A 218,230-nucleotide genomic window follows, 5' to 3' on the forward strand; every position below is an offset into this window, starting at 1 on the left:
TGTAGCTAGCCCCGATTGGCCTGAAATCAGTCTGTAGACCAGGCTGGGCTTGAACTCACGGAGATGTGCCCGTGTCTGGCTCTGTGGTGCTGAAATTAAATACAAGTGTCAGCCTGCTCAGAACTTAAGGTACCCTTCTTAAACCAGCAGATCCAGGCATGACAAATCATTGCCTCTAATGCCAGCTTTCAGGAGGCTAAGGCAGGAGGATGACACATTTGGGCCAGCTCTCTCACAAACAATAAACCTAAGAACCAGTTTATTAGAAATTATCAGAAAATAACCATACAGAGAGTGGGGGTGTCCAGTACCCCCAGCCTGTTCCCACCTGTGGGTATGTGAGGAAGGACAGGAAGTCTGCCTTAGAATGACAAACATCAAGCACGGAGTCTTCTCGAGGGCCACACGTCTGTCCACAGCATCCTTTGAGAGGCACACACCTCATGATTTCCCTACTTCTGTGGATGAGCGAATGGAGTGCAGACGCCACAGAACTACAGGATGTGGCAGAGCCAGGGTTACATGAGAAGAGACCCCAGAAGTGTTTGGAAACCTGCCAGGGGCCGTGTGCCAACAATGAGTCTGCAGCCTGTGAGGGCGTGATCTGGCAGGGCACAGCCAGACCTCTCTATCCCAGCGTCTCGGTCCTGACATCACAACACAAGCACTCAGAGGGGGCCGGGGTGTGTGTGTATGAGCCAGACTGTGGCAGGCAGATAGATCGTCATGGCCTTGCAGACTTTTCAATGCCAGGGCATTGGTGGGGGTCGCAGTGTTGGCTCTAGGGACAGGTAGCTGACTAGTGAAGGGAGGCGGCAAGCCCCCTTCAGAGGCGTAGATCAGACTCCTGAGCTTTCTTTCTCTGCCCCTCTCAGCACACATGTATACCTGCTTTGACTTTCCATACTGCAAGGACAGGCTGTCAGACCTAGCTGTGTAATCTTGGGCAAACCGCTTAACATCTCTGAATACCGGTCGGTGTCTTCCTGTGTGTAAGAGGGTCATAATTACATTAATTGTGTGGGATCACTGCCAGCGTGGACTCAGACAAGGCACACAGCATCCTTTGTGGAAGGCTGTCCCACCGCAAACAACGTGGGAGCAGAGCTGGTTATGTTTCCATCTCCAGAGGCGTGATTAATCCGGGCGACACAGATGAGGAAAGAGGGAGGAGGTAGCCCCAAGCCACATAGTGAGCTGGGGACTGGGGAAGCCCAGGGTTTGGCTCTTGGTACCCCACCGTCTTCCCTAGCACTGGATATTGATGACTGAGCTTCAAGGCCAAAGGAAAAAAAATCACTGGGGGTGGGGGGTGGGATGGAGGGCAGATAAAAGACCAAAGAGGAACCCGGGACTTAGCTCAGTGGGTAAATGCACTTGATGAACAAGCTGACGACATGAGTCCGGATCTAAAGGCCTTTGAAACTGTAAGATGTATGACCCGTACCTCTCCCAGCTGCCCATCCAAGGGTGGGATCTAGATATACTGCCCACTGCCTTTGGTTCCTGGTGGGAGGGACAAAGCACAACACAGAAGGGATTATGAAAAGGTGACATTTTCCCTCTCATTCGATCACTGAAAGGATAGTTACTGCATCATACCTGGGGCTTTTCCTATCCCATACAGACGCAGAGCCATGAAAAGTACTAGAAAGTCAGAAACAAAAAGCAAGACGCAGAGACTCTTGCCAGTCGGTAACTCCAGCACTGAAGTAAAGACGTAAGGATCCGGGATTCAAGGTCTTCTGTTCTGTTAGGTACCAAGTTCAAGACCAGTCTACGCTGAGACTGTCTCAAAAAAACTATGTATCTATCTGTGTATCTATGTATCTATGTATGTATCTATGTATGTATCTATGTATGTATCTATGTACCTATGTATCTGTCTATCTATCTATCTATCTATCTATCTATCTATCTATCTATCTATCTATCTATCTATCTATCTATCTCAGTTGGTGGAGTGCTGGGTTAGTATGTACAAGGCCTTGGGTTAAATTTCCCAGGTTAGGTGCCATATTCCTGTAATCTCAGAACTCTGGAGGCCAAGACAAGAGAATCAGGAGTTCAAGGTTATCTTTTGTTTTGAATTCCAAGCTAGCCTAGGATAGGAGATCCTGTCTCAAAAAAACAAAACAAAACAAAAAACCAACCAAACAAAAACTCCTGGTCTGTGGTTGAGTACTGTCAACACTCAGGAGGAAAAGAAGGCAGGTGGACCTCTGTGAGTTCAAGGCCAGCCTAGTCCACAGAGGAAGATCCAGAACAAGCAGGGCTACAGAGAAAAACCCTGCCTCAAAAACAAAACAAGTCAAAGCTATGAACAAAATAAATAATGCAACAGCGTCTCCCACTGCAGTAGCAATCGCGCCAAGCTCTGTGTCCTACTGTTGGCTCAGCTGTTCTCCATGACAACACAGTAATCTCCCATGAGGGGCGCTAACTAAGGCCCTCAACCAACGTCATAGGCTTTAGAGGTAGCAGAGGCCCGCTCATTGCACATACACAAGACTGGAAACAGACCTTTAATAAGGAGGAATCTTTATTAGGGGCCTGATTAAGAAGCTCCTATACGCTCACTCATTCACGTAACTGAGTACTACGCAGCTGGGACAATGATGGGTGTGTCTATGTACAATGGAAATCTCAGCCTTGGTCTTTCCATCCATCTGTCTGTCTGTCCATCTATCTGTCCATCTGTCTGTCTGTCTGTCTGTCTCCTTCCTTCCTCAGGGCTTCATACATGCTCCTTCACTGAGCTTCACCCTGCCCTGGGATATTTTCTTAAGTGAAAAAAAAGCAAAACTCAGAACAGTAGGTGTGATCTGCTGCCTTTCAGAAAGCAGAGAGAAATATCAAAATAAAACCAGAAAGCAGGCAGACTGGGCATGGACGTGTGTGTGTGTGTGTGTGTGTGTGTGTGTGTGTGTGTGTGTGTGCGCGCGCGCGCGCATGCGTGCACGTGCAATACCAGTCCTAGGGAGGAGGAAGGAGAGGAGGGGGAGTTCATGGTCACTCTCTGATATATAGCAAGTTTGAAGTCATTCTGAGCTACAGAAGCTACTGTCTTAAACAACAAAAGACAAACCCTCCAAACAACCCCAAAAGTAGAAAGGTAACCCAGAGTAGACAAAATGGTGAATATCTATACAAGAAAGGAGGGAGGGAGGGGAAAGGGACAGAAAAGGACTTTAAAAATATTGGGGCTGGGGATTTAGCTCAGTGGTAGAGCGCTTACCTAGGAAGCGCAAGGCCCTGGGTTCGGTCCCCAGCTCCGAAAAAAAGAACCAAAAAAAAAAAAAAATATTTTGCTGGGGTTGGGGATTTAGCTCAGTGGTAGAGCGCTTGCCTAGCAAGCGCAAGGCCCTGGGTTCGGCCCCCAGTTCCGAAAAAAAGAAAAAAAAAATATTTTGCTTTCGCCAGGTGGTGGTGGCACACACCTTTAGTCACGGCACTCTGGAGGCAGAGGCAGGTGGATCTCTGAGTTCAAGCCCAGCCTGGTCTACAGAGCCAGTTTCAGGACAGCCAGCGTTATATAGAGAGAAGCTTTGTCTCACCCCCAATTGCTTTCTAGGTCTGACTTTAATATAACTATAAAACAATTAATTTGAAGTTTTACAGAAGAGATGAGTAGAAATGTGTTTGAACCCAAGTGTGTCCAGCCTCAAACCATATTATACATTGTGTCTGAGAATGAGAGGTAGAATGCTTGAGAGATGCCCTAAGCCATGAGCTCTGTGCAGGGCACCGCCAATAAACAGACAAACAAGTAGGAGAGGGAAAAAGGTGAAAACAACATTGAAAGAATTCTCGCCAGGGCTTGCTGATGTGTACCTGAAATACAGTTCACGGAGGGAGAGACAGGAGCTGGAGAGAGCTCAGCTTCGGCTCTTCCAAAGGATATTACAAGCACCCAAGTCATGTGGCCTGCAACCATCTATAATTTCAATTACAGGGGATCCAACAATCACTCTCTTCTGGCCTCTTTACGTGTGTGTGTCTGCATAAAGAAAAAAATCTTTTATCAGCAATAAAGTGATCTGCTCAGGCTACCCACAGGCAGAGATCAGGCTAGACCTTGTGCTCTGGGTCCTAATGGTTCCTGGTGGTTTCTTGGCTGAGGCTTTAGGACCCACAGGAGTTTACAGTCAGCATGAAGACTTGTCTAACCTTCTCTGGTTGCAGCCCCTGACTGGCTTCGTTTCCCTGGTATATGGTTAGACAAGTACCCATAATAACTGCTTACTGGTCCAGACTCCCCTCTGCAGACACTTGCCAAGCATATACTGTGCAAACCAGTAATAATGTGCCTGCCTACCTGTGAGCCGGCGCTGCATGGCTGGCGAAGAGCGTCCTGCAGGTGACCTCAGTTCACCCTCACTGTCATTCTGGATTTAGGACTCACACACGCAGCCAGGAAGCCCAGGATCCATGAGATTGGCCCAATGGTGTCTTCTACGACTGGAGGGCAGGACTCTACAGGTTTCTCCTCCTCTTTCTGTTTTTTTTTCTTCCTTTCGTTTTATTTATTTATTTCTTTTGATCTATTTTTTTGAGACAGGGTCTTTCCTGGAATCCGATATGTAGACCTGGCTGGCCTTGAACTCACAGAGAACTGCTTGCCTAAACAGCTGGGTTTAAAGGCATACCTCATTACACCAGCTCCAAAGCTGTACCTTCTGAGGCAATGGAGCCAGCTGTGGGATCCTGGAGTGCCTGTGTGTGTGTGTGTGTGTGTGTGTGTGTGTGTGTGTGTGTGTGTGTGTACTTCACATATAGGCTCCTGTTTTATTTAGAGTTGGTGACAAAATTGAATGCCAGGAGTCCTACGCTCTACCAATCTACCTTTAAGTGAATTTGACATTTCCCTCCTCTGTGAAACAGAAACGACAAAAATACCTTCTGGAAGTGTTGCTGGAGACCATTTGCAGGTAAGAGCATGGAACAGAGGCTCCTATTGTTATCAAGTATTTCCCCAGAATTCAGTGATTTGGAAACTCTGTCCTCACCACACACTGCCTCACATCTCGAGTTCAAGTCTTCCTTGACCAACTGACAAAGCCCCTACTTATTCTCGGTCCCACAGGCAGGCCTGGCTTCCTCCCACTGTTTCCTGGTCCCTCCCAGACCCCACTCTGCCGGCCTCCTAATCCAGATCGATCGTTTGCACACTAGCAATCCCTTTGAAAAGTGCCACTGTGGCAGATGCTCTCCTCAGGCAGACCAGACACCAAGATTCCTGGCTCCCAAGACTTCCACATTGACCTTTGCAGCCAGTCAGGCTATGCTATGGGCAGAGTCTCAGCATGGGCAGGGTGCCCAGCTCTCCAGGCCACCCCACCCACCCCAGCCTTTTCCATCTACCTCTTTGTTTCTAAGGGACAGTGAGGAGGAGAGATAAGGGGTTTGGGATTCCACACAGGGAAGATCTTTGTTTCTGTCTTTAATAGAACTGAATACATTAAAATTTCCCTTTTGCACCAGTCTGTTGACACCAGCCAGTTCTGAGGTGAGACCTTGGTTTCATGTTCTGCAAATCTTAAAGATTTCTGAGAAACCTGCAGAGTCCTTTTTTTTTTTTTTTTTTTTTTTTAAAGTGGTGAGTTCCAGACTAACACTACTACTAAAATGGACACGGAAATTCACTCAATTCACCAGTAGAATATTTACTAAGTACCTACTATGTGCTTGACAGTGTGCCAGGGCTCAGAAGCCTTCTACTCCCAAGGGAAAATGCATGGACCATCTATTTACAAGGGTTGTATGCCAGACTCTGTGAAACATGTTAATTTTTTTAGCGACTGGATTGCACTGGCTACTCTTGCAGAGGACCTGGGTTTGATTCCCAGGGCCCACAAGGCTGCTGACAACCAACTGTAATTCCAGTTCCGGGAGATCTTATGCCTCCTTCTGGTCTCCTTGGGCACCTCTTGGTACACAAGCATGCAGGTAGGGAAATAAATACCCATGCACATAAAGTAATAAAATAATTTAATAAATATTTAATTTACATTTCATTTATTACTTTGTGTGCTCCTGTGTGTGTGTGTGCACATACACAGTCCACATCTGGAAATCAGAAAACAACTTGCAGGAGTTCAATCTCTCCTAGCATGTGGTTTCTGGGGATTGAACGCATTCATTAGGTTTTGGTGGCAAAAGCCTTTAGGGCCTTTGTCCCCTGAGCCATCTCTCTCCAGCCAAGGTCTCTTCGCTTGTTTGTTTGTTTGAGGCAGGATCTCCTGTCTCCCGGGCTGGCCTCAAATTCCCTATGTAGCTGAGGATGATCTAAATTTCTGGTCTTTCTGCTTCCACCTCGGGCGCACAAGCATGTGCCGTCCTGCCCAGTTTATGGAGCGCTGAAAATGGAGCCCAGGCTCTCAGGAATGCTAGGCAAGCACCCCACTGGCTGAGAGCTACCTCCCCAGTCCCCTGTGAGACACTTTGATTTCATCATGTGGCATAAATCTCCCGACTCTAGAGATGTGGGTATTGGATTTCACAGGAGAGGAAAGAGATCCGGAAAGTTTCATGATTTGCACACGGCACTCCTTGCCAAAGCAGAGCACAGTTCCAGCCCAGTCCTGCCGGCTTGGACTGTCGAGTTTGGTCCTTCCCACTGGGCTTGGGGGGTGGGTGGGGGTGGGGGTGCGTGCGTGTGTGTGTGTGTGTGTGTGTGTGTGTGTGAGAGAGAGAGAGAGAGAGAGAGAGAGAGAGAGAGAGAGAGAGAGAGAAAGACCGAGGAGTTCCTGAAGGCAGCAGCTTGACGGGGCAGGGACTGCCAGGAGGACTTCTTGACAGAGGCAGCCCTGACATTCAACGGACAGGGGTGAAGGAGGCTGGGCTAGGGGATGCAGGCCTTGGGTAGGAACGAATTCGAGTGAAGACAGCACACTCTTAGCTGTGTAGGTCCCAGGCTGAGGTGGGGAGCCTTCCCAGAACTTCCTAGAGCAGCTGAGGTGGCAATAGGAAGTCTCAAGAGTCAACAACAATGCTGGCAGTTGTAGTCGCAGTCAGAGGATGACATCTTTGGCTGGGAGGAATGCTGGGGGCGTGGTCTAGAGGTGGGGACGGGTCAGGAAACAAAGGAGAGGGAGGAGAGTTTCCATTACAGTTTGCTTTGACCCCTTCTCGGGTCGCAGCACCTCTCCTCACAGCTGTTGAAGGTCTTCCTGTAGCATACAGTCCAAATCCTCTGACCTGCCTGTGTCCGGGCACGTCAGTCTACCTCTATGGCCTTCTTTCCCAAACTCTCCTAAACGGTCCTCTCTCCTGACAGGCCATGCTCCGCCTAGCATGGAGGGCTGCCCGCCTTCCTCACCCTCTCCCCAAGCTAGCCCACCAGCACCCTGTCCTCTCCCAAACACACCCCTGACATTGCTGATGACTCGTCCAACATTGGCTGAATAACTCTTGTAGGGCAGTTGAGCTTTTTGTTGTGGGTATCTCCCTAATGAGGCCACCCTGCCCTCCAGGGCTGACCCTACGTTGTTTTACCTGAGAAGGCATTTCACTTTCCTCATCCGCAAACTGGAACCAATTAAGTCTCCAAAGGCGCAGTGCTTACTGAAGCTCACCGTGACTGCCAGCCCTGCCAGCCCTCTCCTCTAGAGCGGGGCAGTGTGAGTGTGTGTGTGTGTGTGTGTGTGTGTGTGTGTGTGTGTGTGTGTGTGTGTGTTTCCAGATTACAGTAGGCCTATAAGGAAAAGGGACAGACTCCAGAACCCTGTAGAGAACCCTTCTTTTGAATTTCCAAATTCCTAAAGGATACATAGTATCTCTCTATTGCGCCACAAGCCTATAAGCCACAAAAGGTTTCTACGGTAAATCAGGAATCCCTGGAGTCAGAAGTCTCTTTCTAAACCCCCAGACTGGAGCTGGAGAACAAGTACAGACACCCTAGGCTGTTTACCAAACTCATTGGGATGAGCTGTGTTCCTTGCTCTGCTCATCACCTCCACTCCGCAGAGGAGGTCACTGAGGTGCTTGGAGGAGACACCGCTTGGATAAAGTGAGCCGGTGCTGGAACTCCGAGGCCCACGGATCTGCAGTTCTAGGGGGTGGAAGGACAAGTCCTTAGGTTCGGAAACCGAGGCGCAGATCCCTAGGAGTTTTGGGGAGCTTCCAGGTGCAGCGCCCAGGGGCGCGCGCGAGGAGGAGGAGTGGATGCTCCGGGGAGGCTGCGGGCAGGGGGCGCGTCCTGCCGGTCCCTCCGGGCTGCTCCCGGGCCAACCCTCCCTGGCGCGTCCCCGCAGGCGCGCACCGAGGGCTCAGCCTGTGGGCTCGCGCACCCGTGGAGCGGGGAGCGTGCGCGCGCGCTCTCCCTCCCCGCCCCGCCCGCCGCCACCCCGCCCCCGGCCGGGTACCCTCGCCGGACCCGAGAGAGAGCGCCGCCGCCATCTTAGTCGCCGCCGCCGCCGCCTCCAGCGCAGCGCTGCCGACGAGGGGAGGGCGCGCGCGGCCCAGCAGCACGGCGGCTGCCGCTCACATCCCGGTGCTCGCCGCGCCGCCCAGCCGCTGGCCCCCGGCTGCCCGCACCCCTCTCGGCGTCCCGCGCGACTCCCTGCTGCTTCCGCGTCGGGCCGGCCGCGGCGCTCCGAGCCCGAGCGATGCTGCGCCGCCCTGCGCCCGCGCTGGCCCGGGCTGTCCGGCTGCTGCTGGCGGGGCTGCTGTACGGCGGCGGGGTCTGGGCCGCGCGAGGTAAGCGGCGGGGCTCGGTGAGCCGGGTGCGGGAACCATAACTGGGTGCAAGGTTGGGCCGAGTGCAGGAGTCATGCGGGGCCGCTGGGGTCGGGTCGGAGCCGGGTGCGGGAACCGTGCTCGGGCGCAAGGTGGGGGGCCGAGTGCGGGAGTCATGCGGGGCCGCGGGGTTATGGGCAAGGCGGGTATAGTGCTGCAGTCTTGCAGGGCCTTTGGGTTCTGGGCCGAGTGCGGGAATCGTGCCAGAGCCCAGGGTTCGGGCCCTAGTGCACGCATTGTATCAGGCAAGGTTCGGGTCCGAGTGTGGGGATCGTGCAGAGGCCCAGGGTTCGGATACGAGTGCGCGAATCATATTGGGCAAGGTTTGGATCGGAGTTCCGGAATAGTAACCGGGTGCAAGGAGGGGACAGAGTGCGGGAGTCGTGCAGGGCCGCAGGGTTTGGGTCCGAGTGTGGGAATTGTGCCAGGGCCCAGGGTTCAGGTCCGGGTGCGCGCCTCGTATTGGGCGAGGCTCGGATCCTAGTGCGCAAATCGTCTTCGGCAAGGTTCGGGGCCCAGATCGTATCAGGTGCACGGACGGGTGTAGGACCCAGTGCAGGAATAGTGTCAGAGCACAGGGATCGGTGCCTAGTGAGGTAGTGTTGCTGGGGCGCGGGGTTCCGACCCGACTGTGGGGCTGATTGCCCGGGCTCAGTGCGGAACATCGAGCCCGCTCACTACGTGAGGTTCAGGTTCAGGCGCTCAGAGAGAGCTCCGGAGAACCTAGTCGCGCGCTGCAGATGCCTGGGGAAGCCAATTTCGTTCCCGGGCGGGGCACCTGGGCCTTGACTGCCCTAGTTGTAGCCGCAGGGGTGGTTGAGGTGCTGATCTGGGGAGATCTGGGGACGCGCGGTGGGGGTCAGCTCACTTTCCAGTAGCGCACGCAGCCTGGGGGTGCGCCCTTGGGTGGGATGCAGTGTACGTTGTTGGATAATCAGCCTAGGGATGCATACACGGATTTTGGTGTGTGCTTACATAAGATTCCACTCCTCCGCATCACTCTCCCAAGATCCCGGTTCTCTACTGCGGCTAAGTGGACACCACGACTTCGCCCCCTTTCGCCTCCTCTCCGCCGCCTCTCCGCGTCCTTTAAACGTGTGGTTTCGGAAGTAGCAGGGGCGAAAACTCCGCTCCCTTCCCACCCTTTTGCCCAAAGACGAAATTGAGAAGGTGCTTGTGTTCGCTGTTCATCCACCAGTGGGAACGAAGTGTTCATCTCCTGTCGCTTTACTCAGAGTAATGTTACCTGACTCGTGTGACCACGACGGAGACCAGGCAGCCCCGCTGATTCCTTAGGAGTGTAGGAGGCAAATATTTCTTTGCTAACTGAGTGTTTTAAACCTTCATGCACTTCAACTAAACATTTTACCTGCCTTCTGATACTTGAGGTTGCCACCGAAAATGCTTACGCATTGCAGATGAAGGCTTCTGAATGGAACTTGAAACCGTAAACATTTCCCTGGTCTTAAAAAAGTCTAGGTATTATAGTCCGCAGAGTGCTCGAATCTATTTTCTTCGAGTGTATATTTTGGAAATCAAAAGAGCCTTGTGGGAGGAGGATTGATAGACGTCTGGGTGAGACGGTCACATAATAACTTGCAAGCTTTCAAAAGAGATTCTTTTTCTCCTTGGCCTGATGTAGGAAAGTTGTGTTCACAAAAAGGGCAGAAGAGGGCAAAGCATCCTTTGTTCCAACATGCCACACAGAGGGTGATAAACTGAAAACGTCTTTTATTTCATCTAGAACATTCTGTCCATTCTTGTCAAATTCAGCTCCTTGCCACTAAGTATCTAAGTACCGCGCATTTGATTATTTTTATTTTTTGAAAAGTTTCATCAAACCAACTATGAGATGAGGTTTGAAGCCTGATATATTCAAGAGGGAGAAAAGTCAGTGTCGCTTCTCTTGGGGAAAAAAAAAACCGTACATGAAAGCAGGAGAGGGCTGGATTGGGTGTTTTGGAAACAGTTCAAGTAATATTTGGTTGAGTTGGTAATACAATTCCTTGCTTGAATCTCAGCTTTTAAAGTGTGTTCCTAACACACCCTCTAATTACTCTGGTAAACTATGGTTCAGGCTCACCTGATTAGCCTCATTATGGCTGAGAGGAACATGAAATTTCCAACGTCTTCAAAGTAAAAATGTTTGAACATCAGTTTTTCTTTCCCATGTGTCGTTTTTTTTTTCCCCCCAGCCTGCATGGTCATGAATATTCCATGACATGCTAATAAAACAATTTCAGTTTGAAATGTTACAAATGAGTTTTATATGTAAATATGCAATTTCTGCAGGCACGTTCCCTGGCCTCATTATTTCAGTGAACATCTGAGTCCTCCCTGCAACGTTGGTGCTGGGGACGGAGCCCAGGGCTCGTAGGCTGGGCAGGTGCTCTGTTCCCAAGCCACACTGAGCCACACTGCCCCTTCAGTGTTCCCCATTTGTTTCTTGTTGCAATGGAATGGCATAAAGTGTTGTTCATCCTCCACACGCCTTGAATGGTTATTAATGAGATAAAGGTCACATGCAGACTTACAGTGAGAACGAGATAGTCTTACTCTGTGGCCCGACTTGCTGTGTAGACCAGGCTGGCCCTGAACTTGTGATTCTCTGGGCTCTTTTCCCTAGGTGCCGAGGTTACATATATGTACCTTCTGTATGGCTAATTTGGGTTTTTTGTTTGTTTTGTTTTTTTTTTAAGAGTACCATAGAATTTCACTTTAATTTAAAAAATCCAGTAAATCAAAACTAGACGTCTCCTCTGCATGTCCTGGATGGTCATGTCTGCAGGAGCTCATCTTCTAGCCAAGGAGATTGGGAGAAACCATCAGGGGACAGAAATCAAGTGCAGAAAACAGAAACCGACATGAACGGGGATGCGAGATGCACTGGGTTTGTTTTTGCTTTTGCTTTGTCTGTCTTTTCTTTCATTTCTTTCTTTCCGAGACAGGGTTTCTCAGTGTAGCAGCTCTGGCTGTCCTGGAACTCACTCTGTAGACCAGGCTGCCTCAAATTCAGAGATCCTTCTACTTACGCTTCCTGAGTGCTGTGATCAAAGGTGTGCATCACCACTGCCCGGCAAGATTTCCACACAGGCTTCTCACAGCCTCAGTCTGAAATACTAGGGTGTTGTTGTTGTTGTTGTTTGGTTGTGTCTTTGGTTTTGTCTTCAAAATCAGAATGCTAACGGTCGAGCATGAGATAGGAAGGAGCACCTAAGCTTCCCTCCTGTCCTGTTCCACAGCTAAAGCTTCTCTTGAGAGACAGGTGCCGATTTGAAGACTGAGCCCAGGGTCTTGCATGTGGCTAAAGAAATGTGCTGAACTGAATCTCCTGCCCCTCACCCCTCTATTTGAAATTGTCTGTCTGTCCGTCTCTCCCCGAACACCTGCTCTCCCTTTCTCTATTTCACTTGCTCATTTTGCATAGCGTTTACTTTTTTTATTATTATTATTATTTGGGGAGAGGGGAGCACACCTTCTAGGCATCTTGCTGGCCCCTGTTAAATGGGTTTTTAGAAATAACTTTGAGGTGGGGGATTATTTCAATACAGACTTTATTATTATCCTTAGTCGAATACTTTGTTTATTTGGACCCTTAAATGCAAAAGAAGTAATAAAATGTTACTAAACCTTAGTGTGTCATAGTTTAAGAATCCTTTTTTTTTTTTCTTTTTAAATAAACTGTGAGCTGACATGTGGGTGCTGGGAATTGAACTCAGGACCTCTGGAAGAGCAGCCAGTGTTCCTAACTGCTGAGCCATCTCTCCAGCCCATAATTTTTTTTAAGGGGGGGTGGGTGCTGGGCGGTTTGAGAAAGGGTTTCTCTGTGTCGCTCTGATTGTTCTGGAACTTGCTCAGACTCATAGAGACCCACCTACCTCTGCCTCCCAGGTGCTGGGATTAAAGGCGTGCACCACCACTGCCCGGCCTGTAATTTCATTTTTTTTTTAAAGATTTATTCATTTATTTTATATAACTACACTGTAGCTGTCTTCAGACACACCAGAAGAAGGCATCAGATCTCTTTACAGATGGTTGTGAGCCACCATGTGGTTGCTGGGAATTGAACTCAGGACCTCTGGAAGAGCAGTCGGGGCTCTTAACCTCTGAGCCATCTCTCCAGCCCCCTGTAATTTCATTTTTTTTTTTTTTTGGTTCTTTTTTTCGGAGCTGGGGACCGAACCCAGGGCCTTGCGCTTCCTAGGTAAGCGCTCTACCACTGAGCTAAATCCCCAGCCCCTGTAATTTCATTTTTAAGTCAACAAGAGCAACTCATTTATGTATGAGAATATAGCCTGAAATGACATGTTTTTGTGAAATATATCATTTTTATATTGAAATGAGAAAAAGGCTATAATTGTACCAAGCTTCAGTAGCTGAGTACGTTTCGAGTCAGAATGCCATGGCACATGAAAGATCCCCACCAAAATACATAAATATGATAAGGAAAAACACTTAAAAACAGAACCGAGGGCTGGAGAGATGGCGCAGTGGTTAAGTCTCACCGTTTCAGAGGACCTAGGTCTAGCTCCCGGTCCAGTGGATCTGGTGCCCTCTTCTGGTCTCCTAGGGTATTGCACACAGGTGGTGCACAGACACACCTGCAGGAGAAACATATACCTGTAATTATAGCCCTGAGGAGGGTGAAGCAGGAGGATTGCCACAAGTTTGAAGCCAGCTTTGGCCCTGCAGTGAGTTCCAGTCCAATGTCAGAAGCCCGCACCTCACATATTCGGGTCGAGACTGCAAACACGTTCTCGCTTGCTTTTCCTGAGGTCTTGATTTGCTGGGAGCAGAGTTTCTCAAAAGGAATCCGTCTTTGCACATGGAAGTCTAAGACGTCGATTCTCCTGTGAAACGCGGCTTACGCAGAACGTGGGGAATGTGTGCCGTAGACTGGAGATGCTCCTGTTCTCTTCGTTGTTTAGAAACCCAGACGCCGCCGCCGTGCCCTTTAGACGTAAGCGGAGGCTATGGAAAGGCCACAGGTGGGAGCCGCATGCTGCGACAGCCCCTCCCTGAGCACATTCTCTGTGGGAGCCACCGCACCGAGACATCTCACTTAGCTGCACAGAATTGTCCTGCCCTCTGTCTGCAGTGTTTTAGCGGTGATTTTGTTCATCTTATTATCTAGCTGTGGGATGTATTATTAGAGCAGACATTTTCACAGGCTCCCTTGCTGAGTGGCTTTTTTTTTTTTTAAAGGTTCTTGGCAAAGGTTCAGTTTCTTCAAAGTAACCGAATATAGATATATACTTAAAAACCTGTAACCGTGTCTGAAGGTCAGCTTCCTTCCACTCCGAACCCCAGCAGGAGGAGTGTGGTGGGCAACATACAAAAGAAGGTCTGTGCTTTCCTTTGTACCTTTCTCATCAGAGGAGGACATTGTCTCAGTCACCTGCTTCAGGTCAGCTCCCAAGAGCTCCTGTTGAGCCTCTTCCCAGCTTCTCTGTTGAACCCATTCTCCATCTCATGACCAGTCAGCCTCTGAACTCACTTTTTTTTTTTTTTTTTTTTTTTGGTTCTTTTTTTTGGAGCTGGGGACCGAACCCAGGGCCTTGTGCTTGCTAGGCAAGCGCTCTACCACTGAGCTAAATCCCCAACCCCAACTGAGTTCCATCCTGACACTCCCTTTGCAACGACACTGTGGAGGTAGATCTCAAACCATAAAATTTACATGCGTGTGTGTGCGTGTGCGTGTGTGTGTGTGCACGTGTGTCTGTGTCTGTGTCTGTATGTTGTCTGTCTGCGTGTGTGTGTCTGTGCGTGTGTCTGTGTATGTGTGTCTGTCTGCATGTGTTTGTCTGTGTGTGTGCCTGTCTGTGTCTGTTTGCATGTGTGTCTGTGTGTGTGTATCTGTCTGTGTATGTGTGTCTGTGTGTGTCTGTCTGTCTCTGTGTGTGTCTCCATGTCTGTGTCTGTGTGTGTGTCTGTGTGTCTGTCTCCATGTGTCTGTGTGTGTGTGTCTGTGTGTGTGTGTCTGTGTGGTTGACATCAGATGGCATGTTTTATGATCTAGGATTCACCATGGCTAGACTGCCTAGCCAGTGAACTCAAATCTCTCCATTTCTTGCCACCTCAGGAATAGGATGTTTGACTTTTGTCATCATGCCCTGTGTTTACATGGGTACTGATGATCTGAACTCAGGACCCTGTGCATCAGACAACACACACACACACACACACACACACACACACACACGCCTACCTTAGGAGACAGTCTCATATAGCTCTGGCCTCACCTTGCCATATAGCCAAGATTAACCTTACAAGTCTGATCCTCCTGTCTCCGCCCCCACCCCGTGCATGCTGGGATTATAGACATGTACTCCCCTGCAGTGCTGAGATGGAACCTGAAGTTAACCCTTTCGAGTGTACCATTTGGTGATGGCCCTGTGCACAGTGGCAGTCACATCCATGCCTTTGGCAAGCACTGGTTTTCTGTCTGGATGTCCTGGTTCTGGACAGGGCATATCAGTGTTCTCACAGTACTGCCCAGGCCTCTTCCTTATAGTGTATCCTCAGGATATGTCAGTGTTGCAGCGAGTGTCAGAACCTCATTAAAAATTTTTGGCCAAATGATGCTCCATTGTGCTACGTTTTATGCATTTATTCACTGGCTGGGAGGCGCTGGATTACGTCCACTTAGTGCCTTTTCTTTTTTAAAAAATTATTTATTTTATGCATATGAATACACTGTCGCCATCTTCAGACACCAGAAGAGGGCATCGGATCCCATTACAGATGGTTGTGAGTCACCATGTGGTTGTTGGGATTTGAACTCAGGACCTCTGGAAGAGCAGTCGGTGCTCAACCACTCCTTCTTCCTCTTCTTTCTCCTTCCTTCCTCCTTCCTCCTCCTTCTTTCCAATCTCTCATAGCTCGGCTGATCTGAACCCATCGAGTAGCTGGGGCTCTCACTGGTTCTCTCATCCTGCCGCCAAGAAGAGAGATCCCAGGCTACTTTTGGTTTAACCAGCCTCCTTACTCAGAGGCTCCGCCATCTGGCAACCTTCACAGTCGCCCAAGGGAGGATTTTTCTGTTCAAACACCATATCCGACGCTGTCTGTTCTTAGGTCACAGGTTGCTCATTTTTTCCTACTGGGGCAAAGAAGTGTTTCACCTAACGGGTTCCCTCCCTGTGTCATCCATGTCCCCCTTCCCCCACGGGGCTCTGGGTACAAAGCTGCCTTTTCTCTCTCTCCGGTTTCCTTTGCGCTGAATCCTATCTTCCTTTCCTATCTTGGCGTCATCACCGCCTTCGGCTCTTTGCCACCTTTCACTCTGAGAGGCCCACGACGCTCTGTGGCCCAGTATCTCCCAAGTCCTGATGCTCAGTGATCTGAGGTGGAGCCAGCTCATGTGAGGGACACATGCAGAGTGCGGGTCTAGACTCCTGAGCAGGGCTGAGTGTCACGAAGGGGCCGGAAATGACACTCGAAGTCCTAGGCTTCAGCCAGCGTAGAGGACGATGATTGTTCATTCATTATAGTTGTTAAGCTAATCAAAGACCGGGGTTTAAAAATTAAGTTATTTTGCCTGGTCTTTTGATTTTCTTTAATTAATGTTCCTTATTTACGTAGCCTTTAATCCTGGTACAAAACATTTGGAGATGACGTTTTTAGATTCAAGTACATTTTAAAACTCAGTAAAAAATAACTGTCATTTTAATACCTCCTTAAAAATCAAAAGAAACAAAGATACTTATTCTAAGTTCTACCGGTACTTAAAAAATCCTTAAAATTCCATATATTCTGTACAAAACTGAGAATGCCCTTCGAGGTTCTGATCCTTCTGTCTCCACCTCCATGGGCTGGGAGACTGGTGTGTGCTGTCATTCCCAGTTTGTGGGTTCAGGGCATCAGACACACACACTTATCACACATTCACACTCGAGTGTGGCTTTGTGAATTCTAGTGAGTACTGTAAGGCCAAGCCATACTCGAGTGTGTGTGTGCGTGCATTTTTTTTTTGACACAGGGTCTTACCCTGTGTCCCAGACCAGCTTAGAACTCACCATATCACCCTGGCCTGCCTTTAACTTTCCTCAGGCCTCCTCCTGCAGCCTTCTAGATGAAGCAGCCATGCATACCCACCCTCCCAGCTGATGCTTGCCTCCTGGGAGACTCCAGTCTTCTATTCTCTAACAGCCTCAGGATGGAGACCCCCCCTTCTTTGTGTGTACAACACCTTGCCAGAGACATGTCACTCTAAGTCCATCGGAGGCAGGAAGAGCAAGTGGGGTTTCTGCGTGATTGGGGGACTTAAAACCCCGTGTCGGACAGACTATGTTTACCTTTAGGAAATGTTGACTAATTCCTGCCAGTTTCGTGCTGCATACAGAATCAGCACCCAGGACTACAGTCATTAGGCGAATCCATCATCTCTTTTTCCTGCCTTGCATTTCAAACATTTGTCACGAGCGAGAACCATGTACACGGACGTTGACAATGAGATTTTTTTTTTCCTGGCCTCTTCTGGGTAAAGACTGTGGAAGAACAGTGGGGTGGGGGCGCTGGCAGGAGAGCCGAGGCCAGCTTTGTGCCTGAGCCCTGTTACGGGGCGCTGCATTAGTGGCTGAGCAGCTCGGAAATCCTCAGGGAAGGTTGTACACCGAGGTGGTGAGGGCTGGTCTTGCTTCTGAGCGTTCGTAAATGTCTTCGTACTCCCATGTGTGATTCCCCGGTAAAGGGTTTTGTTTTTTTAATTTATTTTCTTGGCAGAGGTTTAGAAAGGCCCTGCCCAGGTGTGGCTTGCTTAACCAGGGGCCGATTAGGGTGCATCATCTATACATCAAAGTCTCAAATGTAAAATAAACGTCCTATGGCTAGAGGGATGGCCCGGCAGTTAAGACATCTTGCCGCTCTTGCAGAGGACCAGTCGGTTTCTAGCATTCTTACCACGAAGCTCACCACCACCTGTAATTCTTGTTTTGGGGCATCTGATGCCCTACTCATGTAGCGCGCACATACACATGTAGACTTTATTTACATGTGGTTAGGGGTGTGGCTTTCCGCTAGAGCACATGCTCTCTCTGTGTGTTTGGCCTCCACCGTTGCAAAAGCAAAAGGCAACCCAGGAGCTGGGGAGGTGGCTCGGGCTGAGAGCACATGGTCAGGTCTGGTTCCCAGGACCCACGTGGCCTTCACCTCCATCCATAACTCTAGTTCCAAGGCATCCAGTGCCCTCAAACCTCTGCACGCAGTGCATGTGTGCAAAGCACTCATACACACAAAATGAAATACTATCAAAACAGAACACAGCGACAGAGCCCTTGACTGTTGGTAGGCAGGCATGGCTCAGCGGGTAAAGGCGCTTGCCACACAAGCCTGAATTCCCGGAGCGCATGATGGAAGGAGAGAACAGAGCGCTGAGGCTGTTCTCCAGCCTCCAACTGTGTGCTCCAATGCGTGAACTCATATTCCTATCCACCTACAGAAAATAAATATGAATGAAAACATAGGTGCTTTTTCTACATGAACTGGGTGTGTGTCATAGGCAAGCGTGCTGTCACTGAGCTATCCCCAGTCCTGGACAATGCCATGTTGCTCCAGTTCTGGGGACTTTAATAACCAGGGCTACAGTGTTAGTGTTTGTTTCAGTGAAATGTTTTAGAGGCCACTGGTGGCCAGGGATACATAGTTGCTTATCTAACTGGTTGAGTTTATTGACCCTTAAAAAAAAGCCATCCTGACTATTCTTTTTTTTTTTTTTTTGGTTCTTTTTTTTCCGGAGCTGGGGACCGAACCCAGGGCCTTGCGCTTCCTAGGTAAGCGCTCTACCACTGAGCTAAATCCCCAGCCCCCTGACTATTCTTTTAAAAGTACTAAACTATGGAGGAGTTAGAGAAAGGACTGAAGGAGCTGAAGGGGTTTGCAACCCCATAAGAAGAACAACAATATCAACCAACCAGACCCCCCCCCCCCCAGAGCTCCCAGGGACTAAATCACTATCCCAAGAGTACACAGGGATGGACCTATGGCTCTAGCCGCATATATAGCAGAGGATGGCCTCATCAGGTGTTAATGGGAGGAGAGGCCCTCGGTCCTGTCAAGGCTGGACCCCCCAGTGTAGGGGAATGTTAGGGTGGGAAGGTGGGAGGGAGTGGATGGGGGTGGGGGAAGCACCCTCATAGACACAGGGAGAGGGGGATGGGATAGCGGGGAAACTGGGAAAGGGGATAGCATTTGGAATGTAAATAAAAAAAATCCAATAAAAGAAAAAAAAAGTACTAAACTTTTTGCCACTTTTAAGAAAAAAAGTGAGGCTGGAGATATGGCTCGGTGGTTAAGAGTATTTGTTGCTCTTGTAGAGAACTCAGGTTCGATTCCCAACACCCACAGAGGCTCACAGCTATCTGTAACTCCAGGGTCTGATGTCCTCTTCTGTTCTTATCAGGGACCAAAGTTAGTCCAGGGATGTAAATGCACATAAAACACGCATACACAAAATAAAATAAAAAATGTACTGCCAATGGCCTGGGTGGCTAGTCTTTGGTGCCCTTCTCTAATTATAGGTGGTATCGCCGTGGCCTGAGATATAGGAGGTTTCCCTGTGTCTTTAGTTGACGCCAGGGCCTTAGTATCAGAGCGGTGACCAGAGACAGAGGGAAAGATGCAGGAAGTATGTGGAGTGAGCAGCCCAAGGGATGTCGTCAGCGCCCTGTTTTGGAGGGAGCAGTGAACCACTGAGAACAGGAAGGGCATGGCTGACCATTGCAGAACTGGCAGCAGCCAGACTGCAGAGGCGGCAGCGGCCGGTCCAGAGCTGGTTATGACGCTGGAAAATGCAGAACATGGGTGAGCTCAGTTCCTCTCTCTGACACTAGCTCACTGTGACCAGAGCTCTGGTGGTCCATGTCCCCTATGGCCATGGGTCTCATCCTGCACCTTCTCAAGGAGGAGACCAGGAAGCATTCAGAGAGAAAGTCACAGTATGGGATCCTAGGTCTGAGCCTGGCCTGGAGCAAAGGCAGAAGGACCCTGGGGACCCCCGTCCCTCAGCTTAAATGGGTGACTGCCTTCTGCTTGGGGGATCCTCAACCCTGGTGGATGGAACAGAGCCAGGGGGCAGCGTGACGGCAAGCGAGGCTCTCAGGCTGGGCGGGCGGGTTTGACAGGTGGCTCGGAGGGACAGTCTGAGTCTCTGTGAGTCAGTAGGGCAGCAGGGAAGGCCGTGGGGCAAAAGTCTTCACTTCTGAACAGTCCTGACTCTCTTGTTTTCGGAGACAGGGTTTCTCCGTGTAGCCTTGGCTGTCCTAGAACTCACCGAGAAATGCCTGTCTCTGACTCCAAAGTGCTGGGTTAAAGATGTACACACCATGCAGGCCCAAGAGTCCTGATTTTTAATTTTAAGGGGGAGTCTCCCTGTATTGTCTGAGTGAGGTTGGACTTCAACTTCAGGGCTCAAGCAATTCTCCTTCCTACAAGCTGATTGGATTTTCTTCTAGAAATTGAAAATATGCTGGTAAACTAAGGCAACTGGTGTAGAAGGTGATGTTGGCACCTTGGCCCAAGTAGCCGGATGTTGACAAAGTTAAGCCATGTCTAGTCTGGAGTCGATTGAAATCTCTCCTGGATGCCAGGAGTGTATTTAATCTCTCCTCGCTCAGATCCTGTTGTTGTAAACTGGCCCTCAGCATTCTCTGACCTCTGGTATCTTCTGGAGCTAAGAGCCAGCTTCATTCTGACAGTCTTTTCTGAGATCAAAGTCATGTGTGATGCCGGGATGATCCAGGGGTCACACCTCGGGTCACTTGTTAATCCGAGAGGACAGCAACTCGAAACTCAAATAATAGTTTCTGCTTGGGAACATTAGAAACCGTGGAAGTTTCCCAAGTGACCACGGGACGGGATATTTACTCAGCCTGTATTGAGATTGGGGTAGATCCATAGGGAAACAGTAGTCACATAGACGTCATGGCATGGGTAATCACGGCTGTAACTCCTGAGTCTCATGTACGATGAAGAGATGAGAAAGTGGAGAGAGAATTCCAGTGTCTTGAGTTCTGCACCAGGGTGGGTACGAAGGTGGACACAGCCCGTCCGTCATGGTCTGAAGGGGAAGAACGGAGGCCGGAGTGGAGGGAGTGGAAGAGCCTCCTGGTGCCTGTGGATCAGGTCAGGTGATGTGCTCACCACCGGGGACTGTCTGACCCCTTCTGAAACTTGGTCTCGCTGTCTCCAGCTCCCCGGTGCTGGGATCTTCGGCATGGGCCACTTCGCAGGCCTTTCAGGAAGTGTTTATTAGTGTGCATCACATAAAGCTGTGACTGATCAAATGTACCCAAGAGTTGGTATTAAAGAATTTAACTTAAGAATTGCTGTTTGGAACTGCCCCTTGGGCTTTCCAAATCGTTTAATCTATAAGAATCAGATTCGCTCTGTTGTAGGAGCACCGCACCAAAGTAAAGCTAAAGAGTGGGTTTCGGAGCCAGCCTGAGAGCTCAGTAGTCAAAGCATTCGGTGTGGGAGCCTGTTTTGACTGGAGTCTGATCCCTGGAGAGAACCGGCTTCCCAGGGTTCTACTCTGACCACACATGGGCTGTGGCACGTGCACGCCCTCTGTGACACACAAAACATCACGCATCATACACGCTCACCTGATGGTAAAAACGCAGAAGGGGGCTGGACAGGTGCCTTGATGGCCCAGAACACTGGCCGCCCTTGCTGAAGAATTGGGCTCAGTTCCCAGCACCCACGCTGCAGCTAAGAACTGTCTGTAACTCCAGTCTCAGGGGATCCAACACCCTCTGCAGGTAATGCCTACCTAAGGTACACAGGGATACACGTAGGCAAGGACATACACATAAAATAAAAACGAACACGTCCTCAAAGGAAAAATATTAAACTGCGGCCTGGAGGGATGGCTCGGGTTAGAGCATTGGCTGATCTTTCAGAGGATCCAGGTTCCGTCCCTCGTACCCGGGTGCAGCTCACAGCTCACGTCTGTAACTCCAGTTCCCGGGGATCTGACGCCCTCACACAGACATACATGTGGGTAAAAAACACCTACGCTCGGAAAATAAAAATACAAATTTAAAGTGTGTTTTACGTAATTTCCCCCTCCCCACCCCCCTTTCTTGAGACAGAGTCTGTGTCCCAGGCTTGGTCTTGGACTTAACTGTAGCTGAGAATAATCTTCCGCTTCCGATCTTCCTGCCTTTCCTTCCCTCAGGCTGGGATTACAGTGCCACCTTGAGGGGTTTATTCAGTGCTGGAGGTCTAACCTGGGGTATGCTAGGTAAGCCGTCTACCTGCTGAGCTGCTGCGTCTTCAATCCCTCCTCGTGGTTTCACTGTGCCTGCAGGTACCTGTAGTTCTTACAAGCCAGAGGACCATTGCAGTATGGGAGTTTTGAGACCAGACTGGGTAGACCTGGTACCAAACCAGACCAGACCACACTCTGGGGATGCAGCAGAGCCTAGGTACCCACACTTCAGGGTTTTAGAACTTGGCGTGACTGTTTATAGTTTTCATTTGTTTTGTTTGTTGAAGCAGAATTTTTCTGCGTAGCCCTGGCTGTCCTGGAACTCCCTTTGTAGACCAGGCTGGCTCAAACTCACAGAGATCCACCTGCTTCTGCCTCCCCAGTCCTGAGCCCCAGGGCGGGCATCACTACCACCCTGCCGCAGTTTGTGTTTTGAGACGGGTCTCCTGGGGCTCAGGTCTCCGGCACAGCCTACACTGGTCCTCCACCTCCCTAGTGCTGAGGTCACACCAGGCAGTCTCAGACTTGACCAAGGACTTAAGGAACTTGTGTTAGTGTAGTTTTGTTTCTGTGCAGGTTAGAAACCAAAAGCAAGACCCAAGTAAGCGAATTGATAATTAGTTACCGAGACAGTAATAATAACCCCCATCACATGACCATTTCACATATTAAATTTTTCTTCCTGAAACAGCTTAGAGAGCTGGGGATGTGACTCAGTTGTAGGAAAACAAATAAACCAAACCAAGGGGCTGGAGAGATGGCTCAGTGGTTAAGAGCACCGACTGCTCGTCCAGGGGTCCTGAGTTCAAATCCCAACAACCACATGGTGGCTCACAACCATCTGTAAAGAGATCCGATGCCCTCTTCTGGTGTGTCTGAAGACAGCGACAGTGTACTCATATATAATAAATAAATCTTTAAAACAAACAAACAAACCAAACCAAACCAAAACACTTGCCATTGTGTGGGAGGCCTTGGGTTCGATGCCCAGAACCCCCAAAACCAAAACAAGCAACAATTTAATCAGAAGACCAGCACTGATTTTTTCTAATCCCTATGTCTGATTATGAAGTGAGCTGAGTCCACTCCGTTTGAAATATAGGAGGAAGGTTCAGCCTTACACAGACGCATAGGTGCAGGCTTCTGAAAAGACACTGAGGCTACCTCCCCCTGCCCCCACACACACCCGTAGCAGGAATGGCTTTAATGCAGCACAGAGAGATCTACTTGCTTCCTCTTGCTGTGGACCTCATTAACCATGAGGGACTCCCTGGAGTGGAGTTCTGGCCCTCACGCCTGGCACTGCTTGTGGTACAATGCAAGCCACCATGGCCCAGCGAAGCACCTTCACAGATGGAAAGCTCCCTCTGCTTGGTGTTGGGATTTCTGTGTGCTTTCGAGCTACATTACTTTGCTTAGTTTGGTTTGGTTTGGTTGGGACTGGTGTGGGCTGTGTGTCTGCTTCACCACTGGGGTGCCCGAGTGCCTATGGCAAGCCGCTCAGGGGAGGCAGAACACAGTGTGTGTGATAGGGGTCCCAAGCGAGAAACAGCGGGGTCTGGGACAGATGCTGAGATCTGAGCCTCCTGTGAACCCAGATGCTGCTGGTTACCTCGGGGGTTGGGAGCGGGGTCTGTGGGTCCATACCTTCCCTGCACGTCAGGCAGGAAGGGGATGGCTGAGCCTGAGAAGGGATGGAATATGGTTTGGTGCCCAAAGTATGGAGGGTCTGGAAGAGAGAAAGCCTCCATGAGAATTAAGCATGGCCTCACCCAGCCATGGTCCTTGATAAAGGAGCCGGTTCTTGCTTGTTCAAACCGCTTTATTCGTGTTGGATGAGGATGCCTACGTCTGACTCATGGTGAACCAGGGATTAAATACCCTTTGCAGGAAGGAATGCCTAGGAAGGGAAGCTCGCTGGCCGTTAGCATGGAGAACTGCATGTTTTTATGCTACAGGACCGACGGTCTTCTCAGTGGGGCGTCTTGGTTACGTGTTCCGGAGCAGGTAGTTTGCCAGGGAGCTGGCCTCACGCCTACTGTCCTCAATTCTGAGATTTCCTGGGGTTTAGGCTTTGCTCAGCCTTACCAGTTCTTCTGTCTGGTGGCGCTGTCCACTTGCTCCACAGAGGATGACCTTGAACTCACGATCTTCCTACCTTCATCTCTCAAGTACTAGATTGCAGAAGTGTACTGCTTCTGCTTCCACATTTCTTGTCTTTTAAAGTTCTGCTAATTTTTTTTTCCTTTTCTTTTTTTCGGAGCTGGGGACCGAACCCAGGGCCTTGCGCTTGCTAGGCAAACACTCTACCACTGAGCTAAATCCCCAACCCCCTGTTAATTTTTATTTTCTACGTGTGGGTGTTTTCCGTGTGCATGTGTGCTCGTGTGCAGCAACACATGTAGTGCCCGTGGGGGCCCGAAGAGTGTTGGAGGCTCCTCTAGAACAGGTTGTCAGCACCCCGTGTGTCCTGGAAACCAAACCTGGTTCCCCGCACGAGCAACCAGTGCTCTTCTTCACGGAGCCACCTCTCCAGCGCACTTCTGGGTTCTCTCGGTGGGTGGTGGTTCTGGGGTCCGAACCTCAGAACCTCACTCATGCTCTGGAAACACTTCCATGTCTGGCCTCTGTTCTTGGACTTCAGTTGTTAGCAGTAGCAACAAATTATCACCTTCGTTTACCCTCCCAAGATGGCCCCTTGCAAGCCTGCAGGGCGCCTGCTTTTTCTAAAGCTGTGATGAATGGAGCCTGTGTTTGCTGCCTGCTTTATTTTCCTGAGGAATCTGTTGGGATTTCTCAGCATCAGGCTTTACTTGGGGGACAGTTCCACCCTCGGGACCTGCCCCGTGCCTGTGGGAAAGGCTGTGAACTGCTAACCCCAGGGCGTGGGTTTTGGTGTTACCCTTGATAAGACCAGTGACTTAAGCTTAGATAACATTCTATACGTCTGGGTCCCTGAGCGTACTCCGTCCCAGTCCTCTTTGTCCTCTGTGTGTGTGTGTGTGTGTGTGTGTGTGTGTGTGTGTGTGTGTGTGTGTGAGAGAGAGAGAGAGAGAGAGAGAGAGAGAGAGAGAGAGAGAAAGAGAGAGAGAGAGAGAGCGTTCCTTTACTTGTAAAGCTGCCAGCTTGCCTGCCCACTTAAACAGGCTCTGGAGTCTGGAATTGTATTGCATTAGGATGTTGGGCACTTAAAACCCTTAAGCTTTAAAAGGAAAAAAAAATCTACCAATTTGTCTTAAAAACAACAACAATTAAAAAACAAACAAACAAACAAAACCCTCAGCTACTGAATTGCGATGCTGGAATTCCAGAAGTAAAAGGAACTTCAGAAATCATGTTACTTACACATTTTACCAAAGTGGAAGTGACCACGGCTGATACCTCTGTCAGTGGTTTTTGTAGCTCAGGACTAGCAGATTAGGTTGAATAGTAGAAATGACTTAGAGGTTAAGAATACTGGGGTTAGGGATTTAGCTCAGTGGTAGAGCGCTTGCCTAGCAAGCACAAGGCCCTGGGTTCGGTCCCCAGCTCCGAAAAAAAGAAAAGAAAAGAAAAGAAAAAAAAAAAAAAGAATACTAACTGACCTTGCTCTAGACCTGGGTTCAGTTTCCAGCACCTACATGGTGTCTCACCTACATGGTGGCTGTAACTCCAGTGTCAGGATATCTGGTTCCCTATGGTCTCCACTGACTCCTGCATGCATGCATACGGTGCATGTAAATTCATGCATGCAAAATAAAATAAAATGTCCTTTAAAGTAAATCGATAGTTCCAGTGAAGTGTAGCTCATTGTTGGAGCGTGTGCCGTGCATATGTAAGGCCCCGGGTTTGATCCCCAGCACGACCCCCGAATATTTCGTATAATTGGTACATTGTATTTATTAACTTCTATGGCATTTACGTGTGTAAACATCTCAGAAACGTGTGCTCGCCCCGTTGGCAAGTGCTTAGGAAGGGTCTGCTGTGGCTTTACTAAGTACTGCTCTCTCTGTGGTGTCTTCAGTGTGAGCCCCAGCCCGCTCGCCCGTCTCCAGGGGAGCCCTCCTCATCAGGGAGCTAAGCTTTACCTTGGAGGGCATCTGGAAGGCTGGCTGCATTCTGCCTGAGCATCCCACGGGGTGAGTTTGGGTGTGGCCACTCCCCACTGGGAGCTCTGTGTGGGTTATTTAACTTCTCCGTGACCCAGATTTCTATCTCTGAAATGAGGATAGAGACAATACCCACCCGGGGTTGTGGGAGAGCGAGTGAACCTCTCGAAGTGTTGTGAATGGCAGTATAAGTATGTAAGCTGTTTTATTAAAGTCCGTGTAAATCCCCCACACCTCTTCTTAAAATTGAGACAAAATTCACATAATGTAACATGGACAGTTGAAAACCTGTTTTTAGCATTCGCTTACACATGTGTCTGCGCTCATGTGTTCCCCTGCTACAAATGCGGAGGCCAGAAGACAGCTTGAAGGGCTTGCTTTTCTCTTTCCATTCGGTGGGTCCCTAGGGATTGAACTCGGGTTTTCGGGTTTGGTGGCAAGTGTGTTTACCTGCCAGCCCTGGTGTTTATGTGGGCATACATTTTTAGTTTGCATGGGTAAGTACCAAGGACAGTGGATAAGGGTGTCTCTTGTCTGAAACTGCTGGTGTCTTTCAGGGTAACGTTTTGCCTCCACACCAGTAGTGATTGAGAGTCCCCATTCGTACCTTTCCCGGCATTTGACCGCTCTGTTACCTGGTCTGTTTAGTGGAGTCTCACTGTCGTTCAGGTCCACAGCGCGTGTGGGGAACATCTGTTCACACATTCACTCACCTTGCCGTCTGTGGAGGATTCTGTCTGTCTTTTGCCTGTGTTAAGATTGTTCATTTTGGGGGCTAGAGAGATGGCCCAGTGGTTAAGAGCACTGGCTGCTCTTCCAGAGAACCTGGGTTCAGTTCCCAGCAACCACATGGCAGCATAAAACTGTAACTCATACCCTCACACAGAAGAATGCATGCAAAACACGTAAATAAAAAATAATAATACAAATGAAGATGCCGTCATCTTCTTACTGAGTTGTCCTCTTGCCCTCAAGCTCCTGCCCTTGTCTCCTTTTGAGGTGAGGTGTTTATTTGGTGCCCAGACTGGTATCAAACATCTCATCTCAATCATCCTCTTACCTAGATCTCTTGAGGAGCTCTGGCTACAGGTGTGTCTGTCTATCTGTCTATCCATCCATCCATCCATCCATCTATCATCTGTCTATCATCTTTTCATCTTATCTATCTATCCATCCATCCATCATCTGTCTATCATCTTTTCATCTTATCTATCCATCCATCCATCCGTCTGTCCATCTATCATCTGTCTATCATCTATTCATCCATCCATCCTATCTATCTATCTATCTATCTATCTATCTATCTATCTATCTATCATCTGTTCATCTGTCCATCCATCATCCATCCATCTGTCGACGGGTTCTCACTATGTATCCCTGGCTGTCTTAGAACTTACCATGTAGACTAGGCTGGCCTCAAACTCACAGATACCCTCCTGCCTGTAAAAGGAACTTCAGAAATCATGTTACTTACACATTTTACCAAAGTGGAAGTGACCACGGCTGATACCTCTGTCAGTGGTTTTTGTAGCTCAGGACTAGCAGATTAGGTTGAATAGTAGAAATGACTTAGAGGTTAAGAATACTGGGGTTGGGGATTTAGCTCAGTGGTAGAGCGCTTGCCTAGCAAGCACAAGGCCCTGGGTTCAGTCCCCAGCTCCGAAAAAAAAGAAAAGAAAAAAATGTTTCTAGCTTTATTTTTATTATTTTATTTTTGTCTATATTTATTTTGTGTGTGTTTTGCCTGCATGTGTGCCTGCTTGTCACATGTGTGCAGTGCCCATGGAGGCCAGAAGAGGGCGCTGGATCTTCAGGAACTGGAATTACAGACAGATGTGAGCTGCTATGTGGGTGCTGGGAATTGAGCCTGGGGTCCTCTGGAAGAGCAGCCAGTGCCCTTAACTTCTGAGCCACCTCTCCAGTCCCACCTCTTTTATTTCCGCACCACTGGGAATCCTTTTCCTTAGCCTGTCTAGAAGTTTGTTTCTTTTTCTGTTTGTTGTATCTTTTTGGAGAACCAACTTCGATTTTGTTCGTTTTTTTCTATCGGTTTTGCTGATGTAGCTCTAATTTTTGCTTTGATTCACAAATAGCTTAACTTCTTTTATATCTTTGTTTTAGGGCAGTGGTTCTCGACCTTCCTAACCCAGCTACCCTTTGTTACAGGTCCCCATGGTGTGACTGCCAATGACAGAATTGTTTTGCTACCTCATAACTGTAATTTTGCTACTATTATAAATCATAATGTAAATACTTATATGCAGAATGTCTGAGCCTCCAGCCCATGGCTTCTGAGAGGCAGGAACTGTAGACTTGTGTTACTGGTTTTTGTTTTTGTTTTAAGATTTATTTTATTTATATGAGTACAGTATTGCTGTCTTCAAACACACCAGAAGGAGACATTGGGTCGTATTACTGATGGTTGTGAGCCACCAGGTGGTTGCTGGGACTTGAACTCAGGACCTCTGGGAGAGCCATCAGTGCTCTTAGCCGCTGTGTCATCTCTCCAGCCCCCTCAAGTGTTGTTTAGTGATGGGAGTTATGAGGAATGTGTGGCTAGCCAGTCTTATCGCTGTGTAAGCATAGCGTGTGTTTACACAGGCTTAGGTGGTGTAACCCGGAGCGCATACCTGTACACACCTGCCCTTGGTGTGTAGCCTGGTTTATGTTTTAAACTTTAATTAATCACTAGACTCTGAGATGCACATTAGCCTGTACCTCCATGGGGTTGAGATGGTCAGCATTTCTTTTCCGTCTCATGTCTCATTCCTTAGGTCTCTGGGGCAGTGGCAGGCTTCCGTCCATGTTACCTCATGATGATATAAAGGAGTACCTTCTAAGATAACAGCAAACAAACACCATGGCTTGTCCATTCATCTGTTGATGCTTCCTTCGGGTGGACCTCGGCTGCTCTGAGTACTCATATTTATGTGGCTGCCCCCCACACACCCCAGTTGTAAGGCACCAGGGATGGCATTGTGTTCGTTAGCTTGTTGAGAAAGTTCCAGCAGTGGCAGAAATATTTTTTGTTTGTTTTTAAAAGGTGTCCCCCCCCCCCACCATCCCACACTCCCAACCCCACCTGAGACAGGGTTTCTCTGTCCAAGGTTATTGGCTGCCCTGGAACTTCCTCTGTAGATGAAGCTGGACGGTTTATATTTAATCTTTATTGGTGTCTGCGTGTGCACGTGCGTGAATGTACCCCACGTGTTTGCGGGTGCTGAAGGCGACCAGAAGATAACATTGGATCCCACAGAGCTGGAGTTCCAGGCCGTTGTGAGGTGCCCAATGTGGGTGCTGGATACTGAACTCAGGTCCTCTGCAAAAGCAGCGTGTGCCTTGACCCTGAGCCATCTCCAGCCGGGCAGAAACATTTTCACACGTCAGCCAGCAAAGGAAACCCTTCCTTGTCCTTTGCCTTTGAGGGCAGGTGAGCTTTTCCCCATCTCCAGGCCAAGCAACCTCTCGATTCCTCAGCTGTCCTTCATGTGACTCTTTCTCAAGCTTCCGCCAGCCAGCCTGGTTTCTTTCTGGGCACCTCCAATGGTGTGGGTGTCGCCTGTCAGCTGAGGGTTTGATGGAGGTCCCTATTCCTGTCACTATCGGGGTGGCCAGCTACCCTTTTCTGTCAGCACGATGCCCTGTTCTGGTCCTCCCTCCCTTTCATCCATCTTGCTGCCTGTGATCCTCGCTCTAATTTACTGATTAATCACCACACATCCTATCTATTCAGTCGTGTCATCTCCAGTTTGACAACCAGATGGGTTGGAGGGAGCCCGGTGAGGACAGAGCCTTTGAAAGATGGCTGGAGGGTGGACTGGGTTCCTGATTCTCCTGAATCGGAGCCCTTTTGAGGAGGCTGCCAACATGTGGTTAGTCCTCCTGGCCTGCCTTTGGCGGGTCCCTGACTCCCATCCTGTTCTCAGTCCCTGCAAACCGGGAAGCCTCATCACGTGTTCACCGGAGACCTTGTCACGTGTTCACCGGAAGCCTCGTCACGTGTTCAGGATCTCAGCTGAGTGAGGCAGTGAGGCCCAGGCCCGTGCTTGGCACTGAGCGAGTTGTAGCTGAAGTTTTCCTCTCAGCCTTTGCCTGAAGCATCCAGAGATCTTGTCCATGTGAATCCGGATGCCAGCTCTCGCAGTTCCTCGGTCTCCTCTAAAGGCACAGGAACGAGCTGAGCATGTGTATCCTCCGCAGCCGCAAGCATCTTCATCTCCCGGCTTTGTGAGCACCATAGGCCCCTTAAAGAGCAGCTATGGTGGAGCTTAGTGTCCAAGGACTTAGAAGGCTCAGAATAGCTCAGGCAAAGTGAGTCCCTTTCTTCTTCTCGCTTGGAGTCTGGTTCACGATGACATTGATTCTGTTCTTTCCAGGAAAATAAACGCGCTTCTTGAGAGGCCCCGTGGCTGAATCTGATAGGGAAGGCTAATTTTCTGTTTATCCTAAGAGTGTTAACATTTGTTTTGCAAATAAAAAAAGGGCTTGTCAGAGCACCAGCTTTGCGGTGTTAGTCTGTAGGAACATAAATAACAAAGGGGAGAGGGGGAAGAAAAACAGGATCCTGATTTTCAGACTAGGCTTTCTGGCTTTATAGAAGCTTCACAGCCAGCCTTTGGTAGCACTGGGGGAAGCAGCTGGTAAGGGTTTTGCATCGATAATGAATGTCAGCAGGTCTCCAATACCTCGTGGCCTTTTTGGAACTGCGTGTGATAAAGTTTCCTATTGTGCGTGAAGGTCAGAGACCAAAAACAACACAGGACTTGGAAATGCCGCTGGACTATTAGTTACCGGTTCAAGACGGTGCCCTGCCCTATTTAAATTCAAGACAAATGTGGCAGTGATAAAGGGGGAGGGAAAGGTCAAATCCTGGCCTGTATTTTCTGATAGCACTAAAAGAGGAAATGAGGGGACTCATAGCTTGTGCTCTGCGGGATAACTGGGTTTGTAGTCAGCACTGTAAGCCCCGCCCACCCGCCCAAGCGTCACCGAGCTGTACCCACGTGCTTACCGTCAGGATCTGCCCCTTGCGTGTTACCATTTAATTCTATAGGAAACTGCATGGAGGTGCTATGGAGAGGACTCAGCAGTTAAGAGCACTGGCCGCTTTTGCAGGGGACCCTGGTTTCGTTTCTGGTACCGACACCGTGGCTCAGAGCCAATCTCTCTATAACTCCAATTCCAGGGGACTTGATGCCCCCTTCTGGTCTCTGAGGGGACCAGGCATGCACATGGCGCAGATGGGAAGCTGAGACAGATAAGTTGGTCTGAGGAAGCAATTGGGAGATTTGGAAACACTGGTTGCAGGGTTTATGTTGGAAACCCCGGCTTGCCCTAAAGCACGTAGGAGCAGTCTGCACAGAAAGAGACTGTTGGCAGCTCTGCATGGAGATTCTGGGCTACATCTCAGCAGTCATCCGAGAGAGAACGGTAAAGGGGCGAAAGCAAGAGCTGGTGGTCTCAGCTGCTGCAGGCGATGAGTGAGAGCCAGGGTTGGGTTCCTCTCAAGGTGGGAGTGTTCAGAGAGCACTTGGGAGAAAAACCCCACTCAACTCAGGCTGAGAAACCTTGCCACTTTCCCCAGCTGGCCTCTGCCCCCTGAGTGTCCAGTGACACCGTTGGGTCCTCTGTCGGGAAGTGTGACAGCTACCTAGAGAAGGCCACACCAGTGCTGCAGCCGGGTCAGTCCGACTGCCTCAGCCTCCAGTGTGAGGTCGGCTGCCCAGCGGAAGTGCACCAGGCAGTAGACTTCCTGCCCCCCTGAGGTGTTCAGAGCAAGGTGACTCTTTGTAAGGTTTGCTCTCCCCTGCCCTTATCCTCAGGAATGAGAGTCTTCCAGTTTCCCTCCTTCGTCCGCTTCAGGGACAGATACCTGAGAGAGATGCACTCTTGTCTCAACTCCAGTCTCCCTGACTCCTTTCCACACCTCACACCTTAGTTCCCAGGAAGCTGCTGCTTTGTGAAGAGTCAGCAGTCACTGCTTGAGGTGGGAGCTCAGAGGAAACTGGACCCCTCCCACCTGACTCTCCCTCAGCTGCCTGAGATGCGACCTGCAAACATCAGGCGCCCTCTGTCTTCTGCGTCCTCTCTGGGTGTTCTGAGAGCCTCTTTGATCTCAGGGATACTGCAGCTCAGGGTGTGACTCCATCTCTGCCCGAGGCTGTCCTGGGTCAAGACATAAGGACACCCAGAGGAATCCTGTGACCCCAGGGCCCCCTTGACTGGGCCCTTTCCAGCCTCCCACCAAATTCAGAGAGCGATTTCTGGTTTCCCAAGGCCTACCTCTCCCCGACTCCTCTTCCTTCACCTTTGGGAACATCCAGGAAGTGGTGCACGAACTTTGGTTTGCAGTACGTGGGGTCCAGTGTAGACCTGTGGTGCATGTCTTAACCTGCTGCAGCCGGTCTCCAGGCCTCCCGCCCGGTGCAGCACACTGATGAGACTGAAGAGCCCTCGGGACACTGCGAACTGTGTAGGAAGCTCAGGTGACAGTAAGGGTCACAGGCTATCGTGGAGTTTGTCATGGTTTCCGCTGGTGCCTGCCGGGCTTTGGTAGAACGGATCTAATGTTGAGAAAAACAGATTAGAGGAATGACATCTACAGTTAATGTGCGCTGGCTCTTGTGCTCCTGGAGAAGTGTGTGTGAGTGTGATCGGAGGGCACTTTTGGAAAATTAAAGATAACCTTTTATGAGGGTCTTCGTGACAAGAGAGCGGGGTTTGGGGAGCTTTTACTGCTGCTGCTGCTGCTGCTACTGTCGTCTGCTGTCACTGTTGCTTGGGATAGACCCAGCACCTTGTGCGTGTCAGACCCCTGCTTTGCCATATAGGACATGTTCTCACCGCAGTGTAAGTAATGATGCAAGCTTCGGTTCCGTTGTTTTCTGAGACAGCGTCTCCCTGTGTAGCCGTGGCTAGCCTGGAACTCACTCTGTAGACCAGGCTGACCTCGAACTCAGAGATCCACCTGCCTCTGCTCCTTACTGCTGGGATTAAAGGCGTGCACCGCCAACGCCTCGCTGTGACACAGTTTTTAAGCTCAGGATATGGGAGGTAGAAGCAGGCAGAACTCTGTGCTTGACTTCTAGGCCAGCCTCGTCTACATAGTCAACTCCAATCCGAATGCTTGTAAGGCCGTCTCCCCAGCCCCTCTTTTGTAGATTTCCCTCAGCCTCCTCTCCTGTCTTGTGCAGCAGCAGAAGCTTAGGAGCCACACCATAGCTCCATTCAGCGCCTTCTCGTCTTGCCGTGTGGCATCTGGACTCCTAGTCTCCTGCCCCAGTAGCCCTGGCTGGCTGCCTTCCCTCACCTTCAGGGCCAGGCCAGCATTTCCTGCTTCCTCCCTCACCGCCCTCCTTTGGAGCTCGGGTGGGAGAAGTCTCAGGGATTCTTCTCTCTCCAGCCACACTGGTAAATCTCCAGTGTCCCCTGCAGCTGTCCTTTCCTCACATGAAGGACTCGGTGCAGCTCTTCAGTCCCAGTGAGGCAGATTGCTGCAGAGTCAGCCCACGCCTGGTGACAGGTTTCAAGCCAAGAGCCTCTCTAGAGGGTTAGATCTGGCTCTGCCCTGGTTGAGCACATTATCACCTCGTAGGAAACTGGGCCTCTTATGACACAGTGTCACAGCCAGTGCTTCTCATAGTCGAAGTGAGTAGATGTAACCTCCATTCTCTCCCCTTAATTCTGTATAGCTGAAGGTGACCTTGAACTCCAGATCCTTTGGCCTCTAATTTTCATGTGAGAGAGAGAGAGAGAGAGACAGAGAGAGAGAGAGTGAGAGGGAGAGAGAGAGAGAGAGAGAGAGAGAGAGAGAGAGAGAGAGAGAGAGAGTGTGTTAGTTCACACCAGAGGTTGATGCCAAACATCTTCTTTAATTGCTTTTCTCTTTATATATTGAGGCACAGTGGGTCTCTCACTAAACCTGGAGGTCTCTGATTCAGTCAATCTGACTAATCTGCAGTCCCCAAAGAGGCTTTGTCTGCACCTGTTAGGGCTGGGATTATAGGTGGACCCTGTTGTACTTTTTTTAAAAATCTGGGTGCTGGGGATCTGAACTCCATTCCTCATGTCTATATGGCAAGTACTTTATCCACTGAGCCATCTCCCAGCACCTTCTCCATGATGTTTACTAAGAAAACCAAGGGCTTACTTTTATAATTTAATATTGTCTTATACATTGTATGTTTTTATGTGTACATATCACACTAAGTTGGGTGTTTTAAAAGCGTACAGCTGATTTTAATGTGCAAAGCGTTTTTTGAGACCGATTTCTCTGTGTAGCCCTGGTTGCCCTGGAACTTGCTCTGTAGACCAGGCTGGCCTCTAACTCAGAGATTAAAGGTGTTGAACAGTCGCTGCCTGGCTACATTGTTCTTAGCAAGGGGAGTCTAAGTTGCCTCTTAAGGAAGCAGGGCTAGAATTTGCCTTAGAGGATTTCTGACCACGGCTTGACTATAGCTGACTATGGCTTGACAGCTTGACTTAACCAGGGAAGATGCTAGGGCCGTCTAGTGTCTGGAGGTCTAACATTGGACGTTCAGTCCACTTGTTCCTTTTGAAAATTTGCTTATTTCCGTTTTATGAGTGTTTCGCCTGCACGTGTGTAAGTACACCAGGGGTGTGCTGTGTGTGCCCACAGAGGCCAAAAGCCTGTGCAGCACGGAGCCGCTGGCCCAGTCCTGGTTTTCAGTGGGGGAAATCACTCTGAACAATGTGAAAACACTTCACAACGAGGGAACAGGTGCGCTGACCAAGCCGGGGCTGGGGCTAAGCTGAGCAGCAAGGTACATGTTGCATTTTACTTCAGTTGATTTAGTCTCCCCATCGTTAAAGGTGCAGGTTCTGCCTTACCCTGGACATGGCCATCGCTGTATGGTCCCTCTCTTCCTTTGTTGAGGAAGAACAATAAATTCTCTAAAGGTTTGAGAGTGGGATTCTCTTTAACGTGAGTTGTATTAGTTGGATTTGAGGAATTGCTGACTGGGGGATAGGGTGGGGGTGGGGTGGGAGTTGTGGACTTGTGCCCTCCCATCCCAAGCCTGGGAGGTGGCCTAAGGGGTCTGGCCCTGCTGGCCTTCACAGCTACTCAGATAGTTAACTGTCTTGCTGCCAGCCCTCGGGTGTATGGTGGTTACCTAAGTAAGATAGTTCATCATCCACGCCCAGCACTGCCTAGCATGTTTGAGGCCCTGGGTACCAAACAACCTCTGCAAAAAGCAAGAGAAGGAAAAAAGGCGCACCCCTCCCTGGACCCCACCCCATGCATTTCCAGCAGGCAGAGCAGTGTGGCATCATCACCCCCTTCATTCCCACCCGAGGCCTCCTGCTGCTTCTGACCTCCCGCTCTTTCTAAAATTTTAGTGCTGGCATGGTGGTGTGTCCCTTTAATCCCAGCATTCACTGTGCCGTTCTGGCTGGCCTGGAGCTCACTATCAGATCAGGCACACACCCACAGCAAGCGCTTCTCTGGAGGGGGGGAGGATCTTGCTTTGCTCCCCTTGCCCTTGGCATTGGAGTGGGCATATTTGTGTTGGCAGCTGCCTGGGTATGTTGGTCCTCACTGTGAAGTTACCCTCACTGGGTGCCGGCTCATTACCGCGCTGCAGGGGCACTGTGAGCAGAGCTCGAGTGGTTTGGAGTGCAGATGCAGTTGACGTTGTGTTCTGCCAGGGTTGTCCTGAGAGCCCAGCACCGTGCCTTCCTCCTGCAGAGGATTGAAAGATTGCCTGTAGCACATAGCTGTGAGAAGTTAAGGACCTTTGACGCCCAGCTGGCTGGAAGGATCACAAGTGGTCTGAGCTGAACAAAATTTATACTTGAGGACAGTACTCAGTCTGAGAGTGTGTCTTTTTGATCTAAAAAATTTCTTTTAATTATTTTTTAAAAGAATTATTTACTTATTTTATGTATATGGGTACACTGTAGCTGTCTTCAGACACACCAGAAGAGGGCATCGGATCCCATTACAGATGGTTGTGACCTACCATGTGGTTGCTGGGATTTGAACTCATGACCTCTGGAAGAGTAGTCGGGTGCTCTTAACCACTGAGCCATCTCTCCAGCCCAGTATCTTTTTTATTTTTACATCTTATAATTAAGATTATTTTTATTATTGGTGTGCATGTGTGCAAGTGCGTGTGAGTACGCACCCCAGTATGCATGTGGAGGTCAGGGGGTAGCTTGCTGGAGTTGGTCCCCTCCGCCACTGCGTGTTCCTGGGCTGAAACTCAGGCTGTCGGGCTTGGCAGAAAGTGCTATCTTTTAAGTTATGATGGTGGCCTGAGAATGTCTCTTCTTTTTAAAGGTTTGTTTTTGCCATTTTAAATTATGTCTATGTGTGTATTTGTATGTGGGTATGTGCTGGTACAAAAGGTGCTTTGAACCAAACTCGGGTCTCCCGCAAGAGCAGTATCCGACCCTAGTGGCTGAGCTATCACCTTCCCTGAAAGAGCGCCTGCTGCATTTCCAGTTTGGATCTGTGTAGACGTCCTTCTGTCTGCTTTCTGTTGTGTTGCTGTAAACAGTGTGTGAGAAAATCACCCTAAATAGGGAAACGAGTGCTGGCTAATAGGTTCAGAGGTTGCTGTCCGTGGTTCCGTCCGTCGGCTCTTGTTTCCAGGTCTTGCTGAGTGTAACACTGCCTGGGGTGTGTACTGGAGGCCACTGACCTTCTGGGGCCGTGGTTTTCAACCTTCCTAATGCTGCCACCGTTTAATATAGTTCCTCGTGGTGTGGCGGTCCCCAGCCATAAGGTTTTTGTTGCTACCTCGTAACTGTAATTTGCTATTATGAATCATATTGTAAATATATCAGCAGGATATCTGACGTGACCCTCTCCCCCAACACAGGTTGGGAAGTGGAGAGGAAGTAGTGAGAGGGACAGAGAGGAAGTGGGCCACCATTCTACTCCAGGCCAAACCCCCAAAGGACCACCTGGTCCCACCTCCTATAGGTTCTGCCACCTCCCAAAGGTACCACAGTCTGGTGAGCAAGTTAGAGCATCCAGGCCTTCAGGGGGCACTCACTCTGTAACCTGTACCAGCCTGCTTTAGTGTTCTGCTTTGGTTCTAGATTTGTGTGTGTGTGTGTGTGTGTGTGTGTGTGTGTGTGTGTGTGTGTGTGTTGCCTGCATGCAATCTGCACACAACATGTGTGCCTGGTACCCACACAGAGGTCCGATCCCCTGGAACTGGACTTATAGATGTCTGTGAGCCACCATGTTGGCGCTGAGAACCAAGCCTAGGTCCTCTGCAGCTGCTCCTAACTGCCGAGCTGAGTCCAGCCCCTCCCCTGTCTCACAGTGTATTTGAGGAAAGAACGAGTCAGCTAGAGACTTTACGTGTACTCTCTCATTTTTTGACGGGTCTCACTCATAGACCTGGCTGCCCTGGAACTTGTGAACCCTTTGCCTCTGCCTCCTGAGCTTGCAGAAGATTGTGGGCATGTGAGGCTATGCCTAAGTAGGAATTTAGAACATAGTTGTTGGCACTCTTCCACCCCAAGCATCATGAGCATCATACGGGGGCTGCTGGTAACACCAGCTAGAGGTTATTTTTAATCAAAGCATCATTTCAAGCATGAACACCCGAGCACCTGCTGCCCCCTGGTGGCAGTGTCCTAGGATTGCAGGTCCAAGATTCACTCGTCTTGGATTTTTTTTTTTTATTTATTTATTTATTATATATGAGTACACTGTAGCTGTCTTCAGACACACCAGAAGAGGGCATTGGATCTCATTACAGATGGTTGTGAGCCACCATGTGGTTGCTGGGAATTGAACTCAGGACCTCTGGAAGAGCAGCCAGTGCTCTTAACCACTGAGCCATCTCTCCAGCCCTCGTCTTGGATTTTTACAGGTTCAATTATAGTCGAAATGCATTAAAGACAGTTGAAGCTTACAGCATGGCCAGCGTAGGTATTCTGCTATAGGAAGCACACATCAAATCCTTACTCTCGGCCAGTGGATTTCTACACGGAAAAGGTGTAAAACAAAAGAAGTCGTGTAGTGTGTGATTGGTATCAAGGGCTCTGTGGCACATTGTGGATCTGAAACCTGCCTGGCGGAATCTCTTGTTTGTGTGACTTGAGCAGGGGAGCAGCCTTCTTAGCCCACAGAATTGGGATGTGTTGGGATGAATCTTTCGTATTTGTGATTAACCCTGAGATTCACTGATTGGTTTTGTTTCTGGGTTTTTTTTTTTTTTTTTTTTGGACAGTTTTCTTGTGTAGCCCTGGTATTAAAACTTGCCCTGTAGCCCTGTAGGCCAGGCTGGCCTCGAACTCAGAAATCCACCTGTCTCCACCTCTTGATTATTGGGATTAAGGCACACGCCACTGCCGCCTGGCATTTGTAGATTCTAAAATCAAGTTTCTAATGATTAAGATCTATAGTCATCCCCAGCTCCGAAAAAAAGAAAAAAAAAAGATCTGTAGTCACAAAAATCATTTTTATCTGAAAGTAACCCCAGAAAACCTACACACTCACAGGTGTGATCTCTAGGTCTGCCATCAAGAATGTAGCCGGCTTCGATGCTCTGGAACGCAATGGAGTGAGGGTGTAGGGCTGTGCCAGGGCTGATGTGGTCCTCGACTTAACCGCCCATAATCTTCTGGTGGTTTGGAGAGTGGATGATTACAGAAACATCAGTCACTTGTTTCTATAAATGTTTCATAGCACAAATTGAATGTAATGAAATATTAAAAATATCATTCATTAATTATTGAAAAGTTCAGCCTTTGGAAATGGCCATATCTCTCATTATACTGCCAGCTTAAAGGAGCAATTGAGAGATTTCGAATTATAAAATTAGAACACTGGGATGGCGGTGAAATGAGTCGACACAAAGTTATTTTCCCCTCTGAAATTTGTTAACCATTTTCAGCCTGTAGCCTTTCTGCTAAGGCGAGCGGCCCATTCTGTGTTAGGACAGTGCAGGCTCACCTCACACTTCGCTTTGCTCGATACTTTTACATCCCTGTGGTGCTGGGAAAAACAAGGTGACGTCATTTAATCTAAGAGTTTTATGGACTCAAATGTTGGAGTGAAGTTCAGTTTGTTTTATTGTGCTTGTGATTTTGTTAGTAAAACAAAGCATCGATACAAATTTGTATCAAATGTTTCTGTTCATTACAAGCCAATGAATGGTTTGCCTTGTAAAGTGAAAGACTGGAGTGGGGTTCGGTGTGTGCAGCTGTAATCCCGCAGTTTGGGAGGCGGAAGCAGGAAGATTGAAGCTAGCCTGGGATATATAGATGAGAGAGAGAGAGAGAGAGAGAGAGAGAGAGAGAGAGAGAGAGAGAGAGACAGACAGAGAGAGAGAGAGACAGAGAGAGAGAGAGAGAGAGAGAGAGAGAGAGAGAGACAGAGAGAGAGAGAGACAGAGACAGAGACAGATGACAGACAGAGACAGACAGAACCATAAGACTAGAGGTTAGGGAGATGTGTCTGAGTCTTCAGACTTTGTGAGCAATTTGTAGCTCCATTTGCCTTCGGAGTTGTCCCAGCTTCCTTTCTAATGTGGTTCTTGTAAAAAGACACTGGGGTCTCACCAGTGGGTGAATCGCCCATCTCCTGTTGCCTAGCAGAGGTGCCCCCGTTGCATGAACCCTTTAACAGAAGGCCAGCCCGTGCTGCGTGTGAGACTCGATTCTGTTGATGCCAGTAGGCATCCCTGCTACTGTGCGATTCCATCCTGCCGCCGCCGTGGGGACGGGGACGGAGGGTGGGAATGCTGACCCTCCTGAGTCCCCTCTGTCAGAGCTCATGTCCCAGGAGTACTTTGTGGAGGGAAAGAGTCAATTTTTGTCTTCGTGATCTGGGTTAGATTTTACGTGGGGCACTCCTGCAATCAAATCATAGTTTACCCTTTTCAGACGATCTGTCTCTTTGCCCTCACATGCCTCTGGCTTCGCTTTCACGTGCGTGCACACGCACTCGTGCGGAAAGCCAGATGACACAGACTCGCCTTCAAAGGCGACAGCATCTCGGTCTGAATCTTACCCGTGTTTCCCGTTTTCTCCCAATGCAGTTAACAAGCACAAGCCATGGCTGGAGCCCACCTACCACGGGATCGTCACCGAGAACGATAACACGGTGCTGCTCGACCCCCCCCTCATCGCCCTGGACAAAGACTCACCGCTGCGCTTTGCAGGTACGGAGGCCAGCTGTTCACTGTCTGCAAGGCTGCCCTGGATAGGAAGCGACTTAGTGGCTGGATGACTGGACCTCTCGGGAAGTGTTCTGGTAGCTGAGAGCTGCTTGTGGCTCCAGGCACCCATGTTCTCCTTGTAATAGTCACAGGTAGCTGACACTGAGCTGTTCTGCTGGACGAAGGGGGAAGGAAATACTTAATTGCTCTGCCTTGTGCAGATAGGCAGATACTGTCTAGACACACTCAGTGCAGATGGAGCACGGACACTGCTTAGGACAGAGTTGATGTGGGACCTGCACTCTGCCTGTTCATTCATGTCCGGGTATTCAATTGTCAGTTTCCCTTCACTCCAAAAACTCTTACTCCCTTCCATTCACCCGCACAGACTTCAGAAACATTGAGCAGTCTTTGTTGAGGAACTTTCAGCCTAGATTTACTTTTTTTCCCCCCCAATCTTTAAATTTTATTTAACTAAATCTTTTTCTATAGTTTTATTTATGCATATGAATGTTTTGCCTGCACGTATGCATATGCATCGTGTGAATGTCTGGTGTCCACAGAGGTCAGAAGAGAGCATCGTATCCCTTGGAACTAGAGCTGCAGATACTGGGAGTCAAACCCAGGTCCTCTGGGAAGGCAGCAAGTGCTCTGTGGTTTAAAGTCACGTATGGGGCTGTGTTATTTAAGGCGTGCACACTGCATGCTGAGCACATTGTCAGTTTGTGTTTGTTAATTTTTTACGGGCATGTACCACTATGTCCAGTTTAATGAATTTACTTTTTCTTCCTTTTGTGTGTATGGGTGGTTTTTTTTTTTCTGCCTGCATGTGCCTGTGTACCATGTGCATGCAGTACCCAAGGAGGCCAGAAGAGGGCATCAGATTCCCTGGAACTGGAGTTAATGGTTGTGAGTGACCTTGTGGGTACTGGGAAGCAAACCCTGGTCCTCTGGGAGAGCAGCCAGTGCTCCTAACCACTGAGTCATTTGTTCAGCCCCTTGTTTGTTTATTGAGACAAAGTCTTTGCTCTGTTAGTGCTGGCTGGCATCCAACTTGTCATCCTCCTGCTGCAGCCTTCTGAGGGACAAGGTGACACACACGTATGCACCACAACACCTGCCTCAATAAAGTTATTAAATATTTGATACAAGTTATTTTTTTATAAGATTCTATCCTGTATCTTTGCAGAGAACAACCTGCAGGACAGTGTCATAGATTTCAGTCATGTGGTGATTTTCCTACATTGCCGACATTCAGTGGTGTTTGCCAGTCGGATCTGCCCTGGCTGCTGGATGGCTGTGTTTTTCAGTCCCAGCGTTACAGTAAATGCTGGGATCACACACGAATGTGTGTGGCTCTGTCCAGCTTTTAAGTTTTCCTTCCTTCCTTCCTTCCTTCCTTCCTTCCTTCCTTCCTTCCTTTCTCTTTCTTTCTTTTTTCTTTTTCTTTTAGTTTTTTGTTTTTTTTTTTTAAGTTTCTGAATATGGGTGTTTTGCCTGCCTGTGCGCAAATGTCTTAGGAGGTCAGAAGAGGGCACCGGAGCCACCGTTGTCCTGTGAGTGTCCACCCAGGTTCTCTGTGGGAGCTACCGGTGCTCTTAACCACTGAGCCATCTCTCCAGCCCACTCTGTTATTTTTCTTTTTAAGTAGTTATCATTTCTCCTTTTGTGTGTGTGTGACATTTAAAGATACATCACAGTTATAGCGGGGTTGCCTAGGATGTGTTGCTGGTGGATTTATATACATTCCTGCATTTTAAGAAGTGCTTTGGAGGCTTGGGGAGACAGCTCAGTGGTTAAGAACACCTGCTGCCCCTGTGGAGGACCAGGGTTCAACTCCCAGCACCCACGTGGCTCACAACTGTAATTCTAGCTCCAAGGGATACAGTGCCTTCTTCTGACCTCCGTGGGCACCAGGCGAGCATGGGGTGATGCATAGACAAACATGCAGGCAGAAACACTCTTATACATAAAAATAAAATGTTTAAAATAAATTAAGAATGAATGTTTTAAAAAGAGAGTAGTAACTCAGGCTAGGAAATGCACCCGCCTGGCAGCAAAAACCTCTGAGTTCAGAGCTCAGACCCATGTAGCATGTCGAGGTGCTACATGCTTTTAGTCCCCTCAGCCTCCGTGAGGTGGAAGCACAGGGATTAAACAGTCATCCTCCGAGGCACAGTCAGTTTGAGGAAGACCAGCCTGAGTTACACAGGATCCTCTCTCGAAAAACAAGGAGGCAAAGAAATGGCTGTGGTCCGGGATTCCGGGGTCACTGCCGCCGGCCTTGATCTACAAGGCTCCAGCTGCGTGCAGCCTGTGGCGCTCGGAAACCACCCCACAGCTAATAATGCATTTGCTCCTGAGCATCAAGAATAGATTCCAGGCCCTCTTCCAAGTGCTTTATTAATAAAAATTTATATTTAATTCTCCACCACTTGAAGTGAGGATGCTTTCTGCCAGACCCCCTTTTAACAAGAGGAACTAGGAGCTGCAGAGATGGCTTGGTGGTTAAGAGCTCTGGCTGCTCTTCAGAGGACCAAAGTCTGTCCTGAGCACCCACATGGTGGCTCATGACCTCCATCCACAACTGCAGTCCCTAGGGATCTGATGCCCTCCTTTTCAGCCTCTGTGGGTACCAGGCATACACGGCGCACAGCCATATAAGCAAAGAAACAGTCACAGATAGATAAAAATAAGGAAGTATTTTTGTTTTGTATTTTTTGAGACAGGGTTTTTCTCTGTGTAGCCCTGACTGACCTATAACTCGCTCTGTAGACCAGGCTGGCCTCGAACTCAGAGATCCACCTGCCACCTGAGCGTTGGAACTAAAGGCGTGTGTGCCACCACTGCCAGCCTTACCCCTCGGTTCCATCATCTGCAAACAGAAATTTTTTTTTTATTTTATTTTTTTTTTTGGTTCTTTTTTTCGGAGCTGGGGACCGAACCCAGGGCCTTGCGCTTCCTAGGTAAGCGCTCTACCACTGAGCTAAATCCCCAGCCCCTGCAAACAGAAATTTAACACCCTTCTTAGGGCTTGGGGAGTTCTGTGTGTCGGTATGAGTCAAAGAGCTTAAATTCACTCCTGAGGCCCAGGGACGTAGCTCAGTGGTAGAGCACTTACCTGCCGTGCCTAAGGCTGTGGGTTCAAGCTCCACCCCAAGTCCTACCCTTAGCAATAATAATAAAATTTATAAAAACAAAGTGAAACCCTCATCCAAAAGAGTAAATCAGTGCTTGGTTCAGAGGTTTGTATGGAATGTCTGCTGTGTCAGTCTGAACAACGGAATCACACGTAACATGTTTATAAATACGTTTTCACGGGCCAGCAAGATGGTTTGGTGGATAAGGCACCTACTACCAAGCCGGGTCCTTGATCCCTGGTGGAAGGGAAAGACGGCCTCCTGTAAGCTGCATCCCCTCTACCCCCAAATAGATTTTTTTTTTGAAAAAATTCAGTTTAGTTTTATTTGGTTTTGCTCTCGTTTTTTCAAGACAGAGTCTTACTACACAGCCCTGGCTGTCCTAGAACTCAGTCTGTAGACCAGGCTGGCCTCAGACTCACATCCACCTGCCTCTGTCTCCTGAGTGCGGGGATTAAAGACATGCGCCACTACACCCAGCAATAAACATAATTTTTAAAGATGTTAATGTATATCCTTAAATTTAATATTCTGTGGGAAATGTGTTTCTATGTTTTTACATAAGTCGTTATTTAACTCCCTCACACTTGGAAGTTATTTTCGTGTTGAGCAAGGCTTATTCTGCAGACTCGTTCTGAGATTGTTTTTGTGATGGTACCGAGTCCGCTGTGGTGACAAGATTGGAGAAGGCTTGTGCGGCGGCCGGCCGTGGGTCACTCTCCATGAACTGACAGTGTTCCCAGCTTGTCCTGGGGCTCTTTCTGGCCACCCACCCTCGGCTTCCAGAAGTCAAGTGCCGTCACCCTCACTGTACCATTTCCCCAGTGGGCAAACTGGTTCAGAGCGTGTGAGCTGCACGCCATCGTCGGGAATGGTGATCTCTCCCAGTTCTCTCCATAGTACCCTGGCTACTCAGTGCTTGGGACACACCAGGGCTCCAGACCTGCATGCGGAAGGACAGAGGAGTCCGTCTGAGGCCACACGCTCTGCTAAGCGTGTTGCCTTTGAGCCAGGCCCTCTGGCTGCAGCTCTCCAAGACGTGACATTTCAAAGTTGAGAACAGTCTGCTCTGTGTACCCAACCCCTCATGGGCTGTGTGTGTAGGAAAGCACTGAGCTCTCTTGACAGAGCTCGGAGGCAGACACGTTTGTGGTGTTGAACCTTTTGTCCCTGGTGCCCCTGGTGTGTGTTGTCAGACTCTTAGGGAACACACAGCCAAGTCTGCATTGTTGTCTTGGGGGGAACTGAGTTGGGGCGATGTAAGAAAATGCATCAGTTTGCTGAGGGTGTCTGCTGTAGGCGTCCACTTTCATAGATGAGCCTGACAGTGGTGACTCCCTCTCTCTGCCTTCACTCTTACATGTTTTTCAAGATTATTATTATTATTATCATCGTCATTATTGTGTTTCTGGCTGTCCTCAAGTCTCTTTCTCGGCCCTATGGTCAAGTGTGAGCATTTTTGCCTACCTGCATATATGTCTGGTGCCCTCAGAGGTTAGGAGAAGGCATCAGATCCCTGGAATTAAAGCTACAGATGCTTGGGAACCACCATATTGATACTTGGAACCGATTTTAAGTCTTCTGCAAGAGCAGGCCAGTGCTCTTAACTTCTGAGCCTTCTCCAGCCCCCGTTCTTCTGTTCGATTAAACATGGCATTCCTTCACAAGTAGCTTATGGTCAGATTTCACGAGTTCAGGAATCATGACTGGTGAGGCAGGAGAGGGGACACGGAAAGCCTTTCTTTTTTTTTTTTTTTTTTTTTTTTTTTTTTTTTTTTTTTTCTTTTTTTCGGAGCTGGGTACCGAACCCAGGGCCTTGCGTTTGCTAGGCAAGCACTCTACCACTGAGCTAAATCCCCAACCCCTACGGAAAGCCTTTCTTGGCGGAGCCTAACAGATCTGGGTGCTAGTGATTGAGCACAGACAGGAAGGCACGGTGTAGGAACAGCACAAGTGGACACGGGACAGCATGGGTCCCCATAGGTCACCATCGACTTCCTAAGATAGCCGTTGGGATGTAGCTTGGTGGTAAAGCACTTGCTTACTGAGTCTCAGGCCCTGGTTCAATCCCAAATATAAATGGGGGGGGTTTGTTTTGTTTTTAAATATATTTTTTTATTATATATGAGTACACTGTTGCTGTCTTCAGACACACCAGAAGAGGGCATCAGATCCCATTACAGTTGGTAGTGAGCCACCACGTGGTTGCTGGGAATTGAACTCAGGACTTCTGGAAGAACAGCCAGCTCTCTTAACTGCTGAGCCATCTCTCCAGCCCTTTAAAGATTTCTTTAGGGGGAAAAGTACCCTTGGCCATTTTAGATAGGAGAGGACGAGGTTGGCGGTCAGAAGTAACTTTGGGGGAGTGACAGGGCGGGAGAGTTCTGACCCTGTCCCTCGCTGGTATAGCTGGGAATCTGATTTTCATGGTATCGTAGGAGGTTCCCTGCCATGAAGCAGTTGTATGGAGTCCTCATGGGACAGGAAGGGCTGGGCAGGGAGAAAAAGGTATGTGAGGTGATTCCGAGAGGTTCTTCTCTGCAGTGTGGGACCCAGGGAACACGGCTGAAATCACAATAGTGGAGGGTAGAGATGCTAGTGTGGGGCCACACAATTCTAGTAAGCTCTGTAAATTGTGCGTGGACTGGGAAGGGAGGAGAAATCAATGTCGACTGGTAAAATAAATAAACAAGCCAGTTGATCTCATTCCGTGCAGCACATCGGATATCCTGAGTATCAGATATTTATATTAGGATTGAAAACAGAAGTAAGGTTACAATTCAGAAGGACCAGCAAAAATAGTTTTACAGTTGGGGGAGGTCACACGCCACGAGGAAATGTAGTAAAGGGTTGAAGCATAAAGAAGGCTGAGAGCCACTGAAGTAAATACGTATATATGCATATACATGTGTGCATGCATGTATCTATGTATTAGCTACTGGGAGAGTGGGGTATGAGGGACATAAATCTGTATTAGGGGAGGAAGATTCTAGAACATTATTGTCCATTGGGCTGTGGTGGATTATTGTGCTTGTTAAACAGAGATAGATGCTGAAGCGAATGGAACCACGGCATACCTGGGGTTTACTATGAAAGTCTCCACGCATGCCCAAAGATGGTAAGGGGCAGGGACACGCCCTAAACAGCATGCACACACACATACACACAGATACACACCGCATAGACACACATCCCCCCCACACATACATACACACAGGTTCACACCACTGGAGAAACATACAGATACCCCCCACACACACACACACAGATATACACCGCATAGACACACACCCCACCCCATACACAGACACATACATACACAGGTTCACACCACCAGAGAAACACACATAGACACACTCCCCCCCCACAGATACACACCCCGCACATAGAAACATACATGCAGACATATAGACACACACACACACACATACACACACACAGGTTTCACACTACATACACAGAGAGACACATAGAGGCGTAGTTTCTCACTTACACTTGGACCACATCTCCCTCGCCTTTAAAGTTCCTCCCAAGACTAGGACTGATCTCATCTAAAATAACCTCCTGAGGGACTGGAGAGATGGCTTAGGCTAAGAGCACCTGATGTTCTTGCAGAGGACCTGGGTTCAGTTCCCAGCACCGAGATGGCTTACAACCTGGTCTAACTCCAGTTCTGGGGGTCCAGCACTTTTCTGACCTCCACAGGCACTCTACACGAATGTCACATGAACTTGTCCAGGCAAATGCACATAGATGTAAATAAAATTCTAAAAGCAAAAGCGACCTCCTGGGTCTGGTCCCCAGGCTCTCGTGCTGGGGGCCAGATGACCATGTTTACCCAGACAGACTTGTTTAACAGAGCAAAGGTCCTTTAGGACCAAAGTCCCATTCATCTAACCATCTGCTGTCTCCTCTCTTGATGGAAATTCTTGCCTCAGCCTGAGAGGACGGCACAGTATGGCCACTGTGGAAGCTAAGGCAAGAGGACCACTAGAGGGTTCAAGAGCAGCTCAGTCCTCAGGCTGAAGCCCTGACTTGTCTCTCATTGCTTGGGATTGAGCATCTTCACCCTCCTGTTTGAATGTGTGGCATTAGTGGTAAGCGGTGCTCAAATTCTCATGACATGGTCCTGGCCTGTGCTCACCAGCAGGCCTGGTGGCCTTGCCAGGAACACACAGCTATTGTCGGGGGCACTGGCTCACTCGATACCGAGCTGCCTCTCTTGCCCTGTGCTCGGCAGAAGAATGAACCCTAGTCATGAACTGGGAAGTTTACAGTGAACTGAAGCCTGGTAACTAGGATTCAGTGTATTTTACAGTGCTAGAGAGATGGCTTATTGGTTAAGAGCGCACGCAGTTCTCAGAACCTATGCCGGGCAACCACAGCCACCTTAACTCCAGCTCCCATGGGGTCCGATGTCTCTGGCTTTCCCAGCATCGTTACTCTTACGTGTATACCCATACGCACAATTAAAAGTTATGAAAATAATACGGATAGAGTCTATTTATAACGCAGTTTGTTAGCATGTCCTGGGGTGCTATTTGGGACCACATACCGCCTGGCTCTTCTCTCTCAGGGCTCTATAGTAGGGATCAATAAACCTTTTCCCTTAAAGATCTGCACAGGGAATGCGATGGGTTCTACAGACCATTGGATGTCTTGCAATGGTACAAACTGACAGGGAATTTAGCCAGCATCGTTGGGAAATAGCTGGGGACTGACTCGGTAGACATGTTGGTGGTCCAGCCAAATGTCACTTCTGAAGACTGATGTTTGCATTTTAGTATCGTTCCCTCATGCTCTGAAAAACCATTTACAACAGTAACAGCCAGCCAGGTGTGGTGGGGTGCTCCTGTAATCCAAGCACCCAGGAATCTAAAGCAGGAGGATCGTGGGCTGGCTCGGGCTACAGAGTAAGTTCCAGGATAGCCCGGGGCTCATAGTGAGAGCCTATCTCACTTAGATGAAGTACTTTTTTTTTTAAAAGATTTATTTATTTATTTTGTATATGGGTACACTGTAGCTGTCTTCAGACATACCAGAAGAGGGCATCAGATCCCATTACAGATGGTTGTGAGCCACCATGTGGTTGCTGGGATTTGAACTCAGGACCTCTGGAAGTGCAGTCAGTGCTCTTAACCGCTGAGCCATATCTCCAGCCCTGATGAAGTACTTTTAAAACAGTAAAAACCATTCCATAGGACATGGGCCTTTGAAAAAGAGGGGGTGGCCTGATTCTGGCCTGCACTCCCTGACCTGCAGAGCCTAGCCCTACAGTAGCCGTGCAGGAGAACCTACTGAAGTGGTGTTCTGAGTTCTGCAGTCTCCGAGCGGTGTTGTGAGCCTTGAGTGGCTGTCACTCAGACTGTGGCCAGGGTGACTGAGAATCTAAAAGCTTAACGTTGCTTCATTTTAATGGGGATGTTAGTTTCTATTCAAGTACCCCTCTGTGGCCAGCATCTACCTTGCTGGGCAGCCCTGGTCCGTGGGAGTCTTTGTGCCGCAGGAACCATGGACAGAAATGCTTCCTGCCCATTGTTCACAGGCAGTCAAAGGCCCGAGACTGCACCGTACACAGAGTGGAAAGTGGTTTTAGTAACAGCGAATGTGGAGTGCTTGGTAGACAGTCAAGAAAATGAGTAAGCCACCGTCTTATACATCGGTGAGACAAGATCATGAGGTTGTGTGAAAGGCACAAACCCTGCGTTCCGTCTTAATACTGTGCTTAAAACCTTCAACGACAAGCAGAACGAAGCGGTATTTCTTCTTTAGGGAAATGTGTGGTGAAGCCACCGAAAAGGAGGGAATTTGCTACATCTTCTCTGTGTGGGCATGGGGTGAACGGCTGGGTTGGAGCTGACGAGGTGATATCTAGAAAACAGAGTGGTCAGCACAGATGGCTGTCTCGGGGTGGCTACTGTGGCCTGGCTTCTGTTTCTTTCAGAGGCATTTCTCTGATCGGGTACTTTAGACACGGTGCGAACAAAGACTTAAGTCTGTAGCTCCAGATTTTTGTTTCAGTAAATCTAATGATGAACTGAATGTTTCTAGAGTTGTATTTAGCTTAAAAGTAGGAACACTGTTCAGGCATGGTGGCCCAAATTTTTAATCCCTGTACTTGGAAGGCAGAGGCAAGGGGATTTCTGTGAGTGCCAGGCTAGCCTGGTCTATATATTGAGTTCCAGGCCATCCTGAGCTACGTAGTGAGAGACTCTGTGTCCAAAACAACCAAGTAGGAACACTTAGGTTTACTTAATCGTTACTGTGACAGGCCGGGGGTGTTGGGAAACTTGATTGGTCAGTGTCTCATCCCTGAGTTCATTGTAAAGTTACATAGTTTATGGTAAGTAGGATTCAAAGTAGCAATGGTGGGAGGATTCTCAGAGCAGTGCCAGCAGCCGCCTGGGAGCCGCGTGAGGTGACCTGCCCAGCTTTCTAAGTAATGTGTTGCAGCTTTGACTGTTTCCTTGTTACTCCCTCTTCGCTCTTTCCTGAATTACTGACATGGGTTTGTCTTTTTTCCCTTTAGAGAGTTTTGAGGTGACAGTCACCAAAGAAGGTGATGAAGGGTTCTTTGTCTCCCTTTTATGAATATTAACCCACTAACTTGTTTTATAAAATTGGGAATCAGCCTTAAACGGAAGCAACTGCCATGCCGTCCCCCTATTTATTCTCTTAGTTTGTTCTTTCTTTCTTTTTTTTTTAAGTGTATTTATGGAAATTGTATGTAACCAGACCCTTGGTTAGAAATATCTAGAACTCAGACATCCATTTGAACTCTGCGTTCAGGGCCACATGTTTTGTTAACTCGGGTTTGCTGGCAGAGCACTGTTTTCCTTCTATTCATTGGACTTGTGGGAGAGCACAGTCTTATTTGCATATGGAATAAATTTTGTAGCTTCACATGTACATCAAGACGTGAAACCTGTTCTCCCACGGGCAAGCGTATAAGCTCGGACCTTTCTAACTAGGACAGTTTCGCCGTAGTGCAGTTCTCAGGCTGGCGCCCCTCTTAGGTTTGGTAGGGTGAAGCCCAGAGCTAAGGAACCTAACGCCCCTCCCCGTAACAGACGATGCAGACAGCCGTTGAAATGGATGCCTGAAAACTTGGTATTTCTACTACTTTTATTTTAGCAGTTTGTTTTTGATTCCCTAATTTTAGCCAGACTCATTGCACAGGAAGACTTGATTCTCTCTTTTTTTTTTTCTTTCCTTGACAGAATGTCTGTAATTCTGATACCGATTCCACCCGTCTTCTCTCAGTGCTTAACTCTGTATTTTCATCCTTTCCCAAATCGCTGCCGAGCCAGCGAGCGCGGGCTCGGGTCGCCTGACAGCCTGATCTGGCTGTTGCTCTTGAGACTTAACCCTCCGGCCATCCTAAGTGCTCCTGTGGAATGCCTGTCTGTGTCCTCTCTCTTGTATCCCTGCATGAATGGATGCAAAGTAAACCAGTTGCTTGGAAAGCCAGAACCGCTTCTAATAAAGCCCCAGAACTCACCCGTGCTAAAGCACAGCGCCCCCCGCTTTGTCCACGGACCCCCTAAACTCCCTGGCTGCTAAGTTATTGTCGTCTATTTCCCTTGTGGGCGGAGGGCAATGAGCAGAAGGTTCGAGTGGCGGGCATACTAACCCATTCTGGTTTACTCCCCAGGTGAGATTTGTGGCTTTAAAATCCACGGGCAGAATGTCCCCTTTGATGCCGTGGTAGTGGATAAGTCCACGGGTGAGGGAATAATCCGATCAAAAGAGAAACTGGACTGTGAGTTGCAGAAAGACTACACATTCACCATCCAGGCCTACGACTGCGGGAAGGGACCCGATGGCACCGGTGTGAAAAAATCTCACAAGTAAGTGGGCTGGACAGAGCGCAGAAAGAGCCACCCAGGAGATGAGCGTGCGTGGGAGAGGGGCGGCCGGGAGCCAGCTCCCAGGTTCTCTGAGTTTTGAAAAAGAGCAGGAAGAGTTCTGCAGGGCGTCAAGCTGGCTGTAAAGGGTGGGCTCCAGCCTCCGTGTCCCCTTTTGTGTCTAACTTCTGACGGAAACAGGGTTTGAGAAGAGAATGAGTGGTTTTATCTCACGAAGTATTCTTGGTAAAGAAACTAAAGACCCACTGGGAACAGCGGCTCACGCCTGTTCTTGGAAAGCTGAGGTAGGAGAATCACAAAGTCAAGGGCAGCCTGGGTAATAGAGCAAGACCCTGTCTCTGGAGGAGGAGGGTGGAGGCAGGGGAGACGGATAGACGGACGGACAGGCAGACAGATGCACATGGCCCTACACACACACACACACACACACACACACACACACACACACGGCCCTATATTGAACTTTTTTCTGAAGGAAAATGGTTCTGTTGTTATTTCCTGTAAACTTTAAGCGCATAAGCTAGCTAACTTGTGGAGGAAGCAGACAGGCCTCCTCCATCCTGCGTCAAGTTCAAGTGCCTTCCTCCCTGCCATCAGAAGGCTTAACCCCAACAGAGGGCTCTAGAAGACACTGGTTTAATATTCTAGACTTTCCTCACCAGCCCTTCAACCGTGCAGATTTACTGTTGCTGAGTGCTGAGTTCCCTCAGCGTCTACACTGAGTGGGCCACACTCTGTCTGTCACAGGGCACGGTAAGAGCGCACCACATAGGTGAGCGTGGGTTGGTGAACAGCAAGGTGTGTTGCACCACCTCACCTTCTCACACAGTGACGTTTTATTCACTGAGAAGATTTTGAGTGTGTGCTTTTTGGGTAAAAGACAGGACAGGACCCCCCTAACAATAGCTTTCCCCCTTCTTGTCTAGAGCAACCGTGCACATCCAGGTGAACGACGTGAATGAGTACGCCCCCGTGTTCAAGGAGAAGTCGTACAAGGCGGCCGTGGTGGAGGGCAAGCAGCACGGCAGCATCCTCAGGGTGGAGGCCGTGGATGCAGACTGCTCACCCCAGTTCAGCCAGATCTGCAGCTATGAGATTCTCACCCCAGATGTGCCGTTCACTGTGGACAAAGACGGTAAGAACGGAGAAGCCTCCTGAGGCCTGGCCCTTCCAATGAGGTCAGCTGCTGACCCGGCTTCCCAGCACTGGCAGAGCATCGAGAGCTTGCAGGCTGTCCGGAGTCCAGCTAGTGCAGGTCACTCCTGTTTGGCTTAACTCCCTGATCTCAAGCCTCTCTGAAGCCCGGGCGCCTCTGGGCTCTCCTTCTCCAACCCAAGTCAAGTAGAGGCATCATTTAATGTGAATCTCCTCAGTTCTGGCCGCCTGCAGCTGGGTGTGTTGTCGTTTTGGTTACAGTGATAGTTTTCTCCATTCAATTAGAACCTTTTACACATACCCTACACATAGGCTTTTGGTGATACTAAGTATCCAGTCCAGGGCTTCCTGTATGCCAGGCAAATGTTTTCAGCTGGGCTACACTGTAGCTCCTTCTGCCTCATCCGAAAGGTGAGGGATCATTCATTCATTCCTTCTTTTAAAAATTATCATTATTTTATTTTACATAAAATAATATATTAAGTAGCATAAAATAATTATAAAATTATTTTAATATATGTATTATGTAAATAGATCTAGTTAGTTTGTTTTTTGAGACAGGGTTTCTTGGTGTATCCCTGGCTATCCTAAACTCACTCTGTAGACCAGGCTGGCCTCAGACTCACAGAGATCCACCCGCCTCTGCCTCTCAAGTGCTTGGACTAAAGGTGTGCACCACCACTGCCCAGCTAAAACAGTATTTTTAATCCCGCGTCTCTGTGTGGGTTTGCGCATGGGAGTGCAGTGCGTTCGGGTGCCCTGGAGCTGGAGTTAAAGGGCCCTGTGAGCCGCTTACTGTGGGTGCTGGGAATGGGTCCTCTGGAAGAACAGTATGCGCTCTGACCTGAGATAGCGTCTTCCTGTGTGGCCTAGGGTGGATTGTAGCCGAGACGGAGATTTCTAGCCTCTTACCTCTGCCAGAACCTTTGTTCTTGAGTAACTGACGGGAGAAACACACGGACTCGGCTCCTTCGTAACTCATGCAATAGCATCTTGATGGTAGCGCGGTGTGTCCGTCATAAAGTGGTTCACACCACAGCATCTGGTAGAACTGTGACTTTGTCAGCCCACTGGGGAGGATGGGTGTTCAGTTTTCAGCCCTCACAGCAGGCTGCTCATGGCCAGGAGAATCCCACTCCCCCTTCTGGCATCCAAAGGCACCAGACAGGCGTGTGGGATATACATGCATGCAGGCACTCACACATATATATAAAATAAAAACAACCGTTAAAAAAAAAAATAAAGACTTGCACTCATGTGTAAACCAAAGGCCCCGTCTGTCCTGGAACTCACTCTGCAGACCAAGCTGGCTTGGACCTCAAGATCCGCCTGTTCCTGCCCTCCCCACCCCTGATGCTGGGATTGATGGTGTGCACCACCACTGCCTGGCTTCTCCGTTGTTTTCTTGAGGGAAGGTAGTTCCATGCAGCCCGGGCTAGTATGATGTAGCTCAGTATGGCCTTGAATTTTTAATCCTCCTGCCTCTGCCTCTCAAGTGCTGGGATTCCGGCCAGCACTCTTGGTTTATGGAGTCCATGGGGGGTGGGGTGGGGTCCAAAGATACTAATTCCATCCTATGTCCCCAGCATTCGGCTTTTCCTTAACAAAATAAATCTTTAGAAGAAGTATTTAGGGTTGGGGATTTAGCTCAGTGGTAGAGTGCTTGCCTAGCAAGCGCAAGGCCCTGGGTTCGGTCCCCAGCTCCAAAAAAAAAAAAAAAAAAGAAAAGGGAAAAAAAAAAAAAAGAAGAAGAAGTATTTAATGAAGTTTGGCCCCGTTGTTAGTATTGGGATTTAAACTGTCTGCTGTTCTGTCTTTATTACATGCCAAGTATTAAATGTTGACACAAAATCCGGGCAGGCATGATGGCTCGAGTCAAAGTACTTAACACACAAGCCCAATGACCCGATGTCAATCCCCAAAACCACAGCGTGAGGAGAGAACTGACCCCTGAAAGTTGTCCTTTGACCTCCACACACGTGAGGAGGCGTGTGTACAACCACCCGTACACCAAACGAAAGTGGTTTTAAAAAGTTGGGTGGACGGTAACATGCCCTTAATCCCGTCACGTGGGAGGCCAAGGTCTAGCCTGGCCTACATAATATAACACGTTCCAGGACAGCCATAGCTACAGAGTGGGACCAGCGTAGAACGAATATAAGAGTACAAGAGTAAGCAGAGGACGAGCTGTGTGGATCCCAACGGTCCTTGAACACTCGAGCATGGATTTGGTGTGTTCTCCGGCTCCGGCAGGATGGGGGAGTGCTGTGATCTCGGGCTCTGTCTGTCCCTCCCGCACCCCACGAGTAAAGACAGATCTCACTGTTGCTTCCCTTCCTGCCAGGTTACATCAAAAACACAGAGAAGCTTAACTACGGCAAAGAGCATCAGTATAAGCTCACTGTCACCGCCTATGACTGTGGGAAGAAAAGAGCCACGGAGGACGTCCTGGTGAAGATCAGCGTTAAGCCCACCTGCAGCCCCGGGTGGCAAGGTGAGCTGCCCTCCCTCTAGCTCCCGTGTCCATTGTGCAATGAACGCACCGTAAAAAAAACGTGGTCGTGAGCTTTCTTCCTGTCTCTCACTCCCGTCCATGGCCCACGCAGGCTGGAGCAGCAGAATTGAATATGAGCCCGGCACAGGCGCTTTGGCCGTCTTCCCGAGCATCCACTTGGAGACCTGCGACGAGCCTGTCGCCTCTGTGCAGGCCACAGTGGAGCTGGAGACCAGCCACATAGGGAAAGGCTGCGACCGAGACACCTACTCCGAGAAGTCCCTCCACCGGCTCTGTGGTATGGAGGTCTGGTGTCTGGAGCCCTCCCTCTTCAGGGAGGCGGGTCCCTTAGAACCGCAGCCCCTGGGTCTTGGTCAGTAAAAGGATGGGTAGAACAGACGCAGTGTTCTGAAGTGGCTTTTGCTGCCCTGCTGCCTGGTTTTCGCTCAGGACGGGCACGGGGAGTACGCAGACCCTGCAGAATCAATTCAGAATTACGTATGTTGTCCGCATTGAAGAGCCCGAGATTCAAACAAAGTAAGACACACTGAGAGTCATTCAAATATGGGTGATGTAGCAACGAGAAGCCAGGCTTGGGAATGTGCTCTGTGATCCAGCTACTCTAACGGTTGAGGCAGGGGATCTTTTGAGCCATGAGGTCTGCTTTCGCCTAGGCCACATAGGGCACAGTGTGTGAAAGGCTTTTCCTAATGCGTGAAGCTCTGAGTTCCAATCCCAGCTTGAGAAGGGAAGACAAAATGTTTACCCTGACAGTATTTACTGAGGGTCGTAAATCTTCTTTCTACTCTTTTTTTAAATTATTTATTTATTTATTTATTTATTTATTTATTTATTTATTTAACGTGTGTGTGGTGCTTGTGTGCTGTGGTGTTCATGCGGAAGTCAGAGGACGCCTCGTAGTAGTGGGTTTTCTCCTTCCAACATAAGGCCGGTCCCCAGTTGTCAGGTTACATGTGTTGAGTCATCTCATTGCCTTCTCTCCCCTGTTCTTTGGTACAGTAGTTCCAGTTCTAGAAGTTTATGCTAAGGTCAGAATCATCAGACACATAGATGCTCATTCCCTGTCCCAGAGAGAGGACTAAGCGAGTTACATTGTATCTGTGCAGTGAAATGCTATGCAGACTCTTTACATAGAGGAAAAGGAGGAAAATGTATGTGTATATTGCAAATTGCAAATACAGCAGGATTCCAGTTTGATTCTGCTTGGAGAGGGGTCCTGAGGAAGGGGTGTATGGGAGCAGTGAAAGAAATAACTCGAAGTCAAATCGTGGGTTACAAGCTGACAGCCTATGTTCTGGTTGAGACAACTCTCTTTTAGAGACTGCTTTAAGCATTGCAAATGAATTCAGAAATCTGCCTACCACTGCAAGCACAGACAATAAACTAGCTAGATGGGATCTTGCTCTGAGATCACCATTCTTACCATGCCTGGGCCTAACCTCCCTCTTTCCCAGGCTGACCTTGAACTCACAAATATGCTTTCCTTTCTATCTTTCTGACAAGCTGGCTCATAGTGTGGCTGCCTCTGTTCTTTTAGGTCTGTTTGAAGCTCATTATACAATTCATATCGCATCCTTATATTTTGTATAGTTGAGAAATTTTATATAAATATTTTTTGAACTCATGTTTTCAGGGTTCTTCCCCACAGCCTCTTAAGGGCTGTCCATATGTGTGTATACCCATACACATGTGTGCCCACGTATATGCAAACATACACACACCTGCACACACCACTATTTTATATATTCATAAAAAGGGACTAGAAGTTTATATTTGGGTGGGAGCATCAAAAGTAATTTTGTTGTTGTTGTTGTTTGTCTGTTTTAAGACAGGGTCTCTCTGCATAGCTCTGGCTGGCCTGAACTTCACTCTGTAGACCAGGCAGTCTGAATGCACAGAGATATGTCTGCCTTTGTCTCTGCCTCCAAAGGCCTGTACACTATCCCTGGCTTTGTTTTCTCTTCATCATTCCTCTCCTTAAAACAAAAAATCCAGAGAGAGAGAGAGAGAGAGAGAGAGAGAGAGAGAGTGTGTGTGTGTGTGTGTGTGTGTGTGTGTGTTTGTGTTTGAGAGACAGACAGGCAGGCAGACAGACAGACAGACTGACTGACTGACTGACTTGTGGCCCAGACAGGCTTTGAACTTGGCAGTCCTGCCCTGCCTCTCGATGCTGAGATTACTGATCTGTGTGTGTACTGTTATATTTTCGTTAAGACAAGAAAAATCCCTTATTTTTCAGGAAAAGCAAAATTAAACCAGCAAACATTCTAACCCTGAGCTGAGAGCCACCCCTTAGTGAGGCCCTGAACCACTCCCCAGCTCCCCGTTCTCCGTGAACAGCCCTGTCCCTCTCTGACAGCCCTGTCCCTGTGCTTCCAGGGGCTGCTGCTGGTACCTCAGAGCTGCTCCCGTCGCCCAGTAGCTCCTTCAATTGGACCGTCGGCCTCCCCACTGACAACGGCCATGACAGTGACCAGGTCTTTGAGTTCAATGGCACACAGGCGGTGCGGATCCCAGACGGTGTTGTGACCCTTGACCCCAAAGAGCCTTTTACAATTTCCGTGTGGATGCGGCATGGGCCTTTTGGCCGGAAGAAGGAGACAATTCTCTGCAGTTCGGATAAAACAGGTTTGTTGTGTCCCTGGACTGGCTGGTGTTTCTTCAGAGTCCCCTCACGGGGACTGGGTCCTCCGGCTGCTCGCTGTTTTATGCTGGGAACACTTTGTCCTCAAGAGAGACAGAACTAGCCTGGGAGATTTATCAATTTTACTCAGTAGATTACTCAGTAAAGCTCCCATGTGTCTGTTTCTAATCCCTGTCTTGGCCCAACTTGAGGGTTCATTTGTACAGATCAAATCTCTAAACCCATTAAGGAAACAGTCCTCCCCGTGGGCCTGAAGTTGGCAATTTACCCACGGCTCTGTCTGTCTTCCCAGATATGAACCGACACCATTATTCGCTCTATGTCCACGGGTGCAGACTCATTTTCCTCCTCCGTCAGGACCCGTCTGAGGAGAAGAAGTACAGGCCTGCGGAGTTCCACTGGAAGCTGAACCAAGTGAGTAGTGGAACCAGGCCACGTCTCATCTCTCAGGATGTGACAGCCTGAGGGACATTATGATCCGTGCATCTGTGGGGCACAGGATAGCATGTCAGACTCCTTAAACGCCTTCCCACTGCTGACCTTTCCCCACGTGTGCATTTTGTACATAAAATACTAACATAAATATTATGTTCTTTTGGGGCGAGAGATGGCTCCCCAGATAAAGGCACCTGGCTCCAGGCCTGACGACCTGAGCTTGATCCCCAGGGCTCATGCCCGTGACGGAAGGAGAGTTAGCCCTCTGACGTGCAGACGTGTTGTGGCACTTTCAAAATTAAAAAAGAATGTGTGTTTTAAGTGAAAGTACAGTTATGGTTGACTAGAATAAAGGGCGCTGTCTCAAGCGATGGCATTAAAATCCTCCTGGTTACATTAGTTGTTGTTGTCTAAGGCTCCCGGATATACCAGGGAGTGCTAGACTGACTCAGCCATTCAGAGAGACCACGGATGCCTTAAATATCCAGGCAGCTGCCATCTTGGTGTCTTTTGGATGGCACAGAAACTGCTAGCTCGACGTAGCATATGTCTGGAGAGACTGCAGAGCAACCCCTCTTGGTGATGTTGGGGCTTTGGGGGGCTGATTTTCCTGCATCCTTGTGATAGGCGCTGGGGAGGAAGGCCATCAAAATATCTCCATTAAGGAAATGAAGTCAGCACATGCTGTACACTGAGACTCAAAGGAAGGAGGGAAGGAAGCTCTGGCTTAGCTGAGACTTACTTGGTGCATGGAGTTAGCAGGCAAAGGAACGCCGACAAACAGATATTTAAAATGTAACACTCCGTGTAACAGTTGCAAGATGCATAAAAGGCGGAGGTATCCATGAGAGGGGAAGGTAGCCTGTAATATGCCTGCCTTTCTGCTGTGGCTTTTATTTACATAAATAATTGTTTCTCAAAAGTTCTTACTGTATTTGTCCAAGAAGCTGAAGGAAAGTATGCTGTGGAAAAAAATCTGTGCAACAGAAGTGGATACTGCAGGCTGTGAGGTGTCTACTGAGGTGACTTGTGTAGGGTCCCCTGGTTACACATTTGTTAAAACTTCAGATACATAAGGAAGACGGGTGAGCATAGCACTCACTCCCGTGTGCCCTTACCCGGCCTCTGCGGCGAGCAGTCCTTGTCAGCTTTGCTTCATACGCCTATTCTCCGTTAATAATTTATATTACCCATCCCCAAATTATTCAGTAATTCCCAAGAAATTGAGTGCAGAGTGTTTTGTTTTGCATAGACGTTATGTCTTTAAGTTGTAACATAGCCACAGTACAGCCCTCACACCTCAGATTAAGGGGGCTGGGAGCATGGCTCCGCACACCTGAGACCCTGGCTCCAATAACTAGCACCCTCATTCCCACCCCACAGAAGAGAAACAGAAGGAAAAGATAACAGCAATTCTTAAGGTAATCAAATATCCAGTAAGCGTTCAAATTTCAAGCCGTCTTAAACGTGTTTTTTACTTGAGCCAGAGAGAATCCCGTAAGGAGTCAGACATTACATTAGGCTGATATAGACACAATGACTGCTCACCGCAGTAAAGGAATTCAGGTTGATTTGGCGTGCGGTCTGAATTGCATGTCCTTACTTGTTTGTTTGCTCTTTTTTTTTTTTTTTTTGAGGCAGGGTTCTCTGTAGCCCTGGTTATGCAGACCTGGCTGAACTTGCTGTGTAGACCAGGCTGGTCTTGAACTCACAAAGATGTTTCCCTTTGCTTCTTCCTTTCCCCTCCCCTCCTCTCTCCTCTCTTCCCCTCCCATCCCCTTTCTTCCTCCTCTCCTTCCCTCCCCCTCCCCTCCCCTTTCCCCATCCCCTCCTGTTCCCCTCTCCTCTCCTCTCCGACAGGGATTGATGTAGTTCAGGTTGGCCTCAAACTCACTATGAAGCCAAGGAGGCCTCTGCTTTCCACCTGATGAGAGGTTATAGGCAGGCACCACAGCGTGGTTATTTGTGGCTCTGGGAATCTGACCCCAGGGCCTTATGCGTGGGTACTGTACAGCTGGGCTCAGCCCGGATGCTCCTATTTGGACGAGCAGTCGTGACTGGAGACATTACTATCTCGGTCAGACGAGGTATGACTAGTATTTGAGAAGTAGAGGCGATGGAGCGCTGGCTCCCAGCCCAGTCCCAGGACAGTCAGGGCCACCTCAGTGTGTGTAGGAGGTAAATGTCTAACCTGCTGTTAGAGAAATTTGTGGAGAATCGCACAGCCCTGACTATTAGCCTCTGGCCTACGGTGGTGCTGCTGGCTTCCGAGAAATGAAGTCACCCTTCCTTCCACTGGGGTGTGTTTGTGAAATACTTTCTCGACAGATTTTTTGCTTTTTTTTTTTTTTTTTTTTTTTTGGTTCTTTTTTTCGGAGCTGGGGACCGAACCCAGGGCCTTGCGCTTCCTAGGCAAGCGCTCTACCACTGAACCAAATCCCCAACCCCTCAACAGATTTTTTAAATCCTTTTCTTTTTAGGAAGTCATTCCTAAGCGTGACTCATCTTCCGGGTCCTGTCCTGCTTCGGCCAGCCAGGGTTGTGTCTTTGGCTGAGCAGTTCTTTGACCATGTCACGTTTCTGTTGCCTTGGCTAGGTCTGTGATGAGGATTGGCACCACTTTGTCCTCAATGTGGAAGTCCCAAGTGTGACCCTCTATGTGGACGGCGTCTCTCATGAGCCCTTCTCCGTGACCGAGGACTACCCACTTCATCCAACCAAAATAGAAACTCAGCTTGTGGTCGGAGCTTGCTGGCAAGGTAACGGCCTGGGGAATTAAATAGCACTCCTTACTGTGTCGTTACTGTGTCTGAGCCTTAGCCTTAGCTCATCGTCTCTACCCACGCCTCCTTTATCTGTGCGTAGCCTTTTAGGGGACACTACTCATGTCATCAATGGTTGTTTACCAAAGGGGTGTGTGGACAACAGCCCCCTATCACCTTTCCTTAACCTGAGAACACTCGCACAGGGGAAGTATAGTTAGGAAGCCTGCATATAGGCCAACCTGTTTATTAATTGTTGGTGTCTGCAATAATTATTAACAGTCTGAACTGTAGGTACAGAACAGTAAAGGCTGTAGAAGTCTCTGGCCAGCAGGCCTCTCCTGTGGTATTTAGCCCTTTGGCAAGCTGTCAAAAACTTGCTAGGAACCTGCGAGGGAGGAGACATTTGGTCAGGGCTCTGGTAAGTTCTACTGGAGAGATGACCCCGAGGCTAAGAGCAAAACCCCCAGGTGGCAGGCTGTCAGCTGTCTCCTCAGACATGTTATCTCGGGTAAGCTTCATGTTCCTCTCGTGTAGCAGAAGGAACTGAGGCCCCTGGAAGGAGCAGGCCCAAGATTATCCAGGTGACTAGCACAGAGCTGGGGTTTGAACCTCAATGCTGTGACTGACCAGACCACAGGCCTTCCTGGTTTGGCGAAGCCTATGAACCCCTTAAACAACCCGTTGGTTATTCGTGGGATCTTCGGTTAGCCAGTGAAGTAGAAATGGTGACCAGCATTCAAAAGAATCGACTCTGAATTTGTGTAGTGATACCCGTGATGCCCCTTTAACAGGTGAGAAAACCAACCATGATTCTCCTGGTGACAGGGTCACCGAGACCACCCACTCTGCTGTTGTGGCTTATAGTCTGTATTTATAGCCAAAGGAAATAAGTTATTAGAACTTAATAAACACTAACTGTTCTTGTGCAAGTTCACAGAGCCACGTGTCGGCCTCGGAGGGTCACGTGCCCACTGTGACCCTTGCGCCCGACAACCTCCTACACGACTCCAGGCACCGTCTCCACGCGTGCTGGGCGAAGAGACTTTAGATACGATTTTTCTCCCCATAGGAAGACGGTGCCTTGCCTTTAGTTAGAAACGTATGAATGAATCCTTTTCCCAAGACAAATCTGTTTATTTTAGGAGAATTTGAATTTCACAGTTTTTCTTTAAATCCTTCTGGGTACGAAGGAGTAAGATAGCATACAGAGGTGAACCACCTGAGTGGGTCCCGGGGCTCGAGGTTGGGTCATACAACTCCCTGTGAGGAAATAAGGTGTGAGGCCTAAGACCGGGTGGCAGAGCAGGCGGGCAGCAGAGCAGGCGGGCGGCCAAAGCCCTGTCCTTTAGGTTTAAATTCAGATGTGCTGTAAGGAAAAACAAAACCACAGGCATAAGGCTGAAGGACTGACTCTGGCAGTTCTGTCATGTTGGTTAAATGGGCCACCCTGGGTTCTCCTGCCACCTTTGGCCACAGTGTCACTGCCGTCAAACACCAGGTGCTTGTCATCCTTCCTCTGTGACCTCAGCCGTATCAACCTCACTGATTTTCACACCAAGTCAACACAATTTTTTTTCTAATTTTTAAAACATCATGTGTTGCAATATTTTTGCCCGTATGTAATGTCCGTGCACCTTGCATATGCCCTGTGCCAGTAGAAGCCAGAAGAGAGGACATCAGATCCCCTGGAACCAGAGTTACAGACGGTTGTGAGCCACCATATGGGTGCCGGGAATTGAACCTGGATCCTCTGAAAGAATAGCCCGTGCTCTAACCACTGAGCCGTCTCTTTAGCCCTTATCAACACAGGCTGTTTAAAACTCAGTTCACACGGAGGAAGCTGCCCTTTGCCTTTCGGTGGATGTGGAACCCCTCTCCCCAGTAGTTCACAGTTGGGGTGGGGTGGGCCTTTGGCAGCCGCTCCACCTCTTAACTGTTAGAGAGATTATGGCGGGTGGGCATGGAGGTGTAACGGCTCCACAGGTCTGGCCTCATCTCATTTCCCCACTTGTTGCATGGAGACACTTGAGCATGGTGTAGTGGCCGGTGTTGCCGAGCAGTCGCAAGGGGAGCCATTTCCCCACAACACAGTGCAGAAGGTGTGGTTTCTGTGCTCAGCCATGGGGGTGTATAACCACCGGGGAGGCTTTGGAATCGGTACTCTGATCTACAGCTGTAAGATTATGGTCTGTGAGTGCCCAGGCCTGCCAGGCAGTCGGTATCCCTCTTGATGTCTTCTTTCCTCTGGTGTTTAAAATCCGGAAAGGACAGACTTGCGTGTTTCATGTGGACCTGATATGGACCCTCCCGTCTGTGCATTCTGCTTCCCTGTCTGGAGGGAGGAAGACGGTTGTCCTGGAGCTGAATGTTTATTTACATCTGCTCCAGCGCCACTCCCAGCCAGACCTCCCGGAACACGCTGTCCTGGTCGGCTAAACAGAGAACGAATTCCGTGTGCCTGCTTCCTAGTCTTACTTTAAGCTGATTTGTGTTTCCGAGAGGAGAAGAGGTGCCCGTATGAAAGAAAAACCCCAAATGAAGCATTGGGAGGTGGGGGGGTGGGGGTCACTTCTGGGAAAAGGTCACCAAATGCAAGCCTGTATCCAGGTGTCCCAGACATCAAGGGGGACTTTATTCTCTGGGGCCCATGTTTGGCTGCTCCAGCACATGACTTTTGAGGTCCCATGTGAAGGCCCTAACCTCTCGGTCCTTTCTGCCGCCTGTCTGTCTTGCCTTTCCAGAGTACTCAGGAGTCGAAAGTGGCAATGAGACTGAGCCTGTGACGATGGCCTCTGCAGGTTGCTGGATCACCCCACCCCCACCCGCACTCCCCCTTCACTATAGTGCTTCCTTTAAAGATGAGACATTGATCCATTCCACATGTCGCATGAGATGAGCAAATCGTATTTGATCCCAGACACCATTTCAGCTGCCTGTCTGCATCGAGCTTCCCCATTGCCTCCTGGGACCTCCCTCCCTGACCCCGTCAACCCTGGGGGGCAGAGGGAGGCAGATGACACCCCTGTATGCTGCATTTGTGGGGATTCGAGCGCCTCCAGTTCCCCAGGGCCCACTGCACGAGGCTTCTACTAAAAGTTCCCAGGCTGGGTTTGGGAGGCCCCTTCACGGTGCTCAACTGGCTGGGCCACGGGACAGAAGAGCAATTTCTACATTTTTCCGTCCTAATGGACAGAACTTCTAATCAGAAATACCAATTCCCTAGCGATGACTTGCCATGCCAGAGCCCTGCCCTTCGTTAACATAAAGGAGAGCCGTAGCTCTGTCAGGGTCTGTCCCCTGGGGCTTGGTCTTCCCTGCCTCAGGGAATAGAGGGAATAGAGTTTATCCTCACAGATAGAACTCAGCAGAGCTTCCGGGAAGCCAAGGTAACTTGGCGTCTGACATGCTCACTGTGCAAGCATGGAGCCTGGAGTTCACATCCCTACCACACACATGAACATCAAGTGAACCTGGTGGCCCACTTGTGATTCTAGTGATTGGAAGGCAGAGACAGGGAGTCCCTGAACTAGCTGGCTAGTTAGACCAGCTGTATGGGCAAGCTCTGGGTTCACCAAGAGGCCTACCTCAGTGAATAAGATTTCCAGGGTCAACCTCAGGTCTGTCCACATACATGCACGCACATATGTACCCAAACATGTATAGACAAACGTGTGAACGTGCATACACTCACGAGTACTGTACACATACTGCGCCCACAAACATCTGTAGAAGGCCTCAAAGGGTTTTAGGTGGGGACTCTGAGCATCCAGAGGTCCTGCTGTGTTATGATCTGGTCTTTCCCCGCCCCGCCAGCTCTGACATCCCCAGAGTCGGGATAAGCATCCCACAGTGTGCTTAGCCGATAGGTGGCAGTGGTTGAGCAGGCTGGTATGAAGGAGGGAGGCAGTGTCTCTGCACCTTGGTGATGGCACTGCATTGGCCACCATCACCAGGTGCATAAGGACCCTGGAGGGGCCTCTGAACATTCGGGGTGTGGGTGAGGGACCCCTCTTCCCCCTCTTCAGGCCATGTGCATGATCATAAACAGTTTAATTTTCCATCTCGCTTCCATGTAGATTGCAAGGCTAACAGGGTTTGTTCTGAACTAACCTGCATGTCCATCCATCAAGCTGCCACCGCTGGTAACACGGCCGTGAGACCACACCAGCATCCTGTGGGCCGCAAACCTAAGTTCTCACTTCCTCCCCTTTCTAAGGTGGTGACCTGCACATGACGCAGTTTTTCCGAGGTAACCTGGCTGGCCTCACAGTCCGTTCTGGGAAACTGGCAGATAAGAAGGTGATCGACTGTCTGTACACCTGCAAAGAGGGGCTGGACCTGCAGGTCCCTGAGGATGGCAACAGAGGGGTGCAGGTAAGAGCTCATCCGACCTTGCTCCTAGCCTAGCCCTCTGAGAGTAGAGCCAGCAGGGTAAGGCAGAGATGGGGTGCTAGACTTAACGCCATGTGAAGAGTCTTGTTCATGGGGACTGAACAGTTTCTCGGTGACTCAGCCCCTGCTGATAACTCCACCTTGTCCCCTCTCCTCTCTCTGGTGTGATGATTGCAGATCCAAGCAAGCTCCAGTCAGGCGGTATTGACCTTGGAGGGGGAGAATGTCGGAGAGTTGGATAAGGCCATGCAGCACATTTCTTACCTCAACTCAAGGCAGTTCCCCACACCAGGCATCCGCAGGCTGAAAATCACCAGCACCGTCAAGTACGTAGCAAAAGACCGTTTCCATTCACCAACCCTCAGGCAGAAAGTGTGTGCGTCTTTCGGTCTTTAAGCCCGTTTGCCTCTCCTGCTAAGGGAAGACAGGTCATGGCTTGATCTTGCTGAATGAGGAATGGGATGCTTACAGAGGGAAGAGTATCCCTGGGGTAGCCACCTGCTCTCCCACAAGCCTTTGATTGACGTCTGCCTCCTAGCTCCCAACTTTCCCTCCTCTTCCTGCTTCTCGGACAGGTGCTTTAATGAGGCGGCTTGCATCGAGGTGCCTCCAGTGGAGGGCTACGTGATGGTTTTACAGCCAGAAGAACCCAAGATCAGCCTGAGTGGGGTCCACCACTTTGCCCGCGCAGCTTCCGAGTTTGAGAGCCCGGAGGGTGTTTCCCTTTTCCCTGAGCTGAAAATCATAAGCACCATCACCAGAGAGGTGGAGCCCGAGGCGGACGGGGCTGAGGACCCCACAGGTAACAGCTGCTCCCCCGCCCCCCAGCTTGCCTCTTTTGTCTTGACTGGCAGCCTCCTCGTGGGTTCTTTTTCTGTCAGGTTTTGGAGATTTTAGTGTTTTTATACGTGAGCCTGTTCCTGGAACTTGGCTGTAGCTGGAGTCTTTACTCTTTTGGGTCAGGTGTTGGGTTTTAAGATTTAGCTTGGGAGCCGGCCCATAGGAAGACAGTGCCCCACCATTCTTACCGGGGACTCACCAAGTGCTATCTGTTGACTGAGCTGGGTCTGGGTCTGGGTCTGGGCCGGGCCTCCAATATGCTAATCATATATGCTCTACTGCTGACTACACTCTCAGCCCCCTAAGTCTTGAAGGTGGCTCTCCCATGATTGGTCCTTACTCTCTTAACTGTGAGCTTGAGATCTGGCCTGCCGGGGGTGCTGTGGGAGAGAGGGGGTTCAGGGGGTGGGGGGTTGTGTCGCCTGCAGCCTCTGCTATTCCTGGTCGACCTTGTTTGCAGTGCAAGAGTCCCTGGTGTCGGAGGAGATTGTGCACGACCTGGACACCTGTGAGGTCACGGTGGAAGGGGAGGAGCTGAACGCAGAGCAGGAGAGCCTAGAGGTGGATGTGGCCCGCCTCCAGCAGAAGGGCATCGAAGTGAACCACTCTGACCTGGGCGTGGTCTTCACAGGTGAGGGGCTGGGGCTGAGCAGAGGGTAAGGGGGGGCGGGGGCAGGGGCGGGGGCGGGGGCGGGGGCAGGCTCTCATCAGCCGCTGCCTGCAGATGTGAACTGGGGTGTTTGCCTCACACCGGCACCCTCCTTCTGCACACAGAGGGGCACGCAGCCAGTGCTTTATTCTGGGTGAGGCTGGGCGGTAACAGCACATGCCCCTGGGTGGAGAAATGGTCCTCCTTGCTCTGCCTCCATCCTTTGACTCTGAAAGCCACAGAGGTGAAGCCATTGGCCTGGCTGACCCAAGCGCCTGAAGTTAGATACCCAGGCCCAGCCTGGGCTCCAGACCTAAGCCGCTCACCTGCAACAACACCCTACAGGTGTGGAAACCATGGCAAGCTACGAGGAGGTTCTGCACCTCCTGCGCTATCGGAATTGGCACACCAGGTCCCTGCTGGACCGGAAGTTCAAGCTCATTTGCTCGGAACTAAATGGTCGTTACCTCAGCAACGAGTTCAAGGTGGAGGTGAGTCCAGGGTGCCCACCCCAGAGGGCCAATAGTATAAAAATAAATCAAATGTCCTGACTCGGTCCCGAGGTTTCAGATGTTCGCAGTGGCAACTGTTTGGGCTCAGACCAGGGGTGGCTCTGTCCACAGGGTAGACATCCTGCCTTGGAGCAGCTTGGCAACCTTGGAGAGCAGAGATGAAAATCGAGGGATAAAGAATGTCTATGGGAAGGGACAAGGGGGTTCCCCGGGCTCTGTGTGTGAAAGAGACCCCAAGAAACCAAAGGGTTTTGGCGGCTGTGTCAGATTACTGGCCCTTTTGAGGGGAACATTGGGGTCCCCGGCTGCCAAGTGCTAACACTGCCGTAGTCACCATGGCACCATAGGCAGCTAGAGGACAGTATACTCCACTCTTAAAGTGTCAGCAGCTGGCTCCATGGGCCAGCACCCCTGAGGTCTCAAGACATGAGTTCAGAGCTGTTCTGAGCAGCCTACCATCTCCACCACCATCCAAGTCGTGGGCAGAGGGCAAATGCACTCGGGCCTAAGGGTGGTGGGTTAGAAAAGCGAGGAGTGGGGTTGGGGATTTAGCTCAGTGGTAGAGCGCTTGCCTAGGAAGTGCAAGGCCCTGGGTTCGGTCTCCAGCTCCGAAAAAAAGAAAAAAGAAAAAAAAAAAAAAAAGGGAGGATTGGTGATCCGTGCTCTCTCCCCATGGCCAGGTTGGTCTCCTATTCTGATGCGAATGCATTCTTTCACTGGCTACGCCATCAGCGAACCATTAGACACACGCCGTTTCTATGATATGTATGTGACACTGTTGTGACACTTGGCAGAGTCTCACTAACAGTGCTTTTCTGGTCACTGGAGTAACCGTTTGCTCCCGGCCTGGAGCTGGGAGGCTGTGGAGACGCAGGTACCTGTCAGGTACGCTTAGGGTGCCAGCCATACTGACTCTCTCTCTTCCATAGGTGAATGTGATCCACACAGCCAACCCCGTGGAACACGCTAATCACATGGCCGCCCAGCCACAGTTTGTCCACCCTGAACACCGATCCTTCGTGGACCTGTCTGGTCACAACTTGGCCAGTCCTCACCCATTTGCAGGTAGGACTCGGTGGGGGGGAGCACATAGGTCACCATGCTGTGGCATGTAGGGTCCAGGTGGACCCCCGCATGCACGCATAAACATGGTAGTCAGCATAGCTCACAACCGTGGCCCGTCAGCTACCCCAATGCTGTCACCTACACAAGGATGCTCACCACAGCCACAGAGCAGCAGGCGAGCAAAGGCAGGCTTAATGCTTCCTCCTAGCGACTGGGGGTCAGGCAAAGCACTATGTGACCTAGAGTAGTCGAGGAGGCCGAGGGTGGGTTTGGCTCTCTGGGTAAGCATTGTCACAAAAGCTGTGTCTGGTCTTCAAATCCCGTGGCAGTTGTCCCCAGCACGGCGACTGTCGTGATTGTGGTATGTGTCAGCTTCCTGGTTTTCATGATCATCCTGGGGGTGTTTCGGATCCGAGCTGCACATCAGCGAACGATGCGGGACCAGGACACCGGGAAGGAGAACGAGATGGACTGGGATGACTCTGCCTTGACCATCACTGTCAACCCCATGGAGGTAAGTGCAGAGGGTCCCCAGACTGCCACGCGCCATGGAGACCCGGGTATGTGCTCTGTGAGATTAGGGAGGACAGGGGTTGGGGATTTGGCTCAGTGGTAGAGTGCTTGCCTAGCATGCGCAAGGCCCTGGGTTCGGTCCCCAGCTCCGAAAAAAAAAAAAAAAAAAAAAAAAAGAAAAAAAAGAAAAAAAAAAAAAGAGATTAGGGAGGACATCTTCAGATGAGGAAGACCAGGCTCAGACCTTGCTGAAGGTCTCGTGACCAGCATAGGTAGGCAACCGACGCTCTCAGTTTTACCCCAAGATGTTTCTGGCATGACAGGACTAAGCTCCATCCCTCTGCGGCGAGCACCCCATCCCAACATGGCCTCCATGTTGCTAGTGAGAGCGTCACCTGCCCGGTCACTTTTGACTGGTGACTCCCAGCACCGCTCTGGCCTTTTCTGTCACTGTGGGGTTGGTTGTGCTTTCCTTTGTGGCTTCAAGAAGGTGGACACTGGGTGTCGGGGCCACAAGCTAGACTTACACCATCGTGTCTGCCAGACGTACGAGGACCAGCACAGCAGTGAGGAGGAGGAAGAAGAGGAAGAGGAGGAGGAGAGTGAAGACGGGGAGGAGGAGGAGGACATCACCAGTGCCGAGTCAGAGAGCAGTGAGGAGGAGGAAGGCGGCCCCGGGGACGGCCAGAACGCCACCCGGCAGCAGCAGCTAGAATGGGACTACTCCACACTCAGCTACTAAACACGCGCTCGCCCAGCACCTGCTCTCCAGACTCTCCCAGCCATCTTCCAGCCCCACGGGTCCACGATGTACAAATCATTTTGACCAGCAGGTCTGCAGACCCCTCCCCCATTGCTGAAAGTCCTCCCGTGCTTGGTGTGTGGGACCACAGGCTCCGCCCTCCCTGCCCATCACGCTTGCAGTTTTGCTTAGGAGCTGGCCCTTCCTCCCAGTGCAGGGGCCCCACAGCACCTCAGACCCCAAGTGTGTCTGGAGTCCCCTGTCAGCCAGGGAGAGGACACCAGCACCTGGGACCTCCAGAGAAGCCGCAGTGAGCGGACTTGTCGACAGAGGGTAAAAAATTACTCCCACGCAGTCATCATTTTTCTTCATTTTTAAAAGTTTTTATTTTTATTTTCCAATATAGTGCATGTATAAAGTGGGAGAGCGGGGAGGGGGGGTTAATATGTAGATGACCAACTGACTTTTTAATATTTTGTAAATAAATTGGGATTCTTTGTGTCCTTTGTGCTAGTGTAGTCCAGGACAGGAATGTGAAGTCAGAACATGGGGCCAGGAAGAGCTCTTCCTCCCTTTTCCCTCCCAAGAAACCAGGTTGGAAAGGTCCAAGTCACAGTGGCCCATGCTGGGGTTTCTGTACAGCCACGTGGCCAGGGCCATAGGTTTTGAGTGCTGCCTCGGGGAGCCAGACCCACGCGCTCCCACCACATTAGAGGCTGGGAACAGCCAGGATGGTGCCAAAGCCCCTGGCCTTCCTTGTACACGCCTGTGACCAGCCTCGTGGCTTCTGCTAATTAGCGTGTCTCCCTGTTGGTGAAAACCTGTAGCTGGGAACTGATGGCAAAGATGGACAACAGTTCTGAGCAGTCTGCACTACAGCACCCAAGAGGAGAACCTGAGGCCCGAAAACAAACTGCTACAATGTTTCAAAACGAGCTGCGCTCTCCTCCCCAGAGACCCCACGGGATGCCCCCGGGATGCCCCCTTGCTGTCGGGTTTTGGCTAAGACCTAAGACCCAGCAGAGGAGAGCCAGCCGGCTTGGGGGGTGGGGGTGGGGGAGGAGACAGCAGCTAAAACCCACACAGCACGGCTTGTCATTCACAGTCACAGTTTAGACTCCTCCAGCTGGGGAATCCGGTCCTCGCTGCTAGTCCTAAGGATGTTGACGCTGTGCTGCCTGTGGCCACCCTCCCGTGTCCTGTTCCCTGTAGTCGCTTTATAGATGGAAACAGGCTATGAAGAGGGACACTGTCGTGTGTTGGTAGCCGCAGGCTCCCCTTAAGATGTGTATATTGACCCCAGGTCAGGAAGTGTATGCGTTATAATAAAGTTCTGGTTCTAACTCCAACCTGAGTGGGATCCATTCTTTCATGGTTTTGGGGGGGGGAGGCCTGAGGGATTTATTTTTGAGACAGGGTCTGCTACATAACTCTGATATGCTGGCTTGGAACTTCCTAGGTAGACAGAACAGGCTGGTTTCAAACTTAAAGCAATCCTCCTGCCTCTGCCTGCTCAGTGCTGGTTTTACAGATGTCCACCATGCCCGGGCTAGGATTTTTTTTTTTTTTCTTTTCTTTTTTCCGGAGCTGGGGACCAAACCCAGGGCCTTGCGCTTGCTAGGCACGCACTCTACCACTGAGCTAAATCCCCAACCCCGGATTTTTTTTTTAAATGGTCCTGAGGACTGTTCCCAGTGTTTTGCACCTTCCAGACAAGGACTTTACCAATGCACTGTATCCCCAAGCCCCCCCTTATTATTTGAGCCAAGAACGTAAGAACATAAAAAGATTTTTATTTCTTTTCACCTGTCTTTACCGGACGTGTCAGGGTTGCACAGACTGATCTCAGCCCACATCAGTGAGAGGAAATCTACCTTCCCCCCTACAGAAACGTAGAACAACTTTAAAAAAAAAAAAATAGAAAATACTTTTCCAGCCAGGTACACAGACCACATACCCAACCCAGAAAGGCTGAGCCTCTGCAGAATCTGCAGCCACACCAGGGAGCACCTAGACTCTTTTCAATAAATAACACGGCACACACGCACACACGCACGCACACGCACGCACACTTCCTATTTCAGAGTTGGGGCAGACTAAGGGTTCAGCAAGTGCCCTGGAGGCACCAACCACTGCTGGACCCTCAGTTCATCATCGTGAAAGAGCGGACACCTGGCTTCCTTGAGCAGCCATGTTCTGGGCTGCCAGCAAGACGGCGGTGATGGTTCTGCAAGTCTCAGGATGTTACCGGGAGAGCCAGGTCCTGAGGCGGCAGCTGATGCATCACGGTGGGCTCGGGATGGCACGTTTTATGCATGTGCACCACTGAGCTGGGCTCTCTAAAAAGCCAGGTGACTGGCTCTACAGCCCAAAGTAGGTTTGGATACCTGGGAGGGGGTGGAGACCCTGCATTTCTGGAGATGCTCCAGTTGCCCAGACTACTAAACTTGGTCCTCCTCCTCGCGCACACTTCAGAACCCGGGACCCCAGCTGCCTTCTGAGAATGGCAGCTCTGGGAGACATCAGTCCTGTCCTTCCAGAAAGCTGCCTTTGTGTGCGGTTCTCACACAAATTGCGAAGAGGACTCCGTTCAGGCTTGCCCTTTGTCTGGATTCACGACCACACCGCACTAAATCGGGCACCAATCTCTAGTGTTTTGAGGCCCAGAACACAGCTATCTGTAGTGGAAGCCAGGTCCTTTACCCCGGCTATTCTATACAGAGTTTACATAATCATGTTCTTACCCGCAAATAAAAGGTGAGGGTGTTTCCGTACCCAAGAGGTTGTCACTTCAGCAGTGCAGAGCAAGTGTGCCTGAGTCTAGAGGGAAGCTCCTGGCTTCCTCAGGAGCTGCCGGAGGCTTGGTAGATGGAGGTTGCCGAGGGTGGGCCACATGAAGGTGGCGGAGGTGAGCTGAGCTGAGGATTGAGGTGTCCTGTCTGCGTGGGAGGCACCAGGTGACTGCCAGGCTTGTTCTAGGCAGCCGGCTGGGAGCCTGGGAAGGTGGCCCCCAAAACTGCCTTTGGGGGGCCAAGACCCACAGGTTGGAAGACTAGGGGTACGATCCTCAAGGTGCTGTTTACAGTGCTGAGGGAGGGGGGGTCACGAGGACAGCACCCCTCCCCTGCACAAAAATGCACTTCCATTTATGGCTATTCTGTTCCTTAAACATTTCGAGTCATAAATAAATAACCAGTGTAAACAAGAAGCAGTTGTGTGGTTCTTCTCTGTGAGGGACAGTTCAGGTCTGGGGCCCCTTTGATGACCACTGAGCATGCCTGGTCTCCAGGACTGACAGTTTACCTCTATGGCTGAGAGCCCGGAGGGAACCAGGGAACTGCCATGTGACGCCCAGGGGAATGTGACGCCCAGGGGGGCGCCTCTTACTGCCTGTTATCCTTGGACACATTGTGTGCCAGCCAGTTGACTTTGGTTTTCCAGCTCTCCCGGAGAGCTTCATTGAACTTCACCCGGAAGTGCTTTAGTGCTTCTTCCTCCGTCTTCCCTAGTGCCAGAGAGTCCTGGACAAACACCACAGCAGGGTGACATTGAGGGGCCCTGCTCTCTCAGTTATGGGATCTATACTGAAGTCTAATGGGATCTTAACTTCCCTTTATTCAGACCCCAAACCCAGATGGTCCACCCCACTGACTCAAATGTCAGACACTTTGGAGTGTCGTGTGGCCCTCAGGAGATGCCCTGGCTAGGCCAGCTGCTGGTCACCACCTCCCTCTGGCTCCAGTTTTCACAGACCGAGGCCATGGGCAGAAAGTACTAATACAGTGTGCAAGGAACCTCAGCTCACACAGGCTGTGCAGGAGTGTGTGTTTGAGTGTGTCCACGCACACACGGGTGTGAGGACACCTATGAGGGACACGTGGATTGACTAAGAAAGGTTACCACGTATCTGCCACCCAGCATAAGTGGGTCCAGCAAACTGGACCCCTCCAGCCACTGCCCACTTCGAGGACAAGGATGGCATCAGTACCCCCTGTAAGTCTACCAAACAGGGCCCTCCTAGGGTCCAGACTGCCCAGGCAGGCCGTGGAAAGTATACAGCCGTGGTTGAAGGCCCTGACTCAACCCTGGCTTGACCTACTGTGTTGGTAGTTTTCTCCCAACTTGACACAAATCAGAGTCACCTGGGAAGGAGGAAGTCTCAACTGAGGAAACACCTCCATCACTGCCCATAGTTAAGCCCTTAGGCATTTTACTTTACTTTACTATTTTTTTTGGATCAATGACTGTTTTTTTTTTTTTTTTTTTTTTTTGGTTCTTTTTTTTCAGAGCTGGGGACCGAACCCAGGGCCTTGCGGATCAATGACTGTTAGAGGAGGGTCCAGCCCACTGTGGGTGGTGCCGTCCCCTAGGCAGGTAGTCCTGGATCATAAAAGAAGGCCCCCTGAGCAAACCCAATGCTTCCGCTTCAGTGCCTGCCCTTGCCTCCCCACTTCATGACCCGACTGCAAGCTGAAATGAACCCTTTTTTTCTGCCTACGTTGCTTTTGGTAGCTTTTATCATAGCAGAAGGGACCCCACAGGGGCACTTGCCTTGAGATACTGGATGTCTTTGGAGCAGCTAAGCTCAGGCAGACCTGCTGCGCGCATGAGGGCGAAGAGATGAAGGAAAAGCAGCCCGTGACGCCGCAGGATGGTGTAGGCTCGTTCACAGTAGCCTCGGAACCTGCAGGCGAGGGAGGCGGGGGCAGGTGAGGTCCTGGGTTCTCTTCTCCCCTCGGACCCAAAGGCCAGTGGGCCTGTGTGCACCTCCCCCCTGAGCCGTTGCTGAAGGTGGTCGTTGCAGGTTATCATCCGCCAGACGATAGTTCTTCAGGCTGACCTCCCCCTGCCTCCTACTGGAGTCACAAACCTCCTTTCCCAGGGAAAACAGGTTTGGAGGTCACTCATCCCAATCTACCAGCATCCAGGGAAGGGGCAGGAGGGGGACTGACAGCAGCCTCCAGCCTTGTTCCCACACTTGTTCCCACATCCGGGGGAGATAATCAAGGGCAGAGCGCTCACCTTTCAAATTTCTCACTGTTGTTAGTCTTCCCCTGCTGGATCACGTGGACAAAGTCGTAGGTGAGAATGAAGGGGACACGCTCCCGGTTGATCCCGAACTTGGTCTTGAAGTTCCCCAGAAAGTGGCCAAAGTCAATGTGGAAAAGCTGACGGGGAAGAAGTGGACCCTTAGCCTCGCATGAGCAGGGTTCAAACCCCAGGAGACCCAGGGAGGGAGAAAAAGAGCACAGAGAACCGGGAGCTTCATTTCTTGAGAGACCCAGGGAAAGAAGACACCAGCAGGGCTCACAGCACTCGTGGGACACCAAACACAGGGTGGAGGGGCCAGCAGGCCAGATGGGAGGGAAGCCACCCAGCCACGGCCCCCTACCTGCCCACTCTCTCTGATCATGATGTTATCGCTGTGCCGGTCACCGATGCCCAGCACATATGTGGCCACACAGTAGCCAGCACAGGAGAGGGTGAATTCCTCAATGGCCCGATCCAGAGCCTCCCTGAGTGGGGAAGATGGAAGGTCACAGCACGCCAGGCTATAGCACTTTACCAGAGGTGGCCCTGCTCCTCTGCCCCTTGGATCTAGCTTGCCGGCTTGCTTTACTCGACAGAATGTAGTGTCCCAGAGCTTAGGCCTAGGATACCTCTCTGACCTGCCCCCAACACATATGAGCACCAGGGGGCGAGGCTGAGGGCCAGTCCACACAAGCTGAGGCCAGGAGGAGAAATATAGCCAACAGGCAGAACCAAGACCCTAGGCATTGAGTGGACTCAAATCTTAGAACCCCCTCCCCCAGGTTTGGGAAAAGTTCCAGATAACTTGAGTTTTCCCAAGCAAGGGACATACATAATAGCCCAAGGTTCGAAGCAACTGATGTCTAAGGTCGTAAGCTTTGAGGGGGGTATCACAGTTGCCGTTGGCAACCAATACACCGAACAGCTTTGCTGACTCAGACTCAGGCTGGCCCCACAGCTGAGCCAACGAGTCAGAGAGGATCACAGCCCTTCCCTCTTGTCTCTGATAGGCCAACCCTTCCCAGACCACACCTCCCAGAAGGAGAAGGCTGGAAACCTACCCAGGGTTCTTAGACTTGAGCCAGTTGAGCAGAGCGTCCTTGTTGAACGCAGCCGTGGCTGCCATGTTGCTTTTATTCAGCTGGATGTTGGCGATGGTGTCCGAGTGGAGGACCACCTCAATGAGGCCTGTGCGATCTCCGGTGGGGAGGCAGCCATAGGGGGTCATCCTAGTGGGGAAGGAAAGGACGGCAGAATGTCACCATCAAAGGCTGTTCCTGGGGACGCCACACTCAAGCTGCTGAGGAGCGGAAGCGTGAAGGACTCGGAGGCACCAGCACTGGCACCCAAGATGAGGAGGGTTTGAGGAGGAAAAGAAGCTGCTGCTTCCTTGGGACGCAGGGGCAGGAAACACAGGAGGGAGTAAGACAAATGTTTGACTGCCCTCCCTGCCCCCTCCTCTCTCTCCTCTCCCTTTCCCAACCCACACAATAAGGACGGGTTTGACCCCCCTTTGAAAGCACAGCTCTAAGGGCTGGCCTAGAAGCACAGTGGTTACAGGATGGGCCCCAACCTCAGGTCCAGGCCCTCCTGCTTCCATAGGAAGTCCATGAGCTGGATCATCTGCAGAGTCAGCATGTCCTGGCGGAGGTCTGTAGCGTGGGAAGGAGACCACAGTGTCTGCTAGGTTCTCGTTTCCCCCTGTGTGTAGGCTCCCAGGACCACCCCCTCAGGATAGCACAGGGCTGGTTAGGCCTCAGTGGCTCTGTGGCCCGCCCGCTCACCATCCCCGTTCTTAAAGATGATGCCCACGCTGCCGGCACCGCCTGCCTTCTCGCTGCTGTACATGATCCACAATGGCTTCATTTTGGAGTCCATGAAGGTGCACTGCTCCACACTGCTGGCCAGAGAGTGGGGTCCACAGGTGCTCCTCCACAGGCCAGGAAGGGGGGAGGAGCCCTGGTAGGGCCAGGCATGGGGCTCACCAGACTTCCTCCAGCAGGGTGCTGGGGTCGAGGGGAGACTGCAGGTGGGACAGCGCCTCCATGTAAGTCTCCTGGCGCATACACATATGCATCATCTCCTTGGTCTGGGGCTTGGTGGTCTTCTGCGAGCTCGCCTTCACAAAGTCATTCAGGGCCTTAAGCTTGCTCAGTGCCTCCCCCTGGTGGTGGTAAAAGATAGGGGTGCAGGTGCCAGCCACAGAGGTGGGGAGGATGGTCCGGAACAGCATTCCAAAGCTTGTAAGCAGAACCTGATCAAGCCCTTTTTTTTTTTTTTTTTTTTTTTTTTTTTAATCTCTTTTTTCGGAGCTGGGGACCGGACCCAGGACCTTGCACTCGCTAGGCAAGCGCTCTACCACTGAGCTAAATCCCCAACCCCCCTGACCAAGCCTTACCTGCTTCATCAGCACCTTCATGTGGTGGGTGCTGCCTCTGCAGTAGGCTTCCATGATGAGGCCAAAACGCAGGGCCACGGACGGTACATGCATCTCAGAGCTGGGGGAAAAAAAATGGGACTGAGTCTTGCCAGTCAGGGCCTCACATCCCCTTCCCACCATAGACGGGACCGGGAGCATCAGAACATCTGAGCCTGCTGGAAACAGGAGTTCAGCAAGATCTCAGGAAGCCCGAGACCTCCCTTTCCCTGTGCCCCTCGTAGGATTTCCAAGGAATAGGCTGGGGTGCGCTCAGCTACCGGAGGTGCCAGAACAGGAAGTGCCCGATCTTGCGGTTAGCCAGGGCTCGGCCCAACAAGAATTTGGTCAACTCGCAGTCCAGGTAGGACTCATATTTGAGTACTTGTACCAGCTGCAGAAGGTACTGGAAAAGCTCGTCATCCCTGAAGAGAAGAAAAGCTGATGGTCTGTCATCCTACGGTAAGCAGAGCAGGAAGCAGAGGCCAGGGTCGTCCCAACCCAGCACCCACTTCCGGGCGCTTGGGGTAAAGCTGCGTTCCGGAAGAATAGGGAGTCCGTGGGCCCCAGGGGTAGCACGCGGCTGGGACTCACGTCAGCTTCCGTAGGGACTTGATGGCGAAGGAACCCACGTAGCAGTCAGGAAAACTAAAGTCCAGAAGCTCCAGGGCGCTCAGCACAGGAAGCTCGGGCCAGGAGCACAGCAAATAGAGCATCTGGGACAGCTTGGTGGTCAGGTGGGGGGGTGGGCGGTAACTGTCCGTCTGCCCCCGGGCGCTTTTCCCGAACTTCCCCCCCCCTACTCACCTGGGCCACATCCTCATGTTTATTCCACTTGGTGACCAGTAGCAGGCGGGCCAGCGCCTCTGGGAAATGCTCCTGGACTTCGTGACGCATCTTCCACACCAGGTCCTTCTCATGTTCGTACAGTTCCCCAGATCCCCGCCGCTCCAGGATCTCCCGCAGCTGCAGCTGCTGAGGGGCACAGGCAGGGTGGGGCCTCCAGCTCCGTGCCCGATTCCAGCTCCCCCATCCCAAGACCTGAGCTCACCTCCTCCTCTGTGATGCGCCCACGCTCCCCGTGACGCCCCAGCTCCAGGATCTGCAACGAGTGTCAGGCTCTCAGTGCAGGGCCCCAAACCAGGATTCTACACCTCAGACCTAACGTTTGTCATCGTCTTGTGCATTGCATAGTCTTTACCAGCATCCTAGTGTGCAGCTATAACATACCTGGAACATTCTTCCCATACCAATCATTACCAAATGGTTGCTCAAATGGCCTTTGAAAGGCCCTGAATTGGCATAATGGCATTACCCTAGCAACGGCGAATCCCAAGGTGGCCAGGGTCTAACTCTCTGCAAAACTAGACTAGGAAAAGTCTAGAACAATGGCTCTCAACTTATGGGTCAGGAGCCCTCTGGGGTAGTGGGGGAGGTGTCCAACACACCTTTCACGGGGGTCGCCTAAGACCATCTGAAAACAATTATTACCTGATGATGTGTAACAGTAGCAAAACAACAGTTATGAAGTAGCAATAAAAATAACTTTATGGGAGCTGGAGAGGTGGCTCAGTGGTTAGAGCACTGACTACTCTTCCAGAGGTCCTGAGTTCAAATCCCAGCAACCACATGGTGGCTCACAACCATCTGTAATGGGATCTGATGCCCTCTTCTGGTGCATCTGAAGACAGCTACAGTGTACTCATCAATAATAAATAAATCTTAAAAAAAATTATTAAAAATAACTTTATGGTTGGAGGCCACCATAACAGGAGGAAGTGTATCAAAGGGTGGCAGTGTTTGGACTGAGAGCCAGTGGGCTGGAAGGAAAGGATCTTCACTGACCTTCTCCAGAGCAGGGAAGTACACAGGGTGGGGAGCCACCTCAGGTAGGTAGATGACCAGGGCAGCGGCACTCTCTGTGTTGGGGTTACCACGTACTGTACCCGCAGGATTCATCAGTTCCCCTTTCTCATCTGAACACAGGGACAGATGCAGCTGTGTGTGTAGTCACTTGCTTTGGAACCTCTACCCCCCTCCCCCCACTCGCTGCTCCCCTGGGGCTGGGCCCACCTGGGACAGAGGGCCACATGTAGAGGCACCGTTCGCCCGTCTTGAGCTGATCTTTGTAGTCGAATAGCATGAGGTTGGCCCAAGCGATGGGACAGTCCTGGGGGAGGACACCAGTGGGTTAGGGCCAGGCACAAAAGCCCCATTTGTTGATCTCGGAGTGGGACAAACCCCAAAGGCCAAGTTGGGAGGGGATCTGGGCTTCAAGGGAGGACTCCCAGATAGACTCAAGGGAAGATCCTGCTTGAGAAGAGGGAGGACCAACTGCCTTGTTCTAAGTGAGAAAACCTGCGTCCTGGGTTCTGGCCTCCAGAAAACGGGAGCCAGTCCCCGTATCTGGCTCAGCACCCAGTGTGTGTGCATTGTCAGGGCAGGTGAGAGTCACTTTAAATACTAGAATTGGTGTCTAGGAGGGGCCCAGCCACTTAAGACAACAGCTGGCCCAGGTCCTTTAGTCCCTCTGGGGACACTTTCTACCCAGGGAGCTGCCTGTAAAGGCCCCTCTGAACTACAGGTCCCGAGCAGATATCCCCACACAGACTGTTCACAGGTCATCCCTAGAGTGGATAGGGATCTATGATGGTGGGGAGGCTTGGGGTTTAGGCCAGCCAGGATCCCTGTCCTCCACCTGCCTGCCTGTGGCTTATGGCACTGCAGGGAGGCCTAGGCTCCTTCCAGCCAGCCCTACCCACCGCCTTCTTGGACTTCTTCTTTGTGGAGCGCGCCTTCTTAGCCTTCTCCACGACAGCATAGAGTGCAAAGCAGAGCCGGGCCATTCGGGGGAGGTCACAGATGCTGATGTCGAATTCTAGTCGCTGCTTCCACACGGGCTCTGAGCACACATTCACCTCTGAGCTCGACACAGTCTTGCACAGCATCTCATTGCCGTGGAAGAGCCCGGCCTGCACAACCAGCTAGGAGGTAGGGTGGGGGGCCAGGCACAGATTAGGGGGAGCAGGAGACCCGTCCCCCCTCCTCACCAGGCTTCTCCCAACAATTTTCTCCTCAAATGTCCTCATTCATAAATGGGTCTCAATCTACTTCCTCATGGTGTGGGTGTGTGTGTGTGTGTGTGTGTGTGTGTGTGTGTGTGTGTGTGTGTGTGTGTGTGTGTTGGGGGTGGGGGCAGTTGTTTGTCAGAGGGAAAGCCAATGGCCAAGTAGGACAAGAAGTCATGGGGAAGAGGAGGCCACAGACTGTGCACTGATAGCCCAGGGCACGTCCCGTCCCATCTAGGCCTCAGTTTCTTCAAGAGGAGATGGTAAGACATCCTAAGGCTGCCTACCCTTTTTGAACCTTACGGGCTCCTATCCAGGAGCCACACCAGTTGATCACCCCACACCCAAGTATCCAGGCCTCCGGGTTTGTAAAATTATGGAGCTAGGAAGGAAAGCCAGACTGTGGGCCTCCCATTCCACAGATGAAACAAGACCATCTCCACCTGGAGGGCAGCTGTAAGAACGGAGGATTTGAGGCTGGCAGAAGTGTTTTAAATGGCGCCCCATGCCCCCACACTGTCTTCAGAACCCAGAGGGGAGCTCAGAGCCCAGGGGATGCCATCCAGACTGCAGGCCTACCCTGACCAACTATAGCTGGCTCCTCCTTGCGCCTCACACACCTCCCCACAGGCCTCTTTGATCTGCACAACCTCCACCAAAGTCAAAATACACAGAAATCCGCTCTGCCCGGTTTCCACGAATCCGTCTCGGGCTGGCTGGCCCGCCCCACTCCCCTCTTCCTGTTTTGAAGCGGCTTACAACCACTCCAGGCAGGGACGCCGGGTAATGTGGTCAGGTGGCTTTCGTGTGACATCTTCCCACTCTTCTTCCGCTGCTGCCACCCCTCCTGGCCACAACCACCTTGTTTGTATAGAAAGCGGTGACTCCCCCCCCCCCTCCTCACTGGCCCAGGAACCCTACCTTCATCCTTTCATCCGCATTCACCTTGCGGCCCTCAATCAGCTCAATGCAGAATGGCTGTTCCAGGGACCACAGGGACACAGAGGAGGGCTTGGGAAGTAGGGGGACAGGGTTAGTGGCAAAGAATAAGACACCTCTCCCCAACACTGACTTCTTTTTTTTTTTCCCCCCCGGAGCTGGGGACCGAACCCAGGGCCTTGCGCTTGCTAGGCAAGCGCTCTACCGCTGAGCTATATCCCCAACCCCAACACTGACTTCTTATCAGAAGGCCTGCTGTGCAAACGCACAAGGGTTCCCAATACCCTTAAGATCCACAAGAGGACGATGGAGGCTGCCCTGCGGTCCACACAGGACCCTGAGTTCAGAAGGAATGAACAGATGTGAGGAACAGGGACTACACCACCTCACCTTCTTGGCAGGGATCGGGGGAGGTTTGACTCGTGGCTTCTGCACCTGGGGGGCAGGGTTGCTCTGCTCATCCCTCATGGCGAGGATGGAGGAGGAGTGGACCATGGTCAGATGGGGAGTCAGTCCGCTGTGCAGGCAGCTACAGATGTACTGGAAGAGAGGTGTAGGGCGAGCTGCTGGTGGGGCGGGGAGAACCCACTCATTCCCTAAGTCCAGTTCCCGTATGTATGTCCCCGGCCACATGCGGGTGGCAGGGGGTGTAGCAGGCTTACCTGAAAGTGGCAGAGGGGGTAGCTGCCGTAGAGGTACTCGTGCCTCCCGTTCACCTGCAGGGCATACTCCTCAGGCCTCTCCACCAGAGGCTGCCGGAACACGGTGGCCTTTTTTCGGAGGGCACAGGCCATCAGTGCGAGGGGCATGTCCTTGGTGGATACCTGGAAGGTGAAGCTCTCCTGTAGGAAGAAGGATGTCAGCCTTCTGCTCCGCAGTTCCCGAGGCCTCTAGGGCACAGAGGGAAGGCTGCCTATGAGAGAGCCCATCTCCAAATCATGTCTAGGTGTTCACTAGTCAAAGCGCGCCACCAACACGCAGGAAACACCGGGAGAGAAGGAGGGAGGGAGGGAGGCACTCTGTATGGTCAAATCTGCCTGATGAGTGGCCGTTCTTATTAAGCGTGTGCTGCTCTTGCAGGGGACCTGGGTTTGGTTCCCAGCACCCACATGGGGACTCACAGCCATCTCTAACTCCAGTTCTATAGGATCTGACATCCTCTTCTTCTTCTGACTTCTGTAGACACTAGACATGCATGTGATACACTTTTTTTTTAAATTTATTTTATTATATATAAGTACCCTGTAGCTGTCTTCAGACACACCAGAAGAGGGCATCAGATCCCATTACAGATGGTTGTGAGCCACCATGTGGTTGCTGGGAATTGAACTCAGGTCCTCAGGAAGAGCAGTCAGTGCTCTTAACCGCTGAGCCATCTCTCCAGCTCCGTGGTACACTTATATACACACGGGCCAAACATTCATACACATAAAATAAAGTAAACGAAAATAAATCCAGATTTGCCTGATGGGACAACTAGGCACCCACAGGGAACTGGCGGGAGAAGGAACCTGGGGGTGGGTGGTGGGGTGGGGGTGGGGGTGGGTGGTGCGGTGCGGCTCACCTCACTGCCCTCGAACTTCACATTGACCAGCAGGGGTCGGTTGCTGACATGCAATAAGCCAGCCCGCCAACCTCTGGCTGAGGGCTCCAGCTGCAGGGGGAAGCTATACTGCAGCCATTCCACCCAGCCCAGCTGCTGGCGGTGAGCCGCGGCCTCTTCGCAAAACTGGCGCATCTTAGTGCGGAAGTCGTTTACTTCCGGGTCCCGCAGGGAATCAAACTCATGGAGACCTTTTTGGGAGTGAGAGGAAGAGATCAGGACAAGCGTCAAGACACGTGGGTCCAGGCGAGTCACCTCCTATCTCCCGAGAGTCTACCTTTGCCGATGAGGAGGCTGATCTGTGAGTTGATGAGCTTCTTCACGCGGTCCCCCTCTCGGGCCACCAGGCGCAGCACGGGCAGGAAGGGCTGGATGTCACACAGCCTCCGCTGCTCATCCTCCAACTCCTGCTGCTCCGCTGTCTGGTTCACACAGGTGAACACATAAGCCTCGGGGTCACTGAGCATGTGGAAGAACGGCTCATACTGTGCACGATGCCACAGCACCTGGGAGACGGGGTATCCATCAGTTCCTGCAGGACTCCCACAGGGGCAAAGGGAGACCCCAAGCAGACAAAAGCTCTCACACTGGAAGATGAGCCATAAACTGCCTGTTCATCGTGTCAGAGGTTTGCTGAGACTCGGTGCAGGGCAATGGGCCCCTATATCTCTTCTACGGGGTTCAGGGATGACCTCTGACTACTAAGGATGGCCATGCGTGACCCTTGAATCCTCCTACCCCCACAGATGATCACTGTGGGTAACCACTATCATTACTCACTTTGTAGACCAGGCTGGACCCATCTTTGTTCTGCCCCTGCTTCCTAAGTGTTGGGGCCACAGGCATGAACTGGAGTATATTTATATAAAGATTATGGCCGAGAGCAAGTGTTACATTGTTCATTCAGGAAAGAGAGAGATACTAAGGGGCCCGACGGATGGCTCTGAGATTAAGAGCACTTGCTGCTCTTGCAGGGGACCTGGCTTCAGTTCCTAGCACCCACGTGGCAGCTCACAATGCCCTGAAACTGGAGTTTCCTGGAAAATTCACACCCTCTCCTGGCCTCTGCAGGCACTAGCACACGCAGGTTACACATACGTATATGAAGGTAAAATGCTCATACACATTTTCAAAAAAAAATCTTATAAAAAAGAGATACAAAAGTTCATCATCAGATTTGTCCCGAGACTCAATGTGCAGGTATAAAATGATCTGGGAGCCCCAGCGAGATGGCCTAGCAGGTACAAACACTGACAATCTGAGCTTGATCCCTAGAACCTACATGCTAGAAGAAGATCCCCTGATCTCCAAACCATGCTACGGCATACAAATGACCACGCACATACATGCAAGAGACATACACAGGTAAATAAACAAATGTAAATTTTTTTTTGGTTCTTTTTTTTGGAGCTGGGGACCGAACCCAGGGCCTTGCGCTTCCTAGGCAAGCACTCTACCACTGAGCTAAATCCCCAGCCCCCAAATGTAAAATTTTTAATTAGAAGCAAAACCAGGAACTAGTGGAGCTGTTGACTGTATTGTCTCATCTGGCTACATCACAGATGGTTTTTCTTCTTTCTCTGTTTTTAAATATTTGTTTACTTATTGTGATGGACGGAGGACACATCTACTGGTACACGTGTGGAGCTCCGGGGACAACTGAGTTGCTTCTCTCCTTCCACCATGTCTGTTCTGAGGATCAAACTCAGGGTGTCAGGCTTGGAAGCACCCTTACCGGCTGAGGCATCTCACCAGCCTGCCTTCCTCTCCTTTAAGACAGGAGCCCAGGACATCCTTGAACTCACTGTGTGGCTGAAGAGGACCCAGAACTTCTGACCCTCCAGTCTCCCAGTGCCAGGATTACAGATGTGTACGGCCACACCCAGTGTATGATGTCTGGGAATTGAACCCAGGACAGCATGCGTTGTGGGCAAGCCCCCTACTAACTGAGCTATATTCCCAATGTCCTTTTCCTTATCTTCCTAAATTTTAATGTGTCTATGTTGTTTTTGTAGTGGAAAAAAAAATCAGTATTAAAGGAAATCTGGGGCAGGGAGCACGAAGATGACTCTTGCTTCTACAGTTGGTTTTTCTGTTTCCACTTATGGCTTTTAAAATTCTGCGGTAGGGGCTGGAGAGATGGCTCAGCGGTTAAGAGCACTGACTGCTCTTCCAGAGGTCCTGAGTTCAACTCCCAGCACCCACATGGTGGCTCACGACCATCTGTAACACAATCTGATTCCCTCTTCTGATGTGTCTGAAGAGAGTGACAGGGTACTCACTTATATAAAATAAATAAAATCTTTAAAATTCTGAGGTAAGGTCTCAGCCTTTGCCCACTTGAAACATACTCCAGCAGCTCCCACACTTGGTGGGTTGCACGAGCTCCGTCCAAGTCACAGACAGGAACTACCAAATGCCATTCAGTTACGTGCAATGCTTTGACTCGGTAAATCACCCTGAAAATGATTCAGTAAACTCAAACCTCTTTTTAACGATAGTGTCTACTGCCAGGGTGGCAGTTCTAAAGACAAGTTGGCTACAAGGCCCTTGCTCTGTGGATAGAGTGGTTCCGAAAATGATCTCACAGTCATGAGTGGGGACGAGAGCCCAGCCAGAGGCAGCCCTGAAACTCGCAATCTAGCAAATCTACTAAAGGGAAACGCATACTGGTAAAGGGGAAGCTTACTTTGGAATGATAAGCGGAGTCTAACCACAGGTTTTTAAACAATTCTTAGAGATTTTATCTAGTAAATGTCACATCTAAGGGCTGAGGGTAATAGTTCAGTAGGTACTTAAGGACCTGAGTCAGTTCCTCAGAATCCACAGTTAAAAGGCAGAGCGGGGACTGGAGAGGTGACGCGGCAGTTAAGAGCACTGGCCGAGCTTGGTTCGGTTCCCTGGCACCCACATGATGGCTCAAAACCATGTATAACTCCAGTTTCAGGGGATCCAAAGCTCTAATATGACCCCTGACGGGCACCAGACACGCACGCGGTGGATGACTATACACATAAAATAAAAATAAATAAATCATAAAATAAAACAAGCAGGTGTGACTGCACTCTTGGACTCCCAGTATGGAAGAAGTGGAGAAGGGTAGATGGATCCTTTTGACCTGCTGGCCAACTAGTCTAGCCCACTCCAATGAGACCCAGTATCAAAAGCAAATAAATAGAGGCTGGAGAGATAGCTCAATGGTTAAGAGCACTGACTGCTCTTCCAGAGGTTCTGAGTTCAAATCCCAGTAACCACAGGGTGGCTCACAACCATCTGTAATGAGATCTGATGCCCTCTTCTGGTGTGTCTGAAGACAGTGACAGTGTACTCATAATAAATAAATCTTTAAAAAAAATAAATAGAAAAATAGGGAGTACTGCTCCTGAGGAAATGGCAGCCAAGGCTGCCTCCAGCCAGCTCACACCGCTCACACCTAACTTACACCCTGGCATTCTGTGTCTCCCTGAGCATCAAGGTGTGAGAACCGGCCTTAAAGTGTTGGCTCTACCTGCTTGATGGTGCTGAGGTTGGCATTGCGGGACACAGGGAAGTTCAAGTAGACTCCTGTGGGCAGCAAGAAGTCAACGGCCACGCTCTGGCTCTCCTCTTTGGTCCAGAACTCCATGGGGCAGTCTACCCCAGGGGGCATCCTGCTGTGTTACTTCTCTGAGGCCCGTTCTCCTGTGGGAAAGGCAAAGACACAATGAACCAGGGCTTTGGAAAGTGGGATTGTCAGATCTGGGCCACAGGAGGACAGGGGAAGCCTGCCACCCGAGAGGCACCATCCTGCCGAGGTGGCTTGTGACTCCTGCCAACTTAAGCCACCCTGAGGTGCTTCTCATTACAGATGGGCACGCCACAGGCCGAAAGACCATGTGATGGCCAACCGAGGGCCCAGAGAGGGGAAACAAGAACGGGCAGATGCTTGAAAACCGAAGGCAAAACTCTACAAGTCTTAAAAAAAAGTTCTAGGCAGAAAACAATTAGCTTAAAAACAACTTTGAGTAGCCAGGCACACAGGCACCTGCTTCAATTCCAATACTTGGGAGGTGACAGGGGTGGGGGGCGGGGGCAGTGGTGGTGGTGAGGACACAGACCAGGAGGAAAGCAAAGCCAGCCTCAGCTATGTAAGTTCAATGCCAGCCTGGTGACCATGAGACATCTGTCTCTCAGTTTCTCTCTCTGTCTCTCTCTCTCTGTCTCTCTCTCTGTCTCTCTCTCTCTCTGTCTCTCTCTCTGTCTCTCTCTCACACACACACACACACACACACACACACATACACACACACACACACACACACACGCAGGCACAGAAAGAGAAAATACGGGACTTTATCTAAAGAGTTATATCTGTCATGCCAACCCTCAGCCATCCCTGCCCCCACCCCACAGTACCACAGCAATAACAAAACATTGCAGATAACAGGACACAGGGTGTGTTCACCACCCACACTCCAGAGCACCAAACCCCTCCCCCGCCACCACCAGCTTCCCCCTTCCAGGTCACCACAACCTAGAATCCAGCCACTTATCAATGGTATGCATGTTTTCATACTCTTGCTACTAGTGTGCATCCACGAGCAATTCCTAGTGTTTTCTGTGTGCTTTTTAAGACCTTCCTGCTTAGTGAAGTCTTGAGAGCCTTCAGGCCACCCAGCATGAGGGGACGCCCACAGACCCAGGCTTGTGCAGGTCTTTTGCAAGGAGCCTACTGCTGCTGTGAGTTCATGGATGCAACAGCCACGTCATATCAAGAGAACATCATTTGCTTGCAGCCCTCCCTCATCAGCCTTGGGCTTCCTCATTCTTTCTGCCCAACCCTCAGACTGGGGTGGGGGTGGGGGCGGCGGGATGCTACAGATTTCCAGTTTAGTGCTGAGCAGTAAATAGGTCTAATGTTCATATAATCAAATCTGTTCACTTGTGTTTTATTATTTTGATTATTTTGTTGGTTTGTTTTTGAAAGAGTCTCTACTATGTAGACCACGTTGGCCTCAAACTCATAAATGCTGGGATTAAAAGAGTGAGTGCACACTGTGCCTGGCCTATTTTTAGTCTTTAAAAAAGAAAAAAGATTCTAAGCTGAGGGTGTGTGGTTCGGTTGGTAGAGTACTTGCCTACCTCCCCTCCTCTGCTCCCCCAAAGATCTACATTCAATTGCCAACACCACATAAACAAACTGGGTATGGTGCTACACATCTGTAACCCCTGCTCACGGCAGGCAGAGACAGAAGGATCACACATTCAATGCCATCTTCTACATTGCAAGTTCAAGGTCAGCTTCAACTACATGAGACCCTATCAAAAAAAAAAAAAAAGGTCTTCTGAGTTGGGATTTGTAGCTCAGTGAACAGCTCGGCTTGAGGCTCTGAATCGGAGCCCGACACCAAAACATAACAAAACTTTCCCTACCTACCACAAGGTCACATTCTCCTGGTTTAAATGACATGTTTGGTTTATGAGAGATGTCCCAGTTGGTGGTGGTATCAAGTGGGCTGTGCCAGACTCACATGGCAGCATGCTAGCAGCTGCTCCAAACTCCCCCCCAGGACCACCCCTCCCCCGTTGGTGGTAGCTACTTCCTCTGAGTGTGAAACCACGTCCTACTTGGGGTTCCTCTTTCTGAGGCCAAAATTTTCCCTTTTTATTTAAACTTCAGGCAGGGTGGCAGTCAGGAATCTGGGAGATTACATCCACAATGGATTCTTTCTAAGTTTGAGAAGTCAGGGGTACCTTCAGTCACATGAACACAGGCTTGGGCTTTTGAGAACCCTACCCAAAGGTCTGGGTCTGAGGTAAGCAGATGTTTTGTTTTCTTGTCCCTCAGCCCTGTGGAAAGGAAGGTTTCAGATGCATCTATCCATCTGGCGGCAGAAAACTAAGTCTGTCAACAACTTCATTTAACCATGGGAAAGATCCCAGGGTGTGCCAAGACAAAGAGGAACCACTTCTCTCTTCTATGGAAGAAGTCTAGAACCTTCCATTTCCAGTAGGATGCAAAATAGAGAGAAAAGCAGGGACTCAGCGTTACCCCCAAATTGCACACTGATACAGCCATGGACGTAAACTGTTGGGCTGTAGGGACCAGGCCAATCATAGTCTTACCCAGGCACTCACCCAACAGACCTCGAGTACAGATACTGTGGAAGGCACAATCAGGAGAGTTTAAAGCGTTGTATAGTCACCCTCAGGGACATTCTAAGGTGGGAGCCAGCAGCAGGATGCAGGCTATCCTTCCCACTGACGCTTAGGTAGAAGCGAGGAGGAAGACTCTCCTCGCTGAGGAGAGATAGCTGAGGAAAACAATGAATCTCATGGACAGAAAGCTGAGCATCTGAAGCTGGGAATGAAAGCCAATTCACACAAGTTCAAGGCCAGCCCAGGACACAAGAAACATTGTCTCAAAAGAAAAGATACTCTCCTGACGTAGGCAGCTTGTCCTCCCATGGAGTTCCTGCCTCCTCTCCACTTCCTCAGACGTGCACCATCCTTCCTGCTTTCTATAGCGATGGGGAGGGCAGTGAGGGTCTCTCTCTGGTTTTGAGTGTTATTTTTAAAACATAGGTATGTTGAGCTGTGGTAGACAGGAACACATGGGGATCAATGCCCCTTGGAGGGCAGAGCCACCCGGTTCCGGAGAATTGGAGTTACAAGCAGTTGTGAACCATCCCGGGTGGAAACTGAATGTGGACCTCTCTAAGCGGTAATCACTCTTAACCGCTGGGTCAGCTCTCCACCTCTCCAGCACCAAGTCCCCAACCCCCAGGACACCTTTGATTCCCTGGATCCAGACACACCAGCAGCCAGATCTATTCCCGGCTTCCATGGGGATTTTCTTTTCATTTACAGCATTTGAATTAGGTTTAATGTTTAATTAGCTGGAAGGCAAAGGTAGGTGAATCCCTGAGCATTCAAGGTCAGTCTGCTTGACATAGTGAGTGCTAGGCCAGCCAGGTAGATACAAGGATATCCTGTCTTTAAAAAAAAAAAAAAAAAAAAAAAAAGGAACTGGAGAGATGGCTCAGTGGTTAAGAGTACTGCCTGCCCTTGCAGAGGACCCAGGTTCAATTCCAGGCAATCACATGACAGCTCACACCTATCTATAACTCCTGAAACTCCTCATACACGCAGACAAAACACCAATGAACATAATAGACAAAATAAATTATAAAAAAAAAGTTATGTTTACTTATCTGGTCTCGTTTCTGCCGCACACATACTCCATGCTAGCTGGCCAGCGAGCTCCTAGCCAAGTTGTTCCCCGTCCCCATCTTTCCACCTTCCACTGCACATAACTTTTTACGTGGGTTCCAGGGACCCAAACTCAAGATGCTGGCTTGCATGGCTCCCACTCTCGCCCACTAAACCATCCCGATAACTCATCGAGTTGGCTCTTCTGCCGTCTCCCAGATAGCATCCTTTCCCACATAAGAAGCAGTACCCTTCCAGACACTTCTTGTTTAGAAAGTTCTTTCCTTGGAGGTTGACTGCCTCTGACAGCCAATTTCTGCCCTCTGGGCTGCCATCAGTAATAAGCTAGGAGGGCAGCTCAAGGTCAGCAAGGGCCAGGGCGGTCCCAATACCTGTGAGTAATACCTGTATCTCAGGCATTCATCCCGGCTCTTCTGTCTGCACCTACATTATTCAGAAGGTGTCTGAGAAGACGTCACAGGACACAGCTCAGTCCCTTCAACTTGTACCTGCAAACTTGATCTGCAAAATCAGCTATTGGACAACATTGTGGTAGATTTATGAGTCTCCAATAAACCCTTTGACCAAATTCTGGATGTCCCCCACCAGTCTGCTTTAGCCTGAGATGGCTCAGTCAGTAAAGCCCTTGCTTTGCTGCCTGAGAACCTGAGGTATCCTCAGAACCCACATAAAAAGCTGGGTACAACAGCATAAGCTTGTAATACGAGAGCTGGCACCACGGGACAGGAGAAGGAGGAAACAGTGAAACCCAGAGCTCACACGTCGGCTAGAAAGGCTTAGCTGGTGGAGCTGCAGGCCAATGAAAGGCCCTGTCTCAAACAAGAGCGTGGAATCCTTCCCGGGGAACAAGACCCGCACGCATCTGTGTGCATATGTGTGGATACACGCGTAGATCCAGGAGAGAACTTCTCCAAAGACTAACAGACATACCGGGGCTACCACCAGCATCCAGGGAATGCCTCAGGGGCCCTAGGAGACTTGGGAGAGGCCTGCAAGCAAGCAAGGAGCCTGTGATGGTTTGTATATGGTCGGCTCAGGGAGAGACATTATTAGAAGGTGTGGCCTTGAAGTGGGTGTGGCCTTGCTGGAGTGGGTGTGTCACTGTGGGCATGGGCTTAAGACCCTCCTCCTAGCTGCCTAGAAGTCAGTCTTCCACTAGCAGCCTTCAGATGAAGATGTAGAACTCTCAGCTCCTCCTGCGCCATGCCTGCCTGGATGCTGCCATGTTCCCACCTTGATGATAATGGACTGCACCTCTGAACCTGTAAGCCAGCCCCAGTGAAATGTTGTCCTTGTAAGAGTTGCCTTGGTCATGGTGTCTGTTCACAGAGTAAAACCCTAAGACAGAGTCCCACTGGCTTGAGTCTTGCTCCAAACTGAGTTCCCAGAGAGTTCTTTGCCTTCTTGCTAAGCTCTCAGTGGCTACAATCTCCGGATTAATAAACTCCACCTCTTTCCAGGGTCCATGGCAAATATGGATAATTCTGACCGGGCAAGTTACCCGGCCTTTGTCAACATAAAGGTAACTTTTGGGGTCCTGCCGTCCTGAGTCCTGTGGAATGGCCTCGTATGGGAACACATGAGTCACTTTGGCTCGACACACTGGGGATAGGCAACAAGAACAAGAAGGGAAATTGTGTCCCCCTTCTCTGGATGATAACCATCTTCCTCCTGGAGACATGGAGCCCTGGGAAATCTACGTCATGCTCCCTCATGCTGCCCCAAAGGGGACCCAGAGTCACTCCAGAAGAGGAGTGTCAAGGTTCCCTGGGAGCCATCTCTACATGTCTGTGGAGAGTCAGAACATTCATACTGTATCCTGCTGAGAAGCCATCTGTCCAAAGCCTGGATTTCAGAGTCAAGATGACAATTTAATTAGTCCAAGAGAGTCTGATTCACAGAAACATCCAGAAAGTGACTATGCATAATCTAAGTATCCATACACTCAGGCTAGAAGATCTAAGACTGGAAGCCATCTCAATAGCAAATCGGGAGGGCACCATGCAAAAGCATTCGTGGAGCAGGTGAACAGTGACCGGCAGCAGACACTGAACCTAGTGCCACTTTCAAAGAGGGCTGTTTGCAGGAGCCCCTCAACCTCAGGAAGCCCTGCTAATCAAGGTGTTCATCTCTCAGCTGCAATTAATCTAGGAGGAAAACCACACAGATGTGTGCTTCAGGGTACACAGAGTCCGAAGGTGTTTTATCCAAAGGGTAGCCTCACAGCAAATGTCCAGGGATATTCCCCAAGAAAAGACATTAAGACAGTCATCCTGCGGGGTTGGGGATTTAGCTCAGTGGTAGAGCGCTTGCCTAGCAAGGCCCTGGATTCGGTCCTTAGCTCCGGAAAAAAAAAAAAATCCTGCTCTGGATGTCAAGGAAAGTCCAAAGCCCCCAAGACACCCCCTGGAGGACCCCTGAAGGGTGTCACGAAGAGCCACGCTCCTGGGCTTGCCTGCATTAACCACTTACTAATACGGTCAGCAGGAAGCCGACAGGCATCAATCACCCTTGCTCTTAGGGAATTTTCAAGTCTAATGAGAGGAGACAGGAAATCAAAAGGAAATAGAATGAACAAGATGATTTCATAGAGCCAAAGATCTGGACTGAAACAAAAAGGACAGCAGAGGGGTGTCCTGTGGATGAAAGGCCATGGGAGGGGCAGAGCAGGGAAGGAGCAGGGGGAAGGGGGATATGGTCCTTGGGTGGGAGAGGCCACACAGAAGCAAAGGCTCCACTGAGTGAAGGATCCAGCAAGGATGGGTCCCACAGAGACCAGGTGGTGACAACAAGGCAGGAACAAGTATAAAGACCCTGAAACAGGAAACCAGGTGACAAGCCCTAGATCCTCTGAGGGAAATGACCAGGAAAGGTGACCTCAGCCCCTGCTCACACTCAGGGCTCCAGTTTAGTGCTAGGCTTTCTCCCTTCTGGCTCTCACTCCTACCACAAAGCCATCTAAGGCAATAGGCTTGGAGGCTGAACCAACAACTGAGAGACAGGACCTTGGGCTTTGAGCCCCAATGACTAAGGACTGAATAAACACCTTTTCTTTGTAAGTAGCCTGCTACGATTTAGTTACGTAACTGAAAACAAAACTTAACATAGTGTTGTTTTCCAGTCATTCCCAAGCCTCAGAGAGCACTTGAAACATTGAAAGCCATTTGGCAGCCAAGGCAAATGAGAAACAGACACAGTTGTACATTGTATCCACTTTGGTTTCGGGTTTTCTTCTTGCTTTGTAGCTCAGGTTGACCTCTCGTCTCAGCCCGCTCAATATTGAGATACAGGAATGATACTTGGCTTACCATCTGTTTCCTACATTCCTGAAGACTTTCTCACCATTTCCTCAAAAAGACATAAAAGCTATGTGTCAAATTTTTTATATTTACATCTAAAAAATGCTTTAAATGAACCATGCACAATTTCACCTGCCTGTAACTCTAACACCAAAGAGGCAAAAACAGGAAGGTCGTAAGTTCAAGACCAGCCTGGGCTATATCATGAGACTTATGTATAGAAATGCATGGCTGTAATCCCAGCCCTAAGGAAACAGAGGTAGGAGGACTGTCCCAAGTTCAAGGCTAACTGATATAATAGGGACTCCTAGACCAGCCAGACCCTCTTTCAAAAAACCCAAAACAGAGGCTAGAGAGATAGCTCAATGGTTAAGATTACTTGCTGCTCTTGCAAAGGACCAGAGTTTGGCTTCCAGAAGCCTTATTTGGGTGGCTTGCAACTACCTTAACTCCAGCTCCATGAGATCTGAAACTTCTGATCTGGATCCAAGGACATTACACTCACATACACATAAACTCACATACACACAGACACACATATACACGAAGTCTAAAATTAATAACAAAGCCTTTAATTGTTACGTGCCTTTAATTCCCACACTTGGGAGGTGTGGATCTCTGCGAGTTTGAGGCCATCTTAGACTACACAGGATAGTTCCAGGACAACTAGAGCTGCTACACAGAGAGCCCCTATCTTTAAAATAAAAGTAATAATCTTTAAAAGAAAACCATTATTTCTGATGCCACAGGGGTTTGTTTGTTTGCGACAGAATCTCAAGGTAACCTTGAACTCATGTAGCGAAGAGTGACTTTGAACTTCTGATCCTCCTGCCTCCCAAGTACTGGGAGGCCCCAGCACACCTAACTTACGCAGTATTGGGGGCTGAACCAGGGCTCTGTGCAAGCCAACTGAGCTACAACTCAACCACTGTTAACTTAGTTTCAATGCCCAAGAGCATTTTGTCTCTCCTTTAAGAAGAAAATGTGGCAACTTCTGGTTTCCTTTGTCTGTCTGCCTGCCTGTCTGTCTGGGTCATTCTTGCTAAGACCTTAACTATGTAGGACCATCCAGGGCTGCCAGGTCAAAGGTAAGGGCACTGGGTCAGCTACTTTCACTTCCCTGTAACAAAATAACTCACAGGAACGACTTAGGAAGGAAAGACTTATTTTGGCTCACAGTTTCAGGGTCTCAGTCCATCACTGCCAGGCAGGCATGGTCATGATCAGCTAGTTCATGGCTTGCAGGTCTGTGGCAGATGCTGTTCACATCATGGTAGACCCAGAAGCAGACAGCACAGCAAAAACTAGGGATACCACCCTCACCCTCATACCTACCTTCTGCTTATCACGTCTTACTTTACCCAGGCTTCCAACAGCCTCCCAGGAGTGTACCACCACATGGGGACAAACATTTGAAACATGATACCGAGTGTGAAACTTCAGAGTCACACTGTCACAGCCACTAACCCCATTTGGACACTGGAAGGGTTCACTGTGTCAAGGGCTACGTGAGCCAGTGATCAATGTCGGGATTGATGGTGGCTGTTCTTGTGAGATCAGTTTCCTCAGAGAGAAGCTTTGCAAGGCCCTGCTTGGTGAATGGGTGGAAGCTGAGACCCCAAGCCTCCATCATTTTCTGCGTGAGCGTCTAGGTTCCTTCCTATCCATCTTTCAACTTTTTGAAATCTCCCTCCAACTTCTATCAACTTCCTTCCTCCCCACCAGCCCCTTTCCCCGATTCATGATTTGTTTTTCTGATCCATTTAATTTAACCAGGATCATACTATTCACTGGAGTCTGGTGGTCTCTCCCTAGATCTACCAAAGGGAGAGTCCAACCGTGAGAGGTAGAACCCCTGAGCCTCTCCCCTCCAGCCATGTTTAACAACAGACAGACTCATGCTTTGTGGGTATCCACAGCTGCTGTAAGCACACTTTGTAATGACTGCAGAGTTCCCAAGAGATGCACAACTCCAGTTTCAGGGAATCCAATGCCCTCTTCTGAGTTCCATGTGTACCACAAGCACATGGTGCACATACGTACAAGCAGGTAAACAGTCATACACATTAAATAAAAATGAATCTTTTAAAATTAAAACTCTTGGGGTTGGGGATTTAGCTCAGTGGTAGAGCACTTGCCTAGCAAGCACAAGGCCCTGGGTTCGGTCCCCAGCTCAAAAAAAAAAAATTAAATTAAAATTCTTTACGAATAAAGGCTAAAGTTATTATTAAGGGGGTATTTCCGGAGCCATGGAGATGAGTAAAGGTATTTTCTGTGCAAGGTTGGCGACCCGAGACCACTCCTCTCAACCCACATAAAGAGGAAATGGAAAACAACGCCACAGGATTGTCCTCATTGAAGCAAGGGGAGGAGGTATGGGAGAGGGGGATTCCGGAAGAGAAACCAGGAAAGGGAATACATTTGAAATGTAAATACATAAAGTACCCAATTTAAAAAAAAAAGAAGAGGGCTGGGGATTTAGCTCAGTGGTAGAGCGCTTACCTAGGAAGCGCAAGGCCCTGGGTTCGGTCCCCAGCTCAGAAAAAAAGAAAAAAAAATAAAATAAAATAAAAAAATAAAAAAAAATTAAAAAAAAAGAAAAGAAAAAGAGACCAAATAAATAAATAAAGAAAGAAAGAAAGAAAGAAAGAAAGAAAGAAAAAGAGACCTAAAATAAAAAAAGAAAAGAATTCAACTCCACAAAATTGTCCTCTGACCTCTGCACACACACCACCATGGCATAAGTGTGTCTGAACACACACTAATCATACATGTAAAAAATTTAAGGCATTTTGAAAACTAAGTTTCCATCATAAAAAAAAAAGTTCTGCCATTGTTAACATTTTGTTTAAAGCTGGGCAGTGACGGCACACACCTTTAATTTCAGCATGCAGGAGGCAGAGAAAGGTGGACCTCTGAGTTTGAGGCTAGTCTGGTCTACAAAGGGAGTTCCAGGACAGTCAGGGACTGTTTTGAAAAACTGAAGAAGAGGAGAAGGGGGGGGGGCCAGGAGGGGACGGTACAGGAAGAGGAAAAAGAGGAAGGGAAAGAAGAAAGAAAGAAAGTTGCATAATATTTTTATTTTGAAAGAGATCCACAACAGAGAGGTTTAGCAAGCACTAAGAAAGACCTAGAGACGATGAGAAAAAAGGCTGGGGAAACTTCACAGGTGACACTGACCCTGCCCTTTTCTTCCTGAAAAGGCAACGCTTCTCAGTGTTCTCCATGCCTACACGATAATCATACACCTGCAAGGGGACCCCAGACTGCAAGGGGACCCCCGACTTCTCCACCACACAGCTCAATGCCCACCCTGCTTACTGCCTGGATGGGAGGTGCCTTAGGTACTTTTCTATTGCTGTGGAAAGACACCATAACCGAGGCAAGTTATAGGAGAGTTTATTTGGGGCTCGTGATTTTAGGGGACTAGAATCCATGACCATGATGGTGGCGGACGTGGTGGCAGGCGGGCAAACATGGTGCTGGAGACGCTGAGGCCGTGCATCTTAAGATATAAACATGAAACAGTGGAAAGAGACACCAGAAATGGCCTGAGTCTTTTGGAACCTCAAGTCCCCCAGTGACACATTCCCCTGACAAGGCCACACCTCCTAACCCTTCCTGAACAGTTCCACCAACTGGAGACCTAGCATTCAGATGCACAACAGTGGCCCAGAAACTCAAGAGAGAAACCTACCTTGGCTTTGTGACTGCCCCGGTCTCTGTAGACACAAAAGCCCCTACTTAATGCCACCACCTGGCTATAATCCCAACCCCCGCTCTCTTCCTCTGAGAAGGCTCACCCTATGGACAAGTCCGAGAGGGTAGATTTTCTTGAAATCCCTATCTGTAATACAGTATCTCTTCCTCTCTTCCCCTAACCTACCTGTTTGGGATGGGCCGAGAAGGACCACCAGCCAAGGCCCCTGTGCCTGGGAGATTACAGGTGCTTTGCCATCAGGGAGCTTCATCCCACTTCTGCCTGGCTCTCAGCTCCTTATGTGTCTGAAAGGAAGAAAGGAGGAGAGAACACTTTGAACACAGACGTTCAGACCCATGCTGACCATGTAGCTCAGGGCAGTGTTTGCCTGCCCAACACGCAAAGAGACTCCCAGTACTGAAGGAAGCCCCATTTCATCTCAGATCCCCTTCTTGTAAGCCAAGCCCAATTTGCTGGGTCAACCTATCTAGCTACCTGTGTCAACCCCACCCCAGTCCACTTTGCCAGCACAGAAGTAAAGCACAGGGTCATTCCCAGACCTGAAGGTGGGATGCACACAGATGGCTCAGGTGGTCGTTTAGAGCTGCTGGTTGGTTTCGTAAAAGCAGAGTTAATTGATCTGAGCCCTGCATAAGTTCGAATCCCATTACGTGGCTTCAAGAAATAAAAGTTCATGCACTTTAGGTCTTCATTTCCCCATGTAGCTCTTTCCAGAGCCAAGGCTAAAGGGAGATTCACCCTTGTTGTGTTAGAGATGAGAAGCTCAGCTGGGAGCGGAGGGGTGTTTCTTCTCCACCTTGGGCACACCTAGAAATAACTTGCTCCCTATGGGAGAACTAATGGATACCCTGCTCCTGGGCACTTGGATGGTGGGGCAATGCGAGCCCCGGCTCCGTTAGACAGAGTGGGAAAGGCGGCTGAAGACACACAAGACACTCCACTAATTACTGCCTTCTCCGTAAGACAAAAGCAAAGCTCTTAGGAGCCCGCTGGAAATAGTGTATACTTATCGACACACATTTCCCAGGGTCTAAGCTGAAGTCCTCCGGCCAGACCAGACCCTGAAAGCTCGCTCAGCAACCCTGTAGCAAGAGCCTGGGCAGGTGGGTGTGGATAAACCCTTCGGTTTAGCAACCGGGAGGGCCACTAGGGCTTCCCAAGAAAACTATCTGAGATCCACCCGAGGATTGGGTCAAGGACTAAAAGAAGAAATAACTCACATGCTGACCAGTGAAAACAGTACGAAGAGAGCAAGAAAAACAGTTGTAGGACAGAGCCAGGGAAACAAGAAGTTAAGTGCAGAAAGAAAGCGCTTTGAAAACGGGAAAGACAAAGCAGAGAGCATGATGGAGCCTGAAGATTGCGTCCTCAGGAATCCAGGACCGGAGATAAGGAGCTAGGAAAAAATGCACCAGGGATTAGTCAGGAAGGACTAAGTCCCACAGCGGAAGACGGATCGGACTTCCAAGCCTGGGTATGTTTTCGGTTAGCCTCTCTTGGTTCAAGGGCAAAGCTAGGGATGGAGCGGGAGCGAGCCGACTGATGGGTAGGGAATCGGGGACAGGGGGAGGGGGTGGACCGGGGAGCGCGCACCGAACTGCTTCGGGTTCCAGTGAAGTAAACAGCTCGTCCTCCTAAGCAAAGCGCGTCCTCCTCGGGAGCCCACTGAGGGTCCGGCATCAAGGGCGGCAGGAGACACACCCAGGATTTCATCCTTAGAGACTCACAAAAAGATGAAACTCAGCACCACCACCCCCCATCACACTCAAACACACACACACATACACACACAGACCAGGGAATCCCAGGCAGGCTCGACCCTGTGTGAGACTCAGCCTCTCAGGCGGGGTGCTGGAAAGCATCCTCTGGATGCTCCTACCTCTCCTAAGCTCCGCCACCCTGGAACCCTGATGAACTCCCACCCTGCCCGCCCAAACCCAGGCGGACAAAGCCCGGTATTAGGCGGGGCAGAGCATCTGGCCAGTTAGGGAAGGCACAAGGACCCCAAAGACTCCCGCACAGGTGGGTTTCGTACCCGGTGTTGGTGGCAGGGGCGGGCTCCGTCTCCCTGGAGACAGTTACCCAGGGGACACGGCGGGAGGGTCCCGAAGTGACCGGAGGGCGCCAGCCTCCGGGCGGCGGAGTGCAGCCGGCAGGGCCTGAGGGCAGGCCCCGCCGCTCGAGGTGGCGGTGAGTGAGCGAGCGAGCATCCGCGGAGGGGCGCGGCTCGGGGCGGGGCTGAACAACGGGCATGAGAGGGCGGCCGGGTGGGGCGAGGCGGGCGCGGTCAGAGGCGGAGCATCCCAGGGATGGGGCGGGAACAGAGGCCGCCTCACCACTTCAGTCTACTAGTATTAATACCCCATCTAGCACAGCACTGCAGGAGGAATAGCCGCGGGGCGGGCACTAGGAGGTGGAGACACCTTAGCCAGGGGTTAAGGCCAGAGTCTTTAGAGTTTTCCCCATCTCCCCATCCTGGAGCCTTAGAGCAGCCGTGTGATTCAGGATGACAAACATAAGCTTCCCGTCCTAGATCTCTTAACGCCAGCGGATATTAGGCACTATTTATAAAGGGAGACCTAGTCGTCTACCCAGTCTCTTGTCTTAGCTTGCTTTGTATTGCTCTGATAAGACACCATGACAAAAAGCAATTTGAGCAGAAGAGGGTTTATTTGGCTTACATATGCCTGGTCACAGTCCATTAAGGGAAACCAAGGCAGAAACTCAAGACAGGAACCTAGAGGCAGGAACTGAAGCAGAAGCCACAGAAAAATGCTCTTACCAGCTTCCTCAGCCTGCTTTCTCAGGACTGCTTGGGACCACCTACCCAAGAGTGTCACCACCCCTACTGAGCTGGGTTCCATCAATCATTAATCTGGAAAGTACCCTCCCCCCCAGACTTGCCTACTGGCAACATGTGAGAAGTATTTTCTCAATTGGAGTTCTTCTTCCCAGATAACTATGAGTTTCATCAAGTTGAGGAGAAAACAACAACAAAAAACATGGATTCAGCCCTGTGGGTTTCCAGGACATCACCTGGAAGGGCAGAACATTCAGATCTGGGTCGGACTTGGAGCTGTTGTCCTCAAGTATCAGGCAGTCCCCAGTCTTGACTCTGGGCTCAGATCTGGCATGCTGGTTGTTCCTAGCAGGTGGTCTGCCCATGGGAGATCCCCACATGGAATTAGAAATAAGTGATTTACCCAGACTTTTACTCAACACATCTAAGTTCCTTACAAAAGCAACGCTGTACTAGGGCTGAGGTTCCACCCAGGAAGCCATACGGCAGGTACTGATTGTTCTCCCTGGAGCAGTGGATGAGGAAACCCAGGGCACCCTCCCATCTACATACGATCTGCACAGCCTTTCTGTTTCGCTTCGCTTTACTACTGGGCTTTTTGTGCCCAGCCTATTTAAAGATTTTTTTTTTAAATATATGTGAATACACTGTCACTCTCTTCAGACACACCAGAAGAGAGCAACAGATCTCATTACAGATGGTTATGAGCCACCGTGTGGTTGCTGGGATTTGAACTCAGGACCTTAGGAAGAGCAGTCAGTGCTCTAACCACTGAGCAATCTCTATAGCCCACCCCCAGCCTTTTTAAAATTATACACACACACACACATATATATTTGAAACAGGAGCTCCCTGTTTGCGATCCTGGCTGGCCTGGAACTCACTATGTTGACTAGGCTAGCCTCGAACTCACAGAAATCTGCTTGCTGCTACCTCCCGAGTTTTGAGATGGTCTCACTCAGGTCACCTAGACTGACCCTGAAATCCTCGCCTCCTCAAGAGCTGGGACTGCAAGCCCAGTTCACACGGCTTTTTGACAGCAGTGCTAGCATGGAACCGGTTTGACTTCGCACTGGCCCCATGAACCACTTCACTTGCTTTGTCTGGTCCTCTTACACTGTTCTTAGATTTAAGCCTTTGGGGAAAGTGGAGCTCAGAGGAGGGAGGGGCTCTAGGCCCACCACCGCCCCAGATGAGGCTAGTTCTCACTGGTTCTCATTGCTGAGAGTCTGAGGAACGTCCCAGAGTTAACAAAGAGGGAAGAAGACAAAAGCTGGCCAGAAGTTCCCAGGAATCGCTAAGCGCAGCATGGGAGGACTAGGCTGCTGAGATGGCCAGGATGTGGGAGGTCCCCAGCCAAGAGTCACAAAGCCCAGGCCAGGAGCTTCCCACGGCCCCCAGCAGCTCTGCCTGGAGCACCCTAGAAGGAGAATTAGGCGGGACAGGATGCAATTCATCTCCAGTACCATGTCTAGATGTCTTTAAAAAAAGATATCAATGGCTGAGCTTCATGGGGCCAACTTAATCCCAGCTCTCGAGCAGGGAGGCAGAGGCAGGTGGATCTCTGTGAGTTCAAGACCAGCCTGGCCTACACAGGGAATTCCAGGACAGTCAGGGCTATACAGTGAAACCTGGTTTCACAAGACAATTCCCCAGGCATATACATATATGTTTGTGTATTAACATGAACAGGGAAGGCACATATTGCCCTAAGGCCTCAAGCATCCAGCTGTGTAAGCCAACCTCTGGATCTTTGGAACCAGGACCACTGGGTGTGGCCAACCCGAAGCCCTAGGGTCCCTGACCCGGGGAGTCTCCCCCTTCCCTTAGAGTCTACAAGCAAATCTGGGAACAGAGCTACCTAAAATCTCCAAGGTATGAAGTCTGGTTCTCCTAGGCCACCCAGATTAAGAAAAGTCATTGCTCTATCTTGAACAAGTAGACAAGGAGGGAGGAAGCCCTCCACCCCCACAGGAGCCAAGTCCTTGCATAGTGTTACCCCTCCCCCCAATTCAGCTCCCCCTACCAAAGCATGGGTCTGAATGGACATCAAGCTCAAAGACAAGATGTTCTTTAACAATGGAAGCCCGTGACTGGTTTGGGGTGTAAACAGCGCACGCAGTCAGGTACTAATTTCTCTTTGAGTCCCAGAGGAAAATATAGGATTTCTTTGAAACGGCAAAACCCACAAAAAAGACGACCTATGTATATCACAGAAATGTGTTCAAACTATGCTGGCAAATACAGGAAAGATAGGAACCATTTTTAAAAAAATTTAAAAAGTCCAGAGAGAAGGCTCAGTGGGTAAAGGTAAAGGCTTGCCTTGCAAGCTGAACAACCTGTGTTTGTCCTGGGGCCCTTCTAATGGTGGAAGGAGAATGACAACTTCACGAAGTGGTCCTGTGACTTCCACACGTGCACAGTGGCACGTGCCCTACTCCCAATGACAATAATACAATAAAGTTAGAAGCCAAACAAAGTCTGGAGAGAAGCCAGGCTTGGAGGTGCATGCTTATAAAACTTAGGATGTAGAAGATATATCCATTGTTAACCTCTGACTCCCACACGTGCACACATACACACACACACACACTCATCTAGGAGTTTCATTACTGTCAAAACTCAAGTGTAAACAGAGAAAATTAGATTTCCTCCCCTCTGTTTGCTCCAAAAGGAGCCAATTCTCTGCAAATATCCTAGCCTAAGAACCGGAAACCAAATACTTCCACTCATGGGAGCCCTTGTTCCACTCAAGAAGTTTATCGGCTCCATCCATCACTCCTCCCCCTCTCGGTCCTGACACTTCCAGGTCACCAAAGTGTGACACAATCTTGCCTCTTGTAGCAGCCTGTCTGAATCCCCACTGCCTTCCCTGCAGGAGTCCTGCAGGCTTCTTCCTACTCAAAGTGGCATCTGCATTCCTAGGTGTGCTCAGATAAGACAAGAGAAGAGACTATTTATGCTTTTAAGCATTGACAACTTGACACTGTGTAGGGTCACCTGAGAAGGGGGAAGGGGTAGATGTGTGTGGTGGACACAGTGTAGGGTCACCTGAGAAGGGGGCAGGGGGTTGATGTGTGTGGTAGATTATCTAGACTGCCCAGCCCACTACGGGTGGCACCATTCCCTAGACAGGTGGTCCTTGAGCTATATTAGAAAACTAGCTAGGCATGAACCTGTGAGAAAGCAAACCAGAGATGGGGAAACAGCAAGTAGCATTTTCCCATGATTCTTACCTTACTTCCTGCTTTGACTTTCCTCAATGAGGAACTATGTGATGACTATTCTTGGTTGTCAACTTGAATACATCTGGAGCTAGAGACATACCTTTAATCTGGGGCACACCTTCTGCTGGAAACCTATATGAACATGGAAGAAGGAAGCTTCTTTGTCTGCTTGCTCTCCCCTTGCTAGACGGTCCATTCTTTCCCAGGTTTTAGATCGGCAGCTCTCTACCTTCCTGACACAGTTCCTTGTTATGCTGACCCCCAACCATAAAATTATTTTTGTCGCTACTTTGTAACTGAAACTTTGCTACTGTTATGAATAGTAATAATGTAAACACTTGTTTCCCAATGGTCTTAGGTGAGCTCTGTGAAAGGATCATTTGGGGGCTGGGGATTTAGCTCAGTGGTAGAGCACTTACCTAGGAAGCGCAAGGCCCCGGGTTCGGTCCCCAGCTCCGGAAAAAAAAGAACCAAAAAAAAAAGAAAGGATCATTTGGTCACACAAAGGGTTGCAACCTACAGGTTGAGATCCACTGAATTAGAGCCTACTTCTTTGGGATTCCAGCATATGCTGAAAACTAGTGAGACATCAGCCTTGTGGACTGAGCAACTACTGGATTGTTGGACTTTCTGTTCACAGCCAACCAACATTGAATTAGCTCGAGTACAGCTGGTAAGTCACTTTAATAAATCATATATCTATATCTATATATACATACATTTATGTGTATATACACACACATACATATATACACATATATACATAAACACATGTGTATATATGTATGTATATGTATGTATATGTATGTATATATACATATAGATGTATAAATAAATGTATTTGTGCATATATGTATATATACATAAATATATTTATATATACATATATATTCATTCTATAAATTCCGTTAATCTGAAGACTAATAGACAGACTAATAGACCTCCTAACGATGCCACTCCCCGGTAACCAAACATTAAAATATATGAGCCCATGGGGGCTATTCTGACTCAAACCACCACAGACTTTACCCTCTAAAATAAAATAAGCCCATTCTTTCCCTAAGTGGCTTTTGGTCATGGCGTCTGTCACAGCAAAGAATGAAAAGCACCACAAGGATAAAGTCGGGGAAGATCAGATGCAGCTACGGTAAAGTGTGTTAAATGTGTTTTAAATTCTAATCAGAGGGCTGGAGAGAGATGGCTAGGAGGTTAAGATGTAGTACCCATATGCATAAAATAAATAAATCTTTAAATTCTAATGGGAAAACAGGAGGGCAGTGAAGATTTATCCATCTTAGTCAGGGTTTTTCTCGCCGCAGCGGAACACCATGACCAGAAGCCAAGTCAGGGAGGAAAGGGCTTGCTCCGCTTACACGTGGAGTCCATCACTGAGGGAAGCCAGGACAGAAACTCAAATGGCACAGGAGCCCAGAAGCAGGAGGGGATGCAGAGGCCATGGAGGGGTGCTGCTTACTGGCTTGCTCCCCGAGACTTGCTCAATCTACTTTCTTTCTTTTCTTTTTTTTTTTTTTTAAGATTTATTAGTTTATTACACTGTACACCATAGCTGTCTTCAGACACACCAGATCCCATTACAGATGGTTGTGAGCCACCATGTGGTTGCTGGGAATTGAAGTCAGGACCTCTGGAGGAGCAGTCAGTGCTCTTAACCACTGAGCCATCTCTCCAGCCCTCAATCTACTTTCTTATAGAACCCAGGACCATCCACAATGGGGTCCCCCATTGATCACTAATTGAGAAAATGCCTTACAGCTGGGTCTCAGGGAGGCCTTTCCCCAGCCAGTACAACTGACCCCTTATCAACCTGACAGACACATCGATATTAAGCTACAACCCCTCCTTCCTTATTCCTCCCGAAGATCTCACATTAAAGACAGAAGTTTAAAGTCCCAGTTTTTTTTTTTTTTTTTACAAATTCAAACACACTAAAATTTCAGTCTCTTTAAAAATGCTCAATCTTGGGGTTGGGGATTTAGTTCAGTGGTAGAGCGCTTGCCTAGGAAGCGCAAGGCCCTGGGTTCGGTCCCCAGCTCCGAAAAAAAGAAAAAAAAATGCTCAATCTTTTAAAATCCAAAGATATATATTTTTAATTCAACCGTATTTCATTCTCTCGACTGTGGGCTCCAGTAAAATATCTTATTTCAAGATGGAAAAAAAAAAAATCAGGGGACAGTCACAATCAAACCAAAGCAAAACCAATCTCCAACCATCCAATGTCGGGGATCTAGTCGCTGTCTCCTGGGCTCGTCCAAAGGACTTGGGTCACTTCTCCAGCTCCCCGCTCTGCAGCACACACAGTTTGCTTTCTAGGTTCTCGGTGGTCATCCCACGGTACTGGCATCTCCTAAACTGCTGGGGTCCCTTGCTGCAACTGGGCTTCGGTTTTACCAACAGCATCTCATAGGGTCTCTTTCCGGGGCCAAGCCTCAATGTCTCTGTAGGACCCCTTCAATCCTTCACGTTCACCTCCCCTGGCCTCTCTCAGTGCCAAGCCTCAGCTGCTCTCCATGACCCCTTCAAGGCTTCAAAACAAGCACCACCTGGTGACTCTTACACTCCAAGCTCCGAGGCCAGCCTGAGGAACAGGCTGCCTCTGGAACAGAGCTTCTGTGTGTTAACTCTCAGGAAACACCTTCCAGAAGCTTTCACCTCACTGATGCTGGTTTCCTCTTAATCACTTAATTTCTCAGCTCCAACTGACCAGCACTGAGTCTCCCAGCAAAGCAAAGGTTTCCTTTACAAGTTCTGGTATCTGGTTAATCAGTGATTCTTCAGCCCCAGACACCCAGAATCACAAATTCTTCACACAAAAGCCTGGTAAGAGTCTTGGCTTCCCTCTGAAACATCACAAGGCAGGCCCCCATCGTCTTCACGGTGACTTTCCTAGCTCAAAATTCCAAAGTCCTCCCACAATCCTCTCCAAAACAACACAGTCAAGTCCGTCATAGCAATACCCCCTCCTGGTAATCTGCTTGTCTTAGGGTTTCTATTGCTGTAATAAAAACCATGACCAAATAAATAAATAAATAAATAAGGGAAGAAAGGGTTTATTCAGCTTACACTTCTACTTTGTAGTCCAGCACTGAAGGAAACCAGGACAGGAACTCACTTACGGCAGGAACTGGAAGCAGGAGCAGATACTGAGGAGTACTGCTGACTGACTTGCTCCCCCTGGCTTGCTCAGCCTGCTTTCTTATAGAACCCAGGACCACCCTGGGATGGACCCACCCACCATGGGCAGGGCCCTTCTCCCCTTGATCACTGACTAAGTAAACGCCCTACAGCTGGATCTCATGGAGGCATTTCCTCAACTGAGGTTGTTTCCTCTCTGATATCTTTAGCTTGTGTCAAGGTGATGCAAAACCAGCCAGTTCCCCCCCCCCAAAGAGACAAGATTTTTATATTTATTCACATGACCTCACTATACTGTTTTGTTTTGTTTAGAAACAGTGTCTTCACTTGTGTTTGCCCCCCAAGCTGTTTTCTTTCTTTTTTTTTTTTTTTGGTTCTCCCCCCCCCCCCCCCGGGGCCCAGGCCTTGCGCTTCCTAGGCAAGCGCTCTACCACTGAGCTAAATCCCCAACCCCCCCAAGCTGGTTTCTAATTTGAGTGTCAGCGAACCAGCTGCAGCAGCTCCCTGAGTAGCTGGGACCAGAGATGCATGCCTGTCCTGTGCTGCTCTGTTCTTGATACTTTTACCTAATTACAAGAGTCTTCTCTCTCCCTCCACTTCACACAGTTTCATTAAGCTTTGAAATCTCACCCTCCGGGTTAACTCAAAAAGTCACTCAACTGTAGTTAAAAAGCCAAGTTAATTAGGACCTGAAGCTTCCTTCTCCTCTGGGGTAAAGTCCCTAAGCTCTGACCACAGGTCTGTCTTAATTGAGGCTCCCAGAGTTTGTGACTCAGGGCACGGAAGTGGGTGGGCAGCCGAGGAAAATGAGGCTTGTGTAGGCGTTGTTCATTCTTTCAAGATTCTACCAAACAAAACAAACAAACAAACAAAAAAGAAACCACTAGTGTTTCCGGCTCTGGAATAGACTTGTCTTTGAAGACACCTGCTAAGCTCTCCTCTGCTCAGTGCTTGGCCCAGGACAGGAGCAGCAGCACACGGTGGGTGACCTTGGACTCGGGAACAGGGATCCATGGCGCACACAGGCAGCTTCTACAAGTATTCACAGGGGAGTCTCAGGTTCCCAGCCCAAGGAACCCTGGGAACCTGAGTTTTGTGTCATCCCTGAGTGGGAAAAAGTGCTCTGTTTGTGGAAAAGGCCGGCTGTGAATTCCTATGGAGGGGAAAGTTAGAGTAATGAGCTGAATGAACAATGTTTCCAGTTCCTTTCCAAAGGGCACCGGGGTTTGTTTCTGGACCTAATTTTCTAGAATCATTTTAGAGATGTGTTGTGGCAACTGCTGGGGTCTTTTTGTTTTGTTTTGTTTGTTTTTTAAATGAGCCTGGCAAAATTTAAGCTAAACTCTGTCACAGAGCTGTCCTTAGAGAGCAGGTGACCTGTGGGACGGCAGGAAGCACCACCCCGCTCACCACCCCCACGCCCTCCCACACACACCCAGCCCCATGTTAAATACCAGTTAGCAGGGAAGTACTGTCATGGATCAGGCCTGTGTTAAAAGCTTGATCCTAGCCTGGTCCACCTCTCCTTCCCCTCCCCCAGACACATGCTGGCTCACAACTGCCTGTTGTCTAGCATCAGGGGATCTAATGCCCTCTCCTGGGCGCCTCTGTGGACACCTCCTTCACACACATGGTGCACATATATACTCCCAAGCTTACATACATGCACATAAAATAAATAAATCTGAAAACTAATAAATAAATAACATAAAACTCAACCACCAAAGCTTCAGTAAGGTCAAGGTGCTGGAACAGTGGGGTGTGGAACCTCACACCCGAATGGGGGTGTCGCACCCCAGGACTGTCCATTCTCAGCCACCTAGAAGCAAACACTTGTGCTGAGCAGATGGACACATCACAATACACAGTGTATCTTCACGGTGCTGTCTCAAGAGCCTGTGGATTGGATAATAGGTATCAAAGACCTCCATTGTGCTGGTTCTGCTATGACAGCAGGCGAGCACAGCCTACGAGGCGGTGGTATCACATAGGCTGGCTCTGTAGTGTTGGGAATCCTGGATGAGATGTGTGGATCAATGTCTATATGCAGGTGAGCCGTCATGTGCTATTTCCTGTGTGAGAGAGCACAGTTTTATGTAGTCCCTACCTGGGGGGTCAGGCCGACACCTCTCTTTATTTTGTACTTTTTCTTCCTTATTTGTACGTTCCAAATTTTTATAAGTAACTTGAATTAAAAATATATACTATAGGGGTTGGGGATTTAGCTCAGTGGTAGAGCGCTTGCCTAGGAAGCGCAAGGCCCTGGGTTCGGTCCCCAGTTCCAAAAAAAAGAACCAAAAAAAAAAAAATATATATATATATATATACTATACATGTGCAATGTCACGGATGGCTCTATAAATATTACACATGTAATATAAATATAATAGTGTATTTATTATATAAAATGTAATAATATAATATTAAATAAAATTTAAATATATTTAATAGTAAATATGTTTATTATATATACTATGTGCACACACACACACACATATATATAAAATCTAATATGCACTACAGAACACATCAGTCCATAACTCTTAGAAGACGTGACCACCTCCATATCCTTGCAGTATTTAGTATCTTTTAAAACTTCTTTCTTTAAAAATAAGATTTATTTATTATATATAAGCACATTGTCGCTGTCTTCAGACACACCTGAAGAGGGCATCAGATCCCCATTACAGATGGTTGTGAGCCACCATGTGGTTGCTGGGAATTAAACTCAGGACCTCTGGAAGAGCAGTCAGTGCTCTTAACCGCTGAGCCATCTCTCCAGCCCCAAGAAATATTCTTTATAGTAAAATAAACATACAAGCATCGCGGAAGAGAATGTAAAATTAATGTCAGTTTTAAAATAGGGCCTGAAGCTTCAAAGCAAGGTCACGGTGGGGGCGGGTCGATGTCACGGACCCTGGTTATACAGAACATCTCCTCTGGCCAGAGGAGTGGCTGGGAAAGTTGGAGAAGATTGGTTCATCTGGGTCAAGGTTACTTCCAGCTGCTCAACCTTTTCCCAGCTCTTTCCCACAAGCCTCGTGCCCGGGGATCCCGCGCGCGCGGCCGCTTGTGAAGTAGTCCGCCCATGTGTTAGAGCTACAGACAGACATCGTCTGGGGCACACTATCGAGTTGCAAAAGGCTGACGCTCACACCACACCGTGCGAGCTTCAGCCATAACGTGTGGCACGCACGCCTGTTGTTCATGCACCATTCCTTGCCACAGCGTGGGCCCCTAAAGATTCAGACTTCAAGTGGCAGAAAATGTAGAGTTTTTCGTGGGGCCGTAAGCTGTGCGAGGTTCAATCATATCTGACCATCAGAACCAACCAGTGAAACTCCGTGAGGCCCAGTTTTTCAGACGAAACCTTGTCGGCTCACACACTCATGGAGTTCACATAACATGTTAAGTATCTAAGTTTGTGAACCACCTGCCTCTTGCTAGGTAACCTAGGTTAGCATCGAACTCCCGATCCTCTTGCCTCAGCCTCTTGAGTGCCAGGATTACAGGCGTAGGCCGCTATGCCCAGTCTACCTGTCTAACTCTTTTTTGGATTGCATTTACCTATGTATATGTTTGTGGGTACAGACATGAGAATGCCACCGACCGGGTGGGTGGAAGTCAGAGGACAACTTATGGGAAACCATCCTCTCTTCCCACCATGCATTGCTAGGGAACAAATCAGGCCATGAGACTCGGCAGCGAGCATCCCTACCCACTGAGCCATCTCACCAGCTCTCGTTCTTTCTCACACATTTTCGATGCTAAGGATCAACTCAAGCCCAGGACCTCAGGCACACTAGTCAATTGCCCTGTCCCACTGAGCTAAATTGCTAGCCTTCATCTGTTTAATTCCGAGGCCCTTGCTCTGAACACTACTATCAAGGAGCTGTTTCCATCTGCTGTCGCCGAGCACTGCCCACCAGACACCGAGCACTGCCCACCAGACACCGAGCACAGCCCACCAGACACCGGAAAACCTTGGGTGTCTCAGACAATGGCCACGCGTTAGATGTGCCTCACTTAGCTGAACAAAAACTTCAAACCACATTTGACTGGTTTCCAAATGACAGGTGAGTCACCTCATTCGAATACCTGTCCGGGCACACCACAGGGAGAAAAGTTCCCAAAGGATGATTCACCCCTGACGCGGGAGCCCCCAGAAGCAGAGGCACGCGCTATCCTTTTGTCGACTCGGAAAGTAAAGGATATTTACCTCTTTGGAATTGTTTTTAGATGGAGAAGTAGGTGGGGAAAGCAGGGGGTTTTGGTGGGATTCCCCTCAGAAGAAATTTTCCATGAAGCAGACTAGGTGAGAACAAGGTCCTAGTTATATATTCTTCCTTCATCAGCAGCTGCGGGTCAGTCTCAAAGAGGAACGCCTGCGCATGCGTTCCGCGCTACTCCCTGCCCACTTGAGGCTGCCTGGGACCCACTGGAGGTGAAATCAGGGGCCTCTTCATTCTAGAAGGCTTCAGTGGGCTGGAGAGACAGAGATGGCTCACGAGTACGTATTGCTTTTTTTTTTTTTTTTTCAGAGCTGGGGACCGAACCCAGGGCCTTGCGCTTCCTAGGCAAGCGCTCTACCACTGAGCTAAATCCCCAACCCCACATACTGCTTTTGTAGAGGAACCGAGTTCAGTTCCCGGGAACCGTGTCAGGCAGCTCACGGCTGTCTTGGAGCTCCACCTCTGATCTGATGCCTCTGGCCTTTGAGGGCACACACCCACTCATCCACCCACGCACACCCACTTCTAAAAGGAGCGAGCTTTTAAAAAGTAAAATACCGAGCTTTAGGAGAGCTAGGGGTGTAGTTCGGTAGTAGACAGCTTGCCTAGAATGTGCAAAGCCCTGAGGTCTGTCCCTAGCAATGAAAACAGAAACAAAACAACAACAACAACAACAAAAAAGTGTATATGGAGTGGAGCAGGTGTCCTTCAGGAACTGGCACCATGGGCAAAAGGCCGGGCTGGTGCCCAAGCCCTAGGTTCCGGTTTCTGAAGTCTCTGGGTCATTCCTAGGCCTACTTCAGTTTATCTGCTTTGAGACAGAGTTTCCTGTAACCTAAGTCAGCCTCAAACCGGCTATGTAGGCAAGGGTGACCTTGAAATTCTGATCCTCCTGTACCCATCCCCCGAGACCTGGCATTGTAGGAGTGCACCACTGGGACGGGCTTATGCGGTGGTGGGAACAAACAAACACAGGCACGAGAAGCAAACACTACCTCTTAACATCCCAGCCCTGACCTGGGCTTCTCAAACCGCACAATGGGGTGCATGCTCGCAAACAGTAGAACAGTTCCCAAGATGAATTCTGCTCCTGACAAGAACCATTCATAACCCTTATTTGTACTTTCCACACCACAGAGGCTGCAAGACCACAGGGGACCCAGGCTCAATCAGCCCAGGGTCCATCAAAACTATCTACTCTGGAAGGCACACATGGCCCTGCCGCAGGCTTGTTTAATGCCCCAGAACCACCACCACCCAAATCCAGCCAGAGAGCCAAGGATTAACCAAGAGGACAGTCCATTCGGACAGAAAGGCTTTGCTGGCCCGCCCTCTAAGATCACCGACCCCCCCACTTGGCAGCTGATGATGCCTCTGTGGAAGTCACTCTCCCTTTGGCTTAGGGGGTCTATCATTTCTCCTTGTTAGAGCGAGATGAATCTTGAGAGCAAAATGGCAACTTGGGACAAATGATAATTGGGAACAGCTGACACTGTGTCCCTGGCACTATTAACCTAATTTGTCTCACATAATCTGCCTTGGAACAGAGCCCATCAACTCTGTTTTACAGAGTTTAGAGAACGCCTGAGGAGTCAAGCAACCTATCAGAGGCCACTCAGCCAGGAAGCAGAGAGAAGAAGGTTGCAATGTGAACTCGGCCACTCCAGAAGGCAAGCTACTTAAACTCGCTAGCAAAGAACTTCATCGTAAATGATTACCCTTGAGAGGGTTAGCAAGACCTGTCTCTCGGTGATATTCAGTGATGGAGAGAGGGTCTTGGAGCTGTGGTATATCGGCCTCGCTTCTAGAGACAGACACATTGTCTCTGACATAGTCATTCCAGAGTATGAGGAAGGCCATGTGCCTGAAAACTTCAGTCACAGATTTAGGGATAGGGACTGTGACGTGGGCGGGCAGGTCTGGAAGCAACATAAGGGTCCCTCCCTGAAGGTTGCATCAGAGCCTATGGCACCCCGGCTTTAGAGATGTATGCTGCACCAAGGACCACTAGGGTAGGAAGTAACATGGAAAACTGTTAGGTTACAACTCGTAAAAAGTCAATTACAGGGGATTAGGAAGACAGCTCAGTGGGCACAAGTGCTCACTGTGCAAACACGAGCCCCTGAGTGTGAATTCCCAGCATCCATAGAAAAGCCGGCCATGGTCAAGACAGCCCATAAGTCTGATGTTGGTGGGGAGAGAGATAAATGGATCCCAGGAGCTCAATGGCCGGCAAGTCTAGAGAAAAGCCCAGGTTCATCTAGGGACCCTGTCCTTTTCCTTTCTTTTCTTTTCTTTTCTTTTCTTTTTTCTTTCTTTCTTTCTTTCTTTCTTCCTTCCTTCCTTTCTTTCTTTATTTTTTTTTTTTGAGACAGGGTTTCTATGTGCTGTCTTGGCACTCCCTCCGAAGACTAGGCTGGCCTCAAACTCACAGAGATCCTCCTGCCTCTGTCTCCCTAGTGCTGGGATTAAGGTCATGTGTCACCACTGCCTGGCTGAGACTCTGTTTTAAGGGAATAAGGGAGAAAGAATGGTAGACAGCCTGTCTTCTGGCCTCTACATGTGTGCACCTAAATACACACACACACACACACACACACACACACACACACACCCCACATGCCTCGCTGGGCATGGTGAGTGAAGCCTGTCATCAAGGAGATCAGGAGTTTAAGGCCATCCTCGGCTATGTAGTGAATTTGAAGCCAACCTTAGCTCCCTGAGACCCTGTCTAAAAGATGAGGCCATATTATTGTATATTACTGGATTACATGAGGTACCTAGAGTTGTCAAGGTCTTAAAGACAAGAGAGCAGTTATCAGGGGCTAAAGTGGGGAAGGGGGAGTCCATGCTTGGGGTAAAGGGGGCTCTCCTAGCTCCTTTTCAGATATCATCTGCCTTGCTGTGTCTGGCTCCTTTACCCAGTCATGAAATTCTAAAAACTGATATTGCTTCTGAGGCTCAGAAAGGTTAGGCAGTTAGCCCAAGGTCACTCAGCTTGGAAGAAAAAGGACTGGAAAGATGGCTCAGTGGTTAACAGCACATCCTGCTCTTGGAGGGAACCGGTTAGGTCTCAGCTTCTATGCAGGGCGGCTCACCCTACCTTAACTCTAGCTCTAAATGGGGTATGATGCCAGCACTGCCCACACATATACATACAAATAACTAAAAAGCAACAGGAAGAATTTTTTCGTCATTTTTGTTTTTTGACACAGACCCTGGCTGTCCTCAAAACCTCCTATGTAGCCTTAGGCTGGCTTTGAACTCGGAGACTCACCTGCCTCTGCCTCCTGCGTGCTAAAAGTAAGGTATGTGCCACCATGCCCAGCAAAATTATTGTTTAAGAGCAGCCGACGCTAAAACTCAGTCCTGGGCTGAGGACTGCTACTCAATGAGGGAGCTCGACTCCCAGGAAAAGCCTGGATTCCACACTCTGTGGAGCCACCCTGCCCTCCCCTGCGTGGTGACTGCTTCATCCTCTCCCCTATGCAGACACCGTCTCTTCCTCGTCTCAACAACAGGGAATGTTTTCCCTTCCCTGTTAAGAACACACTGCTCCAGCCTCCACAACAAGGAAAAACAATTTCCCATGTAGAGCCAAGGGAACAGAGTGGCCCGGCAGAGCCCCTGGAGACGCCCTCATCCATCACACTCCCTCTTGATTCTGCATTTTAGCTTCAGTAATGGGGGCTCCCCAAATCCCTTCAAACACCACAAGCCACATCTCATTGAATCTGCCAGGCAAATTACAGTTCCCAAGGAGGACATGGGGATTCAGCAGCAGAGAGGGGCGACGGTCACCACCTCTGGCCACAGAGAAGGCACCAACCTGAGACAGAGAGGGGTACAGGAAAGAGAGGGAGGGAAGTGTACACAAGGGCTCCCATCCCCTCCCTGGGAGTCTCACACATGCCTCTCAGAAGAACTGACTAGAAAGCTGATGCTAGTCACAAAGCCAAGGAAGAGGAAGCAGAAAGGATACTTGGGACAGCATCGATCACTGGGAACTGAAACACCAGTCTAGGGTCACCCTGCAGAAGAGGCAGGGCAGGGCATGAGTAAGAAGATAACACCAGCGTCTTCCTTGGAAAACGTATACAGATTCCTCCCTTTGCTCTGGTGAGCCGGCCAGTGGCTCTCAGGGGTGTCTCTGCCCTCGAATCTCGACATTGATTGAAAAAAAAGTTCGTGTTTATGTACATGTGTGCATGTGTGTACAGGCTGGACAAAGACCTCGGTACTGTCCCTCAGGAACACCGTCTGTTATTTATTTATTTTTGGTTTCAGGAGACAGGGTTTCTCTGTGTAGCCTTGGATGTCCTGGAACACACTTTATAGACCAGGCTGGGCTTGAATGCACAGAGATCCACCTGCCTCTGCCTCCAGGATACTGGGATTAAAAGTGTGCACCATGGGGTTGGGGATTTAGCTCAGTGGTAGAGCGCTTGCCTAGGAAGCGCAAGGCCCTGGGTTCGGTCCCCAGCTCCGAAAAAAAGAACCAAAAAAAAAAAAAAAGTGTGCACCACCACCGCCTGGTAAGACAGGGTATTATTACTTAATATTTTTAATATTTTTGCTGGGGGGAAATGGTGCACACCTTTCATCCCAGCACTTGGAAGGCAGAGGCTGGTGGACCTCAAAGTTGGAGGCCAGCCAGCCTGGTCTACAGGGCAAGTTCCAGGACAACCAGGGCTACACAGAGAAACCCTGTCTTAAAAAACAAGAAACAATACCTAGGAAGCGCAAGGCCCTGGGTTCGGTCCCCAGCTCCGGAAAAAAAGAACCAAAAAAAACGCAAAAAACAAGAAACAAACAACAACCAAAAAGAGAAAGAAAGAAAGAAAGAAAGAAAGAAAGAAAGGAAGGAAGGGAAAAAGAAAGAAAGAAAAAGAAATGAAAAACATGATTTTTTAAAAATTTACATGGATGTGTCTGAGTGTATATGCCTTGAGTACAGGAGCTGTGGAAGCCAGAAGGGGTGTTGGCTCCTCTGGAGGGGGAGTTACAGGCTGCTGTGAGCTGTCCCAGGTGGGTGCTGGAAACCAAACTGGCTCTCTAGAAGAGCAGAAAGTGCCGTGCTTCCCTGACTCAGCTTTCCAGCCCATCATCATCATCATCGTCACTGTCATCACCACCATCATCACCACCACCACCACCATCATCACCACCACCACCATCATCATCACCACCACCACCATCATCATCACCACCACCACCATCATCATCACCACCACCACCACCATCATCATCACCACCACCATCATCATCATCACCACCACCATCATCATCATCACCACCACCACCACCATCATCACCATCATCATCATCATCATCACCACCACCACCATCATCACCACCATCATCATCATCATCATCATCATCACCATCATCACCATCATCATCATCATCATCATCACCACCACCACCACCATCATCACCACCATCATCATCATCACCACCATCATCATCACCACCACCACCATCATCATCACCACCACCATCATCATCATCACCACCACCATCATCATCACCACCACCACCATCATCACCACCACCACCATCATCATCATCATCATCATCACCACCACCATCATCATCATCATCACCACCATCATCATCATCACCACCACCATCATCATCATCATCACCATCATCAGTGCACAGTGTGGGACATGCCACAGCACACACATGGAAGTCAGAATACAACTCTGTGGAGACAGTTTCCTCCTTCTACCTTTATCTGGGTTCTGGGTCATCATACTTGCATCTTTGGGCAGCAAGCACCTTCTCCTACCGAGCCATCTTGCCAGCCCAAGACGGGGTTTCTCTTCGGCCTAGAGCTCACCAATTAGGCTTGGCCTTGGCCTGCTGGTCAGTGAGTCCCTGCAATCTGCTTCCTGTCTTTGTATTCCCGCTGTTGGGACTGTTACCCAGCAAGCTTGGTTTTCATGGATGTTTCTAAACATGGGCTCTTTGGCTAGTACTCAGGTAAAGCATGTTTCACCAACCCGGCTCCCCAGCCCTTGAGAAAGTCATACATAAGTTAATGGATGACTTTATGACTAATGACTTTAATTAGTTAAATGGCTTTCACTAACGAAGTTCAAAATGACTCCCTCCCGCACCGGTTCCTCCAAGAGACACAGCAAGCCACACAGACAGGAGGAGATGACCATTATAAGGACAGAGGCATATGAGTAAGGAGGGCCTCTTGGAGCTACTGACAGCTAGGAGAGGCAAGGTTTACCCTAAGGTCCTGGAGGGGACATGGACCTGCTGAGGCTCTGACTTCAAACTTCTGGTTCCTGAATAGAAATCTGTTGTTTTAAGGCACAAAACTGATGCTCCTTTGTTACAGTGAGAACCAACCCAGCATCCCGATAGGACCTGAAACCCCAAGCAAAGGGCTCTCCTTTTGGGTCTCTCTCCCTCTGCTCTCTACTCTCCTCCAGTTCTCTACAAATGGAATTAATTTTCCCTCAGGAGAGGCGCTCCTGGTTGGAGCTGGCCGCATCCATCTGGCTGACCAGCAGCTCAGAGCCAACACACCCAGGACAGGAAACAGCATCCTTCCAAAGCACCCTTCTCCAGCAGCAGCCTGACCCTCACCCATCCTCAAAGCCTTGAGGCTTTGTGTGCATATTCAACCGGAAGGGGAGCTTTCTTAGCTCCCAGGGACGGCCCTGGCCCTGGGGGAGAGCAGAGCAAGCTGTATTTTGGTGCACCCCACAGAAAGTCACACACAGTGTTTGGGTGCCAAGAGAGATTGGGGAGGTTCCCGGTTGATGTTTTTTTTCCACCTTGAAACTGGCCGTGGTTCTGAGATGATGGCTGGGGAATTCCACCAGCCTCTTCAACGACCATTCATTCAGTTTGATCGTTGAACAGCAGGAGCAAGCAGAGACTTGCAACGTCCGCCGATTCCAGATAAGCTGGTGTTTTTCTCACTGCCCAAACAAGCCAGGCTCCTGCTGTCCTGCAGGCTGGCGGCTAGTCATTCATTACTTCGACACGTGCCCTATTCAGGGTTCTCCTTGCCCATCCTCCAGGGGCACTTGCCTTCCGGACCAGCCCTACTATCAGACCTCTTGGGAAGCACGGGTTCCCTGGGGACTCACTTTCTTAAGGTCCCGTCTTAATCAAACATTTGCTGGGGCGCTGGACCCACAGAGGCGAACTGGGGAACTGCTCCAAACAAAAAATAATTTTGAAAAGAGCGGTCAAAGGGGGAATTGCTTCATCCATTGTACATTCACTTCCCTCTCCTACCGTGCAGTTAAAGAAAAACACAGCGAAGCAGGAAGCCACCTCTCACCATCCGCGACCACTCTGGCTCCTCTATTTGTGGATCCCTGTCCCTCCCGTGCCCATCCCCGGAAGCCTGTGCTTTCCCTACCTGCCTTGTCCTTAGCATTGTCTCTAGTCCTGGTGGGACCTTAGTGAGCATCAGTTCAACCCAGCTGAGCCAGAGAAGGGATGGAGCCCACAGCAGATGTGTACGTACACCCGGCAAGTTTGTCCCTGTGGGAGAATTAAACAGCCAAGAACGAGCACGGTCGAACCTCTGGTGTCAGGGATGAGAACTGGGATTATGATTTTACTTCTTCCCACGTCCCTTTGGAGCAGATAGTGAACCACTCCTGACCAAGGAACACCTCTCTCTCTCTCTCTCTCTCTCTCTCTCTCTCTCTCTCTCTCCCTCTCTCCCTCTCTCCCTCTCTCCCTCTCTCCCTCTCTCCCTCTCTCCCTCTCTCCCTCCCTCCCTCATCCCACATATATTGAATACTGTGTCCCAAGTCTCAGAGTCTCAGAGGGCATTTGGGGGCGGGCTTCTTCAAGTCTGCTGCAGAAGCCCCACTGACTGGTGAGGCTGCAAGCTGACAGGACCCTGCTCCTGGCAGAGACAGCTCAGAAGACCCCAGATTCCATCCGCAAACTGAAAGGGGGGGTGTTAAGGGAACTAGACGAGGCCCCACCCAGTATGTGAGCACTTCACACCCTGACATCGCAAAGCCCATTCCCAGCCTCCACTCCAATTCCAGAGTACCCGTGTCCTCCTCTGCCATTAGTCCCGTCCTGGGTTCTGGAGCCATGAAAGTGAACGGCCACCTTAGTAATAACCCCATCCCGGGGCCCACAAAAGGTCATGCTGGTCTCTCTATCTCTTAAGGATGAGGTGCAGAGGAGGAAGTATAAATAAGAACAGGAAACTAAATTTTTTAAAAAAAGGGCCCCATTCAGGCTGATTTACCGGCAAGAGTATTTTTTAAAAGAAAGGTCCGGAAATGCAAAGCTGGAGGCGGTTTTGCCGCCGTAACCCCAGCTCAGCCGCAGATCTGTAGTGATCTAGCCCTCCCTCGCCTGGGTCCAAAACTCTGCGGCAAGCAGCACAGGCAGGGGGGGGGGGGGGAGGGCCCAGAAACGTCAGTGTCTGCCCCTAGCCAGTCCTGACCCTCCGTGAAGAGGCTAGGAGGACCGCAGGGCCAGGCAGGGTGCAGAGGATCTTGTCGCTCCCCTGTCCCAGCGCCTGGACTGGCAAACCCTGCTGGAGCTCAGCCTCACCGCACTGTCCAGATGCCTAGAACACAACACGGACCTCACTGCCCGGCGGGAGAGCCCCTGTCCGGAGATCAGGGCGCACAGAGACAGGTGTAGGGGAGATGCTGGTACAGGGGGATGCGGGCACAGAGGACGTGCAGAACCCCAAGGTAGCTCAGGCCCAGGTCCCCGCAGACTGGCTCCAGAGGGATCCACTGTCCACTTGCCAGACACCAGGAGGCCCCCAAATTCAAGGCGCACTGGCTGTGCGTGCTGGGAGCGAGTGGGAGAGCTGCCCCGCGCTCCCGGAACCCCCTTCCCACCTTCTAACTCAGTCTTCTTCCCACCTCTGCCATGAATGAATCCCATAGAGAGCACTTACCGGTCCAGCGGCTGCGCCCGCGGAGCTGGCAGCCCCGAGGCAAGGAGCGAGTGAGCTAGAGGCGGGGCGAGCAGTGGGACAGGGCCGCCTACTGACAGTCCGCACACTCCACTTCCCACTTTGTTTCCTTTCTACAGATAACAGGAAAAACAACTGGTCCCCTACGCCTCTCCAGCCCCGCCCCAAGCCCAGCGGGCCCTGCAAAGAGTAGCGCCGCAGGTGCCTCTTGAACCCCACAGAAGCTCGCACTGTTCAAAAACAAAGTCTTCTCTTGATGCAAAGCCCATGGCCAAATAAAGGTCCGGAGAGCCCTAGGCACCGCCACAGTCACTCAGAAAACAACAACAAAGCAAAAACAAAACCTAGACCGTCTGGGAGTACGACAGGAGGGGTGGCTGCAGTCCTGAGCGCTCTAGCAGCCAATTCAGAGGAGTGACAGAGGCAGTCCCCAAGTCTCAAAGGTCCTTTAAGAACATCAGCTAGGGGGTTGGGGATTTAGCTCAGTGGTAGAGCGCTTGCCTGGCAAGCGCAAGGCCCTGGGTTCGGTCCCCAGCTCCGGAAAAAAAAAAAAAAAAGAAAGAAAGAAAAAAGAAAAAAAGAACATCAGCTAGGCATGGTTGCCCTTGCTTTGAATCTCAGCACTTGGGCAGAGGCACATGGGTCTCTGTTTAAAGCCAACCTGGTGTAGCAGTGGAGTTCCAGGACAGCTAGGGCTAAAGAGACCCCATCTTGAAAATAAAAAACATCCAGTGTTTGGCTGGGTGTAGTGAAGCATATCTTTAATCCCAGCACTAGGGAGACAGAGAGCCAAGCAGAGTTCAGGGCATCCTGTTCTACACAGTGGTTTCCAGTCCAGCAGGTGAGCCTGACCCTGCCGCCTGTCTCCAATAAACAAACAAATCCCGTTGACAGTCAGGCTTCTCTGTAATTACCAGGGCTCCCTACTTTTAGGATCACCTGGGGAAGGCGAAGCTCGCTTAATGATCCTTTTCAACTCTGGCCGGGAACTAAAGCACCTTTAAAAACAAACAAACAAAAAAATTTTTAAAGATAAGGTCTTACTATGTATCCCTGCCAGACCTTGAGCTCACTACATAGACCAGGCTGGCCTCAAACTCAGAGATCCACCTGTGTCTAGCTTTCAAATGATGTGTTTAAAGGCCAGAGCCACCATGCCCACAGAAAACTCTTGCTATAATTACTTTGGTGGCCTTCAACATGCTTAAGAACAGCTCTACCAGGAAGCAAGTCCCACTCCCATGACATAGTTACTATTGTTCCTATGAACAAATAGGACTGACCTGAGTCCTACTTGGGAACAGGCTTTTTCTAGAGTCTTCTAGAAAGGTCCCACAGATACAGTGCGATATGGTTGGAGACTGGCAGGTCCTTGCTCCCAGCCTCTTTGAGACTGAAGGGTCAGGATCAGGATCATCAGAAATTACTCCATTTCTGTCTGGGAAGGAAAGAGGATTTGCTGCAAGTTACTGTATGGGCGGGGGATGTCTCAGAGGGAGGCTGCAGGCTCCAGGCATAACTGGAGACTCTGAGGGGTTGAGTGGAAAGGCAGGTACCATTCAGGCGACTGTTAGATCTATTCTGAGACGTCCTCCTCACTAGGACATCCAAGCTCACAGCCTGACTTCCACTCTATGGGATCTGATGATGGCAGAGGTTTCCACTCCAGCCAAGGAGAACCCCGGCAAAGCGAAGGGGAAAGAAAGTCGCAGGGAATGTGCTGGTTGAGACCACACACTGTGCCAACACCAGTCCTGAGGCTGCTTTTGGAGAGGCTGCGATTTAAACACTGCTCCTGATAGAGCTCTTCATGAGACAGTCAGATGAGGAATACATTTGCTACTTCCAAAATGCCTTCCTGGGAGCTGGGGATGTGGCTCCGTCGGTGGAGGGCTTGCCTAGCATGCACAAAGTCCTGGGTTCGATCCCAGCACCGTAAACTGAACACTGTGGCAGATGCCTGGCGTCCTAGCACTCAGGAAGTGGAGACAGGAGGATCGGAAGTACAAAGTCACCCCTCAGCTGTACAGCAAGCTCAAGGCCAGCGTGGGCTGCGTGACAACCCGTGTCTTAGGGTTACTACTGCTGTCATAAACCACCACGACCAAAGGGTTTTAATTCGGTTTACACTTCCACATCACTGTTCATCACCGTGGGAAGCCTAAACAGAAACTTAAAACAGGACAGGAATCCGGAGGCAGACAAGTGATGCCAAGGACTTGGAGAGGCGCTGCTTATTATCTTGCACAACCTCTTTGATCTCCCAGTCTTCAGTGGTCACTGAGGCTGCCCCTTCCACCAATGGCCTCTCTTGGCTTCCCACAGAGCTGAGCCTCAACTGCTCCCCACAATCCCTAGTAGCACCTGGGTGACTCTCACATGACCAAGTTTGACTGCCAGCACAAGGTATAACCATGGCTGCCTCTAAACCACAGCTTCTCTGTGCTCTCAGGAAACACTTCCCAGAAAATTCCATCTCCACAATGCTGGTCTCTTCTCAATCACGCTAATTTCCTGGTTTCAGCTGACCAGTAGCATTTGTCACAGTAGCACAAAGGTTTCACTTCAGCGGTGTCAGTTTCTTGTTAACCACAGCTAGCTCTTCGCCCCCAGTTACGCAGAAGGACGGAATCTTAGTTTAAAAAAAAAACAAGGGGTTGGGGATTTAGCTCAGTGGTAGAGCGCTTGCCTAGGAAGCGCAAGGCCCTGGGTTCGGTCCCCAGCTCCGAAAAAAAGAACCAAAAAAACAAAACAAAATAAAACAAAAAACCAAACAACCCCGATAGAGTCTTTAAACTTTCGTCTGAAATTCCACAAGCCAGGCCTCCCATCGATTGCACTGGCCCCAAAATTCTCACTCTCCAAGCTCCCACAGAGCTCTTAGTGGAAATTTTGTAGCCCAAAGTCCTTCCACAATCTTCCCCCAAACATGGTCAGGTCTGTCAACAGCACCACCCCACTATCCCGGTACCAACTAATCTTAGTCAGGGTCACTGTTGCTGTGATAAAACGTCCATCGTGACCAAAGCGACCCGAAGGGGAAAGGGTTAATTCGGCTTACACTTCCACATCACTGTGCATCATAGGAAGTCGGGGCAGAAACTCAAACAGGGCAGGTGCTGATGCAGAGACCCCAGAAGGATGTTGCTCATTGGTTTGCCCAGTCTGCTTTCTTAGAGAAGCCAGAACCACCAGCTCAAGATAGGCCACACCCACAGTGGGCTGGGCCCTCCCACATCGATCACTAATTAAGAAAGTGCTCCACAGGCTTGCCTAGAGTCAGCTCTTTTTTTTTTTTTTTTAAAGATTTATTTTATTTATATGAGTACACTGTAGCTGTCTTCAGACACACCAGAAGAGGGCATCGGATCCCATTACAGATGGTTGTGAGCCACCATGTGGTTGCTGGGAATTGAACTCAGGACCTCTGGAAGAGCAGTCAGTGCTCTTAACCACTGAGCCATCTCTCCAGCCCCATAGAGTCAGCTCTTATAAAGGCATTTTTCTCAACTGAGGCTCCCTCCTCTCTGGTGACACTAGCTTGTGTCGAGTTGACATAGTAAAACTAGCCCGGACACCTTGTCTCAAACAAACAAACAAAACCGACTGGGAAGTGGAGTGGATGAAATTATTTGTTACCAACCCTGAAGATCTGAGTTCAATCCCCCAAACTCTCATGGTGGAAAGAGAGAACTGACTCCTCAAAGCTGTTCTCTGAACTTCAAGTTTATATCATCATCATCATCACCACCACCACTACCACCACCATCACCATCACCACCACCACTACCATCACCATCATCACCATCATCATCACCACCACCATCTCTCTCACACATGTATAAACTCACACACATGTACAAACAAACACACTAGAACCTTTTAAAATGGGTACCAGTGAGTGACAATGATCTAAACTATGCCTTTACTACGCAAGATGCTGCCATGGGCCAGCCTGTGTGCTTTTTCGTGGTCCTCTTTGATGCCCGCAGAAGCCCAGGACAATTAACGTCAATCATTAAGTCTCATCCTTAATAAGGACACTCGGTCACTGGAGGAAGCCACCGTCAATAAGCAGCCAACTTTTCCCAGCTCCTCCACTCCCGCTTCCTTGCCTTCCTGTCCCCGTGAGTCTCTTTGCCTAAGAAAATCCCACCTTCTTTTTTTTTTTTTTTTTTTTTTTTTTGTTCTTTTTTTCGGAGCTGGGGACCGAACCCAGGGCCTTGTGCTTCCTAGGTAAGCGCTCTACCACTGAACTAAATCCCCAGCCCCAAAATCCCACCTTCTTAAAAACCCAAATACTCTCCTTTATTGAGAGCCTAACCACAGGAACTTAGGGTATCCCTTCTTTTCACTGGGGTCAGGGGTACCCGAAAATGCAAACTAAGTCTGGCATTCAAGTAGACTTGTTCTCTTTCCTCAAGTTCCCGATAGTGGCCTCAGCCTTCCCCTCTCTGGTTTCTGATCTCTCACTCTATTTTTAACTGTTGTCATGTGTGTGTTAGGGGAAGCTACCTCAGGTCCCCTTTGAACTGTAAATAAAATGAACTGCTTATGACACGTAATTTGAAGCAATCCAAAGAGAAACGCCAGCCCTTCTCTCTGGAGGTGGGCACTGCTGGAAGCGCTCTGGCCCCTTTGATGGGACAGAAAAGAAGTCCTAGCCTGGAAGGCTGGGCGCTGCTCTGTGGAGAGCCTGCTGGCAAAGACCTGCACCCTTGGTTCCCAAGACCTTTCTCCTGCAGAACTTCCCCTCTGCAGCCAGCCGACTTCCGCAGCAACTCTCGAATGTAACAAACAGCAAGTGTCTTTGTTCTGCTCAACCTCCAGTGGCTTCACCACGGACACCCACACATGCCCACAGGCAGGGTTACCTCGGGGCAGCTACTTTGAGCTGGGCACAGAGGTAGGGCAAGAATTAGTGGTCCTTCCATATCCCAGCCTGTCAGGATGCTCATCTTACGGTGGCAGATCCCGTCCTTCCAGACAGGGCAGAAACTACCCAGATCAGGGCCCCTACCCTTTGAACAGGAAAAGCATGGGAAGCTTAACTGGATTTTGGTGGAGAGCGAGAACCTCCTGTGGAGCAGACTGCAGCTGTGGCGCTGTGCAACTTCAGGCAAGCGACTTAACCTCCCTGAGCTTCCCTCTTCCTTTCTGTTATCTGGCAATGCTAACGATACAGTATTACATTTAGAATACTCCATAGGATTAAATTAATATGTATAGAATACTTCTACTGTAGGCTGGGGAGATGGCTCCGTGATAAACTGGTCGCTGTGCAAGCACGAGGGACTGAATTCAAACCCCCATAAAAGCCAGACAAAGGAGGGCCCATCCGTAATCTTCTGTGTTCACAAGACAAGATGGGAGAATTTGGGGTTGGGGATTTAGCTCAGTGGTAGAGCGCTTGCCTAGCAAGCGCAAGGCCCTGAGTTCAATCCCCAGCTCCAAAAAAAAGAAAAAAGAAAAAAAAAAAAAAAAGGATGGGAGAATTCCAGAAGCTCATAGGTCAGCTAGCCTGGTTGACACCGAAGTGAACAAGACACTGTCTCAAGACGAGATGAAAGATATTGACAGACATCTGAGGTTGTCCTCTGACCTCCACATGTGTGGAATGGCATGTGTGTGCCCCCCAACACACACAGATATTAATGAACACGCTTCTATCTGTGAAGCAGAATGAACGCTCCATAACGTGTTTTTGAGTGATTATCGTTACCTTAGTTGTTCTAGAACAGTCTTCGGCCATTGCCGGATTGGACAGTTCCACTCTATGATGGTTCTTTCCAACAGCAGCGACAGGAGATTCCTGACGCATCTGATCAGCAGGTTTTAAGCAAAATACTAAGGAAACCTGGTTGTATAGGCCTACCACAGTAGCTACTTAAGAGGCTGAGGCAGGAGAATTACAAGCTCAAGACCTGTTTGGGTTACAGAGAGAGCTCAAGGGCAGCTTGGGCAATTTAGGTAGAGTAACATTGTCTCAATATGAAATAAAAAAGGGTGGGGGTGGAGACAGAGTTTATGGTGGAGAGAGCCCTTGTCTAGCACACTCAGTTCAGCCCCCACCCCAGTCCTCATTATGGTAAAAATAAAACAAAATCTACACACACTATGATATCCCAGGCCACCAGGGAAATCCCAGCCACCATTTCCCATGGGGAAGTCCTTGAGCCTTAGTTTCCCCATCTATCTCAGGAGGACAGAGCTGTGGGCTAGCACTGGCTAGCTTCTGCCCTGCACTTGGGACTGAGACCAGGCATCAACAGTTAGTTTTAAAAAACCTTGTTACAGTTTCCTTAGTCCAGGAATTGGGGGACCTGTGGGGGGAGGATAAGAGGCTAATGCAGAGTTCTGGAATCAGGAGGGTCCCCCACACTCCCACTCCCCGCACACCCTAGGGCTGAGCCCTGATGTGTAACCCTGACCGCTTTGGGCACTCTGTGGCTGTGCTGGGATGCATGCTAAGAGAGAAAAAAGCCAGGAAGACTAAAAGATACAGTGTCTAGTCTTAAGCTAAGGAGCGCAGAAAGGCCCTCTGGGGTCAGGACTTTTAAAAAACAAAATAACAACAACATAACACCTTTTTTTCTTTCTTTTTTTTTTTTTTTTTTTGGTTCTTTTTTTCGGAGCTGGGGACTGAACCCAGGGCCTTGCGCTTCCTAGGTAAGCGCTCTACCACTGAGCTAAATCCCCAGCCCCCTTTTTTTCTTTTTAAAGTTCTCTTCTTGTAGCTCAGGCTGGGTTTGAGCTCACAGAGATTTGCCTGCATCTGCGCTACAAGACCTGAACTTAAAGACAGGTGCCTTTCTCTCTCTCTCTCTCTCTCTCTCTCTCTCTCTCTCTCTCTCTCTCTCTCTGTCTGTCTCTCTTTGTCTCTCTGTCTCTCTGTCTCTCTCTCTCTGTCTCTGTCTCTGTTTCTCTCTCTCTGTCTCTCTGTCTGTCTCTCTCTCTTTGTCTCTCTGTCTCTGTCTCTCTGTCTGTCTCTCTCTCTTTGTCTCTCTCTCTTTGTCTCTCTCTCTCTCTCTCTCTCTCTCTCTCTCTCTCTCTCTCTCTCTCTCTCTCTCTCTCTCCTGGAATCAACACGCCTCTTGGATATCCTTCTGTTGCCCAGAGTCATGGAGGTCCTGTTTTATGATTCCACAAGACTGGCCCCTTCACATAGATATTGGGGTGAACCAACTCAAAGTCCCAGATCTGGGCTTAGATGATAGCTGAGTTAGTCAGCCTGAACCCCCACTGGTCCCCCATGCCACCACCATGCAGCAGCCAGCAAGAGGCAGGACTGTCTCTCCTGAGCCCATGCCACAGCTGGCGGGCAAGCCTGGCACACAGTGCGCATGTGAAGGTCAGAGGACAACTTCACGAGGAGTCTCGCTCTCCCTCTGAGTGGGGCCCTAGGATCAAACTCCGGTCATCAAGCTCAGTGGGAGGGATCTTCACCTGCTGAACCGTCTTGCCAGCTCAGAGGTCAGAACCTTTGAGCAAAGCCATGGTCTCAATAAGATGAGGGTCATGTGGGTATTTAAATTTACAACATCCCAGGCTCTGAAAAGGCCTCCAGGACAGCAAGCTGGAGGAGCATGGAGGCAGAGAGACCGGGAGAGTAAGCTGGAAATAGCAAGTAGAGAGGACCTTCCAGTGGCCAAGGCTAGAACATGAGCTGCATGATAAATAAAGTGGCAGTGTTTATAAGTCATTAAAAGATCCAGGGCTGGGGTTGGGGATTTAGCTCAGTGGTAGAGCGCTTGCCTAGCAAGTGCAAGGCCCTGGGTTCGGTTCCCAGCTCCGGAAAAAAAAAAAAAGATACAGGGCTATGGCTATGGGCCAGGGATAAAACACTTGCCTCGGGCTGGAGAGATGGTCAGCAGTTAAGAGCACTGACTGCCCTTCCAGAGGTCCTGAGTTCAAATCCCAGCAACCACATGGTGGCTCACAACCATCTGTAATGGGATCTGATGTCTTCTTCTGGTGTGTGTGAAGACAGCTACAGTGTACTTATATATAATAAATAAATAAATCTTAAAAAAACCCACTTGCCTAGCCCCCACTAATCCCTGGGTTCTGTCTCTGGCACAGCATAAAGCAGCATGGTGGCACACCTCCATAATCCCAGTGCCAGGGAGGTGGAGGCAGAATCCACTGGCATCTACAGAGCACATTTGAGGCTAACCTGAGCAACATGAGACCTTGCCTTGAAAAAGAAATCCAGGGGTTGGGGATTTAGCTCAGTGGTAGAGCGCTTGCCTAGCAAGCACAAGGCTCTGGGTTTGGTCCCCAGCTCCAAGAAAAAAGAAAAGAAAAAAAAAAAGGAAAGAAAAAGAAATCCAGCTCTCTCTTCTTCCCTTTCCTCTTTTCTTTCTGTGTGAACACCTTTTCTCTCCTTCACCCTCCCCTGAGTCCTTTCCTCATAGTGACGTCCCTGATGTCTCTGTCTGTCTGTCTGTTGTTTCTGTCTCTCTCTCTCTCTCTCTCTCTCTCTCTCTCTCTCTCTCTCTCTCTCTCTGTGTGTGTGTGTGTGTGTGTGTGTGTGTGTGTGTGTGTGTGTGTGTGTGTGTGTTAGGCAGGTTCTCACCATGTAGCTCTGGCCGGACCTATGTAGACTATGTAGACCAGGTTGGCCTCAAATTTTTTTTTTCTTTTTCTCGGAGCTGGGGACCGAACTCAGGGCCTTGCACTTGCTAGGCAAGCGCTCTACCACTGAGCTAAATCCCCAACCCCTGCCTCTGTCTTCTTAGTGCTGCGATTAAAGGTGTGTGCCACCATGTCTGGCTAGAGAAATTTCTTATACAAAAGAAATCCAAGTAATTCACGTGTTGCATTGGCCTCAAAGAGCCTAACTCCACTTGTGTGTGCATGCCGGTGATAGGGGTTGGGGGGACCTACTGACTTCCTTACAGAAACTACAGTAGAGGCAAAATACAAAGGGCAGGCAAAAGAATAATAAAAATTAAAAAGAGAGAGAGAGAAAGAGAAAAGAAAAAACAGACAATAAGAAAGGAAGAAAAAAAATAAATGAAAGAAATCAGAAATGGAAACCTTGGCCAGGAGCGTTGATGCACACCTTTAATCCCAGCACTTGGAGGCAGAGGCGGGCAGATCTCCTGAGAGGCTAGCCTGGTCTCAGAATGGGTTCCAGGACAGCCAGGGCTACACAGAGAAATGCTGTCTTGAAAAACCATAAACAAACAAACAAAAGGAAAGAATGTTGTCCTTTATCAGAGCTGCCTTGGTCATGGTGTCTTTTCACAGCAACAAAACCTAAAGAAAGACAGAAGTTAGTACCAGGACTTGGGTATTTCTGTGATAGAGCTGACCATGCTTTTGTTTGAAGGAATGTGGGTTTTGAGCCTTTGGGTTAGGAAAGCAGTGGAATTTTTAAGGCTGGACTTAATGGGCCATCCTGGCAGGACCATGGGAGAAAGTGGTGCTGAGGGTGATTTGAACTGTGGGCCTGGCTCAAGAGGTTTCAGAGAAGAATGGTAGCATGTGGTCTACAGCTTTCGCCCTGAATTCTTTTTTTTTTTTTTTTGAAGATTTTATTTATTTTATGTGAGTACACTTTCTTCAGACACACCAGAAGAGGGTGTCAGAATTCATGACAGCTGGTTGGGAGCCACCATGTGGTTGCTGGGATTTGAACTCAGGACCTCTGGAAGAACAGTCAGTGCTCTTAACCACTGAGCCATCTCTCCAGCCCTCGCCCTGAATTCTTATGAAGAACACTGCCAGTCACCGTGCCTCATGCCTTTAATCTCAGCACTCAGGAGGCAGCGACAGGCATGTTTCTGTGAGTTCGAGTCTAGCCTGGTCTACAAAGCAAGCTCCAGATCAGCCAGGATTATTACACAGACAAACCCTGTCTCAGAAAGCAGAGAGTAGAGGGAAAGGAAGAAAAGGGTGATTCAAAGATGAAAATGGCACCAGGAAGTAGAGTAGGGCTAAATCCTTGGTTCAAGGAGATAAAAGGATTAAAGATATTAAACGGAATTAAGGAAGTGATGACCTCAGGGGAAGACCCCATCCAGCTAAGCTCCCATCTTGTGAAAAAGAATCAAAGAACAGGTTAGGACCAGGCATAGTGGCCTTTAGTCCTAGCACTCAGAAGGCAGAGGCAGGCAGATCTCTGAGTTCCAGGCCAGCCTGGTCTACAGAGGAAGTTCCAAAACAACCAAGCTTAGGCCGTGAAGGAAACCATCGAACACAGAAAGCTGGTGAAGATGTAATTGAACAAGGAGGCCATGTTCCAGCCCCAGCAAGCAGCAGAACTCGGAAGCTTCGGCCACGTGGTTCTGGCTTTAGAGTCAATGATAGAAAAAGAGAGGATGTGGACTCTCTCTCTGAGATTAAGGAGAGCTGCAGAGGTCAGCCTTCTGTGGCAGGGCTGTCCGTGCGTGGAGACCCTGAGAGGCCATTGATGAAGCTCTGAAGGGGAAGCCTGGATTGCCTTGGAGACCCCAAGAGGTTAGAGATGCCAGAGTTGTGGGGTACCTGTCAAGGAGCGCTGCTAACTGGGAGTGGAACCAGCCCAAGAGATAGAAGTATATCACAGTCAACAAAGCTGACCTCAGACATGGAAATGAAAAACCTGGAGTTTGCCCAGAAGGTTTCTGTCTTCTTTGTTATTTCCTCACTGTCCCCTTCCCTATGTTCTGGAATGGTAACGTATATCCCGTGCCATGATATTTTGGAAGCAGATGATCTGTCTTTTTATTTTGATTTTATAGGGGGTTATGGTTAAGAAGTTACTTGAATCTCAGAAGAGACTTTTAAACATGGCTGAAACTGTGATGGACCATGGGGACTTTGAAGTTGGACTAAATGCATTTTGTATGGCCACAAGCCTATGGGGGTCAGGGAATGGGGTGTGGTGGCTTAAAGAGGAATGGCCCCCATAGCCTCACGTGTCTGAATGCTTGTCCATAAGGAATGGCACTATTAGGAGGTATAGCTTTGTTGAAGGAAGTGTGTCTTTGTGGGGTCAGGCCTTGACTTCTATGCTGTAGCCACATCCAGACACAGTCTCCGTCTGCTGCCTGCAGGTCAAGATGCAGAACTCTCAGCTCCTTCTCCAGGTCAGCCTGCAGGCTATCGTGCTTCCTGCCATGTTGATAATGGACTGAACCTCTGAAACTGTGAGACAGCCCCAGATTACATGTTTCCCTTTATAAGAGTTGCTATGGTCATACTGTCTCTTCACAGCAATAAAACCCAAACTGAGACAGTAGTCCATCTGTAGTTTCCCTGGGAACGCTAATGGACCCAAGGGAGCAGAAGGAAGTTCTTCTGGAGTGTAGAGCTAAGGTACCACAGGGGTTTCATTCACCCAGGAAGGAAAGGGTTAAAGTAGTCAGAGCCACCGGTGCAAGACACTGGAAGAGCTAGTGGGCACACACACACTTGAAGGGGCAGGAAGACAGAACACTCCAAGCCAGTCTCAGCTCCAGCTCTCTGAACCTTGAGCCCCACTGCATTCTGATCCCTGTGTTCTACCAGTGTTTCCAAACCTGGTAGACTCCTTTGCTAATCCATCCATCCCAATCAGACTAGTCAGATTATCTACAAAGACCCTGTTTCCAGTTCTGAGGCTGTGAGAGAGTATTGCTTTAATTGAAGAAGAAGAAGAAGGAGGAGGAGGAGGAGGAGGAGGAGGAGGAAGAGGAGGAGGAGGAAGAGGAGGAGGAGGAGGAAGAAGAAGAGGAAGAGGAAGAGGAAGAGGAAGAGGAAGAAGAGGAAGAAGAGGAAGAAGAGGAAGAAGAGGAAGAAGAGGAGAAGGAGAAGGAGAAGGGGAAGGGGAGGAGCAAGGGGAAGGGGGAGGGGGAGAGGGAGAAGGAGAAGGAGTTCTTCATTGATTATCACTGTCTGGGATCAACAATCTCAATTGCTACAGATATTAGTGTCAGAAGTGGGGTGTCAGAAACAGTTTGTCAAAGAAAATAGGAAATTAACTGACTTGAGGCCAGGCAAGGGACAGTAGGGAATGCTCTGCCACCCATATTACATGGAAACAGACCAGCTCTGCTAGGATCATTGGTCTCCTGGAACTTCTAGGTTGGGACAACCATTAAGAAACTTAGTAACTGGCTGGAGAGATGGCTCAGCGGTTAAGACTGTTCTTCCAAAGGTCCTGAGTTCAATTCCAAGCAACCACATGGTGGCTCACAACCATCAGTAATGGGATCTGATGCCCTCTTCTGGTGTGTCTGAAGACAGCTACAGTGTACTCATATACAAAAATAAATAAATAAATAAATAAATAAATAAATAAATAAAAAAGAAACGTAGTAGCAAGATATGTAGGCTCAGAGGACATTTATCAGCTTCCCCAGGTGCTGTAAGACAGGGTTTAGTCATATTCTCTCTACTGGAGAAGGAAGAACTGGGGCTGTAGCTCTGGTACAGGGGCTTGCAGAGCAAGCCCAGGACCCTGGCTTCCACCTCTTGCACCACAGTGACTAAACAAACAAACAAATAAAGCCGGCTGAGAGTGGTGCCACACACCCCCCGTAACCCCAATATTTGGAATGGATGGGTTAGGGTTAGGGTTAGGATTAGGGTTAGGGCCAGTTAGATGGCTCAGTGGGCAAAGGTGTTTGCCACCAAGCCTGATGACTTGAGTTTGGTCCCGGGGACACATTATGGTAGACGGAGAGACCCATCCACCTGAAAGTTGTCCTCTGGGCTGTACACATGTATCGTAGCAAGCAGGTGCCCTCCCATACAAAATAAGGAAATAGCTATAATAAAAATCATTTGTAAAAGATTTGTTTATTTAATTTATGAGTGTTCTATCTGCATGTACACTGCATGCCCAGGGGGTGGGGGAAGATCCCATTACAGATGGTTGTGAGATACCGTGTGGAACTGAACTCAGGACCTCCGGAAGAGCAGCCAGTGCTCTTAACCAATGAGCCATCTCTTCAGCCCATAAAAATAATCTTTAAGGAACAATTTTAGGCTAACCTGGGCTATATCTCAAGTACCATATATTTTAACTTTTTGGGGTTTTGTTTTGTTTTGTTTTGAGACACGGTTGGTTTCACTTTGTAGCCCTGGTCGTCTTAGAACTCATTCTGCAGACCGGGCTGCCTCCCAACTCATAAAGATCCTCCTAGTGCTGGGATTAAAGGTGTGCGCCACCACAGCCCAGCTTATAGTTAACTCTGTAAAGGGATATTCTTTTTCCCCCCCTATAGTCAAAGCCTACTAAGGCTCAGATACCCTCATGTCTGCTGCATGACAGAAGCCACACCCCGTGTGGAACCCGAAGCTGGCACCCTGCACCCTGCAAGGGAACAGATTTATTTAAGAAGACCCATCGGGCTGAATGACTCACCACTGGTCCCCGTAAACCACCTCTTGTTAGACAGCAAGTCTGCTGCCTTCTGGAAGCAGCACTAAGGCAGGCAGGATGAGGAAGTCGTCTTCCAAGAAATGAAAGAGAAAGCCTTCTACTCCCCACGGTCTCCCCATCACACCCTTGAGCTGAGAGAGGCTTAACTCTTCCTCCCTGCTTGGAAGCTCACACCCTGGGGGCCTGGTCCACTTAAAGGCTTAAGGTTCAAGTGGACAGGTTTCCAAGGCATTGGCACAGACAAGAGGCATGACTCCAAATAGAAATTGCAGACTGCGGAGACGACTCTGACCTCAGGAGCCAGTTCTGTTTTTTTTTTGTTTTTGTTTTTTTTTTTTGGTTCTTTTTTTTCGGAGCTGGGGACCGAACCCAGGGCCTTGCGCTTCCTAGGTAAGCGCTCTACCACTGAGCTAAATCCCCAACCCCCAGTTCTGTTTTTGTAGAGGACTCAAGTTTGGTTTTCCCGTTGGGCAACCTCTTGTAACTTCAGCTCCAGGGGATCTGACACTCTCTTATGGCCTTTGCAGGAATCTCTATATAAACACACACATATATACACATAATTTTTAATTTTAGACATTTCATTTTCCGTGTATGAGTGTTTTGCCTGCTTGGACACACACACACACACACACACACACACACACACACACACACACACACACCTGTGCCTGATGAACATGGAGGTCAGAGAGAGCACCAGGTCTCCTGGAACTGAGAGTTACAGCAGCCAGTGCTCTTAGCCACTGAATTTCTCCAGCCCCTATACATATAATTTTATTTTACTGAAGTTCTTAAAGACAGGGTTTTTCTGTGTAGCTCTGGCTATCCTGGACCATGCTCTGTAGACCAGGCTGGGTCAAACTCAGAGATCCTCCTGCCTCTGCCTCCCGAGTTCTGGGAAATAAAAATGAGCGCCACCATGCTTGACTATAGCCCTATTCACTGAATGTAACGGAAGTGTAAATCTCAGGGAGTCCGCGAGGGCTTTAGGATGGATGAAGACCTGAGAGCCGATGTAGATTGTGGCATCCCATCCTTAGGGACACGGCTCTGTCAAGGTCCCAGCACCAGGCAGCAGATGGCTGTGGCAATTACAGCTCTACAAGAAAAAGCCTGGCTAGGAAACTCAGGCAGGGTTAGAGGGAGTCCCTCCATGGCTAACTTCCCTGTGGGCGGAGCCTGGGGCAGCCACGCTATCTGATTGGATAAGCCCAGGTCGCTAACATCCGAGCGCAGCTGTCCACAGCACTTCGGAGCCTGGCTCTACAGGCAAAGTTTGGTATGTCCTTAATTGATTGATCGTTCGTACGTTGAGGGGTTCTGGGGAACCTCCTAGAGGAAGGGCAGCAAAACAAGGGAGGTGAAGTATACCATCACTAGATAATGCTCCAATCACCTCGTGTTCGACAGGGGGAGACATGGGTAATTTTGTGACAGAGCACAATTAGGTGAAACAAGGGGCAACAGGAATGAGGGTGTCTTAAAAAAGGAAAGGAGGGGCTGGACAGCAGTTAAGAGAACTGGCTGCTCTTCCAGAGGATGTGGGTTCAATCCCCAGCACCCACATGGCAGCTCACAGCTGTAACTCCATGTCCAAGAGATCCAACATCATCTTCTGGCCTCCTCAAGCACCAGACACACACGTGGTGCTCAGACATACAGTCAAGATAAACACCCATAGGGGTTGGGGATTTAGCTCAGCGGTAGAGCACTTGCCTAGCAGGCGCAAGGCCCTGGGTTCGGTCCCCAGCTCCGAAAAAAAAAATAAAGAAAAACACCCATAAAAGAGTAATTAAAAAAAGAATACAAGGGCTGGAGAGGTGGCTCAGTGGTTAAGAGCACTGACTGCTCTTCCAGAGGTCCTGAGTTCAATTCCCAGCAACCACATGGTGGCTCACAACCATCTGTAATGAGATCGGACGCCCTCTTCTGGTGCATCTGAAGACAGTTACAGTGTACTCATATATAATAAATAAATAAATCTTTAAAAAAAAGAAAAGAATGACGTGTTGTGCTTTTTATATACACGTATACATGTGAATTTGTGTATGTCTCTTGGTAGATTGAGTGTGTATATGTCCCTGTGTGTTGTGTTTGTGTATATTGTATTTGTGTCTGTACTGCGTGTGATATGTGTACATGTCTGTTTGTATGTTATATATGTGTGTGTGTTGGGCAAGACCAGAACAGAATGAACTCACATGGATGGACACAGTAGGCTTCTAACCTGGTAGTCTGGCTGTTTTTTGGCAACTCCTCCCCATGTAGCCAAGAACGTAGGCATCCAGTAGACTAACTTGTCTCATGGCCATAACTTAATGGACCAGAATGAAGTCCTGGATTCTTCCAGGGAGACCAATCAAGTCCTTCCCAGAAAAGTGAACTTGGGACCTGTTGAGGAGACCCAGGGTAGGTCAGCTTGGCAGGTGTAGCAAGTGGGGACAGGTGAGCGACGCTGAGGGTGCCTTGGTTTCTGCCGTGACGTGCATATTTGACCTCTGTCCAGTCTCCTACAGTCAGCTCCTGACATCCTGGAAAATTCTGCAGCGTGGCTTTCTGTGGCCAGGGCTGACCAGGACTGAGGGTTGCTGGACTGTCTCGGGATGGGGATGTCTGCTAAGGGGAACTAGCTGTGTGGTGAGAGTGGGGACTTTCAGCCCTGCCCTTCCTCCAGCCTGCTGAGAGGGGAAGAGGGTCTAGATGTCACCAGCCATTCCCACATAAATACTCAAGAGAACAGGGGGATATTTGCTGAGGAAGGGTCTCATGTCACATAGGCTGGCCCCACTACAGAGCTGAGGAGGATCCTGAGTTTCTGATCCTCCTGTCTAGGCCTCTGACCTGCTAGGATTACAGGGACCTGTTTTTCTGGGGTACTAGGATTTCCCGTATGCTAGGCATCACTATACCACAAGAGGGCAGTGTTCTGAGCGCTTTCTGGTCACTGCAGCCAGGGTACCCCGTGCCCTCTCCCGACCTGGGCCATTCATCTCTCTGCTGTCTCTGTCTAGTCCTTTATTACAAGTCAGAAAGCGCCAGAGAACAGTTCCCAGAGTCCTCAGAGGGGCTCCAGCAAGTTAGCGGAGCCTGACGTGGGGTCATGGGAACTGGGCTTTATCAACAGTCCTCCAGAAAACAGGGAAAACAACTTTGGGGCCGAGGTTACCTACTACAAAGTCCCCTTTCCGGTTCCAGTGAACGGCTGGTTTCGGATCCTGGCCTGGGAAACCGACTGTGGACGGGGTGTCGAGTGAGGCCGCAGCTTGAGAATTAGGTAGAGATAAGGCAGGGTCACACAGCCAGCCTCCCGGGGTCCCTTCCACCCCGTCTGCCCTCACTGCGCCTGGTGCTGCCCCTACAGGGAACTTGCAGGTCCAGATCTTCCCAGGCTCGCTGTGTGGTCTGGAGTACCGGTCTCTGCATCTGACTACTCTGAATCTGACTACATCTGAATTAGGCCCCCAGCACAGATGTTACCCAGTTGGCCCCTTGCCCCAGAGGGATCCCACTTTGCCCCCAGTTGTACCCTTCCTTTGCAGCACTCCGTCTGCTCAGCTCAGCTGGGATTGTGTGTCGACTCAGCTGCTCTCTAGAAACACGGAACACGGGCTCTACACATATCAGGGCGGGCTCCTTAATCACTTGCTCTCTGCCTGCAGACAGCACTGGGAGTGAGTGTGTAGGAACGCCACGGAATGAATGGATGAATGAATGAATGAATGAATGAATGATGTGATTTTAAATGGGCTGGTCGGTGGCAGTAACCGGTGACTATGAGAGTAGAGGACAAGGCCACCTCTAGCCTTTGCAGGGATAATTCTGCCCTTCAAGATGGACTTTACACTCGGACTACGAGGCTTAATAGCCCAGAGAGCAAAGAGGCTGGGTTTGCCTCTGTGTGTGGAGTGTGTGTGTGTTTTGTGTACACGTGTACATGTGTGTGTGCATACAGAGATGTCAATGTTAGACTTCGTCTTCATCGCTACTCGGCCTTTTGGCTAAGATCAAGTGTAGACTTCGTCTTCTCTCTCTTCTTACCTTAGCTTCACCTCGGGGAGAGACGAGAACTCTCCCTGAACATGGAATTCTCCAATTCAGCCAAGCGCACTGGCCAACCATCGAGCCGCAAGGATCTGTCTGTCTGTGTGTCTCTACCTCCCCGGTACTGGAACGACTGATGCATTTTACGTGGGTTTGGAACTCAGATACTCACGCTTCTCAGAAGGCACTTCACCAACCCCAACCAAGCCATCTCCTCCGGCCTTGTCTATTTATTTTATATACGTGAGTGCATCAGATCTCATTACAGATGGTTGCGTGCCACCATGTGGTTGCTGGGAATTGAACCCAGGTCCTCTGGAAGAGCAGTCTTAACCACTGAGCCAACTTTCTACCTTCCTCTCCCCCCCCCCCCCCTTAGCTCAGTTCTTAAATCAAGGAGACTTACTATCTTGGAGAGAGGCCCTGGAGGGAAGCCCTGTAGCCTCGTATAGCCTCTCTCTCCAGTCTTGTGATAGCCCAGGCTCCTCTGACTCCTTGGCTTCCTCCCCAGCGGCCTTCACTTTCACTCCCCCACCCCGGTCCCATGATAAAAGAACTGGGGGCAAAATTCTTTGGGGGCGGGGGTTGGGGATTTAGCTCAGTGGTAGAGCGCTTGCCTAGCAAGCGCAAGGCCCTGGGTTCGGTCCCCAGCTCCGAAAAAAAGAAAAAAAAATTCTTTGGGAGTGGAGGGAGAAAAACAGGAAGTGGAAGCCAGAGCAGGGGTGCAGAAGTTCCCGGGTGACTGTGTTTCCACCTCCCTTACCACAGCCCCATAGGAAGGGGAACTGGGGGGCATCCCTTGTCTGACTGTGGGTATGCAGTGGGCTTAGGCAAAACCCTGTGGTGGGGGCCTTTATTTGAAGACCACATATCACAAATTCGACTCAGTCTTATTCCATCTGATCTCAGCTACAGGCGTCTCTGTCCAGTGTGCAGAACAGACCAGAGACACTCATGACGGACCAGGGGGTCACTCAGCTTTTCCCACAGCAGGGTCAGGGTTCCTTTCCCTTTTCTCAGACTCTGGTGTCTGTTTGTGGCATGTTTCTGTTCTAGGACTGTGTGTAGGATGGGTGGGGTGGGGGCAGGGCAGGGCAGGGGGCTCTTTCCGGATCTATATCAGCAGGCAGCCTGAGGGCCTGAGCCGGAGCCTCTGGTTCCTGAGCTCGTCTACCATGAGGTCCATGGGCCTAGTTAAGCTTAGCTACAGATGCTGTCAGCAGGCTGAGAGACCAAAGAGCTGGGAACGTCCCTGACTTCAGGACTCTCCCCTTCCTGCACCCTGAGCTCAGGCAGCCAGCCCACCACAGTGTGCTTGGATGGGGTGTGTATAATCTGGCTGAGACCTCCAGGGGGGAAAAGGGACTCTGATGGCTGACTTGGATGCCGAGGGTACAGCCCCCTCCTCTGGCCTCTAGGTATCTGGACATCTCAGCATTTTAGAGAACCTTTGAGCCAAGCACTCCTTAGATGTCAGCTCCTTGGGCCCTGATGTCCTGGCCACTTTCACTGTTTCCTCCTCCCAGGAGGCCTTGCTGCCCAGGCAATCCCCAAGGTGGAGAGCCTGGTGTCACTCTGACTCTTGATCACCCCCACGGGTCACCAGCGCTTCGTCCCTTCATGGTGAGACACCTCTTACAAAGTTTCTGTTCAGTTGGAAGGCACAAAGCGCGTGCGCTAAGTAGGTAGCCATGTATTCCTTTCCTGGCTTCTGCTTCCTCTCAAGATGGCCTGCTTGGAAATGGAACCACTCGGGACTGGCCATCAGCCTCAGATGTGGCCCCTCTTCTCTGCCTTCTTTGGAAGAAGGCTACCTCAGAAGGCCATGTGCAGCATTCGGAACCAGTAGGGAAGGTGAACGCTGTAGACCCATCCTTTTCTTTTGGGAGGAGGCTTGGCCAGGAGTATAGAATGGAATTATAAGGAATTAGTACATACAAATTTCCACCATACTTTCTTTCCTTTTTAAAATATTTATTATGTATACATCATACAGCTTTCTCCCTGCATGTATGCCTGCAGACCAGAAGAGGGCACCAGATCTCATTACAGATGGGTGTGAGCCACCATGTAGTTGCTGGGAATTGAACTCAGGACCTCTGGAAGAGCAATCAGTGCTCTTAACCACTGAGCCATCTCTCCAGCCTGCATCCATCCATCAATCTTTTTTTCTCCCCCCCCCCTCTCTCTCTCTCTCTCTGTCTCTCTCTCTCTGTCTGTCTGTCTGTCTCTCTCTCTCTCCCTCCTTCCTTCCTTTCTTTTTTCTTGAGATAGTGTTTCATGTAGCCCAGGCTGGCCTCAAACTCTGTCGCCAAGCATCAAGCATGACCTTGAACTTCTTTCTGATCCTCCTGCCTCTGCTTTTCCAAGTGCTGGGGTCACAGATATGAACCACGCTATGCCTGGCTCACCATTGTCTTCTCTCTCTCTCTCTCTCTCTCTCTCTCTCTCTCTCTCTCTCTCTCTCTCTCTCTCTCTCTCCCCCTGTGTGTGTGTGTGTTTTTCTGTGTAGCCCTGGCTGTCCTAGAACTCACCCTGTAGATCAGGCTGTCCTCCAACTCGGAGATCCGTCCAGTGTGCTGGGATTAAGGTGTGCACCTCCACCTCATAATTCCTAAGCCAGTCTTTTTGAGATATCACGCCCGTTTGCAGGCGAGGCGGTGAAGTGGAGACTCTAAGTTGCATGCCTGAGGCAGCAAAGCACTAAGTGGTTCAGAGCATTGGAACCTAAACCTGTTGGAGGCTTGTGCTTATGCAGGTCTGTCTCAGGTTTCCCATCAGCTTTGTGTGTCCACAAACTGCCTATCGTATTCGAAAGTCCTTGGGTTGAGGATTTAGCTCAGTGGTAGAGCGCTTGCCTAGGAAGCGCAAGGCCCTGGGTTCGGTCCCCAGCTCCGAGAAGAAAAAAAAAAAAAAAAAAAAAGAAAGTCCTTGAAGCGCCAACCTCCGAAGAACCGGTTGAGGCTGGAGGTTGCCCCTGAAACGGAGACTGAGGTGGGTTCTCCCGTGTGCGAGCGCCTGCCTCTGCTCGGCTCCGTCCTTTTCTTTTGGAGTCTGCAGCCTCCCCTGGGGGACTGGAGTTCGGGTTCCAGAGAAACCTCAAGCTCCACCTAGTGGCGATACACAGAACTGCAGGTGGTACAGCTCAAAGCTCAGTAGACCTAAGGTGTGGTAGGTGCTTTCTGATGGAAAGCCTTTCTCCCCGGAGGGCAGCGGCTGGGGTGGGGCACACCGTAGACTCACATTGCGAACTGTTGCAGGTGCCTGGCTCCACGGTTTGCTTTTCTGAAACCGTTTCTTTCCTCCCCAAACTTCCTATTTCTTACTTCCCACACACTATCCAGAGCTGTGTCCCCTTGAGGGTGCTAGGCAAAATGGCTGATACACACTTTTCCCTTCCTTCCTCGTCACCTCCGGAGTCTGTGCCCACTCCTGCCCTTCCAGCTGATGCCTAGCCACTCTCAGGGGAGTTCACTGAGCTGCCCCTGGGCAATGCAGTCCTCCCCACACAGTACTGGTCCCGTTCTCCCTCGTCATCTTGCCTGACTACCCTCCTACAGTTCTGGCTTCAGTTTCCCCGAGTCACCCCCTGCATGGGCACAGAAGCCATGGTATGTGAAACCATCAAAGACCGTGGGCTACAGGTGTGTTCCTGTGTCCAGCATGTTACTAAATGAACACATCAGACACTTCACCTCTGATATGTGAATGACACCCTCTATTTGGAGGATACAGCTGAGACCAGTGTCTCTACCCTTGAATTAGAATTACGGCCAGTCAGGAGCTGCCGAGTGGGTCCTGGGAATGAGAGCCCCCTGTGACCTTAACCTCTGATTCATCCTTTGGTTCCTAGACAGGGTCAATCAGTAGCCCACGCTACATTGTGCCTCAGTCTTCCGGGCTCTGAGCCACTATACCCAACCCCAGTGCCTTTTTGAATGAACTGTAGAGAAGGGAGTGACCTGGGGGGCGGGGGGAACAGAGAACTTCTCGACTTTATTTAGAGATGTTTTGTCCTCGGGCTGACCCTCAACTCTTGGTTCGTTTTTTTTTTTTTTTTTTTTTTTTGTTTTTTGTTTTTTGTTTGTTTTTTTTTTTTTTTTTTTTTTGGAGCTGGGGATCAAACCCAGGGCCTTGCGCTTCCTAGGTAAGCGCTCTACCACTGAGCTAAATCCCCAGCCCCAACCCTCAACTCTTGATTCTCTGGCCTTTGTCTCTCAAGTGCAAGGGTTATGGGATCTGCCACCATAGACTTCAACCTGGATCTTAAATTCAAAAGTTTTCTGTTTGTGTGTGCTGGAGCACACTCACGGGTGGAGGTTAACTTCCAGCCAGTCAGTCCCCAGTGTCCACCATGTGAGTTTCAGGGGTCAAATTCAGGCTGCCGTGTGTTTGGTGACAAACATCTTCACTGAGCCACGTCGCTGCCCCTCCCCCCTTTAATACTTACTTATTCCATGTCTGAGTATTACTGGGCCAACGCACAGGTGTAGAGGTCAGGGGACAACTTGTGGGAGTCACCCCTCATTCCCCTAGGTGGAGTCCAGAAACTGAACAGAAGAGAGGGTTGTCTTAGCTAGGGCTTTACTGCTGTGAACAGATACCATGGCCAAGGTAACTCTTATAAGGACAACATTTAATTGGGGCTGGCTTACAGGTTCAGAGGTTCAGTCCATATCATCAAGACGGGAACATGGCAGCATCCAGGCAGGCATGTTGCAGGAGGAGCTGAGAGTTCTACATCTGAAGGCTGCTAGTGGAAGACTGGCTTCCAGGCAGCTAGGATGAGGGTCTTAAAGCCCACGCCCACAGGCTATCCCACCATGGCAGGGTTGTAAAACGACCTCAGTCCCAGGGTAGAAATAATCATCAAATGGTGACGGACAAGCAAATCTTTGACCTCACAGGTGGCTGTGAAACAGGCCTGGTGGCAGAGACAGGGAAGAGCATGGGATATTTTTGTTTTTTAAGATTTATTTTATGGAGATTCCAGGGACTAAGCCACTACCCAAAGACTATATATGGACTGACCCTGGGCTCCAAATTCATAGGTAGCAATGAATAGCCTAGTAGGGGCACCAGTCCAGCCAAGGCTGGACCCCCAGCGAATGGGATTGTTTGGGGGAGGGCGGTAATGGGGGGAGGATGGGGAGGGGAACACCCTCATAGAAGGGGAGGGGGAGGGGCTAGGGAATGTTGGCTTGGAAACCAGGAAAGGGAATAACATTTGAAATGTAAATAATACCCGATTTAATAAAGATGAAAAAATAAAGGTTTATTTTATGTTAGTACAGTCATGGTCTTCAGACACACCAGAAGAGGGCATCAGATCCCATTATAGATGGTTGTGAGCCACCATGTGGTTGCTGGGAATTGAACTCAGGACCTCTGGAAGAATAGTCAATGCTCTTAACCAATGAGCCATCTCTTCAGCTCCAGGTTTTGTTTTGAAACAGGATTTCTATGTAACATCCCTGGACTCACTCTGTAGACCGGGCTGGCCTCAAACTCAGAGATCCTCCTGCCTCTGCTTCCCTCACCAGTGCTGGGATTAGAGCCATGTGCCACCACGCCCAGCAGGCATGGGCTTTTCAAGGTCAGAGCAGACAGTGGGCATTATGGTGGCCCTCCCACCTATTTAGGCAGCTGTGGTCTGTGCCTTCGGGTTCTGATCTTAGTGGCCAGGAGATCTACAGGGCTGTTGAGAGGCCTTGAGAACCAAGCGTTTGTCTCTTGCTGGCCTCTGGTCCTGGTTAGCTGTCAACTTGATATAACCTAGAATTAATCTGGAAAAACAATTTCAACTGAGGAAATGCCTAGATCAAGTTGACCTGTGGGAATGTCTGGATTGTCTTGTTAACTTATGGCCCCAAGGGCCCAGCCCACTGTGGGCAGCACCATTCCCTAGGGTGGGGTTTCCTGAACTGCTTAAAGCTGAGCATGAGCCCTGTCAGTCAGCGAGCACCATTCTCATACTTCCTTGGTCAGCGGTACCGGCTACGTGGGCTAGCACACAGTTCTGTCTTCAAGCTCTGGTCTTGATGCTCCTCGATGATAGACTGTGACCTGAAACTGTACACGAAATAAATAAACCCTTTCCTGCCCTCTGCTGTTTCCCATCAGAGTGCTTTATCACAGCAACAGAAAGGACACTAGACCATCCCTCCAGCCTGTGGCAGGGGAGGCTGGGGTGACAACATGCTAAGTTGGCCCAGGCTATCAGTTTCCTGCTAGCCATCGGCCCCCCAGAGCCTGGAGCAGGACAACACACCCATCGGCTGACCCCTTCAAGAGTCAGGCCCCACAGGTTCTCATGACCTCCTCACACAGCACTCCAGCCCCTGGAATGTGTGTTATTCCCCCTCCCCAGACGGCTAACCCAGCAAACAGAGCACAGCCTGATAGAAGCCAAAGGTTGGTACAGTTTTTATTTCTTCACTTTTGTAAAGAAAAATAACATCGTGTTTATGTATGAATCAGACATAAGTAAAAGCCCCTCCTGGGTGCTTGGGGACCAGGCTGGCCTGCTGGGAGGGGCCACAGCTTCTCCCTAGCTGTTTCCTCAGGGCTGGAGATGAGGATGCTGAGGGAACAATTTGGTTTTATTAGGCAGGAGACAAAATTTAAAAACTTGACGCATCTGCTGTACAAATGCAGAGTGAAGAGGTGTCACCTTTCAGCTGCAACCTTTGTGGCAGCTGTGCGCAGTGGAGTCCTGACCCCTGATTGGTGTGAGATGACCCAGGATAGTGTCAAGAGCTCCCAGGACAGGAGTGTAGAGGTAAGGTCAGGGCTTCTTCCCCATAGTTAAAAGAAAAGTACTAAAAGCACCCAAAGCTTAGGAGGCCACTTCCCTGCAGGGAGGGCTGGAGGCATCGGCTTCAAAGCACATGCCTCACCTGGCAAAAGATGTGTAGAAAAATAAAGTTAAGTTTTATCCCTGAATGACAGTGAAGACCCTTCCCTTCCCTTCCCCATGCCCCTCCCACACAATGAATCCCAAGGGGTTTAACATACGCACACGCATACCCACTCACACGCGCACACACATAGACACCCACACAAGCACACAGGCCAAGGCCTGGCCCCTACAGGCACATGTGGCCTCATACTATTGAAAGGGCCAGTTTCAGGCCAAAGTTCCTCCTTTCTCCTCATGGGACAGGATGTGCTCCAGGAAGCCTGCAGTGTCTCCGCAGGGCAGTGGTTGGGCATGAAGGCACCAACACAGGTGGCCTGGAGCCACAGGTCGAGGGGGACAGAGATGGGGACAGGATGGAGGAGAGGATAGTAGGGCCTCAGGAGTAAGGGACTTGGTTGAGAGAAGTGTCCAGTCTCATCTGACACTCATGGGCCAGGCAAGGACTCTGGATGAGAGAGGCCTGGACAAGTGGACGAGGGAGCTCTGGTGTTCTCAGAAAGTCACCAACAGGAGTTTGAGGCAGGGGTTGGGGAGACAGAGAACAGGTGCTTAGTGTCGAGTCCCAGGGTCCCCATGTGCCCAGCCCTGCCTGAAGCCCTGCCTGAAGGGGCGAGATGGGCGGTGGGCGGCTGCCTTCTCCGGGGACACTTGCTCTCCAGGGAGTCTTGCTCTCTGGAGTGGGCAGGTGTGAGATGATGTGACCCAGGCTCCACATGCGTCTCTCAGGGGCTTTCTTCACCTTGGTTCCCAGTGCGGCTCTGCAGCAGACCTCTGGAGTTTCAGAGGCTGCAGTCAGGCACAGGCGGCCTGGTGGCCCCTGCCACAGCTACAGTAGCACCAGCATCCCTGGGGCTTGGCAAGCCCATCAAAGATCCCTGGCTTTGGGGTCAGAGTGTCAGCACCAAACAGTTGATGTCTGCAGTCTGTTGGGTGGACAGCAGGTATCCTGAGGTCAGGGACTCAACCCAGGAGGTCAAGGCGGAGACAGAGCCCCTCAGGTAGGGATCTGTGTGCCAGTGGTGGAAGCAGCATGCGCCTGGGCACTGCCCTCGGGAAGGGCACTCGGTGGTCAGCGCAGGTTCTGGTACAGGTAGGCCGAGGTGAAGAGCGCATTGACAGCCAAACTCACAGCCAGGAGGCCCCGGACCAGGGAGGGGCTGACACGAGCTGTAAGCAGAACACATCAGAAGCAGTGTGGCTGGCACCCTAGTCCTCAGGCAGCACCTACCCCAGGGCAAACCTTCTACCCCAGTGGGCTAGGCTATATCCAGTCTTCCCTCCAGCAAAGTTCTCCCCGCACAGAGGATCTGGGGCCCTTCCCAAAGTGCTTGGAGGCCTGCTACCCCGAAGGCCTAGCTTTTCTGAACCTCTGTGACCACGTGGACCCTAGCCAGGCTGCCTGTGTCTGCACCCAGTAACAACAGGGTGACCACGATATCAGTGCCACCAAGGAAGAAACAGGAGCTTGCGGGAGGCCGCCCTGCTCCAGTCACAGAGATGAAACAGTACACTAGGAAGCCAGGATGATGGTGGACACCTTTAATCCCAGCACTCGGGAGGCTGAGGCAGGACATGAGGTCAAAGGCATTCTCAGTTGTGAGTTTGAGGCCAGCCTGGGCTGAGACCTTGCTTAAAAACAAGATAAGCAAAGGCAGAATGAGGCTCCCAGCTCTTTTCATCAAAGTCACGAGACATAGTCCAGACCGGACTCAGGGGCAGCACTGAGACCCCCAGTTAGGAAGCCTTACTGGGCTGACCTGTCCCTTCCACCCAGTGTCCTGCCTTCCTTCCCACCCAGGGGATGTCATTGGGATTAATCACTGATGGTCTCACACGCTGCCTGTCAGTAATCCAGCAAGAAAGGAGCCAGGGCCAACCCAGAGGGCTAGTAGCACTCTGGCCCAACCATGAAGTATTTGAGGACCCAGGCCCATACTGCAGCAGGCTGTCCTGAGTGGGGCCATCTTAGATGTCCTCAGTGTCTGCTCTAAGGACAGGCGCTCTGAACATTCTGGCTACTGAACGTCTGACATGGGGCTGGGCAGCTGAGATGAACCAGAACTATCACAGGTATGAATATCGTCCCCTGAGGGGGGCTGGGGGAGCTCTCCCACTCCGAGTCACAGACCTTTCCAGGGAGTGGTCTCCTCTGAGCACCCTTTGGTGGTGGTATCTACGATGCAGGTGGAGGACTGAGACGACTCGTCCTCTTTCTTGATGGAGTGGCCACTGTGGGCGCTGTCTCTGGCCAGCATCGACCTCGTATCTGCGGACAGAAGAGTGAACAACCCCTGTGCTAAACCCGAGGATGCCCTGGCAGCTCTGCTCCTCCCTGGACACGTCCTCGAAAGTCTCAGGCTGCTGCACTCCTCTGAGCGGCAGAGTTGGGCAGTAAGAGGACAGTGAGGGGTACCAGCGAGTCCCTGGGACATCAAGCTTGGGGCTCCAGGGATGGACCTCCTGCTTGTCCTTCCTCCTAGCACACGTGGTCAAGTTTATCCACAGTTACAGACCCAGAGAGCCACACAATCCACGTCAAAGTCTGAGTTTTAACAAAGTCCGATTAACTTTTAAAAATGCTTGTCAGAGGGGGTTGGGGATTTAGCTCAGTGGTAGAGCGCTTGCCTAGGAAGCGCAAGGCCCTGGGTTCGGTCCCCAGCTCCGAAAAAAAGAACCAAAAAAAAAAAAAAAAAAAAAAAATGCTTGTCAGTGTACAAGGGTGTGGGCAAAACGAGAGCATCTGCGCCGGGCACAGGCTGACAATGCACCACCTTTCCAAGCCCTGAGAGTCAACTACAAGGGAAGGACACAGCTATACACCAGAGCCACACGGGGCAGTCAGGGCTCAGTGCGCTCCTACCACAGGACCAGATGACCTCCAGAAGCCGAGCGCTCCCCTGGCAGTGCCTACGGCACACACAGGCCCACACGTACCCACAGTGTGCTTTGTGTCCCGAGTGCGATTCCTCTGCAGGAGCTGGGGAGGATCAATGAAGAGGCTGCCGTTGGGGGGTGAGTGCTCCTCTGAGCTGCTGGGGGTATTTGGCGCTTCCCCGGGCGGTGAGAAGAGCAGCAGTTTCTGTCCTTTCAGGTTGAGCCGGGCAGGGCTGATGAGGGGCCTGCGGTGACGCAAGGAGCCCGAGCTGGAGGCCACAGAGCTGGCCACGGAAGGTGCCGGGGAAGGGAGCGGAGAGGAGGGGAAGCTGCTGGACAGCAGAGAAAAGTAATCTGCAGAGAGAGAGAGAGAGGACAAGACAGTGACCACAGCAGCAGGCACCAGCACTGGCACTGACACTGGGACCTGGTGCTTTCCCTCAACTCGTACAGGAAGGTAAGGCATAGGCTGGGGAGAGTGGGAAGCCATGCAGGAACCTGAGGGAGGAAGGGCCGGGCCCCACCGGGAACTGAGCAGGGGTGAGGGTGGGCACATTTCCCTTAGCCCTCCCTGGGCTGAGAGATGGCTCTGGCAGGAGCAGGCTCAGATCTGCTCTGAGGTGGGCTAGCCTGATGTGCTAGGGCTGAAGCCCATGCCTAGCTCTATCTGGGGACACAGTGTGATCCTGTACGACCTCCAAAGTCATCTGCCTCACATCAGAGAAGCCTAGACACTTCTAGACAAAGTGGTCTCTTGCCCTGGGCTGGGGTTTGCACACAGGTCCACTGCCTTAACCTGAACTCACGGCTAACCTCACACAGATGCCTCTGGCTTCGGGGTTGCCTGGAAGGAGTTTTCCAGTCCCCTCTGCCAGCTCTGTCTCCTTACCTGAAAGAGAAACCTCCCCGGCTGGAGACACCCGAGAAGGTGGGCGGCTCCCGCTGAACAGGTATCCTGAGTCTGTGCAGAAAGACAAATGCGACATAGGCAGAGCTAAGAGTGATGAGCCAGCCCTGTCCCCATATCCCTGCCACAGCTAACTTCAATGCTCTCACGAAAACAGGTATTGCCATCCAGGACATGCGGGACACTCCCACTTTGCCTCCAGTAGGTCATAGGAAGTCAGCAGTGTCCCGGTCTCTGCCTCAAGGTTTGCCTTCCTTCCACACAATGTGCCATTTTAACTTTAGGAGTGTGTTTAGCCTGCGTGCAGGTGTGCATGTGCACCACGTGAGTGCAGTACCCTCAGAGGCCAGAAGAGGGCACCAGACCGCCTGGAACGGGAGTTACAGGTGGTTATGAATGGAACCTACAGAACTCAGCTGCTACCTCATGCCTCAGCGGAGAGAGCTGCTGTCCCTAACTGTCACTGGGACTGCTATCTTCCTCTCCTAAGGGACTTGAGACAGAATCTGTCAACCCCGCTGCTCCCAGTCAATATGTCCTAGGGCCTGCAGAGGAGTCAGCTGCTGGCCGGGGCTGCAGAGGGCTGTCCCTAACCAAGACAAGCAGACACTTCCGCCGAGGGGTCCACTGTAAATGCTCAGCCAACCAGTCCTATGTGTTCTCAGCACAGTCCCAGACACAAACGCGTGACTCTGTTGCTAGTGTCCTGTCAGGTGCTGAGGAGAACCCAGGCAAGTGCTCTACCATTGAGCTTACACCCAGGCTGAACCCAAATTCTCTATCCGCACCCTGGTGAGATAAGGTGCGTGTTAGCAGCAACCAGTTGACTTAAAGGCTGATTCTTAACTTCCTGCATAGAGTAAATCCTCACAACCCCAGCACAGACAGGGAAAGGAACACCACGGAACAGAGCTCATCAGTCACAGTTGGCGAGAGTGCCACCATTTTATATCCTAAAAGGCACAGGGGGAGAAGAACACTGGCTCCTGGCTGAGTGATAGGCAGAGCGTGGAGCTAGGGGACCAGGAACTGCTTCCTGCACAGGGCAAGTGCCGCCTTTCACCCTGGTGATGGATATCTTAAAGCTGGAGTAGCAGGAGGTGATAAAATGCAGATCATAGGAGCAGGAACAGAACCAGGGTCCTCTGAGCACAATATGTGCTCTTAACCGCTGAGCCACTGCTCTGCTAATCCTTTCTGTTATCAACTACCTACCTATCTATTGTGTCTGTGCATGTATGTATGTATGTATGTATGTATGTATGTATGTATGTATATGTATGTACTGTGTCTGTCTGTCTGTCCACCCACCTATCTACAACTCTGCTATGTAGCCAAGACTGGTCTTGAACTCTGGGGTCTACTAGGAAGGTGAGGGGCAAGACAGAGTCCCCCAGAAAGGGCCGGGCCTTGGTCTCTTCAGGCTCTACAAGGAACAAGCAACCAACAAATTCAACTGACCCCCAAAAATCTTTGTTTTTCAGGCACACATTTTCCAGTAAGAAAAATAGGAAGTGAGAGGCAGGTGGATCTCTTCAGTTTGAGGCCAGCCTGGGTCTACAGAGTAAGTTCCAGAACAGCCAGGGCTACACAGAGAAACCCTGTCTGGAGGGTGGGGTGCCTCCCCAACAAACAAACAAACAAACAAGCAAACAAACAAACAAACCAACCCCACCAAGCTCCCGCGGCTGTAATGAGCAAGGCAAGGTAGCTACTTTGGCAGTGAGACCAATGTCTGCAGATGCACAGGTGAGAAAGAGGGACAGGGAAGGTGTCTGGGACAACCCAATACCACTACCCCACCCCCACCCCCGGCCAAACGAACAAGTCTGAACAGGAAGCCATGAGGCCATGAGGACCCTGAAGTGTGGCACCCCATAGCTGATGGCTTCTGGCGGGTGTGTGGAGGGAAGGACTGAGCTCACGTCAGGGCGGCAGGCCAGTGGTCTGACCATGCTCCAGCAAGTATACAGAAAACTAGATTTGTTTGTTCTTCTATTTTTCAAATATAAATTTCTTAATTAAAAAAAATGTTTTGAGGGAGGTGACAAGAGTTGGGGGCAGGACTGGGTAGTGGACATGATGGGGTACATGATGTGAAATCCCCAAAGAATCAGTACAAATGTGTTGGGAGAAAAAAAGCAAAGAAAGAAAGGCAGGTAGGTAAAATGGTAAACCTCACAGAGCATTCATTTACTGAGACCCAAAAGACACTGTACTCTTCAGGGGTGGGAGTGGTGCCGCATGGCCCAAGCTGCCATCAAACTGGCTATATAGCTGAAGAGGACCTTGAACTTCTGCTCTCCTATCTCACTGCCTTCAGGGTGCTGGACTTATAGGTGCGTACCAGCATGCCTCATTTATGTCGTACTGGGGATCGAACCCAGGACCTCATGGATGCCAGGCAAGTACTCTACCAACTGAGCTACATCTCTATCCTCTTCTGAGCAGGCCTCAGCTTGGTTCTGTGAGCAATGCTTCCAGGTCTTACCCGTGCGCGTCAGAGAAGGAATGGTTCCTAGTGAGAGGGCCCGACTGAGGCGGCCTGGCAGTGAGGAGGGCGAGACCCGACGCGGTGATCGGAACAGCTGTTGCTTGCTGAGAGGCAGGAAGCCAGGCGGGGTGGGGATGAACAGGGATGCTGGAGAGGCTGTGACGCTTGGGTAGGGCACAGCCAGGCTGGGGCTGGAAAGGAAAAGGCTGGCAGAGTCTCCTGAGAAGTACCTGCAAGGGCCCACGGGACACAAAGAAGAGGAGCGTGAGTCAGGAAGGTTCTGGAGAGGATAGCCTCTGCACAACGGGGCCCAGCCACTCCCGGGGCATGAGGTGGGCCTGAGTCAGGGTCCCAGAGGAGACGTGCGTTAGTTGAAGCAAAGGAGCAATTGTCCACTTATTAGGAGCGGGTGGCTGGGAGATGCCAGCATGACTCACCCCACCCTGCATGCCCCCTCCAACCCCTCAGGCTCACTGCAATCTACCTCTACCGCGAGTCTCGGCATTAAAGTGACACTGTTACCCCGGCCAGCTTCATGCCAATCTACCCTTGGCCCTGAAGCAGACATTCCTATCCCAGACCAGGCACTCAGCTGGGCTCGGCGGACCTGAGCTTCTTCTGAACACCTCCCATTCTTGGCCTAGAAGCTCCCAATGGAGCAGCTGGGCTCAGGGACACTCTGGATGACCCCCAACGGGACTGGAACTTTAGAAGATGCTGTCACATCTCCATGGGGCTGTGCCTCATGGGCCTGCCTCCTGCAGGGCAGGGAGAGGCAGCCAGGCCTTGGATCCCCAGAAAAAGCTCTTACACTGTACTTGCCAAACCCAGACTTAGGGAAGACCCAAAACAACCACCAAGCTGCCCGAAAGACAAAAGGTGACAGTGTCTCTTTAACCTGAGAACAGTCCAAATCACACAACAGGACCTAATGGCCACAGGCCAGAGTGTCAACCATGCTTCCGATTACAGCACCCAATTACAGAGGGGAGAGGGACAGAGGCAGTTAATACATTAGTCTGCCATCTGGAAGGAGCTTCCGGTACCCAGCCTTACCTCAGTCCCAAGGGACAAATGAGCCCAGCAGACAATGTGCCGACCGACGAGCGGGCTGGCAGGGCCGAGCCCACGGTGAGCAGGGGCTAAGGTACTCATGCTATCGTGGTCGAGGGCTTGGGGGCTGGCCAAGCCCCGCACCACCGCTTTCCCCATTTCTCAAGTTTATAAGAGGTGTATGTAGCCAGATGGTGAGTGTCCAGAGACCCAGATGACCTTCCCAGTCTCTTGCAAAGGACCGTGAAGCCACCAGAACTTCCAGCTCAGTGTCTGGGGGACATAGGAAATCAGGGCACAGCGAAACTGCAGATGGGCATTCTTGGATGCACCCTAACTTTGCTTCCAGAGCTGCCTTTGGGGGAGGTTAGAAGCCCCACACCTTGATCCAAGACTGAGGAGGAATGCCCTGGCTTAAGCAAAGAAGTTGATTTTTTTGTGGAAGGAGGTTTATCTCAGTGGGGAGTGGGGTATGTGTGTGTGTGCGTGTGCGTGTGTGTGTGTGTGTCGGGAGTCGGGAGTGTCTGGGTTTGATTTCTAGCACCCCTCCCAAAAAAGGGGGGAGGGTATTTTTTCACTTCAGGATTACAACCTAGTCTGGCTGGATCTCAGTGAATGTTCCTGGAGGGACAGGTTCAGGGCCTTTGGGGCCAGCAGGGAAGGGTGAGGCTGGAACCTGGGTCCCACATGTGTGGCTGTGTTTGAGCCTTTGTGGGAAGACACTGAGTGCTGCAGAGAATTTAGAGGTTGCAGCGATGTCAGTTGGCATCCGAGTAGGTGCAAAGGCAGGGCCAAGCCCTTGCGGCAGGTGGCAGCAGGATGCTACACTAGGCCACCTGTGTCCATTCCTGTCACACCCAGGACCCTGGTGACCCTGGAATAGGCAGCCCCAAGTACCAGCAAGCAATGGGGATGCAGTGCACAGAGGTCCTAGCAGGTGGGGATTCCGTTCTCTTGGCCCCTTAGAGTCAGCACCTAAAGCGGAGCTGGCTTTGCAAGTCCCATTCTCTCCAGTTCTGCTCATCCTTGGGACCACGGCCACGGCTAGGCTGGGAGTCCTAGCCACTAAGCACAGGAACAGTGACCAGCTGGGTTTGAGCCTCTCATGCCACACTGAGAAAGGACTCTGGAGGTCTGTCTCCCTCTTGCTGTGATACAAAGCAGCATCAGCAGAGGAGCAAATTCCAAAGGTGGGAAGCTTGGCGGAGGTCAGCCCTGCTCTGCCCTGGGGTTCCCGAGGCAGCCTCTTCTGTACACTGTTCAATGCTTCTTTCGTGAGTGGTCGGTCCCTAATATCTGCATGCTGGAACCCACCTCTGAGAGTCTCCTGAGCCCTGGGAGCACTGAATGCGAAGAGGGCCAGCAGGCCGAAGCGCACTAATCCAACCCCGAGGGGAGCCTCAAAACTCCGTCCTCACAGTGCCATCCAGAGTGGAGCTGCTCAAGCACCAGCTTATCCACATGGCAAACACTGGGCAGCAAGACAAAGGAGCAGCAGCGCCCTTACACACTCCTCGTCACCACCGCTCTCCAACCTGCTCCCAATCCCAAAGGCAGTACCCCCAAACCAACCCACCTCCCACCTGGGCACGGAGGCCTTCTGAAGAACATGAAAGAAAAAAAGACGCGGTACCTGGTGCCAACTGGAATGAGCAGGACCCAGGAGGCATTTATTGAAAACACAGCATTCAAAACATGGCATCTATGGCCAATGGTGGTTACAGTGGTTAGGGTCGCTGGACAATTAATCACAATTCACTATGACAACAGGCTTGCACTGGGAGCAGACAGAGGACACAGCAGCGTGGACGGGCTAGCCTGGGGATGGAGGAGGGTCCTGCTCCAGAGCAAGTGTTACTGGAGAGTCTGCTAGGCCCAGCGTGGGAACCCAGACCCAGAGGTGAGCTCAGTGTCCCTCCTTCATTCTTCAGGGATACCACCTATATGTACCTGGGATGAACTCACTCTGACCAGGGACAGCCTGGTGGTTGTCCCCAGTCAACAACAAGCTACAACCCAAAGGTGCCTGCATTTTCTGCCACCCTCAGTTTCTGCCAGCGACACCAGAACATGCTTTCCCCAACTAACAAAACTTTAAAGGACTATTAATATTAAGAAGTAACATGAAAGCTTTAAAAAGCCAGGAAGCCCGTTTCACACTGCTCTCTACTCCCACCAGTAGGCAGGCAACATACTTAGCCGAGATTCTGGCTGGTCAGAGCTGGCTCTGTGTTTCATAAATAATTTAAATACACACACACATATACACACACATGCACGCACGCACACATACACCCTGCTTCTATCTAATGCCCAGAATGCAGAAATTAACACCATATTGTCAGCTTTTGAGATCCACAATACATGTGAGGGGACGCGCAGACAAGAGCCCCACCCCCCGTTACAGTTTTCCCTGTAGGCCAGTTCTGTGGGAGAGAGACAGGCGGGTTCTCTGTCCTCTCAGCTGCGCCCCACAAGGTCAGCAGCACCTGGCGCACACCAACCTGGCGCACAGCCTCGCCTACGCCTCATCAGAGGGGGCCTTCCACACCCTTACCCAGAGCAGGCTGAGCCCTGCAATGCCAGAGGCAACCCCTGGTCTTCTGACACTTCCAGGTCAGCACACATGGAAGCTGAGTGAGAGGTGGGTTGCTGTCTGATAATGGAGGGTCTGAGGACAGAGGCTTCTAAGGACCCTCAAACAGTGGGGCCTGGTTGCCTCTCAAGCTCCCTATGGGGTTCCAAGAGGACAGACCAGCCAACTCACAAAGACACAGCAGCTGATGGCCATGTCCCATGTGACAGTCATTTATGTGTAATTTGCTTTTGCCCTCCCTGGGCTCCGTTGCGGAGGCTCAAAGAGCCCGCACTTAGTGGGATTTAAGTTAACGGACAAGTGGCAGGAACCACGGAATGAGTGTAAGTCAATCAGGAGCCACCAGAGGCCAGCATGCCAGGTGGATGGAGCATTGGCCTATGGTCCAGATAGAGCCTTAGACAATGACTTCTTCCCACTGCCAGTGTCACGGAATGAGTGTAAGTCAATCAGGAGCCACCAGAGGCCAGCATGCCAGGTGGATGGAGCATTGGCCTATGGTCCAGATAGAGCCTTAGACAATGACTTCTTCCCACTGCCAGTGTCACCATGTGTCACTTCATGTGGTCCTCAAATCCACTGACACTAGTACCCCAGGGCCCTAGAGAAGGACCCACCTCTCACTCCAGATGGTTAACTAAAGCTGAAACCAACAGGGGTTTGTCCAAAACCCATCAGCTAGCAGGGGCCTGGACTTTTGGAGTAGCATCCCGGGAAGGTGTGCTTGGGAGGAGGGAGAGGCTGAGACCACATGGGCCTACAGTTGCCCCCAGAGAAACTGAGGGCAGAAGCCTTGGCACCCTTCACAAATTCCAAGGAAGCCACCAACACTAGAGAGGTACAAGGGTCAATGACCTGGTGTCACCAACACCAGGCCCATCTGGGCAGAGCAGCTACTGATCTAGGCTGATCATCCTTCCACCTAGCAGACTCGGAACCTGCTGACCATAAGGAACCGCAGGGCTTTCTACTGTCCATCTGAGAGGGGCTGCCTCACAAACACAGCCAATGACAGGCTGGACCCAAGAACTGTCCTTGCTACTCCAGGGACGGACCCTGAGGGTCCAGGAGGTTGGGGGATGAGCAGGAAGCTCCGCTCTAGTCTTAGGTCACCATGCTGAGAGGCCATGGCTTGTCAACTGGCCAGCGTCAAGCAAATGACAAGGGTAAAGCAGTAGCCTACACCCTCAAGCGATGACAAGACTGGGGTGCCTGGAGCTAACAGGAAGCCATGGGTCACACACAGGTCGTGGAGCTGGCCATGTCTGGTCACTGGGGCTAGGACAGGGTCTCAGGCCAGAGAGGCGGTGGCAGTGGTGAGCAAGTACAGGGCACCCGAGAGTCCGAGACTGGGGGAGCTGGTAAATCAAAGGGGCAGCGGATGGGGTGAGCATGAACGCAAGGCTCTGCTAAGGGTGTGGGAGTGGCTAAGACAAGATAGAGCTTCAGGGGGTGGGCTCGAGCGTGGGCCCATCCGTCACCTGTCCTCCCCCCGCAGTCACTGCTGTTTCTCTGACCTTCGGGGCCGGAACCTCCTTGGGCCTGTCGCTTTCCTTGTGGCCACAGCTGCGGTGAAGCCCACCAGGCAGCACAGGGACGTGGTACTGAACTTGAGTGTGTCTAGCCAGCCGGGTGAGGCAGCCTGTAGATAATGCTCAGCCAGGTGCAGCCCCAGCAGCAGGGCCCAAAGACAGGTGGAGAAGGCATCGATCCGTCGGAGCCTGCCGGAGAGAGCAAGGTGAGTGTGTGCCCACACAGTACAGAGCCTCCCTGTCATTTCCTGTGCCACACCCTGTCTACATCAGGTCCAGTTCAGAGAGGAGGCCAGTGAGGCTGGTGGAGGGTCTGAGGACATCCTACGACTCACAGGCTGTCCAGCACTAAGCAGGTCAGTGCTCCTATGCCCATCGCTTAGCCTGGGAACCAAGGTAGGACACTGCCCCCACTTGAGCTTCCACAGCTTCTGCTACTGACTTTAGAGATGTGTGAGGTGACTGGGCCCAGCCGCAGAGGCCAACGGCAATGGGCTCAGTGCCACCACCATCTGCACTTCTGCATTGTCCTCCTGGCCCCTGGAGAACTTGTCTAGAGTTCAGTCCAGAGTAGGGGACCACCAAGGAGGCAGCGATGTCTTGTGCAGATCTGTGCCCACCCAGTCTCAAGGCCCCGCAACACACCTGATACGGCCAGCCAGTAGCATGGCCAGGAGGCAGGTGAGCAGGCCCACTGCCACAATGCCGGTCTGGTGGCTCTGCCCAAAGGCCCAGGCCTCATGTAGCTTCTCTGTGGCATGCTCAGGCAACAGGCCCAGCAGCTGCTGCCAGCCCTCCGCCTGAGAAGTGGCGTTGTCTGAGGCAGCAGAACTGTTGCCTCCAGGAGGTAGGGCCGGGGGCAGGGCAGCCCCTGGGGTGAAGGGTTCGCCGGGCCCATACAATGCAGTGGACAACAAGAAGGCACAGGCCAGGAAGGCCAGGGCACGGAGCAGGATGACCTGGAATGGGGCCTTCATTGCCGAGGAACTGAAACTCTGAGGGAGGGAGAGATGGGTCAGTGAGAAGCCAGAAAGCCTCCAACAGCCACCCTATGCCCACCACGTGGGTGCTGGCCAGCCCCATTCCTATGCCCTTGCTCTGATGCTCAGAGACCACTGCCTCATCCAGGTCACTGCCTCACGAGGACAGGGCTCTGTGAGAGGGACTCTGCTGCCTCCTTTAGAGGCCATTTCTACACAATAGGACTTCATGCTTCTAGACCTTTTAATCACTTTGTCAAGTTTTTACCAAAAACTCCTATTACACTTGACTAGAATGCCAGTAAAATGAAGAGACAACTCTGAAAAAAGTTCAAATAATTTTTTTCTGTTAATAAGTTATTCAGAATAGAATAAGAATCAAAGGTCTGAGGTTTGAGGACAGGGGCCGTCTGTTCTTTTGAGCAGACATAGGAGAGTAAGGACAGAGGTAGTATATCCTAATGGTCAGTAGCCAGTTACTGAATGGAAATGACAGAGCGGGCAAATGCAGGCCACATCTGACACGGGGTGAAGAAGGAACTTCCTACTAGGGGAGTCTCTCTCTCAGTGCACTTGCTATTCTGACTTATCTTTTGCATGCAGACAAGCCTCCTACTGCTAGGCTATTGCCCTCTTTACTGGGTTATTACTGTTTAAAAACCGAGACGATTTGCTTACACACTATAACAAAACTACAGTTAATTTCAGAAACATGTTCTTGGGCCTGAGCCCTGGCACTGTTGTGGATCAAGTGTGTAGCCCCTTGCAAGCATCTTAGCCCCACTCTTGGCTCCCACAGCCGTGACCAGGAGCCACAGTGCTCAGACTACCGTACATGAGGTGCCATGAGTAACAAACACAAAGGTGTCTGGAAAGTGGAAGGGTCAGCAAGGCACCCTCAGACCAGGCAAGGTCCCTGACAGCCGCATCATGATCCTAGACACCCTAGAGCAGGGGCCACCAGGAGCTGATCCCAGAAGAGGAGTCTTGGTGTGCTGTATTCTGCTCCAGTCACTAGGGCCCAGCTCCCAGACCATCTCCCCCCAACACCCAAATGTCCCATGGCCTCAGACCTGCCCATGGGCCTGGTCAACCTCCCGACGCCGGAACTGGTGGCTGAGAAGCAGGGCACGCAGCTGGCGGTTCTGGTGTTTGATGTAGTAGTCAACAGCTGCCTGGCATGGGCGGCACAGCTTGTACATCTGCTCCAAATGGTGGCGGTACACCTCAATCTCTTCATCATAGCGGCACTGTATGGGGGACAGAGGGCCTGCATTACAGCTAGAACTGGGCAGACTCTGGTCTGGCTCTGCCCGTGCAAATGGTGATGCGAGCTCCCAGGAGCAAGGGCTAGGAGGAGAGGAGGCCATGACACAGGATATTAATGATACTCTGTAGCTCACGGCAGGACAACCAAGGCTCAGGGTCTTCCCTTCTCCTTGATTCTGAAGGTCTAACACACACTAGAGAAGTAGCTACTGGTTGAGCCTCGGTTAGCAAGAGCCAACTGATTCTTCGGTTTCACAGTAGCCCAGGAGAGAAGCCCCATCCCTTGCTTTCTTAGAGGTGCAGCAAGGCACACGGCGGCCAGCGCGCTGGTTGGAATAGCCAGTGTGATCTCTTGTTGGGGTAACAGGAAGGCACCTGGCATCAATCTTCTCCCTCATGGCTTCTTGTAAAAACCCTTTATTTTTTATTTTTCTCTTTTTCTTTTTTATTGGAGCTGGGGACCGAACCCAGGGCCTTGTGCTTGCTAGGCAAGCGCTCTACCACTGAGCTAAATCCCCAACCCCGTAAAAAACCCTTTAAAAACTACATTTATATCCTCATCCTAGCTGCCTGGAAGCCAGTATATTCTTGGCTGCCTTTGGATGAAAATATAGAACTCTCAGCCCCTCCTGGACCATGCCTGGACTCTGCCATGTTCCTGCCTTGATGATACTGGACTAAACTTCTGACCCTGTAAGCCAGCTCCAATTAAATGTTGTCCTTGGGCTGGAGAGATGGTGCAGTGGTTAGGAGCACTGACTGCTCTTCCAGAGGTTCCAAGTTCAAATCCCAGCAACCACATGGTGGCTCACAACCATCTGTAATGGGATCTGATGCCCCCTTCTGGTGTCTGAAGACAGAAACAGTGTATTTATACATAATCAATCAATCTATCTTTAAAAAAAAAAAAGTTGTCCTTATAAGAGTTGCCGTGGCTATGGTGTCTCTTCATAGCAGTAAAGCCCTAACTAAGACAGGGATAATTTGGGTGAATTTGTCCTCTCGTGCACCCCAGGAACTGAACTCAGACAGTCAAGGTTGATGGTGTCTTTGCTCACTGAACCATCTTATCTTGGTGGCTCTTCCTCTTATCCCAGCTCATTCCTGGTCCCTATCTTTCCTAGGCACCTTTGGGTGGCTCTGTCTCTCTTCCTCCCAGGATTGACTAATGAATGAGACCAGGAGGTTGCCCCCCAAGGCTGCAGTTGGAGCCCAAGGCCTCTAACTCCCTCTTCTCAAAGACAAAGCCCTCTGGTCTGGCAGGCTCTGGTTTCCATGATGTTCTCCCAGAGGTCACAAGATCAGTGATAGCAAGTTCAGCTCCAACTACGAAGGAAGCCACACACCCCGGGATGTGGGGTGGCAGGAGGTGAACAGCCAGCCAACAGTTTGGCTCTACCCAGCCATGCGTGCTCACCTCCTCACGTGGTGTGAAAGCAGCCAGCTGCTTGATCTTGGTGGTCTGGTGGTGGCTGCACTTTCGGCATAGCAGGACCTGGCTGCTCACCCACTGCTGTGGTTGTGCAGGGTCACGGGGACTGGGTACACTGCTCACCACATGGTTCAGGTGCTCCATGTACTGTGCTGGGATCGGCTTGTTGTAGTCTCCATTCTGGGGAGGCAGAGGCCCTGGTCAGTGTGGGTTCGCTCAGGGATGCTCCAGATTCAGATTCTGGTTTTCGTTATACAAAAGAGCAGTAATATTCCTTCTGATGCTGCCTAACATGGAACCCCAAAAATCTAGGTGCTGAGAAGCTACTTAGCATGTACCTTTGGGCGGGCCCTAGGGTGACCTTTGCCCACATCTCTCACCTTGGCTTTGTCCCTTAGAAGGGTAGGCTGTCTGTTACTGTCAGTAAAGTTACACTCAGACACTCACACTGTCCATGGTGGCTATGCAAGCAAGGCTGTGACAGAGAACAAGCCACCCACAAAGCTGAATGCTGCGTCTGCAGACCTGGGCCTCAGGCCTGACTGCTCTCGACTCTAACCCAAATCTGACCCTGCTGTGTGTGAGTCAGGACAAGTGGACAGTTCCCTGCACCGCTCTTCCTCCTCAAAGGGAGACACAGTGCCAGAACCATAGTTGAAGACAGTGGCACGGAATGTGAGCTCAGGTGACCCACTGCCAGCCCATACCTCTTGAAAGCCATTGTACTGCTCACAGTGGGGACAGTCCCAACAGTTACGATTCCCATAGGGCACCAGTGTGTCATGGTTGCAGAACCAGCAGTTGACCATCGTATGCGTTGGCTTCACCCTGTGGACCGAGAAAACAGTCTGGAAGACTTCGGTCTCTGAAATGTGAGAGCACACTTCAAGAGCAGAAAGTGGCATCCAAAGTGGAAAGGAAGACGCCACCACAGGACAAGGAGGGAGAAGGGACTCTCAGCCGCTGTTCTCTCAGGATGATTTAGCTAACCAAGGACTTCACAGGAGGCAGTTGGAGACTCACCAGCTCGTAGGCTCCAAAGCAGCATCTACCTGGAAGCCCAGGGTGGGCAGCCCTTCTGTTCTGGGTCTCAAACATTGCAGGGGGAGAGAGAGGCAGCACAAGATCAGGGCTAGCTAACACTTAGCGCCTTTCTTCCCTCATGAGGTCTATCCCTAAGGTGCAGACATCGTGTTGTGGAGAGCTGCAGGACTTAAGGGAGTTTCTGTCCTTCCCAGGGGAAAAAAAAATCCCTAGAGAGAGAGCCAAGGAGGCCAAGGGGTGGGGATTGTTGACAGGGGCAGGGACAAGTCACAGCTGCTTGGCCAGGGCACAGCCTCTTGGGTGGGTGAGGGGCAAGTCCACAGTGTGTTTTGTTGGTCACACGACAGGTGGGGTCTGCAGGATAATCCTGGCCCAGACACTGCAGATCTGTGCAGCACAGAGCACACAGCAACTGCCCAGCAAATCCCATTCAGGAATCTAGAAACAAACGGGTGAAGGGCAGCAGCTGGGAGCCCTGGTGTCCCGACCTTGCCCTTTTGCCCTGTCCTACTCAGAGGCCATGTCTATCTAGTTCAGGGGCACTGCCCAGACCTCGGTAGAGTGAGCCACCACACACAGATGAGCCTGCTCCTTAGAAAGCATGAAAGAGAGAGTCTGGCGGTGGAACTTACGGATGTGCTCAGGAGATTCTCATTTCTTAAGCAGTGAAAGCCTGAAAAGTGGACCAGGGACAGCGCCTGCTGCTTCTGTATGTCACACAGATTCAATGACAAGAGGCCATGAAGTCAGGAGGGAAGGCAGCTATGGAGGTGCAGGTCTAGTTCCTCGCACAGCCCACACTTGCCCGCCCATCATCAGCTCTACTCCCTCTACCTACGGTGGGCGGTGAAGGAAGGGTGTCCGGTCAGCCGGGGATAACAGCACCTCCCTCACAGGAGAGGGCCCAGCCTCACACTTCCTTCTACCTCAGTTCAGGTCTAACCCCTCAAAATGGTAGGAAGGGGTGCTGGAGGGATGGCTCGGCAGTTAAAACACTCACTATTCTTGTAAAGGACCCCAGTTTGGATCCCAGCACCCATCATGTCCAGTGGCTCACAAACACCTATAACTCCAACTCTAAGGGATCTGATGTCTCCAAGAACACCACAGGCACCTGTATTAATGTGTACACACACAGAGTACACACACACACACACACACACACACACACACACACACACACAGAGAGAGAGAGAGAGAGAGAGAGAGAGACAGAGAGAGACAGAGACAGAGACAGAGACTGAGATTAAAATCAGTAACAATAGCACAGGGCTCACAGACGACACCCTACGACTGCACAGTGGGCACCCCATGCCTTGGTCTCGGTCTCTCCTATTTCAACCCCTCATTTTTCAAATGGGTTGCTCAGACGCTGCTAGAACCCAGTACCTGACAGCTCCATGGGCCCCCAAACTGAAAGAGGAGCACAGGAGACTTTGGCACCAGCGGTGGCTGGAGGATTGGAAATCTGCTCTGCTGGGGGGCCTGTGCGTTTGGCATTCCTGGGTAATTAAACACTTACTTTGTGGTAATTTGTCCGTCTTTTATAGGCCTCTTTGTAATTACGCACAAGGCATGTCTCATAGCTAGTACACAAGCAGTGTGCATTCTCATCTGCCGAGTCTGAGGCTAAGCACTCACCTGCCCCTGGGGCTCCTTAACCAGGTTCTGTTTGATGGAAAAGGTCAACTTCTGGGCTTGCTCTGCAGACCAAACACAAGCAAGTGTGTGTGTGTGTGTGTGTGTGTGTGTGTGTGTGTGTGGCGGGGGGGGGGGGGGGGCTGCTGCTCTGGAGTGACAAGTCTGCCAGGAAGCCCATCCCGCCCAGGAAGCTATCATTCCCACTCTGGGTCTCCAGCTCTGTTGCTAGGGAAATGGCTCCTGGCCTCAGGAAAAAGCCTGGTCTGGAAGTAGAAGGGGGGTGGGGGGGATATGATGATGGGATTTCATCCTCCCCTGAGGCCATAGGCGAATCTCTGCCAGGGGTGAATACTTGGGCTGGGGGTGTTCTTTTATGGCCAGAGCAACCATTGTCTGCCTACACCGGAAGCTACCTCCTTCACAGACAGCCCCAAGAGGTACACCAGCAGGAGCGGCAAGGCAGCTGGCCAGAATCTCAGACCTGGCATCAACCAGCTGCTGCATCGTGTACCAAAGGGTGGGTGAACATGCAAACAATCCCAGCAGCCACCTCACGGTTCCAGCACTATCCCAGGGCAGACAGGGCAGCCCTGGCCTCCGAACTCACCCAGTTTGTTTTAGGGAAAGGCCTCTCAGTTTCCCCGGCAAACTCCTTGGTTCACTTTTCTCCCTCCAGCCAACAATCCCAATTCTATGACAAATCGCATTTGGGGACTACAGTGAAGGTGATAAGATAGCATGTCACTTTAACAAAGGAGAGGAAGGTGGTTAGGTCATATTCATTGCCATGGGTGGGTGAGGGACCTGGAAGTCACTTCTCCAGTGGGTCACTGTGCTGCTCAACTCTTGGGATGCCAGAGGGAACCTAAGGGAGCCAGGGTGGGTGGATCCTTCGAAGGGAACGGGGCAACTGCATGCCTGGTACCCGTCCATGAGATTGGAACACACACTGCAGGAAATGCGGACATGAGCCTCTGGTGACGTTTTCTCCATCCATCAGCCTAGGACACTTAGGAAAAGCAAAACTCCTGCCCACACCTCGGCATAGGTGGCTACTTCACGTTCTTTGGCCCAGGAACTAACCAGGGCCCATGTTATGTCACAGAGGAGACACTGGATGGGTTTAGTTTGTGGGGTGCTCCGAGTCTCTGGGGGGACCAATGTGCCTATTTCTTCCTAAGGAGCCTGACGAGCTGTGAGAACCAGGCTTGGTTTCCTCGGGGTCCGGGAAAAGCTCAGCTTCACAGGATGCTCTGTCTCTGCTCTTCCAAGTGTGACCTCATCTAAGAGGAAGTTCAAAGAGGTACACCCTGGGCTTCGATGGTAGCAGCAGGGCTGAACTGCAACTGCACAGCCTGGACAAGGAGATTCAATCTCCAGCCTAATCTCACAGCAGCAACGCCATCCACAACAGCGGAGAACCCCAAAACTGATCCCTCGGGGGACAAAGCCAGCCCCAGATGAACACATCACCCACTCAGTCCCTCAAGCAAGGCTTTCAGAGACGACATCTGAGCAAGATGACTGTGACACAAGAACCACAATTCAGAGGGGCAGGCAACAAATGTCACAGGGCTGGCCACCCACATGTAGGGTACATGCTGCCACCCGGAAACAGGTGCCCTCAGCAGCAGGGCAGAAGGCAGGAGAGAGGCAACTAAAACACACACATAACGTGGCCACTACTCAGCACAGTGAATGCTTGGGCCAGTTTAGACAGGAGTAACTGCCAGAGCGCATCTGAATGCCAGGACAGGCTCTGTGACACACCTTAGAGAGGCTACCCAATGTATCCTCACCTCCAAACGCAGACACTGTGACCTCGATAAACACCAACACAGGTGGTGTGTGGGCTGTGCAAGCAGGACAGTGATGGGCGCTAAACTGAGCTCCCGGGGCAAACCCAAAGTGCACCCTGCAAAGGAACAAGGTTCTGATGCACACTGAGCAGCATGAGAAGTGGAGGCACAGGGAGAGGGATGTGGGGCCTCCACCCAAGAACCCCAGCTCCAGGGAAGCCTCTCTGGCTGGTAGAACAGTATAGGTGAGAGGCAGGGCTCCTCCACCTATGGTGGGGTGAACCGGGGCACTCCTCCAGACCTGTTTCCCAGCTGGGTGGAATGGCAGTTCCTGCCCCATCAGAGCTGCTACTGAATGACAGGTGCTCGAGTGCATGGTGCAGGGCACCTGACAGGAATGGCAGCCGTTCACTATTAACTGTAACTGGGACACGAAAACTCCATGGGTAAGGCAGCAAGGGTGGCTAGATTTGGGCTCTAGACAACTTCTCTGCAACCACTTTGGCCAGTTCGAAAACTCGGAAGGGCTGACCTGAACAGGGACATGGACATGGCTCCTCTTGGCCACAGTCTAGTCCTCTGCTATCTCTGTGCTTAGTCTGAAAACACCCACTCTACTAAAGGCCCTCCCAACACCAAGTTCCTGTAGGCTCTCCTCTGGCGTATTCGACCACCATTCTCCACAACAACGGGCCCCTGCCTGCCACAGCCTGGCCTCCTGCTAAGTTAGGTTTGCCTCAGACCTGTGAGTGGCCAATTCACCTCCAGATGAAACCCAGAGCTCACAAAGACAGGTGCACACCAGGCGCCCATGCTCTGACCAATCAGCAGCAAGCAGTAGTCCAAACACCCGTACAGCCTGGTGTCAGCATGAAAAAAGAATGAACGAGGGGGTTGGAGAGATGGCTCAGTGGTTAAGAGCACTGACTGCTCTTCCAGAGGTCCTGAGTTCAATTCCCAGCAACCACATGGTGGCTCACAACCATTTGTAACGGATTCTTGTGTATCTGAAGACAACTGCAGTGTACTCACATTCATTAAATAAATAAAATATTAAAAAAAAAAAGAATGAACGAGTTTTTGGCTCCTCCTCCAAGAATATATCCCCACCCCCACCAGCCCTTACCCCCCCTTTACACACACACACACACACACACACACACACACACACACACACACACACAAAACCTCCTCAGGCCTTAGATTCCCTTCTCTAGCAGAGGCAGGGCCTTCATAGTCAGAGCAGGAGTGACAGGCAGTGATCTAGTCCCACTCTGCTCTTCTGGCCACGTGCCCTATCCTGAGCTGGCAGAGGCAGTGGCACCCAGGAGGTGCCTGGGCTTTGGGACAAGCTCTGCTTGGCACATAAGCAGACTGCCTAGGCTCCCCTAGGTCCAGGTAAAAAGAGACCGCTTTGGGTTAGCTGACCTTAAGAGGCCCCCCTGACTTCCAAAAAGTAGGTGGAAACAAGGCAGGAAGCTTGGGTTCAGATCTCTAGAGTCAGCCCCCCTGGGATGTGGTCCCCTCCTTCAGACACAGCTAATGTCCACTCTCTCCTTAGAAGTCCCATGTGACTCACCTACCTCTAACAACTTTTGCCTGCCCTCTCCTTCAGAAAAAAAGCAGGGTTAAGGAAGGCGACCCATTACCCAGGTTGCCAGGAGTTCAAATCACAGCCCTTTGCTGCCCCGGGGACTAGAGGCAAATCCTGAGCTTTGCACATCCCTAGTTGTCCTGAAGAGGCTCCCATAAATGCACATATGTTCCTATCCTCAGGAAATGTCATCAGGTGAGCTAATCCTTCATCCTGCTGAAGAAACTATTCCATTTTGGCGTTTGACCATGGAGGGGAATGTCTAAGGCCAGCTTTGAGAGTTGGGGTCTGAGTGATCTCTGAGTCATGATAGGACAGAGTATTGGGCCCCAAAGCCCATTCCAGACAGGTGTCCAAGGAGTACAGCGTACACCTCAGAATGGGCAAGTTCCCTAAATGTGCAGGCGCCTGCCTAAGGCTGCTACTGTTCACACGTGCCTCTTCTAAGTACTCAGCTCCAGGGCTTCTCCGGGGGGAAGCTTACGTGAGGAATGTTATTGCTATCGCATGTAGATCATCAAATGCCAGCTCTCATCACCCCAACCGATGAGCTACAGAGGCCCAGCAGGGCAATACAGCCAGGAGCGCAGGCCTCGAAGGGAGGAGCAAGTAGCAGCCCCCTCCCCCAGCCACGGTAGGGAGCTGCTCCCCGACGAGGTTTTTCGGAGATGAGAGCAAAGGTGGAGACGGAGAAAGCATCTCGCATCCGCGAGCAGGCCTGGTCCGCCCGTGGGACTCCGCCGTAGCCTCGCGGGGGCGGGGCGGCAGCCCGGGCCGCGTGCAGTGGGGCGCGCACTCACCTCCGCGCAATCCGGTAGAGCACCACGCCGGCGGCAGCGCACGCCGTGACCCCTAGGCCTCCCGCCAGGCCGGCGGTGGGGCAGCTGGCCAGCAGCGCGCTCACTCCTTCCATAGCTTCCGGGCGGAGTCGGTGGGCTAGGGGCGCCGGACGCAAAAGGGACTCCCGGCGGCCCGCGCGCTCCTGCTCGCGCCGTGACCTTCGCCGCTTTGTAGCCGGCGCGGGCCCGCCCCTTGACTCGGCGCGCTCCCGCCGCGCAGCCAATCGAGGCGCGGGGCGAGCCTGGGTGGGCGGGGCGCCGACGGAAGCGCTCAGCGCTGGCTCGGACGCGCCTCCCAGCGGCCGCTGTTGGAAAGCCACTCTCTAGAGCTGGAAGGAGCCCCGCCTGCGCCTGCGCCTGCTGCCTGCGCCTGCCGCCTGCGCATGCGTGCACTTGCGGTTCCCAGTGCTGCTACTCAGCGCCAATCCTTGCCAATGCTTTCCTTTAATTAGTCCTGTTTTCCTGGGGTCGGGCCAAAGCCGGCCTGTGCCGCTACAGAACCCACAGTGGTTGAAAATTAGCTTGCACAAACACAAACGTCCAAAGACGGAAACGAGGTTAAATAATCACTGGATTGGCATGTTTCAGAACATAATGCAGCCATTAGAATGAATGGCTGAGGGGGAGGGATTGGCCCTGAAGGGGTAATCTTTTTTTTTTTTTAGTCGAATGTAGATGATTTTCATAGTTGCCAAGTTTGATGAAGCACTTCAAATTGATTACCTCGGGGAGTGGGATCGAGGGAAGAGCCACTTATAGGAGTGTTTCAGCATTTATGTGAGGTAAACTACGGATCAAGAAAAACTCACTGATGCTTGGTGATGCAACCACATCTTTAATCTCAGCGGAGGCAGGAGGATTTCTGTAAATTTGAGGCAACACAGTGAGTTCCAGGTCATCAGGCAATCCATGGGCTAGTAGGAGGTCCTGTCCCAGGGGGGTAAAAAAAAAAACAACAAAAAACAAAACAAAACAAAAAAAAAAACAAACAGAAATAAAAAGAAGAAAACAAAAGAAAAAAACTCTAGCAAGAAAAATTTATACCAGGTTGGACAGGCGTGGTGGCACAAGCCTTTGATCTCTCAAAAAAATCGAAAAATCGTGGAGCATGGTGGTGCATGTCTTTAATCCCAGTACTTGGAAGGCAGAGGAAGGCAGATCTCTGTGAGTTTGAGGACAGCTTGGTCTACAAAGAAAGTCCCAAGATAGCCAGGGCTCTGTTACACAGAAAAACTATGTTTTGAAAAACAACAAACAAAAATGTTTATATTTAATTGCATGTTATGTTTCTGTGGAATACCCCCAACACACACAATTTTATGAGTGTTTTAATGTTTAATTAATTAATTAATTTATTTTGGGGGGGGGAGGAGAGGGTTTATTCAGCTTCCAGATCACAGTTCAATCTGTCACTGAGGGAAGTCAGGGCAGAAGCTCCAACAAGGCAGGAACTTGGGAGCATCAGCAAAGGCCATGGAAGGGTGCTGCTTCTAATTTATTTATTTTAAAGATTTGTTTATTTATTTTATATATGTGAGTAAACTGTCACTGTCCTCAGACACACCAGAAAAGGGCATCAGATCCTATTACAGATGTTTGTGAGCTACCATGTGGTTGCCAGGATTTGAACTCAGGACCTTTGAAAGAGCAGTAGTGCTCTTAACCGCTGAGCCATCTCTCCAGCCCCTTTATGAGTGTTTTTTAAGATCAAGTTCTCTGTCGGCAATGATGGTCTGGGGGTCACTGAAACCTCTTGCTTTTTTGTTGCCAGTTCATCTGTCCATGTTTCACCAGTCAGGAAGGAGGGAGCAGGACAAGTGCAGGGAATCAATGTAAAACCACAGTGGCATTAGGGTCTGGGCCGGAAGGCGTGTCTTGCACATCAGAGTCAAGGCCTTTCCCATCCTTCTATTTCTCCTAGCTTCGATTGTGCCTAGAATGCAGTGGCTTACACACTGTGTGCCCATGTTTAAACATCATTCGCTCTCTGGATCTGGTGCCTTGGGTTCCTGGGAAGGTCTCCAGTGGGTAGAGAACTGTTGTCTACGAGCTTCCTGAACATCACTCACACGGTCTTAGGCATTCCATGATTATTGGTATCTCGAAGTCTTAGGTAAATGGAAGGAAAACTGAGTTCAGATCCATTTCACATTCGAACTCCTCCAAGCCCCCGTGTTAAGGTTTTGATGTTCAGCTGGTGAAGCTTGAAAGGTGTTGGAAACTTTAAAACTAAACAACACAAAACCACCAAAACAAAAAAATCCCACCTTTTATGATGATGCCCGGTGCCTACTGAGGCCCAGTGTCGCTGGGTCTGCTGAGACTGGAAGTTGATGTTTCTGATTCATCTTGTAGGATTCAGAACTTGAACCCATATCCTGTAGGAGGAAAGCCAGCGTTCTTAACAGGTGAGCCATTTCTCTAGCCCCAAGTGGTAAAAACTCTTACGAGGCACGGCCTAGTAGTCTAGTCACTGGGGCATGTCTTGCGGGGGACCATGAGGCTTTAGTATCTTATCTCTGCTTCCAGGACATTAGATGGCTTTGCTATGCTGTATGCCTATTTGAGCTGTGTCTCCAGAACCCCCCCCCCCAACAATGGGTCAATCAATCATAGACTAGAACTTCTCAAACAGCCAAAGCAAACCTTCCCACCTCTTAGACTGACTACCTCAGGCGTTAGCTGCCAGTCTTGAGTTAGGCATTCCACCAGTCTTTACGGCTTCTTGGCTATCCTTTAGTCATGGCATCCTGCGAGAGGGACACACAGTCCTGTAGGCCACTTGTAATCCGCACCATTGCAAGGTGGCCATGTACGGTCTGCCTCACTGCTGACAAGGCTGCCAGGATTGCATGTATGGGGAGACACCTGCCCCCTTGGCCCAGTGCTTGGCGGGTGCCCGGATGAAGCGAGGGCTATTAAAGGTGTGCTATGAATGCACATAAAGAAGTACACGTGAGGACCATTCAGAGGTTCCAGACTGAGCTGCCTTGCTGTTCTTATTGGACCAGCTTTGATTCATGTGAATACCAGGCAAAACACTCATACACATAAAATCATAAATCTAAAAATTATAAAGATGAATCTGTAGGGCTGGGTATGGTGAGACATTGTCTTCAATACCGGCACCCAGGAGGCGGAGGCAGGAGGATCTGAGTGAGTTCTAGACACCCAGGGCTACACCATGTGGGTGGGAAGAAATGAGGGAACATGATATTAACTTAGTGCCCTGGTGTAGGGAAAGCAGAAAACTTACTTATACTAGCGCATATAAAATGGATTTGTTGGGGAAGATACGTAGGTCGCTCCTACCCTTGTGGCGTGGGGTGGGTGGGTGGGCGGCAGACACTACTAAGTTGAACAAATATGTGATGGAGAGGTGGGGAAGACAGAAAAATGGAGTGGTGCATAGGCTGTGGAGAGAAGCCGAACTGGAAGTGTGATGGTGACGAGCAGTGACAGCATGTTGTCGTGATGGTTGCAGCAGCCAGATTATGCCGCAGGATCCCCCTGGCTCTGGGCAATGACAGAGGCCAGAGATGAGGACCTCCTGCAAAAACCCCAGTGGTCTGTGAAGCCGCTGGAGGCCACGTTGGTATCCGTGGTTCATGCTGCTGCCCTAGGCTGCAGTGAAGCCTGAGACCCATGTAGATAGAGGCAGCCCCTGCAGTCGATGCCTTGGTGATGTCTTCTTGCTTTGTTGTGGAGTTGTGCAGGCACGATGATGTGGGTGCCATGTGCAGGCCCCAGGTTGGTCACTGGTCCTGATTCAGCCAGGGGCTGTGTTAATGTCCATGGATCATCCAGCCACTCCTGTGGCAGCACCAGTGGTGGCATGGGTGCCAGGAGCTGGTCCCACTCCTCTCCAGCTGTGCAAGGCTCTCCTGAGTTGGTGGCTTCTAGCCTGGATGCGGGAGGAGAGAGACTCACCCCTGCTTCGGGAGCTGACAGCTAACAATTTGACCATGCTCCAGTGAGTGTATGGATAACACGAAACAGACTTTCCTTTTTCTCCCTTTCTTTTTTTGGTCAGACGGTCATAGGGGAGGGGGATAGGAGTGGGAGGAGCTAGTCAGTCAGTAAGGTGGGAAGCCCACGATGTTCCCAGATGGAACCAATACAGATGAAATGTCTATGCTGATGATTTAAAGGCAAAGGAGGGTGGGAATGTAGCTGCATTAGTATTTGCCTAGCACGCAGAAGGACCTGGGTTCCATACCAGCACTGCATAACAACTGAGAGCAAAAGTAATTATAAATAAACATTCAAATAAAAACAGAAAAATAAAACCACATGTACTTATCCAAAACTGCAACTGAAAACAAAGCAGTGTCGCCAAGTGTGGTTGCACACACCTGTGATCCCAGCAGCTAGGGAAGGCAAAATCAAGAGGACCAGTTTAATGCTATCCTCAGCTACATAACGACCTGGAGGCCAGCCTAGACTACATCTTATCTCAAGGGCACTTATTCTTGCAGGGGACCTGGGTTTGACTTCTAGGAGACCCCACACCTTCTCCTAAACTCCTGGGCACACCAGGCGCTCACGTGTATGTCTTAGTACAAAGATATACCACTGAGAAAAACACTCATATGCATAAATTAAAAAAAAAACACAGAGAAAAACCAAAAGATATCAAGGAATTTAATTTTTAAACATTCTGATAAATAAAACCATTCAGGCTTTACTAAGAGTGTTAAAAACAGGAGTCTGGGGGCTGGGGATTTAGCTCAGTGGTAGAGCGCTTACCTAGGAAGCGCAAGGCCCTGGGTTCAGTCCCCAGCTCCGAAAAAAAGAACCAAAAAAAAAAAAAAAAAAAAAAAAACAGGAGTCTGGGACTGGAGAGATGGCTCAGTGGTTAAGAGCGCTGACTGCTCTTCCAGAGGTCCTGAGTTCAATTCCCAGCGACCACATGGTGGCTCACAATCATCTGTAATGGGGTCCGATGTCCTCTTCTGGTAGGTCTGAAGAGAGCGACGGTATACTCACATACACGAAATAATAAATCTTAAAAACAGGGCTCTGGTGCCACTGTCAAGCATCTGTGAATGTCTGGAACGGAGGTCACTCTCTCTTGCCGTGCACTTTGGGAGCATGGAGATAGTCACTTGCTTTGAGCTCTAGATACTTGGGGATGCAAAGTGGGGGTGGGGAACGCGCCCACTGGCCTCCTGCATGGTAAAGGCAACAAACCCACATGCCATAGGACTTGAAAACTCCTCCTGCCGACCTCTCCGGAGCATCTGCAGCTGAATCTGAAGTATGACGCTCGGCTGCCAGTCTCTGGTGCTCAGACTGAGATGTCACCTCTGTAGAATTCATGTTCAAGTTCCGCAATAGAAGTGAAGGACAGATGGTTTTTCCTGACTGCCATCTTCCGCAACACAGGGTCTTCCATGTAGAGCAGCAGGCTGGTCCTGAGCTTCCAGTTATACCCCTGTCTCAGCCTTACGTGGTCTTTTGGGTCCCTGTTGCACTCGCTGGTGGGAGTGCTTGTCTGGCATGCTCGGCCAGACCGAGTGTGGCGTGTGGGTGTGGCGTGTGGTGGCACATCTTAGGATTCCAACACTCGGAGTGAGGAACAGGAGCAGCAGCAGCTCAGGGTTGGCCAGGCATGGTGGTGCACACCTTTAATCCTAGAACCTGGGGTCCCCAGGCAGGCGGGCTTCTGAGTTCAAGGCCAGCCTGGTCTATAGAATGAGTTCCAGGACAGCCAGGAGTACACAGAGAAAACCTTGTCTCAAAATCAAAATCAAACAAACCATTAAACAAAACCCCAAACAAAAAACCTTTAAAAAGGACTCTAAGCACCCCGTCCCCCAACCCTGTCAGAATATAAGTCTGCCCAGGGCTGGGAGCAGCCCCTTTGTCTCACAGCATCTCTCAGTGTGAGGCCAGCACTGCAGGCTGTGGCAGGCCACACTGAGTGTGCCAGGGCTTCAATAGGTTTCACTTCTGGAAACACTGCAGGAGGCAAGCGACCGGGAAGCAGTTCTTTATAACTGCCTTGGGTTCCAACATGGGGGAAGAGGTAAATGCAGGAAAATATTTGTAACGTAGCTAAAAACACTATTTATTGTCAAGTTGGGTCAGGCCCAGTAGTGCACATGTGCATTTTCAGCCCTTGGAAGGCTAAGGCAGGAGAATTAAAGTTTGAGATCAGCCTGGGCTATAGCACCAAGACCCTGACTCAAAGAGGGGGGGTGGGGGAGTGGTTAAGGGAGTTACACCCCCTCCCCCATTTCAGTGTCTGGAACCTTAGATTACGGATTACCTATGTGGGGAAATGAAGGTGTACTGAGGAAAAAGTGTGGAACATTTACTCACAGTTGTCACCAAGTGTGACCGCTCTTCCCTGCCCTCCACTCAGTCCCCACAGTTGCTTAGAAAACAAGCCACGCTTCTTACTTGTCTTCTCCACATTTCAGTCAGAACCCGTGGCTGGCTTATGGCACAGTAAACAAAAGAGAACACAAACCGGGCACAAACTTAAATTAAATAGCATGATTTAATTTACTTGCTGCTTAATCCTCAATCCTCTTAAGTTAAAAAAGAAAGTTATAATTAACTATTAACGTTAATGAATTTAAACCTTCCAGAAACATGAATCCAAAAGGAAATGTCCAACAGGTGACACGAGCCGGGTATTCTATGGCCTTGCTGTTTCAGTTTTGAACACTAAACATTAACGGAAAAGAAAATCTCTAGGGTTTTCAGTTTTATTCTTCTAGAGCACAACTGTGTGGCCCTGTCACTAAGCGCGCTCTCCCAGCAGGTACACGATGAACTCGTAGGTGGACAGGACAATGGCAGTATTGGGGATCTGCCGGATGAGCTGAGCAAAAAGTCCTCGGTAGAAGGCGAGATAGCCTTCCTCCCGGAATACCAGGCGTGCTGTCTGCATGAATGACGTGTACTTGCTGCCTTCTTCCCGGAGCCGTGTCCTGATGACCTCTGTGGGAAAGACAGAGGGAAGAAGTTAGGGCTCCCGTGTCTACTGGGCATCTTGGTTCTAACCTGACAAAACAGTCATATTTGAGAGGAACAAAGGAAAGTTCTAGCAGGGCACAATGGCACAAGCCTTTAATCCCAGCACTTGGGAGACACAGGCAGGCAGATTTCTGTGAGTTCAAAGCCAGTCTGGTCTACAGAGTAAGTTCCAGGACAACCAGGGCTACACAGTGAGGCCCTATCTTGAAAGAGGCAAAAGAAAAGGTAAGTTCTTCTTAGACTGTGTTCTGCTCCCAAGTTCCCCTCAGATCTCCCTACTCTGTCTAGCTGAAAAGCCACCTGGGCTCCCTCCCTCCCTCCCAGCACAGTGGCCTAGTGCTGGTCAGCCCTGCTTGTTGAGCAGACCTCAGAACCCAGGAGGCACTGCTGTTCTCTACCTCTTTCTGCCTTTGTGTCTTGGTGGTGCTCCAGCACACATGGGCCCTGACCCTTTTTCCTGAGACATGGTGTATCTGTCACTGCTTCGCAGGGGCTTTTGAAAACATAACTTGTTTTGACATCAAACTGAACTGTTTTAAGTAGGTTAGTGGGACAGTGGGAATCCCACCCTCGCATCTTGGATCAGGGTGCTTCTCAGCTGCAGAGCATGCATTGAACAAGGAGCTATGTTCAACCCCTAGCATCCCAACAGGAAAAGTGTTCCTTGTTTGGGAGGCAGAGGCAGGTGGATCTCTGTGAGTTCAAGGCCAGTCTGACTTACATAGTGAGTTCTAGGACAGCCAGATATAGAAAAGGCTGTCTCAAAAATGACAATAACAGCAAACAAACAAATAAATGAACACCGCCCCTCTCCCCCCAAACAACAAGAACACAAAAAGAAGCACAAAGGCCCCAGCAGTAGATTGATGTCACATCTGCTCGAAGAAGCAGCTGAGTGATTCTTCACTGGTCTCCCACATGACTTTCTGAGCCAGAGAATATTGAGTAAAGTCTAATTTGAGCTTCTTTGAAGACAAAGGTTCAGTGACCCACATTTTGACCCAGCCAACTTTTGCCACACTGAGATTGAGCCGAGCAAGGTAGAGTAGGTCACCACTCACAGAACTTGTGTCTGGGCAGTGAGTGATGGTGTCGCTCTGCCTCCAGGGACATGCTTACACATGCCCCAAGCTGGAAGTCTCTGGGTTCAATCACCTTTCAGGTGAGGGACACCCACTCTACAGCTGCATTTCAGACTACACCATGACCACTGACAACGCTGACAACTGTTTCACTCCTCCAGGAGAAATGAGCAAAACATACCGTGCGGGTAAGCAATGCAGGAGGCGCACCCCTTAGAAACAGCAGCAGCCGCCATCAGTCCAAAGAAGTTGGAGGAACTTTTCTCCGTTCCGTCCGTGGAGGAGACTATCGGGGCTTCTTTCAAGCACTTCTTTAAACTCTCATAGAGAGCAAAGCAGATGATTGTCTCTGAGATGCCAGCATAGGAGGCGGTCAGCCCTCTGTAGAAGCCACGGATGCCTTCTGTCTGGTACACGTGCCGAGCACACTGGAGGGTATTCATCTGCTTGCAGCCTCTCATCCTGTCAGAGGGGTCAACAAGAGACACTGAGAGACACACCACACCCAAGCCATAAGGGGGATCCCCTATGACACAGAAACCACACAGGAGAAGAAACCTGTCCCTGCTCTGAGGCCACCTGACCTCTGGCCCACTGTGAGCTGAGAAACCTGACAGGTCATTAAACAGATGGTATCTGAATCCACAGTCACCAAAGCAGGCTTATAGCTCTGACCCAATTCTAGAAAATGCTAATGAAAGACGACATTTGTCAGAGAAAATATTTGGACTCATCTATACATCTAAAAGCAGGGTTAACTAAGTAAAGTGTGGTACACACACAAGATGAGAACAGTTGTGACGGCTGGAAGATACAAGAAAGGTAAGTGAAGGGGTTGGGGATTTAGCTCAGTGGTAGAGCGCTTGCCTAGGAAGTGCAAGGCCCTGGGTTCAGTCCCCAGCTCCAAAAAAAAAGAACCAAAAAAAAAAAAAAAAAAAAAAAAGAAAGCTAAGTGAAAAGTAGACAAAATTATAAACAAGGTAAACGAATATGACATAAGAGAGAGTGCTGAGGGGAAAGGCTGGTGCAGAGTCTTCTTTTTGGAATATGGGGATTAGACTCGGGGCTTTGTCCATGGTAGGTAAGTGCTACCACTGAGCTATCTGCCAGGTCAGTGGCTCCCTCTCACCATGGCTCTCTGGAGTGTGATTTGTGCGCATGCAAGGGCCTGAATCCAGGGCCTCATGCATTGAAAAACAACAACCACAACAAACAAAACTTATGTACACACATATAAATATATACATATATATTTCTTCTTAGTTTTGTCAAATGGAATTTTTTTTTTTTTTTTTTTTGGTTCTTTTTTTTCGGAGCTGGGGACCGAACCGAGGGCCTTGCGCTTCCTAGGCAAGCGCTCTACCACTGAGCTAAATCCCCAACCCCGTCAAATGGAATTTTTAATCCAGGTCCATTTCCTGATATTTTACTCACTCATTTACTTTTAAGTATCCATTGATGTGTGTATTTTTTTTTTTTGGTTCTTTTTTTTTTTTTTTTTTTTTTTTTCGGAGCTGGGGACCGAACCCAGGGCCTTGTGCTTCCTAGGTAAGCGCTCTACCACTGAGCTAAATCCCCAGCCCCTGATGTGTGTATTTTGTGTGTGTGTGTATGTGTGTGTGTGTGTGTGTGTGTGTGTGTGTGTGTGTGTGTACAGCAGGCATTAGTTCCCTGGATGGCATATTCTACACTATAGGCTGGTGTGGTGTTGGGAACCGAGCAGTGAGTACCCTTAGCTGCTGACAGCTCTCCAGCCCATGATGCTCTATTTTCATTCTATTTTTAAGGTTAGTCAGAACTCCTGCCCTAATCTTTTTCTTTTTTAAAGGTAACACAGAGTGAGCTGCTGCTGTTTTTTAGTATTTCTTATGTGTCTGTGCTCACTTTATAAGAAAATAGTGAACAGAAATAATCTACTTTTTGACAAATTCCTTTTGTTTATAAAACAGTGTCCTCTGCTCGAGACTCACTGAAGACTAGTTCTGTTTTACAGAATAAAGTGGTGCTGATATTAGAATCAGGAACACAGACAGCTGGGAGTTGTAGCTCACGCCTGTAACTGTAATGGATCACAGACTGAGATTCTGTCTCAAAAATCCCAACAAACGTAACGAGATTTCAGCCAAACCCCTGAACTTCTGTACTTGAATTAACCGCTTTCTTGCTCAAACCTTTGTGTGTGTGCCCCCCGCACCCTTGCAGCTAGCTCCCTTCAGGAGGGTGGGAGCTGATGCCCCCTCAGGAGCTCTCCTATCCTCTCCTGACTCCATCCAGCCTAGATTGTACTATGGACCCTCCAGAGTGCTGCGCACCTCACACCCCTTGCCCCACCAGGCTGTAATCCTATTTGCCGATTCACTCTGCTGCTGAAAGGTAGAAGGCGCAAACAATCTCCCTGGCAACCACTGAAACAACATATACTCACAGGTGTTCACAGATCTCCCCTAAATAAAGGTCTAAAACGTCCTAACCACTAGAAAGGGCCTGAGTCAACAGAAACATTTATCTGCTGCTAACCACAGGTGATATCAGGACACGGTGAACACTTGGCTCTGAGGTGATACCAGAGGCTTCCAGGAGACAAGGTTGGCCAGAAGCTTGAAGCACAACAGTAAGGAGGGGTGAGGGACTGGACACTTAGGAACATGGGCATGTGGGACACACATGGCATTTTTGGAAACTACTAGGACTGTCTCAGGTCCAGAAGTTAAGAGTTACCCCGGAAGTAACTGACCCTTGTCATAGGATTCTAGCAAGCACTTCAGAAGGCAGATCAGACTGTGGAGCCTGGAAGCCCTGATCAGGGCATGCATGGTCACAAGAGGATGATGAAGCCAGGCAGGCCCCTCTTTCATCCTACAGGTACATCTCAGGCTTTCCCTTCTCCCTTAGAGGAAGCTGGAGGGAAGAAGAGTCTGCTAGTATTTCCAGGGTTCGCATTTCTGGGCTACATAGCACATACATGGCTCTTAGAATACAAGCAGTTCCTTGAACTTAGTCTGGGTGAGCCCAAGTTTCTATCGGAGATCAGCATTCCTTCAAGAAGTATGAGTGTGGGTGACAGCCCACAGAAATAGTAGCAGTGGTTGACACAAATAGAAACATTTTCCTACCATTTGTCATAAAGTTAAAAGGCATTGCTTAGTGTACTTGTTCTTTGAAAATTCTCAGGTGTCGCTGGCCTGCTGAGAGATCTGGCTTACATATAGAAGCATTATTACTGAATCACAGACTTTAAAACGCCGCTGGCTTCATTTGCTCTCTATTTCTTTAAAGCTCTTGCTGTAGCTGAGGGTAACAAGCCGAGGCTGGGGAGGCCGAGACAGCAAGATGGACACTTGAAGTGGCCTGGACTACACAGCACGTTCCCGGCTCAGCAAAACACAGTCAAACATTTTATAGGTTCCACCAGAACACGCAAGGAGCTTAATTCAGAACTCCATGTTAGGCTCAGGACAGAAACCAGGGACATCGGGGGCTATGTCCTAAGTGCCCCCGCTGGTGTCCTGGCTAGACAGCCAGGCCTCTCCAGAGTTTACCTCCTGACATGGGCTGCACAAAGAACCCCAGAGAGGAGCACCCAGGAAGGAAGCTGGGACCATGGAGAGGCCCTTCGGTCCACCTTCCCTTGTTCTCTGGGCTCCCTCCCCCAACAAAGCTGTCAGGACAGATTTCAAAAGATATTTCTCTGTGTGCTTAGAGAGAAATCCAGAGCAGATGGCTGAGGACCCCTGCTTCCTGTCCATAGTTGGTGTTGGGAGAAGGAAACAGCACAGCAGGAAGACTGCAGATAAGGAAGGAACTATTGACTTACTTTCGTTCTAGCTGCATCCTCGTTTTAACCATCCAAATAGGATTCATTAAGGTATTTGTGACAAAAGCTGGAGGGAAAAAACAGTCATCACTGATACAGCCGCTTTACTCTCAAGTCACGATGCAGTGGCCTAGAGCTGGGGGCAGAAGCCATGGGTTAGTGCACTCTACCCGTCCACAGTACAGCAGCTGCACAAGCACAGCCCGGGTGGCCTCTAGGTGGCGCCGCTATCGTTTCGGTTCATTTCAATCCCAGGGCAGAAACTGTCTAAAATGCCAAGTTAGAAGCTTCAGATCCAGAAATAAATTTGTTTTTAAACTTGTTGATCTCTACTTATAGTTAGCATTGAATACGGATGTTAAATCTTCAGCTACCTGAGTTCAAACTTGGAAATTAAGGAGACAGACATTTAAAAACCCACTGCCCCCGAGTCACTTGGGTGAGGCTTCAGCACATTTAACTTCCTGACCAGCCCCGAGGTCAGCCCGGCTCCGCTCACCAGCCTGAGTGACACATTAACTAAGTCACTGGAGGGCACTGCCTTCAGAAGCTCCCCAAGGTGTGCTTGCTTTGCCCAGGTCTCCCGGGTTAATTTTACAAGCGTCACAAAGCTGATTACGGATCCGGATTATGACTAATTCCACGGATCACCCTCTTTTGGAATGGCGCACCGTCCTTCTCTGGGCTCGGTATTGAGGGGAATCACTGTCCTTGTGTGAAGACGTTTGCTTACTATTGCTCGTCTCTGACTAAAGCGCATACCTGGGTTAGTCATTTTACTGAGAGTAACAAAGGACACACTACAGTCTATTGGCAGAAGGAAGAAACTGTAAAATGCTAAATTCTCTAAACACTCTGTTGGATTTAAATGGACGGAAGCCTCTGTGGAGAAGGGCAGAGGCTTCTTCTTGCAATTTAAGAGCCCGTGCGTTCTCACAAGCACTCCCTGGGGGAGAGAAGTCCTGCCCTGAGCTCTGCAGTGGTGGGAGAACTCCTCAGAGGAGAACAGACCATCTGGCGGCGTGAGGCCTTAGGTTCAGCCTCAAGTATCACAGAACACATGAAACCCTGATTCTTGCTACGCAAGTCAGCTGCTAAGGGCGGATGCACCCCAGATGCCTTCGGGAGTCAGAAAGAAAGCAGCTCCCACTTCACATTAGAACTCAATAGGGAGATCAGGACGATGAAGCACACATTGGAGCAGAATAGGGCGTGTGTGGGCGCCTGGAGGGAGAATAAGAAGCTAGAGTGGTGACAGAAAATGATCCTGTAATAGACTGCTAATAGTCACATTCTCTAAACTCCAACACAACGCTTTTGGAAGTGGTTTTAGGGTCAAAAGAGGCAGGGAGTTAACATCTAATTCCTGGAAAGAAAAAAGAAAGCAAAACAAAACAACGCATGCTCTGGGACAGTGCTGCTAGGGGACCGACCGTACCTGCAGAGCCAGCTGAGAAAATGTGCACAGTGTTGCTATCAGGCACGAAGATGCCATTGAACTGCTCTTTGGCTTTGGAGTAGCACGCGAAGTACACAGCCCTGTAGGATAAGCAGAGAACACCATGAAGGACCCATCACCGCACTTCAAGTATGCAGGTCCCTCTGCAACATCCATCACAATCTGGAGACCACAGCAGACAGTAGTGATCTCAGCCAGCAAGGAACACGAGGCTGGACTCACACCCTGGCCTGCCGCTCCTCCTGGGATGTTCACGCCTTCCAGAAACTAGGTGGTGACAGCCATGGCCAGGATGACAGCGGAAATGAGAGTTTTGATAACGCCTAGAAAAGTTCTTTCACATTCTGTTTGTCTGTCTGTTTTTTGAGACAGAGTTTCTCTGTGTTGCCCTGGCTGTCCTAGAACTCACTTTGCAGACCAGGCTGGCCTTGAACTCATAGATCCACCCGCCTCTGTCTGCAGGGTGCTGGGATGAGGGTGTGCACCCCCACCTGGCTCCTCTCACATTCTTTACTCTTATTCTGGACATTCTGGATACATGCTAATCATCTGAGGGAAGCGTCTACTGCCATTTTAAGGCGCACTGTGTCTGCAATGCAAACAAGCTCACTCTTGCCTTGTGTTGGACCCATGCAGACTTGATCAGAGCCGCCTGCAGTGACTGGGGAGGCTTGCTTCATATCTGCCATGCAGGAGCGCTGCTGACCAATGGGTCAATCAGAGAATCTGTTTCAACTAAGAATCCTGACTACTGCTGACCAAGATCCCAGGAGGTCACGGGTCTGGACTGAGTTCTGGCACCAGATCCCAACAGAAAAGACAGAAAGGGAGTCCGGGCTGTGGTGGTGGTAATCATTTGTGCTGAAGTTGCCATCCTGTTACCATGTCATTTGGCCCTCCAAGAAATCAGGAGTAGAGAAAAGTAACATGTTCCCCACAGAGCAAGCTCTAATCAGCGTAAGCAGGCTCCTTCTGAGTTAACCCTGCTAAAAGAACCAGCTCTTTATTGCTCTACTGTTCCCTCTGTTCTTCCCTTTGAGTAACTCTGAGGTATATGACCTCTCCATGAAACCTTTTTATCCTTGTCTATCTGTTTACAGCCCTATTCTGTCTAAACACACACACCAATCTCATTTTACGGAATAAAGCACTGGAATTTGGCCAGACTCCAAACTAGAAAAGGTAAATAAAACCTTTAGAGTCCATCGTTCAAGGACTGTGGCCTGTGATGATACTGCCAGTTGTCCCTTTCACACACAGTGCCTGTCTATTAGCACTGCCCATAACTTCAGAGACACCAGCCACGCATGGATAATGCACTCGGAAAGAAGCCAGTTCTCTCATCAGAAAGGTGAATGGTGACAGTAGCTTAGTGGACCAAGACAGTACAAGTCTACGAAGACTTTAAAAAGAATAAAAAAACCAAGGCTGAGGGGCTGGAGAGATTGCCCAGTGGTTAGAGCACCGACTGCTCTTCCAGAGGACCTGAGTTCAATTCCCAGCGCCCACATGGTGGCTCACAAGCATCTGTAATGGGATCTGATGCCCTCTTCTGGTGTGTCTGAAGACAGCTACAGTATATTCACATTACATGAAATGAACAAACAAACAAACAAATCTTTAAAAATAAAATAAAATCCAAGGACATAATGTCATAGAAAGTAAAGCGAGGAGCCTTTGTAATTCCTTCAGACTAACGTTCTACGAGTCACCTGGATATCCTGCTAAGAAAGCAGATGACATGGATCTGTGTGCAATACACAAGTGCCCAGGGGCTGACCACACACCATACTCAAGGTAAGAAACTCTCCCTTAGAGAGAGCGCAATGCTGACAGATTAATTTTCCCACTAAAACAACAGAACCCCCTTTTCACACACTAAGAACAAACCTAGGTTGTCAGACATGTTAGGCGACTTTACTACAGGGGAAACAGGCAGCCATTCAACAGTGTCGCTCTTGGGCAAGAGCAGACCCACATGGCTCACCCGGGAGCTCACTCATGAGTTATGTGCTTACCTGGATGGCGCAACTCCAACCAAGTTTGGACCCAAGCCTCTAAAGAGTGACTTTGGTCCCTCCTTTTCCAGGATCGATCTGAATAATAAGAAAGAGACATAGCCTTAGAATCTTTCTGGATTCTGTGGCTGCAGATGTCACTGGTTGGGTGAGTGTCTATCTAGACACTGTGAAGCCCTAGTGGATCCTCAGAACAAATGGTACCGAGGCAGGCGTACACCTGTAAGCACAGCCCTTGGGAGGTAGGAGCAGGAAGATCAGATGTTCAGTCATCCTGGGCTACAAAGGGTCTGAGGCCAGCTGCGCTACACCAGACTGCCTCAAACAAACCACGGCTCTGACAAGGCCTGTCTTGGCGATGAGAAGCCAACCTTCACAGCATCGCCTTGAAGGAATAAACTGTGTAGAAGCCCCTGACTCTTACTTCCCTCTGTAGAATATAATGCCAGAAGGCTGTAGAATCAGACAGGAATGTTACACAGAATAAATGCAAAAGACAGACTGTCCTGGGAAATCTCTGATCCCGTTTCTCAGTTACTCTCACTTCAGTCTGAAATCTCACTATCTTAGGAGGCTGAGACAGAAAGATCACAGGTTCAAGGTCTGCTTGACTTCAGTGAGCTCAGGGCAGTGAGCTGCGGTCTTAAGATACTCACACTTACCTCGTCTCCAGGTTAGGTCTCAGTTCTGCTTCCCTGCAACCTGGGCCCACTATATCCCTATGATCTTCTTATTTCTGGAAACAATCTCACTGTAGTCCATGCTGGTTTCTAACTGGCTCTGCTCCTGCTTCAGTCTTCTAAGTGCTAGGATTACATGTATGCAATACCTCGAATTGAACAGATGAAATTTCTTTCTTTCCTTTTTTTTTTTTTTTTTTTTTTTCGGAGCTGGGGACCGAACCCAGGGCCTTGCGCTTGCTAGGCAAGCGCTCTACCACTGAGCTAAATCCCCAACCCCCATGACACACACTTTTGAATGGTTCAGAAGAGTTTATGAATGAACACAGAAAAAATGCCAAAGCGAGACAGTAACAGGTTACAAACTGGCGTGTCTATAAAAGGCACAAGCGAGTCATCTGTGTCATTCTTGTAACTCCTCTCCTATTTGAATTATCTCAAAACAAAAGGCTTTCTTTAACAACAACAACAACGGTCAGGCAGTAGTGTACACCTTTAATCCCAGCACTTGGGAAGAGAGGCAGGTGGGTCTCTGAGTTCCAGAACAGCCAGGACTACATAGAGAAACCCTATCTTGAAAACAAAACCAAAGACTATACATGGACTGACCCTGGGCTCCAACCTCATAGGTAGCAATGAATAGACTAGTAAGAGCACCAGTGGAAGGGGAAGCCCTTGGTCCTGCCAAGACTGAACCCCCAGTGAATGTGATTGTTGAGGGGAGGGCGGTAATGGGGGGAGGATGGGGAGGGGAACACCGATAGAGAAGGGGAGGGGGAGGGGTTGGAAACCGGGAAGGGAAATAACAATGGAAATGTAAATAAGAAATACCCAATTTAATAAAGATGGAGAGAAAAGAAAAAAAGAAAGAAAGAAATATAAGTCTGGTAGCCCCAATTAAAACATTTATAAAGAGATGGAGCAAAAAAAGTAAAAGTATCAACCCAGCAAAAAACAAACCAACAAACCAACAAACAAACAAACAAACAAAAAAACCCCAACCAACCAAACAACCAAACAAACAAAAACAACTCCAACGAGACTGAAATTATAGCATGTAAAGTTTATAAAAATCAAGGGTTAGGGCTAGCACTTCTCAGGACTCTATGAACACGGTGCTTCACAGTGAGATTCGTGGGAGTTTCACTGGAGTCACAAGGCCAAAAATGAGCCTCCTGGCGACTATCAGACACAACTTAATGTTTTCAATTAAGACACTTTATTTATTTTTTTTTTCCTTTTTTACGAAGCTGGGGACCGAACCCAGGGCCTTGTGCTTGCTAGGCAAGCGCTCTACCACTGAGCTAAATCCCCAGCCCCAAGACACTTTATTTTTATTATCTTCCTCAAAGACAGGACGGTTTCGGAAAGGCCAAGCTCCTTGAAGAGACATGTTTCTGGTAGCACCTTGGGGTGACCTACACCTGACGACACAGGTGAGAGAGCGCCCGCTTCACTGTGGTCTCCAGCAGGGAGCCCTGTGCACTGTGAGAAGCCATTCAAGAAGGTGAAGGGAAGCTCTGGCTCTAGGAAGCTAGGGGCCCTCATCCATAATGCAGCAAGGAGTGTGTCCTCAAGTGACTTGTGCCTTTTAAGAGCTGAAGAAAGTCTCCGTAGTTACGCACTTCACAGTGGCAACAAGTCAGACCCGTTACATAAGCTGAACTTCTGTCCTCTCGGGTGTTTATACACTCTCTGGAACAATCAAGCTCCCACTGCACAGAGCACACAGTTTAGAGAGACAACGTAGGCTCCAGGCTCACCCCTGCACGGGCAAGTCACTGGACAGCATGTAAAAAGCAACCAGTCTTGTTGCAGTCCGTCACTCTCTCCCCAGGTTAGACCAGGTTGCACAGGAGAGACAAGTATCTCATCCGAGTATCTACCAGAACGCGGCAGTTTTCCAAAGACGTGGACACTGATTTTTAGACTGAGAAAGGGAGCTAGCTGGAGAGAAGCTGGGTTAGCTGCTTGCTGCTCCTGCTGGCTCCCGGCAGCTCACTTACGACGGCCTGCACATCTCCAGCTTCAGGAGACTGGACGCCTACATGCATGTGTAGTAAACACGCACAGCAGGCATACATTTAAGTTTTTAAAAATTATTAAAACTTTTAAAAAGATCTTAAATATAGAATAATAAAGTACCCCAATAATTAAAATCTTTACTTAAAAAATACTTTTTTTAAAAAAGGAGATACCTGACAAACCAGAACTGAACGCAGGTATGCAGAAAAGGTCTGGGCTTGTCTTTGCCTATTGTCTTTCCCATGTGCCCTCCTGTAGCATACGGCCCCTCTGCTCGGCTCAGGCTGAGTGGGAAGCCGCTACCTTTGCTGACCTCCCTCCCAGGCAGGGCACCGTTCACTACTTTGGGATCTTATCCACAAGAAGACCCACAGCCTGAGGCCATGCTCTCTTCACATGGGGATTAGGCCTCACCGTACAAAGAAAATCTGCTGCAAACCTTCCCTTAAGGCGCACAGGAGAGCACTAATGACGGCACAAACATGTCTACTCCCGGCCTTTACTGACGCGCCCAACTTGTGAGGATCATCTGGTTGGAACCCAGTGCTTCTCCTCACTCACAGCATTCTAAGGAGCCTGAGGACACTCTATCAATCTAAACAAAACACCTCCCACTGCCCAGGATGGAGTGAGAGTGAGGAGACAAGACAGAGGTAGGAGCTGTGGGTGAAGGAGGAAGGCAGGGTGGGAGGGTGGGCGGGGGAGCTCAGGTTAAATAACTGGGTCACTGCAGGATATACCTGCAAAGGTGTCAAAGCCAGACATGATGTCTGCCACAAGGGAAATTTGCTAGCTATGTTCCTGTGCTTTTATAATTTATTCTTGAGACAGGGTCCCATTGTGAAGCCCTGTCTGTCCTGGAACTCTATGTAGACCAGGCTGGCCTCGAACTCATAGACCCACCTGCCTCTACCTCCTGAGTGCTGAGATCAAAGGCGTGTGCCACCATGCCCACTCCTGTGCCTTTAAAGGGACAAGGAGGATGCAGGGGTACAGTACAGGCATGGGACCGCTGAGTGAACAGCCAGCAGGCCCAGGAACGGCTGTTGCTTGGAGGGAAGTAAGCAGCGTGAGGAGTATGGATGGCCACACCTCAGGCCAGGGCGGCTAGGACACAGCAGCAGGAGCATCCTAAGAACGTAGCCAACAGGCTAAAGAAATACAGCTTGAGTGAGCACGACAACTGCACACAACCTTTCTAATTGAGCAGCACCATTAACAAGAACCTGACTTAATCCCATGGTTATCATTTTGACATGAACATAGCAGAAATGGTAGTTTGTGACGTCACAGCCACTAACTCACTGACTGTATCAACCACCCACTGCTGCAGGTCTGTGGTGAAACACTGGCTTTTGTGTGGTGTGGATGTGGTTCCTGAATTCCCAACAACAAAGTGCCCTTTCCTTTGTTTTCCACTGTGATGAATGACAGTGTAGGTGGCGCTACGGGAGACAGGAGAAACTAGAGATGGAGAATGCACATCCCATAATACTTACAAAAGAGAAACGTTCACATTTACCTGACAGGTTCAGTCCAGCCGGTAGCTACGGCTTTTGGGTAGTGATTCTCAAGAGAGTAAATGTTAACTAGTCATGTGAAGCATGACTTCTGAATTGGTGAAGTGGCCGGCTTATCCACTTCCATCTCACGATGGCCAAGACACTACAAAGGTGTCACCTGACACCAAGCGGGAAGCATTCTCTCAGTCACCGAGGACCACAGATCCTATTGTCCTCACTGAGCTCCATCCCGGCCTCTGGCCCTCCCGAGCCGATCACTAACCACTGCTTTTGGGAATTCACTCCCTCAACGTTAAAACTGAGCACTCGACCCTCCTCAGCAGCCATTTCTTTTAGAAACAATCTGACCAGGGCTGGAGCGATGGCTCAGCGGTTAAGAACATTAGCAGTTCTTTCACAGGACCTCGATTCAATTCCCAGACATAAGTGCAGGCAAAACACTAATGTAATTTTAAAAAATTAATTAAAAACAAAACCAAACAAGCAAAAAAACCCATCTGACAGCACAGTGGCACAGTGAGTAAGGACAACGACTGTCACCAAGCCTGACAACCTGAGCCTGATCCCTGGAGCCTGCCCTCCCCCCATGTGCTATGGCACATCAGTCCAGTCCTCAGAAGGTAAGTAAGAATTCTTCCATCTGGACCACACTGTATCGAGGACAGGAGAGTGACAGGGGAGGCCTGCATGACTAGGCTGCACTTACTTCAGAACCTGTAGGAGTCCAGGCGTCACAGACGTTGGTCTCACCATTCCAGCTCCACTAATGGTCCCCAGATGAACCTGAGGATAATACACCGTCCGAAGAGCTAGTCTCGAAGACTGCAGTCTCGTCTTAATGACTTCTAGTGGACATGTGAAAATAGCACCAACTGTACCTCCACACCTGCAGGAGAGAGGCCGCACCGGGATCAGAAGGCAGCATGTGACTGTCAGCACACGTGATTGACATCTGGTCTCGTCCTCTTTAAAACAGAATACCTGTTCATTTCATACAACTTGCAAAGACTTAAAAATATTAGCTGAGGCTCCAGAACTAAGGAGAACCATTTCACAAGGACCTGTCAGCTTAGATGCCACATGGTCACTCACCAACAGTTTGGTGTCAACTCCCACTGATGGAGATGCATCCAATCTCACCATGAATAATCTAGAAAACACACCATTGCTTCAGTTCTGCCTTTCCTAACACTTTGAACTCCTCTTGAACACTTTTTTTTTTTTTGACACAAAAAGGCTCACACTAGGCAGATGCTCTAAGCTATACTCATAGACCTTTTTATTTTACTTCAAGACAAGGTCTCACGCCCAGTTTGCAATGCTCCTGCCTCAGCATCCTGAGGAGCAAGTCACAGGCGTGAACCACTACACGGAGCTTAAACGCCTTTCTTCAAGACAGCGCACTCGTTTATCCTATACTAACTCTTTCCGCCTTCTCCTTCACGACACTACCTACAAACCATGCTGGATGGGCCAGCTACAACAACTGATGCCAGGCGCCATCTAAAGTCACCACCCACGCAACTGGGACTTTCCTCCCTGGAAATCGGGGCCCTACAGCAGAGCAAGTCCACAGAGGGTCCGGGTCTTACTCAGCTTTGCGTCAGGACCAGACAAGCTCACAGATGGTGATTGCTCAGCCAAGGGTCATTCAGTTGAGAATTCACAGGAAAGTCTTGTTTTAAATTACTTTTTAAATAATTTTACATTACATGTATTGGGGTGGGGAAGCTTGCCCCAGCACACGGAAGGAGGACAACTTCAGGAGTGGGGCCTCTGCTTCCAGCACGTAGCTCTAGGGACTGAACTCAGGTCACCGGCTTTGGCAGCAGGTACCTACACCCACAACTCAGTGTAAATATTTAGGGGAGCATTTCCTCTACCTGTCCAAGTCTGCCCCGAGTTGGGCACTGCCTCCTGGGGAGTTTGACTTGACTATGCTTACCACACACAGGGCAGGTGGAGGGCTGTAGGGGAAGCTCCAAGACATCGCTCTGTGGTGGGAAAGCCAGAGCTGGTTTGGGGGTCTCTGGGCTTGCTGTGGGGGTCTCAGCCTCTTGGACACCTAAGTGCCATTCATTGGGAGTCGAGGAAGAGCAGAGAAGTGGGGGTGGGCAGGGCCTAGCCCGGGGCCAGGGGCAGGGGGTGGGGAGGAGAGGAGCTCCAGCTTGTCCCATGATTGTCCTTAGCGGCAGAGGCAGGCTTGGTGGCGGTTGTAGCTAGGAGTGCAGAGAGGCCTTCCACAGGAGAATTAGGCTACATGCAGCTCTGAGACAAAGGCCTCAGCAGCGGATCTTGATGAAAGAGACAGTCCTTGGCTCTAAACAGTTTACTGGTTGTTCATGGTAGAAAATGAATGCAAAATGTGCCATATCCACTTGGGAAGGGAAGCTTATTGGCTAAACCCTCCGGGCTTCTAGGTACCTCATTAACATGGAGAGCTCGGTTTTGGGCCTACTTGACCAAAGGCATATTTCTTCTATGTGAGAAGCATGGCACATGTTTCCAGTCTGGCAGGGAGCTGGGAGTCGCCTAGGCCTCAGGTGTGTGCCCACCGAGTCTCCAGGCCTCAACCTGCTCTACCTTACCAAACTTCCTGGCGTGGTTTTACACCCCACACTACCTTTTACCCACTGTCCTCTTATACTGAGAACTCCTAGCATATGCAGAATTTTATGTTACCTTTTCTATAGCACTGAGTCTAAATGCTGCAAATCTAGAGAGTGACATAGCACTTAATATAGATCCCCAAAGCAAGTAAAGCACCATCTGCAGGGAGGACTTAAATCACAGACCTACAGCGGGCAAGATGGCTCGGCAGTGGGTAAAAGTGCTTCATGCACCCCTGATGGCTTGAATTTAATTTCTAGAATGTATTTTATAAAGCTGGTTGGAGTGGTTTGCATCTGTGATTCCAGCCCCAGCGTCCTACAGGGAGATGGGTGATAGACAAAGGAGAATTAGCCACAAGCTCACATACAAAGGACAGTGAGAGAAATAACAAGAGACCTCAGCCTCAAACATAAATTGGGAAGGACTAGATAGATGGCTCAGAGGTTAGGAGGACTTGCTGATTTTCCAGAGGACCGGAGTTCAGTTCCCAGGACCACAAAGCAGCTTAAAACTCTCCTATGTCTAGTTCCAGGATTCTCAGCACCCTCTTCTACATATATGCAGGCAAAACACTATGCACATTAAATAAATAAATAAATAAATAAATAAATAAATAAATAAATAAATCTTTAAAAGTGAGAGAAGAGAAGAACTATAGAAGAGCTGTCCTTTTCCAGATGTGCAGTAGCACCGGTGTGCCTGCACTCCCTCCTCTGCCCCAGCACCACTACCCCAAGGGCTATGGTCAGAGGAAGCCACATCCTTGTAACTTTGCACTGGACTACTCCATAGTTAAAAGTTTACTTTTGCTAAATGCTATGGTTCACATGGGTAATGCAGCATGCTGGAGAGGGAGATTGGGCGACTCAGGCTCTCCTGGATTATATACAGCAAGACCCTGCCTAGGAAAGAGAAAGGAAGGAAGGAAACTAAAGTACTGGTTTGTGACAAGCATCCAATCCTCTAACAATCTTTTTATGATGTGGGAATGTGATATGGGAATGTATTAGCCCAATTCTCCAGAAGGACTTGAATGTTACAAAATAGAAACATGTATTGGTGAGGGAGGAGACAAATGGCTTATTTGGCTATTCAGGCAAACCTGTGTTAAAATTATGATCACAGCATGAAAAATAAAATAATTGAGCTGCTATCTACTACCAAAAAAGGAGGAATGAGACAAGGCAGCAGGGAAGAAGGGAAAGAGACAGGGAGACAGGAAGACGGGAAGAGGCAGCAGCCTGGGCCTGTTTGATGTATGCTTCAATCCCAGCACTGGGGAGGCTAGAGCATGAAGGCTATCATGAGTTCCAGGCCAAGTAGGGCTTCAGAGCAAGACCTTGTCTCAAACAAAACAGAATCCAGAAGCTAGAGCTGAGCACAGCCCTGCAGTAGCATTACCAGTGCAAGTCCATCACTACAGTGTTCTGAGGTAGGCTAGAGGCCAGCAACCACAAAGGGACAATCTATAGTGCTGTGACAAGGACTGAAGGGAGGCAAGACAGAGTAGAGCTGATTTGTTCTTTTCAAGGCTTCTTTGTTTTATTTTTAGTTATATAAAGAAATGAACAAACATCTAGGCGTATCTGAGGATTCACCAGGGGTGCAAACCTGTCCCCAAAGTGTGTCAGAGCATCATAGGGACAAGGGCTGCATGAAACGAAAGGGGTGTTCCCTTTCTCACTCTGCTTCCTGGCCACCTTGAAGTTGTTGAAAACACAAACACAGATAACTCCTTTCCTCTGTTTCTTTTGTTTCTGCTGATTATCACAGCAACAAAAAAAATCTAACACACTTGTCCAGAAACTCTGTGGCAGCATTGAGCATTTTCTTTCTCTAGTCTACACGTCCTGGGCACGTGAGAGTAGTCCTCTGTGTCCCAGAAAGACCACCCTGTGGTAGGAAGTCACCTATGTCCTTTTCTAGCCTCCTCTCATCTTGTTGGCCTGGGCACAGATGCAGCCCCTATGCTAGGAAGCATCCAGAACCAACTAAGCCCTTCAGTCTGCAATCCAGACCTGCAAGAGCAGGAGATAAAGCAGGAAGAATAACAGGAAGATGCCCTCCCTACACAGCCCAACACTGATAAGAGCCTTTCACATCTCTTCAGAGATGGTGTGGAGTTGGTGCCTTGGTTCTGGGCATCTTTGGGCAATGTTCAGACATCAGGAAGTCTTACCCAACACGACGGCAGTGTTAGCATCAGAGATGGAGGATCAACCATCTGGCTAGACCAGGGATATTTAAACCACTAATCTCCTAAGTCAGTGGTTTGTAACCTTCATGATCCTACAACCCTTTAATACAGTTCCTCACAGTGGGTGACTCCCAACCATAAAATTACTTTGTTGCTACTTCATTTTTTTAAAAGATTTATTCATTTATTATATGTAAGTACACTGTAGCTGTCTTCACACACACCAGAAGAGGGCATCGGATCTCTTTACAGATGGTTGTGAGCCACCATGTGGTTGCTGGGAATGGAACTCAGGACCTCTGGAAGAGCAGTCGGTGCTCTTAACCGCTGAGCCATCTCTCCAGCCCCCTTGTTGCTACTTCATAACTGTAACTTTTTTACTGTTAAGAATCATCATGCAAATATGCAGGATATGTTACATGACCCCTGTTGCAAGGGCTGTATGACTACCAAAAGGGATCATGACCTATGGGCTGAGAACGGTTATCACAAGTGGAATACATATACTGAGATTTGTTCCTAAATATCCACTGGAGAGAGGATGGCTCGGTAGTTAAGAGCTCATCCCTTTCTTCCAGAGAGGCAAACTCTGGTTCCCAGCACCCACCTTTCTGCAGCTTGTAACAGCTTATAACTGCTGTTACTTCAGCTCCAGGGGATCTGAGACCTTTTCAGGTCTCCACAGGAACCCACACACTTGTCATACTCTTCTCTCTCTGTCTCTGTCTCTCTCTTACACACACACACACACACACACACACACACACACACACACACACACACTAAAGTTTTTTGGTTTTTTTTTTTGGGGGGGGTGTAGTACTGGCTGTCCTGGAACTCACTATATAGACCAGGCTGGCCTCAAATTCAGAGATCAACCTGCTTCTGCCTCCCAAGTGGGATTAAAGAAAGGTGTGTACTACCACCTGATTGATAAATAAAAAATTTAAAGGAAAATATGGAAAGAAATTTTAGTTAAACTTTTACAATTTAATGTATATTTTATGTGTATATCTCATATGTATAGAAAAAAGAGGGTACTAAAACTATACATGGCAGGAGTTGGGGAGATGGCCCCATGTGTAAAATGCTTACCTCACAAGTAACCATAGCAACAGAGAAACAGACAGGTGGATCTGCAAAGCTCACTGGCCTGCCAATATAGCCAAAGTGTTGAGCTCCAGGCTCTACAACAGTGTTATGGTTTGTATAAGTTCAGGCCAGGAAGTGGCACTATTAGAAGGTGTGGCCCTGTTGGAGTAGGTGTGTCACTGTGGGTGTGGGTTTAACACTCTCACCTTAGCTGCCTGGAAGCCAGTCTTCCACTAGCAGCCTTCAGATGAAGATGTAGAACTCTCAGCCCCTCCTGTACTATGCCTGCCTGGACACTGCCATGTTCCTGCCTTGATGATAATGGACTGAACCTCTGAACCTATAAGTCAACCCCAATTAAATGTCCTTTGTAAGACTTGCTTTGGTCATGGTGTCTGTTCACAGTAGTAAAAACTAACTAAGACAGACAGACTCCGTCTTTAAACAAAGCTGATACATACACACCAACATATGGAGGAATGTGAGAACACTGTAATCTGGGGCCATGGGATCAAAATCTGAGACCACTATTTTAGACTTGGTTTCTTGGTTCCGAGCCTGGGCAATTCTGCCACCATCTCCAGTGACATCTGGCCGCATCTCAAGACATTTCTGGTTGTTGAAATACTGTTATTAGCAAACTGGCAGGGTGCTAAACATCCTAAAACAGACGGGAGAACAATCACCCTGTCAAAGCTAGAGAACGTCATTCTAGACAGGTAAGGCATGTAAACAGGGTGGGGGCACTGCTGTCAGCCTCTCTCTTAAGCCATATGTATGAATGGGACCAAGGGCAGTCCTACTTTTAACTCTGACTCACTTAAACCCATTAACGTGATACTACACACTCCACCACACAGTCCTTCAGAGAAGAGCATGTGATTTGGCCCAGCAATGACTGGTTTAGAGATGGGTGTGTCTTCAAGCTGGTCCCATAACTGAAACTCTAGACCCAGTCAGAGGAACTGCATGCAGGAGGGGGGAACCATGTGGATGTCACTGGAAGGAGAGCTGTCAGAGCTCCTTAGTGACTATGGAGAGCTTGCTCCAAGAGGTGAACCAGTGAAGAGTAGGTTTCCTCTTGCTTACAGCTCCAAGTCCTAAGTCTGACATAAACTTTTCAGGAAAGCTCACAGGAAGTTTACTATTGCCGACAACATCAATGGGCAGTCAGCACTCCCATCAATGGGAGGTTACATTTCCAGCAGCTCAGTTAGGTGAAAACCTCTGGAATGCTAATTTAATTTCTTTCACAGGGTGAGTTTGCATTGGTTACCAATGCCAAAGTCCAGTAAAATTCTCTGGGATGCTGTACTCGAGCAGATGTGGAAGGATGTGGAGAGTGATCAAATGTCTACGAGAAGACACAGTTTGGCTTTGAAGTCTATTCGCCTAATTTCTTTAAAGTTATGTTCCTGGGCACTTCTCCACTTCCTCTTACTCTCCCTTTTAGAGTTGAAGTAGCATTTATTACATAAAGGCATATTTAACATTTATCTTTTTATATCTACATGGCCCTTGCTTAATTTCCCCTGTGGAGAAGGTATCTCTCCAGTTTAGGGCAGAACAACTACTACAAAATATACACTGGATCTTTCTGCTATTTTTATGGAAATCATGAAGTTACATAAAAGTTTTAAATTATGTACATAAATTACCTTCCACTTCCAAATTTTGAATAATTAGAAAAATTTACATAAATATTTTCAGTAAAATATGCTGTTTCCTGAGCATATGCCCACTCCTTAGGCACTAAAATCAAAGCCAAAGTAGCTTTTTTTTCCTTTTTCTTTTTTTCGGAGCTGGGGACCGAACCCAGGGCCTTGCATTTGCTAGGCAAGCACTCTACCACTGAGCTAAATCCCCAACCCCCAAAGTAGCTTTTTATTTTTAAGAAAGTCTATTACTTTTAAAATACTGCATGTATGTGTGTGTAGTGCTTATGTGGCAATTGGTCAATTCTATCTTTCCACCATGTCTCTCTTGTCAGGTTTGGGGTCAAGTGTCTCTGTCAACAGAACCATTTTGCTGGCCCATAAACTTGTATCACATTTCCTTATTTAATGTGGGGCTGGGTGGCCATGTTTCTATGTATATATGGATGTCAGAGGGACAACTCACAGTTTTCTCCTTCTGCATGTGGGTCTCCAGGTTTGAACTCAAGTTGTTGGGCTTAGCAGGAAACCCTTTGGCCACTGAGCCCTTAGGCCCCAATGTGCCATTTACAATAAAATCACTAGCCAACTAGTGGCGAATTGACTTCCATGTTCATGTACTATACATAGGTCCAGAATGGGCTCTATGAACAAACAGTCCCAGCAGTGCTCTAGCCCGCCAAGCTTTGGGAGTTCGGCAATTCTTCCTCTTCTCTGATACTTCTGCAATCACCTTGAAGACCGTCAGTTACTCTTGGCATATACTACAATGTTCTGGTAAGTTCATTTAAACATCTGACATCAGGTTTATGAGACGTCAATTAGCAAATTGCATATTCATTTCATTAAGGCACAGACAATGGGCAGTAGATGCTTCTCCTTTAGATGACACATCCTCTATTCCATATCATTTGCAAAGAAAGCTTTCAATAGCACTCCTAAGGTTGGAGAGATGGCTCGGGGGTCAGAGGACTTGCTTGCTCTTGTGGAGAACCCAGGCTCAGTTCCCAGCCCCCACATGGTGGCTCATAACTGCTTCTATAACTCCTGTTCCAGGGAATACAATACCTTCTCCTGGCCTCAGTGGGCACCAGGCATGCACACGGAGCACATGCACATTGGCAAGCAAAACACTCATATCCATAAAATAAAATACATAAATCTTAAGAGGGAAAAAGCATCACAAATGAAGAAGAATCATATCTTTCAAAAGTAAGAGAAATCTATATTAGCATTACCTTATACCATACAGTTTCTGCAAATACTAATGTGTAAGTCAGCAATAAAGCAGTAGTTGTAACCTGCTGTGCACTACAAGAAACTTCCATCCTTAGCTGGGGGTGGGGGTGAGGGTAGGGTAGTGGTACATGCCTTTAATCCAAAAGCTAGCGGGACAAAGACAGGTAGATCTCTGAATGCAAGGACAGCATGGTCTACAGAGTTAAATTCTAGGACAGCTAGGACTATACAGAGAGACCCTGTCTTGTACAAAAAGGAGGAGGAGGAAGAGAAAGAAATTTCCATTCCATTGGGCTTTCCCAAGCAAATTTAAAAAATACTTTTCATATATGCAAATATATTAAAGTCAATTATATTCATAATGGTATATAAATGGCCTGATAAAAATGTTGCTCACTATATTTGTTTAATAAAAATTCCTGTAAGCATGTGTTACTGTTCGTTCGTTTTATACAGTTCAGTAGATCCAACCAAGGACCTGTGTGTGCTGGCAGTGCTTCACAGTGAGCTACATCCCGGACCTCAGGCAAGAGTGAATGGTCTCTACACCTTCCCCTAGACAAGGGAACAGTCATCTCTGTGATGCTTAAGAGGAACCAGGACTAAACTGGTAGCAACACAGTGCCAGAGTACACCTGTCAGCTGTCGTCAGTGATCTGTGGGAAGATAATGCATTCTGAAAATATCTACGGGCTATGTATTTTCAGACCTTAAAGATCTACTATATTCCCATTAAAATACTTTTTTGGGGCATGCTGGGGATTAAGCCAAAAACCCAGGGCCAATGTCATAATAAACACACAATCTACTAATAAAGTCATTTCCTGGCCCCTATTAAAAAATCTTAATAACTGTATATTATGATAAAACACACACACACACACACACACACACACACACACACACACACACAGCCACACCATAAACAATAAGCCTGAAAGCGGACTGTCAATCTCTGAATCTCTCATACTTTAAACCAGCTTGGGAGGCAGAAGGAGAGACAAAGGATCTCTGAGTTCTAGACCTTATCTCCAAAAAACAAAACTTGTTTGTGTTATTATAATTTGGGATATCGTTAAATCTGTTTGAGAACATAGCCTTCAATGACTGTTCAATAAACAAGGGAAGCACAACAGATTTTAAAAGCAAGATCTCAGACTTCTCAAAGGCATTGAACTTAGCTCCCTGGAGAGCCAGCAGATAAAGAGCAGAGCAAAGTGCTTACCAGGACCCTGGGCTGACACTTTTAACTACAGGCCGTGCCCTCTTTATACCCAACTCCTTTCATGCTCTACCTTAAAAGGTATTTTAGGCTAAAAATCCAATTAGCAACTCTGAGAGCATCTTTTCCAAGGGTTCGATTCTTTTCTTGTCTGCAAGCACGGAGATCTTAATGAAGGAACTAGAACTTGTTAAACACCACTGCTTCAGGCACAGCACTAATAAACTCCCCGCCTCTTAATGAGTCCGGGAAGCCTCGCTGCCCACTGCAGTATCCTCTATCAGAACGTAAGAGGCTGGAATTGGCAGCCAGAGGGCACTGTGAAGGATGTGCAGGGAGATCCATCCAGACAGGGCCATCAACTACAGTGAGCCTCAACACAGGCCACTCTGAAACTCCTCCAGTTAAGAGCACACGCACATACAACCTGAGAGACCACACAGTTAAAAAAAAAAAAAGACAAAAAAAGTAAAAAACAAAAAGATAAAATCCACTGAGTATAAACTTATTTCTCTTGGGTTTAAAAAAAAAATGCCTAACGGGTTTAAAATTCCCCTTTATAGAAAGTGGTTTACTCTAAGGGTGCCTTCTGAGGCTTTTACACGCAAAGGTGATACCAATGAAGACAAGGATGGGAGGAATAAGGGGTTGACCGAAATGAATGAACAAGAAATTCCTCCTGCCTAAGCACAACCTTGAAAGCTATCTGCTTGGAGAAAGAAACCGCCTGCCTGCCAGGTATGAGTACCAAGACACCAGAAATCCTTTCATCACGGTTATTTTCAGGGTAATTCTTCAACCATTGCTTTCTATATAAGGAACTCTTTAGGCCCAGGTCACAGCTTTAGTTCTCAAGTGAAGAAGATAACACAGGATAGACGGCTACGCTTAAATTGTTGGACTAAGTCTCAAAGAGCTCGAGACCCCAGGGCTGGGGACACAGGTCCATAGATAGTTTGAAAACCAGCACCAAAAGGATCCCAAGCCACTAGCAGCTATGACAAAAGGAAGAAAAAAAAAAAATACTAATACTTAAAAAAAAAAACTAGCTTGTTATTTTTGGGGGTTAATTCAGCCCCTGGTTGTATCCTCCTACCATGATTGCGTTCCTCCACTGAAAGTCACTGAAGGTGCTTTAGGATCGACATGCACAGACAAACCTTCCGAGGTCCCCATTTACCCTCCCACGTGGTGCAGGCCAGCATCCGTTTTCCCCGTACGCCCGTGCCCTGCCCGTGGCCTGCCCTGCGACACCTGCCTAAGGCTCTTTGACCCAGCGCAGTACCTCCTGCGCTAGCTACCCCGGGACCTCCAGCATCCGCACCTTTGAAGCGGTGAGTGACCGCAGCGTGGTCGGGAAAACGCAAGGAGGCTGGAGCCACAGGGGCTCGGCGCGATCGCCCCTGGTGACAGTCACACCAGTCAGGAATTGTTCAAAAGGAGAATACGGCGAGAGGCGGCCGGTGGGTGGGGGATGGGAACGCGGACGCGCAGGGTGGAAAGCCGCGGTGCGGGCTGACCCCGCTGTGGGGACGCAGAAGCCCTCCACCCTCCTGGGCCGCCCGCCTTGGCCTCACCCCAGTCCGCGGCAGAAGGGAAACGCGGATTCCCGAGGCCACCGCACGCAGGGGGAGAAGGCCGGGACTAGGAGAGCGCGGCTCGGGCCCGAGGCTCACCCGCCGGCGAAGAGATGAAGCAGCGTGTTCTCCTTCTGCTGAGTGTCCGTCGCCATGGCCGCGCCGGCTCCGCGGCCCGCCGCAGCCGCTCGTGGGACGCGCGAGGTCTCGAGGTCCGCTGGCCTCGCTGCCCTCCTCAGGCAGCCGCCGACGCTCCCATGCGCGCGGGAGGCCCAGGCGCCCGGCTACCTCCGCGGCGTCGCGGCCGGCCAGTCAGCGGCCTCTGCGGCGCTTTCCAGCCGCTGGTTAGAGCCCAGCGCGCGGCCGTCACGTGGCGGAGGCAGGGTCGTGACGTCACGGGGCGCGGCGCGGCGGAGGTGTGGGCCCGGATCCCGTACGCCTATTGGACGGCAGGTGGATGTGGGCGTGGTGTTTGTGCAACGCGGGGCGGGTCAGGCCCGGGAGGCTGGCTGCACTGGGCTCACCAGCATTTTAAGGGGATGGCGTGCAAACCGGTCGATGCTGCTTGGTCCTCTCAGAGGCTGGAAACTTGTGCGTAACCATCCCCTATGCTCTAGACCTCGCCTTAAAAGAAAATAAAAGAAAAACTATGTTTATGCGTGTGCGTGATTTATTTTGCTTTTGAGATAGTCTTACAGTGCAGCCCCGGACCGCCTGGAAGCTTGGCCTCAAATTCACATTTGGTCTGCCTGCCTCTGCCTCCTGAGTGCTAGAATTAAAAAACGTGTGCCACCAGCCCTGGCTTGTGTTTGTTGATTTTCATTGTTGTTTTAAGACATAGTCTCACTATGTATCTGGTTAGTTTGGAATTTTCTACGTAGATCAAGATGACCTCGAAATCACTCTGATCCTTCTGCCTCTGTCTCTCCAGTGATTAAAGGCATGCATGCACTACTATACCCGGCTGTTTTGTGTGGTTCTTGTGTGCGTTTAGGGGATGTCGTGGGTTCACACAGTCCACTCTGCAAGCGTGAAGGCCGGAGCACAGGGTCTTGCAGGGATCAGTTTTGCCTATCCATCATGTGGGGCCCAGAATTGAATTCAAGTTATCAGACTCGGCTGTAAGTACATTTACACCTTGAGCCGCCGATCTTTTTAAGAATTTCATTTTGTAATATTTCCATATGTGAAAATGTATACCGATGACATATTACATCTCACATCTCTGAGCCTAAGTCGGGAAAAAAATATTTGACCTAAACAGCCTGCCCTCCTCCAGCGTACCCTTAGTGTTTCGTGTGTGCATCTTTCTATAAATAGCATCATGTTTGGTATGTGTTTTTCCATGTGGATTTTGTACTGTGTGCTCTGATGCTCAGACTGAGATACCCAGACCGCTCCTCCACTTAGATATCCTGGACCACTGCCATAGGGAGACTGGCACCTTCTTACGTCCAAGCCTGGCTCTGGCTGGGCTTTGCCTGGTTGCCCTGGCAGCACCCTGATCACATGACTTCGGTGACTTTCCTCATGTGGGTTTCTGCCCTCACTCTGCTGTTTTATTCAAACTGTTCCCTCCCATTCTGGAATGTGAGCTTCATGGGAAGGGGGGGGGGGCTTGTTTTTTACACTTCATGGTTGTTCTTAACAGATTGTTCTTGCCACCTAGTATTGCCCAAGGAACTAATAAACAAATGTCCTAGATTGAACGGATCATTCCACACCTCCCCCAAACCTGCTCAGCCTCTCCTGTTCCCTGCCCTGGTAGTGACTCTGAATTCTGCACAGGCACCAAGGCCATAAATGTATTCTGCTCCTAAACTGACTCATACTCTCTCCCTCTCCCTGCCTCCATTCCTCTCCTCCATCTATCTTTCTCCCTTCCTCTCCTTCTGACTTCTAGCTCCTGCAAGTCCCAGAATCCATCCCTTTCTTTCTCTCTGGCCCCTCCCCCACTAGGGATTCCAGATCAGCGAATGTATCCCACCAACTCCACAGCCGAAAGCTAGCTGTTCCCATGGGCCACTCCTTCGCTCCTTTTCCCTCCAGAGTCTTCAGAGATGCAGAACACACCAACCCTCTGTCTTCCGTCTCCCACACCTGATGAAAAGCACCACCTTTAGCGGTCAAAGCTGCCAGACATCCTGTGTGTACACAAGGAGAAACCGGAGTAGGAGGCGAGCCGTGAGCAAACAAGGCCAATCTGTATTTGATAACAGGCATCGCTTAGAAACAACTGCTAGGCTCAGTCGTCTACAAACACAGTGATTGCTCCATATTAAAGCCATTGCTGCCAGACAGAGCTGGCATTGAATCCGTGTGGAGCCTCCGTGTGGGGGGATGCACACCAGCTCTATATTGGACACAGGGGAGGAAAAGGTGAGATTCTTCTTCTTTCCTGTGTCTACCAAATCCTTCGCTTTAGTTGCCTAGGAAGCTTACTTTAGCTGAGGTAGATTTTTAAGTCTTTTAATAAAAAAAAAATTATGTGTATAAATATACCACGTGTATGCCTAGGGTCCAAGGAGGCCCAAAGAGGCAGTCAGATCCCCTGGAACTGGGGTTACAGAAAGTTGTGAACCAACATATCCGTGCTGGGAACAGAACTCAGGTCCTCTCCAAGATGGCTGAGCCATCTCTCCAGCTCCAGTTAAAGGAGGTTTGTAGGGTAGTGGGGAACTTAAACAGGGTACTGCCAGGCTGTTAACCGGAAGGGAATTGTCCCTCTCTATGCAGGATTTTGGGTTTTGTTTGTCTATTTTTGTCTGTCTGTCTTTCCAGAGACAAGGTCTTACTATGTAGTCTGGAACTCACTATGTGAACAAAGCTAAGTTTGAACTCCCAGAACACTGCCTGCCTGCCTGCCCGCCCGCCTGCCCGCTGGGTTTTAAATCAGAGGAGGTGCCACCCTGGGAGCACACCCTTTCCTTGGTTGCTGTTTGAGACTGGGACCCAGGTTCTAACCCTTCGCCAGAGCCAATCTCCTAGCTTCTTCTCCTAGGGCCTGGCAGTGCAGTGCTGAGCTGGACACATGGCCGGCTGAGACTCCACTCTGCTTGTCAGCAATGCAGTTTCCCTGTGAGAGCATTCCCAAGGTCTTTCACATCCATTATCACTGCAAACCCATGTTGTTGGCAGCCCTGTTGTTTTGTTCCCTCTTATGAACAAGCAGGACACAGCCACTCAAGGTCAACAGCTAAGTTGGTGGCTGATGCAACCCTCTGTCACGCCTCTGTGCTTTTGAATGAGCTGTTTCTGACTCCAGGATGTCAGCCTTCCTCCACCGGGCAGGTTCCTTCTGGACCTACACTACCTCTCCTCCTTCCTCCTTGGACTGAGTATCAAGCCAGCTCAGCGATTGGCCTCCTCGTGAAGCTTCCCTCTAGTCCTTCTTGGCTCCTGTTCCCTGAAAGGAGTTGCCTGCAGCACACTATGGAACTATAGCAGGAGGTCGTGAACTACTCGAATTAACTCCCTGGAGTTATCTCTTGCCGGGAAGGAAGGACTCGGGCAGGGTTTTCAGAGGGAAGTCTGGGAATTTCTGTTGATGTATGTGAATACATTATTTTGCTAAGCAATGCCACGAGGTAAGAGCTATTGGTTTCTGTTGTTTAACACATCTACTGTTTAAATCAGTATTTCAGGCTCTGAGGTACAGCAGGGATGGAAATGGATAAGAATCCTTCCCACTGGGTCAGTGGTCGGTAGTGTGCTTGCACAACGCTGCGTGTATCGAACCCAGCATGGCATAAAAACTGTGCATGGACTGGAGAGCTGGCTCAGCAGTTACGAGCACAGGCAGCTCTTCCAAAGGATCCAGGTTTGATTGCCAGCATTCATACCCACAGTTTATGTTTACAACTGTCTGTAACTCCACTTGCAGGGGATCCAGCGCCCTCTTCTGGCTTCCAAGGGCATCAGGCACACAGATGTACAGGCAAAACACACATACACACACACAGGGAGAGAGAGAGAGAGAGAGAGAGAGAGAGAGAGACAGACAGACAGACAGACAGACAGACAGAGAGACAGAGAGACAGAGAGAGACAGAGAGAGACAGAGAGAGACAGAGAGAGAGACAGACAGACAGACATAGATACATAGATGGCCATGGTGGTATGTATCTGTAATCCCAGTATTTAAGAGGCAGAGATAGAAGGATGGTAAGGTCTCAGTCGTCCTTGGCTACACAGTTCTATGCCAGCCTAGGCTATATAAAATGTTTTCTCAAAAACAAAACAACAAAACACACAATCAAACTCAGCGATTATAGAAAAAGGGTAAAATAGGAGCAGGCGGCTTATAATACAGAAACGTGAAGCTGGTTTAACATGGGAGCATCATGTGGGTGCTGGGAAGTGAACGCAGGTCCTCTGCAAAAGCAGTGCTCTTAACCAGTGAGCCATCTCTCCAGCTCCCTCAGCCAAGTTTTATTAAAAGCAATGTGTGTGCGCATCAGGACTAGCTGGTTTGGGCTAACACAGGGGGCCAGTAATCTAGACAAAGAAAGAGAAGCTGGGGGTTGGGGATTTAGCTCAGTGGTAGAGCGCTTGCCTAGCAAGCACAAGGCCCTGGGTTCGGTCCCCAGCTCCGAAAAAAAGAAAAGAAAAGAAAAAAAAAAAGAAGAAAGAAAGAGAAGCTGACTGGTCCTCAGCATAGAAAACCAAACTAGCTCACCCTCCTTTGAAAGCTCCACTGAGGGGCTGGGGATTTAGCTCAGTGGTAGAGCGCTTAGCTAGGAAGCGCAAGGCCCTGGGTTCGGTCCCCAGCTCTGAAAAAAAGAACCAAAAAAAAAAAAAAAAAAAAAGAAAGCTCCACTGAAAAGTTCCCCCTGGCAGCAAAATGTGCAGCAAATCCTTGTCTTCAAGGAAGCTAACCACCTTGAATGTTTAAGCGGAAAGAGTATTAATCTACCTAGAGCATCTCTTCCCTCCCTGCCTGCCTATTTGTCTGACCTGTGGTCCTTCATTCGGGAGGCGGAGGCTAGAAGATCAGGAGTTCAAAGCCAGCCTGAGCTACATGAGACCTTGTCCGGAACAATCCTACAGCTGAGATCATACTTAATGGCAAACAGTGGCTGCCTATTCCCCAAGATTAGCGGCAAAGGTGTGAGCTCCAACTCTTCTCCGTCGCTGTATGAGTGGCCCCAGACTGCGCAATAAGGTAAGAAAATAAATGAAAGGCCCAAAGGTTATGGGCTAGGTGTGGGATGATGTCACAGGTGAGGCAGGTACAAGATAGGAGGAGGCCTGTCACTGGACGAGAAGGAAGGATGGGTGGGAGAAAAGTTTGAAGGAAGAGAAGGAGACTGGAACAGAAAGAAGGAGGGAGGGAGGGAGAGAGAGAGAGAGAGAGAGAGAGAGAGAGAGAGAGAGAGAGAGAGAGAGAAGCCGGTAGACAACATGCAAGGTGACATTAAGGTTCTGCTCTGTGTATTTACAGGTTGCTGTTAATGTTCTTAAGGGATGGGTGTGAACAGGGCTCTGTATGTTTAGGTGGGCATATATTATATATTTTCAATTGGGTCAAAGGTTTTTGGGTTGTGTGTTCTTTCATGTGTAGATTTAAGTGTAATGGAGTGTGTGGTGGCTGGTCTGGGCCACCACAGAGTTGGGATGTGTGTTTCTGGCATGGAAACCTGCCTTGAGAATTACATAGGTAGAGAGGTTGCTGCCAGACTCAGAGAGAAGCCTTCGGCAGTGTGATATGGGATGGAGCAGAGCGGGTGAGACGCTTTGCTGACTGAGACTTAAGATATCCAGCAGATATCTTGGGGCACCGCGGTGCCAGACCTAGCGGGGATAGAAGACGACCCTACTTTTTTTTTTTTATTTTTCATATTATTACAACAGCAGCTAGGTTGCTGCCTTGACTCCATCCCGATTTATTCCCATCCTCTCCCATCCTCAGGGCGTGTCTCCATCCTGCATTCTGGGTCTCTCGTTCTAAAGAGAAAGAGACTGAGCTCAGCCCTGGATGGCACGTCTCTATTAACTCCGCCACCACTGGGACCTGGGGAAGAGGAGGATGGAGAGGTGGAATGCTGTTTTCTGGATGTGATGTGAGCACTGCAGTCAGCTCACGGCATCTGAGGTGACCCACCTGCACAGTATCAGACTAGCCAACGTCCCGGCACAGACAGCGGAGATGACCTGCGAGCCCCACTCTTTCTTTCCTGAGGAGCTATTGACCGTGAGTAGTTGCCAGGGGAGGAAGAATTCACTTCTAAGGATGTGGCCACTGGTAGGTTTTCCATGCTCCACAGGATGGCCTCACATCTGTGCACATACAGTCAGCAATAACTGCGTGTGTGTGTGTGTGTGTGTGTGTGTGTGTGAGAGAGAGAGAGAGAGAGAGAGAGAGAGAGAGAGAGAGAGAGAGACAGCAGGTTGGAAAGGGGCATGTTGAAGGAACACGGGAGCAGGGAAATAGGGTAGATATGATCCTATTTCACTATGCAGATATGTATACACATGTAAATATGCACACACACACATGCATGCACGCACGCAGGCACATGAATTTATGGTGATTGCCAGGAGAGTATCACCTCTGGTAGGTGTCAAAACACCAGTCCACTGACTAAAGTTCTTAGGGGACTTGCTTCTGCAGCCCCTAGCCTGATCCTCCTGTAAACATCTCTTCCTTTCCAATGGTCGAAAGGCCATCTGGAGATACTAAGTAAGTAAGTAGCAACCCCAGGGAGCTCTGCTGTCTCTTCCTCAACGTTGTCGGTCTCTTGGACATTGACTTTCTGTGCGATAGGCCTGAGTCTGCTAATGTTTGTTTCAGCCACAGATGATGTAACTATTATGAAATCCCAGGGAATTTTCATACCGACTAGGAACGAACTGGTAAAGTCAGCAAGGTCACAGGGAGTAAAGACAAGTATATGAAAGAAACTTTTTTTTCCTTTCAAATAAGTGGCTTATGAAGCTTTACGAAATTCCGTTTGGGGCCAACAAGATGACTCAGCAGGTAAAGGCACTCGCCACAGAGTCTGATGACCTGAGCTCAGTATGCGGTGGGGGGACAGAGACAGTTCTGCAAACAGTCCTTTCACCTCCAAACGTGCCACACCACACAAATGCCCACACACACGCAAACAAACGGGGCTTTAAAAGGACCTCATCTACAATAGCATTAAGAGGGAAAAGATCGGAAAGCGAGAGAGAAACAGGTGTAAAAGAATCCATAGTTCTGTTTATATAACAGGATGGGGGTGGGAGGACGGATTCCTGCTAGGCAAGCGAGCGGCTGACTGCCTGGGGTGGGATGGGAAAGGGATGACTGATGACTAGGTGTCTTAGTGTTGCTACTGCAGTGCTAACACACCATGACCAAAAGCAACTTGGAGAGGAAAGAGCTTGCTCCCTTCACATATCTGTCCACATAGCAGCTCTCAGTGGAAGCAGTCAAACAGAGCAGGAACTTAGAGGCAGGGGCTGATGCAGAGGCCATGGAGGAGTGCTGCTTACCGACTTGCTCCTCAGGGCTGCCCAGCCTCCTTTCTTACAGAACCCCAGACCACAGCCTAGGGGTGGAACTGCCCACAATGGGCTACGCCCTGCCATATCTATCATTAGTTAAGAAGATGCCCTACAGGCTTGCCTGCAACCCGATCCATTTTGTTTTGTTTTCTTGTCTTTGAGACAGCATCTCTGTGTAGACCAAGCTGGCCTTGAACTCAGAGAGATCTGTCTCTGGAGTGCTGGGATTAAAAGTAAGCTCCCAGCCGCTACAAACCCATTTTGGAGCCATTTTTCTGATTGAGGTTCCCTGTCAGATGACTCCAGTGTGTGTCACGTTGACATAAAACTATCCAGCGTAGTAGAAGCTGGAGGAAACTTCCGAGAGTCAAGGGAATGCCCCGTATACTGATATATAGGCATAGGAACCTAATAAGAACACAATTAACTGAAAGTTCCACTCTGAGGCTGGGCATGGCGGTGCAAGCTTTCAACTCAGTGCTTGGGAGACAGAGGCAGGATGACCAGAAGTTCAGAGTTATCCTCTCTGCTCTATAGTGAATTCATGGCCAACCTAGGACACATAAGACCCTGTATCCAAAGAAAAGAAAGTGTAAATTTGCCAGAAATGCTGGATCATGCCCATAATCTCAGCACTCAGGAAAGCAGAGGCAGGAGAGGAGGATCAGGAGTTTGAGATCATGCTTGACTACATGGCAATTCTGAAGCTATTCTGGATCATGTGAAACCAGTCCCGCCACACATCCCCCCCCAGTCCCCTTTACAACAGATACGTTTTATTGTGTGTATGTTGCATCTCAGTGAAGTTGATTAGAAAAAAAGCAAGGCCAACTACATGTACCACTAGCCCAGGAGCCAGGTGTAGCTCAGTGGTAGAGTACGTGCTTAGTGTCCATTGAGAATATGTTTGGTGGATATGCAGTCAGGTGTGGGGAAAGGGGTGCCATGCTGAGGCCCTTCTCCCTGACTGTATAGAATAGAGTTTATTCTGAGCATCGGAAGGAGAGTTAAGGGGGTAGTAAAGACAGAGAAAGACAGAGAGAAAGAGCAGAGGAGTAGAGGCTGGCCAAGAGCATGTGGAGAGAGACGGGGGAGGGGAATGAGAGGACACAGTGAGAGCTAGAAGGCAAGAGAGAGAGAGGAGGGGGCAAGCAGCCCCTTTTACAGTGAGTAGGGCTGTTGCCAGGTAACCCTGGGGCGGGGCCTAGACAAAATGCTAACAGCCTCGAGGCCCTGGGTTCAGCCGCTACTACACCAGGCCGAGTTCTGCCGTTAGCATAAAGAAGTAGATAAAGTGGACCAAATATACCATATGTCAAGTTCAGAGCTGACGAGGTAAGTATGGGTTACCCATCCATCCATCCATTTGCTGTCCCCGACTTGATGGGTGGAAGAAGAAAAGTGACCTTGCCCACTCAGGTTTCCAAGGCCAGTGACTTCCTGTGACCCGAGGCAGGCTCCGTCTTGTTTCTTCCTCTTACTGCTGTCTCTCAAGCCTCTAATTCCCTAATTCTTGTTTTCCTACAGAAACTGCCGGCGCAGGTAACAACTCGCCGGCCGCCGCCGGCCGCCACAGTGGCTTTGAGGTTTCATTGCTTTGTGGAGAGTTTGAGGGATTGTTGCTCTATGGGCACCCGAGGTGGGGCTCGGGGTCATTTCTCTCTCTGGAGGCTTCTGGTAGCTTCCTGTATAATCGACCGATAGATAGCCAGTGAGACTGGTTTCCATCCAGGGGCAAGGAGGTTAGCAACAGAGGCAACAGAAGTGTGGCGGTAAACACCATCGCCGGGCCTCTTTGCTCCCCTATCTCTTTCTTTGTACCAGATCCAGCCTGCGCCATGTTTCCCTGCTATGTCCTAGTGAGAATTTGCAAGCCAAGCTTTCTCGTTAATGAAAGGCCAACGTTGTCCTTGCTTGGCAAGGAAAAGCCAGGGCGGGCTGTGAGTCTCCTCTGTCTGCCAGGCTGGAACCTGCTTTCCCTGACTCCCTGAGAGGCCCCTGTTCCTGTTCTGATTGTTTCTTAGGAGGAAATCACCTTTGGAATAACGTCAAGTTTGAGAGGCTTACACTTGTGTTCCATACTATGCTGAATGGTGTGGAAAACTCCGTGGTCACGCAAAGGAGTGGCTGGCACCTCTGTGTCCACAGACTGGCCAGTGGGTAGGTACTGTCCAGAAAAGGTCTCCTCTCTTCCTCCTGCTTTCGTCTTGGCTTTAGCTTCCGAGAGGCTGCAGGGCACGAGGCTCTGTGACCAAAGAGCCACCTGTGCCTCTGTTTCCCCACCTGCTGTGGCAGGGGGCCAGGCTAATTGAACTGATACTTCAGAGTGAGGATTAATAATGACTGAGGTAGGGGGTGGAGCAATGCCTCAGCCGTTAAGAGCAATTGTTGCTCTTGCTGAGAACCGGTTCAGGTCCCAGTACCTACATCCAGTGGCTCGGAACTGTCAGTTCCAGAGAATCTTAAATCCTCATCTGGCCTTAACAGGCACATGCAAGCGTGCTCTCTCTCTCTCTCTCTCTCTCTCTCTCTCTCTCTCTCTCTCTCTCCCCCCTCTCTCTCTTGCACACGGGTGCAAATAAATCTTTTTTTTTTTTTGGTTCTTTTTTTCAGAGCTGGGGACCGAACCCAGGGCCTTGCGCTTCCTAGGCAAGCGCTCTACCACTGAGCTAAATCCCCAACCCCGCAAATAAATCTTTTATAAAAAGGAACTTTTGTTTCAAACACAAGAGACTAGGTTGGGCTGTAAAGAAAGATGTTAAGGGTGTTCTAATCTTAAAAGAAAGGACTGACTGGGCACGGTGGTACATGTCTTTAATCCTAGCACTCAGGAGGCAGAGGCAGGCAGATCTCTGAGTTCAAGGCCAGTCTGGTCTACAGAGCAAGTTTTAGGACAGCCAGGTGTGTGTGTGTGTGTGTGAGAGAGAGAGAGACAGAAAGACAGAGAGAGAGAAAGAGAGACAGAGACAGAGAGAGACATAGAGAGAAAGAGACAGGGAGAGACAGAGACAGACAGAGAGACAGACACAGAGACACAGAGACACAGAGACAGTCATGGGCCAAGGGTGTTATAAGCACAATGCTTAGGTCAGGGGGAACAGCTCAGGGAGAGTGTATGACAGCAGAAGCCTAGATGTGCTTTCCAGGTTGGAATGATTTTCCAGAAGTCGGATAGCAGGTATGCCTGGCTCTGGCAGCACTGCATTTCCAGATATAAAGTTTCGAGTGGTCACATGCAGGGATTAACAAGCACCCTTTAAGCAGCTTTGTGGTAAGTAAAGGTCAGGTTGTGCTGCCAGATGAGGTCTTGCCAGGTGACCTTCTGATGCCAACAGGGTTAATCTCGCCTTTGTGACTTTGGGGGCTTTACAACTGCAGATGAAGGACTTTGTGTCTGCTTCACTTCATCTGACAGCCAGACACCAACTGCGGGTGAGTTCTAGATGCAATGCCAGGCACACCAGGCAAACGCTCTGTCCCTGTTCATCGTCCCCCAAACACTCTTCTCCTTCGAATCGCACATGTGCTAAGTGAGCTCTCCCTCACTGAGCTAGATCCTCGGTCATGCCCCTTGAGTCTGTCGGCTGCGGCACAGCAGCCCTTCATACACCTTATCTACGTGAGCCTCCCAACCACTCGGGGCTTACTATCTCCATTCATTCAAGAGAGGCTAACTGCTGGGAGACAGCGTGCTAAGGCTGAGCAAACTCGAGGACTTGAGTTTGAATCCTCAGCACCATGTGAGAGCCAGGCCGATGATGTGCATGTTCCCCGGTGCCAATGCCAAGGGGGTGGAGACAGGGTGAGCTCATCAAGCATCCTGCCTGGACCAATCAGCTCCAGGGTCAGTAAGAGACCCTGTTGTCTGTTGTTTGCTTGTCTTTTTAAGGGCGAGAAAGACACCTGATTTTAAACTCTGGCTTATGCACACACATGCATGTGCTGCTCCCCCACACACGAACATATCCATGCAAACATACATGTGTAAGACATATGCATACAAGAGAGAGAAGTGGGGAGGAAAGGGGAAAAGGAAGGGAGAGAGGGAGGGAGGGAAGGAGAGAGGGAGGGAGGGAAGGAGGGAGAGGGAGAGGGGGAGAGAGAGAGAGAGAGAGAGAGAGAGAGAGAGAGAGAGAGATTGAATGAGAGAGATTAAGTACATTGTCCTGTCCAGAGTCAGAAATGGTCTTGCATTGCCAAAGTAGTTGGGATTGATTTCTGTAGGCAAATTTCTTATCTAGGAGGAGGTTTATATCCTTATCAATTGGTTGTGAGTTTATTGTGTGGATGTATTGTGGATTGAGAATTTACCATATAAATCTGATTGATAAATTACAGTTTGTTGAGTCTTGATTTCACTGGGTTGCTGGGAGTATGGGCAGAGTCCATGGCAGGGAGCCGTGATAGGCCAGCCCCAAGCTGGACTTCGAAAGCCATGATTATACCGGGTAACTGAACCAGAGAGTTTGAGGTTAATAGAGATCTGCCAGGAGAGATACTAATCAGAGATAAATTAGGTTACGTCTATATGGCCCCACGGGTACTGGAGCTAACATTAGAGACCAAAGTAGCAAGGTGCCATGATGGAACGGCCCGAGGACTGCCTGGGTCAGAGAGAGGCCTGGAGAGAAGCTTGCAGTGTGGGAACCCGTCACGTGGGTTTTTTTTTTTTCTTCTTTTTTCTCTGGAGCTGGGGATCGAACCCAGGGCCTTGCGCTTGCTAGGCAAGCGCTTTACCACTGAGCTAAATCCCCAACCTCGTGGTTTTTTTTTTAAATGCAACAGATTTATGCTACACTGAGTGGCAGAAAGGCCTTTGAGGATCCTCAGCACAAGAGGAAAGGTGGGTTCTTGTCCACACAGTGTGGCTCTGACGTGAGGAGATGTCATTGCTGTGGAGAGACACCATGACCAAGGCAACTCTTATAAAGGCAAATATTTAATCAGGCTGGCTTACAGGTTCAGAGGGTTAGTTCATTATCACCATGGCAGGGAGCATGGCAGCCTGCAGGCAGACCTGGCGCTGGAGGAGAATCTGTTCTGAGAGCTCTACATCTCGATCTGAAGGCAGCCAGGAGGAGACTGGAATTCCACAGTGGGCAGAACTTAAGCCTAGAGATCGCAAAGCCCACCCTCACAGTGACACACTTTCCTCAATAAGGCCACACTTACTCCAACAGGACCACACCTTCTAATTGTGCCATTCCCTGGGCCAAGCATATATAAACCATCACAGCCCCCATAGACTCATGTGTTAGAACGCTTGGCCCAGGGAGTGGCACTATTAGAAGGTGTGGCCCTGTTGGAATAGGTGTGGACTTGTTGGAGTGGGTGTGTCACTGTGGGTATGAGCTTTAAGGCCCTCATCCTAGCTGCCTGGAAGCTACTATTCTATTAGCAGCCTTCAGATGAAGATGTAGAACTCTCATGTTCTCCTGCACCATGCCTGCCTGGATGCTGTCGTGTTCCCATCCTGATGATAATGGATTGAACCTCTGAACCTGTAAGCCAGCCCCAATTAAATGCTATTCTTATAAGAGTTGCCCTGGTCGTGGTTCACAGCAGTAAAACCCTATGACAGGGGCCAAACCTATTCAAACCAGCACAGGAAAAGACCTGTTGCTCCCAGAATTGAGTGCTCTGAGTTCTGAGGGATGCTGGACCAAGGGCATTAATATGGCCATCTTGTGTTGGAGATAAAATGATACCTAGATTCATACCAGCATCCAACCCTGAGGAGCAGGGGACCAGAACAGACCTCATTCATTCATTCATTTATTCACGCCTGCACATGATGAATGCTGATTTGCCCCTTTCTCTGCTACAAATCTGACCGTGACGCTGGCCTTCAGAACGCAAGCTTCATTGAGATCCTTAGAAAATGCAAAAGCCCTGAAAGGTATGAGAGCCGAGAGTCATTGAATTCCTCTGGGAAGGCATTGGGAGTTTCTCTGAGGAAGGGGTACCTGAAAATTGATCGGCAAGAGTTGGGAGAGTGACCTAGGGATAGAGAGCTTGGGGGGACAAGGCCTGGAGCCTGGAGAGAAAGGCTGACAAGGCATGAATCCTGTGGGGCTGGAGAGGAGCAGGAAGGGAGCGGAAGAGAGGGCCTGGGGTTACCATGCTATTCCAATGGAAACTGCTGGCCCCCCCAAACCAAGCCTGATCTGGTTACACTTTCAAAGCATGCCCAGACCTAGAGGCTCAGAGCCAAAGTGCAGATCCTAGATCCACAACAGAAATCCGGGTATCCTCTGTTTATTCTGCTAGGCAGGCAAACCAGAAAGGAAGGACTGCGGGTAAGGCTGAAGTGTCTGAGTAGGGAGGGGCTCTGTCTGCTGGACGTGGTGGCTTCGCCTCAATTGCATCTAGCAGCATTTAAGAGTCCCCTCTGGAAGACAAGGGACTGAAGTGTCTGACACCAACAGTCACTCAAAGTTGAAAGTCCTAGGTCGAAGTCAGGGACACCTGGTAATGACTCATACAGAGGTCCCTGTGCTGTAGGGGAGGCAGAATAGCCTCAGGGTCACCAAGACACTTTTCTGTGAGCAATTATGGTTTGTTTGCTTGCTTGCTTGTTTTGAGAAAGGCTCTTGTGTAGTCCAGGTGGGGCTCAACCTTGATATCTAGCCAAAGAGGGCTTTCAATTTCTGAGTCTTCTGCCTCCATCTATCTAGTACACAAAAGACAGATCTGCTCCAGTTTTTGCAGTGCAGGGGATAGAACCCGGGGCTTCATGTGTGCCAGGCAACCACTCTACTCACCGAGCTACATCCCTAGCCCTGTGTGGCCCTAGCCCTGCAGGGTCCTAACCCTCTGTGGCTATTTATTTTTCTAGGCCCAGTTACTCCGAAAGAGGGAATCAAAGCACTCTGCCCAGGGCCAGTAGGTCCCAAGGATTTAAAGAATTCATTAGCTCATAGAAATGATCCGTGTTTGTGTCCTTCCAAAGAGCTGGCTCCAGTTGCAGCCTTGGCACAGCCACAGCGTGAGCAGAGCTGAGTTAGGAGATTTCCATGTGAAAGAGGCCAGGCCTGTCAGGTCCGGCATCTGGTCACAAGTAGAGAGTGTGTCTCATGCTGTTCTCCTAGATTCACTCACAGTAACACAAAGCAGAGGCCACGTTATCGAACCCCCCCCCCCCTTACAAAGGAAGAGACTGAGGCACCGAGAACCTGTTTTGTGTGGTTTGGCTCCTAAGGGTTGGAAGTGACCTTTCCTGCTCCCTTGGGACTCTGCCTACTCCTTCCTTACAGCTTTCGTGGCTCTGCCCCAAGGCCCTTCCCACTGACCTGCTGGTTCCACTAGGACAGGGGCACCTTATCTCCAGTGCCAGCCCTTAAAGACGCTGGAAAACTATGGTTTCATTTTGCTAAGTAAAGTAGGCCATAGGGCAGGGGTGGAGCTCTGCATGCACTGAGCATGTGCCAGGCTTTGAGTGGATTTTCATTCCCCATTACTGCAAAAGTCTGGAGGGGGGGGAGGGAGGAAGGGGAGAAGGGAGAGCATTGGATTGGAGAGAGAGCTCAGTGGGCAAGAACCATGAAGACCTGAGTTTGGATTCCAGGGCTATAAAAGCTGTGGGAGGTTGGAGGCAGGAGGATAGCTGGGACTTGGGAGCTGCCAGCCTAGCTCCAGGTTCAGTGAGAGAGCCTGTCTCATGAGAGTAGGGCAAAGGAAAAGAGAGAGCAGGACACCCAACGTTTCCCTTTGCACACATATACACACTCAAGTGTGTGTACTCGCATGTCTACATATAGCACACACACCACGCAGGCGCACAGGCACAGGCGCGCGCACTCTTGTAGACACGCACACACACACAGCTTCTACCTGAATTCTACCTCAATGTCAGACCCAGGATTCCGGTCCTCTGTGGAGCTCAGTCCCAGTGGTGGAGATCGACTGCAAATGAAGAAATAAAGGTCCATTAAACTACGCTCGAGTTCTGCGCAGGAAGGCAGTGAACACGCAATCACTGTAACCATTCTCTTCAGGGAGAGTGCAGAGCTGGCACGAGGCTGAGGCGCCATTGGTAAGGGGCTGGGGCCACCGTCTGACCAGTGGGAACAGGAAGTGTGAAGGCTCTGAGGTGAAAGGAAGTTCGGATTATGTAAGAGACAGAAAGAAGCAGGCCAGTGTGGCTGAAGCCTGGTGAGTTGGGGGCGGGGGTGGGCGGACAGAGAGAGTTAGGGGAAGAATTTGGGGGCGGAGAAGCAGCTGGAGGTCAATGTCAGTAAGTGGGAGGGATTTGCCCTCCAGGCCTGGGGTCTTTCAGCAGCCTCGTTGCTTAAGCGGGTGCTGTGTGACCTACAAGGCTCTTTACAAAAAGAAAAGTCCTTGTGACACTGAATTTCAATTTAACTGGGTCAAAGGACGCCCTGCCGGCTAGTAGCATGGTGATTCTGGGCGCACCTGTGAAGGTTTTCTGGTTGAGATCAATATTTGAATTGGTAAAAAGTTAGACTCTCCGCGTTAGCATTTCCTCTAGGCTCCGCCCAACACAGTTACCTAGCAACAGTTGCTAGCCAGGTTAAGAGCCTGGCTCGTTTTAAAAAAGACTGTTTGGCCTTTCTCCATTTCCCATTTCTCTCCCTGCCACCTTCTCTCTCCACCACCCCTTCCCCATGTGTCCTCAACCAGTCTTTTCCCCTCTTTCTCTCTTCCTCTCTCTCTGTGTCTTTCTCTATCCCTGTTCTCTGCCTCTACCCCTTTCTACAGGTCACCAATAAACTCTTTTGGCTGATTTCTCACAGAGAATAATTGGACATGGTTCTGCCGGAAATGGGTCCGCCCAGGGTCATGGATCCACTCAGGGGCATGGGTCTGCCCAGGGGCAGGGTTGCCCAGGCGCTCCCTTCTGCCACTTCATGGCTACTCAGGGCTGGAGGGAGAGATGTCTCAGTACTTAAGAGCACTCGCTGCTCTTTGTAGAGGACCTACAAAGATTCCCAGCACCTACATGATGGTTCACAGCTATCTGTAACTCTAGTCCCAGGGGATCTGAACCCCATTTCTAGCATCTGAGGGTAACAGGAATGCACACAGTGCACACACATACATATGCAGGCGAAACACCCATTCACATAAAATAAAAAGACAAAACATACTGTCTGATCCATTGGTGGCCCTACTAGAATGCAGACACAGGGGAGGTTAATCCTCACTATCCCTTTACCTGGTCATCTGTCTTTACCTGCCCTTGGGCAATGGAGTTCGTAGTTTCGAGAATTTAAGCAATCGAGACCTTGGGTTTGAGCTGAAACTATAGCTTTAGTTTCTCTGGGATCCTAGCCTGTAGATGCCACCACTTCTCTGCCTCTATAGTCACCTAAGTAAACAAATTTCTTGTCACCCTCTCCTCTGTTCCTCTTCTTTCTTCTCTTTTTGTTTTCTTGAGACAAGGCCTCCGAGTTGATTGGCTTTTTGTCAACTCTATTCGAACTAGAGTCATTTGGGAAGAGGAACCTCACTTGAGAAAATGCCTCCATCAGATTGGTCTGTGGGCAAGTTCGTGGGGTATTTTTTTTTTTTTTAATGACTAATGTGGGAGGGCTCAGGCGGCTGTGGGCGGGGCCACCCCTGAGTGGGCGGGCCCTGGACTGTATAGAAAGCAGGTCGAGCAAGCAAGCCTTGGAAAGTGAGCCTTGGAGAGCAAGCCAGTGAACACAGTTACTCTGGCTTTTTTTTTCAGTTCTTGCCGCTAGGTTCCTGCCTTGTCTTCCTTCACTGGGCCGTGACCAGGGATATGTAAGCCAAATAAACCCTTTCGTCCCTTAATTGCTTTTGGTTATGGTCTTTATCACAGCAACAGAACCTAAACACCATTATGTAGTCCAGGCGGGTTTCTAACTATCAAATCCTCCTTCCTTCCCTCCCCGTATCAGATTCTGGGTTTGTGGGCATGTGCCACCGTATCTGGCCATGAATCTCTTTCTGTGTTCCGTTCCTCTGCAGAACCCTGACTGATACAGTCCTAGAGTCTCTGCATCTGGAAATATGATCCTCATACACATGCATCAGGCACACCATCGATTCAATAGATCAATAAATGCACTTTCCTTTTTTTTCTTTCCCTCCCTCCACCTCTCTCTCCCTCCCCTTTCCCTCTTTCTCTCCTTCCCCTCTTTCTCCCCCTCTCTCTCCTCCCTCCCCTTTCCCCTCTCCCTCTCTTTTTCTTTCTGAGACAGGGTTTTTCTATGTAGCCCTGGCTGTCCTGGAACTACCTCTATAGACCAGGCTGGCCTTGAACTCAAAGATCCGCCCACCTCTGCCTCCTGAGCGCTGGGATTAAGGGCATAGGCCACCACGGCCTGGCTGCACTCTCCATTCTAGAGCACACACTTTGCACCACTTCCTTTCCTCACCCCATTTGTCGTTCCCTGAGAGACTGGCTTGTCCTGGCGGAGCCCCAAGGGTTCCTGGGAACTTGCTGTCCCAGGAGATGTTTCTTCCTTCAGCTGTCCGTTGCGCTAGGGCTTTCCCTCTGGGGATGGTAGGGGAATGGGGGTCAGATAATCCTCCAGGAGAAGCTGTGCCAGCATTGCTCAGGCAACCACAAGATGAGCCAATCTTCGAGTAGAGAACCCAGGCTGGAGTTTCTATCCTGGTTGTTAAGAGACAAGGCGGGGACTTGCCCGGTGTCAGTGCCTACACTGGTCACACTCCGTTCCTAGACCTTTAGAAGTGTTTTGTTCCTGAATGGAAGTTTCGGTCACAAGACCCAGTAAAGAGGATCTGGGACAGCAACTGTGATCAGGTGTCTCATCTACTTATCAATCCCCAGGAAGGGCGGGGGGTGGGATGTTTCAGCTTAAGTTTTATATTTTTATGATTCATATTTGATTTCATATATTATCTGAGGATCAAAACAACGGAAGGCGGGATAACCAGCCGCTGCCCCCTCCCACCAAGTTAAGTATGTGTTCTGTACCTCAGCTGTATACATCTACTTCTTAGTTTAAAGAATGAGTCTTGTGGGGTTGGGGATTTAGCTCAGTGGTAGAGCGCTTGCCTAGCAAACGCAAGGCCCTGGGTTCCGTCCCCAGCTCCGGAAAAAAGAAAAAAAAGAAAAAAAAGAAAGAATGAGTCTTGTAAATTACTGCCCAGTGGCCTGCTTCCACTGGAGGCTGTTAAGAAGGCACTGTTTCTCAATGCCTGGAAGGGGCTCTGAAGAGTATTTCACACGGGACAGTGATGAGCTGCAGGACATTCAGAAACTGCCTCTAAATGTCTGCATTCACAGCTCCAGAGCCAGCAACTATCAACAATGTCACCGACCCCAGAGCTGGAAATGGCAGGTTACATAATACATCCCGCTGCTGACACAGTCTCCAGTGGCTGGAGGCTGAAAGTCTGAGCGGCCTAGGGGTTTCTTCCTGGCTGCCGTCTTCTCCCATTGTCCTTACATGACCTTCCTTCGGATGTGTGTCCCGCTGTAGTCTCTTCCTCTGCTTTATGACCTCATTTAACTTCAACGACTTCCTTAAATACAGTCTCCAAATTTATCACTTACCAAGGGTGGACACAATCAAAGAAACACAACGTTAGCACTGTGCAAACCTCACTGGCTCACCCGTGCCCAGACAGAGAGACCACTTGCTCCACGTAGCTAGAGGCTGCTGCTGCTGTAAGTGGCGTACTAGTCAGTCAACATTTTGAGACATCTCCAGACAGGCTCTCAAGTAACCTAGGTGTCTTCTAACTTGCTGTGCAGTAAAGGCTACCACGAGCTCTCCATCCTCCTCCCTCAGCATCCCAAGTGCTGGAGTCACAGATTTGCACCTCGGTGCCAAGTTAATTTTTTTTTTAATTTGCATGATGCTGAGGGCTTTCCCTCAAAGAGAAAACCTATCATTTTCTGATCCATGGCATCTGGCCATGGGTCTGTGGAGCACTGTCAATGTCCTTCCCGTGCTGTGGAATGGGCCTCCCTGTGCTCCTCCACCTTTCCAGCTCCAATCATAAATATTTGTGTGTGTGCATGGTTAGAGGACAGCTTGTAGGATGTAGATGTGTGTGTGTGTGTGTGTGTATGTGTGTGTACAACAGCATGCCTGTGGGAGTTAGAGGACAGCTTGCAGAATGTAGGTGTGTGTGTGTATGTGTGTGGGTATATGTGTGTGTATGTGTGTATATGTGTGTATATGTGTGTGTATGTGTGCGTGCGTGCGTGTGTGTTTGTGTGTGCGTGTGTGTGTTTGTGTGTGCAACAGCATGCCCATGGAGGTTAGAGGACAGCTTGCAGGATGTAGGGGTGTGTGTGTGTGTGTGTGTTTGTGTGTGTGTGTGCAACAGCATGCCCATGGAGGTTAGAGGACAGCTTGCAGGATGTAGGGGTGTGTGTGTGTGTGTGTGTGTGTGTATGTATGTGTGTGCGTGCAACAGCATGCACATGGAGGTTAGAGGACAGCTTGCAGGATGTAGGGGTGTGTGTGTGTGTGTATGTGTGTGTGTGCAACAGCATGCACATGGAGGTTAGAGGACAGCTTGCAGGATGTAGGGGTGTGTGTGTATGTGTGTGTATGTATGTGTGTGTATGTATGTGTGTGTGTGTGTGCAACAGCATGCCCATGGAGGTTAGAGGACAGCTTGTAGGATGTAGGTGTGTGTGTGTGTTTGTGTGTGTGTGTGTGTGTGTTTGTGTGTGCAACAGCATGCCCATGGAGGTTAGAGGACAGCTTGCAGGATGTAGGGGTGTGTGTGTGTGTGTGTGTGTGTGCGTGTGTGTATGTGTGTGTGTGTGCAACAGCATGCCCATGGAGGTTAGAGGACAGCTTGCAGGATGTAGGGGTGTGTGTGTGTGTGTGTGTATGTATGTGTGTGCGTGCAACAGCATGCACATGGAGGTTAGAGGACAGCTTGCAGGATGTAGGGGTGTGTGTGTGTGTATGTGTGTGTGTGCAACAGCATGCACATGGAGGTTAGAGGACAGCTTGCAGGATGTAGGGGTGTGTGTGTGTATGTGTGTGTATGTATGTGTGTGTATGTATGTGTGTGTGTGTGTGCAACAGCATGCCCATGGAGGTTAGAGGACAGCTTGCAGGATGTAGGGGTGTGTGTGTGTGTGTGTTTGTGTGTGTGTGTGCAACAGCATGCCCATGGAGGTTAGAGGACAGCTTGCAGGATGTAGGGGTGTGTGTGTGTGTGTGTGTGTATGTATGTGTGTGCGTGCAACAGCATGCACATGGAGGTTAGAGGACAGCTTGCAGGATGTAGGGGTGTGTGTGTGTGTATGTGTGTGTGTGCAACAGCATGCACTTGGAGGTTAGAGGACAGCTTGCAGAATGTAGGGGTGTGTGTGTATGTGTGTGTATGTATGTGTGTGTATGTATGTGTGTGTGTGTGCAACAGCATGCCCATGGAGGTTAGAGGACAGCTTGCAGGATGTAGGGGTGTGTGTGTGTGTGCGTGTGTGTATGTGTGTGTGTGTGCAACAGCATGCCCATGGATGTTAGAGGACAGCTTGCAGGATGTAGGGGTGTGTGTGTGTGTGTGTGTATGTATGTGTGTGCGTGCAACAGCATGCACATGGAGGTTAGAGGACAGCTTGCAGGATGTAGGGGTGTGTGTGTGTGTATGTGTGTGTGTGCAACAGCATGCACATGGAGGTTAGAGGACAGCTTGCAGGATGTAGGGGTGTGTGTGTGTATGTGTGTGTATGTATGTGTGTGTATGTATGTGTGTGCGTGTGTGTGTGTTTGTGTGTGCAACAGCATGCCCATGGAGGTTAGAGGACAGCTTGCAGGATGTAGGGGTGTGTGTGTGTGTGTGTGTGTGTGTGTGCAACAGCATGCCCATGGAGGTTAGAGGACAGCTTGCAGGATGTAGGGGTGTGTGTGTGTGTGTGTGTTTGTGTGTGTGTGTGCAACAGCATGCCCATGGAGGTTAGAGGACAGCTTGCAGGATGTAGGGGTGTGTGTGTGTGCGTGTGTGTATGTGTGTGTGTGTGTGCAACAGCATGCCCATGGAGGTTAGAGGACAGCTTGCAGGATGTAGGGGTGTGTGTGTGTGTGTGTGTGTGTGTATGTATGTGTGTGCGTGCAACAGCATGCACATGGAGGTTAGAGGACAGCTTGCAGGATGTAGGGGTGTGTGTGTGTGTATGTGTGTGTGTGCA

The 218,230-nt window shown here is 49.9% G+C and overlaps 5 protein-coding genes and 7 long non-coding RNA genes across 72 annotated transcripts; 6 read left to right on the plus strand and 6 right to left on the minus strand.

Annotated features, from left to right (window-relative positions):
• Window positions 1-8,403: 8,403 nt before the first annotated feature.
• Clstn1 (calsyntenin 1) lies at window positions 8,404-70,768 on the plus strand. Of its 4 annotated transcripts, NM_001436870.1 has the most exon segments (19): window positions 8,404-8,700; window positions 40,065-40,187; window positions 49,854-49,883; window positions 50,979-51,174; window positions 52,119-52,327; window positions 54,692-54,841; window positions 54,954-55,139; window positions 57,242-57,490; window positions 57,799-57,920; window positions 60,538-60,700; window positions 63,448-63,504; window positions 64,923-65,080; window positions 65,276-65,424; window positions 65,674-65,900; window positions 66,399-66,569; window positions 66,933-67,078; window positions 68,029-68,164; window positions 68,494-68,678; window positions 69,222-70,768. In NM_001436870.1, coding segments are annotated over 19 exon segments (2,946 nt in total). In that variant the 5' UTR covers window positions 8,404-8,609; the 3' UTR covers window positions 69,420-70,768.
• On the minus strand, window positions 15,719-19,201 carry LOC148006161 (uncharacterized). The gene is made up of 2 exons (XR_015621340.1): window positions 18,551-19,201; window positions 15,719-18,434 (listed from the first exon to the last, which is right to left on the minus strand). It is a non-coding gene; the product is annotated as an uncharacterized LOC148006161 (long non-coding RNA).
• Window positions 61,820-65,307, minus strand: LOC148006162 (uncharacterized). The gene is made up of 2 exons (XR_015621339.1): window positions 64,817-65,307; window positions 61,820-63,038 (listed from the first exon to the last, which is right to left on the minus strand). It is a non-coding gene; the product is annotated as an uncharacterized LOC148006162 (long non-coding RNA).
• Window positions 70,769-71,192: 424 nt separating the features above from the next.
• Pik3cd (phosphatidylinositol-4,5-bisphosphate 3-kinase, catalytic subunit delta) lies at window positions 71,193-119,092 on the minus strand. Of its 50 annotated transcripts, none has more exons than XM_087550278.1 (27): window positions 119,041-119,092; window positions 117,517-117,641; window positions 96,874-96,992; window positions 88,894-89,050; window positions 88,594-88,755; window positions 85,985-86,157; window positions 82,754-82,982; window positions 82,438-82,667; window positions 81,536-81,715; window positions 81,264-81,413; window positions 80,856-80,945; window positions 79,629-79,850; window positions 78,940-79,036; window positions 78,712-78,842; window positions 77,918-77,968; window positions 77,674-77,841; window positions 77,461-77,582; window positions 77,148-77,291; window positions 76,849-76,948; window positions 76,436-76,614; window positions 76,235-76,347; window positions 76,024-76,102; window positions 75,512-75,679; window positions 74,812-74,935; window positions 74,442-74,587; window positions 73,971-74,103; window positions 71,193-72,940 (listed from the first exon to the last, which is right to left on the minus strand). In XM_087550278.1, the coding sequence occupies exons 6-27, from the start codon at window positions 86,123-86,125 to the stop codon at window positions 72,803-72,805; spliced, it is 3,135 nt and encodes a 1,044-aa protein (XP_087406404.1). In that variant the 5' UTR covers window positions 86,126-86,157; window positions 88,594-88,755; window positions 88,894-89,050; window positions 96,874-96,992; window positions 117,517-117,641; window positions 119,041-119,092; the 3' UTR covers window positions 71,193-72,802.
• Window positions 97,938-121,786, plus strand: LOC120103039 (uncharacterized). The gene is made up of 6 exons (XR_015621341.1): window positions 97,938-98,182; window positions 103,258-103,408; window positions 109,751-109,964; window positions 110,247-110,398; window positions 111,668-111,790; window positions 119,178-121,786. It is a non-coding gene; the product is annotated as an uncharacterized LOC120103039 (long non-coding RNA).
• Window positions 107,207-116,452, plus strand: LOC148006163 (uncharacterized). Of its 2 annotated transcripts, none has more exons than XM_087551722.1 (2): window positions 107,207-108,117; window positions 114,555-116,452. In XM_087551722.1, the coding sequence occupies exon 2, from the start codon at window positions 115,047-115,049 to the stop codon at window positions 115,956-115,958; it is 912 nt and encodes a 303-aa protein (XP_087407848.1). In that variant the 5' UTR covers window positions 107,207-108,117; window positions 114,555-115,046; the 3' UTR covers window positions 115,959-116,452. The 2 variants fall into 2 exon arrangements, with proteins under 2 accessions (XP_087407848.1, XP_087407847.1); XM_087551721.1 differs by lacking the exon at window positions 107,207-108,117 and adding an exon at window positions 112,489-114,415 and having other exon boundaries at window positions 114,845-116,452.
• Window positions 121,787-142,863: 21,077 nt separating the features above from the next.
• Window positions 142,864-165,606, minus strand: Tmem201 (transmembrane protein 201). 4 transcript variants are annotated; one of them, NM_001431302.1, is given in 11 exon segments: window positions 142,864-144,548; window positions 145,510-145,647; window positions 146,316-146,609; window positions 147,145-147,216; window positions 149,654-149,886; window positions 154,823-155,026; window positions 155,483-155,832; window positions 156,891-157,067; window positions 158,504-158,698; window positions 159,226-159,346; window positions 165,397-165,606. In NM_001431302.1, coding segments are annotated over 11 exon segments (1,995 nt in total). In that variant the 5' UTR covers window positions 165,510-165,606; the 3' UTR covers window positions 142,864-144,450.
• A 1,151-nt stretch (window positions 165,607-166,757) lies between these two features.
• On the plus strand, window positions 166,758-172,266 carry LOC148006164 (uncharacterized). Its single transcript, XR_015621348.1, has 2 exons — window positions 166,758-170,143; window positions 170,264-172,266. It is a non-coding gene; the product is annotated as an uncharacterized LOC148006164 (long non-coding RNA).
• On the minus strand, window positions 171,925-196,945 carry Slc25a33 (solute carrier family 25 member 33). 2 transcript variants are annotated; one of them, XM_087551258.1, is made up of 7 exons: window positions 196,622-196,945; window positions 185,733-185,912; window positions 180,799-180,876; window positions 178,760-178,860; window positions 177,322-177,388; window positions 173,689-173,969; window positions 171,925-172,389 (listed from the first exon to the last, which is right to left on the minus strand). In XM_087551258.1, exons 2-7 carry the CDS (start codon window positions 185,777-185,779, stop codon window positions 172,190-172,192), a joined length of 774 nt encoding a protein of 257 aa, XP_087407384.1. In that variant the 5' UTR covers window positions 185,780-185,912; window positions 196,622-196,945; the 3' UTR covers window positions 171,925-172,189.
• Window positions 196,946-198,876: 1,931 nt separating this feature from the next.
• LOC102548220 (uncharacterized) lies at window positions 198,877-206,822 on the plus strand. Of its 3 annotated transcripts, XR_015621345.1 has the most exons (7): window positions 198,877-199,000; window positions 199,403-200,208; window positions 201,598-201,784; window positions 202,474-202,534; window positions 202,575-202,813; window positions 206,136-206,271; window positions 206,725-206,822. It is a non-coding gene; the product is annotated as an uncharacterized LOC102548220 (long non-coding RNA). The 3 variants fall into 3 exon arrangements; XR_015621344.1 differs by lacking the exon at window positions 202,474-202,534 and having other exon boundaries at window positions 202,579-202,813; XR_015621346.1 differs by lacking the exons at window positions 198,877-199,000; window positions 199,403-200,208; window positions 201,598-201,784; window positions 202,474-202,534; window positions 202,575-202,813 and adding an exon at window positions 205,317-205,446.
• Window positions 206,823-209,873: 3,051 nt separating this feature from the next.
• LOC148006165 (uncharacterized) lies at window positions 209,874-212,182 on the minus strand. 2 transcript variants are annotated; one of them, XR_015621342.1, is made up of 2 exons: window positions 211,945-212,182; window positions 209,874-210,003 (listed from the first exon to the last, which is right to left on the minus strand). It is a non-coding gene; the product is annotated as an uncharacterized LOC148006165 (long non-coding RNA). The 2 variants fall into 2 exon arrangements; XR_015621343.1 differs by having other exon boundaries at window positions 211,956-212,041.
• Window positions 211,955-214,143, plus strand: LOC148006166 (uncharacterized). The gene is made up of 3 exons (XR_015621347.1): window positions 211,955-212,036; window positions 212,109-212,265; window positions 213,806-214,143. It is a non-coding gene; the product is annotated as an uncharacterized LOC148006166 (long non-coding RNA).
• Window positions 214,144-218,230: the final 4,087 nt, after the last annotated feature.

This window comes from Rattus norvegicus, chromosome 5 (genome assembly GCF_021556685.1).
Source record: "Rattus norvegicus strain SHRSP/BbbUtx chromosome 5, alternate assembly SHRSP_T2T, whole genome shotgun sequence".
In the NCBI taxonomy this organism is placed as follows: domain Eukaryota; kingdom Metazoa; phylum Chordata; class Mammalia; order Rodentia; family Muridae; genus Rattus; species Rattus norvegicus.

What these genes read in the sequence shown, in the direction of transcription:
- Pik3cd (XM_087550264.1), bottom strand. Translation starts at nt 86,125, where the DNA reads ATGCCCCCTGGGGTAGACTGCCCCATGGAGTTCTGGACCAAAGAGGAG. An exon ending in CATGTGGCCCTCTGTCCCAG is followed by an intron (nt 78,843 to 78,939) that starts GTGGGCCCAGCC and finishes CCCTGTGTTCAG; the next exon opens with ATGAGAAAGGGGAACTGATG. An exon ending in CAGGAGGGCCTGGACCTGAG is followed by an intron (nt 75,680 to 76,023) that starts GTTGGGGCCCAT and finishes CTTCCCCACTAG; the next exon opens with GATGACCCCCTATGGCTGCC.
- LOC148006163 (XM_087551722.1), top strand. Translation starts at nt 115,047, where the DNA reads ATGTGTCTGAGTGTATATGCCTTGAGTACAGGAGCTGTGGAAGCCAGA.
- Slc25a33 (XM_087551258.1), bottom strand. Translation starts at nt 185,779, where the DNA reads ATGGTGAGACCAACGTCTGTGACGCCTGGACTCCTACAGGTTCTGAA. An exon ending in AGGATGCAGCTAGAACGAAA is followed by an intron (nt 173,970 to 177,321) that starts GTAAGTCAATAG and finishes CCCCTCTGACAG; the next exon opens with GATGAGAGGCTGCAAGCAGA. An exon ending in CTGCATTGCTTACCCGCACG is followed by an intron (nt 172,390 to 173,688) that starts GTATGTTTTGCT and finishes TCTTTCCCACAG; the next exon opens with AGGTCATCAGGACACGGCTC.